The following is a 276,612-nucleotide window of genomic DNA, read 5'->3' as shown; positions in this document are numbered from 1 at the left end:
GGGGTGGCTGCTGTGATGTTGTTTGAAATGCGGACTGCCCATTTAACTCTGAGCTGAAGTATGCCTCTACTGCTTGTTAGTCTTTGAATCCATCACTAGAGGTCAGTAAAAACCTTTGTCGTGAGTACTTTTGCTGCAGTATTCTGCACATCATCAGACCAAGGTACACGCCAGACCTTTCTTACAACAATCTATGTTTCACACTACAATGCTTAAAGGAGATAAGAGGGATGTTTACTTTGCGTAAGGAAATGGTTATGACTGAAATCTCAGGACACCCTATAGCCTTAGTTCTCTTGTTTATTTCAGTCACTAGATGTGTAATCACCTCCAACTGTGTTTATCTTGTGGATTGTTTTAGTGACATCAATCAGAAAACACAAGTCTACGTTTGTATCAACATGAAGAAAGTAAAACATTAGATTTAACACAGCCAATCAGATGACTGGTTTCTATACAGTAGCCATGAATACAGGTGTTCATGAGAGATGTGTTTTGGGTTATTGCTTATACTGAAGGGTTTGAAGTATTTCACAGACTTCTGGGATCTCTCTCCTCTGAGCCTCCCACAGAGCAGAACTGGAGATACTCTCACTGCAGAGATGATAATAGGTTTACCTGTCATAAACACCAGCACACTGTGGAGCTATTGTAAAGAGCAGCCTCTTAATGTGCTATGTGTGTGTTTGTGTGTGCAATTGGGCACTCTTGAAAGCTTGCTCAGTGGTCTTCGAAAAGGAAAAGGTTGACAACCTGCGCTGTACACTATATTACAGTTTCATATTTTGACAGAATGCAACAATAGGTTAACTTTGGTATGAAGAGGATTTTATGTAAACAGTTCCACATAATGTTCCACCGTGTTGTAGGCTACAGTTTTAAAATGTGCTTTTCTACATGGTCCTTGAGACAAGCATTTTGTAATTCAATCTGGCATGGCGATCAGAGAAATGCTGTTAATGCTATAATGGCTGATGTACTAACTTCGATTTTCTGTTTGATTTACCAGGCTCCCCATCAGCTGACGCCAATGGTGAGAGCTACTCTTACTGGGGTTCGACACATAATGGAAAAGACATTACAGACAAAATACTACAAAATTTACATACATTTAAAAACATGAACATGTAGTGTGTGTGTGTGCATCTATCAGTTACACATACGTGTCAGTACACACAACAAGTAGGTCGCATGGGGGAGAGGCGTTGTGCCGTGAGGTGTTACTTTATTTGTTTTTTGAAACCAGGTTTGCTGTTCACTTGTGCTATAAGAGATGGAAGGGAGTTCCATGCACTCATGACTCTGTATAATACTGTACACTTCCTTGAATCTATTCTGGACCTGGGGACTGTCAATAGACCCCTGGTGACATGTCTGGTGGGGTAAGTGTGTGTGTCAGTGCTGTGTGTAAGTTGACTATGCAAACTATTTGGAATTTCCAACACATGAATGTTTCTTATAAAAATAAGAAGTGACAAAGTCAATCTTTCTTCAACTCTTAGCGAAGAGAGACTGACATGCATAGTATTAATATTAGCACTCTGATTACAATGAAGAGCAAGACGCGCCATTCTGTTCTGGGCCAACTACAGCTTAACAAGTTTTTTCTTTGCAGCACATGACCATATGACTGGACAAAAATCAAGATAAGACCAAACTAGAGCCTGCATTTCTTGCTTTGTGGAGTGTGGTGTCAAAAAAGCAGAGCATCTCTTTATTACAGACAGTCCTCTCCCCATCTTTACAACCATTGAATCTATATGTTTTGACCATGACAGTTTACAATCTAAGGTAACACCAAGTAATTTAGTCTCCTCAACTTGTTCAACAGCCACACCATTCATTACCAGATTCAGCTGAGGTCTAGAGTTAGGGAATGATTTGTACAAAATACAATGCTCTGAGTTTTAGAGATGTTCATGACCAGTTTATGTTCCAAAACAGACTGCAACTCTGTTAAGGGTTTCAGTGACTTCATTAGCTGTGGTTGCTGATGTGTATATGGTTGAATCATCAGCATACAAGGACACACATGTTTTGTTTAATGCCAGTGGCAGATCATTGGTAAAAAATATAAAAGAGTAGAGGGCCTAGAGAGCTGACCTACGGTACACCACACTTTACATGTTTGATATTTATTAGAGAAGCTTCCATTAAAGAACACCCTCTTTTTTCTATTCATAGCTCTGAATCCACAATTTGGTTGAAAAGCCATAACACATACATTCTCTCAACAACAGGTTATGGTCAATAATATCAAAGGCTGGAGGGAGAATCTAACAGTACAACTCCCACAATCTTCTTATTTTCAATTTCTTTCAACCAATCAATCATTAGTCATTTGTGTCAGTGCAGTAGTACATGTTGAGTGCCCTTTTCTATAAGCATGCTGAAAGTCTGTTCTTTTGTTTACAGAGAAATAGCATTGTACTTGGTCAAACTATTTTTTCCAACAGTTTGCTAAGAGCTGGCAGCAAGCTGATAGGTCTGCTGTTAGAACCAGTAAAGGCTGTTTTATCACTCTTGGGTAGCGGAATGGCCTTGGCTTCCCTCCAGGCCTAGACTCCGATTAAAGATTAAAGATATGACAGATAGGAGTGGCTATAGAGTCATACCATCCTCAGTAGCTTTCCATCTAAGTTGTCAATGCCAGGAGGTTTGTCATTATTGATCGATAACAATAATTTCCCCACCTCTCCCACATTGTCCTGTCAACCAGCCAAGAAAAGGCATTTGTACTCACGGAATGGTGATGCAGAGCTACTTTCCATCACTCCTGCAATGCTTTTTCTTCAGTGTTGTTGTTCTTTGGGAGTAGCTAACTGTAGCACAAGCAGGTTAGTCTGCAGGTGAGGGACTCTTCAAAGGTTGGATGGCTGGAAGGGTGAGAGGGAGGGAGTAGCGCGTGGATGGTGGACTGAGCTGGGCTTGAAGTGAGTCTTCCTCAGAGCCTTCTCCGCAGGTCCACTCTCTGCAGGTGGAGGAGAAGAGAGGAACACTGTCCGGGGCTTTCTGTTCTGACAGTCTATCCAGCCACCTGCACTATCCTTGGATTCAGGATCATTAATACTCAACATCAATAATTTACTGTGTTAAAGATTAGATATTTCCTTTATTCCTTCCCTGCGGGTATTGTCAAGGGGTTCACAACGACAAGCTAAGTTCAGACATGATCCACAAGTGCGAGCTAAGAATGTAGCATTGCTTAAAGCTATTGATTTAACCGCATGTTACCTGAATTAATGGGGTTTTGCTATAAAGAGGTCATCTAATAGGGTCTAAAAGAAGGGGAAGGAGGGACTTGAATGCTATGTAATTGTAAATTATCCTAATGCTCTTCCTTCTGTTAGGATCAGTAGGCTTTCTGCAGTCTGCAGCCCCAGAGGGCCTTAGGACTCACGTAATACATTTAGTCCCTCTTTTTCACCATACTTAAAGAGGACCTACTGTACAAGATGAATCAAAAGCAAATTATTTATTTATGCTTTTTTTTTTTTTTTTGCATATTGGACCTGCGTTTTAGATCATAGGATGGTGGCAAGTGACATTTTGCTTCTTGAAAATCAAATATCTTAACTTGACTGCAGACATGCAACATGTCTTTGGGACTGAATCAACAATGGACTAATGAAGAAAATACCCCAAAATCGTTTTTGATTGGATTTTTCCTTTAAGACAAAGATAATCATTATTTCAGTTCATCTTTATTGAAATAAATAAGGGTGCATGTCAATCTTTGAGAGTATACTCTATTCATTGTCTGTATGTGTATTCTGTTAACATGCAAATGTATTTGGCAAATAAAGGTTATTTTGATTCTGAGAGTGAAAAAGACTGATTCATGGTTCATGATTTGAATAAGAATCACAATCATGTCATCCTCAGTATGTCTCATTACGTCATTATCAAGCCTAGTTAATGCATAGTATTTCATTGCTTTGCCCTTTTCATGCTATATGATACTGCCATGTTCAGTAGTTATGGCCAGACTCAACATACATACATTTTCTGGAACATATTAGAAAAACAGTAGAGGAGATGATGGTGCCTTAAGAGCCATTTCAGTTCATTTATAAGTGTGTGAAGTTTCAGTGAGGCTGGTTGCAGTGCAGATCTGTATGGAGATTAAATATCAATAAGTTAGTTTGAAGCGACTCCATCGGGCTCTGGCAGTGCAGTGGTGAAACCTTTGGCACACAGACAGGTCGTGAAGCCATCGTAGAGGAGATGTTACTGGAATTATTGATTCAGAATGATAGTGAGACAGCATAATCTTCAAAGACGTTTCAGTTTAGTCAGACTTAGAAAATGTTATAGAGATTATAAAGCATGGCACCATAGGCTTATAATATGGGCAAGCATTATTTTGACACCTTGCCGAATTAGTAAAATCATGTGAATCCTGCACTTCAAGGATAATAGATGCGTTTTGGTCCGTGTGTACTGCCCACCACTATCACTCTGCCTCCTTGTGTCTAGCAAAATATATATATTTGTACATTGTGGCATCATTAGCTCAAGTCTGGACCGCTTGCCTGAGACCTTGGTGTAGGCTACTAGCCGTCTCCTCTTCCTGTCTTACTCTGTATTTCTCCTTGTCCTTGACTTCATCTCTTCCGGAGTCATTGAATTTCATCAGGACACTTGGAAGACTGTTTTCTCTCAAGACCCACCATGACAGCGTCCCCTGGATTTTTCCTCATCAAACACTAGCCCAGTAGACAAACACTGAGGATAATGCTGGGGTCGCCAGACAGTCAGGACAATGCTGGGGTCGCCAGACAGTCAGGATAATGCTGGGTTCGCCAGACAGTCAGGATAATGCTGGGTTCGCCAGACAGTCAGGACAATGCTGCAGAATCCCTCTTCTGTGACTGTTCCTTGTTACACACATGTAATGACAATGACATTCGTTAGTGGTTCTAGATGGATTACACACTTCACAGCATGATAGAGGATCAAATCAAATCACATTTTATTTGTCACATCCCCGAATACAACAGGTGTTACTGTGAAATGCTTACTTACAATGCTTAACCAACAATGCAGTTCAAGAAATAGAGTTAAGAAAATATTTGCTAAATAAACTAAAAAATAGAATAAAACGTTACACAATAAATAACAATAACGAGGCTATACAGGGGGTACCGGTACTGAGTCAAAGTCCAGGGATACAGATTAGCCGAGGTCATTTGTACATGTAGGTAGGGGTAAAGTGACAACATATAGATAATAAACAGCGATCATCACCATTGTGGTTTAATAGAATAACATAATATAAAGTGCTACCCACAAACATCTAGAGATAAACCAAATGGAAGTACCCTTATGAAAAAAAGATTGCATTATAACTCCAGTTGGAGTACAGTATAACTACAGTCAGGGTGCAGTATAACTCTAGTTAGAGTGCAGTATAACTGAGGTGTGCTGCAAATACTGCATCCAAAATACCACCATTTTTTTACTGCAGTAATTTTGCATTTTAATAGCAGTTAAAGTGCAGTAGAACTGCAGTTCCACAGTGCAGTTATTCTGCAATTACTGTGTCCAAAATACCACAGTCGACTGCAGTTACTGCACTTTTACTGCAGTTTCAAAACTGAAATATTTTTATAAGGGTACACGTAGCATAAAAAAACACAAAGTTGGATTTTCCATCATTATCAATTATTTTCAATGGTTGTTTCTTTTGGGTGTACTGTACAGCTCAACAATGTCTGAGTACTTGGATGTACTGCGCTGCACCACACTGGCACATAATGGCCCCAGGAAAAAGAGAGAGGATTCTAGAGAATTGAAACTCTGTTGGGCCTTTGTTAAGGTTCACCTTGCCTTGGAGCTGTTTTGAATTGGTTGTGTGTATCATATGTAATGAGGCTCTGGGAGTTTGTGTGGTTTTGAACGTTTCTATCGCTACTTAATCGACATCGCTGGAGTTTTTGTTTTCCAGAATCAGTTTCTCTACAAGTCTGTCTGGTAGGAGAGAGATAGGGAGAGGATGCAACAGTAAGAAGGTGGTTTATTTGATGCGGATATTAGGCATGTACTGTATGCTTCATGCATGTGTGCCCTGCACTCTGACATGTACTTTAAATGTGGTGTACCATTCGCATCGTTCACATCAAATATACTGTAACAGAGACTGCATAATGTAACTGTCTACAGCTTGTACAATAGCCCAATATATAATTAATCCTCTACATTCTTTCAATGTCTGATCACATTCACGTCAGCGGAAATAATATATTTTGAGATGTTGACTAACCAACCTGCCTCCGGACTGAAGGAACGTTTCATTTCAAGGGCCATTTTGTTCTTTCCTCAGAAGAAAACGTTCTGAAGAAAATGGACACCAAAACAAGTTTAGGCATCTCGATAGCTGATTTTTTTGACAATTAAGTGCATGTCAGCGGCAAAATGTAGTTTAATACTAGTATTGGCTTGACGCCTGTCCTCTCTCTTCTCGTCTGTGTGCTTTGATGCCTTTTTCACCTACTTGTTTTTTAAATTCAATTAGCTATTTATCCTTGAGCCTGTGTATCAGCTGCAGACACCTGAATGGAAGTGCAGGGTTTTTTTCTGCTCTCTCGACCTACAGTATCTCCTCCATTGTTGCCTAGTATCCAGGAGACGATTTCAAACTTTGAAAGGTCAGAGAGAGAGCGAGCGAGAGAGAGAGAGAGAGAGAAAAAGATGGTATGTGTGTTCTCTTCCTGCTCTGCCAGTGAATGTGTCCACAGATGAGGAGAAATTGAAAAGTATTTGCAGAGCAGTGAAAGAGGCTTTGGAGACTCAAGGCCATGCAAGGCACATAGCAGACTGTGCCTGTTAAAACGAGTGCATTTCTATCATGCTGCAATTCACTTTGCCACAATGTCCGACTATGAGGATAAAGGAAACGCTCAGGACATGTCGTGCCTTTCAGGATTCATGCCAAATTGCTCAAAGACAAAGCTACATACATGATGTTTATTGTCCTTTGTAGAAACCTTACAGAATAATTTGAGATATTTTACATATGACACACGATTAAGGCAGTTGTTTCCTTGTTAACTGACATTGGTGATAATACATACAAGTAGACAGGTTGTCTCACTTAAAACAAACAAAAAGACAGACAGATACACACAGGCAGAAAATAGCATCATTTTGTTCTCTGCCCGGAGCGAGATTCTTCCAGCACAAAACAACAATACCCCTATGAGAAGGGGGCGAGTGAAGGAGGGGGAGAGAGAGGGAGAGGGTTAAGGAGGGAGGGAGAGAGCGAGGTGGGAGATAGAGAGGAAGGACAAAGAGAGCGAGAGAAGAGACAGGGAATGATAGTGAAGGAGAGAGAGTGGGGGAGAGGTTGGAGGAGGTGAAAGAAGGGGGAGGGAGAGATAAGAGAGGGGGGGTTAAAGAAGGGGTAAAGAAAGACAGAGGGTAGAGAGAGTGAGGTAGAGTGAGTGTAGAGAGAGTGAGGGTAGAGAGAGTGAGGTAGAGTGAGTGTAGAGAGAGTGAGGGTAGAGAGTGAGTGTAGAGAGAGTGAGGGTAGAGAGAGATAGGGATAGTGAGGGTTAAGAGAGAGGGAGAGTGAGGGTAGAGAGAGTGAGGGTAGAGAGAGAGAGTGAGGGTAGAGAGAGTGAGGGTAGAGAGAGAGAGAGTGAGGGTGAGGGTGGAGAGAGAGAGAGTGAGGGTGAGGGTGGAGAGAGAGAGGGAGGGAGAGAGAGACTTCTGTCTGGAGAGAGAGTTTGTGAGTTTATGTCTGTCTGTTTGCCTGCCTGCCTGCCTGTCTGCCTGCCTGCCTGTCTGTGAGTGGATATGTCTGCCTGCCTGCCTGTCTGTGAGTGGATATGTCTGCCTGCCTGCCTGCCTACCTGCCTGTCTGTCTCCCTGTCTGAATCTTCACCAATTTACCCATTGCAGCTTTATCAACTACTTTTTTGCCTTCAGTGCAATGTAGTGACTGTATATCTATGCGCCAATATCCTGTCTGTGGAGGCGGGAGAGAGGAGAGTGAGAGGTGGAGGTGGGAGAGAGGATGAGAGAGCGAGGGGGTCGTTTACCAATTTACCCATTGCAGCTTTATCACCAACTCTTTTTCCTTGAACACAATGTATTGACTTATACAAGGTATTGACACATATAGTATCTTTTGGCATTGAATGCAATGTATTGACTTATACAAGGTATTGACACATACAGTATCTTTTGGCATTGAATGCAATGTATTGACTTATACTCCATTGACTTATGTGCCAAAGTAAACAGTGGTATAAAGCAAACACAATGGTTTAGAAACTCCAAAACTCTTGACACATGGAGAATATGAGAGGTGACCAAAGGTCATTGAAGAATACAGGAAACACCTGAATGACCTGTGTCAGATCCAGTTGGCTGGAAATAGAGACAAAAGTTACTTGGCCTTTAGTATGCAATTTGAGAGAAAAAAAACTATTTGCAAATAGATTTTAAACTCAGCCTTGGTAAGTGATTTGACGTGGGAGTGTAGATCATCAACAAATTTACTCCAGAGGGATCAGTGTTGCACAGTTTTCAGCAATGTTCCTGCTTCCTTCAACTGACTTTCTTGGTCACTTGTTAATTTGTCTTGAGCTTAATTGTTTAACTTGATTGATTGTGAGGCCATGCATGTGTCACATGGTACATGGTACATGTGAACTGAGGTTCCTGGGAGATTTTTGCCCCATGTGGTCCTATTGGTTGATTCTATGGCGACCTGCCTGCAGTGTCCCATGGATCCATTTTACACTATAGATTAGTCACAACAAGCACTTTGCTCCTCCGCATCCAGTTCTCCTCTGGCCTTAGATCAACATCATGTTCAGTGCTTGACTTGCACAAGAGCTCTCCGGCGCTGAGTAGCGGCACCTCAAACTCCTGTTTCTCTTATATAATATTAGCTCAAAACTATTGTGGAACTCCTGCACCTGAATGTAAACAATACGGGCACCTAAAATGTGTACCGGCACCTATTTCAGTCCAAGTCAAGCACTGATCATGTTTTTACACATACGTCAGGAGATACTCTGCTGCCAATGACTTCTCTGCTGCCAGTGACTGGAACGAATTGCAAAAATCGCTGAAGTTGGAGACATATCTCCCTCACTAACTTTAAGCAGCCTACCGATCGCTGCAGCTGTACATAGCCCATCTGTAAATATCCCATCCAATCTATCTACCTCATCCTCATATTGTTTTTATTTACTTTTCTGCTCTTTTGGACACCAGTATTTCTACTTGCACATCATCTGCACATCATTCACTCCAGTGTTAATTTGATAAATTGTAATTACTTCACTACTATGACCTACTTATTGCCTTACCTCCTTATGCCATTTGCACACACTGTCTATATACTTTTTCTATTGTGTTATTATTGACTGTACGTTTGTTTATTCCATGTGTAACTCTGTGTTGTTGTTTGTGTCGCACTACTTTGCTTTATCTTGGCCAGGTCGTAGTTGTAAATGAGAACTTGTTCTCAACTGGCCTACCTGGTTAAATAAAGGTGAAATTAAATAAAAAATTCATTTAAAAAAAATCTGTTTTTCATAGGGCTTGTGATTTCATGCATGTTACATTACCAACACATATAGTCATACATTATGCACATACAAACATAAATAAAGTATAATTATGCCTACAACCAGTCGATGCAAACATGCACAGTATACATTATGCAAAATGTATACAGTATAATTCACATACTGTAAATCCACTACCTACTCATAAGGTACATTAGCTAAAATATATGATAACAATGTAAATACTAACACACATTTTCCAGGAACTACATTCCCAGAGAACTTGTTAATAAATGTGCATGTCTACAATGTTACCCCTAAAATGTCCTTACACAGCTCTCTGGTTTTGGCCATTGTGGAGAGGTTGGAGTCTGTTTGATTGAGTGTGTGGACAGGTGTCTTTTATACAGGTAACGAGTTCAAACAGGTGCAGTTAATACAGGTAATGAGTGGAGAACAGGAGGGCTTCTTAAAGAAAAACTAATAGGTCTGTGAGAGCCGGAATTCTTACTGGTTGGTAGGTGATCAAATACTTATGTCATGCAATAAAATGCAAATTAATTACTTAAAAATCATACAATGTGATTTTCTGGATTTTGATTTTAGATTCCGTCTCTCACAGTTGAAGTGTACATACAGTGCCTTGCGAAAGTATTCGGCCCCCTTTGCGACCTTTTGCCACATTTCAGGCTTCAAACATAAAGATATAAAACTGTATTTTTTTGTGAAGAATCAACAACAAGTGGGACACAATCATGAAGTGGAACGACATTTATTGGATATTTAAAACTTTTTTAACAAATCAAAAACTGAAAAATTGGGCGTGCAAAATTATTCAGCCCCTTTACTTTCAGTGCAGCAAACTCTCTCCAGAAGTTCAGTGAGGATCTCTGAATGATCCAATGTTGACCTAAATGACTAATGATGATAAATACAATCCACCTGTGTGTAATCAAGTCTCCGTATAAATGCACCTGCACTGTGATAGTCTCAGAGGTCCGTTAAAAGCGCAGAGAGCATCATGAAGAACAAGGAACACACCAGGCAGGTCCGAGATACTGTTGTGAAGAAGTTTAAAGCCGGATTTGGATACAAAAAGATTTCCCAAGCTTTAAACATCCCAAGGAGCACTGTGCAAGCGATAATATTGAAATGGAAGGAGTATCAGACCACTGCAAATCTACCAAGACCTGGCCGTCCCTCCAAACTTTCAGCTCATACAAGGAGAAGACTGATCAGAGATGCAGCCAAGAGGCCCATGATCACTCTGGATGAACTGCAGAGATCTACAGCTGAGGTGGGAGACTCTGTCCATAGGACAACAATCAGTCGTATATTGCACAAATCTGGCCTTTATGGAAGAGTGGCAAGAAGAAAGCCATTTCTTAAAGATATCCATACAAAGTGTCGTTTAAAGTTTGCCACAAGCCACCTGGGAGACACACCAAACATGTGGAAGAAGGTGCTCTGGTCAGATGAAACCAAAATTGAACTTTTTGGCAACAATGCAAAACGTTATGTTTGGCGTAAAAGCAACACAGCTGAACACACCATCCCCACTGTCAAACATGGTGGTGGCAGCATCATGGTTTGGGCCTGCTTTTCTTCAGCAGGGACAGGGAAGATGGTTAAAATTGATGGGAAGATGGATGGAGCCAAATACAGGACCAATCTGGAAGAAAACCTGATGGAGTCTGCAAAAGACCTGAGACTGGGACGGAGATTTGTCTTCCAACAAGACAATGATCCAAAACATAAAGCAAAATCTACAATGGAATGGTTCAAAAATAAACATATCCAGGTGTTAGAATGGCCAAGTCAAAGTCCAGACCTGAATCCAATCGAGAATCTGTGGAAAGAACTGAAAACTGCTGTTCACAAATGCTCTCCATCCAACCTCACTGAGCTCGAGCTGTTTTGCAAGGAGGAATGGGAAAACATTTCAGTCTCTCGATGTGCAAAACTGATAGAGACATACCCCAAGCGACTTACAGCTGTAATCGCAGCAAAAGGTGGCGCTACAAAGTATTTACTTAAGGGGGCTGAATAATTTTGCACGCCCAATTTTTCAGTTTTTGATTTGTTAAAAAAGTTTGAAATATCCAATAAATCTCGTTCCACTTCATGATTGTGTCCCATTTGTTGTTGATTCTTCACAAAAAAATACAGTTTTATATCTTTATGTTTGAAGCATGAAATGTGGCAAAAGGTCGCAAAGTTCAAGGGGGCCGAATACTTTCGCAAGGCACTGTATGATAAAAAAATTACAGACCTCTACATGCTTTGTAAGTAGGAAAACCTGCAACATTGGCAGTGTATCAAATACTTGTTCTCCCCACTGTATAGCCTAGAGACAGGCATGGAGAAACTAAAATGTTCAATTATATTCTATGATATTCTTAAGATATGTGTTTACTGAATATAAGCAAGTGATGTCTGCTAAATAATCAAGTTAGGTTTCTCCAGAATTAAATATTATAAATAACAAACTGGCTTTATTTACAAATTAGTGAGAATATCTCACCCTATGTTCAAGAATGGCCTTTTTCTCGCTCCCTCTAGGTTAAATGAAAATGAAATCTCCAAAATATCATTACTTTTTAAACAAAGCGATTATTATTATTAATTCATTTAGAATGATATAAAAGCCCCTTAGATATTCTCACAGATCCTAACGGAAAATGCCCCGCAGATATTAATTTAGAATCCTCCAATCCTCTAAATGTAATTATTGGCGGCGAGTCAAGTCAATATTATTATTTTTTTTTAGATATACTGTATGCCTACCATAGGCAAAATGAGTATAGGTTACACCAAAATTAGGGTGTGGAAATGTTATGTCTCTTAGATATTAATTTAGAATCCTCAAATCCTCTTATGCTGTAGCCTACTATTATTATTATTTGACCATGCTGGTCATTTATGAACATTTGAACATCTTGGCCATGTTCTGTTATAATCTCCACCTGGCCACCCCTCATAGCCTGGTTCCTCTCTAGGTTTCTTCCTAGGTTATGGCCTTTCCAGGGAGTTTTTCCTAGCCACAGGTGCTTCTACACCTGCATTGCTTGCTGTTTGGGGTTTAGGCTGGGTTTCTGTACAGCACTTTGTGACATCAGCTGATGTAAGAAGGGCTTTATAAATACATTTGATTTGATTTGATACTCCCGACCATCACGTTGTATCTTTTACATTCCATCCTAACAGAAACCCTGAGGGTTTCGTTTTTCATTTTCCCGAATAAAAACACCATATTATTAATCAAACTAAATGAAGCCAAATTTCTTAAAATTAATCCCATGTACTAAAGTTTTTAAATGATATAGTAATGCCAATATGGGACACTATCAAATGCTTCTCAAAGTTGTCCTCTGGTGGTCAAACTAGCACTAACTTGCATTAACATAAAAAATGGCGGACAATTAAATAACATGCCATAGAATGCTGAAGCAGCCTGCAAGGTGTGCTGCAGCATGACACAACATTTAAAGAAGGAACCACTGTAAGTGAACTCAACAGTGAAACAGGATCAGGATCATAGGCCTGATCACCGACAACGACGAGACCATCTATAGGGAGGAAGTCAGAGAATAACAACCTATCCCTCAACGTAACCAAGATTAAGGAGATTATTGTGGACTACAGGAAAAGGTGGACTGAGTATGCCCCCATTCTCATCGCCGGGGGTGTAGTGGAGCAGGTTGAGAGTTTCAAGTTCCTTGGTGTCCACATCAACAACAAACTAGAATGGTCCAAACACACCAAGACAGTTGTGAAGAGGGCACGACAAAGCCTATTCCCCCTCAGGAAACTAAAAAGATTTGGCATGGGTCCTGAGATCCTCAAAAGGTTCTACAGCTGCAACATCGAGAGTATCCTGACTGGTTGCATCACTGCCTGGTACGGCAATTGTTCGGCCTCTGACCGCAAGGCACTACAGAGGGTAGTGCGTATGACCCAGTACATCACTGGGGCTAAGCTGCCTGCCATCCAGGACCTCTACACCAGGCGGTGTCAGAGGAAGGCCCTAAAAATGGTCAAAGGCGCCAGCCACCCCAGTCATAGACTCTTCTCTCTACTACCGCATGACAAGCGGTACCGGAGTGCCAAGTCTAGGACCAAAAGGCTTCTCAACAGCTTCCATCCCCAAGCCATAAGACTCCTGAACAGGTAATCAAATGGCTACCAGGACTATTTGCATTGTGTGCCCCCCCAACCCATCTTTATACACTGCTGTTACTCTCTGTTTATCATTTGTGCATAGTCATTTTAACTATACATTAATGTACATACTACCTCATTTGGGCCGACCAACCAGTGCTCCCACACATTGGGTAACCGGGCTATCTGCATTGTTGGGGCGGCAGGGTTAGAGTGTTTGACTAGTAACCGGAAGGTTGCAAGTTCAAACCCCCGAGCTGACAAGGTACAAATCTGTCATTCCGCCCCTGAACAGGCAGTTCAGGGGCAGTTCCTAGGCCGTCGTCATTGAAAATAAGAATTTGTTCTTAACTGACTTGCCTTGTTAAATAAAGATAAAATCAATTAATTAAATTGTGTCCCACCCACCAACCCCTCTTTTACGCTACTGCTACTCTCTGTTCATCATATATGCATAGTCACTTTAATCATATCTACATGTACATACTACCTCAATCAGCCTGACTAACAGGTCTCTATGTAGCCTCGCTACTTCTATAGCCTTGCTACTGTATATAGCCTGTCTTTTTACTGTTGTTTTATTTCTTTACCTACCTATTGTTCACCTAATACCTTTTTTGCACTATTAGTTAGAGCCTGTAAGTAAGCATTTCACTGTAATGTCTACCTGTTGTATTCAGCTCAGTGACAAATAAAATTAGCTTGATTTGATTTGATCACACAACCATCACCCTGTTTATGTATTTATGATGGTTAATTGTCCATGTTATATCACATTACTGTCATGACTTGATTTCACTTGTTGTCATCAATTTCTACATTTTCATCAATACACACAACTGCATATCTGGTTTTCATTAGTATCCCAAACTCACCAAACAACATAGATTGACTGTCCTCTTGATACTGGTTCACATTTTAAAAATGTCTTGCCCGCTCTGCTTAACTCTAACTGAGTTCTTGGAGCCCATTAAATCCAGAAATGCTACAACAAAACACTCCCATCCCCACTGTGATTTCTTCTTCCTGTCCTGTGGGAAATAGCCCTCCATTACATGTAACTCTATCGAACACGCAATCATTAATGAAATTGTTCTCCCTGGTTAACAAGCCATCTATTGATTGGTATCTAACGAGCTACCTTACCAAAGAGAGAAAGAGTACCCTTTGCTCCGGCATCTCTGAATCACAGGCAGCTATGCAGAGCCTGGCTGTCACAGGTCTTGTCCAAACATGGCATATTCAAATGTATACATAAATCCTCATTTTAACTTCCAATCTACAGCTTATAAATTATTTTAGCAGAAACTGAGTCACATAAAGCCTGGAATCGTACCAGGGTCTGTAATGATACCTCTTAGCACTGAGATGCAGTGCCTTACACCTCTGTGCCACTCGGGAGCCCAAGAAAAATAGACTTTTACTTTGAAACAGTCAAAGTCAAATGATGAAGTCATCAAACTAATAAGAGGACACTGGCACTCCACTTTGCATGTCTGTATGACGTTGCTTTATTTGATATGCTCTGGTCTTGACTTAAAGGGTGATTTTGTCTGTTTCCTACTCCAAACAAAAGTCTAAATGGATCCACCTCTAAGATACTTTCGCTCCCCATGGTTTAAACGAACAACTAGAGCTAAACTATTTTCTCTGGTATCTAGACCTTCCTAGACTTGACCAGTATATAGCCCTTTGTGTATTTTCCTTGGTTTTTGATAATCACCATGGTGCGAGTCTTGTTTAATTATGTATTATGGTTAGAGCGTTGGACTAGAAACCGAAAGGTTGCAAGTTCAAATCCCCAAGCTGACAAGGTACAAATCTGTCATTCTGCCCCTGAACAGGCAGTTAACCCAATGTTCCTAGGCCGTCATTGAAAATAAGAATTTGTTCTTAACTGACTTGCCTAGTAAAATAATGGTAAAATAAATAAAAAATTGTGCACATACAGTTTTTTAATCAAGCAACTCTGATAGATTATCCCTTTGCGCACTTCCTTTGTATACATTCCTGTGCGTTATTTTTCATGTTGCCTCTATACGCTGACATGATAATGTTGTATATAGTTTATTTTCTTGTCATGTGACATTTACTTGTCCCCAGCTCTTATTTCTAGAGACACGTCAGCTTCTGTCCACAAAGCTAGTAGTTGAAAAGCATTGCAGATGTGCGTCCTGGTGTACAATGCAGACTGTTCCTATATGTATTATTTTATTGCAATGTACTGGCCGCCTACTCCTCTTCTTTCTGGTCTTTAAGGAAAAATCCACCCAAGAACAATCTTTGGTCTTTTTTTCATTAGTCCACTGTTGACTGTCCCAAAATGTTTTACTTGTCAGCAGTCAAGTTTTCAAGATATTGGACTTTCAAGAAGCAAAGTGTCACTTGCCACAACATCATGAAGATAGTTTTTGAGTGGAGTTTTCCTTTAAGGACCATGAGGTGACCCAGACCTAGCTCATGCTGTGTGACAGCTGACGTGTGGTGCCATGGGAGCATTCATACCAGATATGGCTGTGCAAAGGCTGATGTATTAACAGGCCTGGAGGTCACAAAAAGTCTTTACTCCACCTAGTTTGTTGTCTTCTTTTACTAAATCAGAAGTTATTATCCTGGGTGACCTCAATTGTGATTGGGAAATGCAGGCTTCAGACCATCTGTGTAATGATCTAAACCTAACCCAGCTGGTGACTAAGCCTACAGTGCCCAACCCTAAATATCCTTCAAAGTCAACTCTGATTGGTTTAACAAATACACCAGAGAAATACGTTTCTAAAGGTGTCTTTGCCCAAGACATTACTGACCAATGCCCAGTTGTTTGTGTTAAAGATGTGAGAATGCGTAAATCTAAGCCTCGTTTCATCACAAAGAGGAACTTTAAAAACTTCAGTGAACAAGCTTTTTTACATTATCTTTATTTTAGTGACCTTGATTGTATTTAAGATATCCTGAAACTGATTTAGCTTTAAGCATTTTTGTAAATGTCTTCAACACTATGTAGATAATCATAATTGAATACTCTGAGAGTTAAAGGTATCTCAAGTTCCTGGTTCAGTCCTGAATTATCTGAAGTCATTCGTAAGAAAAATGTTGCCTGTGTATAGGCCAGGAACACAGGCTTAGGCAATTTTTTAAGCAACTGAGGAATCGATGTATAAGACTAATAAGAACGGCTAAATCTGTTTATTATGTAACCACTTTCAGATTGTCAGGGGAATCTGGCTAAATTCAGTAAAACTGTCAAATCTCTGAAGGGTTGTAGTTCCTACACTCTGGCCCCATTATGGACAAAAATTTCAACATAGATGCATGTAATCGTCATTTTATTTCAGCGCACTCTCTCTGAGATTGCACTCTCTTTCAGTGCAATCTCTAACATTTTGGCAATTCACAGAAAAATAAGTCCTTGATGCCTTACTTGCTATAGATACCAAGAAATCCACAGGGGCTGACCAATTGCAGCCGGGTATGCTCATTGCTGGCTCAGTAACCCATATTTTAAATCTAACATTGTTATCAGGAAATATTCCTAAAGTATGGAAAACAGCTTATGTGCTGCCACTCCTTAAGGGCGGGGATAGCAGAGATCTTAATACTTAATACTTATCGTCCCATCACCAGGCTTCCATGTCTACCTAAGATTATTGAATCTTTGGTAAATAAGCAACTTCGCTCTTTTTGATCTGAGCATTGTATTTTGAAAATAAATAGGCCAGGGCACAGCCCTATCAAAGCAACCAAATTAGTTGTCAATGCTTTAAACTTTAAAATTAATTGTGCTGCCTTGTTTATGGACTTCTTTTGATCATTTTACCTTGTTATTAATTTTAGATTTGTGTTTTGTTGTGAATTGTTAGATACTACTGCATTGTTGGAGCTAGGAACACAAGCATTTCGCTACACCCACAATAACATCTGATAAAGATGTGTATATGACCAATCAAATTTGATTTGATTTGACCTGTCAAAGGCATTTGAACTGTTGATCATGCTATTTTATTGAACAAGTTGTCCTCGATTGGCCTGAGCTCTGACGGCTGCTCATAGTTTCATGATTATTTTAGTGACTCAGGCCATCGTGATTGATTGGGCTAAGTCTGAATTTCTTGACTTACATAAAGGTGTTCTGCAGGGGTTGACACTAGGACCTGTTCTTTTGGCTATTTATATAAATGCTATTGGTCAATCTTTTAAACATTTTACATTTCATCCATATGCGAATTTATACTATTATGTAAGCAATTGTCCCGACTGCTGACCTGGCTGTGACAAGGCTACAGTCTGACTTTGGAGCTGTACGGGAAGCCCTTACTGAGTTAATATGGGCAAAACTAAATACATGATTTTTTCAAGTTCTCGTAAGATTGTCTTAGATGGATTACACCTTCACTAATTGGATGATTCTGCATACAATACCTTGGTATTTGAATGGCCAATGATTTAAAGTTTAAAAATCATACAAATGAGCTTGTTAAGAAGCTAAGATTCAAAGCCAGCTTTTATTTAAAGAAACAGATCTGGCCTGTTTCAGCAGGACACAGATTGTACAGTCAACCTTTCTTCTTGTTTGTGATTTGGTGATACTATTTATCAAAGTGCAGCTGCCTCTACTCTTAAACCCCTGGATGCTGTTTATCATAGCGCCCTTTGTTTTATCACAGGATACAGTTTTATTACTGCATCACTGCAATCCTTACTTAAAAGGCAATCACTGCATTCCTTACTTAAAAGGTTGGGATGGACCTCTTTAAATTCATGTAGATCATATCATTACACTCTTTTTGTTTACAAGGCCCTGTTCCATAAGCTTCCGACTTACCTAACATCACTGTTAAGACTTAAAATGACAAGTAATCAAACCTGTTCACAGGGTTGGTTAACTTTGGAGACTCATTTGGTGCCTACAGAATTAGGTAAATCAGCGTTTAATTTCTTTGTACCATACTGTGTGTTTGGAATAATCTCCAAAATATGTTTTGATTGGAAAGTCTCTAGGGCAATTTAAACAGCTGACAGAGGATTTTTATGATGAGGAATGAGTTTGTTGAAATTGACTGTGTTTTGTATCTTAATTTGTATTTAATGTGTATATTGTCTATATTTATGTTTATCTATACTTGCCTGTTGTATGTGCTTAGTTTTGTATTTGGCAGGGCTCATTTGTAAAATAGACTTCAGTCTAAATATGACTTCCCTGTTCAAATAAAAGTAAATAGAAATATAATTGTATGTATTTTTATTGTTTTATTTCACCTTTATTTAACCAGGTAGGCCAGTTGAGAACAAGTTCTCATTTACAACTGCGACCTAGCCAAGATAAAGCAAAGCAGTGAGACACAAACAATACAGAGTTACACATGATAAACAAACGTACAGTCAACAACACAATAAAAAATCTATATACAGTGTGTGCAAATGTAGTAAGATTAGGGAGGTGTCATGACATTGCCCTCTTTGGGTACAGCAATCCCAATCTCCCTCTCCCTGCCACCCCTTGCCTCCTTCAACCAGACTGCTGTGGTCAGAGAGAGGTCGTAAATTCCTGAGGAGAAGACCCTGCCTCATTGCCACACAGTATAAGAGACAGAGTTAATTTTCATAGAGAACAAAGGAATTTATTCCACCTTACAGAACTTGAGGTCCGAACAAACTTCATGTTCCGGAGAAGGTATAAAAGATCGGTGAAGAATCCAGCTACGAACTGGTCCGTTTGTTACAACTTGGGAAAGCTCATGGGAGACACATTACCATAACGCTGTTTATATAATAGCCTCAGATATGAGGTTTACATCTAATTGTTGTATAAGATGAATTAGTGAGTATGATACTGTTTGTAAAATTGTGTAATGTGATTTTGGACTGTTTAATGAAGGAAACTCCAATTCCCTTTTGAGTTGAACTAAATCAGAGGTCCGCCCATGAGCCCAGTTAGGGTCAGGCATCCTGGGACAGCCCCTTTTCTGCAATAAGACCATATTTCTCTCAATCACGGGAGGACAAAGGTTACAGACCATTGCTGAATCTTTTAACCATACCACGTGGTTAAACTCTTAGACTATCGATACCGGCAGAATAAGAACAAGTCCTTGATATTAATTACTAGTCTGCAGCTAGGAATTCGCTATCATTGAACGCGAAGAACGACAACCGCCGAAACATCCATTCTACAACAACATGAATGAATGTCACTCTGAACTAACCACTATAACCACGACAGAGAGAGAGAGACGGACAATTCTACAAAAGAAACAAACTTTTCAACAGCGATCAAGACGACACACTGAGCGTAAATATATATACATTGGTTGCAATTGTTCCCGAATGAGTGAGCGTTCATTTATAAAGGATTAGCATTTCAATTGTTATAATCATTAACTCTGTAGTGACTTCTTGGTCGACCCCCACTTCCCTTTTGTCTAACAAGCCGCCATGCCAGTTTAGCCCACTAGGGCACATTCTCCTATCATTTCTTGTAACCATATTTACTTTGTTGTTTTGTTTATGCATTTCTGTGAATTACTTAGTTAGTAATAAATAAATGATTTAAGACAATTGATGTATGGATGACTCATAGTGAAGACTGGGTTGGTGCAGATAACCCACAATTTATGACATTTGGAATGAGACTAACGTGAGGTAAAGTAAATCATTCATTAATGAGAAGACTATGGATCAGATATTAAAATATCTGAAAAGTTATTTTAGGAAATGATAACTTTGTAATCTGAATATTTTCCTTGGTGCCCCGACTTCCTAGTTAATTACAGTTACATGATTAACCAGTTTGATCACTTAATACTAATTACAGAGAATCTTTGATGAAAACTAAGTGTTCAATTTAGTGATAGTAAAGACACGACAGAGGTAAGGCAATAAATAGGCCATAGTGGCAAAATAATTTCAATTTAGCAATTAAACACTGGAGTGATAGATGTGCAGAAGATGAATGTGCAAGTAGAGATACTGGGGTGCAAAGGAGCAAAAAAGTAAATAACAATATGGGAATGAGGTAGTTGGGTGGGTTATTTCCAGGGGGGCTGTGTACTGGTGCAATGATCGGTAAGCTGCTCTGATAGCTGATGCTTAAAGTTAGTGAGGGAGATATGAGTCCAGCTTCAGTGATTTTTGCAAATCCTTCCAGTCATTGGCAGCAGAGATATGGAAGGAAAGGCGACCAAAGGAGGAGTTGGCTTTGGGGATGACCAGTGAAATATCCCTGCTGGAGCGTGTGCTCTGGGTGGGTGCTGCTATGATGACCAGTGAGCTGAGATAAGGTGGGGCTTTACCAAGCAAAGACTTCTAGATGACCTGGAGCCAGTGGTTTTGGTGACGAATATGAAGCTAGGGCCAGCCAACGAGAGCATACAGGTCGCAGTGGTGGATAGTATATGGCGCTTTGGTGACAAAACGGATGGCACTGTGATAGACTACATCCAATTTGCTGAGTAGAGTGTTGCAGGCTATTTTGTAAATGACATCGCCGAAATCAAGGATCAGTAGGATAGTTTTTCGAGGGTGTGTTTGTCAGCATGAGTGAAGGATGCGTTGTTGACAAATAGGAAGCCAATTCTAGATTTAATTTTGGATTGGAGATGCTTAATGTGAGTCTGGAAGGAGAGTTTACAGTCTAACCAGACACCTAGGTATTTGTAGTTGTCCACATATTCTAAGTCAGAACCGTCCAGAGTAGTGATGCTGGACGGGTGGGCAGGTGCGGGCAGCGATCAGTAGAAGAGCATGCATTTAGTTTTACTTGCATTAAAGAGCAGTTGGAGGCCACGGAATGAGAGTTGTATGGCATTGACGCTCGTCTAGAGGTTAGTTAACACAGTATCCAAAGAAAGCCCAGATGTATAAAGAATGGTGTCGTCTGCGTAGAGGTGGATCAGAGAATCACCAGCAGCAAGAGCGACATCATTGATGTATACAGAGAAAAGAGTTGGCATGAGATTTGAACCCTGTGGCATCCCCATAGAGACTGCCAGAGGTCTAGAAAACAGGCCATCTGATTTGACACACTGAACTCTATCTGAGAAGTACTGTAGTTGGTGAACTAGGCGAGGCAGTCATTTGAGAAACCAAGGCTGTTGAGTCTGCCGATAAGAATGTGGCGATTGACAGAGTCAAAAGCCCTGGCCAGGATGATGAAGACGTCTGCACAGTATTGTCTTTAATCGATGGCGGTTATGATATCGTTTAGGACCTTGACCGTGGCTGAGGTGCACCCATGACCCGCTCGGAAACCAGATTGCATAGCGGAGAAGGTACGGTGGGATTCAAAATGGTCGGTGATCTGTTTATTAACTTGGCTTTCAAAGACTTTAGAAAGGCAGGGTATGATAGATCAATGTCTGTAACAGTTTGGGTGTAGAATGTCTACCCCTTTGAAGAGGGGGATGACCGCAGAGCTGTTGACCTGGGTAGGGGTAGCCAGGTGGAAAGCATGGCCAGCCGTAGAAAAATGCTTCTTGAAATTCTCGATTATCGTAGATTTATCAGTGGTGACAGATTTCTAGCCTTAGTGCAGCTGGGAGGAGGTCCTCTTATTCTCCATGGACTTTACAGTGTCCCTAAACTTTTTGGAGTTAGTGCTACAGGATGCAAATTTCTGTTTGAAAAAGCTCACCTTTTCTTTCTTAACTGCCTGTGTATATTGGTTCCTAACTTCCCTGAAAAGTTGCATATCATGGGGGCTATTCGATGCTAATGCAGTACGCCACAGGATGTTTTTGTGCTGGTTAAGGGCAGTCGAGTTTGGAGTGAACCCAGGACTATATCTGTTCTTAGTTCAACATTTTAAAAAGGGGCATGCTTATTTAAGATGTGGAGGAAAGCACTTTTAAAGAATAACCAGGCATCTTCTACTGACGGAATGAGGTCAATATCCTTCCACATACCCAGGCCAGAATGATTAGAAAGGCCCATTACGGACACAGGCAATGAGGCAGTGATCGCTAAGATCCTGGTTGAAGACAGCAGAGGAGTATTTAGAGGTCGGGTTGGACAGGATTATATCTATGAGGGTGCCCGTGTTTATGGATTTAGGGTTGTACCTGGTAGGTTCCTTGATAATTTGTGTGAGATTGAGGGCATCTATTTTAGATTGTAGGATGGCCGGGGTGTTAAGCATATCCTAGTTTAGGTCGCATAACAGTGCAAACTCTGAAAATAAATGGGGAGCAATTAATTTACATATGGTGTCCAGGACACAGCTGGGGGCGGTCTATCACAGGCGGCAACAGTGAGAGACTTATTTCTGGAAAGGTGGATTTTTTAAAAGAAGAAGCTTGAAATGTTTGGTTACAGCACTGGATAGCATTTATTTCATTTAACTAGGCAAGTCAGTTAAGAACTTAAGAACAAATTCTTATTGTCAATGACAGCCTAGGAATGGTGCCTTATTCAGCGGCAGAACAACATATTTTAATCTTGTCAGCTCAGGGATTTGATATTGCAACTTTTACAGTTGCTAGTCCAACACTCTAACCACTAGGCTACCTGCCACCCATGACAGAATGTCACAGCAGATTGCAACTCCAACCCGTTTGGCAGTTCTATCTTGGAGGAAAATGTTGTAGTTGGGGATGGAAATTTCAGAATTTTTGGTGGCTTTCCTTAGCCAGGATGCAGACACAGCTAGAACATCAGGGTTGGCGGAGTGTGCTAAAGCAGTGAATAAAACAAACTTAGGGAGGAGGCTTCTGATGTTAACATGCATGAAACCAAGGCTTTTATTTTTACAGAAGTCAACAAAAGATAGTGCCTGGGGAATAGGATTGGAACTGGGGACTACAGGGCCTGGGTTAACCCCTACATCACCAGAGGAACAGAGGAGGAGTAGGATAAGGGTACGGCTAAAGGCTATAAGAACTGGTCGTCTAGTGCGTTGGTGACAGAGGATAAAAGGAGCAGATTTCTGGGCGTGGTAGAATAGATTCAGGGCATAATGTACAGACAATGTTATGGAAGGATATGAGTGCAGTGGAGATAAACCTAAGCGTTGAGTGACGATGAGAGAGGTTTCGTCTCTGGAGGCACCAGTTAAGCCAGGTGAGGTCTCCGTATGTGTATGGGGTGTGACCAAAGAGCCATGCTAAGGCATTTTGAGTGGGACTGAGTGAAATAAAACAGTAAGAACTAGCCAAGACAGCAGTAGACAAGGCATATTGACATTAGAGAGAGGCATAAAGCAATCACAGGTGTTGATCGGGAGAGCTAAGAAAACAACGGGTAAATGGCGATGAATGGGCAGAGCGGGTTGGTTAGGTACATACAGGACCTGAGTTCGAGGCTGGAGCCGACAGGCAAACAAAATGAGGGACCATGTTATTAAAACAGTCCAGGGGGCATCAGCTGTGTAGCCGAGTGATCATAGAGTCAGAAGAGCAGCAATAGGTGAGTCAGGGTGCCATTCGGTAGTCACTACTACGCTAGGTGAGCAGGAGACACAGGGTTCAGAAAAGCTAGCGGGCCTGGGCTAGTAGATGGTTCTTCGGCGTCATCGTAACAGAATAGCCAGTTGAGACCCCCTCGGAAGCTTACGTCGGTAGACCAGTTGTGATGGATCGGCGGGAGCCAGAAGTAGCCACTCAGATAGCAGCTAGCTAGCTGCTCGCGCTGTGCAGACTGGCAGGAATTCACCGTGCTGTGACTGACTGATGTCCGAGTTAACAGTGATGACCACTAGCAGTGGCTAACTGTCTACTAGCTAGTTAGTTGGCTAGCTTCTGATGGGGGTTCCTGTTCTAAAGTGTAAAAAATAGCAGATCCATACCACATTGGGTGAGGCGGGTTGCAAGAGAGTATGTTCAGTCCGTAGATGGAAATTGAGATAAAAAATATAAAAAATATATACTAAATATTTATCGAAGACATCGATATATACATGGGAAGGGATGGGACAAGACAAATAGACGTCTGACTGCTACGCCATCTTGGAAGTAAGGGACAGTGTCCGAGGGAGTATGGGGTGAAGTTGTGACAGTCTTTTCATCATATAAGTTCTAGCTCCCTGACGGCTACTTGATGTGAAATGCAACAATATCACGGTGATCTTCTAACATTTTTATCTAAAACAAAACCGACAAATTGAACCATTTAAACTTGGCAGTGTTTGGCCATACACTCTCCAGATCTCTCTCCCCGGTGCCCTGTTAAAATATGTTGCATGTATTACCAACTCCCCATAGTACTGGAATAAGATCAGCCCTTTCTGACCATTTTAAATATTAATGCAATCAGACTCTCATTTTGTCCTTGGAGCTTTAATTTCATTTGAAATAAGCATACAGCCTTTAATACACGCCTGCATGTATAGCTCAATTGAGAACTTGTTCTCAACTTGTGAAATAAAAAATAAATAAATAAAACAAATTCGGCTGAAATTAAATTTAAAAAATGACATACGGAGCTACCAGATGAAGGTTGTTTGCACTTTCTGTTTTCAAGTTCTGACTTTCCATCATAGGTCAGGACACCTTTGCAGGACTCCCTCAGGCAAGAGAATCCAAGATGGCGTAGCAGTGAAGACGTGTTTTGTTTGTGTCTCGTGTATTTTTGTATTTTTCATATTTATATTTCAACTTTATTTTCAATCTCCTTTCGATTTTTAATTTGATTATACCTTCCAGTAACCTGCCTCACCCAATGTGATACGGTATAGCTATTATTAACACATTCTAGAACGTCCAGAAGCTAACCAGCTAATTAGCTACAAGATATTTATTAGTCATTGTTAGCCACTGTTAGCGGCTTTTACCTTCTGCACAGATACCAGCCCTGTTTTTAGCCTGGATAATACTCGCCAGTCTACTAGTATCGGACTGTCTCTCAACAACAACGCCGGATTCCTGCCATAATCCCTGGACCACTACTTCTGATCTTCACTGTTAGCTTGCAGCTAGCTAGCTCACAGCTTTTAGCTAGCTAGCTCACAGCTAGTTTGCACTCACCGTGGCACCCAGTATCGAAGCTATCCCTGAGGCCCACCTCCCGGCCTACTCAGCTGTTCACCCGAACCCCACTCATACACGGCTAGAGCCCAATACTCCACCGGATCCTTGCTGTAAACTCTGGACCTTGGCACCGGTGTACCGCTGCTACCAATTGGCTATAGTGGCTAACGTCACTGCCACGAAGCTAGCACCAGTTAGCCGTGAGCCAGGCGCATCTCCCGGCTAGCAAACTAAATTCTACAATACCTCATTCGCCATCTGGCTTGGATTCTCTGTCGACACGGCGCCCCGCCGCACCACCACGACTGGTCTGCCGACTAATACTCTAAACGCTGTGCCTTCATCCGACCACCGTCGGAGCAGACGCTACTAACTTTAAACGCTGTGTCGCCCGAGTGCTAGCGTAGTGGCGGCTCCTCTGTCCCATCTACTGCTGCCCTCTGGACACTATGATCACTTGGCCACATAGCTGATGCCTGCTGGACTGTCTATTAATCACGGTACTCCATTCTGTTTATTTATTTTTTATCTGTCGGCCCCAGCCGCGAACTCAGGCTCTGTGTGTAGTTAATCTGACCCTCTCTGCCTAGTCATCGCCATTTTACCTGCTGTTGTTGTGTTAGCTGATTAGCTGTTGTTGTCTGACCTGTTGTTTTAGCTAGCTCTGCGATTACTTTATGCCTCGTTGTATATCTCTGTCAAATGTCAATATGCCTTGTATACTGTTGTTGAGGTTAGTTAGCATTGTTTTACCTCCTTTGTCCCACCTCCCACACATACGGTGACCTCACCCATTACAAACATTATGTCCAGAGATACAACCTCTCTTATCATCACCCAGTGCCTGGGCTTACCTCCGCTGTACCCGCACCCCACCATACCCCTGTCTGGGCATTATGCCCCAAATATATTCTACCATGCCCAGAAAACTGCTCCTTTTATTCTTTGTCCCCAACGCTCTAGGCGACCAGTTTTGATAGCCTTTAGCCGCACTCTCATACTACTCCTCCTTTGTTCCGCGGGTGATGTGGAGGTAAACCCAGGCCCTGCATGTCCCCAGGCACCCTCATTTGTTGACTTCTGTGATCGAAAAAGCCTTGGTTTCATGCATGTCAACATCAGAAGCCTCCTCCCTAAGTTTGTTTTACTCACCGCTTTAGCACACTCTGCCAACCCTGATGTCCTTGCCGTGTCTGAATCCTGGCTCAGGAAGGCCACCAAAACTTCTGAGATTTCCATACCCAACGATACCATTTTCCGTCCAGATAGAACTGCCAAAGGGGGCGGAGTTGCAGTCTACTTCAGAGATAGCCTGCAAAGTAATATCATACTTTCCAGGTCCATACCCAAACAGTTCGAACTACTCATTTTCAAAATGACTCTCTCCAGAAATAAGTCTCTCACTGTTGCCGCCTGCTACCGACCCCCCTCAGCTCCCAGCTGTGCCCTGGACACCATTTGTGAATTGATCGCCCCCCATCTAGCTTCAGAGTTTGTTCTGTTAGGTGACCTAAACTGGGATATGCTTAACACCCCAGCAGTCCTACAATCTAAGCTAGATACCCTCAATCTCACACAAATCATCAAGGAACCCACCAGGTACAACCCTAAATCTGTAAACAATGGCACCCTCATAGACGTTATCCTGACCAACTGGCCCTCCAAATACACCTCCGCTGTCTTCAACCAGGATCTCAGCGATCACTGGGACGCGAATTAAGAAACTTCTCCTGCTTCACTTCACATACAGAGGTTTAGTGAGAAAAGGGAAAAAGAGTAAAAGAAGAAAATGGATCGTTTTAATTGTGAAAAGCTGAACCCAAAGATGACCCGGGTATCCTGGAAGGATATTGACCGCATCCCGTCAGTTGAGGATGCCTGGTCATTCTTTAAAAGTAACTTCCTCATCATCTTAGATAAGCATGCTCCGTTCAAAAGATGCAGAACTAAGAACAGATATATCCCTTGGTTCACTCCAGAACTGACTGCCCTCGACCAGCATAAAAACATCCTGTGGCGGACTGCAATAGCGTTGAATAGTCCCCGCGATATGCAACTGTTCAGGGAAGTCAGCAACAAATACACGCAGTCAGTCAGGAAAGCAAAGGCCAGATTTTTCAAGCAGAAATTTGCATCCTGTAGCTCTAACTCAAAAAAGTTCTGGGACACTGTAAAGTCCATGGAGAACAAGAGCACCTCCTCCCAGTTGCCCACTGCACTGAGGCTAGGTAACACGGTCACTACTGATAAATCCATGATAATCGATAACTTCAACAAGCATTTCTCAACGGCTGGTCATGCCTTCCTCCTGGCTACTCCTACCTCGGCCAACAGCTCAGCCCCCCCCACAGCTACTCGTCCAAGCCTCCCCAGCTTCTCCTTTACCCAAATCCAGATAGCAGATGTTCTGAAAGAGCTGCAAAACCTGGACCCGTACAAATCAGCTGGTCTTGACAATCTGGACCCTCTATTTCTGAAACTATCCGCCGCCATTGTCGCAACGCCTATTACCAGCCTGATCAGCCTCTCTTTCATATCGTCTGAGATCCCCAAGGATTGGAAAGCTGCCGCAGTCATCCCCATCTTCAAAGGGGGAGACACCCTGGACCCAAACTGCTACAGACCTATATCCATCCTGCCCTGCCTATCTAAGGTCTTCGAAAGCCTAGTCAACAAATCACTGACCATCTCGAATCCCACTGTACCTTCTCCGCTGTGCAATCTGGTTTCCGAGCCGGTCACGGGTGCACCTCAGCCACGCTCAAGGTACTAAACGATATCATAACCGCCATCGATAAAAGTCAGTACTGTGCAGCCGTCTTCATCGACCTGGCCAAGGCTTTCGACTCTGTCAATCGCCATATTCTTATCGGCAGACTCAGTAGCCTCGGTTTTTCTAATGACTGCCTTGCCTGGTTCACCAACTACTTTGCAGACAGAGTTCAGTGTGTCAAATCGGAGGGCATGTTGTCCGGTCCTCTGCCAGTCTCTATGGGGGTGCCACAGGGTTCAATTCTCGGGCCGACTCTTTTCTCTGTATATATCAATGATGTTGCTCTTGCTGCGGGCGATTCCCTGATCCACCTCTATGCAGACGACACCATTCTGTATACTTTTGGCCCTTCCTTGGACACTGTGCTATCTAACCCCCAAACGAGCTTCAATGCCATACAACACTCCTTCCGTGGCCTCCAACTGCTCTTAAACGCTAGTAAAACCAAACCAGACCCACTGGCTTCAGGTCATCTACAAGTCCATCTTAGGTAAAGCTCCGCCTTCTCTCAGTTCACTGGTCACGATGGCAACACCCACCCGTAGCACGCGCTCCAGCAGGTGTATCTCACTGACCATCCCTAAAGCCAACACCTAATTTGGCCGCCTTTCCTTCCAGTTCTCTGCTGCCTGTGACTGGAACGAATTGCAAAAATCGCTGAAGTTGGAGACTTTTATCTCCCTCACCAACTTTAAACATCTGCTATCTGAGCAGCTAACCGATCGCTGCAGCTGTACAAAGTCCATTGGTAAATAGCCCACCCAATTTACCTACCTCATCCCCATACTGTTTTTATTTATTTACTTTTCTGCTCTTTTGCACACCAGTATTTCTACCTGCACATTACCATTTGATCATTTATCACTCCAGTGTTAATCTGCTAAATTGTAATTATTCGCCTACCTCCTCATGCCTTTTGCACACAATGTATAGACTCTTTTTTCTTTTTTCTACTGTGTTATTGACTTGTTTGTTTACTCCATGTGTAACTTTGTGTTGTTGTCTGTTCACACTGCTATGCTTTATCTTGGCCAGGTCGCAGTTGTAAATGAGAACTTGTTCTCAACTAGCCTACCTGGTTAAATAAAGGTGAAATAAAAATAAATAAATAAAATCAACACTGTGAGTGGATTTTGGTTTTTATCTGCTGAAAATGAAGAGCCAAAGTTGAGAACGTGATAGGATTTTCATTAAACAATGTTCAACTACCAGACACATTACTTTAGTCAATCAGAGTGCACTTTTGTCTGCTATTACAATGTTACAATGTCTGTGTCAGTGTGAATGTGACTGACTGAGTGAGTGAGTGTGAGCTCATGTGTGTGTGCGGCTGTGTGCGATGTTACATAATGGCTATTTTTGGTTTCAGTTTCCTCATGTCAATCCAGTTATATGAGCAAAGCTGACGCTTTAAGCAACTCTCTAAAACTTGGAGAGATGTTTTGGTTTGCTGTCTCAAAAAAGGTCAATCTGCCAATATTCTCTCCATAGGGAGATTATAATGATTAATACATTTTTTAAAATTAAATAAATAAAGGCTTGTTTCTCTTCACTGATGATATATTGTCCATGACTTCAATGAAAGGTGAGGACCTCCAAACGATCATTTTGGGATGTTAATCAATGAAATAGTGGACTAAAAGAAATAGGTTGCAGCTATAACATGGCTACATGGGGTTCCAATCAGTCTGACTCTTGTTGATAAACTGCGGTCTTTTTTTAAGCCTGGGCAACTAGTACATTTTAGGATGACAGTTTCCCATCACGAGCCTAATTTCTTCTCTCCTCTCTCTTTAAAATAAGCTAAGATCAAGTATCTTCCTCTCTGTCCATTAGGTTCAACTACTAGCCACAATTCTGATATGAAAATATATCTGTTGTATGGCTATTCCTATTACTGTAAAAAAAAAAAAAAGTATCAAAATCCTTTTTAACAGCATTGTCACGGGTTTCTTCCTCCTCTGAAACAGGGATCGGACCAATACGCAGCGTGGTAAGTGCCCATGGTTCTTTTAATAAGAAAATCTCAACATGAACACAACTACAAAACAAGAACCATGAAAACCCAAAACAGTCCCGTGTGGCACAAACACTGACACAGGAAACAATCACCCACAAAATACCCAAAGAATATGGCTGCCTAAATATGGCTCCCAATCAGAGACAACGATAAACACCTGCCTCTGATTGAGAACCAATCCAGGCAACCATAGACTTACCTAGACACCTAAAAGAACACAACCCATAAATCTACAAAAAACCCTAGACAAGACAAAACACATAAATCACCCATGTCACACCCTGGCCTAACCAAAATAATAAAGAAAACAAAGATAATTAAGGCTAGGGCGTGACAAGCATTCTATTTTATATGCAATCTGTCCAACATTCTATGAATAGAACACTAATCTGTGGGATTAAAATGTTTCCCAAATCTCTCCCTAAATAAGATCCTTCAGCAAGAAAAGTATATTACCCCTGGAGTTCACAGAGAACTTCTCCTGCTTTTTCTGTACTAAGGGCTCCTAATTGAGTTTTTAAGTTTTCTACAAATCTCTGCTAATGTTGTTCTAATACCCGAGGGATTGGAGGACTTGATTAAAGATCTTGGGCATTGTGATATAAATGAATGTCTGTAATGCAGAAAAGATATTGAGGACTTCATTAAACCCTTCTGACCTAGGATTTTTACTTGATTAAAATCATCCATTAGAAGGCAATTGATGTTCCAGAGGAGCTAAGTTTACAGAGATATGGATACAGTAAAAGTAATTTATTGGACAAATATCAGATGAAAATGTCTCTGATGTACAGATGAAGATGGACCTCCATAAGCTAGCTGCAGCTAGCCTACTGCCTGAACTGGGAAGTCAAATCAAATCAAAGTTGATTGGTCGCATACACAGTTTAGCAGAAGTTATAGTGGTTGCAGCAAAAATATTATGTTACTAGCTCCGAACAATAAAGTAAAATGTCAACAAGTACACAAATAATCTCAAATGTTTTTAAAAATATTATTTGTATACTTTTGAAATGTCAAAATGAATGAACCCAAATAGCACTATAACAGTAATCCAAATGCAATCTATATGTGTTTACTGTACACCGGATTAATTTACACAAGACATACTAAGAATGATATGTACAGCAGTAGATATATTACAGTGAGTTATGTCAAGAACCCATAAATATAAATAAATCAATATGCGGTGTGTATAAACAGTGAAACTACAATGCAATGTACAGTAGTAGAAATAATAGAATGAGCTATGTCGATAATACAGTATTTAAATACACAGTACAAAACCCCACGGCAAAATATATAACATTACAGGAATTTTGCTTCTGGACCAGAGTACGGAATATAAATATATATTTATGTGAATGGTGTGTATATACAGTATGGACAGTATAAAGGTTATGCTCAGTTATATAAAATGAGCCATGACTAGAATACAGTTGGTAAAACAGTATGTAAACATTATTAAAGTGACCAGTGTTAAAATGCGAAAGACACATTTCAGTTGTACAACTGACTAAGTATCCTTTAGGTATCCTTTAGGCTCTAGAACAGGGATGGGGAACTTTGATGGGGGTGGGGCCACAAAACATCTAAACTCATCATGAGGGGCCACTGTAGCTTGCAGGTCTGCGTAACCACATCCATAACCACATCCGTACCCACATCAGTACCCACATCCCCCAATCCCTCTTTTTATGGGGCTGCTACTCTCTGTTTATCACATATGAATAGTCACTTTAACTATACATTCATGTACATACTACCTCAATTGGGCTGACCAACCAGTGCTCCCGCACATTGGATAACCGGGCTATCTGCACTGTGTCCAACCCACCACCCGCCAACCCCTCTTTAACGCTACTGCTACTCTCTGTTCATCATATATGCATAGTCACTTTAACCATATCTACATGTACATACTACCTCAATCAGCCTGACTAACCGGTGTCTGTATGTAGCCTCGCTACTTCTGTAGCCTAGCTACTGTATATAGCCTGTCTTTTTACTGTTGTTTTTTTGTTTACCTACCTATTGCTCACCTAATACCTTTTTTGCACTATTGGTTAGGGCCTTTAAGAAAACATTACACTGTAAGGTCTATTACACCTGTTGTATTCGGCGCACGTGACAAATAAACTTTGATTTGATTTGAAACATGCAGTCAGAATTGCAAAGTCTTCTCTTCACCCCATGGCAAACTGTGCAGAATTGCAGAAAACTTGATTTGAAAGTACAACATTTTCTCTACACCCCATTGCAAAATATGTAGAATTTCCGGAAATGAAGTCTAAAAAGTATATTTTTTCTCTCTGCCTAAAAAAAAGTCTAAAAAATATATTCTGCTCGCACTTAAAGCTAGGGCCGTTAAAACTTCTTAGGGCTAGGCCACTTTTTTCTCAATTTCCTCCTGAATGACGTGCCCAAAGTAAATTGCCTGTTGCTCAGGCCCTGAAGCCAGGGAATTCATATAATTGGTATAATTGGAAAGAAAACAATTTGAAGTTTGTAGAAATGTAAAAATAATGTATATAACACAATATACAGTTGAAGTCAGAAGTTTACATACACCTTGGCCAAATACATTTAAACTCAGTTTTTCACAATTCCTGACATTTTATCCTAGTAATAATCCCCTGTCTTAGGTCAGTTAGGATCACCACTTTATTTTAAGAATGTGAAATGTCAGAATAATAGTAGAGAGAATTAATTATTTCAGCTTTTATTTCTTTCATTACGTTCCCAGTGGGTCAGAAGTTTACATACACTCAATTAGTATTTGGTAGCATTGCCTTTAAATTGTTTAACTTGGGTCAAAAGTTTTGGGTAGCCTTCCACAAGCTTCCCACAATAAGTTGGGTGAAGTTTGCCCATCCCTCCTGACAGAGCTGGTGTAACTGAGTCAGGTTTGTAGGCCATCTATTTTGTGAAGTGCACCAGTCCCTTCTGCAGCAAAGCACCTCCACAACATGATGCTGCCACCCCCGTGCTTCACGGTTGGGATGGTGTTCTTCGGCTTGCAAGCATCCCCTTTTTCCTCCAAACATAACGCTGGTCATTATGGCCAAACAGTTATATTTTTGTTTAATCAGACCAGAGGACATTTCTCCAAAATGTACGAGTTGCAAACCATAGTCTGGCTTATTTATGGCGGTTTTGGAGCAGCGGCTTCTTCCTTGCTGAGCGGCCTTTCAGGTTATGTCGATATAGAACAAGTTTTACTGTGGATATAGATACTTTTGTACCTGTTTCCTCCAGCATCTTCACAAGGTCCTTTGCTGTTGTTCTGGGATTAATTTGCACTTTCGCACCAAAGTCCGTTAATCTCTAGGAGACAGAACGCGTCTCCTTCCTGAGCGGTATGATGGCTGCGTGGTCCCATGGTGTTTATACTTGCGTACTATTGTTTGTACAGATGAACGTGGTACCTTCAGGTGTTTGGAAATTGCTCCGAAGGATGAACCAGACTTGTGGATGTATACAACTTTTTTTCTGAGGTCTATGCTGATTTCTTTTGATTTTCCCATGATGTCAAGCAAAGATGCACTGAGTTTGAAGGTAGGCCTTGAAATACATCCACAGGTATACCTCCAATTAACTCAAATGATGTCAATTAGCCTATCAGAAGAGTCTAAAGCCATGACATAATTTTCTGGAATTTTCCAAGAATTTAAAGGCACAGTCAACAGTCATGACGTTGCCCTCTTTGGGTACAGCAAGCCCCATCCCCTTGAGTTTGAGTTTATTTTTTATTTTTACAGGGACAGTGCACATTAATCAACGTTTCAGTAAAAGTGCCGGTTTTAGCCAGCCGGCTAATTTTCAACCGCAGTCCCTGGGCAGGTTATTAAAAACAATTACAATATAGACAATAGCAGCATAGAACAAGCAAGACATAGCAACATAGGACAAGCAAGACATAGCATACAGACAGAGCAACATAGGACAAGCAAGACGTAGCATACAGACAGAGCAACATAAAACAAAAAGCAGCAAGACAAAATTCATAAAAGCAACAAAGTGTTTCCACACCTCACAAGCTACAGACAACAGACAACATGGAAAGCGGCAACACACAGCTAGGGACCATGTTCACAAATCTGATTGAACTTTAGCCATGTCTTCAAGCATTTTGTGAAAGTGTGATATGTGGCGCAGTTATGTGTGTCTGATGGCAGTGTATTCCAGACATGGGAAGCTCTCACAGAGAATGCAGATTTACTAAAGGTGCTTTTCCTTAGGGGAACTATACAGTCACCTCTCATAGCAGACCTTGTGGATCTGCTGCCATATGTCTGGGTTTTCTGTTTAACAAAAATATTGAGTGGAGGGGGAGCCAGGCCATTAAGGATCTTGAATACAAGACATGCGTCGGTGTATTGCACAAGATTTTCCCAACTCAAGAGCTCATGCTTTCTAAGGATGTGACAATGATGATGGCTATTGGGCTTCCTATCAAGCACTTTGAGAGCCTGTTTGTAGACAGACTGAATAGGTTTTAATGTTGTACAGCAAGCTTGGGCCCAACTAGTCAAGCAGTATGTTAAGTGGGGGAGTATCATAGATTTGAAGTACAGTTTTGCTACCTCTGTAGTCAAACAATTTCGTATAAATCGGAAATTAGCTAGGTTGAATTTAGTTATTTGAATTACCTTTTTCACATGCTTTTTAAAGGAGAGGTTGGAATCAAGTATGATGCCAAGGTACTTAAAATCGGATACCACCTGGAGCTTCTCCCCTGACACTTCTCCCTGTCTCCTACACCCAGGCTGCTGTGGTCAGAGAAAGGTCGTAAACTCCTGGAGGAGATGATCTCCTCATGGCCACAGTATAGAGACAGAGTGAATTTTCATAGAGAACAAAGGAATTTCTTCCACCTCACAGAACTTGAGGTCCGAACAACATTTATGTTTTGGAGAAGGTATAAAAGATTGGTGAAGAATCCAGCTACAAACTGGTCTGTTTGGTACAATTTTGTGAAACTCATTGGAAACAATACGACCACATTACCATAACGCTGTGTACACGATAGCCTCAGATATGAGGCTTACATCTATTTGTTATATAAGATGAATTAGTGTGGATGATACTGTTTGTGAAATTGTGTAATGTGATTTTGGACACACCTTTTGTGTGTAGGGGGCAGTATTTTTGTTTTTGGCTAAAAAACGTACCCATTTGAAACTGCCTATTTCTCAGCCCCAGAAACTAGAATGTGCATATTATTGTCAGATTAGGATAGAAAAAAACTCTAAAGTTTCCAAAACTGTAAAAATATTGTCTGTGAGTATAACAGAACTGATATTGCAGGCGAAAACCTGAGGAAAATCCAATCAGGAAATGCCTCTTATTTTGAAACCTCTCTGTTCCTATGCATGCCTCCATTTAAAGGGATATCAACCAGATTCATTTTCTATGGCTTCCCTAAGGTGTCAACAGTCTTTAGACATAGTTTCAGGCTTTTATTCTGAAAAATGAGCTTGAAAGATTACATTGCGTAAGTGGATAGGTGGGGGCTCTCAGAGTGAGTTTTGCGCTACAGAGTAAAGCGGCCATTGTTCCTCCCGGTGTTATTGAAAAACCTACACACTCGGTTGATATATTATCGAATATAGATTTTAAAAACAACCTGAGGATTGATTATAAAAAACATTTGACATGTTTCTGTGGACATTTTGGATATTATTTGGAACTTTCGACTGCATTGTCGTGACCCGCGCTTTCCTGTCGGGGGATCATTTTCGTCAGCAACCGCTGAATAGCATAGCGCAACAGTCAAATAATATTACAAAAAAATATTCATATTTAGGAAATCACAAGTGCAATATTGCAAAACACAGCTTAGCCTTTTGTTAATCCACCTGTCGTCTCAGATTTTGAAATTATGCTTTACAGCGAAAGCAATCCAAGCGTTTGTGTAAGTTTATCGTAGCATAACATAACATTATGTACACTAAGCATTAAGTAGCTAGGTCACAAAAATCAGAAAAGCAATGAAAATAATTGTTTACCTTTGATGATATTCAGATGTTTTCACTCACTAGACTCCCAGTTACACAACAAATGTTCCTTTTGTTCCATAAAGATTATTTTTATACCCAAAATACCAACGTTTGTTTGTCACGTTATGTTCAGAAATCCACAGTAAAGAGCGGTCACGACATCGCAGACGGAAATTCCAAATAGTCTTCATAATGTCCACAGAAACATGTCAAACGTTTTTTATAATCATTCCTCAGGTAGTTTTTAAAATATATATTCGATAATATATCAACCGAGTGTGTAGGTTTTTCAATAACAGCGGGAGGAACAATGGCGGCTTTTTCACTCTGAGAACCCACCCTATCCACTTACGCAATGTGATCTTTCATGCTCATTTTTCAAAATAAAAGCCTGAAACGATGTCTAAAGACTGTTGACACCTTAGGGAAGCCAGAGAAAAAGGAATATGGTTGATATCCTTTTAAATGGAGGATAGGCATGCAAAGGAATAGAAGGGTTTCAAAATAAGAGGCACTTCCTGATTGGATTTTCCTCAGGGTTTCGCCTGCAATTTCAGTTATGTTATACTCACAGACAATATTTTGACAGTTTTGGAAACTTTAGAGTGTTTTCTATCCTAATCTGTCAATTATATGCATATTCTAGCATCTGGTCCTGAGAAATAGGCCGTTTACTTTGGGAACGTTATTTTTCCAAACATAAAAATAGTGCCCCCTAGCTTCAAGAGGATATTATTAACAAGAAATGTGTGGAGTGGTTGAGAAATGAGTTTTAATGACTCCAACCGAAGTGTATGTAAACTTCCAACTTCAACTGTATATGGTAGGAGAAAATCCAAAGAAAAACCAACCTGAATTTTTTTGAGAGACCAACCTCTTAGAAAGGCAAGTAAAAGGTCATATTGAAAATTATCTCCCTGGATGCAATTCCTGTCAGTAGTCTATGTTCAAGGTTTCAGGCTTTTGACTTCAAAAACTAATAAGGAATATGAGTTTTAGTACAGGGACACAGTCTTGGAAATTCGTGTTTGCGCGCGCCATGAAGACAGTACACACCTGCTAAAATCGGTTTCCTACTGAACATACTTCTTTCCATAAGAAATATTATAGTTTGATTACATTTTAGGGTATCTGAGGAGTAAATAGAAACGTATTTTGACTTGTTGTAACAAAGTATAGGGGTAGATTTTCTGATTCCTTTCTCTGCATGTTAATTGAATTGATTACTCAAATATATGGCGCCAAATAAACTGACTTTTTGGGATATAAAGATGGATTTTATCTAACAAAATGACACTACATGTTGTAGCTGGGACCTTATGGATGACAAATCAAAGGAAGATTTTCAAAAAGTAAGTGAATATTTAATTGTTTTTGTGAATGTATGAAACCTGTGCCGGTAGCGGGACACCTATCCCTAAGAAGGGCCGTTAATAAAGAAACAGGTACTCCTATATGCTTAGTTATTTATGTAACTTTAGCTGTGATACAAATGTTGGGCTAGATGTTTTGATTGTTAATGCATTTTAAGGCTGAATGATGCAACTCAAATTATTATTTGAAAAAAGTCGCATGAAAGGCATGAGCTCTGCATTTTTTGCGCAGGCTATACACACTTCATTAGTCTCTCATTCACAATTTGAGAAGCACTTCATAATGCCTAGAATTTCCCCTTTGTGTGTCCATAATGCCCCTAAAAATTCCATGCCTTTTGCAGCTAGTAGCCATTATGCCCTTGGGCTAAATATAATAATTATAATTCCCTTCTCCCCGCTGCATGCTGAAGCACCTCTCATTCACATGGCTCTTTCTCACAGGCTACAAGTGAAGACAGACACATCGGGTATGCAACTGCGCGCGTCCTTATCAAAAGTTGACCTATTGTGCGAGAAATAAATATTCCAAACATAGTCTGGGACAGTTGTGGGATGCAACATGTGTATGTATGCCAGTTAGGCCACTTTAGTTGTGATACAAACCTTATCAAAACATATAGGCCTATGGGCTAGGCGACATGAGGTGTGCGACTATGATTTTAAAAAGCATGTGCTGTTTGCCTTAAGCTGGGCATCATTCACAAGTGATAATATATAATTCACAAGTAAAAGGCTAATATTGTCACCCATCAAACTATTCTTGATTTGATCTTGTCTTTACATATACTAAATAATATATGTGTGACATTTGTTTTGATTTAAAATTGACTATTTTCATGAGCCTGTCTCAAAACTGTGTCAACAGAAAACAAATACATGTCTGCTATGCACTTACAGTGCCTTCTGAAAGTATTCAGACCCATTGACTTTTTCCACATTTTGTTAGTTTACATCCTTATTCTAAAATGGATTAAATAAAAAAAATCCTCAGCAATCGACACACAATGCCCCATAATGACAAAGCAAAAACAGGTTTTTAGAACCTTTTGCAAATGTATTGCAAATAAAAAACAGAAGTACCTTATTTAAATAAGTACTGTTTTCAGCCCCATTGCTATGAGACTCTATATGTAGCTCAGGTGCATCCTGTTTCCATTAATCATCCTTGAGATGTTTCAACAACTTGATCAGTGTCCACCTGTCTATGAGGTCCCATAGTTGACAGTGAATGTCAGAGCAAAAACCATGCAATGAGGTCGAAGGAATTGTCCTTAGAGCTCCGAGACAAGATTGTGTCGAAGCACAGATCTGGGGAAGGGTACCAAAAATGTTGACAGCATTGAAGCTCCCCAAGAACACAGTGGCCTCCATCATCCTTAAATGTAAGATGTTCGGAACCACCAATACTCGTCCTAGAGCTGGCCGCACAGCCAAACTGAGCAATCGGGGGAGAAGGGACTTGGTCAGGGAGGTGACAGAGCTCTGACAGAGCTCTAGAGTTCCTCTTTGGAGATTGGACAATCTTCCAGAAGGACAACCATCACTGTAGCACTCCACCAATAAGGTCTTTATGGTAGAGTGGACAGACGGAAGCCACTACTCAGTAAAATGCACATGACAGCCCGCTTGGAGTTCGCCAAAAGGCACCTAAAGAGTTGCAGACAATAAGAAACAAGATTATTTGGTCTGATGAAACCAAGATTGAACTCTTTGGACTGAATGCCAAGCATCACGTCTGGAGGAAACCTGGCACCATCCCTACGGTGAAGCACGGTGGTGGCAGCATCATGCTGTGGGAATGTTATTCAGCAGCAGGGACTGGGAGAATAGTCAGGATCGAGGAAAACATGAACAGAGCAAAGTACAGATAATTCCTTGATGATAATCTGATCCAGAGCGCTCAGGACTTCAGACTGGGCTGAAGGTTCACCTTCCAACAGGACAATGACCCTAAGCACACAGCCAAGACAATGCAGGAGTGGCTTCTGGACAAGTGTCTGAATTTCCTTGAGTGGCCCAGCCAGAGCCCAGACTTGAACCCGATCGAACATCTCTGGAGAGGCCTGAAAATAGCAATGCAGCAATGCTACCCATCCAACCTGACATAGCTTCAGAGAATCTGCCCAGAAGAATGGGAGAAACTCCCCAAATACAGGTGTGCCAAGCTTGTAGCGTCATACCCAAGAAGACTCAATGCTGTAATCACTGCCTAGGTGCTTCATCAAAGTATTGAGTAAAGGGTCTGAATACTTATGTATATGTGCTATTTAAGTTTTTTGCTTTGTCATTATGGGGTATTATGTTTAGATTGATGAGGAGAAAAGGGGTCTGAATGCTTTCCGAAGGCACTGTAAATTGCGAATGGAGAACACTTTTCTCGTGGTTTATTATCATGCCAGCCAGTTCGGCTATACTCCTGTTTTAAAGAAAAGCAATGTGCTTAATATTAGGAAGGTTGAGAAATAAATATAGTAGTCCTAGCCTATAGAAAGTTGATGGGATTCTCATCTTTTTAAAAGAGGCCATCACTGTTTTCTTAAGCAATTGCATAGCCTATAGAAATGTTGCACACCATGGGCTCATGAAGTGTTTGATTCGATTTTCAAATACATTTGCATTGATGTCAGAGTGATTAGAGGGACAATATAGTGCTGAATACCAGGCAGTTAGCACGTTTGGTAGGCTACTAATTACCATCAGCAGCATCAGAGCTTGGAGAATCTTAATTACAGTGACTAAACAGTCACATGGAATTTGACTGCTATCATGACTCGTGACCGCTGGTGTGGCGGTAATACGGTCACCATAACAGCCCTACCTCCAACTGTTGGTGGGTTTTACTGCAATACTGTCCCAGCCTCTTACAACACAAGCACTGAGCACGATCCTGACATAGCATCTCCCTCAGTGACAGGCTGGTCTGTGATTCCCTATGTGACCCCGTGTAAGCATGGCAGCATGGCACTGACCCCCATCAGCTTGCTGTGCAGGGCCACCAGCACAGCCAGTGGGCCAGAGCCAGAACCAACGGCAGTAGCTAATCTAATCACCATGGCTGCTGTCAGAGAGCCTCATGTCAGCCTGAGCCTCCACACGTCTCACCATCGAGTTCTGTGGAGCTGGCTGCCTGCTGGACACATTCAGTATTATATTCCGTGAACCAAATGGTGTTTTAACAGTGTAATTCTGAAGGTAGTGGTAAACTATGTTTTTTTGTAATCAAGCATTTTCTACGAATGACAGGTTTGTGTTTATGTATTAGTTTAATTGTAGTGTGAGTTGTAGGAACAGTGTCTTTTGGATAGCACTTTATTCTTCCATTATACAAGGGGAACGTAAATGTGTATTTTGTGCAATCTATATTTTTGAGTGTGGCCTCTCCACAGGGCTGGACGGTGATTCCTGAGGCTCCCAGCAGCTGTCCAGTAAAGAGGAATGAAACCATTCCAGCTTGAGAAGGTAAATGGGAAGCTTTAATCATGAAAATGTAATCGACTCTCTCACCGCTGGAGGGGATGATTAAAACAGGGATGGGATGGAGGTCTTGTCTTTGTTCAGTAGAGTCCAATTAAAGTGAAACTATGCCAAAAATCACATACCAGGGATAGACTACCAAAGTCATTTGGATGAAATAGATGAATGGTCTAAGTCACTGACGACAACTGAGATCTGTTGACTAGTGTACCAAACCAAATAGTGTTGATGTGTTTGCCCCATTGCGGTACGTCTTGTTTTTGTTTTTTACATTGAAGCAGACAAGTAATGTGATTGTGTAGGTGGTGTGAGTTTAGTAGTGCATCAATACATAAATCAGTGTGTAAATGTGTGCATGCACGCCTGCTTATGTGAGTGTATGCCTACAGTATGTGGTGTGAGCGTTTGTAAGAGTGTGAAGCAACCTTCCAAATGATGTTCTGTTGTTTATCCCAGTACCTGTCAAAACTGTCAAGGTGAATTTAGACTCAGAGGGGGGTAAAGGAGAGTTTACTCAGTCAATAATTCCTTCAATCCTTCCCTCTAGAAACTGATCCTTCTCAACGTCTTGCCAGAGACAATTTCCAACAGTGCAAAAGACAAGCAAGAGAATATCTACAAGACTCATCTTATATTTTAAATGAAAGAAATCAACAAGTTTCATATTCCCTTCATATTCTTAACATTGGCTCCGACAAAAAATCTAAAAGTTAAAATATAACGAAACAGATTTTGATATAATAAAATACATGAACCAAAACAAACACAATAGTAAAACAACTATCTTGCCGATCACAGGTCAGTGACTAAGTAAGTGATACAAATACATTAGTTCATAGGCCTAATAGAGATGATCTCTGTGATACTGTATTTACAAATATAACGGTGTAAACAACATGAAACTAAAGCGTGTTAGTCTCAGTGAGAGTGTCTATGTAACCTAGAAGTGCTTCCAGACAGGGAATGTGTAAGAGATAAGAGAGAGTAATTCCATTACACTGATCCCTAGTCTGCTGAAAGCACCTCACAGCCACTTGTGTTCATCTACCTGCCACTGTTGCAGCTCGTGAGCTTGTTGCCACGGTAACCACAGTTTGACGCCAAGGCTGTGTAGGAAGGCAGAAGCGACACTTGAAAATGGGCAAACCACTGTAAATATGTACATGTTTACTGAGATACCGTGGCGTATTCATCTTTTCCTCCTATGGCAGCTGTTGTACCTGTGCCTGTACCTGTTGTTGTTGTCATTTTCAACTCTCCTTTAAAGTTTGGAAGATTTGCATAAAGCTGTGCATTTTGAGAGAATTAGCAAGTGCTTAGGCAGAGACCCATGCACCCAAGCAGTGTTGATGATCATGGAGAGGGAACTGATTAGATTTTTGGATGGAATGGGATTGTAGTGTGTGGGTATTTGAGTTGGAGTATAGGCAAGGGAGAAACATAATCATGCTTTATTTTGCCTTTTCGACTTCCCTGCACAAAACAGAGTGAAATTATTTAAAATATAGAACTCACATAAAAAATATAAAAATATTAATTTCATTCCCCAAGAAAAATTGTAATTTAATTGTCCCTGAGGAAACCTTTATTTAGAAATGTTGTGTATTGACAATACATCCTATTTGATTGGGTAACATTTAACTTTGGACATACCCTCTCTTTCTGTGTGTCTCTTTATACCCAACAGAGTCCTTGAGGGTGGTTCCATACACAGTAGCAACAAATGATACTGGATAAATCAATCAACTCTACTAACACATCTGTTCAATAATGTATACAGTGCCTTGCGAAAGTATTCGCCCCCCTTGAACTTTGCGACCTTTTGCCACATTTCAGGCTTCAAACATAAAGATATAAAACTGTATTTTTTTGTGAAGAATCAACAACAAGTGGGACACAATCATGAAGTTGAACGACATTTATTGGATATTTCAAACTTTTTTAACAAATCAAAAACTGAAAAATTGGGCGTGAAAAATTATTCAGCCCCTTTACTTTCAGTGCAGCAAACTCTCTCCAGAAGTTCAGTGAGGATCTCTGAATGATCCAATGTTGACCTAAATGACTAATGATGATAAATACAATCCACCTGTGTGTAATCAAGTCTCCGTATAAATGCACCTGCACTGTGATAGTCTCAGAGGTCCGTTAAAAGCGCAGAGAGCATCATGAAGAACAAGGAACACACCAGGCAGGTCCGAGATATTGTTGTGAAGAAGTTTAAAGCCGGATTTGGATACAAAAAGATTTCCCAAGCTTTAAACATCCCAAGGAGCACTGTGCAAGCGATAATATTGAAATGGAAGGAGTATCAGACCACTGCAAATCTACCAAGACCTGGCCGTCCCTCTAAACTTTCAGCTCATACAAGGAGAAGACTGATCAGAGATGCAGCCAAGAGGCCCATGATCACTCTGGATGAACTGCAGAGATCTACAGCTGAGGTGGGAGACTCTGTCCATAGGAGAACAATCAGTCAGTCGTATATTGCACACATCTGGCCTTTATGGAAGAGTGGCAAGAAGAAAGGCATTTCTTAAAGATATCTATAAAAAGTGTTGTTTAAAGTTTGCCACAAGCCACCTGGGAGACACACCAAACATGTGGAAGAAGGTGCTCTGGTCAGATGAAACCAAAATTGAACTTTTTGGCAACAATGCAAAACGTTATGTTTGGCGTAAAAGCAACACAGCTCATCACCCTGAACACACCATCCCCACTGTCAAACATGGTGGTGACAGCATCATGGTTTGGGCCTGCTTTTCTTCAGCAGGGACAGGGAAGATGGTTAAAATTGATGGGAAGATGGATGGAGCCAAATACAGGACCATTCTGGAAGAAAACCTGATGGAGTCTGCAAAAGACCTGAGACTGGGACGGAGATTTGTCTTCCAACAAGACAATGATCCAAAACATAAAACAAAATCTACAATGGAATGGTTCAAAAATAAACATATCCAGGTGTTAGAATGGCCAAGTCAAAGTCCAGACCTGAATCCAATCGAGAATCTGTGGAAAGAACTGAAAACTGCTGTTCACAAATGCTCTCCATCCAACCTCACTGAGCTTGAGCTGTTTTGCAAGGAGGAATGGGAAAAATTTCAGTCTCTCGATGTGCAAAACTGATAGAGACATACCCCAAGCGACTTACAGCTGTAATCGCAGCAAAAGATGGCGCTACAAAGTATTAACTTAAGGGGGCTGAATAATTTTGCTCGCCCAATTTTTCAGTTTTTGATTTGTTAAAAAGGTTTGAAATATCCAATAAATGTCGTTCCACTTCATGATTGTGTCCCACTTGTTGTTGATTCTTCACAAAAAAATACAGTTTTATATCTTTATGTTTGAAGCCTGAAATGTGGCAAAAGGTCGCAAAGTTCAAGGGGGCCGAATACTTTCGCAAGGCACTGTATTTATACTTTACCAATGACAATGTATTTATATTGAAGACCAATCAAAATAGTATTGTGTCTTTGTGAGGAAAACTACACAGAGATGCCATTAAGTTGGTATGTCACTTCAAAAACCTCTCCCCTGTCCGTTGACTTAACACACACACACACACACACACACACACACACACACACACACACACACACACACACACACACACACACACACACACACACACACACACACACACACACAAACAATTGTTGATGGAAGTGATAACAAGCAGCATGGGCCCAAAGGTGGTCCACACAAACTCTACTTTAGCACCAGAGAGTGGACTCTACTTTAGCACCAGAGAGTGCACTCTACTTTAGCACCAGAGAGTTGAATCTACTTTAGCACCACAGGAGCTTTAGCGCTAATTAAAGGGATATGAAACCTTAAAAGCACATGAAGTCTTTGTTGGCTGTGCGTCATAGCTAACACATCACTACCACTGTGTTTAACTGGCAGGCTGATAGATGATGAGCTTCATGACAATACTTCCCACCAAACCTACTAGAGGAGAGACAATAAACAACATAGCAGTGAGCTGCTGGGTTGGACACTGTGCTTACAGTAAAGGTTTCTTAACAGGGATTAATATGAGGATCTGGCCAGTCTTCCAGGAATGTAGTATCTAAAGGAACAATCCTGTCTTGAGTTAGGAGCTCTTCACAACCCAAGAGGAGTGCAGAGGGAAGCAATGATTCTATCTCCCCTTTCCTCTCAGCGAACCATACTCATGTGAAAAGATGAAAAAAAGTCCTCCACATGATATCAGTATGGCTTTGGAACCTAAGCAAAACACGTGTAAAGTACTTGAGTGTACTAACAATACCTCTTATCGTAGATCTGATTGCTCTTTACAAGAATTCACAATTCACAATGACAAAGACAACCATGTTCACAATGACAAAGACAACCATGGATATGCCACCACTAGTGATGACATCAAACTTAACTAGGGCATCTGGTCTAGCTGTGTTGTGGTAACTATGGCAACGTGTGTGTGTGCAAGAGTTTATTATTGCTGAGAGCAACAACTGCTTCTGTTGGAAGTGTGAGGTCATCATCCCTGATGTGCTGCCTTTGCCTCTTCCCCAAAGTCCTCCGTCTCTGAACTGAGTACCCTGGCACAAAGTTGATTCGCTACATTCAGGGGCCCCGGGGAATCTAACCCTTTAACCAACATGGTGTGGAGGTCTGAAGCACTCCCCCCAGGATAAAGGCAGGTCATGTATGATGACTGCGGCCCTAATGATGAGATCTGTTTTTGTGGCTCCTACCCTCATCAAAGTTGCCCATCCCTGCCTTGAAGAATATATCAGATTTTCAGAATAGCTTGAAAAAAGCTTCTGTCGGGATTGCAATTGGACAAATGAGACCTTGCGTAGTAATCTATTGTGTTGAGAAAGTGTCGCTAGAGTGACATTTGAGTAACACATTTATTAAAAATGTCTTATACATGCACCATTATAACTAGCTTGCCATTGGGTTGCTACTGAAGCAATGGTTAAATTAAGATCCTGAGGTAAAACCAGTTGAGAACCAGTGCTGAAGGAGTTACTGCACCAGGAGGACTGCTCATTCAGTCACTGATGAATTATAGAGTGGCAAGCTATGTACCTAGAGAGATGCCGTACTGCTAGGTAGCGCACTAAGATTCTTATAAAGATGAAGCACATGAGTTGATACAGGTACATAAGACACTAACTGGAGCTCATCAATCAATACGTGGACTAATGTTTCACACACAGGGATACAGACAGGGATACATTGAAGGAAAGCGAACACAGTTTCTGTCGGACAAAATAGTATTGATGTCTCTTCTGTGCTTCAAGTCTGCAATCATGTTTATAGAGATGCCCATTTTAATGAGGATGTCTGATCCTTTAATCAAGCTCTCTCTCCCAGACCCAACTGACCCACATAGCCCCCTCTTCACAAATCAAACATCAAGATTCACTGTCTGTTTGATGTGTTTTCTGGATTTACAGAGATGCTAATAATCTTTAAAAAGGGCTTATCTAAAGTTTTTTTTAAGACCTCTATAGAAACGGCTTTGAAGGCATTGAAGGCCACCATTGACGCTTGCATTTACAAGCCTGGCTTCAACCAATCAAAGGTTTCCTTTACAGACATGGGAAAAGACTATTGGTTTCTATGACTACAAAGTTGACACATCTTCTGTGAGCATCTTAACAGCCTGGAAAATAAAAAATATCTTAATAACATAACAAATTCAAGTTCGGTTGAGAGCTATTACCATTCTACACATGTGCTTCAATCCATTGAATACACATTGTGTGTGAGAGAGTGAGAAACGGGGATAAGAGAAGAATTGAACTTAATGCTCTCATCACCATTGTTTGTGTATGTAATTGTCATACATTTTTGATCATTTAGAATTTGAGCAGATTCAATAAAAAACTATGAATGGACACACATGGAATGAAAAAAAGCCTGTGTTGACTGGATGCATGCAGCCATGGTTACATACTGAAGAAACAGCAGCGCTAGTGTAACAGTTAAACTGTAGACCGTTCCCTCGCCCACCCAGGGCGGCCCTTGCAGAGCAAGGGGAACCACTACTTCAAGGTCTCAGAGCAAGTGACGTCACCGATTGAAACGCTATTTAGCGCGCACCACCGCTAACTAGCTAGCTGACTTTTCACATGAAACACCCTTGTGTGAATAAAGTAAAAGGAATGATAGGAAAAACACACCATGTGACAAGTGGTGTGATTGTAATTATCTTCAGAGAAATTTAAGTTAAGGAGCATAAGGCTCACTATTTTTTCCAACCTACTCCCCATCTATCGAGCACAGCTGCCAACGTTGGGAGACAGGCGTTCTAATTGAATTAGGGCTGTGTTACTAAAGGGCAGAGAGAGAGAGACACACGTCTCCAATGCAGGTTGGCAAGCACGCTCCTTAGAGGAAGTGGATGGCAGTTTGCAAAGTGAGTTGGTGTTTCCTAGGAGAAAAGTATTTCCCAACATGGGGCTCAAACCTACGACCCTGAGATTAAGAGTTTCATCAAATCAAATGAAAATGTATTTGTCACATGCGCTGAATACAACAGGTGTAGACCTTAGAGTGAAATGATTATTTACAAGCCCTTAACCAACAATGTTTTAAGAAAATACCCATGTGAAAGTAACAAATAATTAAACAGCAGCAGCAAAATAACAATTTCCGAGGCTATATACAGGGGGTACCGGTAAAGAGTCAATGTGCGGGGGCACTGGTTAGTCGAGGTAATTGAGGTAATGCCTGCACCTGTTATTGTTGTGGAGAATCGTTTCAAAATATAACACTTACAAGAACTTGTGAATTCAATATAGGCTTTTAATACAAACCCTTTTCCAGAGCACTGGCTCTGTATTTATACACTGTATTTATACACACACTGCCTATGAGTCCATTCCATATGTTTATGAAGTTACTTCCCTCAGGTCATCTGCCACCATTATCTTTCAGTTCAGGCTTCCTATTTGTTCATGCCCAATAACGCCTGTATCCGCTCTTGATTAGATTACAATGGTGGCAGGACCCTTTCATGTCCTAAGAATGATATATGTACTATGTCTATAGTCCATCAGTTGGTCATTTGGCTGACCCCCTCCTTTGTGTGTCCCTCTGACCTCGGTATGTCCAGCTGTCCTATGCACTCATGGCCTTGATTTGGTTTCCTGTCCTCTACAATAGACAATGCATTTTACCCTAAACATTTATGCATTTTATGGCTTTGGCCATTACGTCTGTTATTTCTTGGTTTCCTGTTTTTACCAGAATGGCAAATGCACTCTAAGTGTGTCCTCTTCCTCTTGTGGTCTAATGTACACCTTTGCTCTACAGTATTATGTTTGTCCCTATATGTACTGCTTGCTCCCACAAATCCCTCCTCTGGGGCTAATTAGCCCAAAAAACTACACTAAAAGGACATATAGGGTGGAGGCCAATACCAACAGTTGACAAAAACATTAACAAAAATAAAGCTTACAAATCACCTGGACCAAACATCTCCAATACATAAACAGAGATAGGAGTAAAATATCCAATTTGAAACATAAAACACTTACAAAACCCAACTAGACCAAACATCTCCAAACAATAACATAGATAGGAGTAAAACCTCTAGCCTGTAAAAAATAAAACACTTATAATCAATCATTGTATTGTGAAGAAGCAATGAGCATGTAGTATGCCCACACATCCAGAAACTATCAGCTATTCCTTAATCCTGATTCTTTAACATTTCAAGATATAATGTTACTTGAGTTATATTACCACATTTACCTTTGTGTTTCACAATCATTACTTCATCAAATTTACTAACTCCTGCAGTTTCTAACACCCAAATAGTGTATTCAATTAACTATAGTTAATACATCCCATTATCTCCATAGCTGTAGAAACATTCATTTTTTTTCTTTTTAGAATAGTAAACCTATCATTATGAGGATCATTCAATTCAGTTCTTATGTTGCACATTCATGTTCTCCCAACATATTTTTATTTAATTCACTTCTGCCTTTAGTGTTACCTAGTGGCAAACTGCATTCTATGTTACACAAAGGAATGTAGTATTTTCTCTGAATACATTGAACATTTTACATTTAACCCATTCTTCAAATGATGCAAGTTCAGGTACTATCAAAAGATCAGACAAAGGTGATTTGCTACACAAAATACAATTGTCCATCCTATGTTTATTTGCTGTATACTTAGCCCATTCGTACCACTCGTTCTTCACTACTTCTTCTCGTGTGGTGTCCTTGAGTGGTTCTGATTCTGAGATATCTGTCGCTTTTACAATGTTTTTGTCTTGAGGTATATCATTAGAGTTTGTCAAAAAGTTCCAAATGTCAGTAAAGAACCCTCCTGGTTCTGATGCTTCAGGTTTCTTTGTGGGTACAGTGGACTGCTTGGTAAGGGCAGTTGATGTTATCTTAGTGGAAGCTACTGTGGTCTTCACAGCAGCTGCCACCATTGTTATTGTCATTGTTCTAGTTGTCACAGGTTCTTCGTGTTCAGGTGCAGGGGTGGGATCAATCTTAATGACCGTGGTGCTACTCCCTTCGGTCACTGTTGTTCTTGTTATTTCAACTATATGTTCCTCACCATCCACTGGTTCAATTTTGTTCATGATGAGCACCCACTCGTCTTCTTCTTTGATTAATGTCAGGTCACATCCTTTCGGGCCACAAACGACTTCTCCCTTTGTTTGGTGATGTGTCCATCCACAGAGTGCAATCTCCAGTAAGTGTTTGATCCTTATGATTGAGATAGACTTCTGTTCTCCTGCTTCTGTTATGAGTTGAGGTGAAACAGAGATTCTAACCCTGTCATTCTTTTTAGATTGTTCGGCTGGTTCATTTCTTCTCTTCCTGTTTCCACCATACATCTTGATTTTGCGCGAGTCTGTTGTTTCTATACTAGCGTTCACTGTTAATTCTGTTATGTCAATGTCATTGTTCTTCTGTGGTTCTAACTTCAATTGTCTGTTAAGGAGACCATTCAAGAGCTGAAAAGTCAATTGTGGGGAAATCCTCATTTTCTTCAGCTTGCGGGACTTTTCCTCCTCTTTGTGGGGTCTCTCCTTCTGTTCCTTGTGAGGCCTCTACTTCTCTTTCTTCCCCTGAGGCTCCCTCCTCAGGCTGGACTGGGCTTCCATCTGGAAGGGTGTCAATTTTAGGGAAGAGATGTTCCCATTCTGTAGGTGGTACTTCGGGGTCCCTCTGTGGAGGGCTTCCGTCAGGGAGGTCTGCCACACCAGGCATGTCACTCTCCCCCAACCCCGGACTTTCTGGATATCCAGGAGAGAATACTGGTTGTTTGCAGGTTCTCTCTCCAGTGTTGTCTCTACTTCATCTTCTTCTGGGTGCATTAGGCGATGCACCTGTTGTATTTTGGCTTTCACTTGGTCTGCTGTTTGCTTGGCTCCTCCCTGGCGTCTCGATTGCTTTCGTTGTTCCTGCTCCCTCCGGGCTCCCTCCTGATGAATCAGCATCCTCTGTGTCCTCATCTCTATATGGTTGTGTCCTTCTTTCTGTTGGGACTCGGGTGCAGTGGTTCAGATGGTACCACATCTTGCTTCCTTTCACTTGGACGGCCGTGTTTGTTGCTGTGGTCACCTTGTAGGGTCCTTCTCTCCTCGGTTTATCCCACTTCCTCCGGAACACTCCAACCTAGACTAGATCTCCTGGTATCACTGGGAGAGGTCCTTCTGGTTCCCTTGGATCATCAGATGTGGAACCTCTCATCCTGTTTCAGGTTTCTGCCTTCTTTCTGTGAGGCATTCAGACTTAGAGACTTATGGCCTCTGTTCTATGATTACACCATACATCCTCTTACTTCCATCACTCATCACACAACAAACTGACATTCCAGCTAAAGCTGGCGAACACTTCTCCTTCTGGTTTCCTAAATATAAGACTTGGAAAGCAAAAGACAAAACATAACAGTATTGACGATGTTATGTTTTATGCATGAATATATTCATGAAAACTGACCATGACAATTCCCAGTCTCTCTTCACCTGACTCTATGCCTCCAGGATACTTTTCTGCTGCTATATTCTCTCATAGCCTATTTTACTTTCCTTATTGCTTAAATCCTAATTCCCTGTCAGTGAGGCAAGCCCCTCCTGTTTCCCCTCTCGTCCTGGCCTCAGTCTCTTTTACACCTCTTCCTGTCCTTCAGGCTATTTTTAAACTGCAGTCTCTGCTGCTACAGAGTGCCTGGTCGCCTGCTGTTTCCTCCCATTTCCTTATTGTGATCGTGATAATTTTAATATGTGTTCTTGACTTCTATTGTGGTGTTATTCAGATATTTTTGTTACTATTTATTCTGGACCGCCTAGATTTATTTTAACCACGTAGTATAGTTTTTGCTAATCTGTATATTCTTTCTTCCTACTTCGCACCCATTATATGCTATCTGTGCCCTGTTTAATACCTCTTTTTAACACTTATTGTATTTTTTACAATGGTCGTTTAACACATTATCACGTCAATGTTTTATCCTTATTTTTACCTTCTTTTGCCCAATGTTTATCGATTTCGTTCCCTTTGTCTAGCGATAATTAACCTGTTGCGACTCTAGGGGGAGTATTTTCATTTTTGGAAAAAAAACGTTCCCGTTTTAAACGGGATATTTTGTCAGGACAAGATGCTAGAATATGCATATAATTGACAGCTTAGGATAGAAAACACTCTAACGTTTCCAAAACTGTAAAGATATTGTCTGTGAGTATAACAGAACTGATGTTGCAGGCGAAAGCCTGAGAAAAATCCAATCCGGAAGTGCCCCATATTTTGAAAGCGCTGCGTTCCAATGAGTCCCTATTGAGCTGTGAATGTGCTATCAACCAGCTTATGCTTTCTACGTATTCTCCAAGGTATCTACAACATTGTGACGTAGTTTTACGCATTTATGTTGAAGAATAGCCGTAGGCGGCTACATTGCACAAGTGGTCACCTGATGCCCCCAGAGAGATTCTCGCGTAAAATACAGAGGTAGCCATTACTCCAATCGGTCCTACTGAAAAACGAATTGTCCCGATGGATATATTATCGAATAGATATTTGAAAAACACCTTGAGGATTGATTATAAACAACGTTTGCCATGTTTTTGTCGATATTATGGAGCTAATTTTGAATATTTTTCGCTGTTTTCATGTCTGCAATTTCCGGGCAAGTTCTCAGCCAAACGTGAAGTACAAACGGAGCTATTTCACCTACAAAAATAATATTTTTGGAAAAAAGGAACATTTGCTCTCTAACTGGGAGTCTCGTGAGTGAAAACATCTGAAGCTCATCAAAGGTAAACGATTTAATTTGATTGCTTTTCTGATATCCGTGACCAAGTTACCTGCTGCTAGCTGGACAAAATGCTATGCTAGGCTATCGATAGACTTACACAAATGCTTGTCTAGCTTTGGCTGTAAAGCATATTTTGAAAATCTGAGATGACAGGGTGATTATCAAAAGGCTAAGCTGTGTCTCAATATATTTAATTTGTGATTTTCATGAATAGGAATATTTTCTAGGGATATTTATGTCTGTTGCGTTATGCTAATTAGTGTCAGGCGATGATTACGCTCCCGCATGCGGGATGGGGAGTCAGTAGAGGTTTTAAGAGTGCCTCGCTTTAACCTTATTACCCTGCCTGTCACAGAAAGATTCCGCCGTCCCTCCTCTGGACCTCCTCTGGCACGACACACACACAACCTGTTCTTCTTCCTACCACCACAGAGAATTCTCATTCATGCGTTTTATTTCCATTCATTCAATTTCTTTATTCACATTTGTTCACAAACACCCTTCGTTTTACCTAAACCGACCTATAGTTTCTTACCTACTGACTTAATTCACTTCCTCTACATAAGCCGGTATTATCCTATAGGATTTTTCACGCATAACCTTCGTTTTACTTAAAACAACCTATAGTTTCTTACCTACTGACTTAATTCACTTCCTCTACATAAGCCGGTATTATCCAATAGGATTTTTCACACATACCCTTCGTTTTACCTAAAATGACCTATAGTTTTACCTCCTAACTTAATTCACTTCCTCTACATAAGCAGGTATTTATCCTATAGGATTTATTTTGCAGTTCAACCCAGCCAAATCGGGTCAGAGTTCTTCCGCTCCCTATCTATTCACCCGAGCAGTCCCTCTTCCTTCTAGAGGCGGTAACCGTGAATACACCACCCAAGCAGAACCCTTTCTAATCTTTTCTTTTTAAAGGGTGGTATTCGTGGACTTTCTAACTACTTATTTATGCAGTTCTCTATTCTTTTAGAGCTGTATTCATAAGTAACCTGTCCATTCAGTCCTTCTACTAACTTTATTGAAGCGGTATTAACAGATTTTTTTAACTACTTATTGATTTGTTTTGACCATATGATCAGGCAGCAGCAGCTCCACACTGGGCCAAGCAGCTCAGCCAGAGAGCGTGAACAGCCGCACTAGTCAGCCCACACAAGGTCCCCAAATGAATGGCTCAACGAGAGGGGCAGTCCAAATCACACACACTCGACACAAGTCGCCCGCTCAGGTTGATTGGGCTGTGTTTACGTACATCCCAAAACAGATCCTGAGACAGTCGAGCCCGGCCAAGCAGAATCAGAGGGAACAACTCCCCATATCAACCCAGACATGTTGGTCCGTTAGAACGGTCCGACCAGAATGAGTGCAAGCCCCCTCTGCTAAACGCCTGACTCCAGCAAGGTTCAAAGCCCCTATTCACTTAGTCCCTACACATGCGCACATACATTTACATGTATAACAACCCCAAATTCACACATGCATGCAATTCATTGAATTCAAAAGTTCTTTAGCTTTTACTGGATTTTTTTTTTATTTAAAGAGAAACCTACATGACGTCCCTCTCGCTGAGACAGGATCTCTGAAGCAATCTATACAAACATGTTAACTATGTAAGAACATGCTTACCTTTTTATAGTTAGGCGACCGCCTTTGTTTGCAAGATTGTCCAAAGAAACCATCATCAGCCCGGAACGTCACTCCGTGGTCCCTGTCTCTCCTGGCATGCTCGCCAAGTTATGTAGTGGAGAATCGTTTCAAAATTTAACACTTACAAGAACTTGTGAATTCAATATAGGCTTTTAATACAAACATATCAGAATCCTAGATGGTCCGCGGAACACACCCTTTTCCAGAGCACTGGCTCTGTATTTATACACACACAGCATATGAGTCCATTCCATATGTTTATAAAGTTACTTCCCTCAGGTAATCTGCCACCATTATCTTTCAGTTCAGGCTTCCTATTTGTTCATGCCCAAAAACGCCTGTATCCGCTCTTGATTAGATTACAATGGTGGCAGGACCCTTTCATGTCCTAAGAATGATATATGCACTTTGTCTATAGTCCATCTGTTGGTCATTTGGCTAACCCCCTCCTTTGTGTGTCCATCTGACCTCGGTATGTCCAGCTGTACTATGCACTCATGGCCTTGCTGGTATTGGTATGTTATTGAGATAACAGGTCAGAGTGCAGGCACAGCTACGATTCAAATGCATAGTCTTCTGCATTACCAGCTTTGCCTGACACATCAGCAATGCAGGGTGGCAAGCCTGCTCGAAAGTCCAGGTAAATGCCTGTTTGCAAAGTAAGTTGGTGCTTCGGCTCAGACAAGAATCAGACCTTTTCTGCTATCGACCCTACGATTCTGAGATTAAGAGGCTCATGCTCAAACGCATGAGCTTGCCTGGCAGGTCAATTGTAGTACTGACTTGGACTGAATATCGTACAGCTATGTTTGTGCAAAATATGGTGATCAGTGACAGTGCTTTGCATAGCTCCTTTGACGCAGTCGGTTAGCACGTGGTACTTATACAGCAGTATGCAGTGATGCAATGCCGAGGTTGTGAGTTCGAGCCTCACCAGGAGCAAGTGTTTTTCTTGAACCCTCTGACTGTCTATTTCTTGTCCAGAAAAGGATAATTTATTCAATCTATTTCATAAGTAATTGGTATGTCATAGAGATAACAGGTGAGAGTGCAGGCACAGCTACGATTCAAATGCATATTCCTCTGCATTACCAGCTTGCAGGGTGGCAAGCCTGCTCGAAAATCGAAAATCCAACCGTTTGGCTGTTCGCAAAGAGAGTTGGTACTTCGGCAGAGAAAATGAATAACCCAACGTGGGGCTCTACCCCACGACCCTGAGATTAATAGTCTCGTGCTCTACCGACTGAGCTAGCTAGGCACCTCAAGGGTAATTTTAACTTGGTCCGAATATCGTACAGCTATGGGTTGTGCAAAATATGGTGATCAGTGACAGTGCTCTGCATAGCTCCTGAGGCGCAGTCGGTTAGCGTGTGGTACTTATACAGCAGTATGCAGTGAAGCAATGCCGAAGGTGTGAGTTCGTACCTCACCAGGATCAACTGCTTTTCTAAAACCCTCTGACTGTCTATTTCTTGTCCAGAAAAGGATGATTTATTCAATCAATTTCATAAGTAATTGGTATGTCATAGAGATAACAGGTCAGAGTGCAGGCACAGCTACTATTCAAATGCATATTCCTCTGCATTACCAGCTTTGCCTGACCCATCAGCAATGAAGGGTGGCAAGCCTAAATGAAAATCCAACCGTTTGGCTGTTCGCAAAGTGAGTTGGTACTTCGGCAGAGAAAAAAGTCACCCACGACCCTGAGATTAAGAGTCTCGTGCTCTACCGACTGAGCTAGCTAGGCACCTCAACGGTAATTTTAACTTGGTCCGAATATCGTACAGCTCCGTTTGTGCAAAATATGGTGATTAGTGAAGGTGTTGTTGATGGAACCTGTGGTGCAATCTGTTAGCGTGTTGTACTTATACAGCAGTATACAGCAATTCGATGACAAGGTTGTGCGTTCAAGATCCGCCAGGAGCAAGTATTCCTCTTGAACCCTCTGACTGTCTATTTCTTGACCAGAAAAGGAGCATTTTAACTCAATACACTTAGGAGGACGTTTCATAATTAATTGGTATGTTATTGAGATATCATGTCAGAGTGCAGGCACAGCTAGGATTCAAATCCATAGTATTCTGCATTACCAGCTTTGCCTGACACATCAGCAATGCAGGGTGGCAAGACTGCTCGAAAATCCAAGCGTTTGGCTGTTTGCAAAGTGAGTTGGTACTTCGGCAGAGAAAAAAGTCACCCAACGTGGGGCTCGAACCCACAACCCTGAGATTAAAAGTCTCATGCTCTACCGACTGCGCTAGCTAGGTACCTCAACAGTAATTTTGACTTGGTCCGAATATCCTACAGCTCCGTTTGTGCAAAATATGGTGATTAGTGAAGGTGTTGTTGATGGATCCTGTGGTGCAATCTGTTAGCGTGTTGTACTTATACAGCAGTATACAGCAATTCGATGACAAGGTTGTGCGTTCAAGCTCCACCAGGAGCAAGTATTCCTCTTGAACCCTCTGACTGTCTATTTCTTGTCCAGAAAATGAGCATTTTAATTCAATACACTTAGGAGGATGTTTCATAATTAATTGGTATGTTATTGAGATAACAGGTCAGAGTGCAGGCACAGCTAGGATTCAAATCCATAGTCTTCTGTATCACCAGCTATGCCTGACACGTCAGCAATGCAGGGTGGCAAGACTGCTCGAAAGTCCAGGTGGATGGCTGTTTGCAAAGTTAGTTGGTGCTTCAGCTCAGACAAGAATCACCATATTTGTGGTATCGACCCTACGATTCTGAGATTAAGAGGCTCATGCTCAAACGCCTGAGCTTGCCTGGCGGGTCAATTGTAGAACTGACTTGGACTGAATATCGTACACCTCAACGGTAATTTTAACTTGGTCCGAATATCGTACAGCTCCGTTTGTGCAAAATATGGTGATCAGTGACAGTGCTTTGCGCATCTCCTGTGGCGCAGTCGGTTAGTGCGTGGTACTTATACAGCAGTATGCAGTGAAGCGATGCCGAGGTTGTGAGTTCGAGCCTCACCAGGAACAAGTGCTTTTCTTGAACCCTCTGACTGTCTATTTCTTGTCCAGTAAAGGATCATTTTAATTCAATACACTTAGGAGGACGTTTCATAATTAATTGGTATGTTATTGAGATAACAGGTCAGAGTGCAGGCACAGCTACGATTCAAATCCATAGTCTTCTCTATCACCAGCTATGCCAGACACGTCAGCAATGCAGGGTGGCAAGCCTGCTTGAAAATCCAACCGTTTGGCTGTTCGCAAAGTGAGTTGGTACTTCGGCAGAGAAAAAAGTCACCCACGACCCTGAGATTAAGAGTCTCGTGCTCTACCGACTGAGCTAGCTAGGCACCTCAACGGTAATTTTAACTTGGTCCGAATATCGTACAGCTCCGTTTGTGCAAAATATGGTGATTAGTGAAGGTGTTGTTGATGGAACCTGTGGTGCAATCTGTTAGCGTGTTGTACTTATACAGCAGTATACAGCAATTCGATGACAAGGTTGTGCGTTCAAGATCCACCAGGAGCAAGTATTCCTCTTGAACCCTCTGACTGTCTATTTCTTGACCAGAAAAGGAGCATTTTAACTCAATACACTTAGGAGGACGTTTCATAATTAATTGGTATGTTATTGAGATATCATGTCAGAGTGCAGGCACAGCTAGGATTCAAATCCATAGTATTCTGCATTACCAGCTTTGCCTGACACATCAGCAATGCAGGGTGGCAAGACTGCTCGAAAATCCAAGCGTTTGGCTGTTTGCAAAGTGAGTTGGTACTTCGGCAGAGAAAAAAGTCACCCAATGTGGGGCTCGAACCCACAACCCTGAGATTAAAAGTCTCATGCTCTACCGACTGCGCTAGCTAGGTACCTCAACAGTAATTTTGACTTGGTCCGAATATCGTACAGCTCCGTTTGTGCAAAATATGGTGATTAGTGAAGGTGTTGTTGATGGATCCTGTGGTGCAATCTGTTAGCGTGTTGTACTTATACAGCAGTATACAGCAATTCGATGACAAGGTTGTGCGTTCAAGCTCCACCAGGAGCAAGTATTCCTCTTGAACCCTCTGACTGTCTATTTCTTGTCCAGAAAAGGATCATTTATTCAATCTTTTTCATAAGTAATTGGTATGTCATAGAGATAACAGGTCAGAGTGCAGGCACAGCTACGATTCAAATGCATATTCAGCTTACCAGCTTTGCCTGACAGCAATGCAGGGTGGCAAGCCTGCTCGAAAATCCAACCGTTTGGCTGTTCGCAAAGAGAGTTGGAACTTCGGCAGAAAAAATAATCACCTAACGTAGTGCTCTAACCCACAACCCTGAGATTAAGCGTTTTGTAATTATACAGCAGTATACAGCAATTAGATGACAAGGTTGTGCGTTCAAGCTCCACCAGGAGCAAGTATTCCTCTTGAACCCTCTCCCTGTCTATTTCTTGTCCAGAAAATGAGCATTTTAATTCAATACACTTAGGAGGATGTTTCATAATTAATTGGTATGTTATTGAGATAACAGGTCAGAGTGCAGGCACAGCTAGGATTCAAATCCATAGTCTTCTGTATCACCAGCTATGCCTGACACGTCAGCAATGCAGGGTGGCAAGACTGCTCGAAAGTCCAGGTGGATGGCTGTTTGCAAAGTTAGTTGGTGCTTCAGCTCAGACAAGAATCACCATATTTGTGGTATCGACCCTACGATTCTGAGATTAAGAGGCTCATGCTCAAACGCCTGAGCTTGCCTGGCGGGTCAATTGTAGAACTGACTTGGACTGAATATCGTACACCTCAACGGTAATTTTAACTTGGTCCGAATATCGTACAGCTCCGTTTGTGCAAAATATGGTGATCAGTGACAGTGCTTTGCGCATCTCCTGTGGCGCAGTCGGTTAGTGCGTGGTACTTATACAGCAGTATGCAGTGAAGCGATGCCGAGGTTGTGAGTTCGAGCCTCACCAGGAACAAGTGCTTTTCTTGAACCCTCTGACTGTCTATTTCTTGTCCAGTAAAGGATCATTTTAATTCAATACACTTAGGAGGACGTTTCATAATTAATTGGTATGTTATTGAGATAACAGGTCAGAGTGCAGGCACAGCTACGATTCAAATCCATAGTCTTCTCTATCACCAGCTATGCCAGACACGTCAGCAATGCAGGGTGGCAAGCCTGCTCGAAAGTCCAGGTGAATGGCTGTTCGCAAAGTGAGTTGGTGATTTGGCTCAGACAAGAATCAGCCCATTTGTGGTATCGACCCTACGATTCTGAGGCTCATGCTCAAACGCCTGAGCTTGCCAGGCAGGTCAATTGTAGTACTGACTTGGACTGAATATCGTACAGCTATGTTTGTGTAAAATATGGTGATCAGTGACAATGCTTTGCATAGATCCTGTGGCGCAGTCAGTTAGCGCGTGGTACTTATACAGCAGTATGCAGTGAAGCAATGCTGAGGTTGTGAGTTCGAGCCTCACCAGGAGCAAGTGCTTTTCTTGAACCCTCTGACTGTCTATTTCTTGTCCAGAAAAGGATAATTTATTCAATCTATTTCATAAGTAATTGGTATGTTATAGAGATAACAGGTCAGAGTGCAGCCACAGCTACGATTCAAATGCATATTCCTCTGCATTACCAGCTTTGCCTGACACATCAGCAATGCAGGGTGGCAAGCCTGCTCGAAAATCCAAGCGTTTGGCTGTTGGCAAAGTGAGTTTGTACTTCGGCAGAGAAAAAAAATCACCCAACGTGGGGCTCGAACCCACGACCCTGAGATTAAGAGTCTCATGCTCTACCGACTGAGCTAGCTAGGTACCTCATCAGTCATCTTGACTTGGTCCGAATATCGTACAGCTCCGTGTGTGCAAAATATGGTGATTAGTGAAGGTGTTGTTGATGGATCCTATGGTGCAATTTGTTAGCGTGTTGTACTTATACAGCAGTATACAGCAATTAGATGACAAGGTTGTGCGTTCAAGATCCACCAGAAGCAAGTATTCCTCTTGAACCCTCTCCCTGTCTATTTCTTGTCCAGAAAAGGAGCATTTGAATTCAATAATTCAATACTACCAAATTGAGTTGGTGCTTCGGCTCAGACAAGTATCAGCCCATTTGTGGTATCGACCCTACGATTCTGAGACTAAGAGGCTCATGCTCAAACGCCTGAGCTTGCCAGGCAGGTCAATTGTGGTGATCAGTGACAGTGCTTTGCATAGCTCCTATGGCGCAGTTGGTTTGCGCGTGGTACTTATACAGCAGTATGCAGTGAAGCAATGCCAAAGTTGTGAATTCGTACCTGACCAGGAGCAACTGCTTTTCTTGAACCCTCTGACTGTCTATTTCTTGTCCAGAAAAGGATAATTTATTTAATCTATTTCATAAGTAATTGGTATGTCGTTGAGATAAAAGGTCAGAGTGCAGGCAGAGCTTCGATTCAAATGCATAGTCTTCTGCATTACCAGTTTTGCCTGACACATCAGCAATGCAGGGTGGCAAGCCTGCTCAAAAATCCAACCGTTTGGCTGTTCGCAAAGAGAGTTGGTACTTCGGCAGAGAAAATAATCACCCAACGTGGGGTTCTAACCCACGACCCTGAGATTAAGAGTCTCGTGCTCTTCCGACTGAGCTAGCTAGGCACCTCAATGGTAATTTTAACTTGGTCCGAATATCGTACAGCTCCGTTTGTGCAAAATATGGTGATCAGTGACAGTGCTTTGCGTAGCTCCTGTGGCGCAGTCGGTTAGCGTGTGGTACTTATACAGCAGTATGCAGTGAAGCAATGCCGAGGTTGTGAGTTCGAGCCTCACCAGGAGCAAGTGCTTTTCTTGAACCCTCTGACTGTCTATTTCTTGTCCAGAAAATGATCATTTATTCAATCTATTTCACATGTAATTGGTATGTCATAGAGATAACAGGTCAGAGTGCAGGCACAGCTACAATTCAAATGCATATTCCTCTGCATTACCAGCTTTGCCTGACACATCAGCAATGCAGGGTGGCAAGCCTGCTCGAAAATCCAAGCGTTAGGCTGTTCGCAAAGTGAGTTTGTACTTCGGCAGAGAAAAAAAATCACCCAACGTGGGGCTCGAACCCACGACCCTGAGATTAAGAGTCTCATGCTCTACCGACTGAGCTAGCTAGGTACCTCATCGGTCATTTTGACTTGGTCCGAATATCGTACAGCTCCGTTTGTGCAAAATATGGTGATTAGTGAAGGTGTTGTTGATGGATCCTATGGTGCAATCTGTTAGCGTGTTGTACTTATACAGCAGTATACAGCAATTAGATGACAAGGTTGTGCGTTCAAGATCCACCAGGAGCAAGTATTCCTCTTGAACCCTCTCCCTGTCTATTTCTTGTCCAGAAAAGGAGCATTTTAATTCAATACACTTAGGAGGATGTTTCATAATTAATTGTTATGTTATTCAGATAACAGGTCAGAGTGCAGGCACAGCTAGGATTCAAATCCATAGTCTTCTCTATCACCAGCAATGCCAGACACGTCAGCAATGCAGGGTGGCAAGTCTGCTCGAAAGTCCATGTGAACGGCTGTTTGCAAATTTAGTTGGTGCTTCGGCTCAGACAAGTATCAGCCCATTTGTGGTATCGACCCTACGATTCTGAGATTAAGAGGCTCATGCTCAAACGCCTGAGCTTGCCAGGCAGGTCAATTGTGGTGATCAGTGACAGTGCTTTGCGTAGCTCCTGTGGCGCAGTCGGTTAGCGCGTGGTACTTATACAGCAGTATGCAATGAAGCAATGCCAAAGTTGTGAATTCGTACCTGACCAGGAGCAACTGCTTTTCTTGAACCCTCTGACTCTCTATTTCTTGTCCAGAAAATGATCATTTATTCAATCTATTTCACATGTAATTGGTATGTCATAGAGATAACAGGTCAGAGTGCAGGCACAGCTACAATTCAAATGCATATTCCTCTGCATTACCAGCTTTGCCTGACACATCAGCAATGCAGGGTGGCAAGCCTGCTCGAAAATCCAAGCGTTTGGCTGTTCGCAAAGTGAGTTTGTACTTCGGCAGAGAAAAAAATCACCCAACGTGGGGCTCGAACCCACGACCCTGAGATTAAGAGTCTCATGGTCTACCGACTGAGCTAGCTAGGTACCTCATCGGTCATTTTGACTTGGTCCGAATATCGTACAGCTCCGTTTGTGCAAAATATGGTGATTAGTGAAGGTGTTGTTGATGGATCCTATGGTGCAATCTGTTAGCGTGTTGTACTTATACAGCAGTATACAGCAATTAGATGACAAGGTTGTGCGTTCAAGATCCACCAGGAGCAAGTATTCCTCTTGAACCCTCTCCCTGTCTATTTCTTGTCCAGAAAAGGAGCATTTTAATTCAATACACTTAGGAGGATGTTTCATAATTAATTGGTATGTTATTGAGATAACAGGTCAGAGTGCAGGCACAGCTAGGATTCAAATCCATAGTCTTCTCTATCACCAGCAATGCCAGACACGTCAGCAATGCAGGGTGGCAAGTCTGCTCGAAAGTCCATGTGAACGGCTGTTTGCAAATTTAGTTGGTGCTTCGGCTCAGACAAGTATCAGCCCATTTGTGGTATCGACCCTACGATTCTGAGATTAAGAGGCTCATGCTCAAACGCCTGAGCTTGCCAGGCAGGTCAATTGTGGTGATCAGTGACAGTGCTTTGCGTAGCTCCTGTGGCGCAGTCGGTTAGCGCGTGGTACTTATACAGCAGTATGCAATGAAGCAATGCCAAAGTTGTGAATTCGTACCTGACCAGGAGCAACTGCTTTTCTTGAACCCTCTGACTGTCTATTTCTTGTCCAGAAAAGGATCATTTATTTAATCTATTTCATAAGTAATTGGTATGTCGTTGAGATAAAAGGTCAGATTGCAGGCAGAGCTACGATTCAAATGCATAGTCTTCTGCATTACCAGTTTTGCCTGACACATCAGCAATGCAGGGTGGCAAGCCTGCTCAAAAATCCAACCGTTTGGCTGTTCGCAAAGTGAGTTGGTACTTCGGCAGAGAAAATAATCACCCAACGTGGGGCTCTAACCCACGACCCTGAGATGAAGAGTCTCGTGCTCTTCCGACTGAGCTAGCTAGGCACCTCAACGGTAATTTTAACTTGGTCCGAATATCGTACAGCTCCGTTTGTGCAAAATATGGTGATCAGTGACAGTGCTTTGCGTAGCTCCTGTGGCGCAGTCGGTTAGCGCGTGGTACTTATACAGCAGTATGCAGTGAAGCAATTCCGAGGTTGTGAGTTCGAGCCTCACCAGGAGCAAGTGCTTTTCTTGAACCCTCTGACTGTCTATTTCTTGTCCAGAAAAGGAGCATTTTAATTCAATACACTTAGGAGGATGTTTCATAATTAATTGGTATGTTATTGAGATAACAGGTCAGAGTGCAGGCACAGCTAGGATTCAAATCCATAGTCTTCTCTATCACCAGCAATGCCAGACACGTCAGCAATGCAGGGTGGCAAGTCTGCTCGAAAGTCCATGTGAACGGCTGTTTGCAAATTTAGTTGGTGCTTCGGCTCAGACAAGTATCAGCCCATTTGTGGTATCGACCCTACGATTCTGAGATTAAGAGGCTCATGCTCAAACGCCTGAGCTTGCCAGGCAGGTCAATTGTGGTGATCGGTGACAGTGCTTTGCATAGCTCCTACGGCGCAGTTGGTTTGCGCGTGGTACTTATACAGCAGTATGCAGTGAAGCAATGCCAAAGTTGTGAATTCGTACCTGACCAGGAGCAACTGCTTTTCTTGAACCCTCTGACTGTCTATTTCTTGTCCAGAAAAGGATAATTTATTCAATCTATTTCATAAGTAATTGGTATGTCATAGAGATAACAGGTCAGAGTGCAGGCACAGCTACGATTCAAATGCATATTCCTCTGCATTACCAGCTTTGCCTGACACATCAGCAATGCAGGGTGGCAAGCCTGCTCGAAAATCCAAGCGTTTCGCTGTTCGCAAAGTGAGTTTGTACTTCGGCAGAGAAAATAATCACCCAACGTGGGGCTCTAACCCACGACCCTGAGATGAAGAGTCTCGTGCTCTTCCGACTGAGCTAGCTAGGCACCTCAACGGTAATTTTAACTTGGTCCGAATATCGTACAGCTCCGTTTGTGCAAAATATGGTGATCAGTGACAGTGCTTTGCATAGCTCCTACGGCGCAGTTGGTTTGCACGTGGTACTTATACAGCAGTATGCAGTGAAGCAATGCCAAAGTTGTGAATTCGTACCTGACAAGGAGCAACTGCATTTCTTGAACCCTCTGACTGTCTATTTCTTGTCCAGAAAAGGATCATTTATTTAATCTATTTCATAAGTAATTGGTATGTCGTTGAGATAAAAGGTCAGATTGCAGGCAGAGCTACGATTCAAATGCATAGTCTTAGGCATTACCAGTTTTGCCTGACACATCAGCAATGCAGGGTGGCAAGCCTGCTCAAAAATCCAACAGTTTGGCTGTTCGCAAAGAGAGTTGGTACTTCGGCAGAGAAAATAATCACCCAACGTGGGGCTCGAACCCACGACCCTGAGATTAAGAGTCTCATGCTCTACCGACTGAGCTAGCTAGGTACCTCATCGGTCATTTTGACTTGGTCCGAATATCGTACAGCTCCGTTTGTGCAAAATATGGTGATTAGTGAAGGTGTTGTTGATGGATCCTATGGTGCAATCTGTTAGCGTGTTGTACTTATACAGCAGTATACAGCAATTAGATGACAAGGTTGTGCGTTCAAGATCCACCAGGAGCAAGTATTCCTCTTGAACCCTCTTCCTGTCTATTTCTTGTCCAGAAAAGGAGCATTTTAATTCAATACACTTAGGAGGATTTTTCTTAATTAATTGGTATGTTATTGAGATAACAGGTCAGAGTGCAGGCACAGCTAGGATTCAAATCCATAGTCTTCTCTATCACCAGCAATGCCAGACACGTCAGCAATGCAGGGTGGCAAGTCTGCTCGAAAGTCCATGTGAACGGCTGTTTGCAAATTTAGTTGGTGCTTGGCTCAGACAAGTATCAGCCCATTTGTGGTATCGACCCTACGATTCTGAGATTAAGAGGCTCATGCTCAAACGCCTGAGCTTGCCAGGCAGGTCAATTGTGGTGATCAGTGACAGTGCTTTGCATAGCTCCTACGGCGCAGTTGGTTTGCACGTGGTACTTATACAGCAGTATGCAGTGAAGCAATGCCAAAGTTGTGAATTCGTACCTGACCAGGAGCAACTGCTTTTCTTGAACCCTCTGACTGTCTATTTCTTGTCCAGAAAATGATCATTTATTCAATCTATTTCATAAGTAATTGGTATGTCATAGAGATAACAGGTCAGAGTGCAGGCACAGCTACGATTCAAATGCATATTCCTCTGCATTACCAGCTTTGCCTGACACATCAGCAATGCAGGGTGGCAAGCCTGCTCGAAAATCCAAGCGTTTGGCTGTTCGCAAAGTGAGTTTGTACTTCGGCAGAGAAAAAAGTCACCCAACGTGGGGCTCAAACCCACGACCCTGAGATGAAGAGTCTCATGCTCTACCGACTGAGCTAGCTAGGTACCTCATCGGTCATTTTGACTTGGTCCGAATATCGTACAGCTCCGTTTGTGCAAAATATGGTGATTAGTGAAGGTGTTGTTGATGGATCCTATGGTGCAATCTGTTAGCGTGTTGTACTTATACAGCAGTATACAGCAATTAGATGACAAGGTTGTGCGTTCAAGATCCACCAGGAGCAAGTATTCCTCTTGAACCCTCTCCCTGTCTATTTCTTGTCCAGAAAAGGAGCATTTTAATTCAATACACTTAGGAGGATGTTTCATAATTAATTGGTATGTTATTGAGATAACAGGTCAGAGTGCAGGCACAGCTAGGATTCAAATCCATAGTCTTCTCTATCACCAGCAATGCCAGACACGTCAGCAATGCAGGGTGGCAAGTCTGCTCGAAAGTCCATGTGAACGGCTGTTTGCAAATTTAGTTGGTGCTTCGGCTCAGACAAGTATCAGCCCATTTGTGGTATCGACCCTACGATTCTGAGATTAAGAGGCTCATGCTCAAACGCCTGAGCTTGCCAGGCAGGTCAATTGTGGTGATCGGTGACAGTGCTTTGCATAGCTCCTACGGCGCAGTTGGTTTGCGCGTGGTACTTATACAGCAGTATGCAGTGAAGCAATGCCAAAGTTGTGAATTCGTACCTGACCAGGAGCAACTGCTTTTCTTGAACCCTCTGACTGTCTATTTCTTGTCCAGAAAAGGATCATTTATTTAATCTATTTCATAAGTAATTGGTATGTCATAGAGATAACAGGTCAGCGTGCAGGCACAGCTACGATTCAAATGCATATTCCTCTGCATTACCAGCTTTGCCTGACACATCAGCAATGCAGGGTGGCAAGCCTGCTCGAAAATCCAAGCGTTTGGCTGTTCGCAAAGTGAGTTTGTACTTCGGCAGAGAAAAAAGTCACCCAACGTGGGGCTCAAACCCACGACCCTGAGATTAAGAGTCTCATGCTCTACCGACTGAGCTAGCTAGGTACCTCATCGGTCATTTTGACTTGGTCCGAATATCGTACAGCTCCGTTTGTGCAAAATATGGTGATTAGTGAAGGTGTTGTTGATGGATCCTATGGTGCAATCTGTTAGCGTGTTGTACTTATACAGCAGTATACAGCAATTAGATGACAAGGTTGTGCGTTCAAGATCCACCAGGAGCAAGTATTCCTCTTGAACCCTCTCCCTGTCTATTTCTTGTCCAGAAAAGGAGCATTTTAATTCAATACACTTAGGAGGATGTTTCATAATTAATTGGTATGTTATTGAGATAACAGGTCAGAGTGCAGGCACAGCTAGGATTCAAATCCATAGTCTTCTCTATCACCAGCAATGCCAGACACGTCAGCAATGCAGGGTGGCAAGTCTGCTCGAAAGTCCATGTGAACGGCTGTTTGCAAATTTAGTTGGTGCTTCGGCTCAGACAAGTATCAGCCCATTTGTGGTATCGACCCTACGATTCTGAGATTAAGAGGCTCATGCTCAAACGCCTGAGCTTGCCAGGCAGGTCAATTGTGGTGATCGGTGACAGTGCTTTGCATAGCTCCTACGGCGCAGTTGGTTTGCGCGTGGTACTTATACAGCAGTATGCAGTGAAGCAATGCCAAAGTTGTGAATTCGTACCTGACCAGGAGCAACTGCTTTTCTTGAACCCTCTGACTGTCTATTTCTTGTCCAGAAAAGGATCATTTATTTAATCTATTTCATAAGTAATTGGTATGTCGTTGAGATAAAAGGTCAGATTGCAGGCAGAGCTACAATTCAAATGCATATTCCTCTGCATTACCAGCTTTGCCTGACACATCAGCAATACAGGGTGGCAAGCCTGCTCGAAAATCCAAGCGTTTGGCTGTTCGCAAAGTGAGTTTGTACTTCGGCCGAGAAAAAAATCACCCAACGTGGGGCTCGAACCCACGACCCTGAGATTAAGAGTCTCATGCTCTACCGACTGAGCTAGCTAGGTACCTCCTCGGTCATTTTGACTTGGTCCGAATATCGTACAGCTCCGTTTGTGCAAAATATGGTGATTAGTGAAGGTGTTGTTGATGGATCCTATGGTGCAATCTGTTAGCGTGTTGTACTTATACAGCAGTATACAGCAATTAGATGACAAGGTTGTGCATTCAAGATCCACCAGGAGCAAGTATTCCTCTTGAACCCTCTCCCTGTCTATTTCTTGTCCAGAAAAGGAGCATTTTAATTCAATACACTTAGGAGGATGTTTCATAATTAATTGGTATGTTATTGAGATAACAGGTCAGAGTGCAGGCACAGCTAGGATTCAAATCCATAGTCTTCTCTATCACCAGCAATGCCAGACACGTCAGCAATGCAGGGTGGCAAGTCTGCTCGAAAGTCCATGTGAACGGCTGTTTGCAAATTTAGTTGGTGCTTGGCTCAGACAAGTATCAGCCCATTTGTGGTATCGACCCTACGATTCTGAGATTAAGAGGCTCATGCTCAAACGCCTGAGCTTGCCAGGCAGGTCAATTGTGGTGATCAGTGACAGTGCTTTGCATAGCTCCTACGGCGCAGTTGGTTTGCACGTGGTACTTATACAGCAGTATGCAGTGAAGCAATGCCAAAGTTGTGAATTCGTACCTGACCAGGAGCAACTGCTTTTCTTGAACCCTCTGACTGTCTATTTCTTGTCCAGAAAAGGATCATTTATTTAATCTATTTCATAAGTAATTGGTATGTCGTTGAGATAAAAGGTCAGATTGCAGGCAGAGCTACGATTCAAATGCATAGTCTTCTGCATTACCAGTTTTGCCTGACACATCAGCAATGCAGGGTGGCAAGCCTGCTCAAAAATCCAACCGTTTGGCTGTTCGCAAAGAGAGTTGGTACTTCGGCAGAGAAAATAATCACCCAACGTGGGGCTCTAACCCACGACCCTGAGATTAAGAGTCTCATGCTCTACCGACTGAGCTAGCTAGGTACCTCATCGGTCATTTTGACTTGGTCCGAATATCGTACAGCTCCGTCTGTGCAAAATATGGTGATTAGTGAAGGTGTTGTTGATGGATCCTATGGTGCAATCTGTTAGCGTGTTGTACTTATACAGCAGTATACAGCAATTAGATGACAAGGTTGTGCGTTCAAGATCCACCAGGAGCAAGTATTCCTCTTGAACCCTCTCCCTGTCTATTTCTTGTCCAGAAAAGGAGCATTTTAATTCAATACACTTAGGAGGATGTTTCATAATTAATTGGTATGTTATTGAGATAACAGGTCAGAGTGCAGGCACAGCTAGGATTCAAATCCATAGTCTTCTCTATCACCAGCAATGCCAGACACGTCAGCAATGCAGGGTGGCAAGTCTGCTCGAAAGTCCATGTGAACGGCTGTTTGCAAATTTAGTTGGTGCTTGGCTCAGACAAGTATCAGCCCATTTGTGGTATCGACCCTACGATTCTGAGATTAAGAGGCTCATGCTCAAACGCCTGAGCTTGCCAGGCAGGTCAATTGTGGTGATCAGTGACAGTGCTTTGCGTAGCTCCTGTGGCGCAGTCGGTTAGCGCGTGGTACTTATACAGCAGTATGCAGTGAAGCAATGCCGAGGTTGTGAGTTCGAGCCTCACCAGGAGCAAGTGCTTTTCTTGAACCTGTCTATTTTTATATAACTGTCTATTTCTTGTCCAGAAAATGATCATTTATTCAATCTATTTCATAAGTAATTGGTATGTCATAGAGATAACAGGTCAGAGTGCAGGCACAGCTACGATTCAAATGCATATTCCTCTGCATTACCAGCTTTGCCTGACACATCAGCAATGCAGGGTGGCAAGCCTGCTCGAAAATCCAAGCGTTTGGCTGTTCGCAAAGTGAGTTTGTACTTCGGCAGAGAAAAAAGTCACCCAACGTGGGGCTCGAACCCACGACCCTGAGATTAAGAGTCTCATGCTCTACCGACTGAGCTAGCTAGGTACCTCATCGGTCATTTTGACTTGGTCCGAATATCGTACAGCTCCGTTTGTGCAAAATATGGTGATTAGTGAAGGTGTTGTTGATGGATCCTATGGTGCAATCTGTTAGCGTGTTGTACTTATACAGCAGTATACAGCAATTAGATGACAAGGTTGTGCGTTCAAGATCCACCAGGAGCAAGTATTCCTCTTGAACCCTCTCCCTGTCTATTTCTTGTCCAGAAAAGGAGCATTTTAATTCAATACACTTAGGAGGATGTTTCATAATTAATTGGTATGTTATTGAGATAACAGGTCAGAGTGCAGGCACAGCTAGGATTCAAATCCATAGTCTTCTCTATCACCAGCAATGCCAGACACGTCAGCAATGCAGGGTGGCAAGTCTGCTCGAAAGTCCATGTGAACGGCTGTTTGCAAATTTAGTTGGTGCTTCGGCTCAGACAAGTATCAGCCCATTTGTGGTATCGACCCTACGATTCTGAGATTAAGAGGCTCATGCTCAAACGCCTGAGCTTGCCAGGCAGGTCAATTGTGGTGATCGGTGACAGTGCTTTGCATAGCTCCTACGGCGCAGTTGGTTTGCGCGTGGTACTTATACAGCAGTATGCAGTGAAGCAATGCCAAAGTTGTGAATTCGTACCTGACCAGGAGCAACTGCTTTTCTTGAACCCTCTGACTGTCTATTTCTTGTCCAGAAAAGGATAATTTATTCAATCTATTTCATAAGTAATTGGTATGTCATAGAGATAACAGGTCAGAGTGCAGGCACAGCTACGATTCAAATGCATATTCCTCTGCATTACCAGCTTTGCCTGACACATCAGCAATGCAGGGTGGCAAGCCTGCTCGAAAATCCAAGCGTTTCGCTGTTCGCAAAGTGAGTTTGTACTTCGGCAGAGAAAATAATCACCCAACGTGGGGCTCTAACCCACGACCCTGAGATGAAGAGTCTCGTGCTCTTCCGACTGAGCTAGCTAGGCACCTCAACGGTAATTTTAACTTGGTCCGAATATCGTACAGCTCCGTTTGTGCAAAATATGGTGATCAGTGACAGTGCTTTGCGTAGCTCCTGTGGCGCAGTCGGTTAGCGCGTGGTACTTATACAGCAGTATGCAGTGAAGCAATGCCGAGGTTGTGAGTTCGAGCCTCACCAGGAGCAAGTGCTTTTCTTGAACCCTCTGACTGTCTATTTCTTGTCCAGAAAATGATCATTTATTCAATCTATTTCATAAGTAATTGGTATGTCATAGAGATAACAGGTCAGAGTGCAGGCACAGCTACGATTCAAATGCATATTCCTCTGCATTACCAGCTTTGCCTGACACATCAGCAATACAGGGTGGCAAGCCTGCTCGAAAATCCAAGCGTTTCGCTGTTCGCAAAGTGAGTTTGTACTTCGGCAGAGAAAATAATCACCCAACGTGGGGCTCGAACCCACGACCCTGAGATTAAGAGTCTCATGCTCTACCGACTGAGCTAGCTAGGTACCTCATCGGTCATTTTGACTTGGTCCGAATATCGTACAGCTCCGTTTGTGCAAAATATGGTGATTAGTGAAGGTGTTGTTGATGGATCCTATGGTGCAATCTGTTAGCGTGTTGTACTTATACAGCAGTATACAGCAATTAGATGACAAGGTTGTGCGTTCAAGATCCACCAGGAGCAAGTATTCCTCTTGAACCCTCTCCCTGTCTATTTCTTGTCCAGAAAAGGAGCATTTTAATTCAATACACTTAGGAGGATGTTTCATAATTAATTGGTATGTTATTGAGATAACAGGTCAGAGTGCAGGCACAGCTAGGATTCAAATCCATAGTCTTCTCTATCACCAGCAATGCCAGACACGTCAGCAATGCAGGGTGGCAAGTCTGCTCGAAAGTCCATGTGAACGGCTGTTTGCAAATTTAGTTGGTGCTTCGGCTCAGACAAGTATCAGCCCATTTGTGGTATCGACCCTACGATTCTGAGATTAAGAGGCTCATGCTCAAACGCCTGAGCTTGCCAGGCAGGTCAATTGTGGTGATCGGTGACAGTGCTTTGCATAGCTCCTACGGCGCAGTTGGTTTGCGCGTGGTACTTATACAGCAGTATGCAGTGAAGCAATGCCAAAGTTGTGAATTCGTACCTGACCAGGAGCAACTGCTTTTCTTGAACCCTCTGACTGTCTATTTCTTGTCCAGAAAAGGATCATTTATTTAATCTATTTCATAAGTAATTGGTATGTCATAGAGATAACAGGTCAGCGTGCAGGCACAGCTACGATTCAAATGCATATTCCTCTGCATTACCAGCTTTGCCTGACACATCAGCAATGCAGGGTGGCAAGCCTGCTCGAAAATCCAAGCGTTTGGCTGTTCGCAAAGTGAGTTTGTACTTCGGCAGAGAAAAAAGTCACCCAACGTGGGGCTCAAACCCACGACCCTGAGATTAAGAGTCTCATGCTCTACCGACTGAGCTAGCTAGGTACCTCATCGGTCATTTTGACTTGGTCCGAATATCGTACAGCTCCGTTTGTGCAAAATATGGTGATTAGTGAAGGTGTTGTTGATGGATCCTATGGTGCAATCTGTTAGCGTGTTGTACTTATACAGCAGTATACAGCAATTAGATGACAAGGTTGTGCGTTCAAGATCCACCAGGAGCAAGTATTCCTCTTGAACCCTCTCCCTGTCTATTTCTTGTCCAGAAAAGGAGCATTTTAATTCAATACACTTAGGAGGATGTTTCATAATTAATTGGTATGTTATTGAGATAACAGGTCAGAGTGCAGGCACAGCTAGGATTCAAATCCATAGTCTTCTCTATCACCAGCAATGCCAGACACGTCAGCAATGCAGGGTGGCAAGTCTGCTCGAAAGTCCATGTGAACGGCTGTTTGCAAATTTAGTTGGTGCTTCGGCTCAGACAAGTATCAGCCCATTTGTGGTATCGACCCTACGATTCTGAGATTAAGAGGCTCATGCTCAAACGCCTGAGCTTGCCAGGCAGGTCAATTGTGGTGATCGGTGACAGTGCTTTGCATAGCTCCTACGGCGCAGTTGGTTTGCGCGTGGTACTTATACAGCAGTATGCAGTGAAGCAATGCCAAAGTTGTGAATTCGTACCTGACCAGGAGCAACTGCTTTTCTTGAACCCTCTGACTGTCTATTTCTTGTCCAGAAAAGGATCATTTATTTAATCTATTTCATAAGTAATTGGTATGTCGTTGAGATAAAAGGTCAGATTGCAGGCAGAGCTACGATTCAAATGCATATTCCTCTGCATTACCAGCTTTGCCTGACACATCAGCAATACAGGGTGGCAAGCCTGCTCGAAAATCCAAGCGTTTGGCTGTTCGCAAAGTGAGTTTGTACTTCGGCCGAGAAAAAAATCACCCAACGTGGGGCTCTAACCCACGACCCTGAGATGAAGAGTCTCGTGCTCTTCCGACTGAGCTAGCTAGGCACCTCAATGGTAATTTTAACTTGGTCCGAATATCGTACAGCTCCGTTTGTGCAAAATATGGTGATCAGTGACAGTGCTTTGCGTAGCTCCTGTGGCGCAGTCGGTTAGCGCGTGGTACTTATACAGCAGTATGCAGTGAAGCAATGCCGAGGTTGTGAGTTCGAGCCTCACCAGGAGCAAGTGCTTTTCTTGAACCCTCTGACTGTCTATTTCTTGTCCAGAAAATGATCATTTATTCAATCTATTTCATAAGTAATTGGTATGTCATAGAGATAACAGGTCAGAGTGCAGGCACAGCTACGATTCAAATGCATATTCCTCTGCATTACCAGCTTTGCCTGACACATCAGCAATACAGGGTGGCAAGCCTGCTCGAAAATCCAAGCGTTTCGCTGTTCGCAAAGTGAGTTTGTACTTCGGCAGAGAAAATAATCACCCAACGTGGGGCTCGAACCCACGACCCTGAGATTAAGAGTCTCATGCTCTACCGACTGAGCTAGCTAGGTACCTCATCGGTCATTTTGACTTGGTCCGAATATCGTACAGCTCCGTTTGTGCAAAATATGGTGATTAGTGAAGGTGTTGTTGATGGATCCTATGGTGCAATCTGTTAGCGTGTTGTACTTATACAGCAGTATACAGCAATTAGATGACAAGGTTGTGCGTTCAAGATCCACCAGGAGCAAGTATTCCTCTTGAACCCTCTCCCTGTCTATTTCTTGTCCAGAAAAGGAGCATTTTAATTCAATACACTTAGGAGGATGTTTCATAATTAATTGGTATGTTATTGAGATAACAGGTCAGAGTGCAGGCACAGCTAGGATTCAAATCCATAGTCTTCTCTATCACCAGCAATGCCAGACACGTCAGCAATGCAGGGTGGCAAGTCTGCTCGAAAGTCCATGTGAACGGCTGTTTGCAAATTTAGTTGGTGCTTGGCTCAGACAAGTATCAGCCCATTTGTGGTATCGACCCTACGATTCTGAGATTAAGAGGCTCATGCTCAAACGCCTGAGCTTGCCAGGCAGGTCAATTGTGGTGATCAGTGACAGTGCTTTGCATAGCTCCTACGGCGCAGTTGGTTTGCACGTGGTACTTATACAGCAGTATGCAGTGAAGCAATGCCAAAGTTGTGAATTCGTACCTGACCAGGAGCAACTGCTTTTCTTGAACCCTCTGACTGTCTATTTCTTGTCCAGAAAAGGATAATTTATTTAATCTATTTCATAAGTAATTGGTATGTCGTTGAGATAAAAGGTCAGAGTGCAGGCAGAGCTACGATTCAAATGCATAGTCTTCTGCATTACCAGTTTTGCCTGACACATCAGCAATGCAGGGTGGCAAGCCTGCTCAAAAATCCAACCGTTTGGCTTTTCGCAAAGTGAGTTGGTACTTCGGCAGAGAAAATAATCACCCAACGTGGGGCTCTAACCCACGACCCTGAGATGAAGAGTCTCGTGCTCTTCCGACTGAGCTAGCTAGGCACCTCAACGGTAATTTTAACTTGGTCCGAATATCGTACAGCTCCGTTTGTGCAAAATATGGTGATCAGTGACAGTGCTTTGCGTAGCTCCTGTGGCGCAGTCGGTTAGCGCGTGGTACTTATACAGCAGTATGCAGTGAAGCAATGCCGAGGTTGTGAGTTCGAGCCTCATCAGGAGCAAGTGCTTTTCTTGAACCCTCTGACTGTCTATTTCTTGCCCAGAAAAGGATCATTTATTCAATCTATTTCATAAGTAATTGGTATGTCATAGAGATAACAGGTCAGAGTGCAGGCACAGCTACGATTCAAATGCATATTCCTCTGCATTACCAGCTTTGCCTGACACATCAGCAATACAGGGTGGCAAGCCTGCTCGAAAATCCAAGCGTTTGGCTGTTCGCAAAGTGAGTTTGTACTTCGGCAGAGAAAAAAATCACCCAACGTGGGGCTCGAACCCACGACCCTGAGATTAAGAGTCTCATGCTCTACCGACTGAGCTAGCTAGGTACCTCATCAGTCATTTTGACTTGGTCCGAATATCGTACAGCTCCGTTTGTGCAAAATATGGTGATTAGTGAAGGTGTTGTTGATGGATCCTATGGTGCAATCTGTTAGCGTGTTGTACTTATACAGCAGTATACAGCAATTAGATGACAAGGTTGTGCGTTCAAGATCCACCAGGAGCAAGTATTCCTCTTGAACCCTCTCCCTGTCTATTTCTTGTCCAGAAAAGGAGCATTTTAATTCAATACACTTAGGAGGATGTTTCATAATTAATTGGTATGTTATTGAGATAACAGGTCAGAGTGCAGGCACAGCTAGGATTCAAATCCATAGTCTTCTCTATCACCAGCAATGCCAGACACGTCAGCAATGCAGGGTGGCAAGTCTGCTCGAAAGTCCATGTGAACGGCTGTTTGCAAATTTAGTTGGTGCTTGGCTCAGACAAGTATCAGCCCATTTGTGGTATCGACCCTACGATTCTGAGATTAAGAGGCTCATGCTCAAACGCCTGAGCTTGCCAGGCAGGTCAATTGTGGTGATCAGTGACAGTGCTTTGCATAGCTCCTACGGCGCAGTTGGTTTGCACGTGGTACTTATACAGCAGTATGCAGTGAAGCAATGCCAAAGTTGTGAATTCGTACCTGACCAGGAGCAACTGCTTTTCTTGAACCCTCTGACTGTCTATTTCTTGTCCAGAAAAGGATCATTTATTTAATCTATTTCATAAGTAATTGGTATGTCGTTGAGATAAAAGGTCAGATTGCAGGCAGAGCTACGATTCAAATGCATAGTCTTCTGCATTACCAGTTTTGCCTGACACATCAGCAATGCAGGGTGGCAAGCCTGCTCAAAAATCCAACCGTTTGGCTGTTCGCAAAGAGAGTTGGTACTTCGGCAGAGAAAATAATCACCCAACGTGGGGCTCTAACCCACGACCCTGAGATTAAGAGTCTCATGCTCTACCGACTGAGCTAGCTAGGTACCTCATCGGTCATTTTGACTTGGTCCGAATATCGTACAGCTCCGTTTGTGCAAAATATGGTGATTAGTGAAGGTGTTGTTGATGGATCCTATGGTGCAATCTGTTAGCGTGTTGTACTTATACAGCAGTATACAGCAATTAGATGACAAGGTTGTGCGTTCAAGATCCACCAGGAGCAAGTATTCCTCTTGAACCCTCTCCCTGTCTATTTCTTGTCCAGAAAAGGAGCATTTTAATTCAATACACTTAGGAGGATGTTTCATAATTAATTGGTATGTTATTGAGATAACAGGTCAGAGTGCAGGCACAGCTAGGATTCAAATCCATAGTCTTCTCTATCACCAGCAATGCCAGACATGTCAGCAAGTCTGCTCGAAAGTCCATGTGAACGGCTGTTTGCAAATTTAGTTGGTGCTTGGCTCAGACAAGTATCAGCCCATTTGTGGTATCGACCCTACGATTCTGAGATTAAGAGGCTCATGCTCAAACGCCTGAGCTTGCCAGGCAGGTCAATTGTGGTGATCAGTGACAGTGCTTTGCATAGCTCCTACGGCGCAGTTGGTTTGCACGTGGTACTTATACAGCAGTATGCAGTGAAGCAATGCCAAAGTTGTGAATTCGTACCTGACCAGGAGCAAGTGCTTTTCTTGAACCCTCTGACTGTCTATTTCTTGTCCAGAAAAGGATCATTTATTTAATCTATTTCATAAGTAATTGGTATGTCGTTGAGATAAAAGGTCAGATTGCAGGCAGAGCTACGATTCAAATGCATAGTCTTCTGCATTACCAGTTTTGCCTGACACATCAGCAATGCAGGGTGGCAAGCCTGCTCAAAAATCCAACCGTTTGGCTGTTCGCAAAGAGAGTTGGTACTTCGGCAGAGAAAATAATCACCCAACGTGGGGCTCTAACCCACGACCCTGAGATTAAGAGTCTCATGCTCTACCGACTGAGCTAGCTAGGTACCTCATCGGTCATTTTGACTTGGTCCGAATATCGTACAGCTCCGTTTGTGCAAAATATGGTGATTAGTGAAGGTGTTGTTGATGGATCCTATGGTGCAATCTGTTAGCGTGTTGTACTTATACAGCAGTATACAGCAATTAGATGACAAGGTTGTGCGTTCAAGATCCACCAGGAGCAAGTATTCCTCTTGAACCCTCTCCCTGTCTATTTCTTGTCCAGAAAAGGAGCATTTTAATTCAATACACTTAGGAGGATGTTTCATAATTAATTGGTATGTTATTGAGATAACAGGTCAGAGTGCAGGCACAGCTAGGATTCAAATCCATAGTCTTCTCTATCACCAGCAATGCCAGACACGTCAGCAATGCAGGGTGGCAAGTCTGCTCGAAAGTCCATGTGAACGGCTGTTTGCAAATTTAGTTGGTGCTTGGCTCAGACAAGTATCAGCCCATTTGTGGTATCGACCCTACGATTCTGAGATTAAGAGGCTCATGCTCAAACGCCTGAGCTTGCCAGGCAGGTCAATTGTGGTGATCAGTGACAGTGCTTTGCATAGCTCCTACGGCGCAGTTGGTTTGCACGTGGTACTTATACAGCAGTATGCAGTGAAGCAATGCCAAAGTTGTGAATTCGTACCTGACCAGGAGCAACTGCTTTTCTTGAACCCTCTGACTGTCTATTTCTTGTCCAGAAAAGGATAATTTATTTAATCTATTTCATAAGTAATTGGTATGTCGTTGAGATAAAAGGTCAGAGTGCAGGCAGAGCTACGATTCAAATGCATAGTCTTCTGCATTACCAGTTTTGCCTGACACATCAGCAATGCAGGGTGGCAAGCCTGCTCAAAAATCCAACCGTTTGGCTTTTCGCAAAGTGAGTTGGTACTTCGGCAGAGAAAATAATCACCCAACGTGGGGCTCTAACCCACGACCCTGAGATGAAGAGTCTCGTGCTCTTCCGACTGAGCTAGCTAGGCACCTCAACGGTCATTTTAACTTGGTCCGAATATCGTACAGCTCCGTTTAGGCAAAATATGGTGATCAGTGACAGTGCTTTGCGTAGCTCCTGTGGCGCAGTCGGTTAGCGCGTGGTACTTATACAGCAGTATGCAGTGAAGCAATGCCGAGGTTGTGAGTTCGAGCCTCACCAGGAGCAAGTGCTTTTCTTGAACCCTCTGACTGTCTATTTCTTGCCCAGAAAAGGATCATTTATTCAATCTATTTCATAAGTAATTGGTATGTCATAGAGATAACAGGTCAGAGTGCAGGCACAGCTAGGATTCAAATCCATAGTCTTCTCTATCACCAGCAATGCCAGACACGTCAGCAATGCAGGGTGGCAAGTCTGCTCGAAAGTCCATGTGAACGGCTGTTTGCAAATTTAGTTGGTGCTTGGCTCAGACAAGTATCAGCCCATTTGTGGTATCGACCCTACGATTCTGAGATTAAGCGGCTCATGCTCAAACGCCTGAGCTTGCCAGGCAGGTCAATTGTGGTGATCAGTGACAGTGCTTTGCATAGCTCCTACGGCGCAGTTGGTTTGCGCGTGGTACTTATACAGCAGTATGCAGTGAAGCAATGCCAAAGTTGTGAATTCGTACCTGACCAGGAGCAACTGCTTTTCTTGAACCCTCTGACTGTCTATTTCTTGTCCAGAAAATGATAATTTATTCAATCTATTTCATAAGTAATTGGTATGTCATAGAGATAACAGGTCAGAGTGCAGGCACAGCTACGATTCAAATGCATATTCCTCTGCATTACCAGCTTTGCCTGACACATCAGCAATGCAGGGTGGCAAGCCTGCTCAAAAATCCAACCGTTTGGCTGTTCGCAAAGAGAGTTGGTACTTCGGCAGAGAAAATAATCACCCAACGTGGGGCTCTAACCCACGACCCTGAGATGAAGAGTCTCGTGCTCTTCCAACTGAGCTAGCTAGGCACCTCAACGGTAATTTTAACTTGGTCCGAATATCGTACAGCTCCGTTTGTGCAAATTATGGTGATCAGTGACAGTGCTTTGCATAGCTCCTACGGCGCAGTTGGTTTGCACGTGGTACTTATACAGCAGTATGCAGTGAAGCAATGCTTAAGTTGTGAATTCGTACCTGACCAGGAGCAACTGCTTTTCTTGAACCCTCTGACTGTCTATTTCTTGTCCAGAAAAGGATCATTTATTTAATCTATTTCATAAGTAATTGGTATGTCGTTGAGATAAAAGGTCAGATTGCAGTTAGAGCTACGATTCAAATGCATAGTCTTCTGCATTACCAGTTTTGCCTGACACATCAGCAATGCAGGGTGGCATGCCTGCTCAAAAATCCAACAGTTTGGCTGTTCGCAAAGAGAGTTGGTACTTCGGCAGAGAAAATAATCACCCAACGTGGGGCTCTAACCCACGACCCTGAGATTAAGAGTCTCATGCTCTACCGACTGAGCTAGCTAGGCACCTCAACGGTAATTTTAACTTGGTCTGAATATCGTACAGCTCCGTTTGTGCAAAATATGGTGATCAGTGACAGTGCTTTGGGTAGCTCCTGTGGCGCAGTCGGTTAGCGCGTGGTACTTATACAGCAGTATGCAGTGAAGCAATGCCGAGGTTGTGAGTTCGAGCCTCACCAGGAGCAAGTGCTTTTCTTGAACCCTCTGACTGTCTATTTCTTGCCCAGAAAAGGATCATTTATTCAATCTATTTCATAAGTAATTGGTATGTCATAGAGATAACAGGTCAGAGTGCAGGCACAGCTACGATTCAAATGCATATTCCTCTGCATTACCAGCTTTGCCTGACACATCAGCAATACAGGGTGGCAAGCCTGCTCGAAAATCCAAGCGTTTGGCTGTTCGCAAAGTGAGTTTGTACTTCGGCAGAGAAAAAAATCACCCAACGTGGGGCTCGAACCCACGACCCTGAGATTAAGAGTCTCATGCTCTACCGACTGAGCTAGCTAGGTACCTCATCAGTCATTTTGACTTGGTCCGAATATCGTACAGCTCCGTTTGTGCAAAATATGGTGATTAGTGAAGGTGTTGTTGATGGATCCTATGGTGCAATCTGTTAGCGTGTTGTACTTATACAGCAGTATACAGCAATTAGATGACAAGGTTGTGCGTTCAAGATCCACCAGGAGCAAGTATTCCTCTTGAACCCTCTCCCTGTCTATTTCTTGTCCAGAAAAGGATAATTTATTCAATCTATTTCATAAGTAATTGGTATGTCATAGAGATAACAGGTCAGAGTGCAGGCACAGCTACGATTCAAATGCATATTCCTCTGCATTACCAGCTTTGCCTGACACATCAGCAATGCAGGGTGGCAAGCCTGCTCAAAAATCCAACCGTTTGGCTGTTCGCAAAGAGAGTTGGTACTTCGGCAGAGAAAATAATCACCCAACGTGGGGCTCTAACCCACGACCCTGATATGAAGAGTCTCGTGCTCTTCCGACTGAGCTAGCTAGGCACCTCAACGGTAATTTTAACTTGGTCCGAATATCGTACAGCTCCGTTTGTGCAAATTATGGTGATCAGTGACAGTGCTTTGCATAGCTCCTACGGCGCAGTTGGTTTGCACGTGGTACTTATACAGCAGTATGCAGTGAAGCAATGCCAAAGTTGTGAATTCGTACCTGACCAGGAGCAACTGCTTTTCTTGAACCCTCTGACTGTCTATTTCTTGTCCAGAAAAGGATCATTTATTTAATCTATTTCATAAGTAATTGGTATGTCGTTGAGATAAAAGGTCAGAGTGCAGGCAGAGCTACGATTCAAATGCATATTCCTCTGCATTACCAGCTTTGCCTGACACATCAGCAATGCAGGGTGGCAAGCCTGCTCAAAAATCCAACCGTTTGGCTGTTCGCAAAGAGAGTTGGTACTTCGGCAGAGAAAATAATCACCCAACGTGGGGCTCTAACCCACGACCCTGAGATGAAGAGTCTCGTGCTCTTCCGACTGAGCTAGCTAGGCACCTCAACGGTAATTTTAACTTGGTCCGAATATCGTACAGCTCCGTTTGTGCAAAATATGGTGATCAGTGACAGTGCTTTGCGTAGCTCCTGTGGCGCAGTCGGTTAGCGCGTGGTACTTATACAGCAGTATGCAGTGAAGCAATGCCGAGGTTGTGAGTTCGAGCCTCACCAGGAGCAAGTGCTTTTCTTGAACCCTCTGACTGTCTATTTCTTGTCCAGAAAAGGATCATTTATTTAATCTATTTCATAAGTAATTGGTATGTCATAGAGATAACAGGTCAGAGTGCAGGCACAGCTACAATTCAAATGCATATTCCTCTGCATTACCAGCTTTGCCTGACACATCAGCAATGCAGGGTGGCAAGCCTGCTCAAAAATCCAACCGTTTGGCTGTTCGCAAAGAGAGTTGGTACTTCGGCAGAGAAAATAATCACCCAACGTGGGGCTCGAACCCACGACCCTGAGATTAAGAGTCTCATGCTCTACCGACTGAGCTAGCTAGGCACCTCAACGGTAATTTTAACTTGGTCCGAATACCATACAGCTCCGTTTGTGCAAAATATGGTGATCAGTGACAGTGCTTCGCGTAGCTCCTGTGGCGCAGTCGGTTAGCGCGTGGTACTTATACAGCAGTATGCAGTGAAGCAATGCCGAGGTTGTGAGTTCGAGCCTCACCAGGAGCAAGTGCTTTTCTTGAACCCTCTGACTGTCTATTTCTTGTCCAGAAAAGGATCATTTATTTAATCTATTTCATAAGTAATTGGTATGTCATAGAGATAACAGGTCAGAGTGCAGGCACAGCTACAATTCAAATGCATATTCCTCTGCATTACCAGCTTTGCCTGACACATCAGCAATGCAGGGTGGCAAGCCTGCTCAAAAATCCAACCGTTTGGCTGTTCGCAAAGAGAGTTGGTACTTCGGCAGAGAAAATAATCACCCAACGTGGGGCTCGAACCCACGACCCTGAGATTAAGAGTCTCATGCTCTACCGACTGAGCTAGCTAGGTACCTCATCAGTGATTTTGACTTGGTCCGAATATCGTACAGCTCCGTTTGTGCAAAATATGGTGATTAGTGAAGGTGTTGTTGATGGATCCTATGGTGCAATCTGTTAGCGTGTTGTACTTATACAGCAGTATACAGCAATTAGATGACAAGGTTGTGCGTTCAAAATCCACCAGGAGCAAGTATTCCTCTTGAACCCTCTCCCTGTCTATTTCTTGTCCAGAAAAGGAGCATTTTAATTCAATACACTTAGGAGGATGTTTCATAATTAATTGGTATGTTATTGAGATAACAGGTCAGAGTGCAGGCACAGCTAGGATTCAAATCCATAGTCCTCTCTATCACCAGCAATGCCAGACACGTCAGCAATGCAGGGTGGCAAGTCTGCTCGAAAGTCCATGTGAACGGCTGTTTGCAAATTTAGTTGGTGCTTCGGCTCAGACAAGTATCAGCCCATTTGTGGTATCGACCCTACGATTCTGAGATTAAGCGGCTCATGCTCAAACGCCTGAGCTTGCCAGGCAGGTCAATTGTGGTGATCAGTGACAGTGCTTTGCATAGCTCCTATGGCGCAGTTGGTTTGCGCGTGGTACTTATACAGCAGTATGCAGTGAAGCAATGCCAAAGTTGTGAATTCGTACCTGACCAGGAGCAACTGCTTTTCTTGAACCCTCTGACTGTCTATTTCTTGTCCAGAAAAGGATAATTTATTTAATCTATTTCATAAGTAATTGGTATGTCGTTGAGATAAAAGGTCAGAGTGCAGGCAGAGCTACGATTCAAATGCATATTCCTCTGCATTACTAGCTTTGCCTGACACATCAGCAATGCAGGGTGGCAAGCCTGCTCAAAAATCCAACCGTTTGGCTGTTCGCAAAGAGAGTTGGTACTTCGGCAGAGAAAATAATCACCCAACGTGGGGCTCTAACCCACGACCCTGAGATGAAGAGTCTCGTGCTCTTCCGACTGAGCTAGCTAGGCACCTCAACGGTAATTTTAACTTGGTCCGAATATCGTACAGCTCCGTTTGTGCAAAATATGGTGATCAGTGACAGTGCTTTGCGTAGCTCCTGTGGCGCAGTCGGTTAGCGCGTGGTACTTATACAGCAGTATGCAGTGAAGCAATGCCGAGGTTGTGAGTTCGAGCCTCACCAGGAGCAAGTGCTTTTCTTGAACCCTCTGACTGTCTATTTCTTGTCCAGAAAAGGATCATTTATTCAATCTATTTCATATTTCAATTGGTATGTCATAGAGATAACAGGTCAGAGTGCAGGCACAGCTACGATTCAAATGCATATTCCTCTGCATTACCAGCTTTGCCTGACACATCAGCAATGCAGGGTGGCAAGCCTGCTCGAAAATCCGCGCGTTTGGCTGTTCGCAAAGTGAGTTTGTACTTCGGCAGAGAAAAAAATCACCCAACGTGGGGCTCGAACCCACGACCCTGAGATTAAGAGTCTCATGCTCTACCGACTGAGCTAGCTAGGTACCTCATCGGTCATTTTGACTTGGTCCGAATATCGTACAGCTCCGTTTGTGCAAAATATGGTGATTAGTGAAGGTGTTGTTGATGGATCCTATGGTGCAATCTGTTGGCGTGTTGTACTTATACAGCAGTATACAGCAATTAGATGACAAGGTTGTGCGTTCAAGATCCACCAGGAGCAAGTATTCCTCTTGAACCCTCTCCCTGTCTATTTCTTGTCCAGAAAAGGAGCATTTTAATTCAATACACTTAGGAGGATGTTTCATAATTAATTGGTATGTTATTGAGATAACAGGTCAGAGTGCAGGCACAGCTAGGATTCAAATCCATAGTCTTCTCTATCACCAGCAATGCCAGACACGTCAGCAATGCAGGGTGGCAAGTCTGCTCGAAAGTCCATGTGAACGGCTGTTTGCAAATTTAGTTGGTGCTTCGGCTCAGACAAGTATCAGCCCATTTGTGGTATCGACCCTACGATTCTGAGATTAAGAGGCTCATGCTCAAACGCCTGAGCTTGCCAGGCAGGTCAATTGTGGTGATCAGTGACAGTGCTTTGCATAGCTCCTACGGCGCAGTTGGTTTGCGCGTGGTACTTATAAAGCAGTATGCAGTGAAGCAATGCCAAAGTTGTGAATTCGTACCTGACCAGGAGCAACTGCTTTTCTTGAACCCTCTGACTGTCTATTTCTTGTCCAGAAAAGGATAATTTATTCAATCTATTTCATAAGTAATTGGTATGTCATAGAGATAACAGGTCAGAGTGCAGGCACAGCTACGATTCAAATGCATATTCCTCTGCATTACCAGCTTTGCCTGACACATCAGCAATGCAGGGTGGCAAGCCTGCTCAAAAATCCAACCGTTTGGCTGTTCGCAAAGAGAGTTGGTACTTCGGCAGAGAAAATAATCACCCAACGTGGGGCTCTAACCCACGACCCTGAGATTAAGAGTCTCGTGCTCTTCCGACTGAGCTAGCTAGGCACCTCAACGGTAATTTTAACTTGGTCCGAATACCATACAGCTCCGTTTGTGCAAAATATGGTGATCAGTGACAGTGCTTTGCGTAGCTCCTGTGGCGCAGTCGGTTAGCGCGTGGTACTTATACAGCAGTATGCAGTGAAGCAATGCCGAGGTTGTGAGTTCGAGCCTCACCAGGAGCAAGTGCTTTTCTTGAACCCTCTGACTGTCTATTTCTTGCCCAGAAAAGGATCATTTATTCAATCTATTTCATAAGTAATTGGTATGTCATTGAGATAACAGGTCAGAGTGCAGGCACAGCTACAATTCAAATGCATATTCCTCTGCATTACCAGCTTTGCCTGACACATCAGCAATGCAGGGTGGCAAGCCTGCTCGAAAATCCAAGCGTTTGGCTGTTCGCAAAGTGAGTTTGTACTTCGGCAGAGAAAAAAATCACCCAACGTGGGGCTCGAACCCACGACCCTGAGATTAAGAGTCTCATGCTCTACCGACTGAGCTAGCTAGGTACCTCATCAGTCATTTTGACTTGGTCCGAATATCGTACAGCTCCGTTCGTGCAAAATATGGTGATTAGTGAAGGTGTTGTTGATGGATCCTATGGTGCAATCTGTTGGCGTGTTGTACTTATACAGCAGTATACAGCAATTAGATGACAAGGTTGTGCGTTCAAGATCCACCAGGAGCAAGTATTCCTCTTGAACCCTCTCCCTGTCTATTTCTTGTCCAGAAAAGGAGCATTTTAATTCAATACACTTAGGAGGATGTTTCATAATTAATTGGTATGTTATTGAGATAACAGGTCAGAGTGCAGGCACAGCTAGGATTCAAATCCATAGTCTTCTCTATCACCAGCAATGCCAGACACGTCAGCAATGCAGGGTGGCAAGTCTGCTCGAAAGTCCATGTGAACGGCTGTTTGCAAATTTAGTTGGTGCTTGGCTCAGACAAGTATCAGCCCATTTGTGGTATCGACCCTACGATTCTGAGATTAAGAGGCTCATGCTCAAACGCCTGAGCTTGCCAGGCAGGTCAATTGTGGTGATCAGTGACAGTGCTTTGCATAGCTCCTACGGCGCAGTTGGTTTGCACGTGGTACTTATACAGCAGTATGCAGTGAAGCAATGCCAAAGTTGTGAATTCGTACCTGACCAGGAGCAACTGCTTTTCTTGAACCCTCTGACTGTCTATTTCTTGTCCAGAAAAGGATCATTTATTCAATCTATTTCATAAGTAATTGGTATGTCATAGAGATAACAGGTCAGATTGCAGGCACAGCTACGATTCAAATGCATATTCCTCTGCATTACCAGCTTTGCCTGACACATCAGCAATGCAGGGTGGCAAGCCTGCTCGAAAATCCAAGCGTTTGGCTGTTCGCAAAGTGAGTTTGTACTTCGGCAGAGAAAATAATCACCCAACGTGGGGCTCGAACCCACAACGCTGAGATTAAGAGTCTCATGCTCTACCGACTGAGCTAGCTAGGTACCTCATCAGTCATTTTGACTTGGTCCGAATATCGTACAGCTCCGTTTGTGCAAAATATGGTGATTAGTGAAGGTGTTGTTGATGGATCCTATGGTGCAATCTGTTGGCGTGTTGTACTTATACAGCAGTATACAGCAATTAGATGACAAGGTTGTGCGTTCAAGATCCACCAGGAGCAAGTATTCCTCTTGAACCCTCTCCCTGTCTATTTCTTGTCCAGAAAAGGAGCATTTTAATTCAATACACTTAGGAGGATTTTTCTTAATTAATTGGTATGTTATTGAGATAACAGGTCAGAGTGCAGGCACAGCTAGGATTCAAATCCATAGTCTTCTCTATCACCAGCAATGCCAGACACGTCAGCAATGCAGGGTGGCAAGTCTGCTCGAAAGTCCATGTGAACGGCTGTTTGCAAAATTAGTTGGTGCTTGGCTCAGACAAGTATCAGCCCATTTGTGGTATCGACCCTACGATTCTGAGATTAAGCGGCTCATGCTCAAACGCCTGAGCTTGCCAGGCAGGTCAATTGTGGTGATCAGTGACAGTGCTTTGCATAGCTCCTACGGCGCAGTTGGTTTGCGCGTGGTACTTATACAGCAGTATGCAGTGAAGCAATGCCAAAGTTGTGAATTCGTACCTGACCAGGAGCAACTGCTTTTCTTGAACCCTCTGACTGTCTATTTCTTGTCCAGAAAAGGATAATTTATTCAATCTATTTCATAAGTAATTGGTATGTCATAGAGATAACAGGTCAGAGTGCAGGCACAGCTACGATTCAAATGCATATTCCTCTGCATTACCAGCTTTGCCTGACACATCAGCAATGCAGGGTGGCAAGCCTGCTCAAAAATCAAACCGTTTGGCTGTTCGCAAAGAGAGTTGGTACTTCGGCAGAGAAAATAATCACCCAACGTGGGGCTCTAACCCACGACCCTGAGATGAAGAGTCTCGTGCTCTTCCGACTGAGCTAGCTAGGCACCTCAACGGTAATTTTAACTTGGTCCGAATATCGTACAGCTCCATTTGTGCAAAATATGGTGATCAGTGACAGTGCCTTGCGTAGCTCCTGTGGCGCAGTCGGTTAGCGCGTGGTACTTATACAGCAGTATGCAGTGAAGCAATGCCGAGGTTGTGAGTTCGAGCCTCACAAGTGCTTTTCTTGAACCCTCTGACTGTCTATTTCTTGCCCAGAAAAGGATCATTTATTCAATCTATTTCATAAGTAATTGGTATGTCATAGAGATAACAGGTCAGAGTGCAGGCACAGCTACGATTCAAATGCATATTCCTCTGCATTACCAGCTTTGCCTGACACATCAGCAATACAGGGTGGCAAGCCTGCTCGAAAATCCAAGCGTTTGGCTGTTCGCAAAGTGAGTTTGTACTTCGGCAGAGAAAAAAAGCACCCAACGTGGGGCTCGAACCCACGACCCTGAGATTAAGAGTCTCATGCTCTACCGACTGAGCTAGCTAGGTACCTCATCGGTCATTTTGACTTGGTCCGAATATCGTACAGCTCCGTTTGTGCAAAATATGGTGATTAGTGAAGGTGTTGTTGATGGATCCTATGGTGCAATCTGTTAGCGTGTTGTACTTATACAGCAGTATACAGCAATTAGATGACAAGGTTGTGCGTTCAAGATCCACCAGGAGCAAGTATTCCTCTTGAACCCTCTCCCTGTCTATTTCTTGTCCAGAAAAGGAGCATTTTAATTCAATACACTTAGGAGGATGTTTCATAATTAATTGGTATGTTATTGAGATAACAGGTCAGAGTGCAGGCACAGCTAGGATTCAAATCCATAGTCTTCTCTATCACCAGCAATGCCAGACACGTCAGCAATGCAGGGTGGCAAGTCTGCTCGAAAGTCCATGTGAACGGCTGTTTGCAAATTTAGTTGGTGCTTGGCTCAGACAAGTATCAGCCCATTTGTGGTATCGACCCTACGATTCTGAGATTAAGAGGCTCATGCTCAAACACCTGAGCTTGCCAGGCAGGTCAATTGTGGTGATCAGTGACAGTGCTTTGCATAGCTCCTACGGCGCAGTTGGTTTGCACGTGGTACTTATACAGCAGTATGCAGTGAAGCAATGCCAAAGTTGTGAATTCGTACCTGACCAGGAGCAACTGCTTTTCTTGAACCCTCTGACTGTCTATTTCTTGTCCAGAAAAGGATCATTTATTTAATCTATTTCATAAGTAATTGGTATGTCGTTGAGATAAAAGGTCAGATTGCAGGCAGAGCTACGATTCAAATGCATAGTCTTCTGCATTACCAGTTTTGCCTGACACATCAGCAATGCAGGGTGGCAAGCCTGCTCAAAAATCCAACCGTTTGGCTGTTCGCAAAGAGAGTTGGTACTTCGGCAGAGAAAATAATCACCCAACGTGGGGCTCTAACCCACGACCCTGAGATGAAGAGTCTCGTGCTCTTCCGACTGAGCTAGCTAGGCACCTCAACGGTAATTTTAACTTGGTCCGAATATCGTACAGCTCCGTTTGTGCAAAATATGGTGATCAGTGACAGTGCTTTGCGTAGCTCCTGTGGCGCAGTCGGTTAGCGCGTGGTACTTATACAGCAGTATGCAGTGAAGCAATGCCGAGGTTGTGAGTTCGAGCCTCACAAGTGCTTTTCTTGAACCCTCTGACTGTCTATTTCTTGCCCAGAAAAGGATCATTTATTCAATCTATTTCATAAGTAATTGGTATGTCATAGAGATAACAGGTCAGAGTGCAGGCACAGCTACGATTCAAATGCATATTCCTCTGCATTACCAGCTTTGCCTGACACATCAGCAATACAGGGTGGCAAGCCTGCTCGAAAATCCAAGCGTTTGGCTGTTCGCAAAGTGAGTTTGTACTTCGGCAGAGAAAAAAATCACCCAACGTGGGGCTCGAACCCACGACCCTGAGATTAAGAGTCTCATGCTCTACCGACTGAGCTAGCTAGGTACCTCATCGGTCATTTTGACTTGGTCCGAATATCGTACAGCTCCGTTTGTGCAAAATATGGTGATTAGTGAAGGTGTTGTTGATGGATCCTATGGTGCAATCTGTTAGCGTGTTGTACTTATACAGCAGTATACAGCAATTAGATGACAAGGTTGTGCGTTCAAGATCCACCAGGAGCAAGTATTCCTCTTGAACCCTCTCCCTGTCTATTTCTTGTCCAGAAAAGGAGCATTTTAATTCAATACACTTAGGAGGATGTTTCATAATTAATTGGTATGTTATTGAGATAACAGGTCAGAGTGCAGGCACAGCTAGGATTCAAATCCATAGTCTTCTCTATCACCAGCAATGCCAGACACGTCAGCAATGCAGGGTGGCAAGTCTGCTCGAAAGTCCGTGTGAACGGCTGTTTGCAAATTTAGTTGGTGCTTGGCTCAGACAAGTATCAGCCCATTTGTGGTATCGACCCTACGATTCTGAGATTAAGAGGCTCATGCTCAAACGCCTGAGCTTGCCAGGCAGGTCAATTGTGGTGATCAGTGACAGTGCTTTGCATAGCTCCTACGGCGCAGTTGGTTTGCATGTGGTACTTATACAGCAGTATGCAGTGAAGCAATGCCAAAGTTGTGAATTCGTACCTGACCAGGAGCAACTGCTTTTCTTGAACCCTCTGACTGTCTATTTCTTGTCCAGAAAAGGATCATTTATTTAATCTATTTCATAAGTAATTGGTATGTCGTTGAGATAAAAGGTCAGATTGCAGGCAGAGCTACGATTCAAATGCATAGTCTTCTGCATTACCAGTTTTGCCTGACACATCAGCAATGCAGGGTGGCAAGCCTGCTCAAAAATCCAACCGTTTGGCTGTTCGCAAAGAGAGTTGGTACTTCGGCAGAGAAAATAATCACCCAACGTGGGGCTCTAAACCACGACCCTGAGATTAACAGTCTCGTGCTCTTCCGACTGAGCTAGCTAGGCACCTCAACGGTAATTTTAACTTGGTCCGAATATCGTACAGCTACGTTTGTGCAAAATATGGTGATCAGTGACAGTGCTTTGCGTAGCTCCTGTGGCGCAGTCGGTTAGCGCGTGGTACTTATACAGCAGTATGCAGTGAAGCAATGCCGAGGTTGTGAGTTCGAGCCTCACCAGGAGCAAGTGCTTTTCTTGAACCCTCTGACTGTCTATTTCTTGTCCAGAAAAGGATCATTTATTCAATCTATTTCATAAGTAATTGGTATGTCATAGAGATAACAGGTCAGAGTGCAGGCACAGCTACGATTCAAATGCATATTCCTCTGCATTACCAGTTTTGCCTGACACATCAGCAATGCAGGGTGGCAAGCCTGCTCAAAAATCCAACCGTTTGGCTGTTCGCAAAGAGAGTTGGTACTTCGGCAGAGAAAATAATCACCCAACGTGGGGCTCTAACCCACGACCCTGAGATTAAGAGTCTCATGCTCTACCGACTGAGCTAGCTAGGTACCTCATCGGTCATTTTGACTTGGTCCGAATATCGTACAGCTCCGTTTGTGCAAAATATGGTGATTAGTGAAGGTGTTGTTGATGGATCCTATGGTGCAATCTGTTAGCGTGTTGTACTTATACAGCAGTATACAGCAATTAGATGACAAGGTTGTGCGTTCAAGATCCACCAGGAGCAAGTATTCCTCTTGAACCCTCTCCCTGTCTATTTCTTGTCCAGAAAAGGAGCATTTTAATTCAATACACTTAGGAGGATGTTTCATAATTAATTGGTATGTTATTGAGATAACAGGTCAGAGTGCAGGCACAGCTAGGATTCAAATCCATAGTCTTCTCTATCACCAGCAATGCCAGACACGTCAGCAATGCAGGGTGGCAAGTCTGCTCGAAAGTCCATGTGAACGGCTGTTTGCAAATTTAGTTGGTGCTTCGGCTCAGACAAGTATCAGCCCATTTGTGGTATCGACCCTACGATTCTGAGATTAAGAGGCTCATGCTCAAACGCCTGAGCTTGCCAGGCAGGTCAATTGTGGTGATCAGTGACAGTGCTTTGCATAGCTCCTACGGCGCAGTTGGTTTGCACGTGGTACTTATACAGCAGTATGCAGTGAAGCAATGCCAAAGTTGTGAATTCGTACCTGACCAGGAGCAACTGCTTTTCTTGAACCCTCTGACTGTCTATTTCTTGTCCAGAAAAGGATCATTTATTTAATCTATTTCATAAGTAATTGGTATGTCGTTGAGATAAAAGGTCAGATTGCAGGCAGAGCTACGATTCAAATGCATATTCCTCTGCATTACCAGCTTTGGCTGACACATCAGCAATACAGGGTGGCAAGCCTGCTCGAAAATCCAAGCGTTTGGCTGTTCGCAAAGTGAGTTTGTACTTCGGCAGAGAAAAAAATCACCCAACGTGGGGCTCGAACCCACGACCCTGAGATTAAGAGTCTCATGCTCTACCGACTGAGCTAGCTAGGTACCTCATCGGTCATTTTGACTTGGTCCGAATATCGTACAGCTCCGTTTGTGCAAAATATGGTGATTAGTGAAGGTGTTGTTGATGGATCCTATGGTGCAATCTGTTAGCGTGTTGTACTTATACAGCAGTATACAGCAATTAGATGACAAGGTTGTGCGTTCAAGATCCACCAGGAGCAAGTATTCCTCTTGAACCCTCTCCCTGTCTATTTCTTGTCCAGAAAAGGAGCATTTTAATTCAATACACTTAGGAGGATGTTTCATAATTAATTGGTATGTTATTGAGATAACAGGTCAGAGTGCAGGCACAGCTAGGATTCAAATCCATAGTCTTCTCTATCACCAGCAATGCCAGACACGTCAGCAATGCAGGGTGGCAAGTCTGCTCGAAAGTCCGTGTGAACGGCTGTTTGCAAATTTAGTTGGTGCTTGGCTCAGACAAGTATCAGCCCATTTGTGGTATCGACCCTACGATTCTGAGATTAAGAGGCTCATGCTCAAACGCCTGAGCTTGCCAGGCAGGTCAATTGTGGTGATCAGTGACAGTGCTTTGCATAGCTCCTACGGCGCAGTTGGTTTGCACGTGGTACTTATACAGCAGTATGCAGTGAAGCAATGCCAAAGTTGTGAATTCGTACCTGACCAGGAGCAACTGCTTTTCTTGAACCCTCTGACTGTCTATTTCTTGTCCAGAAAAGGATCATTTATTTAATCTATTTCATAAGTAATTGGTATGTCGTTGAGATAAAAGGTCAGATTGCAGGCAGAGCTACGATTCAAATGCATAGTCTTCTGCATTACCAGTTTTGCCTGACACATCAGCAATGCAGGGTGGCAAGCCTGCTCAAAAATCCAAGCGTTTGGCTGTTCGCAAAGTGAGTTTGTACTTCGGCAGAGGAAAAAATCACCCAACGTGGGGCTCGAACCCACGACCCTGAGATTAAGAGTCTCGTGCTCTTCCGACTGAGCTAGCTAGGCACCTCAACGGTAATTTTAACTTGGTCCGAATATCGTACAGCTACGTTTGTGCAAAATATGGTGATCAGTGACAGTGCTTTGCGTAGCTCCTGTGGCGCAGTCGGTTAGCGCGTGGTACTTATACAGCAGTATGCAGTGAAGCAATGCCGAGGTTGTGAGTTCGAGCCTCACCAGGAGCAAGTGCTTTTCTTGAACCCTCTGACTGTCTATTTCTTGTCCAGAAAAGGATCATTTATTCAATCTATTTCATAAGTAATTGGTATGTCATAGAGATAACAGGTCAGAGTGCAGGCACAGCTACGATTCAAATGCATATTCCTCTGCATTACCAGCTTTGCCTGACACATCAGCAATGCAGGGTGGCAAGCCTGCTCGAAAATCCAAGCGTTTGGCTGTTCGCAAAGTGAGTTTGTACTTCGGCCGAGAAAAAAAGCACCCAACGTGGGGCTCGAACCCACGACCCTGAGATTAAGAGTCTCATGCTCTACCGACTGAGCTAGCTAGGTACCTCATCGGTCATTTTGACTTGGTCCGAATATCGTACAGCTCCGTTTGTGCAAAATATGGTGATTAGTGAAGGTGTTGTTGATGGATCCTATGGTGCAATCTGTTAGCGTGTTGTACTTATACAGCAGTATACAGCAATTAGATGACAAGGTTGTGCGTTCAAGATCCACCAGGAGCAAGTATTCCTCTTGAACCCTCTCCCTGTCTATTTCTTGTCCAGAAAAGGAGCATTTTAATTCAATACACTTAGGAGGATGTTTCATAATTAATTGGTATGTTATTGAGATAACAGGTCAGAGTGCAGGCACAGCTAGGATTCAAATCCATAGTCTTCTCTATCACCAGCAATGCCAGACACGTCAGCAATGCAGGGTGGCAAGTCTGCTCGAAAGTCCATGTGAACGGCTGTTTGCAAATTTAGTTGGTGCTTGGCTCAGACAAGTATCAGCCCATTTGTGGTATCGACCCTACGATTCTGAGATTAAGAGGCTCATGCTCAAACGCCTGAGCTTGCCAGGCAGGTCAATTGTGGTGATCAGTGACAGTGCTTTGCGTAGGTCCTGTGGCGCAGTCGGTTAGCGCGTGGTACTTATACAGCAGTATGCAGTGAAGCAATGCCAAAGTTGTGAATTCGTACCTGACCAGGAGCAACTGCTTTTCTTGAACCCTCTGACTGTCTATTTCTTGTCCAGAAAAGGATCATTTATTTAATCTATTTCATAAGTAATTGGTATGTCGTTGAGATAAAAGGTCAGATTGCAGGCAGAGCTACGATTCAAATGCATAGTCTTCTGCATTACCAGTTTTGCCTGACACATCAGCAATGCAGGGTGGCAAGCCTGCTCAAAAATCCAACCGTTTGGCTGTTCGCAAAGAGAGTTGGTACTTCGGCAGAGAAGATAATCACCCAACGTGGGGCTCTAACCCACGACCCTGAGATTAAGAGTCTCATGCTCTACCGACTGAGCTAGCTAGGTACCTCATCGGTCATTTTGACTTGGTCCGAATATCGTACAGCTCCGTTTGTGCAAAATATGGTGATTAGTGAAGGTGTTGTTGATGGATCCTATGGTGCAATCTGTTAGCGTGTTGTACTTATACAGCAGTATACAGCAATTAGATGACAAGGTTGTGCGTTCAAGATCCACCAGGAGCAAGTATTCCTCTTGAACCCTCTCCCTGTCTATTTCTTGTCCAGAAAAGGAGCATTTTAATTCAATACACTTAGGAGGATGTTTCATAATTAATTGGTATGTTATTGAGATAACAGGTCAGAGTGCAGGCACAGCTAGGATTCAAATCCATAGTCTTCTCTATCACCAGCAATGCCAGACACGTCAGCAATGCAGGGTGGCAAGTCTGCTCGAAAGTCCGTGTGAACGGCTGTTTGCAAATTTAGTTGGTGCTTGGCTCAGACAAGTATCAGCCCATTTGTGGTATCGACCCTACGATTCTGAGATTAAGAGGCTCATGCTCAAACGCCTGAGCTTGCCAGGCAGGTCAATTGTGGTGATCAGTGACAGTGCTTTGCGTAGCTCCTGTGGCGCAGTCGGTTAGCGCGTGGTACTTATACAGCAGTATGCAGTGAAGCAATGCCGAGGTTGTGAGTTCGAGCCTCACCAGGAGCAAGTGCTTTTCTTGAACCCTCTGACTGTCTATTTCTTGTCCAGAAAATGATCATTTATTCAATCTATTTCATAAGTAATTGGTATGTGATAGAGATAACAGGTCAGAGTGCAGGCACAGCTACGATTCAAATGCATATTCCTCTGCATTACCAGCTTTGCCTGACACATCAGCAATGCAGGGTGGCAAGCCTGCTCGAAAATCCAAGCGTTTGGCTGTTCGCAAAGTGAGTTTGTACTTCGGCAGAGAAAAAAAATCACCCAACGTGGGGCTCGAACCCACGACCCTGAGATTAAGAGTCTCATGCTCTACCGACTGAGCTAGCTAGGTACCTCATCGGTCATTTTGACTTGGTCCGAATATCGTACAGCTCCGTTTGTGCAAAATATGGTGATTAGTGAAGGTGTTGTTGATGGATCCTATGGTGCAATCTGTTAGCGTGTTGTACTTATACAGCAGTATACAGCAATTAGATGACAAGGTTGTGCGTTCAAGATCCACCAGGAGCAAGTATTCCTCTTGAACCCTCTCCCTGTCTATTTCTTGTCCAGAAAAGGAGCATTTTAATTCAATACACTTAGGAGGATGTTTCATAATTAATTGGTATGTTATTGAGATAACAGGTCAGAGTGCAGGCACAGCTATGATTCAAATCCATAGTCTTCTCTATCACCAGCAATGCCAGACACGTCAGCAATGCAGGGTGGCAAGTCTGCTCGAAAGTCCATGTGAACGGCTGTTTGCAAATTTAGTTGGTGCTAGGCTCAGACAAGTATCAGCCCATTTGTGGTATCGACCCTACGATTCTGAGATTAAGAGGCTCATGCTCAAACGCCTGAGCTTGCCAGGCAGGTCAATTGTGGTGATCAGTGACAGTGCTTTGCATAGCTCCTACGGCGCAGTTGGTGCGCGTGGTACTTATAAAGCAGTATGCAGTGAAGCAATGCCAAAGTTGTGAATTCGTACCTGACCAGGAGCAACTGCTTTTCTTGAACCCTCTGACTGTCTATTTCTTGTCCAGAAAAGGATAATTTATTCAATCTATTTCATAAGTAATTGGTATGTCATAGAGATAACAGGTCAGAGTGCAGGCACAGCTACGATTCAAATGCATATTCCTCTGCATTACCAGCTTTGCCTGACACATCAGCAATGCAGGGTGGCAAGCCTGCTCGAAAATCCAAGCGTTTGGCTGTTCGCAAAGTGAGTTTGTACTTCGGCAGAGAAAAAAAATCACCCAACGTGGGGCTCGAACCCACGACCCTGAGATTAAAAGTCTCATGCTCTACCGACTGAGCTAGCTAGGTACCTCATCAGTCATTTTGACTTGGTCCGAATATCGTACAGCTCCGTTTGTGCAAAATATGGTGATTAGTGAAGGTGTTGTTGATGGATCCTATGGTGCAATCTGTTGGCGTGTTGTACTTATACAGCAGTATACAGCAATTAGATGACAAGGTTGTGCGTTCAAGATCCACCAGGAGCAAGTATTCCTCTTGAACCCTCTCCCTGTCTATTTCTTGTCCAGAAAAGGAGCATTTTAATTCAATACACTTAGGAGGATGTTTCATAATTAATTGGTATGTTATTGAGATAACAGGTCAGAGTGCAGGCACAGCTAGGATTCAAATCCATAGTCTTCTCTATCACCAGCAATGCCAGACACGTCAGCAATGCAGGGTGGCAAGTCTGCTCGAAAGTCCATGTGAACGGCTGTTTGCAAATTTAGTTGGTGCTTCGGCTCAGACAAGTATCAGCCCATTTGTGGTATCGACCCTACGATTCTGAGATTAAGAGGCTCATGCTCAAACGCCTGAGCTTGCCAGGCAGGTCAATTGTGGTGATCAGTGACAGTGCTTTGCATAGCTCCTACGGCGCAGTTGGTTTGCACGTGGTACTTATACAGCAGTATGCAGTGAAGCAATGCCAAAGTTGTGAATTCGTACCTGACCAGGAGCAACTGCTTTTCTTGAACCCTCTAACTGTCTATTTCATGTCCAGAAAAGGATCATTTATTTAATCTATTTCATAAGTAATTGGTATGTCATTGAGATAAAAGGTCAGAATGCAGGCAGAGCTACGATTCAAATGCATAGTCTTCTGCATTACCAGTTTTGCCTGACACATCAGCAATGCAGGGTGGCAAGCCTGCTCAAAAATCCAACCGTTTGGCTGTTCGCAAAGAGAGTTGGTACTTCGGCAGAGAAAATAATCACCCAACGTGGGGCTCTAACCCACGACCCTGAGATTAAGAGTCTCGTGCTCTTCCGACTGAGCTAGCTAGGCACCTCAACGGTAATTTTAACTTGGTCCGAATACCATACAGCTCCGTTTGTGCAAAATATGGTGATCAGTGACAGTGCTTTGCGTAGCTCCTGTGGCGCAGTCGGTTAGCGCGTGGTACTTATACAGCAGTATGCAGTGAAGCAATGCCGAGGTTGTGAGTTCGAGCCTCACCAGGAGCAAGTGCTTTTCTTGAACCCTCTGACTGTCTATTTCTTGTCCAGAAAAGGATCATTTATTTAATCTATTTCATAAGTAATTGGTATGTCGTTGAGATAAAAGGTCAGAGTGCAGGCAGAGCTACGATTCAAATGCATAGTCTTCTGCATTACCAGTTATGCCTGACACATCAGCAATGCAGGGTGGCAAGCCTGCTCGAAAATCCAAGCGTTTGGCTGTTCGCAAAGTGAGTTTGTACTTCGGCAGAGAAAAAAATCACCCAACGTGGGGCTCGAACCCACGACCCTGAGATTAAGAGTCTCATGCTCTACCGACTGAGCTAGCTAGGTACCTCATCAGTCATTTTGACTTGGTCCGAATATCGTACAGCTCCGTTTGTGCAAAATATGGTGATTAGTGAAGGTGTTGTTGATGGATCCTATGGTGCAATCTGTTGGCGTGTTGTACTTATACAGCAGTATACAGCAATTAGATGACAAGGTTGTGCGTTCAAGATCCACCAGGAGCAAGTATTCCTCTTGAACCCTCTCCCTGTCTATTTCTTGTCCAGAAAAGGAGCATTTTAATTCAATACACTTAGGAGGATGTTTCATAATTAATTGGTATGTTATTGAGATAACAGGTCAGAGTGCAGGCACAGCTAGGATTCAAATCCATAGTCTTCTCTATCACCAGCAATGCCAGACACGTCAGCAATGCAGGGTGGCAAGTCTGCTCGAAAGTCCATGTGAACGGCTGTTTGCAAATTTAGTTGGTGCTTCGGCTCAGACAAGTATCAGCCCATTTGTGGTATCGACCCTACGATTCTGAGATTAAGAGGCTCATGCTCAAACGCCTGAGCTTGCCAGGCAGGTCAATTGTGGTGATCAGTGACAGTGCTTTGCATAGCTCCTACGGCGCAGTTGGTTTGCACGTGGTACTTATACAGCAGTATGCAGTGAAGCAATGCCAAAGTTGTGAATTTGTACCTGACCAGGAGCAACTGCTTTTCTTGAACCCTCTGACTGTCTATTTCTTGTCCAGAAAAGGATCATTTATTTAATCTATTTCATAAGTAATTGGTATGTCGTTGAGATAACAGGTCAGAGTGCAGGCACAGCTACGATTCAAATGCATATTCCTCTGCATTACCAGCTTTGCCTGACACATCAGCAATGCAGGTTGGCAAGCCTGCTCGAAAATCCAAGCGTTTGGCTGTTCGCAAAGTGAGTTGGTACTTCGGCAGAGGAAAAAATCACCCAACGTGGGGCTCGAACCCACGACCCTGAGATTAAGAGTCTCATGCTCTACCGACTGAGCTAGCTAGGTACCTCATCGGTCATTTTGACTTGGTCCGAATATCGTACAGCTCCGTTTGTGCAAAATATGGTGATTAGTGAAGGTGTTGTTGATGGATCCTATGGTGCAATCTGTTAGCGTGTTGTACTTATACAGCAGTATACAGCAATTAGATGACAAGGTTGTGCGTTCAAGATCCACCAGGAGCAAGTATTCCTCTTGAACCCTCTCCCTGTCTATTTCTTGTCCAGAAAAGGAGCATTTTAATTCAATACACTTAGGAGGATGTTTCATAATTAATTGGTATGTTATTGAGATAACAGGTCAGAGTGCAGGCACAGCTAGGATTCAAATCCATAGTCTTCTCTATCACCAGCAATGCCAGACACGTCAGCAATGCAGGGTGGCAAGTCTGCTCGAAAGTCCATGTGAACGGCTGTTTGCAAATTTAGTTGGTGCTAGGCTCAGACAAGTATCAGCCCATTTGTGGTATCGACCCTACGATTCTGAGATTAAGAGGCTCATGCTCAAACGCCTGAGCTTGCCAGGCAGGTCAATTGTGGTGATCAGTGACAGTGCTTTGCATAGCTCCTACGGCGCAGTTGGTTTGCACGTGGTACCTATACAGCAGTATGCAGTGAAGCAATGCCAAAGTTGTGAATTCGTACCTGACCAGGAGCAACTGCTTTTCTTGAACCCTCTGACTGTCTATTTCTTGTCCAGAAAAGGATCATTTATTTAATCTATTTCATAAGTAATTGGTATGTCGTTGAGATAAAAGGTCAGATTGCAGGCAGAGCTACGATTCAAATGCATATTCCTCTGCATTACCAGCTTTGGCTGACACATCAGCAATACAGGGTGGCAAGCCTGCTCGAAAATCCAAGCGTTTGGCTGTTCGCAAAGTGAGTTTGTACTTCGGCAGAGAAAAAAATCACCCAACGTGGGGCTCGAACCCACGACCCTGAGATTAAGAGTCTCATGCTCTACCGACTGAGCTAGCTAGGTACCTCATCGGTCATTTTGACTTGGTCCGAATATCGTACAGCTCCGTTTGTGCAAAATATGGTGATTAGTGAAGGTGTTGTTGATGGATCCTATGGTGCAATCTGTTAGCGTGTTGTACTTATACAGCAGTATACAGCAATTAGATGACAAGGTTGTGCGTTCAAGATCCACCAGGAGCAAGTATTCCTCTTGAACCCTCTCCCTGTCTATTTCTTGTCCAGAAAAGGAGCATTTTAATTCAATACACTTAGGAGGATGTTTCATAATTAATTGGTATGTTATTGAGATAACAGGTCAGAGTGCAGGCACAGCTAGGATTCAAATCCATAGTCTTCTCTATCACCAGCAATGCCAGACACGTCAGCAATGCAGGGTGGCAAGTCTGCTCGAAAGTCCGTGTGAACGGCTGTTTGCAAATTTAGTTGGTGCTTGGCTCAGACAAGTATCAGCCCATTTGTGGTATCGACCCTACGATTCTGAGATTAAGAGGCTCATGCTCAAACGCCTGAGCTTGCCAGGCAGGTCAATTGTGGTGATCAGTGACAGTGCTTTGCATAGCTCCTACGGCGCAGTTGGTTTGCACGTGGTACTTATACAGCAGTATGCAGTGAAGCAATGCCAAAGTTGTGAATTCGTACCTGACCAGGAGCAACTGCTTTTCTTGAACCCTCTGACTGTCTATTTCTTGTCCAGAAAAGGATCATTTATTTAATCTATTTCATAAGTAATTGGTATGTCGTTGAGATAAAAGGTCAGATTGCAGGCAGAGCTACGATTCAAATGCATAGTCTTCTGCATTACCAGTTTTGCCTGACACATCAGCAATGCAGGGTGGCAAGCCTGCTCAAAAATCCAACCGTTTGGCTGTTCGCAAAGAGAGTTGGTACTTCGGCAGAGAAAATAATCACCCAACGTGGGGCTCTAACCCACGACCCTGAGATTAAGAGTCTCGTGCTCTTCCGACTGAGCTAGCTAGGCACCTCAACGGTAATTTTAACTTGGTCCGAATATCGTACAGCTACGTTTGTGCAAAATATGGTGATCAGTGACAGTGCTTTGCGTAGCTCCTGTGGCGCAGTCGGTTAGCGCGTGGTACTTATACAGCAGTATGCAGTGAAGCAATGCCGAGGCTGTGAGTTCGAGCCTCACCAGGAGCAAGTGCTTTTCTTGAACCCTCTGACTGTCTATTTCTTGTCCAGAAAAGGATCATTTATTCAATCTATTTCATAAGTAATTGGTATGTCATAGAGATAACAGGTCAGAGTGCAGGCACAGCTACGATTCAAATGCATATTCCTCTGCATTACCAGCTTTGCCTGACACATCAGCAATGCAGGGTGGCAAGCCTGCTCAAAAATCCAACCGTTTGGCTGTTCGCAAAGAGAGTTGGTACTTCGGCAGAGAAAATAATCAACCAACGTGGGGCTCGAACCCACGACCCTGAGATTAAGAGTCTCATGCTCTACCGACTGAGCTAGCTAGGTACCTCATCGGTCATTTTGACTTGGTCCGAATATCGTACAGCTCCGTTTGTGCAAAATATGGTGATTAGTGAAGGTGTTGTTGATGGATCCTATGGTGCAATCTGTTAGCGTGTTGTACTTATACAGCAGTATACAGCAATTAGATGACAAGGTTGTGCGTTCAAGATCCACCAGGAGCAAGTATTCCTCTTGAACCCTCTCCCTGTCTATTTCTTGTCCAGAAAAGGAGCATTTTAATTCAATACACTTAGGAGGATGTTTCATAATTAATTGGTATGTTATTGAGATAACAGGTCAGAGTGCAGGCACAGCTAGGATTCAAATCCATAGTCTTCTCTATCACCAGCAATGCCAGACACGTCAGCAATGCAGGGTGGCAAGTCTGCTCGAAAGTCCATGTGAACGGCTGTTTGCAAATTTAGTTGGTGCTTGGCTCAGACAAGTATCAGCCCATTTGTGGTATCGACCCTACGATTCTGAGATTAAGAGGCTCATGCTCAAACGCCTGAGCTTGCCAGGCAGGTCAATTGTGGTGATCAGTGACAGTGCTTTGCGTAGGTCCTGTGGCGCAGTCGGTTAGCGCGTGGTACTTATACAGCAGTATGCAGTGAAGCAATGCCAAAGTTGTGAATTCGTACCTGACCAGGAGCAACTGCTTTTCTTGAACCCTCTGACTGTCTATTTCTTGTCCAGAAAAGGATCATTTATTTAATCTATTTCATAAGTAATTGGTATGTCGTTGAGATAAAAGGTCAGATTGCAGGCAGAGCTACGATTCAAATGCATAGTCTTCTGCATTACCAGTTTTGCCTGACACATCAGCAATGCAGGGTGGCAAGCCTGCTCAAAAATCCAACCGTTTGGCTGTTCGCAAAGAGAGTTGGTACTTCGGCAGAGAAAATAATCACCCAACGTGGGGCTCTAACCCACGACCCTGAGATTAAGAGTCTCATGCTCTACCGACTGAGCTAGCTAGGTACCTCATCGGTCATTTTGACTTGGTCCGAATATCGTACAGCTCCGTTTGTGCAAAATATGGTGATTAGTGAAGGTGTTGTTGATGGATCCTATGGTGCAATCTGTTAGCGTGTTGTACTTATACAGCAGTATACAGCAATTAGATGACAAGGTTGTGCGTTCAAGATCCACCAGGAGCAAGTATTCCTCTTGAACCCTTTCCCTGTCTATTTCTTGTCCAGAAAAGGAGCATTTTAATTCAATACACTTAGGAGGATGTTTCATAATTAATTGGTATGTTATTGAGATAACAGGTCAGAGTGCAGGCACAGCTAGGATTCAAATCCATAGTCTTCTCTATCACCAGCAATGCCAGACACGTCAGCAATGCAGGGTGGCAAGTCTGCTCGCAAGTCCATGTGAACGGCTGTTTGCAAATTTAGTTGGTGCTTGGCTCAGACAAGTATCAGCCCATTTGTGGTATCGACCCTACGATTCTGAGATTAAGAGGCTCATGCTCAAACGCCTGAGCTTGCCAGGCAGGTCAATTGTGGTGATCAGTGACAGTGCTTTGCGTAGCTCCTGTGGCGCAGTCGGTTAGCGCGTGGTACTTATACAGCAGTATGCAGTGAAGCAATGCCGAGGTTGTGAGTTCGAGCCTCACCAGGAGCAAGTGCTTTTCTTGAACCCTCTGACTGTCTATTTCTTGTCCAGAAAATGATCATTTATTCAATCTATTTCATAAGTAATTGGTATGTCATAGAGATAACAGGTCAGAGTGCAGGCACAGCTACGATTCAAATGCATATTCCTCTGCATTACCAGCTTTGCCTGACACATCAGCAATGCAGGGTGGCAAGCCTGCTCGAAAATCCAAGCGTTTGGCTGTTCGCAAAGTGAGTTTGTACTTCGGCAGAGAAAAAAGTCACCCAACGTGGGGCTCGAACCCACGACCCTGAGATTAAGAGTCTCATGCTCTACCGACTGAGCTAGCTAGGTACCTCATCGGTCATTTTGACTTGGTCCGAATATCGTACAGCTCCGTTTGTGCAAAATATGGTGATTAGTGAAGGTGTTGTTGATGGATCCTATGGTGCAATCTGTTAGCGTGTTGTACTTATACAGCAGTATACAGCAATTAGATGACAAGGTTGTGCGTTCAAGATCCACCAGGAGCAAGTATTCCTCTTGAACCCTCTCCCTGTCTATTTCTTGTCCAGAAAAGGAGCATTTTAATTCAATACACTTAGGAGGATGTTTCATAATTAATTGGTATGTTATTGAGATAACAGGTCAGAGTGCAGGCACAGCTAGGATTCAAATCCATAGTCTTCTCTATCACCAGCAATGCCAGACACGTCAGCAATGCAGGGTGGCAAGTCTGCTCGAAAGTCCATGTGAACGGCTGTTTGCAAATTTAGTTGGTGCTTCGGCTCAGACAAGTATCAGCCCATTTGTGGTATCGACCCTACGATTCTGAGATTAAGAGGCTCATGCTCAAACGCCTGAGCTTGCCAGGCAGGTCAATTGTGGTGATCGGTGACAGTGCTTTGCATAGCTCCTACGGCGCAGTTGGTTTGCGCGTGGTACTTATACAGCAGTATGCAGTGAAGCAATGCCAAAGTTGTGAATTCGTACCTGACCAGGAGCAACTGCTTTTCTTGAACCCTCTGACTGTCTATTTCTTGTCCAGAAAAGGATCATTTATTCAATCTATTTCATAAGTAATTGGTATGTCATAGAGATAACAGGTCAGAGTGCAGGCACAGCTACGATTCAAATGCATATTCCTCTGCATTACCAGCTTTGCCTGACACATCAGCAATACAGGGTGGCAAGCCTGCTCGAAAATCCAAGCGTTTGGCTGTTCGCAAAGTGAGTTTGTACTTCGGCAGAGAAAAAAATCACCCAACGTGGGGCTCGAACCCACGACCCTGAGATTAAGAGTCTCATGCTCTACCTACTGAGCTAGCTAGGTACCTCATCAGTCATTTTGACTTGGTCCGAATATCGTACAGCTCCGTTTGTGCAAAATATGGTGATTAGTGAAGGTGTTGTTGATGGATCCTATGGTGCAATCTGTTAGCGTGTTGTACTTATACAGCAGTATACAGCAATTAGATGACAAGGTTGTGCGTTCAAGATCCACCAGGAGCAAGTATTCCTCTTGAACCCTCTCCCTGTCTATTTCTTGTCCAGAAAAGGAGCATTTTAATTCAATACACTTAGGAGGATGTTTCATAATTAATTGGTATGTTATTGAGATAACAGGTCAGAGTGCAGGCACAGCTAGGATTCAAATCCATAGTCTTCTCTATCACCAGCAATGCCAGACACGTCCGCAATGCAAATGTAGTTGGTGCTTGGCTCAGACAAGTATCAGCCCATTTGTGGTATCGACCCTACGATTCTGAGATTAAGCGGCTCATGCTCAAACGCCTGAGCTTGCCAGGCAGGTCAATTGTGGTGATCAGTGACAGTGCTTTGCATAGCTCCTACGGCGCAGTTGGTTTGCGCGTGGTAGTTATACAGCAGTATGCAGTGAAGCAATGCCAAAGTTGTGAATTCGTACCTGACCAGGAGCAACTGCTTTTCTTGAACCCTCTGACTGTCTATTTCTTGTCCAGAAAAGGATAATTTATTCAATCTATTTCATAAGTAATTGGTATGTCATAGAGATAACAGGTCAGAGTGCCGGCACAGCTACGATTCAAATGCATATTCCTCTGCATTACCAGCTTTGCCTGACACATCAGCAATGCAGGGTGGCAAGCCTGCTCGAAAATCCAAGCGTTTGGCTGTTCGCAAAGAGAGTTGGTACTTCGGCAGAGAAAATAATCACCCAACGTGGGGCTCTAACCCACGACCCTGAGATTAAGAGTCTCATGCTCTACCGACTGAGCTAGCTAGGTACCTCATCGGTCATTTTGACTTGGTCCGAATATCGTACAGCTCCGTTTGTGCAAAATATGGTGATTAGTGAAGGTGTTGTTGATGGATCCTATGGTGCAATCTGTTAGCGTGTTGTACTTATACAGCAGTATACAGCAATTAGATGACAAGGTTGTGCGTTCAAGATCCACCAGGAGCAAGTATTCCTCTTGAACCCTCTCCCTGTCTATTTCTTGTCCAGAAAAGGAGCATTTTAATTCAATACACTTAGGAGGATGTTTCATAATTAATTGGTATGTTATTGAGATAACAGGTCAGAGTGCAGGCACAGCTAGGATTCAAATCCATAGTCTTCTCTATCACCAGCAATGCCAGACACGTCAGCAATGCAGGGTGGCAAGTCTGCTCGAAAGTCCATGTGAACGGCTGTTTGCAAATTTAGTTGGTGCTTGGCTCAGACAAGTATCAGCCCATTTGTGGTATCGACCCTACGATTCTGAGATTAAGAGGCTCATGCTCAAACGCCTGAGCTTGCCAGGCAGGTCAATTGTGGTGATCAGTGACAGTGCTTTGCGTAGCTCCTGTGGCGCAGTCGGTTAGCGCGTGGTACTTATACAGCAGTATGCAGTGAAGCAATGCCGAGGTTGTGAGTTCGAGCCTCACCAGGAGCAAGTGCTTTTCTTGAACCCTCTGACTGTCTATTTCTTGTCCAGAAAATGATCATTTATTCAATCTATTTCATAAGTAATTGGTATGTCATAGAGATAACAGGTCAGAGTGCAGGCACAGCTACGATTCAAATGCATATTCCTCTGCATTACCAGCTTTGCCTGACACATCAGCAATGCAGGGTGGCAAGCCTGCTCGAAAATCCAAGCGTTTGGCTGTTCGCAAAGTGAGTTTGTACTTCGGCAGAGAAAAAAGTCACCCAACGTGGGGCTCGAACCCACGACCCTGAGATTAAGAGTCTCATGCTCTACCGACTGAGCTAGCTAGGTACCTCATCGGTCATTTTGACTTGGTCCGAATATCGTACAGCTCCGTTTGTGCAAAATATGGTGATTAGTGAAGGTGTTGTTGATGGATCCTATGGTGCAATCTGTTAGCGTGTTGTACTTATACAGCAGTATACAGCAATTAGATGACAAGGTTGTGCGTTCAAGATCCACCAGGAGCAAGTATTCCTCTTGAACCCTCTCCCTGTCTATTTCTTGTCCAGAAAAGGAGCATTTTAATTCAATACACTTAGGAGGATGTTTCATAATTAATTGGTATGTTATTGAGATAACAGGTCAGAGTGCAGGCACAGCTAGGATTCAAATCCATAGTCTTCTCTATCACCAGCAATGCCAGACACGTCAGCAATGCAGGGTGGCAAGTCTGCTCGAAAGTCCATGTGAACGGCTGTTTGCAAATTTAGTTGGTGCTTCGGCTCAGACAAGTATCAGCCCATTTGTGGTATCGACCCTACGATTCTGAGATTAAGAGGCTCATGCTCAAACGCCTGAGCTTGCCAGGCAGGTCAATTGTGGTGATCGGTGACAGTGCTTTGCATAGCTCCTACGGCGCAGTTGGTTTGCGCGTGGTACTTATACAGCAGTATGCAGTGAAGCAATGCCAAAGTTGTGAATTCGTACCTGACCAGGAGCAACTGCTTTTCTTGAACCCTCTGACTGTCTATTTCTTGTCCAGAAAAGGATAATTTATTCAATCTATTTCATAAGTAATTGGTATGTCATAGAGATAACAGGTCAGAGTGCAGGCACAGCTACGATTCAAATGCATATTCCTCTGCATTACCAGCTTTGCCTGACACATCAGCAATGCAGGGTGGCAAGCCTGCTCGAAAATCCAAGCGTTTCGCTGTTTGCAAAGTGAGTTTGTACTTCGGCAGAGAAAATAATCACCCAACGTGGGGCTCTAACCCACGACCCTGAGATGAAGAGTCTCGTGCTCTTCCGACTGAGCTAGCTAGGCACCTCAACGGTAATTTTAACTTGGTCCGAATATCGTACAGCTCCGTTTGTGCAAAATATGGTGATCAGTGACAGTGCTTTGCGTAGCTCCTGTGGCGCAGTCGGTTAGCGCGTGGTACTTATACAGCAGTATGCAGTGAAGCAATGCCGAGGTTGTGAGTTCGAGCCTCACCAGGAGCAAGTGCTTTTCTTGAACCCTCTGACTGTCTATTTCTTGCCCAGAAAAGGATCATTTATTCAATCTATTTCATAAGTAATTGGTATGTCATAGAGATAACAGGTCAGAGTGCAGGCACAGCTACGATTCAAATGCATATTCCTCTGCATTACCAGCTTTGCCTGACACATCAGCAATACAGGGTGGCAAGCCTGCTCGAAAATCCAAGCGTTTGGCTGTTCGCAAAGTGAGTTTGTACTTCGGCAGAGAAAAAAAATCACCCAACGTGGGGCTCGAACCCACGACCCTGAGATTAAGAGTCTCATGCTCTACCGACTGAGCTAGCTAGGTACCTCATCGGTCATTTTGACTTGGTCCGAATATCGTACAGCTCCGTTTGTGCAAAATATGGTGATTAGTGAAGGTGTTGTTGATGGATCCTATGGTGCAATCTGTTAGCGTGTTGTACTTATACAGCAGTATACAGCAATTAGATGACAAGGTTGTGCGTTCAAGATCCACCAGGAGCAAGTATTCCTCTTGAACCCTCTCCCTGTCTATTTCTTGTCCAGAAAAGGAGCATTTTAATTCAATACACTTAGGAGGATGTTTCATAATTAATTGGTATGTTATTGAGATAACAGGTCAGATTGCAGGCAGAGCTACGATTCAAATGCATAGTCTTCTGCATTACCAGTTTTGCCTGACACATCAGCAATGCAGGGTGGCAAGCCTGCTCAAAAATCCAACCGTTTGGCTTTTCGCAAAGTGAGTTGGTACTTCGGCAGAGAAAATAATCACCCAACGTGGGGCTCTAACCCACGACCCTGAGATGAAGAGTCTCGTGCTCTTCCGACTGAGCTAGCTAGGCACCTCAACGGTAATTTTAACTTGGTCCGAATATCGTACAGCTCCGTTTGTGCAAAATATGGTGATCAGTGACAGTGCTTTGCGTAGCTCCTGTGGCGCAGTCGGTTAGCGCGTGGTACTTATACAGCAGTATGCAGTGAAGCAATGCCGAGGTTGTGAGTTCGAGCCTCACCAGGAGCAAGTGCTTTTCTTGAACCCTCTGACTGTCTATTTCTTGTCCAGAAAAGGATCATTTATTCAATCTATTTCATAAGTAATTGGTATGTCATAGAGATAACAGGTCAGAGTGCAGGCACAGCTACGATTCAAATGCATATTCCTCTGCATTACCAGCTTTGCCTGACACATCAGCAATACAGGGTGGCAAGCCTGCTCGAAAATCCAAGCGTTTGGCTGTTCGCAAAGTGAGTTTGTACTTCGGCAGAGAAAAAAATCACCCAACGTGGGGCTCGAACCCACGACCCTGAGATTAAGAGTCTCATGCTACACCGACTGAGCTAGCTAGGTACCTCATCAGTCATTTTGACTTGGTCCGAATATCGTACAGCTCCGTTTGTGCAAAATATGGTGATTAGTGAAGGCGTTGTTGATGGATCCTATGGTGCAATCTGTTAGCGTGTTGTACTTATACAGCAGTATACAGCAATTAGATGACAAGGTTGTGCGTTCAAGATCCACCAGGAGCAAGTATTCCTCTTGAACCCTCTCCCTGTCTATTTCTTGTCCAGAAAAGGAGCATTTTAATTCAATACACTTAGGAGGATGTTTCATAATTAATTGGTATGTTATTGAGATAACAGGTCAGAGTGCAGGCACAGCTAGGATTCAAATCCATAGTCTTCTCTATCACCAGCAATGCCAGACACGTCAGCAATGCAGGGTGGCAAGTCTGCTCGAAAGTCCATGTGAACGGCTGTTTGCAAATTTAGTTGGTGCTTGGCTCAGACAAGTATCAGCCCATTTGTGGTATCGACCCTACGATTCTGAGATTAAGAGGCTCATGCTCAAACGCCTGAGCTTGCCAGGCAGGTCAATTGTGGTGATCAGTGACAGTGCTTTGCATAGCTCCTACGGCGCAGTTGGTTTGCACGTGGTATTTATACAGCAGTATGCAGTGAAGCAATGCCAAAGTTGTGAATTCGTACCTGACCAGGAGCAACTGCTTTTCTTGAACCCTCTGACTGTCTATTTCTTGTCCAGAAAAGGATCATTTATTTAATCTATTTCATAAGTAATTGGTATGTCGTTGAGATAAAAGGTCAGATTGCAGGCAGAGCTACGATTCAAATGCATAGTCTTCTGCATTACCAGTTTTGCCTGACACATCAGCAATGCAGGGTGGCAAGCCTGCTCAAAAATCCAACCGTTTGGCTGTTCGCAAAGAGAGTTGGTACTTCGGCAGAGAAAATAATCACCCAACGTGGGGCTCTAACCCACGACCCTGAGATTAAGAGTCTCATGCTCTACCGACTGAGCTAGCTAGGTACCTCATCGGTCATTTTGACTTGGTCCGAATATCGTACAGCTCCGTTTGTGCAAAATATGGTGATTAGTGAAGGTGTTGTTGATGGATCCTATGGTGCAATCTTTTAGCGTGTTGTACTTATACAGCAGTATACAGCAATTAGATGACAAGGTTGTGCGTTCAAGATCCACCAGGAGCAAGTATTCCTCTTGAACCCTCTCCCTGTCTATTTCTTGTCCAGAAAAGGAGCATTTTAATTCAATACACTTAGGAGGATGTTTCATAATTAATTGGTATGTTATTGAGATAACAGGTCAGAGTGCAGGCACAGCTAGGATTCAAATCCATAGTCTTCTCTATCACCAGCAATGCCAGACACGTCAGCAATGCAGGGTGGCAAGTCTGCTCGAAAGTCCATGTGAACGGCTGTTTGCAAATTTAGTTGGTGCTTCGGCTCAGACAAGTATCAGCCCATTTGTGGTATCGACCCTACGATTCTGAGATTAAGAGGCTCATGCTCAAACGCCTGAGCTTGCCAGGCAGGTCAATTGTGGTGATCAGTGACAGTGCTTTGCGTAGCTCCTGTGGCGCAGTCGGTTAGCGCGTGGTACTTATACAGCAGTATGCAGTGAAGCAATGCCGAGGTTGTGAGTTCGAGCCTCACCAGGAGCAAGTGCTTTTCTTGAACCCTCTGACTGTCTATTTCTTGTCCAGAAAATGATAATTTATTCAATCTATTTCATAAGTAATTGGTATGTCATAGAGATAACAGGTCAGAGTGCAGGCACAGCTACGATTCAAATGCATATTCCTCTGCATTACCAGCTTTGCCTGACACATCAGCAATGCAGGGTGGCAAGCCTGCTCGAAAATCCAAGCGTTTGGCTGTTCGCAAAGTGAGTTTGTACTTCGGCAGAGAAAAAAGTCACCCAACGTGGGGCTCGAACCCACGACCCTGAGATTAAGAGTCTCATGCTCTACCGACTGAGCTAGCTAGGTACCTCATCGGTCATTTTGACTTGGTCCGAATATCGTACAGCTCCGTTTGTGCAAAATATGGTGATTAGTGAAGGTGTTGTTGATGGATCCTATGGTGCAATCTGTTAGCGTGTTGTACTTATACAGCAGTATACAGCAATTAGATGACAAGGTTGTGCGTTCAAGATCCACCAGGAGCAAGTATTCCTCTTGAACCCTCTCCCTGTCTATTTCTTGTCCAGAAAAGGAGCATTTTAATTCAATACACTTAGGAGGATGTTTCATAATTAATTGGTATGTTATTGAGATAACAGGTCAGAGTGCAGGCACAGCTAGGATTCAAATCCATAGTCTTCTCTATCACCAGCAATGCCAGACACGTCAGCAATGCAGGGTGGCAAGTCTGCTCGAAAGTCCATGTGAACGGCTGTTTGCAAATTTAGTTGGTGCTTCGGCTCAGACAAGTATCAGCCCATTTGTGGTATCGACCCTACGATTCTGAGATTAAGAGGCTCATGCTCAAACGCCTGAGCTTGCCAGGCAGGTCAATTGTGGTGATCGGTGACAGTGCTTTGCATAGCTCCTACGGCGCAGTTGGTTTGCGCGTGGTACTTATACAGCAGTATGCAGTGAAGCAATGCCAAAGTTGTGAATTCGTACCTGACCAGGAGCAACTGCTTTTCTTGAACCCTCTGACTGTCTATTTCTTGTCCAGAAAAGGATAATTTATTCAATCTATTTCATAAGTAATTGGTATGTCATAGAGATAACAGGTCAGAGTGCAGGCACAGCTACGATTCAAATGCATATTCCTCTGCATTACCAGCTTTGCCTGACACATCAGCAATGCAGGGTGGCAAGCCTGCTCGAAAATCCAAGCGTTTCGCTGTTCGCAAAGTGAGTTTGTACTTCGGCAGAGAAAATAATCACCCAACGTGGGGCTCTAACCCACGACCCTGAGATGAAGAGTCTCGTGCTCTTCCGACTGAGCTAGCTAGGCACCTCAACGGTAATTTTAACTTGGTCCGAATATCGTACAGCTCCGTTTGTGCAAAATATGGTGATCAGTGACAGTGCTTTGCGTAGCTCCTGTGGCGCAGTCGGTTAGCGCGTGGTACTTATACAGCAGTATGCAGTGAAGCAATGCCGAGGTTGTGAGTTCGAGCCTCACCAGGAGCAAGTGCTTTTCTTGAACCCTCTGACTGTCTATTTCTTGTCCAGAAAAGGATCATTTATTCAATCTATTTCATAAGTAATTGGTATGTCATAGAGATAACAGGTCAGAGTGCAGGCACAGCTACGATTCAAATGCATATTCCTCTGCATTACCAGCTTTGCCTGACACATCAGCAATACAGGGTGGCAAGCCTGCTCGAAAATCCAAGCGTTTGGCTGTTCGCAAAGTCAGTTTGTACTTCGGCAGAGAAAAAAATCACCCAACGTGGGGCTCGAACCCACGACCCTGAGATTAAGAGTCTCATGCTACACCGACTGAGCTAGCTAGGTACCTCATCAGTCATTTTGACTTGGTCCGAATATCGTACAGCTCCGTTTGTGCAAAATATGGTGATTAGTGAAGGTGTTGTTGATGGATCCTATGGTGCAATCTGTTAGCGTGTTGTACTTATACAGCAGTATACAGCAATTAGATGACAAGGTTGTGCGTTCAAGATCCACCAGGAGCAAGTATTCCTCTTGAACCCTCTCCCTGTCTATTTCTTGTCCAGAAAAGGAGCATTTTAATTCAATACACTTAGGAGGATGTTTCATAATTAATTGGTATGTTATTGAGATAACAGGTCAGAGTGCAGGCACAGCTAGGATTCAAATCCATAGTCTTCTCTATCACCAGCAATGCCAGACACGTCAGCAATGCAGGGTGGCAAGTCTGCTCGAAAGTCCATGTGAACGGCTGTTTGCAAATTTAGTTGGTGCTTCGGCTCAGACAAGTATCAGCCCATTTGTGGTATCGACCCTACGATTCTGAGATTAAGAGGCTCATGCTCAAACGCCTGAGCTTGCCAGGCAGGTCAATTGTGGTGATCAGTGACAGTGCTTTGCGTAGCTCCTGTGGCGCAGTCGGTTAGCGCGTGGTACTTATACAGCAGTATGCAGTGAAGCAATGCCGAGGTTGTGAGTTCGAGCCTCACCAGGAGCAAGTGCTTTTCTTGAACCCTCTGACTGTCTATTTCTTGTCCAGAAAATGATAATTTATTCAATCTATTTCATAAGTAATTGGTATGTCATAGAGATAACAGGTCAGAGTGCAGGCACAGCTACGATTCAAATGCATATTCCTCTGCATTACCAGCTTTGCCTGACACATCAGCAATGCAGGGTGGCAAGCCTGCTCGAAAATCCAAGCGTTTGGCTGTTCGCAAAGTGAGTTTGTACTTCGGCAGAGAAAAAAGTCACCCAACGTGGGGCTCGAACCCACGACCCTGAGATTAAGAGTCTCATGCTCTACCGACTGAGCTAGCTAGGTACCTCATCGGTCATTTTGACTTGGTCCGAATATCGTACAGCTCCGTTTGTGCAAAATATGGTGATTAGTGAAGGTGTTGTTGATGGATCCTATGGTGCAATCTGTTAGCGTGTTGTACTTATACAGCAGTATACAGCAATTAGATGACAAGGTTGTGCGTTCAAGATCCACCAGGAGCAAGTATTCCTCTTGAACCCTCTCCCTGTCTATTTCTTGTCCAGAAAAGGAGCATTTTAATTCAATACACTTAGGAGGATGTTTCATAATTAATTGGTATGTTATTGAGATAACAGGTCAGAGTGCAGGCACAGCTAGGATTCAAATCCATAGTCTTCTCTACCACCAGCAATGCCAGACACGTCAGCAATGCAGGGTGGCAAGTCTGCTCGAAAGTCCATGTGAACGGCTGTTTGCAAATTTAGTTGGTGCTTCGGCTCAGACAAGTATCAGCCCATTTGTGGTATCGACCCTACGATTCTGAGATTAAGAGGCTCATGCTCAAACGCCTGAGCTTGCCAGGCAGGTCAATTGTGGTGATCGGTGACAGTGCTTTGCATAGCTCCTACGGCGCAGTTGGTTTGCGCGTGGTACTTATACAGCAGTATGCAGTGAAGCAATGCCAAAGTTGTGAATTCGTACCTGACCAGGAGCAACTGCTTTTCTTGAACCCTCTGACTGTCTATTTCTTGTCCAGAAAAGGATAATTTATTCAATCTATTTCATAAGTAATTGGTATGTCATAGAGATAACAGGTCAGAGTGCAGGCACAGCTACGATTCAAATGCATATTCCTCTGCATTACCAGCTTTGCCTGACACATCAGCAATGCAGGGTGGCAAGCCTGCTCGAAAATCCAAGCGTTTCGCTGTTCGCAAAGTGAGTTTGTACTTCGGCAGAGAAAATAATCACCCAACGTGGGGCTCTAACCCACGACCCTGAGATGAAGAGTCTCGTGCTCTTCCGACTGAGCTAGCTAGGCAACTCAACGGTAATTTTAACTTGGTCCGAATATCGTACAGCTCCGTTTGTGCAAAATATGGTGATCAGTGACAGTGCTTTGCGTAGCTCCTGTGGCGCAGTCGGTTAGCGCGTGGTACTTATACAGCAGTATGCAGTGAAGCAATGCCGAGGTTGTGAGTTCGAGCCTCACCAGGAGCAAGTGCTTTTCTTGAACCCTCTGACTGTCTATTTCTTGTCCAGAAAAGGATCATTTATTCAATCTATTTCATAAGTAATTGGTATGTCATAGAGATAACAGGTCAGAGTGCAGGCACAGCTACGATTCAAATGCATATTCCTCTGCATTACCAGCTTTGCCTGACACATCAGCAATACAGGGTGGCAAGTCTGCTCGAAAGTCCATGTGAACGGCTGTTTGCAAATTTAGTTGGTGCTTGGCTCAGACAAGTATCAGCCCATTTGTGGTATCGACCCTACGATTCTGAGATTAAGAGGCTCATGCTCAAACGCCTGAGCTTGCCAGGCAGGTCAATTGTGGTGATCAGTGACAGTGCTTTGCATAGCTCCTACGGCGCAGTTGGTTTGCACGTGGTACTTATACAGCAGTATGCAGTGAAGCAATGCCAAAGTTGTGAATTCGTACCTGACCAGGAGCAACTGCTTTTCTTGAACCCTCTGACTGTCTATTTCTTGTCCAGAAAAGGATCATTTATTTAATCTATTTCATAAGTAATTGGTATGTCGTTGAGATAAAAGGTCAGATTGCAGGCAGAGCTACGATTCAAATGCATAGTCTTCTGCATTACCAGTTTTGCCTGACACATCAGCAATGCAGGGTGGCAAGCCTGCTCAAAAATCCAACCGTTTGGCTGTTCGCAAAGAGAGTTGGTACTTCGGCAGAGAAAATAATCACCCAACGTGGGGCTCTAACCCACGACCCTGAGATTAAGAGTCTCATGCTCTACCGACTGAGCTAGCTAGGTACCTCATCGGTCATTTTGACTTGGTCCGAATATCGTACAGCTCCGTTTGTGCAAAATATGGTGATTAGTGAAGGTGTTGTTGATGGATCCTATGGTGCAATCTGTTAGCGTGTTGTACTTATACAGCAGTATACAGCAATTAGATGACAAGGTTGTGCGTTCAAGATCCACCAGGAGCAAGTATTCCTCTTGAACCCTCTCCCTGTCTATTTCTTGTCCAGAAAAGGAGCATTTTAATTCAATACACTTAGGAGGATGTTTCATAATTAATTGGTATGTTATTGAGATAACAGGTCAGAGTGCAGGCACAGCTAGGATTCAAATCCATAGTCTTCTCTATCACCAGCAATGCCAGACACGTCAGCAATGCAGGGTGGCAAGTCTGCTCGAAAGTCCATGTGAACGGCTGTTTGCAAATTTAGTTGGTGCTTGGCTCAGACAAGTATCAGCCCATTTGTGGTATCGACCCTACGATTCTGAGATTAAGAGGCTCATGCTCAAACGCCTGAGCTTGCCAGGCAGGTCAATTGTGGTGATCAGTGACAGTGCTTTGCGTAGCTCCTGTGGCGCAGTCGGTTAGCGCGTGGTACTTATACAGCAGTATGCAGTGAAGCAATGCCGAGGTTGTGAGTTCGAGCCTCACCAGGAGCAAGTGCTTTTCTTGAACCCTCTGACTGTCTATTTCTTGTCCAGAAAATGATCATTTATTCAATCTATTTCATAAGTAATTGGTATGTCATAGAGATAACAGGTCAGAGTGCAGGCACAGCTACGATTCAAATGCATATTCCTCTGCATTACCAGCTTTGCCTGACACATCAGCAATACAGGGTGGAAAGCCTGCTCGAAAATCCAAGCGTTTGGCTGTTCGCAAAGTGAGTTTGTACTTCGGCAGAGAAAAAAAATCACCCAACGTGGGGCTCGAACCCACGACCCTGAGATTAAGAGTCTCATGCTCTACCGACTGAGCTAGCTAGGTACCTCATCGGTCATTTTGACTTGGTCCGAATATCGTACAGCTCCGTTTGTGCAAAATATGGTGATTAGTGAAGGTGTTGTTGATGGATCCTATGGTGCAATCTGTTAGCGTGTTGTACTTATACAGCAGTATACAGCAATTAGATGACAAGGTTGTGCGTTCAAGATCCACCAGGAGCAAGTATTCCTCTTGAACCCTCTCCCTGTCTATTTCTTGTCCAGAAAAGGAGCATTTTAATTCAATACACTTAGGAGGATGTTTCATAATTAATTGGTATGTTATTGAGATAACAGGTCAGAGTGCAGGCACAGCTAGGATTCAAATCCATAGTCTTCTCTATCACCAGCAATGCCAGACACGTCAGCAATGCAGGGTGGCAAGTCTGCTCAAAAGTCCATGTGAACGGCTGTTTGCAAATTTAGTTGGTGCTTCGGCTCAGACAAGTATCAGCCCATTTGTGGTATCGACCCTACGATTCTGAGATTAAGAGGCTCATGCTCAAACGCCTGAGCTTGCCAGGCAGGTCAATTGTGGTGATCAGTGACAGTGCTTTGCATAGCTCCTACGGCGCAGTTGGTTTGCACGTGGTACTTATACAGCAGTATGCAGTGAAGCAATGCCAAAGTTGTGAATTCGTACCTGACCAGGAGCAACTGCTTTTCTTGAACCCTCTGACTGTCTATTTCTTGTCCAGAAAAGGATCATTTATTTAATCTATTTCATAAGTAATTGGTATGTCGTTGAGATAAAAGGTCAGATTGCAGGCAGAGCTACGATTCAAATGCATAGTCTTCTGCATTACCAGTTTTGCCTGACACATCAGCAATGCAGGGTGGCAAGCCTGCTCAAAAATCCAACCGTTTGGCTGTTCGCAAAGAGAGTTGGTACTTCGGCAGAGAAAATAATCACCCAACGTGGGGCTCTAACCCACGACCCTGAGATGAAGAGTCTCGTGCTCTTCCGACTGAGCTAGCTAGGCACCTCAACGGTAATTTTAACTTGGTCCGAATATCGTACAGCTCCGTTTGTGCAAAATATGGTGATCAGTGACAGTGCTTTGCGTAGCTCCTGTGGCGCAGTCGGTTAGCGCGTGGTACTTATACAGCAGTATGCAGTGAAGCAATGCCGAGGTTGTGAGTTCGAGCCTCACCAGGAGCAAGTGCTTTTCTTGAACCCTCTGACTGTCTATTTCCTGTCCAGAAAATGATCATTTATTCAATCTATTTCACATGTAATTGGTATGTCATAGAGATAACAGGTCAGAGTGCAGGCACAGCTACAATTCAAATGCATATTCCTCTGCATTACCAGCTTTGCCTGACACATCAGCAATGCAGGGTGGCAAGCCTGCTCAAAAATCCAAGCGTTTGGCTGTTCGCAAAGAGAGTTGGTACTTCGGCAGAGAAAATAATCACCCAACGTGGGGCTCTAACCCACGACCCTGAGATTAAGAGTCTCATGCTCTACCGACTGAGCTAGCTAGGTACCTCATCAGTCATTTTGACTTGGTCCGAATATCGTACAGCTCCGTTTGTGCAAAATATGTTGATTAGTGAAGGTGTTGTTGATGGATCCTATGGTGCAATCTGTTAGCGTGTTGTACTTATACAGCAGTATACAGCAATTAGATGACAAGGTTGTGCGTTCAAGATCCACCAGGAGCAAGTATTCCTCTTGAACCCTCTCCCTGTCTATTTCTTGTCCAGAAAAGGAGCATTTTAATTCAATACACTTAGGAGGATTTTTCTTAATTAATTGGTATGTTATTGAGATAACAGGTCAGAGTGCAGGCACAGCTAGGATTCAAATCCATAGTCTTCTCTATCACCAGCAATGCCAGACACGTCAGCAATGCAGGGTGGCAAGTCTGCTCGAAAGTCCATGTGAACGGCTGTTTGCAAATTTAGTTGGTGCTTGGCTCAGACAAGTATCAGCCCATTTGTGGTATCGACCCTACGATTCTGAGATTAAGAGGCTCATGCTCAAACGCCTGAGCTTGCCAGGCAGGTCAATTGTGGTGATCAGTGACAGTGCTTTGCATAGCTCCTACGGCGCAGTTGGTTTGCACGTGGTACTTATACAGCAGTATGCAGTGAAGCAATGCCAAAGTTGTGAATTCGTACCTGACCAGGAGCAACTGCTTTTCTTGAACCCTCTGACTGTCTATTTCTTGTCCAGAAAAGGATAATTTATTAAATCTATTTCATAAGTAATTGGTATGTCGTTGAGATAAAAGGTCAGAGTGCAGGCAGAGCTACGATTCAAATGCATATTCCTCTGCATTACCAGCTTTGCCTGACACATCAGCAATGCAGGGTGGCAAGCCTGCTCAAAAATCCAACCGTTTGGCTGTTCGCAAAGAGAGTTGGTACTTCGGCAGAGAAAATAATCACCCAACGTGGGGCTCTAACCCACGACCCTGAGATGAAGAGTCTCGTGCTCTTCCGACTGAGCTAGCTAGGCACCTCAACGGTAATTTTAACTTGGTCCGAATATCGTACAGCTCCGTTTGTGCAAAATATGGTGATCAGTGACAGTGCTTTGCGTAGCTCCTGTGGCGCAGTCGGTTAGCGCGTGGTACTTATACAGCAGTATGCAGTGAAGCAATGCCGAGGTTGTGAGTTCGAGCCTCACCAGGAGCAAGTGCTTTTCTTGAACCCTCTGACTGTCTATTTCTTGTCCAGAAAAGGATCATTTATTCAATCTATTTCATAAGTAATTGGTATGTCATAGAGATAGCAGGTCAGAGTGCAGGCACAGCTACGATTCAAATGCATATTCCTCTGCATTACCAGCTTTGCCTGACACATCAGCAATGCAGGGTGGCAAGCCTGCTCGAAAATCCAAGCGTTTGGCTGTTCGCAAAGTGAGTTTGTACTTCGGCAGAGAAAATAATCACCCAACGTGGGGCTCTAACCCACGACCCTGAGATTAAGAGTCTCATGCTCTACCGACTGAGCTAGCTAGGTACCTCATCGGTCATTTTGACTTGGTCCGAATATCGTACAGCTCCGTTTGTGCAAAATATGGTGATTAGTGAAGGTGTTGTTGATGGATCCTATGGTGCAATCTGTTAGCGTGTTGTACTTATACAGCAGTATACAGCAATTAGATGACAAGGTTGTGCGTTCAAGATCCACCAGGAGCAAGTATTCCTCTTGAACCCTCTCCCTGTCTATTTCTTGTCCAGAAAAGGAGCATTTTAATTCAATACACTTAGGAGGATGTTTCATAATTAATTGGTATGTTATTGAGATAACAGGTCAGAGTGCAGGCACAGCTAGGATTCAAATCCATAGTCTTCTCTATCACCAGCAATGCCAGACACGTCAGCAATGCAGGGTGGCAAGTCTGCTCGAAAGTCCATGTGAACGGCTGTTTGCAAATTTAGTTGGTGCTAGGCTCAGACAAGTATCAGCCCATTTGTGGTATCGACCCTACGATTCTGAGATTAAGAGGCTCATGCTCAAACGCCTGAGCTTGCCAGGCAGGTCAATTGTGGTGATCAGTGACAGTGCTTTGCATAGCTCCTACGGCGCAGTTGGTTTGCGCGTGGTACTTATAAAGCAGTATGCAGTGAAGCAATGCCAAAGTTGTGAATTCGTACCTGACCAGGAGCAACTGCTTTTCTTGAACCCTCTGACTGTCTATTTCTTGTCCAGAAAATGATCATTTATTCAATCTATTTCACATGTAATTGGTATGTCATAGAGATAACAGGTCAGAGTGCAGGCACAGCTACAATTCAAATGCATATTCCTCTGCATTACCAGCTTTGCCTGACACATCAGCAATGCAGGGTGGCAAGCCTGCTCGAAAATCCAAGCGTTTGGCTGTTCGCAAAGTGAGTTTGTACTTCGGCAGAGAAAAAAATCACCCAACGTGGGGCTCGAACCCACGACCCTGAGATTAAGAGTCTCATGCTCTACCGACTGAGCTAGCTAGGTACCTCATCGGTCATTTTGACTTGGTCCGAATATCGTACAGCTCCGTTTGTGCAAAATATGGTGATTAGTGAAGGTGTTGTTGATGGATCCTATGGTGCAATCTGTTAGCGTGTTGTACTTATACAGCAGTATACAGCAATTAGATGACAAGGTTGTGCGTTCAAGATCCACCAGGAGCAAGTATTCCTCTTGAACCCTCTCCCTGTCTATTTCTTGTCCAGAAAAGGAGCATTTTAATTCAATACACTTAGGAGGATGTTTCATAATTAATTGGTATGTTATTGAGATAACAGGTCAGAGTGCAGGCACAGCTAGGATTCAAATCCATAGTCTTCTCTATCACCAGCAATGCCAGACACGTCAGCAATGCAGGGTGGCAAGTCTGCTCGAAAGTCCATGTGAACGGCTGTTTGCAAATTTAGTTGGTGCTAGGCTCAGACAAGTATCAGCCCATTTGTGGTATCGACCCTACGATTCTGAGATTAAGAGGCTCATGCTCAAACACCTGAGCTTGCCAGGCAGGTCAATTGTGGTGATCAGTGACAGTGCTTTGCATAGCTCCTACGGCGCAGTTGGTTTGCGCGTGGTACTTATAAAGCAGTATGCAGTGAAGCAATGCCAAAGTTGTGAATTCGTACCTGACCAGGAGCAACTGCTTTTCTTGAACCCTCTGACTGTCTATTTCTTGTCCAGAAAATGATCATTTATTCAATCTATTTCACATGTAATTGGTATGTCATAGAGATAACAGGTCAGAGTGCAGGCACAGCTACAATTCAAATGCATATTCCTCTGCATTACCAGCTTTGCCTGACACATCAGCAATGCAGGGTGGCAAGCCTGCTCGAAAATCCAAGCGTTTGGCTGTTCGCAAAGTGAGTTTGTACTTCGGCAGAGAAAAAAATCACCCAACGTGGGGCTCGAACCCACGACCCTGAGATTAAGAGTCTCATGCTCTACCGACTGAGCTAGCTAGGTACCTCATCAGTCATTTTGACTTGGTCCGAATATCGTACAGCTCCGTTTGTGCAAAATATGGTGATTAGTGAAGGTGTTGTTGATGGATCCTATGGTGCAATCTGTTAGCGTGTTGTACTTATACAGCAGTATACAGCAATTAGATGACAAGGTTGTGCGTTCAAGATCCACCAGGAGCAAGTATTCCTCTTGAACCCTCTCCCTGTCTATTTCTTGTCCAGGAAAGGAGCATTTTAATTCAATACACTTAGGAGGATGTTTCATAATTAATTGGTATGTTATTGAGATAACAGGTCAGAGTGCAGGCACAGCTAGGATTCAAATCCATAGTCTTCTCTATCACCAGCAATGCCAGACACGTCAGCAATGCAGGGTGGCAAGTCTGCTCGAAAGTCCATGTGAACGGCTGTTTGCAAATTTAGTTGGTGCTTCGGCTCAGACAAGTATCAGCCCATTTGTGGTATCGACCCTACGATTCTGAGATTAAGAGGCTCATGCTCAAACGCCTGAGCTTGCCAGGCAGGTCAATTGTGGTGATCAGTGACAGTGCTTTGCATAGCTCCTACGGCGCAGTTGGTTTGCACGTGGTACTTATACAGCAGTATGCAGTGAAGCAATGCCAAAGTTGTGAATTCGTACCTGACCAGGAGCAACTGCTTTTCTTGAACCCTCTAACTGTCTATTTCATGTCCAGAAAAGGATCATTTATTTAATCTATTTCATAAGTAATTGGTATGTCGTTGAGATAAAAGGTCAGAGTGCAGGCAGAGCTACGATTCAAATGCATAGTCTTCTGCATTACCAGTTTTGCCTGACACATCAGCAATGCAGGGTGGCAAGCATGCTCAAAAATCCAACCGTTTGGCTGTTCGCAAAGAGAGTTGGTACTTCGGCAGAGAAAATAATCACCCAACGTGGGGCTCTAACCCACGACCCTGAGATTAAGAGTCTCGTGCTCTTCCGACTGAGCTAGCTAGGCACCTCAACGGTAATTTTAACTTGGTCTGAATACCATACAGCTCCGTTTGTGCAAAATATGGTGATCAGTGACAGTGCTTTGCGTAGCTCCTGTGGCGCAGTCGGTTAGCGCGTGGTACTTATACAGCAGTATGCAGTGAAGCAATGCCGAGGTTGTGAGTTCGAGCCTCACCAGGAGCAAGTGCCTTTCTTGAACCCTCTGACTGTCTATTTCTTGTCCAGAAAAGGATCATTTATTTAATCTATTTCATAAGTAATTGGTATGTCGTTGAGATAAAAGGTCAGAGTGCAGGCAGAGCTACGATTCAAATGCATAGTCTTCTGCATTACCAGTTTTGCCTGACACATCAGCAATGCAGGGTGGCAAGCCTGCTCAAAAATCCAACCGTTTGGCTGTTCGCAAAGAGAGTTTGTACTTCGGCATAGAAAAAAAATCACCCAACGTGGGGCTCGAACCCACGACCCTGAGATTAAGAGCCTCACCAGGAGCAAGTGCATTTCTTGAACCCTCTGACTGTCAATTTCTTGTCCAGAAAAGGATAATTTATTCAATCTATTTCATAAGTAATTGGTATGTCATAGAGATAACAGGTCAGAGTGCAGGCACAGCTACGATTCAAATGCATATTCCTCTGCATTACCAGCTTTGCCTGACACATCGGCAATGCAGGGTGGCAAGCCTGCTCGAAAATCCAAGCGTTTGGCTGTTCGCAAAGTGAGTTTGTACTTCACTTTTTTCACCCAACGTGGGGCTTGAACCCACGAACCTGCGATTAAGAGTCTCATGCTCTACCCACTGAGCTAGCTAGGTACCTCATCAGACATTATGACTTGGTCCGAATATCGTACAGCTCCGTTTGTGCAAAATATGGTGATTAGTGAAGGTGTTGTTGATGGATCCTATGGTTCAATCTGTTAGCGTGTTGGACTTATACAGCAGTATACAGCAATTAGATGACAAGGTTGTGCGTTCAAGATCCACCAGGAGCAAGTATTCCTCTTGAACCCTCTCCCTGTCTATTTCTTGTCCAGAAAAGGAGCATTTTAATTCAATACACTTAGGAGGATGTTTCATAATTAATGGGTATGTTATTGAGATAACAGGTCAGAGTGCAGGCACAGCTAGGATTCAAATCCATAGTCTTCTCTATCACCAGCAATGCCAGACACGTCAGCAATGCAGGGTGGCAAGTCTGCTCGAAAGTCCATGTGAACGGCTGTTTGCAAATTTAGTTGGTGCTTCGGCTCAGACAAGTATCAGCCCATTTGTGGTATCGACCCTACGATTCTGAGATTAAGAGGCTCATGCTCAAACGCCTGAGCTTGCCAGGCAGGTCAATTGTGGTGATCAGTGACAGTGCTTTGCATAGCTCCTACGGCGCAGTTGGTTTGCACGTGGTACTTATACAGCAGTATGCAGTGAAGCAATGCCAAAGTTGTGAATTCGTACCTGACCAGGAGCAACTGCTTTTCTTGAACCCTCTGACTGTCTATTTCTTGTCCAGAAAAGGATCATTTATTTAATCTATTTCATAAGTAATTGGTATGTCGTTGAGATAAAAGGTCAGAGTGCAGGCAGAGCTACGATTCAAATGCATAGTCTTCTGCATTACCAGTTTTGCCTGACACATCAGCAATGCAGGGTGGCAAGCCTGCTCAAAAATCCAACCGTTTGGCTGTTCGCAAAGAGAGTTGGTACTTCGGCAGAGAAAATAATCACCCAACGTGGGGCTCTAACCCACGACCCTGAGATTAAGAGTCTCGTGCTCTTCCGACTGAGCTAGCTAGGCACCTCAACGGTAATTTTAACTTGGTCCGAATATCGTACAGCTCCGTTTGTGCAAAATATGGTGATCAGTGACAGTGCTTTGCGTAGCTCCTGTGGCGCAGTCGGTTAGCGCGTGGTACTTATACAGCAGTATGCAAGGAAGCAATGCCGAGGTTGTGAGTTCGAGCCTCACCAGGAGCAAGTGCATTTCTTGAACCCTCTGACTGTCAATTTCTTGTCCAGAAAAGGATAATTTATTCAATCTATTTCATAAGTAATTGGTATGTCATAGAGATAACAGGTCAGAGTGCAGGCACAGCTACGATTCAAATGCATATTCCTCTGCATTACCAGCTTTGCCTGACACATCGGCAATGCAGGGTGGCAAGCCTGCTCGAAAATCCAAGCGTTTGGCTGTTCGCAAAGTGAGTTTGTACTTCGGCAGAGAAAAAAAATCACCCAACGTGGGGCTTGAACCCACGAACCTGCGATTAAGAGTCTCATGCTCTACCCATTGAGCTAGCTAGGTACCTCATCAGACATTTTGACTTGGTCCGAATATCGTACAGCTCCGTTTGTGCAAAATATGGTGATTAGTGAAGGTGTTGTTGATGGATCCTATGGTTCAATCTGTTAGCGTGTTGGACTTATACAGCAGTATACAGCAATTAGATGACAAGGTTGTGCGTTCAAGATCCACCAGGAGCAAGTATTCCTCTTGAACCCTCTCCCTGTCTATTTCTTGTCCAGAAAAGGAGCATTTTAATTCAATACACTTAGGAGGATGTTTCATAATTAATGGGTATGTTATTGAGATAACAGGTCAGAGTGCAGGCACAGCTAGGATTCAAATCCATAGTCTTCTCTATCACCAGCAATGCCAGACACGTCAGCAATGCAGGGTGGCAAGTCTGCTCGAAAGTCCATGTGAATGGCTGTTTGCAAATTTAGTTGGTGCTTCGGCTCAGACAAGTATCAGCCCATTTGTGGTATCGACCCTACGATTCTGAGATTAAGAGGCTCATGCTCAAACGCCTGAGCTTGCCAGGCAGGTCAATTGTGGTGATCAGTCACAGTGCTTTGCATAGCTCCTACGGCGCAGTTGGTTTGCGCGTGGTACTTATACAGCAGTATGCAGTGAAGCAATGCCAAAGTTGTGAATTCGTACCTGACCAGGAGCAACTGCTTTTCTTGAACCCTCTGACTGTCTATTTCTTGTCCAGAAAAGGATCATTTATTTAATCTATTTCATAAGTAATTGGTATGTCGTTGAGATAAAAGGTCAGAGTGCAGGCAGAGCTACGATTCAAATGCATAGTCTTCTGCATTACCAGTTTTGCCTGACACATCAGCAATGCAGGGTGGCAAGCCTGCTCAAAAATCCAACCGTTTGGCTGTTCGCAAAGAGAGTTGGTACTTCGGCAGAGAAAATAATCACCCAACGTGGGGCTCGAACCCACGACCCTGAGATTAAGAGTCTCATGCTCTACCGACTGAGCTAGCTAGGTACCTCATCAGTCAGTTTGACTTGGTTCGAATATCGTACAGCTCCGTTTGTGCAAAATATGGTGATTAGTGAAGGTGTTGTTGATGGATCCTATGGTGCAATCTGTTAGCGTGTTGTACTTATACAGCAGTATACAGCAATTAGATGACAAGGTTGTGCGTTCAAGATCCACCAGGAGCAAGTATTCCTCTTGAACCCTCTCCCTGTCTATTTCTTGTCCAGAAAAGGAGCATTTTAATTCAATACACTTAGGAGGATGTTTCATAATTAATTGGTATGTTATTGAGATAACAGGTCAGAGTGCAGGCACAGCTAGGATTCAAATCCATAGTCTTCTCTATCACCAGCAATGCCAGACACGTCAGCAATGTAGGGTGGCAAGTCTGCTCGAAAGTCCATGTGAACGGCTGTTTGCAAATTTAGTTGGTGCTTCGGCTCAGACAAGTATCAGCCCATTTGTGGTATCGACCCTACGATTCTGAGATTAAGAGGCTCATGCTCAAACGCCTGAGCTTGCCAGGCAGGTCAATTGTGGTGATCAGTGACAGTGCTTTGCATAGCTCCTACGGCGCAGTTGGTTTGCGCGTGGTACTTATACAGCAGTATGCAGTGAAGCAATGCCACAAAGTTGTGAATTCGTACCTGACCAGGAGCAACTGCTTTTCTTGAACCCTCTGACTGTCTATTTCTTGTCCAGAAAAGGATCATTTATTTAATCTATTTCATAAGTAATTGGTATGTCGTTGAGATAAAAGGTCAGAGTGCAGGCAGAGCTACGATTCAAATGCATAGTCTTCTGCATTACCAGTTTTGCCTGACACATCAGCAATGCAGGGTGGCAAGCCTGCTCAAAAATCCAACCGTTTGGCTGTTCGCAAAGAGAGTTGGTACTTCGGCAGAGAAAATAATCACCCAACGTGGGGCTCTAACCCACGACCCTGAGACTAAGAGTCTCGTGCTCTTCCGACTGAGCTAGCTAGGCACCTCAACGGTAATTTTAACTTGGTCCGAATATCGTACAGCTCCGTTTGTGCAAAATATGGTGATCAGTGACAGTGCTCTGCGTAGCTCCTGTGGCGCAGTCGGTTAGCGCGTGGTACTTATACAGCAGTATGCAGTGAAGCAATGCCGAGGTTGTGAGTTCGAGCCTCACCAGGAGCAAGTGCTTTTCTTGAACCCTCTGACTGTCTATTTCTTGTCCAGAAAAGGATCATTTATTCAATCTATTTCATAAGTAATTGGTATGTCATAGAGATAACAGGTCAGAGTGCAGGCACAGCTACGATTCAGATGCATATTCCTCTGCATTACCAGCTTTGCCTGACACATCAGCAATGCAGGGTGGCAAGCCTGCTCGAAAATCCAAGCGTTTGGCTGTTCGCAAAGTGAGTTTGTACTTCGGCAGAGAAAAAAAATCACCCAACGTGGGGCTCGAACCCACGACCCTGAAATTAAGAGTCTCATGCTCTACCGACTGAGCAAGCTAGGTACCTCAACAGTCATTTTGACTTGGTCCGAATATCGTACAGCTCCGTTTGTGCAAAATATGGTGATTAGTGAAGGTGTTGTTGATGGATCCTGTGGTGCAATCTGTTAGCGTGTTGTACTTATACAGCAGTATACAGCAATTAGATGACAAGGTTGTGCGTTCAAGATCCACCAGGAGCAAGTATTCCTCTTGAACCCTCTCACTGTCTATTTCTTGTCCAGAAAAGGAGCATTTTAATGCAATACACTTAGGAGGGCGTTTCATAATTAATTGGTATGTTATTGAGATAACAGGTCAGAGTGCAGGCACAGCTAGGATTCAAATCCATAGTCTTCTCTATCACCAGCAATGCAGGGTGGCAAGTCTGCTCGAAAGTCCATGTGAACGGCTGTTTGCAAATTTAGTTGGTGCTTCGGCTCAGACAAGTATCAGCCCATTTGTGGTATCGACCCTACGATTCTGAGATTAAGAGGCTCATGCTCAAACGCCTGAGCTTGCCAGGCAGGTCAATTGTGGTGATCAGTGACAGTGCTTTGCATAGCTCCTATGGCGCAGTTGGTTTGCGCGTGGTACTTATACAGCAGTATGCAGTGAAGCAATGCCAAAGTTGTGAATTCGTACCTGACCAGGAGCAACTGCTTTTCTTGAACCCTCTGTCTATTTCTTGTCCAGAAAAGGATCATTTATTTAATCTATTTCATAAGTAATTGGTATGTCGTTGAGATAAAAGGTCAGAGTGCAGGCAGAGCTACGATTCAAATGCATAGTCTTCTGCATTACCAGTTTTGCCTGACACATCAGCAATGCAGGGTGGCAAGCCTGCTCAAAAATCCAACCGTTTGGCTGTTCGCAAAGAGAGTTGGTACTTCGGCAGAGAAAATAATCACCCAACGTGGGGCTCTAACCCACGACCCTGAGATTAAGAGTCTCGTGCTCTTCCGACTGAGCTAGCTAGGCACCTCAACGGTTCAAGATCCACCAGGAGCAAGTATTCCTCTTGAACCCTCTCACTGTCTATTTCTTGTCCAGAAAAGGATCATTTTAATGCAATACACTTAGGAGGACGTTTCATAATTAATTGGTATGTTGTTGAGATAACAGGTCAGAGTGCAGGCACAGCTAGGATTCAAATCCATAGTCTTCTCTATCACCAGCTATGCCAGACACGTCAGCAATGCAGGGTGGCAAGCCTACTCAAAAGTCCAGGTGAATGGCTGTTTGCAAAGTGAGTTGGTGCTTTGGCTCAGACAAGAATAAGCCCATTTGTGGTATCGACCCTACGATTCTGAGGCTCAAGCTCAAACGCCTGAGCTTGCCAGGCAGGTCAATTGTAGTACTGACTTGGACTGAATATCGTACAGCTTTGTTTGTGAAAATATGGTGATCAGTGACAGTGCTTTGCATAGCTCCTGTGGCGCTGTCGGTTAGCGTGTGATACTTATACAGCAGTAAAGCAACGCCGAGGTTGTGAGTTCGAGCCTCACCAGGATCAAGTGCTTTTCTTGAACCCTCTGACTGTCTATTTCTTGTCCAGAAAAGGATCATTTATTCAATCTATTTCAGAAGTAATTGGTATGTCATAGAGATAACAGGTGAGAGTGCAGGCACAGCTACGATTCAAATGCATATTCCTCTGCATTACCAGCTTTGCCTGACACATCAGCAATGCGTTTGGCTGTTCGCAAAGGCAGAGAAAAAAAATCACCCAACGTGGGGATCGAACCCACGACCCTGAGATTAAGAGTCTCATGCTCTACCGACTGAGCTAGCTAGGTACCTCAACAGTAATTTTGACTTGGTCCGAATATCATACAGCTCCGTTTGTGCAAAATATGGTGATTAGTGAAGGTGTTGTTGATGGATCCTGTGGTGCAATCTGTTAGCGTGTTGTACTTATACAGCAGTATACAGCAATTAGATGACAAGGTTGTGCGTTCAAGATCCACCAGGAGCAAGTATTCCTCTTGAACCCTCTCACTGTCTATTTCTTGTCCAGAAAAGGAGCATTTTAATGCAATACACTTAGGAGGATGTTTCATAATTAATTGGTATGTTATTGAGATAACAGGTCAGAGTGCAGGCACAGCTAGGATTCAAATCCATAGTCTTCTCTATCACCAGCTATGCAGGGTGGCAAGTCTGCTCGAAAGTCCAGGTGAATGGCTGTTTGCAAAGTGAGTTGGTGCTTCGGCTCAGACAAGAATCAGCCCATTTGTGGTATCGACCCTACGATTCTGAGATTAAGAGGCTCATGCTCAAACGCCTGAGCTTGCCAGGCAGGTCAAGTATAGTACTGACTTGTACTGAATATCGTACAGCTATGTTTGTGCAAAATATGGTGATCAGTGACAGTGTTTTGCATAGCTGCTGTTGCGCAGTCGGTTAGCGCGTGGTACTTATACAGCAGTATGCAGTGAAGCAATGCCGAAGTTGTGAGTTCGAGCCTCACCAGGAGCAAGTGCTTTTCTTGAACCCTCTGACCCTCTATTTCTTGTCCAGAAAAGGATCATTTATTCAATCTATTTCAGAAGTAATTGGTATGTCATAGAGATAACAGGTGAGAGTGCAGGCACAGCTACGATTCAAATGCATATTCCTCTGCATTACCAGCTTTGCCTGACACATCAGCAATGCGTTTGGCTGTTCGCAAAGTGAGTTTGTACTAAGGCAGAGAAAAAAAAATCACCCAACGTGGGGCTCGAACCCACGACCCTGAGATTAAGAGTCTCATGCTCTACCGACTGAGCTAGCTAGGTACCTCACCAGTAATTTTGACTTGGTCTGAATATCGTACAGCTCCGTTTGTGCAAAATATGGTGATTAGTGAAGGTGTTGTTGATGGATCCTGTGGTGCAATCTGTTAGCGTGTTGTACTTATACAGCAGTAAACAGCAATTAGATGACAAGGTTGTGCGTTCAAGATCCACCAGGAGCAAGTATTCCTCTTGAACCCTCTCACTGTCTATTTCTTGTCCAGAAAAGGAGCATTTTAATGCAATACACTTAGGAGGATGTTTCATAATTAATTGGTATGTTATTGAGATAACAGGTCAGAGTGCAGGCACAGCTAGGATTCAAATCCATAGTCTTCTCTATCACCAGCTATGCAGGGTGGCAAGTCTGCTCGAAAGTCCAGGTGAATGGCTGTTTGCAAAGTGAGTTGGTGCTTCGGCTCAGACAAGAATCAGCCCATTTGTGGTATCGACCCTACGATTCTGAGATTAAGAGGCTCATGCTCAAACGCCTGAGCTTGCCAGGCAGGTCAAGTATAGTACTGACTTGTACTGAATATCGTACAGCTATGTTTGTGCAAAATATGGTGATCAGTGACAGTGTTTTGCATAGCTGCTGTTGCGCAGTCGGTTAGCGCGTGGTACTTATACAGCAGTATGCAGTGAAGCAATGCTGAAGTTGTGAGTTCGAGCCTCACCAGGAGCAAGTGCTTTTCTTGAACCCTCTGACCCTCTATTTCTTGTCCAGAAAAGGATCATTTATTCAATCTATTTCAGAAGTAATTGGTATGTCATAGAGATAACAGGTGAGAGTGCAGGCACAGCTACGATTCAAATGCATATTCCTCTGCATTACCAGCTTTGCCTGACACATCAGCAATGCGTTTGGCTGTTCGCAAAGTGAGTTTGTACTAAGGCAGAGAAAAAAAAAATCGCCCAACGTGGGGCTCGAACCCACGACCCTGAGATTAAGAGTCTCATGCTCTACCGACTGAGCTAGCTAGGTACCTCACCAGTAATTTTGACTTGGTCTGAATATCGTACAGCTCCGTTTGTGCAAAATATGGTGATTAGTGAAGGTGTTGTTGATGGATCCTGTGGTGCAATCTGTTAGCGTGTTGTACTTATACAGCAGTAAACAGCAATTAGATGACAAGGTTGTGCGTTCAAGATCCACCAGGAGCAAGTATTCCTCTTGAACCCTCTCCCTGTCTATTTCTTGTCCAGAAAAGGAGCATTTTAATTCAATACACTTAGGAGGACGTTTCATAATTAATTGGTATGTTATTGAGATAACAGGTCAGAGTGCAGCCACTACTCCTATTCAAACCCATAGTCTCCTGTTTCACTAGCTAAGCCTGACACATCAGCAGTGCAGGGTGGCAAGCCTGCCCTATAGAGCATGCGGATAGCCGTTTGCAAAGTGAGTTGGTGCTTCGGTGGAGAAAACCATCACCTACCATGGAGCTCGAACACACTACCCTGAGACTACCCTGAGATTAATAGCCTCATGCTCTACCGACTGAGATCGCCAGGAACCTCAATCAACACCTTGACTTGACCGAGAATTGTACAGATCTGTTAGTACAAAATATGGTGATCAGCGACATCCTGTTCTAAGGTACCTGTGGCCAATTGGTTAGCACGCAGTTGAGCTGAGGTTGTGAGTTCAAGCTTCTCCAGGAGTTTTTTTTTTTTTCTTGTCCAGATAAGGAGCATTTTTCACTCCATTTAGGAGGACGTTTCACAAGTAATAGGTATGTGATTGAGACAACAGGTCCGAGTGCAGGAACCGCTTGCATTCAAACACATTTTCTCCTGTATAACCAGCTAAGTCTGACACGTCAGCAATGCCAGGTGGCAAGCCTGCTCGAAAGACCAAGCAGATGGCTGTTTGCAAAGTGAGTTGGTGCTTCGGCCGCGCGAAACGCATCACCCAACATGGGGCTCGAACTCACAACTTTGAGATTAAGAGTATCATGCACTACCTACTAGATCATTCCTGATGTTGATTTGGGCCTAATATCGTGCAGCTCTGTTTGAGCAAAATATGGCCGTTAGCTATAGTACATTCAGCGGATCATGTGGGGAAATTGGGAAGTGGTTGGTACTGATACAGCAGTATACAGCAAAGCGATGCTGAGGTTGTGAGTTCAAACCTCACCAGGAGCAAGTGCTTTTCTTGAACCCTCTGCCTGTCTATTTCTTGTGCAGAAAAGGAGCATTTTTTGCTCCATTTAGGAGGACATTTCACAAGTAATAGCTTTGTCATTGAAATAGGGAACATTTTTCTAAAATGGATGAAATAAAACATTTTCTTCATCAATCTTCACACAATACCCCATAATGACAAAGTGAAAACTAATTTATAAAAGATGTAAAAAAAGAAATACCTTATTTACACAAGTATTCAGACCCTTTGCAATGAGACAAGAAATTGGGCTCAGATGCATCCTGTTTACATTGATCATCCTTAAGATGTTTCTACAACTTGATTGGAGTCATCTGTGGTAAATTCAATTGATTGGACATTATTTGGAAAGGCACACACTTGTTTATATAAGGTCCCACATTTGACAGTGCATGTCAGAGCAAAAATTAAGCCATGAGGTAGAAGGAATTGCCCGTAGAGCTCCGAGACAGGATTGTATGGAGGCACAGATCTGGGGAGCGGTACCAAACATTTCTGCAGCTTTCAAGGTCCCCAAGAACACAGTGGCCTCCATCATTCTTAAATGGAAGAAGTTTGGAACCAAGACTCTTCCTAGAGCTGGCCACCCGGCCAAACTAAGCAATCAGGGGGAGAAGGGCCTTGTTCAGGGAGGTGACCAAGAACCTGATAGTCACACTTACAGAGCTCCAGAGTTCATGTGTGGAGATGGGAGAACATTCCAGAAGGACAAACATCTCTGCAGCACTCCACCAAATCAGGCCTTGACGGTAGAGTGGCCAGACGGAAGCCACTGCTCAGTAAAAGGGACATGACAGCCCGCTTGGAGTTTGACAAAAGGCACCTAAAGACTCTCAGACCACGAGAAACAAGATTCTCTGGTCTGATGAAACCAATAATGAGCTCTATGGCTTGAATGCCAAGCGTCACTTCTGTAGGAAACCTGGCACCATCCCTACTGTGAAGCATGGTGGTGGCAGCATCATGCTGTGGGAATGTTTTTCAGCAGCAGGGACTCAGAGACTAGTCAGGATTGAGGGGAAGATGAACGGAGCAAATTATAGAGAGATCCTTGATGAAAACCTGCTCCAGAGCACTCAGGACCTCAGACTGGGGCTAGGTTTCATCTTCCAACAGGACAACGACCCTAAGCACACAGCCAAGACAATGCAGGAGTGGCTTCGGGACAAGCCTCTGAATGTCCTTGAGTGACCCAGACAGAGCCCAGACTTGAACCCGATCGAACATCTCTGGAGAGACCTGAAAATAGCTGTGCAGCGACACTCCCCATCCAACCTGACAGAGATTGAGAATATCTGCAGAGAAAAATGGGAGAAATGCCCCAAATACAGGTGTGCCAAGCTTGTAGTGTCATACCCAAGAAGATTCAAGGCTGTAATCGCTGCCAAAGGTGCTTCAACAAAGTACTGAGTTCAACAAAGAGTCTGAATACTTATGTAAATGTGATATTTCTGTTTAATGAATTTATTATTCCTAAAAAAATGTTTTGCTTTGTCATTATGGGATATTGTGTGCAGATTGATGAGGAAAAAAGACAAATGAATAAATTTTAGAATAATGCTGTAACATAACAAAATGTGGATAAAGTCAAGGGGTCTGAATACTTTCCGAATGCACTGTAAGTGCCCTGATACAACATGTAAAGGTCTTTGAACAATGACATGTTTACTATTGATGTAGTTGTTTTGGTATGCAGGGTTTTCTGAACATGCTTGTTAGAGTGGGGAGTGGGAGGTGGGCCACCTACACTCTTAAAAAAGGGTTCCAAAAGGGTTCTTTGTTTTCCCTCATAGGATAACCCTTTTTGGTTCCAGGTATGACTCTTTTGGGTTCCATGTAGAACCCTCTTATGTAAAATATTCTACAAGGAACGCAAAATGGTTCTACTTGGAACCAAAAGGTTTTTTTCAAAGGGTTCTCTTACAGGGACAGCCGAATAACCCTTTCGGGTTCTAGATGGTACCTGTTTTTCTAAGAGAAACCATTAAGAGAGTCCTCTGCTTTGACTTGAGATCTTATTCTTACATTCAATTTGACCCAGATGGTCAGGGTTATCATAGTTATGCTATACGTGATAGAACAACTAGAATGAACTCTATTGAGAAGATACCGAGTATACTAATGATATCCTGCCTGCCTGTGTCAACTCTGAACAAAAGATGACACAGCATGTACTTTATCAAAGGGAGCTGGGTTTATTGAAACTCTGATAAATTCACCTGTCATGCATTGAATGCTTCTCCTTCAGAAGATAATGTTGTAATTATAGTGGTACATCTGTTTGAATAGCTAAGGGGATGGTGATCTCTATAATTGCATGTTGAGTATGAGCTGTCATTGATAACTATCTTCGGGATTGCATTTTGAGGGCCACTGCTTTTTGGGGGTTAAATTAAAGAGATTTAGGACAGTTCCTTATTATTGTCACGCCCTGACCTTAGAGATTCTTTTTATGTCTCTATTTTGGTTTGGTCAGGGCGTGAGTTGGGGTGGGCATTCTATGTTTCGTGTTTCTATGATTTTCTATTTCTATGTTTTGACCGGGTATGGTTCTCAATCAGGGATAGCTGTCTATCGTTGTCTCTGATTGGGAAACATACTTAGGTACCCTTTTCCTACCTGTGTTTGTGGGAAGTTAACTTTGTTTGATGGCACATAGCCTGAAGCTTCACGGTTTGTTTTGGTTATTGTTTTGTCGGTGTCATTTTGAGTTAATAAAGAGAAAATGTACGCTCACCACACTGCACCTTGGTCCAGTTCCTTCAACAACCTTGACAATTATCAGGGGAAAGACAGATCGTACCTGAAGTTTTTTACAATTGCACAACAACAGAGAGGTGACTCACTTAAAATGAAAACAGACTCCACAATAGGTTGGGAGACTATCTATGGTCCATAGCTGACATAAGGGAATTGGTGTTAGTACTGTCATACATTGAAGTAAAATGAAACAGTCTCTTGTAGGTGTTGGACTTTAGGAAGGAGAGGTGGGTTGTTGTATCTGCAGCAGGAAACATTCAGCGAATTCTAAATATTGCTATGCTTCATCATTTACAGTAACTACCACAAATAGGGACACTTGTAGCAAGTCCACTCATCTTGTCCCAGAACTTATTGAGTGGGTACTGTTGTGGTGGGACAAGGAGGGAGGTGTAAATGAGGATGGTGAAAGAATGTGCAACAAAACAATGCCACTCCCGGTCGTTTCTGCGGTAACACAACAGTCAGAGGGGGTTAGGTGAGGCTGGGAGTCAGAGGACGGAGAGAGTAGGAGGCACCTGGTGATGGGCGGGGAGCAGGTCGAGGGTGCTCCGCCACTCTCTCCTGTCATCTCAACAGTGCTTCAGCAGGATGACTCATTTTGGGAGAGAGACACTCATTGTTATATAAGCTAATGCTCCAGATAGAGTCTGCCTTTCTGTCTGCCTTTCTGTCTGTCTGTCTGCCTGCCTGCCTGCCTGCCTGCCTGCCTGCCTGCCTGCCTGCCTGCCTGCCTGTCTGACATCAGCCTTGGCCCTCTCTCTCTATCTACCTCCACATAATTGCAGGGTGCTGTGAATGCTCGCATCCATTTTCCTGTCACACTTGGGGCCTGCTTTGACCCCCACTGACGAATCAACCACTTACATACAGAGGGGTCTCAGTGAAAATGGTCCTCGAAATAGGTCCACCGAATTCCAGAATGAGATTATGCAACAGCTTTTTGTTAGACATATATTTAATCCACTTAGTTATTATGCTATTTTGTTACTGTGGCTCAGTAATTTCGTAAAACAGTATGTCAGCTTGTGTTGTGTTGTAAAGTGTATTGTAGTATCAGTAGTATTATTACTGCCCAATGTTTTCCATAGAAAGAAAGAAAGTTATTCGTTTCTGGCCATTTTGAGCCTGTAATCACACCTACAAATGCTGATGCTCCAGATACTCAACTAGTCTAAAGAAGGACAGTTTTATTGCTTCTTTAATCAGGATAACAGTTTTCAGCTGTGCTAACATAACTGCAAAAGGGTTTTCTAATGATAAATTAGCCTTTTAAAATTATGAACTTGAATTAGCTAACACAACGTGCCATTGGAAAACAGTAGTGATGGTTGCTGACAATGGGCCTCTGTACGCCTATGTAGATATTCCATTAATAAAAATCAGCCGTTTCCAGTTACAATAGTCATTTACAACATTAAACATGTCTACACTGTATTTCTGATCAATTTGATGTTATTTTAAAAATGGACAAAAATAAGTGCTTTTCTTTCCAGAACAAGGACATTTCTAAGTGACCCCAAACTGTTGAACGGTAGTGTATAATGTAGCTGTCGTCAAAGGAACAATGAAAGTTCCCTATTGGTCCCAGTCTAACTGGCCTCGGATGAAGTACAATTTGCACTACATCATTCAGCATTATTCATTTATTTACTATGCAAAGAGAATTGATGAGTGTGAGTTTTGACAGATGAACTCAGGGAAGTCAGAAAGAAGTTTAAAATAGAATCCTTGAGGAAAAGGGTACGTTGATGGAAGCTAATATTCCCCACATCATTTATATGTTGTCATATACAGTGCAAACCCCTTGACTTTCCACATTTTGTTACATTACAGGCTTATTCTAAATTTTAAAAATCCCTCATCAATCTATAAACAATACCCCAAAATGACAAAGCAAAAACAGTTTTTTATTTATTTTAGCTAAGTTATTCAAAATAAAAAGTTGAAATATCACATTTACATAAGTATTCAGATCCTTTACTCAGTACTTTGTTGAAGCACCTTCGGCAGCGATTACAGCCTTGAGTCTTCTTAAGCATGTGTATGTGACAAATACAATTTGAGTTGATGACCTCCCTGACAAAGGCCCTTCTCTCCCGATTGCTTAATTTGGTCGGGAGGCCAGCTCTAGAAAGAGTCTTGGTGGTTCCAAAGTCCTTCCATTTAAGAATGGAGGAGGTCACTGTGTTCCTGGGGACCTTCAATGCTGCAGAAATGTTTTGGTGTTCTTCCCCAGGTATGTGCCTTGAACACAATCCTGTCTCGGAGGTCTCCGGACAATTCCTTCGACATCATGGCTTGTACTGTCAACTGTGGGACCTTATATAGACAGGTGTGTGACTTTCCAAATCATGTCCAATCAATTGAATTTACCACAGGTGGACTCCAATCAAGTTGTAGAAAGGATGATCAATGGAAACAGGATTTACCTGAGCTCAATTTCGAGTCTCATAGCAAAGGGCCTGAATACTTACGTAAATAAGGTATTTCTGTTTTTTGTGTTTTATAAATTTGCTAAAATTTATAAAAACCTGTTTTCACTTTGTTATTATGGGGTATTGTGTGTAGATTAAGGAGGAAAAATATTTATTTAATCCATTTTAGAATAAGGTCGTAACGTAACAAAATGTGGAAAAAGTAAAGGAGTCTGAATACTTTACAAATGCACTGCATATACAGGTGAAGTCGGAAGTTTACATACACTTAGGTTGGAGTCATTAAAACGTGTTTTTCAACCACTCCACAAATTTGTTGTTAACAAACTACAGTTCTGGCAAGTCGGTTAGGACATCTACATTGTGCATGACGCAAGTCATTTTTCCAACAATTGTTTACAGGCAGATTATTTCACTTATAATTCACTGTATCACAATTCCAATGGGTCAGAAGTTTACATACACTAAGTTGACTGTGCCTTTAAACAGCTTGGAAAATTCCAGAAAATTCTGTCATCAAATCAAATTGATTTATAAAGCCCTTCTTACATCAGCTGATATCTCAAAGTGCTGTACAGAAACCCAGCCTAAAACCCCAAACAGCAAGCAATGCAGGTGTAGAAGCACGGTGGCTAGGAAAAACTCCCTAGAAAGGCCAGAACATAGGAATAAACCTAGAGAGGAACCAGGCTATGAGGGGTGGCCAGTCCTCTTCTGGCTGTGCCGCGTGGAGATCATAACAGAACATGGCCAAGATGTTCAAATGTTCATAGATGATCAGCATGGATAATAATAATCACAGTGGATGTCAGGGTGCAACAGGCCAGCACCTCAGGATTAAATGTCAGTTGGCTTTTCATAGCCAATCATTCAGAGTATCCTGCTGTCTCTAGAGAGTTGAAAACAGCAGGTCAGGGTTCCATAGCCGCAGGCAGAACAGTTGAAACTGGAGCAGCAGCACGGACAGGTGGACTGGGGAAAGCAAGGAGTCATCAGGCCAGGTAGTCCGGAGGCATGGTCCTAGGACACAGGTCCTCCAAGAGAGAGAAAGAAAGAGAGAAAAAGAGAGATAATTAGAGAGAGCATACTTAAAATTCACACAGGACACCGAATAAGACAGGAGAAATACTCCAGATATAACAGACTGACCCTAGCCCCCCGACACATTTAAAAAATAAAAATAAAAAAACTTTATTTAACTAGGCAAGTCAGTTAAGAACAAATTCTTATTTTCAATGACAGCCTAGGAACAGTGGGTTAACTGCCTGTTCAGGAGCAGATCAACAGATTTTTACCTTGTCAGCTTGGGGATTTGAACTTGCAACCTTTCAGTTACTAGTCTAACCATTAGGCTACCCTGCTGCCCCATAAAATACTGCAGCATAAATACTGGAGGCTGAGACAGGATGGGTCAGGAGACACTGTGGTCCCATCCGACGATACCCCCAGACAGGGCCAAACTGGCATGGCTTTAGAAGCTTCTGATTGACATAATTCACATAATTTGAGTCAATTGGATGTGCACCTGTGGATGTATTTCAAGGCCTACCTTCAAACTCAGTGCCTCTTTGCTTGACATCATGGGAAAATCAAAAGACATCAGCCAAGACCTCCGAAAAAAAATTGTGGACCTCCACAAGTCTGGTTCATCCTTGGAAGCAGTTTCCAAACGCCTGAAGGTACCACGTTCATCTGTACAAACAATAGTACGTGCAAGTATATACACCATGGGACCACGCAGCTGTCATACTGCTCAGGAAGGAGACGCGTTCTGTCTCCAAGAGATGAACGTACCTTGGTGCTAAAAGTGCAAATCAATCCCAGAACAACAGCAAAGGACCTTGTGAAGATGCTGGAGGAAACAGATACAAAAGTATATCAAACGAGTCCTATAGTGACATAGTCTGAAAGGCCTCTCAGCAAGGAAGAAGCCACTGCTCCAAAACCACCATAAAAAAGCCAGAATACGGTTTGCAACTGCACATAGGGACAAAGATTGTAATTTTTGGAGAAATGTCCTCTGGTCTGATGAAACAAAAATAGAACTGTTTGGCCATAATGACCGTCGTTATGTTTGGAGGAAAAAGGGGGAGGCTTGCAAGCCGAAGAACACCATCTCAACCGTGAAGCACGGGGGTGGCAGCATCATGTTGTGGGGGCGCTTTGCTGCAGGAGGGACTGGTGCACTTCACAAAATAGATGGCATCATGAGGAAAGAAAATTATGTGGATATATTGAAGCAACATCTCAAGACAACAGTCAGGAAGTTAGATCTTGGTCGCAAATGGGTCTTCCAAATGGACAATGACCCCAAGCATACTTCCAAAGTTGTGGCAAAATGGCTTAAAGACAACAAAGTCAAGGTATTGGAGTGGCCATCACAAAGCCCTGACCTCAATGCTATAGAATATTTGTGGGCAGAACTGAAGGAAGCGTGTGCGAGCAAGGAGGCCTACAAATCTGACTCAGTTACACCAGCTCTGTCAGGAGGAGTGTGCCAAAATTCACCTAACTTATTGTGGGAAGCTTGTGGAAGGCTACCCAAAACATTTGACCCGAGTTAAACAATTTAAAAGGCAATGCTACCAAATACTAATTGAGTTTATGTAAACTTCTGACCCACTGGGAATGTGATGAAAGAAATAAAGCTGAAATAAATCATTTTCCCTACTATTATTCTGACATTTCACATTCTTAAAATAAAGTGGTAATCCTAACTGACCTAAGACAGGGAATATTTACTAGGATTTAATGTCAGGAATTGTGAAAAACTGAGTTTAAATGTAGTTGGCTAAGGTGTATGTAAACTTCCGACTTCAACGGTAGGTTATGTAAATCACCTTGTCAGCGAGCTAGCTATGCTGTTGAAACAATCTAACTACCGTAGTCTTTACCTGTGATTGGAGTTTGTTCTGCTGCTGACATGTGCCTCTTATTTCTACTAACAAACAGTTGAATTGAAGCCTTCCCTGTTCCTGACCATGAGATGACACATGCAACTCAAAAGGGAGCCACTTCTACACTACCATTCGGTTTGGCTTCTGCCTGCAGGAGGAAGGCAGTGCTGCAGGAGGAATGCAGTGCGTGCTCAGGTGGGAGCAGGGGAGGGGTAATTTTCCAAGATACTAAATATTGATATTTATTTGATGGCCAATTCATTTAAATAAAGCGGCAGAAAATAGACTAAAGTCTAATAAAAATGTCATAATTAAAAAACGCCACCGATCTAAAAGGGCACTTTTCTCATAGGAGGGCAGACGGCCAGGTGCTCAGGCACCTCTAGACCTCTACCTGTGCACATGCCAGGTATGGAAGTACCAAGAGGGTTAGAGGAGAAAATAACAAGATAGTGAAAAAGGTAGAGTGAAAGACAGATTCAATGCATATTATAACATTACCTGGCCTACTGACATCAAATTGACATTTAAACCTGCATGTAGATATGATAGATGTTACATACAGTACAATGCATCACGGCTTGTTCTTGTTCTTATGGCATCTCTTTGTTGTTGCCTACCTTATGGAGCACCCACGCCTCCTCTGCAACATAAGAGCGCCCTGGTAGGGACAGGCAAGCATCTGATTCAGACAGACACATTGGCCCAAGGGTCCTCTCACACAGCAGACTGTATCATCCTGATGCTGCACAACACTGAAGATTTTATTTATTTATTTATTTATTTTACCTTTATTTAACCAGGTAGGCAAGTTGAGAACAAGTTCTCATTTACAATTGCGACCTGGCCAAGATAAAGCAAAGCAGTTCGACAGATACAACGACACAGAGTTACACATGGAGTAAAACACACATACAGTCAATAATACAGTATAAACAAGTCTATATACAATGTGAGCAAATGAGGTGAGAAGGGAGGTAAAGGCAAAAAAGGCCATGGTGGCAAGGTAAATACAATATAGCAAGTAAAACACTGGAATGGTAGTTTTGAAATGGAAGAATGTGCAAAGTAGAAATAAATGAATCCAGTGGGTTCGAAGATCACATAAACCACACGAGATGATCATTACCAGTTCGGGTGACCACATTTAAAGTAATCAGCAGGTTGATCTTGTGGGACAGGTGCCTCCCACACACACACAAATCCCCCTTATGGTGTTGTGCAAATTTTTTATGCGCCAGAGAGCAATTCCTCAGAGTTTGTACCGACAGATGTAGCCTATTGAATATCATTATAGAATTTGCTTAAAATGCATCCTCCAATTACAAAGTCTACCTATACCCACATATATTGTCTCAAGAAAATGTAATGTTCATTTCAGCCAACTCCAACGTCGTTTTAGAGAATTTGGCAGTACGTCCAACTGGCCTCACAACCGCAGACCACGCATAACCACGCCAGCCCAAAACCTCCACATCCTACTTCTTCACAGGAGGGCTCATCTGAGACCAGTCAACCGGACAGTTGATGAAACTGAAGAGTATTTCTGCCTGTCATAAAGCCCTTTTGTGGGGAAAACTTCAAAGCACATTCTGTCTAGTGGTGCACACTTGAGTTTTGGCCACATGGGATTTTATTTTTTACTATTCAGCTAACAATCCTAAAATTTGTTTCTGTCAGGGGCACAACTTTGGTTTTAGAAGCGATAAACATTCCAAACAGCCTACACGACCGCTAGGAGGCGTCTGCATGGTCCTAAAGCACACCATTGCCTCGTTTTGAATCACATTCCAATGGTTAAAACTATGGGGGACAAAAATGCAATTTCAGAATGTGGGGGGGACATGTCCCCCGTTCCCAGTGAAAGTTTCACCCCTGTTTTCTGTTATGTAGAAAATACTAATGAATCATTATGTGATCTTCCAAGACATTGATTCAGCATTGAACTAACTTTACTCAAGGAGCACCATTTTGAGCTCTGGCAGCACTACACCCCTGTGCCCCTACTCGGCCTTGTCTCAGGATGGTAAGTTGGTGGTTGAAGATATCCCTCTAGTGGTGTGGGGGCTGTGCTTTGGCAAAGTGGGTGGGGTTATATCCTTCCTGTTTGGCCCTGTCCGGGGGTATCATCGGATGGGGTCACAGTGTCTCCTGAACCCTCCTGTCTCAGCCTCCAGTATTTATGCTGCAGTAGTTTATGTGTCGGGGGGCTAGGGTCAGTTTGTTATATCTGGAGTACTTCTCCTGTCTTATCCGGTGTCCTGGGTGAATTTAAGTATGCTCTCTCTAATTCTCTCTTTCTTTCTCTCTCTCGGAGCACCTGAGCCTTAGGACCATGCCTCCAGGAGTACCTGGCATGATGACTCCTTGCTGTCCTCAGTCCACCTGGCCGTGCTGCTGCTCCAGTTTCAACTGTTCTGCCTGTGATTATTATTATTTGACCATGCTGGTCATTTATGAACATTTGAACATCTTGGCCATGTTCTGTGATAATCTCCACCCGGCACAGCCAGAAGAGGACTGGCCACCCCTCATAGCCTGGTTCCTCTCTAGGTTTCTTCCTAGGTTTTGTCGTTTCTAGGGAGTTTTTCCTAGCCACCGTGCTTCTACACCTGCATTGCTAGCTGTTTGGGGTTTTAGGCTGGGTTTCTGTACAGCACTTTGAGATATCAGCTGATGTACGAAGGGCTATATAAATACATTTGATTTGATTTGACCCCTGCAGTCCGCTGCACAGAATGAGCAATTCAAGTCTACTCTTTTGCCTCGCGCAAAATTTGGTGATGCAGAAACGAGACCATGTGTGGCTGTATAATTTCAATCTGGGAATATTTGGCCAAGGAAACATTTCTGGTTGTTCTCAGGGAATGTAAAACATTTAGGAAGCGAGACTTAAAACGGGATTGAGTGAAGAAGCAGCAAATATGTTGAATGAGAAACTAATGAGCATGAGAGAGTACCTTATATTTTTCAGTCTAATATGGCTATTTACTTACTTTTGTAGCTCTTCATCAGAAGCACGCTTTTTGTAAGTAGTTAGGCCTAACTGTCCTTCACAAATTTAGCAGGAATTTTCCCCGAAAGGATTGGCGAAATATGATTGGGTGAAGATAGGCCTATGTCTATGACATCGCCCACTCTTGTTTTGCACTGTGCATAATATCAGAACTCAGATCTTCAACATCAACAGTATGCTTAGGCTACCACATCCTTAATCCTTATGATAAACAGGCCTATATTTTCATAAACGTGAAGTGACTGCAAGAGAGGTTGGAATGTCTGACTGAAATACAGGATGTTGACAAATCTACCTTATATCTATATAAATTAGTGGTGTTTCAATTTGTTGATAAAATGCTGGACATGATTGTTTGGTTGCCGGTCAAAGGGCCAAAATGCAGGACTGTCTAGCACAATCCGGGACATGTGGTCACCCTATTACCAGTCATGTTGAACAGTTCCACACTGCATGTGGAAAGCAGCAGTCTTTAAATCTGGATTGCTAAACTCATCTATTTGCACCAACAAATAGATATATTTTGCTGTTGATGGGAGAAAGTATGATAAATGATTTTCTCAATATGCTCATACAATTTTTTTTTTTTATATATAAATGTGGTTAACATCAATGCAATGAGTGGTTGATTTAATTTTGCCCGTCCCCCACTCGCACGTATATGCACACGCACACCACGCCTTCCTTGCCTGCACGTTGGTTAGTAGAGTAGGCTGCCTACCACCGATGTTCATGTTCTCGCCGTGCTGCTCTCGTATAGAAGCAGTTGATGAAGCGGATGAGCCAGGATCTACCTTTTTTATTTAACAGGGAATGAAAGTATACACTGCTAACTAACGCACGAAAACCTAGCGCTCATCAAGTTCTTTCTACCACAAAGCACACGTAAAGAAAGAAAATAACTGAGAAAGCGGACACAATTTTGACAAGAGTAATTTCAGGTGAGTGAGCAGCGCGCACATTGGACATGTTATAATGTTAACTACGATATCTCAAGCATTTTCTGAATAAAAAACCTAGACATTTTTTTGGTGTCATTTTGTTGGGTTTCACTACAATTTGAATGGCTTTCTTGATGGACATTCTTCACTGCATGTTGCAGGTTTCAAAAAGAAGGTTAATTTGAGTTACAAGAATGGCGAATTTCAAAAAGCAGTTTAACAATTCCATTTAATGTGAACACATGAAAGTTAACCGTTTTATAATTGTCTGAGACGTTTGAAAGGATTATAGAATTTGAAAAAAAATACAGGAATCGGATGAAAATAGATATATTTTCATTAGAATATCGTTAGATTTGATTGCGTATCAAACAACTAATTAATAACTACATTCAAGCCAAAACCATTAATAATGCATGACTATTGGAAATGACACTGGTCACGTCATATTATGACACTGGTGACGTCATATTATGACCATGTGTACTTTTCCTTTCCCCAGTCAAAGTTTAAGGCACAGCATCTAATGCTGCAGCATCTCCCTCAACTCTGCAGGTTATAACAGTCTCCCTGTGTCCCTGTCACTTTATCCAGCAGATTAACATATCATATAACACCCTTCTCACTTATCATCAGAGTGATTCCTCCTCATTCTTGATTCCACATGTAGACTTGCTGCTAATCAGGTTGCACCCCTCCACTTGTTGTTCAGATAATGTCATTGTTACCCTCTCAAGTGATTTTACTGTCTAAAAGGAGTCAGATTACTTCTGATAAAGCAGTACCGCACTGTTGGGTATCAGACGGCACCCTCCGACCCAAAGAGCATGTCCTCACATGCTTGTGGATGTCAAGCCTACGCACGCTTGTGGATGTAACCCACTGTGCAAAAACTGCTTGAAAAAACATTGTTTCCACGTCATTTCAACAAAAAATCTATGATGACGTTAAATCAACTTGGCAAGCTAATTGGATTTGCAAAAAGTCATCAACATAAGTGTATTTCATATTTTTGTAACCCAACTTTTAATCTAAATCCAATGATAATGTTCATTTTTTTGTTAAGTTCACATTATTTAACAACTCATCCAAATGTAAATTAACACTTGACTTTGAACTGACCACTTCCAACACGAGTGTAATGAAACCGCCAAGGATAGTGAGTTCACCGCAGGGGTATTTGAACCCACAACCTTCTGTCCCGTAGCCCAGTGTGCCATCGACTGTGCCACAAGAACTTGCTTGTGTGGCCTGTTACTCAGTACTTTGTTGAAGCACCTTTAGTCAGCGATTACAGCCTCAAGTCTTGGGTATAACGCTACAAGCTTGGCACACTTGTAGTTGGAGAGTTTCTCCTATTCTTCTCTGCAGATCCGTCAGGATGGATGGGGAGCGTCGCTGCACAGCTATTTTCAGGTCTCTCCAGAGATGTTCGATCAGGTTCGAGCGCGGGCTCTGGCTGGGCCACTCAAGGACATTCAGAGACTTGTCCCAAAGCCACTACTGCATTGTCTCTGCTTAGGGTTGTTGTCCCGTTGTCCTCAGACTTTGCCACAGTCTGTGGTCCTGAGCTCTCTAGAGCAGGTTTGCATCAAGGATCTCTCTGTGCTTTACTCTGTTCATCTTTCCCTCGATCCTGACCTCCCAGTCCCTGCTGCTGGAAGACATCCCTACAGCATGATGCTGCCACCACCATGCTTCACCGTAGGGATGGTTCCAGGTTTCCTCCAGAAGTGACGCTTAGCATTCAGGTCAAAGAGTTCAATCTTGGTTTCATCAGACCAGAGAATCTTGTTTCAAGGGGTCTTAATACTTTCCGAATGCACTGTATATGCAGTCACAGAGCAGGAACTTTATGACGGTGATGGGTCAGTGGCTTGGATGGAGCCATTGCTTATCACTAACCCTGTTTAATAGAGTTTCTATTGTTAATATAGTTTTTAATAATAACCCTGTTAACAATAGTTTCTATTGTGCCAGGTGCATCTTTCCATACAGCTGTAAATGTAGGAGAATGGTATTTTTTATCCAGGTTTTCAGATCAGAATTTTTCTGGCCTGTCAGAAGAGTAGTACATTTGATTTGCATCATCTGCCTCTCCTCGGAGTCTTGATCTTTAGTCCTTAATGACGCAGATTATTTTCCTCAGCTTTAGGAAATGCACACTTGTACAGTGGTTGCTCCACAAAAGTATTTGCCATTATGCTGCAGGAGTTAGAGGTAATTTGTGGCTTAGTACGATACCCTGCGTCACCACTTAATTACTCTAGACCAGCGCAAGTGGGAGTTAGAGCACAGATTATGCTTTTGGGTCCTACTGTGTGTCTGACAATGAATGGGCAACATAAACCTAAATAGAAACGGATAATTGTGCATGACTTCAGTATTACTAAAACTGTTGTTACACTAAGGTTATTTTATTTTGTTAGGATTACTTTGCTCTTACTGTAGTACTGTAGCCCACTCCCGACCATTCACATTGTACAGTGCCGGAGTGGTGCAGAGGTCTAAGACTGTGTTGTTACAGATGCTTGTTCAATACCTGTGCCAGCCTCGACTGGGAGACCCATGAGATGACTGTAGGTTTTTGGTTTCTCTCCCTCTAAAAACAGAAATAAATCATTCTAAATAACAAACTGGCTTTATTTACAAATGAGTAACAATGTCTAACCCCATGTTCAAGAATGGCCTTTTTCTCACTCATTTTACATTATTTGTAAACAAAATAATCTCCAAAATGTTATTTTTTAAACAAAGCAATTATTATTATTAATTTAGAATTGTATAAAAGCCCCTTGGACAGTCACACAGATATATTATTAACCCTTTTATTATCAGGACAATATATATTGGTCTTGGCTCCAGAGTGGCGCACAATGGGGTTGTCTTGCAGTTCTCCAGCTGTATCTACTTCTCCAGCTGTATCCACTGAAAGCGCGCAAGGTTCAAGGCACGAGGGCAGGGGGCACGGGATGGGCCGCACAGAAGACGGACCTAGCCCATGAGGAAGGGAGGAAGAGAAAGTGGGGGGGACTGCCACCCCGCCACACTGGATTGCACAGAGCAACACTTTAAGGGGCATTGCACTAATAATGGTGCTGACTAAGGAAACGTTTCCTCTGTTCTTAGTGCCAGTCTGCACGTTCAAACTAAAACAATGTAACTAATAATGGCATCTTTATGCTTTTGTTGATAAAATAATGATAAAAATACTCTTTCAAAATGTTTATTTATTCCCATAGTTATAATTACTATCACTGAAATATTGGAAAAAAAGTTGTCTAATGAAGGTAAACTAATAGTTGCTTACTGGAAAATACTCTTTCAAACACACATGGTCAAGTTGTACAGCGACATTATGGCTATTAGCAGGTAGCTGGACAATAAACTTGCCTAGAAGGAGGGTAGGGGGAGAATTCTATCTTGAAATATATTTCTTAGTTAGGTTGGCTGTATCACAACCGGCCGTGATTGGTTGCAATTTCAGTTTAATCCACCAGAAAAGACAAAACAAATAATACAACAAAAAGTATTATTATTATGTATCACATCCAACTGTGAGTGGGAGTCCCATAGGGCAGAGCACAATTGGTCCAGCATTTCTCTCCCTCTAAGAACAGAAATAAATGTTTTGGCCTTTACAAATATTATTTTGGCCTTTATTCAGATTACAATCGCTCACTTTATTTTAAAAAACAACAACGAAATAACCTAAAATATTGCTATATATTGTCAAGTTGATGGCACTGTCACATAGCGGCACCTACATAAAGCTGAGTGACTCACTCATTCATGGCTTTGGATCAAAATAAATAAGTACCAACATTCTTTCTGATAGTCTTTAATAAAGAAATGTTTTGGTTATCCTGACCTGGACACCATGTGGGCTATTAGCAGGACAATATACCTTTACCAACACCTCTCTGTATTTTGATACTTTGTGGATGGGGGCTCCCCAGTGACGCAGCTGTCACTGCATCGCAATGCAAAATGCGTTGCAACAGATACCCGTTGTGGCCGCCACCGGGAAACCCATGAGGCGGCTTTTGGTTTTAATTTAGAATCCTCCAATATCCTCTATATGTAATTATTGGATGGAGAGTCACGTCATATTTTTCGATATACTGTAGGCCTACCGTAGATGACATGAGTCTCACTATTGTTGAATAATGTGCTGTTAAGTGGTGTGTACAGTGGGGCAAAAAAGTATTTAGTCAGCCACCAATTGTGCAAGTTCTCCCACTTAAAAAGTGGGTACACTTCAACTATGACAGACAAAATGAGTAGAAAACATCCAGAAAGTCACATTGGGGGATTTTTAATGAATTTATTTGCAAATTATGGTGGATAATGGTCAATAACAAAAGTTTATCTCAATACTTTGTCATTGCCAACAAAGGGTATATAACAGAGGTCAAACGTTTTCTGTAAGTCTTCACAAGGTTTTCACACACTGTTGCTGGTATTTTGGCCCATTCCTTCATGCAGATCTCCTCTAGAGCAGTGATGTTTTGGGGCTGTTGCTGGTCAACACGGACTTTCAACTCCCTCCAAAGATTTTCTATGGGGTTGAGATCTGGAGATTGGCTAGGCCACTCCAGTACCTTGAAATGCTTCTTACGAAGCCACTCCTTCGTTGCCTGGGCGGTGTGTTTGGGATCATTGTCATGCTGAAAGATCCAGCCACGTTTCATCTTCAATGCCCTTGCTGATGGAAGGAGGTTTTCACTCAAAATCTCACGATACATGGCCCCATTCATTCTTTCCTTTACACGGATCAGTCGTCCTGGTCCCTTTGCAGAAAAACAGCCCCAAAGCATGATGTTTCCACCCCCATGCTGGGTATAGGTATGGTGTTCTTTGGATGCAACTCAGCATTCTTTGTCCTCCAGACACGACGAGTTGAGTTTTTACCAAAAAGTTATATTTTGGTTTCATCTGACCATATGACATTCTCCCAATCTTCTTCTAGATCATCCAAATGCTCTCTAGCAAACTTCAGACGGGCCTGGACATGTACTGGCTTAAGCAGGGGGACACGTCTGGTACTGCAGGATTTGAGTCCCTGGCGGCGTAGTGTGTTACTGATGGTTGGCTTTGTTACTTTGGTCCCAGCTCTCTGCAGGTCATTCACTAGGTCCCCCCGTGTGGTTCTGGGATTTTTGCTCACCGTTCTTGTGATCATTTTGACCCCACGGGGTGAGATCTTGCATGGAGCCCCAGATCGAGGGAGATTATCAGTGGTCTTGTATGTCTTCCATTTTCTAATGATTGTTCCCACAGTTGATTTCTTCAAACCAAGCTGCTTACCTATTGCAGATTCAGTCTTCCCAGCCTGGTGCAGGTCTACAATTTTGTTTCTGGTGTCCTTTGACAGCTCTTTGTTCTTGGCCATAGTGAAGTTTGGAGTGTGACTGTTTGAGGTTGTGGACAGGTGTCTTTTATACTGATAACAAGTTCAAACAGGAGCCACTAATACAGGTAACGAGTGGAGGACAGAGGAGCCTCTTAAAGAAGAAGTTACAGGTCTGTGAGAGCCAGAAATCTTGCTTGTTTGTAGGTGACCAAATGCTTATTTTCCACCATAATTTTCAAATAAATTCAATAAAAATCCTACAATGTGATTTTCTGGATTTTTTTTTCTCATTTTGTCTGAAAAATTACAGTATCTTTTTAAGCAGGAGAACTTGCACAATTTGTGTCTGACTAAATACTTTTTTTGCCCCACTTTGTCTATTTATTTAAAGAGCATATTGAAGTTAGTAGCAATAGGATTTGAAGCAAAGCCTACAACTATTTTAGCACCGTTTTGTGCTGCTCTGAGACAAGCATGGGGACTCGTCTTGATAAATCAATGAGATTTTTATTTTCACCGAGTCTCCCTTTGGGTATTCATTAGACCTACAATTAGGTTGTAGAAATATTATGCTCTCAGGGTAACCTTTTATTTAACGGGGCAAGTCAGTTAAGAACAAATTCTTATTTACAAGGACTAGCTACTTCTTCCTCCCCATCAGGGAATTGAACCCCAGTCTCCCACGTGCCCGCATAACACAGGGATTCTTTAGCTAAATAGCTAAGTACTGTAGCCTTCTCCCGACCGCCAAGTTGTACAGCGCCATAATTTCCATTCCAACCTAACAGAAACCCAGAGGGTTTTTTGTTTTTCTTGGAATATAAACACAATAATATTAATCAAATTAATTAAACAAACATTTTTCAAATCAGTCCCATATACTATGTTCTTACAAAAAAGGTTTTAAATTCTCTTGTACAGCTACTATTGAAGGCTGTCAAATGCTTCTCAAAGATGCCCTCTGGTGGTCAAACTAGCACTAACTAGCATTAATTGTACCATGCAAGCTGTACAGCAGTATGCTGCAACTTTTAAAGGACGCACCACTGTGGTGTATTTGAGGTATAAAAAGGCGTCTAAAGTTTTTGTAATTTCCACTTAACTTCAGACTTGATTTGTCAGAACGGAAAATGTACCATTAATTATAATCCACATTTCCTGCGGCTGCAGGGTTATTTCCCTGCTGTGAGAAACTGGTCCAATTAAGATAGCGCATCTGTAAGTGTTTTGTGATGAAGATAATGTTTGAAAAACACTTCAATAGAGAGGCGGACACTGCCTTCTGTTCTGTCCCCTCTGTACATGTAGCATGCTTTGTGTTGGTTTCCATGACGGCTGCGTAGTGGTTGTGTTTTAATGTGTCCAGCCGACATTATGTAACATTCAAGCTTAATGTGTCAGACACGAGAAGGGAGAGAGGCTGTTGTTTTTCTTAATTAACATCGAATGTAAAGGCTATATTTCAGAACTACCAAAATCTCAAGTAGTAGTCTCTAGCAAACATAGGTGTGAATTACCGTTCTATGTAATCATTTTGAAACCCCACCCCACAACTATCCTATTAAAAGCAGTGTATATGTATTTAGCTTTTTTGGCACAGGTCTTTAGGAACTAGACTTCGCACGGTCCACGGATCGACTCCCGCATCAGCTGTTCTCGCTCTCTTGACATATGTCGGCTATATTTTCAACTAAGGTTGAGCAGTATTCAGATTTTCATACCTTCATACCGTTCCTTTACCAAACCAGGGTATACAGTATTACTGGCAGTGCCTCTGTACAGACTCAATCAGAGAATATGGAGAGAAGCAATCACTTTTTCCCTTTGCTAAATGGCTGTAAGGGAAATCACATCTCCCCAATGACACCACTGCCAAGGTCAGTTTGATCAATATTCCCATGGGTGACAATTAATGGCGTGGAAATCATAATGTAGCCTATTATTAAAGCATGTGTAGCCAAACACCAGCCTGGTTATGTATGAGGGTTGAAGGCCCTTGACTGCGCAACATGGCAACAGCTATTCACATTTTAATATTAAGTTAAATGAGATTTGTTACATTGGATTAAGTCGTGTGTGTGTGTGTGTGTGTGTGTGTGTGTGTGTGTGTGTGTGATATTTACTTAAAATATAATTAGGCTAACATAGTCAAATGTCTGTACTTTACTTGAGGGAAAATCCGGAAAACAAGGGATCAGCGTAAGGCAATTGGAGTAGAAATAATATCTTATAGAAGTTCTATTCACACAGGGGAGAGACCGGAGAGCACTGCAATACAATTTTGAGGAAAGAGGTCTTTAGCCAATCAAAGAACACAAACTTAAAGCCCTTTTTACCGGCAATAAAATGAGAGAAAATACTGATGTCTAAGTAAATCCTCACACCCTACTGAAAGTGTTGCAGAGATCTGAGTCAAGATGAGGGAATCTATACTGAACAAAAATATAAACACAACATATATAGTGTTGGTTCTATTGTTTCATGAGCTGAAATAAAATATCCCAGAGAATTTACATACTCACAAAAAGTGTATTTTTCTCAAATTTGGTGCACAAATTTGTTTACATCCCTGTTAGTGACCATTTCTCCTTTGCCAACATAACCCCTCCGCCTGATAGGTGTGACATATCAAGAAGCTGATTAAACAGTATGCTCACTATTGGGGCGGCAGGGTAGCCTAGTGGTTAGAGCGTTGGAGTAGTAACTGGAAGGTTGCAAGTTCAAACCCCCCGAGCTAACAAGGTACAAATCTGTTGTTCTGCCCCTGAACAGGCAGTTAACCCACTGTTCCTAGGCTGTCATTGAAAATAAGAATTTGCTCCTAGCCTTATTCTAAAATTGATTAAATAGTTTTTTTCCCTCAATCTACACACAATACTCCATAATGACAAAGCATATTTATTAAAAATATTAAATTGAAACATCACATTTTGCATAAGTATTCAGAACCTTTACTCAGTACTTTGTTGATGTGCCTTTGGCAGCGATTACAGCTTCTTGTGTATGATGATGCTACAAGCTTGGCACCTGTATTTAGTGAGTTTCTTACATTCTTTTCTGCAGACCCTCTCTGCACAGCTATTTTCAGGTCTCTCCGGAGAAGTTAGAGTGGGTTCAAGTCTGGGTTCTGGCTGGGCCACTCAAGGACATTGAGACTTGTCCCAAAGACACTGCTTTGTTGGCTTGGCTGTGTGTTTAGGGTCGTTGTCCTGTTGAAGGTGAACTTTCGCCCCCAGTCTGAGGTCCTGAACGCTCTGGAGCAGGTTTTCATCAAGGATCTCTTTGTACTTTGCTCTGTTCATCTTTCCCTCGATCTTGTCTAGTCTACCAGTCCCTGCCACTGAATAACATCCCCACAGCATGATGGTGCCACCACCATGCTTCACCTTAGGAATGGTGCCAGGGTTCCTCCAGATGTGACGTTTGGCATTCAGGCAAAGAGTTCAATCTTGGTTTCATCAGACCAGAGAATCTTGTTTCTCGTGGTCTGAGAGTCTTTAGGTGCCTTTTGTCAAACTCCAAGCGGGCTGTCATGTCCCTTTTACTGAGCAGTGGCTTCCGTCTGAAACTACCATAAAGGCCTGATTGGTGGAGTGCTTTAGAGATCATTGTCCCGCTGGAAGATTCTCCCATCTACACAGAGGAATTCTGGAGCTCTGTCAGCGTGACCATCAGGTTCTTGGTCACCTCCCTGACCAAGGCCCTTCTCCCCCGATTGCTCAGTTTGGCTGGGCAGCCAGCTCTAAGAAGTCTTTGTTGTTCTAAACTTCTTCCATTTAAGAATGATGGAGGCCACTGTCTTCTTGGGTACCTTCAATGCTACAGACATTTTTTGCTACAGAAATGCTACAGATCTGTGCCTCGACACAATCCTGTCTCGGAGGTTTACGGATAATTCAGTCGACATGTTTTTACTCTGACATGCGCTGTCAACTGTTGGACCTTTTATATAGACAGGTTGAATTTACCACAGGTGGACTTCAATCAAGTTGTAGAAACATCTGAAGGACGATCAATGGAAGCAGGGTGCACCTGAGCTCCATTTCGAGTCTCCAGTCTCATATCAAAGTGTCTGAATACTTATGTAAAAACTTTTTTTTATACATTTGCAAAGAATTCTGACAACCTGTTTTCACTAGGTTGAGGGGGAAAAAACAATTTTGTAAATTTAAGAATTAAGCTGTAACTTTTAAAAAATTGGAGAAAGGGAAGGTGTCTGAATACTTTCTGAATGCACTGTATGTAAATCTTCAACTAGTCATTGATTGCCATTGGATAACTGCAGAGAGCTGTGAAAGACTACAGACAACTATCAGTTTACCTTCCATGGAACCTGGTCTGATAAGGTTAAACCACAATAGCTAATTAGTGTCCTGGTTTTACAGTAAAGTGTTTACATTCATAGAAATAACAGTGAACAAGAAAAAAATTGTTCACGTCATACTTCATGTGGTTGTAGATAAAAATACATTTTAAATTGGGTTATAGCTGATGAGTACTCACTATTAAATATATTTGAAGGCACTAAAATCATTCCATGAAGGACCTCCTATTTTGATCTTTTGATGCGAGACCAAAAATGTTTTTGTACTGCATCCAAACCCAGTGAGGCGTGCATGACGAGACTAGCCAACCACTAAATTTAGCTCTGTTCCTGTACAACACAGTGTGGACGGGCAATGCGTCTATCTCCCCCTCCTCACTGTACCCCTGATGCTTATGAAGGACTTGGTAACCATGGCAACAAACAACATCTGAACAGAATGGTCAGATCAGACGGTAAAGCGTGAAGAAGAGGGAATAAAGATCTCTGACTTAAAACAATAAGTCAGAAGCTTCCATCCTGTCAACAGCAGATCAAACAGGTAAAGAGGAGCTTCACACACCTGCTTGATGCAGAGATCTCTCGCTGTTCTCTTCTCACCAGTGATTTCATGCCGTTTTAGGATTTCCTTGCTGTTGTGTAATGATCAAACGTGTTTGGTTTTCTGTTGTCCTAGGTGCTGATGGTACCAATCTATGTTTTTGTTTTATACTAAATCTAGTGTGCATTGAGGTTGATTTAATCAATGTCCACCAAGTGGGGGGTGAAATACATGCAATGGTCATAGCGTTCTGAAAGGCAACGTCTGTTTCCTAGCTTGGTGTTGTGCATGACCATCTGTTCCCTGTCACCAGTGCTTCACAAGAATTAACCTTTGAAAGTTCCAAGCTCATGCCAGGGATCAGGGGCATGTCAGTGGCTGGTGGCCAAGCACCGACCTGCGTCAGACCTGGGAGAAGAATTTACATTTGAGTCATTTAGCAGACGCTCTTATGCAGAGCAACTTATATGAGTAATTCGGGTTAAGTGCCTTGCTCAGAGGCACATCGACACATTTTTCACCTAGTTGGCTCGGGGATTCAAACCAGTGACCTTTCAGTTACTGGCCCAGTGCTCTTAACCGTTAAGCTACCTGGTTATTGTATGGTACTTACAGTAGTATTATGAGGCTGTATATTACACTGAAAAAATATATAAACACAACAAGTTAAAAAATGTATAAGGAAATCAGTAATTTGAAATACATTCATTAGGCCCTAATCTATGGATTTTACAAGACTGGGAATACAGATATGCATCTGTTGGTCACAGAGACCTTAAAAAAAGGTAGGGGTGTGGATCAGAAAACCAGTCAGTATCCGGTGTAAGCACCATTTTCCTCATGCAGTGCAACACATCTCCTTTGCATCGAGTTGATCAGGCTGTTGATTGTGGCATGTGGAATGTTGTCCCACTCCTCTTCAATGGCTGTGCAAAGTTGCTGGATATTGGCGGGAACTGGGACACGCTGTCATATACATTGATCCCAAACATACTCAATAAGTGACATGTCTGGTGAGTATGCAGGCCATTGAAGAACTGGGACATTTTCAGCTTCCAGGAATTGTGTACAGATCCTTGTGACATGGGGCCGTGCATTATCATGCTGAAACATGAGGTGATGGCTGTGGATGAATAGCACGACAATCGGCCTCAGGATCCCGTCACGGTATCTCTGTGCATTGACGTCACGGTATCCCTGCCCATACCATAACCCCACCACCACCACGGGGCACTCTCTTCGCAACGTTGACGTCCGCAAACCGCTCGCCCACCTGACGCCATACACTCTGCCATCTGCCCCGGACAGTTGAAACCAGAATTCATTCGTGAAGAGCGCACTTTTCCAGCATGCCAGTGGCCATTGAAGGTGAGTATTTGTCCGCTGAAGTCTGTTATGATGCCAAAATGCAGTCCGGTCTAGACCCTGGTGAGGACAAAGAGCACGCAGATGAGCTTCCCTGTTTGTGCAGAAACTCTTCAATTGTGCAAACCCACAGGTTCATCAGCTGTCCGGATGGCTGGTTTCAAACGATCCCGCAGGTGAAGAACCCGGATGTGGAGGTCCTGGCGTGGGTACACGGGAGGGCAGTTGGATGTACTGCCAAATTATCTAAAATTATGTTGGAGACGGCTTATGGTAGAGTAACATTGCATTATCTGGCAACAGCTCTAGTGGACATTCCTGTATTCAGTGTGCCAGTTGCAGGCTCCTTCAACCTGAGACATCTGTGGCATTGTGTTGTGCAACACAACTGCACATTTTAGAGTGGCCTTTTATAGTCCCCAGCACAAGGTGAACCTGTGTAATGATCATGCTGTTTAATCAGCTACTTGATATGCCACACCTGTCAGGTCGATGGATTAACTTGGAAAAATATAAATAAATGCTTTCTATAACAGGGATGTAAACACGCTTTTGTGCACATGGAAAATTTCTGATATCTTTTATTTCAGCTCATGAAACATAGGACCAACACTTTACATGTTATGTTTTATGTTTTTGTTCAGTGTATGAAATGAGCTATGGAAACAACTAGGGATGCACGCTATATCAGTGAGCATATCAGAATCGGATGATATTAGCTAAAAATGGCAACATTGGCATCGGCCCGATGTCTGTCTAGTTTAGCGCCGATATGCAAAACCGATGTCAAAGCTGACGTGCATACCTATATAACGTAAGTAGATGACATAATGACGCCACGAAAAATACACACTACAAGAGAACAAAACCAGAAAAATACTAAACTCACACTTCCAACAACTAAACAAGTTCAAGTCGAGCACTCATTTGAAGGAGTAAGACGTTTTCAGCAAGACAACTCAAAGGCGAAATCCATTAACGCCAAGATAATGGAATTCATTGCCCTTGACAATCAACCGTTCTCTGTCGTGGATGAAGTTGGCTTTCACCGACTGATCGAGCACCTCGAGCCCAGGTACACACTACCAAGTAGGCGCTATTTTTCAATTGTTGTACACAGTGTTGTTGAAATGCACATCTATGAGCTAGTTGCTATGGGCATCACTGCTATTAGCTTCACGACTGACATTTGGACCAGCGATGTCAGCCCCATGAGCATGCTGAGTCTGACAGCACAGTGGGTCGACGAGGATTTCGTACTGAGGAAAGCCGTATTGCATGCTCAAGAATGTTGCTGGTTCTCATTCCGCTGCTGCAATTTCAATGGCATTTGATAACCTGTTTTAAACTTGGAAACATGAACACACTCCTAGCGCCATTTGAACAAATGACTTGAGAAATAATCTCATCAACTGTGTCTGCAGCAGACGTGATACCCTCTGTCATGGCATTGAAACACCTGCTCAACAAAACTGCCGGCACAGACCGTGGGGTTAAAACTTACAAAAGTACTTGAGGCTGTGAACAAGCAATGGAAATGGACACAGTGACAGTGCGCACCGAGGAAGAGAGGCCACAAACAGACAGCTGAAACTTCACTGCTTGACATTCATGATGAAATCCTGGTTGAGAATGAAACGACTGAACAAATGAACAACGAAACAGCAAGTAAGTGAAAGAAATAGGTTTTGATTATGTTTTAATGGTAATGGGGACATACGTAAATGCCAACAAAATACCTTTTTGGTCAGTGTGTTTCTGTGTAGCCTTTATTTAACTAGGCAAGTCGGTTAAGAACAAATTCCATGTCACAATACAACAGGAATACAGCAGGTTAGACTGTGATGCCTAAGATACATTTTTACTTGCAATCATTAACGGGCGTTAGACTCTGTTCCTTTTTTCTTCCTTTCTTTGTTGGATTATAACAGGATATAAAGAGGACTACATGAAGTATGTCTTGCATGTAATGGACATAAAAAAAAAGGACTTGTCTTGCATTATATTTACAGTTCCTTGCGAAAGTATTCGGCCCCCTTGAACTTTGCGACCTTTTGCCACATTTCAGGCTTCAAACATAAAGATATAAAACTGTATTTTTTTGTGAAGAAACAACAACAAGTGGGACACAATCATGAAGTGGAACGACATTTATTGGATATTTCAAACTTTCTTAACATATCAAAAACTGAAAAATTGGGTGTACAAAATTATTCAGCCCCCTTAAGTTAATACTTTGTAGCGCCACCTTTTGCTGCGATTACAGCTGTAAGTCGCTTGGGGTATGTCTCTATCAGTTTTGCACATCGAGAGACTGACATTTTTTTCCCATTCCTCCTTGCAAAACAGCTCGAGCTTAGTGAGAGGTTGGATGGAGAGCATTTGTGAACAGCAGTTTTCAGTTCTTTCCAGAGATTCTCGATTGGATTCAGGTCTGGACTTTGACTTGGCAATTCTAACACCTGGATATGTTTATTTTTGAACCATTCCATTGTAGATTTTGCTTTGTTTTGGATCATTGTCTTGTTGGAAGACAAATCTCCGTCCCAGTCTCAGGTCTTTTGCAGACTCCATCAGGTTTTCTTCCAGAATGGTCCTGTATTTGGCTCCATCCATCTTCCCATCAATTTTAACCATCTTCCCTGTCCCTGCTGAAGAAAAGCAGGCCCAAACCATGATGCTGCCACCACCATGTTTGACAGTGGGGATGGTGTGTTCAGCTGTGTTGCTTTTACGCCAAACATAACGTTTTGCATTGTTGCCAAAAAGTTCAATTTTGGTTTCATCTGACCAGAGCACCTTCTTCCACATGTTTGGTGTGTCTCCCAGGTGGCTTGTGGCAAACTTTAAACGACACTTTTTATAGATATCTTTAAGAAATGGCTTTCTTCTTGCCACTCTTCCATAAAGGCCAGATTTGTGCAATATACGACTGACTGATTGTTGTCCTATGGACAGAGTCTCCCACCTCAGCTGTAGATCTCTGCAGTTCATCCAGAGTGATCATGGGCCTCTTGGCTGCATCTCTGATCAGTCTTCTCCTTGTATGAGCTGAAAGTTTAGAGGGACGGCCAGGTCTTGGTAGATTTGCAGTGGTCTGATACTCCTTCCATTTCAATATTATCGCTTGCACAGTGCTCCTTGGGATGTTTAAAGCTTGGGAAATCTTTTTGTATCCAAATCCGGCTTTAAACTTCTTCACAACAGTATCTCGGACCTGCCTGGTGTGTTCCTTGTTCTTCATGATGCTCTCTGCGCTTTTAACGGACCTCTGAGACTATCACAGTGCAGGTGCATTTATACGGAGACTTGATTACACACAGGTGGATTGTATTTATCATCATTAGTCATTTAGGTCAACATTGGATCATTCAGAGATCCTCACTGAACTTCTGGAGAGAGTTTGCTGCACTGAAAGTAAAGGGGCTGAATAATTTTGCATGCCCAATTTTTCAGTTTTTGATTTGTTAAAAAAGTTTGAAATATCCAATAAATGTCGTTCCACTTCATGATTGTGTCCCACTTGTTGTTGATTCTTCACAAAAAAATACAGTTTTATATCTTTATGTTTGAAGCCTTAAATGTGGCCGAATACTTTCGCAAGGCACTGTAGGTTGTTTTCTCAATTATTATTAACAATTGAATCCAATGAACTGAGCAGGCTGGGCTGATATGCTTATAGCCTTGCTAGGACTTTCAAATATGAGCATGCATTTATAAGATTGTGCCGTTTTATTATTTCTATTAATATTATCTATTGATGTTACAATTTTTTTTTCTGACTGTTTTCCATGTTACTTGGTTAGTTCTCTTAAGCATCCTCATAGGTATTTATGTTATCATGGGACTGCCCATATTTCCCTCTGGCCAATGTCAATTGGTGGCCAAGGTTTTGCCTTAGGATGCAAAGGTGCGTCCTTTGGGTTCTCTGCCTTCGCTCAATTTAAAATGATTTCAATAGCAAAAGAAGACCAGCCTTCTGAATCAGCAACAGTGAAGGGCTTCCCCATCCTGAAAAGGAGAGGAATATTTTATCATATTGAAATGATTGATTCTATTGAAAAAGCTGGATGTTTTCTACTGAGGGGTAATAAGTGGCTTTTTATTATCTTCAGCAAGTTAGGTGAGAGCACAGTCTACTTTTGCTTCCATACATTTCATAAAAGGGACATTGTGTGTCTCCTTTAAACAGAATATGCACGGACAGTTTTCCTTGTCTGTCACAGTCAACAGACTGACAGTCTTATTATCCTAGACCTAATCTTTACTATTGTGCCAATGTCCATCCATTTTCAATTCATTTGAATGCTTTGTCTCCTAACATAAAGTTTTTTGTATTGTTTACGTGACCCATTCAAGCAATGAAAGACCTGAATGGACCACAATTTCTAAAGTGAATTAATTCCCGACAATGACCATACAAACAGGATGGTAATACACTAAATGGGGAGAGATAGGAAATGGTTTTGGATGTTGGGAGCATTGGCCTTGTGGCATTATGCTACAGTATGTAATGAATGACGTTTCATTCCCTTCCAATGATTAAAATACAAACCAGAAGAAACATAGAAATTGACCTTGTTTAATTTTAGGTGAGCATTTATTCCAGTGCTAATGATTTGTTTCCTCTTTCTGGTCATCCATCGATCTTTAACAATGATCGTAATGTGCTGGGTGCTTATTTGTCCTATTTCACACCCGTTGACTCCAATGCTTCCCACAATTGTGTCAACTTGGCTGGGGATGTTCTTTTGGGTGGTGGACCATTCTTGATACACACTGGAAACTGTTGAGCTTGAAAAACCCAGCAGCGCTGCAGTTCTTGACCCAAACTGGTGCACCTGGCACCTACTACTATACCCAGTTCAAAGGCACTTAAATCTTTTGTCTTACCCATTCACCCTCTTAATGGCACACATACACAATCCTTGTCTCAATTTTCTCAAAAATCCTTCTTTAACCTGTTAACAAATGACATCAATAAGGGATTACAGCTTTCACCTGGATTCACGTGATCAGTTTGTCATGGAAAAAGCTTAAAGTTTTGAATACTTTTTGTATACTCAGTGTATATTTAGCATTTGTTTATGCTGTAGTTTTGTGGTTGTTGCATCCTGAATTATAGTCCTAAATAGACATTGTTCCAGACTGTTGATATTGCTGTAAGGCAGAGTCTTTGACAAAGAACAATGTCTAACTTGTTTGTCTCAGTGGTGTTGTGACAAGACTTTTTGCGTATTCAGGATTGAGTTAGCACAGAGGCTCAGGCAATACAGCAAAGTATTATGAATGTTTTTGCATTATGCTAAGCATTATCTCTGTTAGCTATATCATACTCACTGATTCATGCTGCGTCTCGCAATCATTTTGTTTGCTGAAACTGATTTTAATTGTTGCTTTGCTAGGAAAACAAAAATATATAATAAAAAGCGAACAAGGGGTTTACCAGACATAAAACCAATTTCAAAAGTGACCCCTGAGCCGACACTTCACTATTAGAGCAAGAGGCGCATAGCGAAACCGTAATGGGATTTTAGAACTAAGTGTCACAAGGCAGCATGTCATTACGAAGCAGTTATGTGCGTGTGTGAGAAAATAGTAGATGCTGTAATACAGAGACAGCCAGGCAGGCAGCAGTTGTAGGGACCATTCCCCCAGGAGCCATGCTAGGGAAGGGGGCTCAGCAGGAGAAGATTGGCACACTGTACTTTGGACTTCAAACCACTCACAAATCACCAGTTAGTGATGCTGAGCTCTGCAGCTTTCAGGTGCAAGATAAAGGAGGTGCATACTGTAGTTAGTATATATACACACACACACACACACATGCACAGACTAAACATTATGAATAACACAAGTATTGTAAATTATTACACATTATGTTAGCATGTATGTATTTGGCTATACTCTTACACCTGCCTTCTTTTACCTGGATTTAAAGGAGACTGCAGGAGGGGCTCCAGATAATGTATTGTGAACATGAAATATCTTCCATCTAACATTTTTCCTATTGTGTACGATATAGTGCTGAGGACGCAGTACTGAAATATTCATTAGATAATACACAGATACTCCCCCACTGGGAGGGGAGCTAGGGATAAGTGTAAAGGATACCTGTGGCCTGCCCTATCAGCTCCAACTCCCTAATGTTCCCAGTTATCTAGGCCCTCCCCACAAACAGCCCAGCCCTCCTGGTTTACCTGTTTCCTGGCCATGCATTTTTCCCTGTGACGAGGAGGTGCTGATGATGTAAAAGTGGGGTTTAGTGGTAATTCGCTAGGAGTTCAAAACTCATTATGGAAGAACAGCAGGTGTTGTACTGGCCTCATCATACTGCCATTGTTTACAGTTTGCTCGTTGTGGAAGCTTCCTTAGCCTGGCATCCTTGATCAACCAAACCTAAACTATTCGGTTTCACCAAAATAGCATTTCTCATTAATATACAATATCTCTAGGAACAACCGCTTACAATTTGTCGGATTTAATCTGTCCTTCCCAATCAAATAAGCGTTTTAAAATAGGTTTTTACACAGGGTCTCTCATTTTCCACCTGTAGAAGTGGGTGATCACGTGAGCGATTACTCTCAAGTGACGGCGTGGTCTAGAATGGACTACAATGGCAGCCCACAGGCGGAAAATGGGATTGTTCCTAGAGATATTGAATATGTCTCTGTGGATGGAAAACTTTGTTTTGGTGAAACCGAATAGTTTAGGGTTGGTTGATCAAGGATGCTGGGCTACCGAGGCTTCTGCAATGAGCCACCTAAACAAATGTTTTTAAAGATTTTTATTTAACCTTTTATTTAACTAGGCTCTTTGCAGGACGAGGGAAACTACAGAGCAACCAGAAACACATTTTCAGAGGCTTATTTTAGTGTATGTATGGAAGGGGTAAAGGGTAAAAACAAAAATGTGTGTACTCACACACAAGCGGCTTATGAAAATGTGCTGGCAAACCTGCTGGCACCACTCTTATATTATCTCTGTTATACAACCACCTAGACTATGGAATAGAAATGGAATGTGCTGCAAGCTGACAGAGGATTACAGGCACAAACATACCGCTGCAGGTGTTGCTGCCAAAGGATAGCCACAAAATAAGAAGTTCATGAAGCTAATGCCTTTAAGACAAACATTTGGGGAGTGATGTCGAATATAAGGTCATCCAAAACCTATGGACTAAGGTTTTGACAGACTTGACCCACTTAAAGATCTATAGTGTTGTCCATTACAGTGCTGACTATCAAATGTACAGCTAAACTCTAGATGGACATGACAATCATATGTCATCATCCCCGTTGTTTTCTAATTCTAAACTCTTTTGTTGTCAATTTTACAGTAGGATACATTTACAGTAGGCTACATTTACTAGAGGTACTGTAGAATCAGTGTAGATAACTTCTGTCGTGGAATGGGTTTGTTTCTCTTGTGGAGTGGGTCCGGATCAGCATGCACAATGGACTAGTACCACTCTCTTTATGAATGGAAAAAAGATATACAGTATCAAACAGAAATTAAATTAGTATAGTTGCAGGAGATATGACAACACAGAACAAATGGCCCATGTATTTTTACCAGTTGCAGTAGTAGAATTGCATGAGGTGAGGCTGATTTACAGTATCAGCTTCACTGTGCTTTTCAGTCAACGAGTCAGGCAGTATGTATCTCTGGAGCCCTGATCCTGTAGTTATATAGTAATGAGTCCCACTGTGGCCCACACTACACTCATCCTCCTCTTCTCCTTTCCTCTGTCTTCATTCCAGGAACTCATTCTCTCCTTCCCGTGCAGATGATTGATTCACGACCTGAAACAGAACTATGCGCTCTTCTCTCTTGCTGCAAAGTGTTTGTTATTTCCCTCTCCTGGCTGATTACTATCAGTCTACCAGTCAGATGGAGATATTGCCTGCTCCGCTCCGAACCAACGCGGACAGGGCTGCTGCTAGAGTTGAAGCACCATGGGTACATGGAATTTAATTACTGCTTTGAAAGCTCTTGTAATGAACAGCCAAAAAAAACAGACTTCTCTGCCAGAGTGTAGACTGTAGATAGCTAATGGCTCTGGCTTTTTGTGAGTTTATTAGAAAGAAAAACAATTCTGGATGCAATCATTCTGGCTCTGAAATGATACTTCAGTCTTCTCTCCTGGCCCAGAGTGCTATTCTGGGAGATGGGCTCCTCTAGACAATGGAGTGTTCTTTACGTGGTCTAGTCCAGGGGTAGACAACGACATTGAACAAAAATATAAACGCAATATGCAACAACTTACACTTCTTAAAAGGAAATCAGTCAATTGAAGTAAATTCATTAGGCCCTAAGCTATGGATTTCACATGACTGGGAATACAGATATGCATCTGTTGGTTATAGATACCTTAAAAAAAGGTAGGGGGTGGATCAGAAAACCAGTCAGTATCTGGTGTGACCACCATTTACCTCATGCAGCGCGACACATCTCCTTCGCATAGAGTTGATCAGGCTGTGAAGTGTTGTCCCACTCCTCTTCAATAGCTTTTTGAAGTGGCTGAATATTGGCTGGAACTGGAACACGCTGTCGATCCAGAGCATCCCAAACATACTCAATGGGTGACATGCTGGTGAGTATGCAGGACATGGAAGAACTGGGATGTTTTCAGCTTCCAGGAATTGTGTACAGATCCTAGCTTATACCATAACCCCACCTCCACTAAGGGCCACTCTGGTGGCTTATGGTAGAGAAATGAACATTAAATTCTCTAGCAAAAGCTCGGATGGACATTCCTGTAGTCAGCATGCCAATTGCATGCTCCCTCAACTTGACATCTCTAGTATTGTGGTGAGTGACAGAACTGCAAATGTTCAAGCGACCTTCTATTGTCTCCAGCATAAGGGGCACCTGTGTAATGTTCATGCTGTTTAATCAGCTTCTTAATAAGCCACACCTTTCAGGTATATGGACTATCTTGGCAAAGGAGACTTTCTCACAAACAAAAATTTAAACAAATTTAAGAGAAATACGCTTTTTGTGCATATGGAACATTTCTGTTATCTTTTATTTCAACTCATGAAACATGGGACCAAAACTTTACACGTTGCGTAATTTTTTTTGTACAGTGTAGATTCAGCCGCGGGATGATTTTTGTCAGAGTGGATGGTCGGTCGGGGGGCTTGATCATACTGTAAGTATAATCATTTCCAAATGACCACAGTTGAGCCAAAACATACCTTGATTACATTGAGACCGGTGATGTAGTGGTAAAAAAAAGTGGGTAAACTATCAACTCCAGTGGGCGATTGGGGACGAACGACCACCGATATAAACCAACACATCTAACATTTTTAGAACAGTATTGTTTGATTGCACAGATTATCTTTTTTTAGTGAAGGAATTGCTTTACTCAACAGCCTCTCTGTCTGCTTGCTTTCTCTCTCTCTGTCTCCTCCTGCATTGCAGCCTGCCTCAGCCTCACCACTGTCTGGTTCATCACTACACTCTGTTAAGCTATTTTAAAAATAGATTTTTATATACATGAGAATAATATTACATTTTCTTTATATTTAAATTGTCTTTATAATTCACTACATTTTAGGTACCACAGGCTGTCCCAACACAATTATACAAAAGTCAAAAAAAAAAAAAGGCCCTTAGTTTACTCAAAAATGTTGTATTCTAGACCCATTTGAAGAGAAACAAGTTGTAAATGCTTTTGATAAGATTACAGATTCTCTCCGGGGAACCCACATTGATCCCTGACCTGAAGTTTGGGAACCACTGTACTACTAACATCTCTCTGCTTACTTCTCTCTGCGTCTCCTTTGCCTCCTGCATTGCAACCTGCCTCACCACTGTCTTTCTCAGTAGTTATTTTGTTATGAGAACTTATAGTAGCCTATCTTTTGTTAAGATTATAGCTAGCTTAATTTCAGTAAACTGCTCCTCCTGAGCTTTGTTTAATGTTAATTTCTAACTTCTAGCCACTTAGCTAGCTATATGTAGCGAGAGCCCTTGGCTTGAACTAGCGAGTTAGCTGGCCACCTGAGTGAACTATCAGTGACTATTTTTACCAGTTGTTCACAAAGAGTATGTTTTGGGGGGGTCTGTTGACACAATAGGAGTCGAGGGATGTTTCAAAAATGTCTCACAAGCATCTCACAAACCCACTGTTTGCGGCGTCTGTACTTGCCAGCGTTGATGTGGACTGAGGTAGTATGTTTCCCATCTCGTGCCGTGGGCGAAGTTTGCCATTGGGCAGAGTAGTGAATGCTCTGCTAACAAGGCAAATCCGGGGGAGCATGCAAACATAAGGAGCATACCTGAATCATGATTCCACTCGTTCAGATAGGCAGGCGCGATTAGAACTCAGATCAAGAATATTAGCATTCTGAGGTTTAATCAACATTGGGAACGCAATAATAATGATAACTAACTAAATAAAAAGGTGAGTAAACGCTATTTCACAAATAGAAAGTTACGTATATGGCGTTTACGTGTGTTTACCCTCCACTACAGCCCTGATTGAGATACGATCGCATGTCTCTCTTTTTATTTGTGGGAATACTTGGGAACAGATTTCCTAAATTAAAATAATTGTAAGCTTAATTCATAGTGATTTTGGTCTTTTTTGCAAAAATCTTTGGGGGGGGCAAAAGAATCACTCGCAGCCCGGTTTTGGCCCACTTTTCAGTGGAGAAGCAGGCTTTTACTCAGCCGTGTTCTAATACAGCACTTTCTCGAGTTGCTTGAAAATCTCAAATGGCTTAGGGGTCTTCCATTTAGAGAGAGTTATTCCTTCGGGTCCCATGGTTCAGAGCTTCAGACCCAGGTTAACATTTACCTAATGCCCATTAAGTCTCTAGCCTGGTCCCAGATTTGTTGTGCTTTTGCCTATTCCATTGTCATTGTCAAGCCATGACAATTCCATAAAGAATTGTCAAGAGAACAGAAACAGACTGGCACCCATGCTATTAAATATCAGCGTGTTCCAAGACATTATTTACTGCTAACAATAGGTCACAAACACATGTCCTCAAATTTCTGATTTGAACCGTAATCAATAGACTCCTCTGCCTGTCTGTCGGTTTAGACCTTTACCTGCTTCCCAGCCGTAAGTGAAGGTTCACACTGAGCATAGGAGATGCCTCATAGATCATGAATGATCGGTCTGAGTGTTGTCAGAAGACAATTAGTGTACTATCGTGTATACCCAATGAGATTTTTTATCAATTCAATTACTCACCTAGATCTTTGCATTTCGGTTGCTTCCTATACAATGGCTACTTTTTTTGGATGATAAATGTTGAAATTGCTGAAATAACGGACTGTGCTTTTATTGCATACACTGTACTTGTACCCAGTGGTGGAAAAAGTACTAAATTGTCATACTTGAGTAAAAGTAAAGATACCTTAATAGGAAATGACTCAAGTAAAAGTCACCCAGTAAAATAGTACTTGAGTAAAAGTCTAAAAGTATTTGGGTTTTAAATATACTTAAGAATCAAAAGTAAATAGAATTGCTAAAATGTACTTAAGTATCAAAAGTAAAAATATATTATATTAAGCAAACCAGACGGCACAATTTTCTTATTTTTATTTTATTGACTGATAGCCAGGGGCACACTCCAACACCCAGACATAATTTACACACAAAGCATTTGTGTTTAGTGAGTCCTTCAGATCAGAGGCAGTAGGGATGACCAGGGATGTTATCTTGATAAGTGTGTGAATTAGACCATTTTCCTGTCATAATGTACTTCTGGGTGTCAGGGAAAATGTATGGAGTAAACAGTATATTATTTTCTTTAGGAATTTAGTGAAGTAAAATTTGGCAAAAATATAAATGATACCCCAAAAAACTACTTAAGTAGTACTTTAAATTAATTTTACTTAAGTACTTTACACCACTGCTTGTACCTAACTATTTTTTTGCTCCTAATACAACAAGATTAGAACTGATTTGAAATCAGTAGCTATTACTGCAGCTTTGGTATAATGGTTCATTTACAAAGGCCAAATGCCTTTCCTGTTTATCATTCATTTTCCCATTGTTTCCTCATGTATTCGTGATCCTTCCATAAGGACGTGTTATTTTCCTCTACCACGGAGTGAAACTCGCATTGATTTTCCACCAGAGATGCGCCATAATTTTTCTTCTCTTAATAGGGACATGACTGATGACACTCCAATGAGATGGCACCTCAGTCAAATGCACTCTCCTCCTCATCCTCCCACTTTATTTCACTCTGCTTTCTACTGCCAAATCAACAGGGTTGTTCAGCAACCAGAAACCCATCCAAAGAGGATCATATTTATGTATTCAGGGAACTGTATGCTCTGTTCAGAAATAACCAAATCTACTGCTGATGCTGGTGGTATGAATTGTCCAAAGCTGAATAGTGTGTACGTATTGGACCAGGGACATTTATGAACACCAATTCAGTTCCAAAAGTAATTTTTAAAAGGTTGTAAATTGCCATTCTGCCTAATAGCTAAATGAAAACAGGAAGTTATCCTAAATTCATAAAAATCTCTATTACATTGAGACATTTGCCAGCTTGTCTTTTATTCCATGCATCTTTCCCCACTGCTACATCCTTTCAGAGTAGTCTCTATGAGATACAGAGAGCAGACCAAGGTGGTAAAGGGCTGTCTGACTCACTATTGAGTGAAAAGAAAGCAGCCTTCCAGATTACTGGAGAGTTCAATCTTTTTGCAGGAGAGTTCTTGTGAATAATATTGAGTCCAAAGTGACAGGCATATATGACGGGCATATTCGATAAACACATTTTGAAAACGATAAGTGCATGATGTTCCTCTGCCTATTTTGTGCATGGATTGAAAGCATTGATTTAAAAACAACAAAAATCTGCAATTGTTAGTAATGAAATGCTACATACTTTGTCATAGCATTGCATATGCTGTATACATGCTGTATACTGTATAAGAACAGCAAGGTAATATACAATAGGCTTAGGTCATGGTGCTCTTAAGTTGTTTAGTAGTGAGGTGGAACTTGGTATCTACTGTTGTACAATGTGTACTATTATAGCAACAATATGCTATGTCTTGGTAACAGGTGGTGTTGGTGTGATCTCCCTGTGTAGCTGAGGAGCTGCCATGCCATTTGGCTGTTTGACACTCGGGGAGAAGAAGGATTACAACAATCCCTCAGAGGTGACTGATAAATATGACCTGGGACAGATTGTTAAATCGTGAGTATTCCTTCACAATGACTGACATTCCGTAGTCTGAGACTTTAACTAAATAGTAAAAGAATGCTTCTTCCACTCAGTATAGCTTTTAGTGAAATGTTTATTTTGTTTGCTCTTGTGTGTGGTCCTTGTTTAGGGAGGAGTTCTGTGAGATCTTCAGAGCAAAGGACAAGAACACACTCAAAATGTTCACCTGTAAAAAGTTTCTGAAAAAGGATGGGAGGAAAGTGAGAAAAGCTGCCAAGAATGAGATCCTGATCTTGAAGATGTAAGTTACATTCAGTTTGGCTTATGCATTATTTCAGAGCTTTACCCGTGGCATCTGGAATGCCACAGGAATCAAATCAATCAAATCAAATTGTATTAGTCACATGTGCCGAATATCTTACAGTAAAAGGCTTACTTATGAGCCCCTAACTAACAAAGCAGTTAAAAACAAAATATGAGTAAGAACAAGAAATAAAAGTAACAAGTAATTAAAGAGCAGCAGTAAAATAACAATAGACGACACAACAGTGTGGTGCCTGAATAGCAACCTATCCCTCAACGTAACCAACAGAACAGTCTATGACTAGGGTAGCTGGAGTCTTCGATAATTTTTAGGGCCTTCCTCTGACACCACCTGATGTAGAGGTCCTGGATGGAAGGAAGTTTGGCCCCAGTGATGTAGTGGGCCGTATGCACTACCCTCTGTAGTGCCTTGCGGATGGGGGCCGAGCAGTTTCCATACCAGGGAATGATGCAATCAGTCAGGATGCTCTCGACGGTGCAGCTGTAGAACCTTTTGAGGACCTGAGGACCCATGCCAAATCTTTTCAGTCTCTTGAGGGGGAATAGGTTTTATTGTGCCCTCTTCACGACTGTCTTGGTGTGTTTGGACCTTGTTAGTTTGTTGTTGATGTGGACACCAAGGAACTTGAAGCTCTCAACCTGCTCCACTACAGCCCTGTCGATGAGAATGGGGGCGTGCTCTGTCTTCTTTTTCCTGTAGTCCACAATCAAAGGAGATGTCTTGATCACGTTGAGGGAGAGGTTGTTGTCCTGGCACCAGGTCTCTGACCTCCTCCCTATAGGATGTCTTGTCGTTGTCGGTGATCAGGCCTACCACTGTTGTGTCATTGGCAAACTTAATGATTGTGTTGGAGTCGTGCCTGGCCTTGCAGTCATGAGTGAACAGGGAGTACAGGAGGGGACTGAGCACGCACCCCTGAGATGCCTCTGCATTGAGGATCAGCGTGGCGCCCCCACCGGAGGAATCCCAGAACATATTCCAGTCTGTGCTAGCAAAACAGTCCTGTATCTTAGCATCTGCTTCATTTTTTATTGATCGTGTCACTGGTGCTTCCTACTTACATTTTTGCTTGTAAGCAGGAATCAGGAGGATAGAATTATGGTCAGATTTGCCAAATGGAGGGCAAGGGAGAGCTTTGTATGTTTCTCTGTGTGTGGAGTAAAGGTGGTCGAGTTTTTTCCCCTCTGGTTGCACATTTAACATGCTGATAGAAATTTGGTGAGACGGATTTAAGTTTCTCTGCATTGAAGTCCCCGGCTACTAGGAGCGCCGCCTCTGGGTGAGTGGTTTCCTGTTTGCTTATGGCGGAATAGAGCTCATTCAGTGCGGTCATAGTGCCTAGATCAGTCTGTGGTGGTATGTAGACAGCTACGAAAAATACAGATAACTCTCTAGGTAGATAGTGTGGTCTACAGCTTATCATGAGATACTCTAACTCAGGTGAGCAAAACCTTGAGATTTCCTTAGATATCGTGCACCAGCTGTTATTTACTAAAATACATAGTCCGCACCCCCTTGCCTTACCAGGTGCCGCTGTTCTGTTCTGCCGATACAGCGTATAACCAGCCAGCTGTATGTTGATAATGTCGTCGTTCAGCCACGACTCCGTGAAGCACAAGATATTACAGTTTTGAATGTCCTGTCGGTAGTTTAATAAATGTTCTGCGTAGGTCGTCAACAAAAAAAATTCTCCAAAGATTCCCTGTTTGCTAGCAGAACGGAAAGAATACAAAATGCATTAATCATTTTGTTAAAATTTCACATTTATGCAATTGAAATGGAAAAAACACCATAGAGGTAGTTAACTACAAATGACTTAATACCTGTTACTAATTACTGAAGTTACACATACTGTTCCCATAACATCCCCATTACGTTCCCATAACACCACTCCTGTTCTGCTTGAATTCTCCATTAGCCTTTAACAATGGAAAGTTCTTTGACTACCATAAACTCTGAAGCAAGCAAAGGAAATGTACCTTTTCTAGTTACAGTAACGCAATATCTCTTTAGCAGTCTAGTCTGAAATTAGCATGGAGTAGGACCTGTAATGAAAGAGTCACAGACCCCAATCTGTAATTGAAAAAAATATATATTCAAATGTAATTAAAATACTTTGGTGATTAAATTAATTTAGACATTAACTTCCATTTTTTAATAGAATATGCCAATCAAAATTCCTTGAAAGACCAAATAAAATGTATTATTAGCGCACGTTAGTTTACTGCTGTAATGAGACCGATCTCTAGGTTGAATTAATTCATCCAAATTTCACTGAAATTGGAAATGGTCCACTTTCCATACAGATCCAAATATCATCAAGTCACTCATACAATATTACAAGTAATGTCCATTTTTGCACTATACTGATTTTATTCAATGCATGAGTAGGCATTTCATCTGAATTTAACTTGAATGGGAAATGGTCCAATTTTCTAATGTTTATTAAATCATTAAACAACTAATACATTTGATCAAATGTTATGTCTTAATGATTCCTAGTCAATCTTGGTTTAAAGTTGCTCAATATATGACTTTGTTTTTCTGTTTCCATCTGTGACTCCCTCCCTCTTTCACAGGGTTAAACATCATAACATCCTCCAGCTGGTTGATGTCTTTGAAACTAGGAAGGAATACTTCCTCTTCCTGGAGCTGTGAGTGTTATTGGAGGTTATTGAGTGACATTGGTTAGGGCTTTTTATTTGTTCTCTTGAAGTCATCATGGTTCCGTTCCAATGATTACACCATTAGGGAGTGTACCTACGTCCTGCAGACTTGCCAATGCATACTCTCTTTCTCAACCCCTGTGTGAAATGTCAATTTTCCATATTCTCCTGGAGAATCTCATTTTAGTAAACTCATCTGAGAGTTGATTTTTACTTCTTGAATGTTGCGAGAGGCCTAGAGTACAATTTAGAAATACGACACATGAGTGGTTTTCTCTGGATGTTCTTCTCTGCAGAGCTACAGGCAGAGAGGTCTTTGACTGGATCTTAGACCAAGGCTACTACTCGGAGAGGGACACCAGCAACGTTGTCAGACAGGTGTTGGAAGCCGTGGCCTATCTGCACTCCCAGAGAATCGTCCACAGGAACCTCAAGGTATACTGCGCACACACACAGCACACTGCTCCCATCTGGTGTTTCATAGAGGTTATTACACCATAGGCCACTCAATCGGGTGACAGCATTAGAAATAAGAAATGTACCGTCATTTCTGGACTATTAAGCGCACCTGAATATAAGCCGCACGCACTGAATTATAAAAAAAAAAAAAAATTGTACATAAATAAGCCGCACATGTCTATAAGCCGCAGGTGCCTACCGGGACATTGAACCAAATGAACTTTACACAGCCTATAAACGAAACACGGCTTGTAACAAAAATAAATATGCTTTTAAACGAAACACGGCTTGTAACAAAAATAAATATGCTTTAACGAAACAAGGCTTGTAACAAAATGTTTTTTAAATAGCAGTAAACAGTAGCCTACCAAGAAATTCATTGGTCACTATCTTCCTCCTCCTGTGCACTGAAACCACTGAAGTCATCTCCTTCGGTGTCGGAGTTGAATAGCCTCAGAATTGCTTCATCCGATGTTGGATCGTTTTCATTGTCACTCTTGTCACTTTCATCCGGAGGCAAATTCCCCGCTGAGCTCATGCTGCCCTCTTCAACACGCAGCAGTCCAGCCTTTCGAAACCCGTTGATGATAGTGGATTTTTTGACAATGCTCCACGCTGTCAGGACCCACTGGCAAACTTGACCATAAGTTGCTCTTCGCATGAAGCCCGTTTTAGTGAAGGATTTCTCCCCACTTGTCATCCAAGCCTCCCACTGAACACGGAGCGCCACCTTAAATGCACGATTTACACTGATGTCGAGTGGCTGCAAATAATTTGGGCCATCTGCTTTTCTTCCCTCTGAAAGCTTTTGTTGTCTTTTTGCACTGAGTCAGTTCCTCACGCTGCTGTTTCCAAAGTCTTATCATCGACTCATTAAGGCCAAGCTCCCGTGCAGCAGCTCTATTTCCTTTTCCAACAGCCAGATCGATCGCCTTCAACTTGAAAGCTGCATCATATGCATTTCTCCGTGTCTTTGCCATGATGAGGGTGACAAAATGACTACCGTAATTAGAATGATGGGAAGTTTGAGCGCGCTCGATTTACGTCACATTATGTGACGGTGCTCAGTTTTTTGGCGACATGAATCTTGTGAAAGCGGGAAAAATCCATAAATTAGCCGCGTCATTGTATAAACCGCGAGGTTCAAAGCCTGGGAAAAAAGTAGCGGCTTATAGTCCGGAAATTACGGTAGCTACTTTTCCCTCTGCATTAAAAGAACATTAATTATATGGCACCCTGAGTAATTGTCCAACCTGCCGATTATGTATATTTTTGTCATTTTGTCATATTTCTACATACCAAAAATATCTATTCAGACATACACTTTGTTTTGTTTCACACAGCTGGAGAACTTGGTGTACTTCAATCGCCTGAAGCACTCCAAAATAGTAATCAGTGACTTCCACCTGGCCAAGCTGGAGAACGGACTCATCAAGGACCCCTGTGGAACCCCAGAGTACCTTGGTGAGTTGTTAGGGAATGGGGCAGATCATAGACGTATGGGGGCAAATGGGTTTGACATGACAGTAATGGTGTTTGGACAACTTGAGAGCTATATACTATGTTGCTACCTCCTGAGCATTCCAATGTTCTATTCATGAATATTGGATTGTGTGTGTCTTACTGCAGCTCCTGAGGTGGTGGGACGTCAGAGGTATGGAAGGCCAGTGGACTGCTGGGCCATCGGGGTCATTGTGTATATTCTGTGAGTGTTCACTAGAGTTTAACAGTGTCTTGCCCATACAGTACTCGTGTTATCATCCATCTCAGGTGACTATCAACTATGTCTTGTTTTCTTTCTCCAGCCTGTCTGGAAACCCCCCTTTCTATGACGAAATGGAAGATGACGACTATGATAATCACGACAAGAATCTTTTCCTCAAGATTCTGTCAGGAGACTATGAGTTTGACTCACCGTACTGGGATGATATCTCTGACTCAGGTATAAAACACTATAATTTGAGATCAAATCAAAATGCAGTACTACGTAGCACATTTAGGAACCAGTAGATGGGAAAATAAAGGTTTTTAGGAGTGTCTACTTCTGTTGCACCAGAAGAGAGAAAGAGAAGATGTGTACAAATACCTCGACTAACCTGTACCCCCCCACACAGTGACTCGGTACCGGTACCCCCTGTATATAGCCTCGTTATTGTTACTCTTTTATTTTTTTACTTTAGTTTATTTAGTAAATATGTTTCTTAACTCCATTGCTAGTTAAGGTCTTGTAAGTAAGCATATCACAGTAAGGTGTACACTTGTTGTTTTCAGCACTTGACAAATACAATTTTATTCCATTTTTTTATTTGTTGTACAGCGAAAAGCCTGGTGGCAAGTCTGATGGAAGTGGAGCAGGATCAAAGACTGACTGCACAGGAGGCCATCAACCATGAATGGTATGGATCGATCCAAGATTAAAATACATAACAATTGTTTCTTCTTAAGTTCGCAGTGTGTGTATGTGTTTTGATTGGTTTTCTGTTTACCTGTCCCTTGTTTCAGGATTTCTGGGAATGCAGCGTCCAATAAGAACATCAGGGATGGAGTGTGTGGGCAAATTGAAAAGAACTTTGCCAAAGCCAAGTGGAAGGTATTCTTCCTTTCTGTCAAACAAACCTTTTTTTGGTACTTTTTACAATCATTGTGTAACTTGGCTGCACTGCATAATGTATGAATGTTTAATGTATGAATGTTGTGCATATGAAGTTATATTCATTCACTGCACAGATTCTTTACTTAGATGATAGCATTCTAAAAATATCTTTCTATGGTCTTCCTCTTCCACAGAAAGCTGTACGGGTCACAACAATGATGAAGAGGCTTCGAGCTCCAGAACAGAGGGACTCAGGGGCCTCCAGCCCGGTTCCTGGGGGCTCTACATGCCCTGTCACCTCCAGCAACACTCCAGTACCCTCAGCTGATGCTCCTGAGGGCACCCCTGTCAGCACAGAGGCCTCGGTCACCCTCCAGGTCCCCGACTCACAGAATTTACCCGCCATCATCACTCCTGATGAGCCAGAGGCAGATCCCCTGCAACGGTGTAACGGGGACGCCGCAGTGCCCCTCCAAACACCCCCACAAACACAGGACGATCAGAATGGCTAGACAGAGCAGCACCAGTACAACCCCACCACACACACCCTGTCAATAACACTCCGCCCCACCCTCCTTCTTGCAGCATTAGTGCAGCAACATCTCACTCGGTCTGTTATATCTGTGATTGTTTGAGATGGTCTGTCTATATTAAGCATTGTTTTAAGGATACTCATCCTTTTGAAAATGGTTCAAAGCGTGTGAGGAATACTAATTATTTTGAGCAGGTCTAGGAAATGTCTGTCTCAAACTTTCTCTTCAATTAATTACTTTTAATTTCATGGAAATCTCAATTCTATAAATGTATCTGTTTGAATCTGAATCACACCTTTTAGTGCAGTTCTTAGACACCTACATTACATGTTTGTAATGTCCTGCCTCCTTGGTTCCATCTCTTAGAGAGGCAATTTCTAAATCTGTTTGCTACTGTACCCTAGTCGATATGTTAGTGAGAAATTATCCTCAAAGCAACTAATAACTGCATATTTTGTCTTTATACTCCCGTTTATGAAAAGACGAAAGAAACCTGTGAAAACGTCTGTCTGGTTGATTCATGGTCCCAATAAGGCTTTATTAAGATTTTGCAAATAGTAGCTCATGTTGTATGTAATTAGTTTAAGGTAGTGTCAAGCCTGTTACACGGTGTGGTATCTATGTTTTAAGCATCTTTTAGCTGAGCTGAAGGGTTGCCAAATTATTATGTAAATCTATGAATTGAGCAATATTGGTATTGCTATATAAAACAGACTTTTTTGAATCACTTTAATTGTGACTGATCAGTATGAGTTTTTTGAATCACTTTAATTGTGACTGATCAGTATGAGTTTTTTGAATCACTTTAATTGTGACTGATCAGTATGAGTTTGTTCTCCCATATGCCATGACCAGTTAGGGACAGTAGAACATATTTGTAATTTACAGATTATACACTTGACACATTGTTTTTTCCTCTTTTCCCATGAATACCTGTAAAGCTGAAAAATATATTCTTAATTCACTTATTCATATCATGGGAGCCACCACATAAGTATGTGACGGAACAAAGCAATGATTTTATCAAGCCTCACACATTTACAAGTGTGCTACAAGGTTAATGTATGCTATTAGTATGTGTGTTAATTTAGCGACAACATTTTCTTGTATTTTGAGTAATGTCCCTCATATTTTGTCTCTGTATTCCTTGACTGAAATCTATAATAAAATGAATGGTGATTCACAAGTTATATTTTTGATGCACAATGTATACCAATGTATCATCCTCATTTCATTCCAGAAAAGTAATCCTGTCATCACATCCTGCATCGGGGATCCTGAAATTACACACAAAAAAAGTTAATTTTATTGCCTATGTAGCTAGTTAGCAAGCGAGTTATTTGGTTGTCTTTACTGGATGCACTGAGAAAGTTGACTAACGTTTGATATACTTAATTTTGAGACATGACTAAGTTAATATATAACATAAATAAGATATATCAAATTGCATTAGTCACATGCGGCGAATACTGCAGGTGTAGACCTTACAGTGAAATGCTTGCTTACGAGCCCCTAACCAATTTAACCCGTTTTCCATATGTTAATATAATCATATTAATCTGTGGTGTTTGGTTGTTTCATTAGCTATCTAAGGTTACAGGTTTGTCACAAAACATGATATGCTAAGGCTGGTGGGTTAGCCTGGCTACAAATTGCCAAGTTGCTGGTAACAGCGATGAGTCTTTTTTTGTTGTTTCCATTTACTCGTAGAATCAGATTTTTTTTCTGGCCTCCTGCTCCACTTCATCCAAGTGCCCCTTTCTCAACAGGTAAAATAGTTTTGGTTGGCTTGCTATCTAGATTGTTACAGAAACTTGCGAGCAGGGATGGAAATTAATCTAGCCTGTTAGCCTAAGGCTACTATTTTGACTGGACAATTAGAAAAAGTGCAAAACTAGTGAAATTGTATCTTTTCATACATCCCATGGCACAGATTTTCAACCCGAATGTTTCCGGCCTCGTAGAAATTGCTGTCTCCAAAAGCCCATCTGGCAAGTACCCAAAACCCTTAAATTCCATCCTTGTTTGCAAGCATCCGATTAGTATGAAAGGAACAGCAACTAATGTCAAATGGCGCCAACTAACTTTACCTACGCTGTTCTCGCTCGAGAGCTTGCGTCGTTCGAACACCTTTGCTGAGCGAGTTTATCCAAGAAAAGTTAACATTTCTTGAGTTTATCTAGCGCATTGTTTTTTGTGTAAAGTTAATTTAATCCGTTTTCCAGCGCACTGATATACTTATCAATTCTAGCATTTATGTTTATGGTTTTGACCAATAATTTGGAAGGTTGCAAGTTCAAACCCCCGAGCTGACAAGGTACAAATCTGTCGTTCTGCCCCTGAACAGGCAGTTAACCCAATGTTCCTAGGCCGTCATTGGAAATAAGAATTTGTTCTTAACTGACCTGCCTAGTTAAATAAAGGTTATAAAATGTTACTCATTTCACAGTGGTGTGAAAGTCCTGCGATATGAGCTATGATGCTAATATTTCTCTAAACTCTTCACTGTTGGATTCAGGATTTATGGACCCAAGATCCATAGGTAAGGCTGTGTATTGCGATATGAATGGTCATTAAACACAATAGGCTGAATAATGACTTGATTTCAACACAGTTAAAGTCCTGCAATTAGAGCTACGTTGCCAATATTTGTGTGAACATTTCATGGACCATAGCCAATTCAATACATTCACAGTGCGATTTCAACGGATTGTTATTTTTTGGTAAAATTAAATAATTGTGTTTTGTTCAATTTATATAACATATAACAACTTGTTAATTCTAGTCCAAATATGACATGATTCGACTAGTTGTAGTAAATCAACAGAAGTCAATGGTGAATTAATTTACCAATAAATAAACATTTGCTGAAATTGCTCTGTGGATGTATTAAACTTCAGAATTGCTTTGGTGTCATGCAGTCAAGGCGTGATATTGATCAACCAATGGTGTGTTAGATACCAGCCATGGACGTTTGACACCCCCTCATTTCCATATGGCATAAAGAAATACATGAATAAATATATAAATTAATGAAAGTTTGAATAATTAGATAAAACATACATAATTAAAAACATACAGATATGTCGAGAAAATACATTCATCTGAGTGAGTATTTTAGCTTTTTATGTGTGGATTTATTTATTATACTGAACAAATATATACACTCAACATGTGACAATTTCAAAGATTTTACTGAGTTACAGTTCATATAAAGAATTCAGTCAATTAAAATAGATTCATTAGGCCCTAATGTATGGATGTCACATGACTGGGAATACAGATATGCATCTGTTGGTCACAGATACCTTAAGAAAAAGGTAGGGGCGTGGATCAGAAAACTAGTCAGTAGCTGGTGTGACCACCTCATGCCTCGCGACACCTCTCCATCACATAGAGTTGATCAGGCTGTTTATTGTGGCCTGTGGAATGTTGTCTACTCTTCAATTACTGTATGAAGTTGCTGGATATTTTTTTATTTAACCAGGCAAGTCAGTTAAGAACAAATTCTTATTTACAATGATGGCCTACCCCAGCCAAACCCTATTTACAATGACGCTGGGGCAATTGTGCGGCGCCCTATGGGAGTCCCGGTCACAGCTGGTTGTGATACAGCCCAGGATCAAACCAGGGTCTGTAGTGACGCCTCTTGCACTCCGATGCAATGCCTTACACCGCTGCACCACTCAGGAGCCTGATATTGGTGGGAACTGGAACACGCTGTCGTGTGAAATGTCTAGTGAGTATGCAGGCCATGGAAGAACTGTGACATTTTCAACTTCCAGGAATTATGTACAGAATGGCAAAACAATGGTGCTCAGGATCTCGTCACAGTATTTCTGTGCATTCAAATTGCCATCGATAAAAATGCAATTGTGTTCGTTGTCCATAGCTTATGCCTGCCCGTTATTTGACGCGTCAAACGGCGTTTCTTATTATACTTGCTGCCATCAGTGGATACTGTAGTTTCCATACTGTCAGAGGACTACAATTCCCACTTAAAAGTTACCCTCCCCGGAAATATCAGTTCCTTAAAATTTCCGGTCTCCATTTATTCCCCGATTGTTTCTCAGAAGAAATATCAAGGTGAGTCTCCCCTATGAAAATACGTAGAAATTAATGAAATATGATTATTTAACGCTCATATCAACATCTGGCGTAAAATAAAAATATTATATCGCGTATTATTTGAAAACAGATGGGTACCTGCCAGTATATGAGCTCGCTCGTGGCTTGGAATACAAAGCCGATGGAGGCAGTTTAACGTTGGCGTTACTGTAGCTAGCTAGACATGGTTGCCAGCACGGATAACGTTAGTTAGCTAGATGAAACGTCGTCATTAACTGGCAATGCACGCCATCGTCTACCTTGCTTGTTTTTCATCAACATACTTGATAGCTAGCCAGACAGTAAGCTAACGTTAGCTAGTTTCAACTGATCAACAAATGGTGTGGTAAATATTGACTGAATGGAGCTAGCTACTATCTTACTCAATTTAGCTAGCTAACGTTAGTAGCACAAGTATTAGCCCTATCTTAATACCCATGTCACATATCTAGCTTGCTAACGACTATTCATTGGCACGACATACGAGGCTAAATAAAGATGGTGGTTGATGCAGACTATGGTATCAATACCATCTCGCATTGTAGTAGCTACACTGTTTTTGTTTACTTACATTTTATGCTTATCGATCTCCCGACAGAAGGGGTATTTATACTGTGAAGGGAAAAAAATGCATTGGAGTTAAACTACTGTCTGGGATTTGACATTACATATTTGTGCTTGTCAGATAAGCTGGTTATTTGAAAATGATGTGGGACGGACCCAGGAGAGGACCACAAGGGGGCCCACCCTTTCGGTAAGCAGATGGTGGCAATGGCTGTATGCAAATAGAAAAACTATCTTGCAAGAGAAAGTTCATGATTTTACATTCTTATGGTGGTTACTTGATTTGAGAGCTACTTAATTTAAAAATGTTTGTATATGTTTAGAGCCCAAAGTATGAATTCTGACTTTTTTGTTCCAGTGGGGACAATCGTGGAGAAATGTTTGGGGGCCGAGATGGCCCTATGTCTGATTTCAGGGGTAGAGACGGAATGAACATGGGTCCTAGGGGACCACAGGATCGGGGGCCTCCTATGGACATGAGGAGGATGGACTGTCCACCTGATATGAGGGACCGTGATATGGAACCACATGACATACGAGGGAGAGGAGAACCACCTAGGGATTTCCTGGGGAGACCTGGAGAAGAGCCAGACTTCAGCCTCAGAAGGCAGTATGAAATGTCAATCAGGGACAAGCTGCTTAATGCAGCTGCTGGTGGTTTCATGGGGCCTGGGCCAGGCATGGGAGGGAGAGGAATGAGGGGGAGAGGCATGGGAGGGAGAGGCATGCCTCCACGAGATCTACGAGAGCCAAATGACAGATTTATTGACATGAGAGACAGGGATATGTTCCGCAAGGATATGCCAGGCTTCAACAATCCAGACATGGATGGAAGGCGAGGAGGATTTCCCATGGAGCCTATGGGTAGAAATGAGGGGTTCAGAGACATGCGTGATAGGGACAGGCCACCCATAGACAGGCCCCCGATGGGCATGGATGACATTGATGGGTTTAATATGGACATGCCTCCACGAGACCGAGATCGAGACAGGGGAATGATGGACTTTGACAGGAGGGGTGCCCCTCCATTGAATCCAAGGAAAAGATTTGAGTCTGATACGGACTTCAGAAACCGCGTTGGACCTCCAGCTGAATTCAGAGGTAGGGATAGATCTCCCGTAAGATTTGCCGACAATGATGGGGCTCTAATGGATGTCAGGGGTAGGCCTGGCGGCCCTCCAGATCTTGGTGGCCCAAACAGACCCAAGTTTGTGGGTACAGATCCAGAAGGCACCCTTAGAGACAGAGAATTCCCAGAAATGGAAGAGGTGTCGCTTGCAGAGGAGTGGAAGAACCGTAAGAAGGAGAAGGACTCTCGTCCATCCCCCATGACCAGAGGTCTTCCTCCTTTCTCCAAAGAGATGCAGGGACAGCGATTCCCTCCAGTGTCCAGAGAAGGCAGTCTTCTTGGAGAGCCGGCAAACTTTAAAGAAAGGAACATGCCATCTACAGAATTCCCTGGGAAAAAAGACGGGCCTCTTTTTGACTTCCCTCGCCCCAATAGAGAAGCTCCACGTTCCCAGAACTGGGATAAAAAGCCACCCACAGATATCCCTGGCATGGATCTGCCACCTTTTGGCCGTAGAAGTCTTCAGGACCCTGCCTTTCCACCCATGGGTCCTGGGCTCCTGCCAAACATGCCGAACAGAGAGAATGACGGCAAGCGCTGGCCCGAACATGGGGATCCCAAGCAGAATCAAAATGCACCAAATCGAGTTGACAGGCCCCCATACCTCTTGGAGAAGGACAGACCCCCATACATCCTAGAGAAGACTCCACCAACTCCACTGGGCCATGGGCCAAACGATAAAACTCGTTTCAAAGGGCCGAAGGATGCATTGCTTGAACAAGGCCCAGATAGGGTTAAGCTGGTTCCAGGGCCAGACTTCCAAGGCAAAGACCAGGACTACAGGGACATTGATTACAGAACAGGTCCAGGGATAGTCTTTGACTACAAACATGAGGAGCTGCCAGGACCTGACAAAGTTCTAAAAGAATCCAAAGCAGTCCCGGCTCCAAAATTCAGTGACTCTGGTTCCCAGGTTAGTAAAGCAAATATTTAGACTAAACCCATTGAAAATGTAACTGTTTTTTATTTATTTAAATACAAATTCCATACAAATGTTATTGTACATCCGTTGGTGGTCCATTTTGTAATTTATATGAATTTCAATTGCTTTAACCTGTTTAAATTTGAACTGTCAACTAAAGGATCAGGATTACCGGAGTGCATCTGTGAAGGACAAGGTTACTCACACAATTTGCATCACTGGAATTCCTAAGACGGCCACAATGGAGCAGGTAGGAATCAAAACACAGACATTTAGCTTTTGACTTGATACTTTTCTGATTGCACAAAATCATGCAGTTAGGTGATAGAAGTTTAGTTATATACCTATAGGTGTGTGTGTGTGTGTTAAGGTTAGAGCCTAACAATATTTAATTATCTTTTAGATCCTTGGTGCCTTTGCAGTCCGCGATGGTGTCCCAATGCAGGGCATGAAAATCAAGAATGTTGTGCCAGGTGAGACCAAAGTCCCCGTGTGGACATGCTCAACTCGAACGATATCTCGAATCTCCTACGAATTGTTTCGCTGTTTCGCTATTCGAATCATACGCTCATATTCTTTTCAAAGTGTCTTTGTTGCCTCCGATGTTCTCGGTCTTGATGCAATCGCTCATCAGTTCAACAGCCAAGTTTTCTAAGTATGTAGCCATTAGTGTTTTTCATTCCTGACAATGTAGGAAGACTGTCCAAACATCCTTATTGCAGCAGTCTTTGACAGTGACTATCAGTCACTAAAGTTCTTATGACACGCAATCTCTTATGTTGTTCACACCTTTTCCTTATACACCATTTTCTATTTTATTGAAACAAAAAACTATCTGATTACGATAGAATATAGGCAGCAAGTTTATATTAGACTATGTAAGTACTTCAGGTTCTTGGTGTTGCTTTTCTCGTCATTCAGCTTAGACTAAAGTTTTCTCAATGATTTGATTGTAGGACTGCATCAGCCATCTACGTTACATTTTGGATCCCTGAGAAGCTACAATACCAAGTTTCTGAGTGACAAACTATTATGGCAGGTTTAAAGTACAGCAAGACAATCCATACTTTCTTTCATACAAAGTAGGCCTGTGCCTTAGTAGCACTTAAATCATACACAGTACACATAGGCCTTAGTAGCACTTAGGTTATGCTATGCTTGCAGGAATTTACCTTAAGAGGGACATTTTAAGTAAGCTGTAGTTGGTGTACTTGGGAGTATGTTTACAGACAACATTCAATCCATAGTTGAATCTGGAAAATATGTTGGTGCTGGCTTTTAATTAAGGACAACATTGCCAACTCAAATATTAAAGATAAATGACTAGAATGCATTTTGTGCTGCAAAGGTATGGAGAGATTGGCATACATGTCAAAAAATGAAGAATTAGGACAATGTTCAATTTCCCCCAATGTATTCATCGAAATGCTACACCATCACCACAAAAATGCTGAATGTGATCTCCTTTCGTGAACTGCTGTCCTTACTGGAATTGACTAACGCAAATCCATCTGTATTTCAAATGCTGTCCCCAGGTTACAGCTACGATACGGCCTATGTGGAGTTTTTAAACCTCGAGGATGCAGTCCACTTCATGGAATCCAACCAGGTGGCCCATCCTCATCTCTCTACATCGGCTGTGCCTTCGGGCAGGAAGAAGGCTTGGGCTGGGGGCGGGCATTTTTAGAAGGGGGAGAGGTGGGAGCAGGGTTGGTTATTGTTTGGGATAATTTATGGGAGTTACTCCCTACCTGTGGGTGTGTGAATTGACATCGTTGGCGTATGTTCAAGGGGACTTCGCACAACAATAGCTTAATAATGAGGTCAAAGAGGAGGCGTGCTTCTGGTGATGCACTTGGCATTGAAAAGGAAAGAAAAAGAGAAACCACTTCGAACAACATTCTCCAGATTTGTTTGCTGTAATGTAATTCTCTTAAATCGGAATGAATTTTGAAATGAAAACAAAGAAAACCATCTCTGAGAGAAAATATTAACGTAGTCTCAAAACAATAAATGAGGTAAATGTTTGGATACATGGAATAAGAAATAAGGTACGTTGTATGTCTAAGCCCATAGGCATATTATCATAATGGGTCTTGTTCCTGGATTCTTGGTCCTCTGTCCATCCAGGTCTTAGTTGGATACTTTTCTTTACAGTGATATCTGTTCATTTTTAGATAGCAATGTCAGATCCTTCATGTTTTAGTTTTTTTGCGTCATTTTAACTTTGTTTTTATCAGGCTGGTAGTAGTAGCTATTGGTGTTATGGTTATTACCTGCAGAATAATATATTAAGGATCCTATGGTCTTTTCCAGATCACAGACTACTCAGTTTAAATATAATATTAGCTTTGAATCATTTACATATTCCATTATAAAGTTATTTATGGAACTTGAAGCTCAATAGATTCTAAAAATGTAAAAAAATGACTGCTGTTCTGGGATGGGTTGTGCTTACACGAGTAAGGCAGCCATTTCTGAGCTAGCGTTCAAGTCCGTATTAGTTTGTTTTTTTTCCTTTCAACTTTACACAGACTTTAAACGTACACGAAGTTGCTTTTAATTTTGGTGGTGGCCATTATCCTTTCAACGGTCCTTTGGTGGCAATATTGGAAAGTTCATCTGTTTACAGTTTGCTGTGACCCTTTTTCCTTTGACTTGACTCCTTCTTGGCAATATCCTGCCATCACCTTTGGCTATCCACAAGGCCAACTTTACCTGTGTCTTGGGGGTACTTACTAGATATGTTCTAGAATACTCTGTGACTGTTTGTCTTGAGGGTTTTACTCATTCGTTGATCTCAACAAGTGGACAATGTTCGATTTCATTCATCTTTCTCTACACAGAGAGAGCTGTGCATCTACCATAGTAACTTTATTCCTTTGCATTGCTGAATGGATAGACTCCATCTCTAAATGCATCCTCCACATCAGATCCACTCTTGCCTGCTAAATACAAGCATACATCTTCTTGATGCCCATCCACTTGACAGCAGAGGAATCTTTTCTCTTGACCACAGTTCTTGGCTCACTTTCTCCTTTTGTTGTGAGACCTTTCTATTGGTCCCATTGGTATAGAGCCATGTAAAGTTTAGCCATGGTAGCACAGGTGAATGTCAGTGGTGCACGCCATGGGTATAGAAAACTGATATTCTTCCAACCATATTGGCCTATTCTGGTTCCCATATTGAGGGAATCGTGATGCAATACATTCTTAAGCAACAGAACATCATCTAGGCCAGCCATATCTGGCTCTGCTCAAGGCTGGAAAGAAGCAGAACCAGTGACAGGTGTTACATGTTCCTTTGATGTGTCTTCTATGTTAATTTACCCCATTGGGTAGCTGGTTGATACAATGGTTTTGGGTCTACCATCCAATGGTTATGATTTAGTTACCTAAGGTATTGATTCTAGAAACATGCGCTTCCTCACAATTGTTTCATGTAGTCAGCTGTATCTTTACCCATCAACGACTACATAAAAAGTTTCAAATACACTCGTCTTGGTTCCTGGGTCTTACAATCCTAACCCTGTTAACGATACTGAACTCAGCAAGTATGGGTTATTGTAGATATAACTGCCACTCACCATTTTAGGTAAACTAGAGATGTTGAGTCTACCAACCTACAGCTTGCATGTCAAATCATGCAGTCATGTCAGTATGCAGATTAGTGTCATATACATTTACAGAGCACTGCCGACACAATGGTATATTGAATTTCATGTTGGATTAAGTACACATTTTAAGTACATATTTGAGCCCTATACTGTCAAAGAATATAGCTTTCTAGCTTTATCTAGTAAGACCACTAATATGAAATTCATAATCTCCTCCCCAAAGTACTGTACATGAGAAAATCTAGAATTTCCACCTCCTGGCAAACAGTAATGCTATAGCATGGAGGAAGGTATTGGTCGATCTAAGTTCCATATCCCTGTTAGAACCATAATGGTCGTCCCCTTTACCCTCACCACAGAGGAGGACTAAAGCTGCCACAGTGCATGATGGGAGTCTTATTCTCTTGGAACATTTAGAATTGTGAGTCACTTGGTTGGCAAGGAAGCAGATTCCTCAGTTTGAATCTAGCTCACTCTCTTCCTGTTTTTCAGGGATCCCTGAAGGTTGGCACTAAAACAGCTCTGATGCGATACGTCCAGCCGGACAGAAGTGGCAAGGAAGCTCTAGTAAGTGTTGGATATCACAGTTAGGGCCTTTTTGTAGTTGGAAGTGAGTTATTCCCTTTACCTTTGTTCTTGTTTTAAGCATGCTAGTAGCATAGTTATTTTTCTTATTGGTAATGTCCACCCCAAGATTTGTATGCATGCTGGATTTGATTTGCCTGTGCTCCTTATGTTAAGCCATAGGTTGAGACAACCACCACTAAATAACTGATATGCCTTCTCTTGCTGCTTCAGGAACCAGGGCACAAGGCAGGCCCCCCGACCCAGGAACCCCTACTGCCATGCCCAGGCCAGCTCCTGGTCGACAATGCCAAGAATGAGCACCACAGCCAGGATGTCTCCCAAGCCAAGACACCAGTTGACCCACTGTCCCAGCAGGGCTCATGGCAGCGCAGCTCGGACCTTACCCCAGAGGCCTGGCAGCAGCAGGTGGACCAGCAACTTAGACAGCAGGAGGCTGAGCAGCAGGCAGAGTCCTGGGCCAGCCGCAACCCTCCCCGCCAAGGCCCTGGCCCACATCAGATGGACCCCATCTTTAAGGAGAGCAAGAGTGAGTGAGCTGGGGCAATATTGCAATAGTTGGGAATTTAGAATTGGAATAGTCCGGGAGTAGGGAATTTAGAATGGGAATTGTTGGGGAATAGGGAATTTAGAATGGGATCGTTAGGGAATTTAGAATGGGAATCATTGGGGAATTTAGAATTGGAATAGTTAGGGAGTATGGTATTTAGAATTGGAATAGTTGGGGAGTAGGGTATTTAGAAATGTAATCTTTGGGGAGTAGGGAACCCTAGTAAGGAGTTGATGGTGTGATTGTTTATTTAAAACATTTGTTTGTTTCTAAGGAAAGCTCAAGATCAGTGTGATTGTTCGTGTTTCCTCACAGCCATGATCATAAAGAATGTGAAGCCCACCACTACAGTGGAGACCATTCTGAAATCCCTGGACCCCTTCGCCTACCTTGATGAGAGGAACGTTCGTCTGGTCAGAGGAAAACCCCCGGGAGCCAAATGCTTTTGCTTCGTAGACATGGACTCCCATGAGGTATCACATAGCTGCCATTACATGTCAGTTGGCCACTTTGTCATGGTTTATTACACCCCCATGTGTATGAATATCTGAGAGTTGTACCCTGCTTAATGGATGTTATGTCTGGATGTCATGACGTGGCCTTTCTTCCATCCTAGCAAGTGACCCGTCTGGTAGAGCTCCTCACCAAGCCCAGGCCTCTCTCTATCGACGGGGTCAGGGTTTACGCTGAGGTTGCTAAGCCACTGAAGAACCAAAAGTGAGGGACACTTATATCATGTAAACAAGCTCTTCAGTGTAAGACCAGTGATGTTATTTTTTTTACCACTGATGATTTGATGGTTTCTATTCTTCTGGCAGCTACAGAAAAGAGTTTGATAAATCGAACACTTCTCTCCTGGGGTACCCACCTGAGGCCAGTATGACGGAGGTACGTTAGGTGTTTGGTATCATTTTTGGTTTTGTTGAGATAATGTGTTGGTTAGAAAACGAATGTGTTGTTTTGTACTCTAATCGCAGCAGCAGTACTATTCATCCCAACCTCCCAACCAACCACCAGGAGGCCCCCCACCTAACATGCAAGGTGAGACCTCTCTCATTAGTCAGTATCCCCATTCAAACACTATTCTCCCTGAAAATGTATGCCCCCCAGGATCTGTACATGAAGAGACAACAAATATTGCGTCGGCCTGTGGTTGTCTGTCTTTCAGCTCAACATGCTTCAATCGTCAGGTCATGTTGAGTAGAGGATGAGCAGGAAAAATTATTTGTATTATTTTTACCTAGGCGATCATATGGGTGGACCGATAAGCTCAGACCCTCTCTCCAATTCATCTGTTTCGCACTTGAACTCCAGCATGACTTCGGTAAGACACCATCAGACTATTATAAGACCACTTTATCCAAAAGTAAAGAAAGATTTGACAGTTTAAGCAGAGGAAATGCATGAGTGAGTGTGAAATGCCCTTCTAACCAATGCTTCCCTCTTCCACATCCTAGGGAGGTGGCTATGCTGAACCTCCACCAGTTGATCCCTACCACCAGGCTCTGGACCCCCAGGTCTCCTCTGCTGCAGCAGCAGGGGGGGTGGCAGCAACAGGAGATCATGGCACTGATGGCTACAGCTATGGTAAGGCCAAACAGTAGGCCAAGTGCACCCCTCAGACATCAGGGAATATGCCGCTTCAGACGCTCTTGTGAATCTGTGGAAAGTATGTGAATAGACAGGAAATGAATCATTGTCATCTTGTCATACTCTTGTAACAGCTGTTCTTTTTATTTGTCCAGCTACTGAAACTCCAGACATGACGAACTACCTGTATGATGCCACTTCTGGGTTCTACTATGATCCCCAGACTACCCTGTACTATGACCCTGCCTCTAGGGTAAGAGTTCTACACAGTTGCTCATATGTGATACATTTTCTTCAAATTACCTTGGTGTGTCTGTGCTACTCTACGTCCTTCATGTCCAACGTGTGTGTGTGTGCGCGCATGTGTGTGCAGTATTTCTACAATGCCCAGACCCAGGAGTACCTGTACTGGGACAGTGTGTCCAAGACGTACATCCCCGTTCCCGGAGGACACTCTACAGACACCCAGCTCCCCATTGCCCAGTCTGGTGTTGCCTTGGCACCAGACGTACAGGCCATTCTGGCTAATCCAGCAGCAGACGCTCCGCTGGACATGAAGAAACCAGAGCCAACCCCTCACTTCGACCCTCCCCAGCTCCTGAACCCCACTCCTGCCCCTAACCCCAACCCTTCCCCCGAGAGGAGAGAGGAGGAGGACACTACACCTCGCATAGACAAGAAAGACAACAAAGACAAACCAGGAGAGAAAGAGGAGAAACCCAGGAGCCTAGCCGCTTTCAAGGTTAACCCACAATATAGTCAAGTATAATGAAGCTATAGGAACAATACACCACCTTTATAGATGGTTAACACGCATGTCTGTCTCAGATCATGAAGGATATGGAGCGCTGGGCTAAGATCCAGAACCGTCAGAAGGACAGTGTCCGTGTTCCGTCCCCTGTACTCAAGGCCTCCGGTGGCGGGCTGGACGACAGGAAGTCCTCCAAGGCAGCTGACGCAGCCTTCACCATCTTCGAGAGGAAGGTGGGTACCGGGAGACTCTGTGACATGCATGCACTTTAATGCAATGGTGTGGAATTAAATCAGTTTTTTCATTGTCCCTCTTCTGTTTCCCTGAACAGGGTGGAGACGACCTCTTCAAGAAGCCTATGGCTCCTCCCAAGAAAGAGGGGAAGGGCTCAAAGGTGAGATTGATTGATTGGTGAGGTCACTGTCAAAAGCCTACAATGTTATGTTGTGTATGATCAGGGGGAAAGAAGGGATGAATTTGATTCCAATCCATTATGTCGGGTGCCTTCCTCCCTCCCCGGTGACGTTGTTTCTGAACTTCCTGCTCCCCACCCTTCCCAGCAGTCCATTGGCTCTCTGGGCCTGCTGGCGTCAGACTACGCAGCAACAGGCAGTGATGAGGAGGAGGAGGTGGTGCAGCATGAGGATCCTCAGGCCTCTAGGAGTCAGTCTCAGGAAAAGGAAGACAAGCTGACAGACTGGAAGAAGATGGCGTGCCTGCTGTGTAGGAGACAGTTCCCCAATAAGGACGGCCTGGTGCGCCACCAGCAGCTCTCAGACCTCCACAAGCAAAACATGGAGATCCACATGAAGATCAAGAGATCAAAGAAAGAGCTGGAGGCTTTGGAGAACCAGGAGAAAGAGGTCAGTGGAGGCTAGATTTACACATTTGATAAGTAGTCGTAAAGCAGCTTAATAGTCGTGACAAGTTTAATTTTAGTTGCCTTAATCTCTCTCTAATCTCCGATTCAGCTATGTTCAGGAAGTATTGTTGAAATGTTATATGAACGATGTATTGATGTCTGTAATCTGTTCCATAGCTGAGTGCCAGGGAGTCCAACGGCTCCCCTGAACAGAAGAGAAGGAAACATCAACACCAGAATAGCTGGGTCGGTGGCTCCAGGGACATGCATAAAGGCAGCGAGAGGCCGGGGTTAGGTTCTGAGCCTGTTGAGGTACTTTAACACCTTTCTTTTTCAGTCTGTTGTCAAGTTGGGTTTTTTGGTGATTTTAACTTTTTTTGTTTTATTTAAAGCTTGGTGGTCATTTTAACCCCAGTTTTATTTTTTCATTTAAAACTTGGTGGTGATTTTAACCCCAGTTTTATTTATTTTTTTACCTCTACGGGATCGGTGTCCACCCCGCGGGACGGTTGAGCTAACGTGTGCTAATGTGATTAGCATGATTTTATAAGTAACTGGAAAATTTCCCAGGACAAAGACATGTCTTATATGGGCAGAAAGCTTAAAATCTTGTTCATCTAACTGCACTGTCCAATTTAACTATTACAGTGAAAAAAATACCATGCTATTGTTTGAGGAGAGTGCACAACACAACTTTTATCACGGCAACTGGTTTGATACCTCTAAAGTTAAATAATGTACTTCAGTAATTTGCTCTAATTTGTCATCCTGAGGGTCCCAGAGATAAAATGTAGCATAGTTTTGTTTGATAAAATCAATTTTTATATTCAAATGTAGGAGCTGGGTTCTACAGTTTGAACCCCTGCTGTGTCCCCCATCTAGATGTGTGAAGGTTAGTCTCTTTTCTGTAGGGAAGCTAATTATCCATCATTTATGACATTCCTGGGATTGTGTAAACTGATTTTTTTTAAATTTCCACATCATTTTTGTATGTTCTCTTTAGTTATGAATTTGAAAATGTATCAGTTGACCATTTGGGCAGACTTAATACAACATTTTTAACTGTAATGCAATGGATCATTGGATCTGTCTAAAACTTTGCACATGCACTGCTAAATTGTGCCTAGACTCCTAAGTGATATAATGGCCTTTCTCTTGCATTTCAAAATTGATGGGGGAGTGCATGTTTTTTTATTTTGTATTATCGTTTACCAGATCTAATGTTCTCTTTCATTAATTTCACATTTCCTCCAACTTCAAAGTGTTTTATTTGAAATGGTATCAAGAATATGCATATCCTTGCTTCAGGTCCTGAGCTACAGGCAGTTAGATTTGGGTATGTCCTTTTAGGCAACAATTGGAGAGAGAAAAGGGTCCGACCATAACGAGGATCTATTAAAGCTAGTTGGTGATTTTAACCCGTCTTTCTTATTTAAAGCTTGGTGGTGATTTTAACCCTTTGTGCTTCCTATCTTATCTCCCACAGAGGAAGAAAAAGGAGTCTGTTGTCTGGAATCATGCCACCTATAAACAAGCGGTGCGCAAGGCCATGTTCGCACGCTTCAAAGAACTGGACTGACCTTTCCTCCTTTTCAGTTTATTAAACATTTTGCTAAATTGGGTGAGTCACTGAAGGCTTGTACGGAATGACACATTTACCCAAACGGTGCACAATGTTCTTCAACCGCCTTTGAGCTATGTTTGCTGTTGGTGGGTGTGACCTGATCAATATTGGCGTGACCTTTTGAAATCGGTAAACTAATGCAGTGCACCATACACAATTGCCCTCCGTACCACCATACTCAACATTCTTAATAACGACACCGTTTCCTTTGAATCAAACGTTGCACATCGTTCTGTTCTGCTTAACACACCCCACATCACCCAATCCCAACTGTGTCCCTGTGTTTGTATGTATGGGGAACATTGGTCGAATTAATGTGCCTGCCAAACCCTAGCGGATCTTTTGGACTGAGCCCACCTCTTACTGTATCTGTGGGCCCACCTCACTGTACTACCAGCAATGCAATCTGTCCGTAGCCGTAGCTGTTGAGACAATGGAGCTGTAGGGAGACCGTTAGGGCCTCCACATTTCTGCAGTGTTCTCTATGCTTGTTGGGTGGGCCATTCACCCCCCCACCCCCAGTACTGACAGAGCCAGATGATCTGAGAGACTGGATTAATGTGAGCAAGATGGCAGGTGAGTGGGAGAAGAAGCAGTGGAGTTGGTGCTAAGTTGCTCTACAGACTCAACCCAAATAGCAAGCTGTCTTTGACCTCCTAATCAATCCTTTTATGGGATGTAGCTTTTTGTTTTGCCATGTGTTGTGTGTGGCTGACGTGTAGTGTTATTGCAGCCAGATCTGGCGTTGTAGAATACTTGTTGTACGCCACCGAGCGGTTTCAGCTACACACGGTCATTTATTTTAACACAGCCTTTTTACATGGACTTATTCCTTTCCTTGTTTGATTTATACTCTGTATTGTGTGCGCACCTTTTTTTAAGTAAAATATCAAATCTACTTGAAATTGAGTCTGTGGTTTATTTCTGTGAAATGTGTGTGATATTAGTTTGGAAAGGTGTGCAATAATGGACTGTTTCTGTCAGACAAATGATGTTCAGCAACTCTCCATTGGGTGGCAGCAGTGTTCTTTTGAGATATGTAGTCACTGAACCTGAAATGTTACATCGTTACCCATTCAGATAATGCAATGAACTGGAATACGCCTATGATTTTTAACATTTATTTAAAAAATATATATTTTTATGGAATTTGCACAATGGTCTTTGCTCATTGGTCTTGGGTATTGTTGACAGTGATGAGAAATAGGATGTTGTAAAACTGACTTGTCTGTCCATTGGCATTGCCATGGCTACCCAGACTCCTTGCCACGCCCACAGCCCTTAGTTTCTTCTCAGCAATAAGTCTGGATCTGAGTACCCAACTGACCCTACACTGAATGCCAACACATTCGGGGCCATCTGATTGGTCCAGAAACATGGGTTGGGCCAGAGCCAGAACACAGTGTGCAAAGCGGCTGTGAGACTGTAATTGGATTACCTTGTGATATCGGATGCTATTGCTCTGGGACTAAATATCAGATGTTAATGTCAATGGTTCCAAGCCACGTGCCAGCTCTCTGCTTATGGCTCCTTTTTATTTTATTTGTCCCCTGAAGTGGTGTAGCTTGCTCTAATTAACCCTCCAGTCATATCTGAAGTTGCTGTGTCCATGGATTCTTGACCCTGGCCTTCAGTCAGTCAATGTAGAACAGAACAGCCTTATGTTGCTGTGTCTTACTCTGTACATTTACAAGACTCCACTCAAGGGAAAATGGACCCATTGATTTGTGTTTTGTGATTTTAGTTCACATCAGCAGGTTACCTTTGACTCAAACTTTGCTGTCTCCCATCCAACCTGCTCCTTTATTTTCAAGACTCCAACAGAGAGTGGTTAATGCAGTTTCTAACCAAGAGGCATTCTCAGTGAGGGGAGTCTAAGTCTGGAGGCACACATGGCAGGGAAGCAGCACAACTCGGTGGAAAGCCTGTCTTGGCAGGGAAACCAGGCAGGTTAAAGGGCATGTAGTGTGTTTTGGAGAAAAAAACAGCTTGAAATCACATGACTTGCTATCCAACTTTTGTTTCTGGTGTCCTAAATGTGCTATGGTTCAGTAATTAATTTCATACTTCCAATTGCAGCTCTTATCCCTTAGTATTATATATTTTTTCACGGCGAGCTTTTGATTATGTCAGTGCTGATGGCAGAACAGAATCCATACCCCTCTGGTGGCTGGTTTGAAGTAGAGGTGGTAAGGTATGATTGGTGATGCCATGCTGGGTCAACAGATACTCCATCATTGGTAACCCACCATGGTAGGCATTGTCAGGAGTCAGAGCTGCAGAGTGATCCCAGCATTGCACCACCATAGGCTGATCATAAATCACTGTCCTCTGGCCTGCCATGGCTCTCATCAACCTCTGTACCAGAGAACCCCCCCCCCCCCCCCCCTCTCCATGCTCTGCTTTGTGAAAAGGGGACGGCTACATGACTTTGTTTTCTGCTCATGCTTGAGTGTTGGTCAGTTGGGCCCAACACCGAATGCTGTTCAACATTCACAGTCTGTTGAATCAAAGCACTCAACTTTTCCTTACACAACAAACTAGTCTATAAATATTGTTTTTGGGAGCTGACACTTCTATTTTAATTAGATGTGAGACCGTGTTACAGCATTGTTCTTATCGTTCTGATTTTTCTCCCGTTGTAATAGTGAGATCTGTGCTGTGTCAAGTATAGCCCTTTGCAGCAGTACAGAGGAAGGGAGACATACATGAAACAGTTCCGTTTCCCCTCTGATATCGACACCGTCAGTGCACATTCAGTGTAACATCTGTAGGCCTACAGTAAAAAAAACGAATATGTTGTGATTTTGAGTCCGTGGGCTGTCAGTTATTCAGTACACCACATAAGAAAAAAGGGTTCCAAAAGGGTTATTCAGCTGTCCCCATAGAATAATATCCCTTTTTCGTTCCAGGTCGGACCCTCTGTGGAAAGGGAACCCAAAAGGGTTATTCAGCTGTCCCCATAGAATAACCCTTTTTAGTTCCAGGTCGGACCCTCTGGGGAAAGGGAACCCAAAAGGGTTATTCAGCTGTCCCCATAGAATAACCCTTTTTAGTTCCAGGTCGGACCCTCTGGGGAAAGGGAACCCAAAAGGGTTATTCAGCTGTCCCCATAGAATAACCCTTTTTAGTTCCAGGTCGGACCCTCTGGGGAAAGGGAACCCAAAAGGGTTATTCAGCTGTCCCCATAGAATAACCCTTTTTAGTTCCAGGTCGGACCCTCTGGGGAAAGGGAACCCAAAAGGGTTATTCAAAGGGTCTTCGTATGGGGACAGCCGAAGAACCCTTTTAGGTTCCAGATAGCACCTTGTTTTCTAAGAGTGCAGTACTTTATTAAATGATGGATGCACACCACCGTGGAGCATGTCTCTGCATGTATCCTTAGTTTAACTGAACTGTAATGTTCATGCTCACCAAAGCGCCACTGACCGCATATACATCATGGACGTTAAAAGGATTATACTGATGTGTCCTCGTGTTATTTCTCTATTAAGGGAGGTTTGTGTTCTTCTCAAGGTCAGGTTCTTTGATTCACCCAGGTTGCTCATCCCTGCAGATTCCCCCATTTAGCAATCTGCATTTCCCTTCAGAGTAATTTGTTATATAGCCAGTGGCACTGATCAAATGAATATTTTCAATGCTGCACATGTACTCTTCCAATACATTATCTTTATTTGCATATAGATGGAGAATGTATCTGGAAGATATATATTGTAAGTTCAATTCATACATTTCCTTGAATTAGTTATGTTGTATGACTTGGACTCTGAACTTAAGGTTAATTAAAGAAACACCTAGAAGAGAAGTGCTGCTGTCTGGCAGAGCTGTGTATTAATGGTGTTATAGATGGACAGTGGGAATACAGCAAGCTTCCACACTGTAAGCTAAAGCACACATGTTGTCTGGCTTTAAAACGACAAGGTGTGCATACTAATAGATATAGACTACTGTGTCTTTTAAAAGGACATTGCTGTTGAATGTGCATCTTGGGATATCTTATGCAGAGAAAAAAGTATAATGGCATTGCATGTATGGCTCTTCCTAGGGGCCTTTAGATTATGTGGCCTTTAGTTTATGCATGGAGTAAAGGCCAGCTCTTGTTTTTATTTACAGATTTAAATTATAATACCAAGGAATATATAACTGGAGCCGTGCAATTAGAGGTTGTTAATGTTTGCAATTTGACAACATTACACATTTTTAAACGGCCTGTTTGTCTAAAGGGGTTTGTATTATGCAGATATCGCTCTGTTAAACCCAGTCAGAATCCTTGGATTTTCTGTACTATCGGCATCTTTGAAAAGAGACTTCTCAAGGTTTCCTTTGTGTTTAATGGTCTGATTTCCATTCCTCTTTATATCCGCTCTGTCACAAACCCCCCTCTGTCACACATGTCATCATTATCGACCAACAGCCAATGCCGTAGTGTCACAGTTGATTGAATATTAAATGAATGTGAGAGGGACTTGATGAGGACCAAACGAGGTAGTAGGGCACAACGGTGGCGAGTCACCATTTTGTAATCCGTTCACGTACTGCTGGAGCTTTCAGGCACTAGGGGTGTCAGGGATGGAGCACAGCAAGCACAATTATCCCAGTCGGACAGCAGACAAGGGACCAGCAGTCAGGGGATGGAGCTTTAGAAGTGCTCTCTGTCAGCAGGCACCTCAGTGCTGTCAATCTGCACAGCAGAGAGAGGTGCTGCCAATCTGCACAGCAGAGAGAGGTGCTGCCAATCTGCACAGCAGAGAGAGGTGCTGCCAATCTGCACAGCAGAGAGAGGTGCTGCCAATCTGCACAGCAGAGAGAGGTGCTGCCAATCTGCACAGCAGAGAGAGGTGCTGCCAATCTGCACAGCAGAGAGAGGTGCTGCCAATCTGCACAGCAGAGAGAGGTGCTGCCAATCTGCACAGCAGAGAGAGGTGCTGCCAATCTGCACAGCAGAGAGAGGTGCTGTCAATCTGCACAGCAGAGACTCTTTTGATCATCATGAATGCAGGTTTTGAAACCGCAGCAGTTCCAGACGGACAAACATGCAGCACAATATGTGCAAAACAAATTAAAATGTGAGCACTCTATCTTTTCATTAATGTGACAAACGGCTATGTGGCTCCTTGTGGATAGAGGTGGGTGTAATTACAGTATGATGTTTTGTATAATGCCTGAAGTCACTGTAAATGTGGCCTTCATTTAGCCATTTACTCCTAGCCACTCCAGTACTCACATCATTATTGGAATACTACAGTGTATAGATTAGTTTGCCTCAAACCGGCCTACAGTAAATTCTACTTTTTATGACAACTCTTAGTTTCAGATTTCCTCACTGTAAAATTGATGCAAGTGAAAATCAATTTATACATGCTGAATTTACTTTGTTTTATGACAGATGGTCACATGTACGCCTCATGTAAAATTATTCTCCTTAAAGAGTAGCATATGTGTTTTGTGGAACTGAACAAATAAAAAAGCCTGATCATGCTCCTCTCTACATAATCTCCATGGTGCTTTTCCTTTCAAGTGTAAGTTGAAAAATGGAGTCTGCCATTGAGCTTATCCATATGACATCATCTTAAAAATGTCCTGGTTGTCAGAAAGAGACTGGGCTTCGGGGGGCAGGCTTGATTCCGGAGATGGAGCCAGTGGCTGGTACAGCAGGACTGGTTCCGTTGTTCTGTGGTTCCGTTGTCTGGCCTATCACTGAGAACATTATAAAACATTGGGAACACTTAGAACTGGTGATGTCATTGCTCTCCGCCTCAGCTCAGACAGGAGAAAAGACAGGAGTAACAGCCATGAACAAATACAGAAAACAGGAGGTTGGAACCATTTCCTTTGCTGATTGAGCTCTCTGGCGCACCCACTTAAATGGTGGATGAAGAGAATACTTTCAAGAAAGAAAGGAGAGACAAAATAATATTTTCTTTCTCTGACAGTCAGTTTGAAGCAAGCAGTTTGAGTCATAAATGTTTCTGTCTAGCCACCAATCTGTTCTCTGTTTGTTTAGGTTGTAGCTCAGGGAAAGGTGAAGTGTGTTTCTTTGAAGCGTTGACCGTGACCCCTTCTAGCCCTGACCCTTTCTGACCTTGACCACTTCTGGCCCTGACCCTTTCTGACCTTGACCACTTCTGACCCTGACCTCATCTGACCCTGACCCCTTCTGACCATGACCACTTCTGGCCCTGACCCTTTCTGACCTTGACCACTTCTGGCCCTGACCCTTTCTGACCTTGACCACTTCTGACCCTGACCTCATCTGACCCTGACCCCTTCTGACCATGACCACTTCTGGCCCTGACCCTTTCTGACCTTGACCACTTCTGGCCCTGACCCTTTCTGACCCTGACCTCATCTAACCCTGACCCCTTCTGACCCTGACCCCTTCTAGGCAGTGAGCCTGACACTAGGAGGAGGGTGTCTGCCACTGGGAGGAGGTTGTCTGCCACTGGGAGGTTGTGAGTGATGGCTCACTGACCACATTCACGCTAATTACATTGGTAAACATACTGTACAAAACGGAGCTACTTATCAGTGATTTATGAAGCGTCCCTTCAACCATTGCCTTGCTTCATTACGGATCTTATCATATGCCCCATCTAGTTCCAGTAGCCAGAAAGTTAATACATTTCATCTTAGCTGTCATGAAGCCCGGGGTTGAGTTTTTGAACACTCCATAAATCATTATTGTCTTCCAGACAATGTCATATTAGCCATGCTTCCATTACAGGATCTGAGAGGAAGTTTCACAAAGGCCAGGAACAACTGTCCAGGCATAGCCACAGCCACTGCTTCAGTACCTCTATGGCAACTGTGAAGAGAGACAGCAATTATGGTTGGATGAAATTGATGCGCCTGGGTAGTTGTGTGTTTGTGTTACTATGTTGTTATATTAGCATACCTGTTAGCTTGTGGTAATAGGATAATTACTCAGGTATGTTTGATTTTCCACTCTCTCGCTCTCCCTCCAATTGCATTTGCCCTTGACTGATACTGAGTTACAACCGAGTCGTGTGAGTGAATAGATTCCACCTCAGTCATGGAGCGTAAACAGTCTGAGGGAAGACCTGACCGTGACCCCTTCTCACATCTCTCCCTATTCCACCTTTCTTTCTCTTTTCCACCTCTCTTTTCCACCTCTCTCTCCCTATTCCACCTGTCTCTCTCTTCCACCTTTCTCTCTCTCTTCCACCTCTCTCTCTCTTCCAACTTTCTCTCTCCCACATCTCTCTCTCTATTCCACCTCTCTCTATTCCACCTCTCTCTTATTCTATCCATCCTAGCTTCTCCTTTTCTTCTCTATCTCTATACAGTCTTACTCCCTCCCATATTTGCACTCTTGATCTCCCCAACCCTCACTTCTCTCTCTCACTTATCATTGATTTTGTTGCACCCCTTTCTCCTCGTGGGCAAATTCCACATGAGTGTTGTAATTCCCTGTGACGGTATGCCGCTATTGAGCAGACACTCCCCATCAGATCCGGAAATACTCTACTCCTACCGGGAGCTCTCTATCTATCCCCTGTCTGTAAGGTGGTGCTCGACTCCCGTTGGAACCTGTTGATCCTTAACTTGCCTTGCATTCCTAGCTCTTGATTTATTGGGTGTAGAACTTATGTTCTGTATTTTCCATGTCATTATTTTTTTGATGGACGTTTATAGCAGTCAAATAATATTTTAATAATATACCTGATGACGTGTTTGTGTTAAAATCGGTGGAAGGTTGAATGTCAATCTGTAATTATCACCAGGCCGGTTCAATGTATCAGACATTACCCTGGGAGATAAAGCTGCATGTGTCCACAGAGACAGAGAAGACTCAGTATCATCTACATCCTCCGGAGGTTCAGGCCTCTGTTTTTTATTTTATTTTATTTAACCTCTATTTAACAAGGCAAGTCAGTTAAGAACAAATTCTTATTTTCAATGACAACCCACTGTTCCTAGGCTAACTACCTGTTCAGGGGCAGAACGACAGATTTGTACCTTGTGAGCTCGGGAGTTTGAACTTGCAACCTTCCGGTTACTAGTCCAACGTTCTAACCACTAGGTTGCCAACGGAAGCCAGGCTTCCCCAAGAACTGTACCAATAAAAAATTATGAAAAAACAACATATAAAATAATATGTTTTTTGTCTCTGTGTTTCATAATTTAGCATCAATTCGCAAGAGGCTGAACGCATCTCACCGGAGAAAGCATTTTAGGGAGCAACCCTCTTTCTCAGTATGACATCTATGCTGTCTGGTCAAAAAGAGTATGTCATTGTTACTGCCTGCAGCATTGAATGCAAAGTAAGCCAGCGAGTATTTGTCCTCCCTTGATAAAAAAATATGAAATAATAGCCAATCAACATTGAGCTCAACTGTGAATGGCCCTGGCACACAAAAAAAAAGTGTCAAGGGAAGCGCGTTTGGATTTGGCTTCAAACCAATCACATCAAAAGCAAAAAGTAATTTACAAATAGAAACTTGAATAGTTGCATCTCGTTGTGTTGTTGTCCTCCAGTGGCTAGCTAGCAAGCTAAAATTGTCCCTTAAAGTAACCATGGATGGAGGTATCATGTTTATGAATTCAATTGTAAACAACGACGGTGGAATTATGTCATACAACCAATGAATCCAGGTGTATGGAGATGTATGCTCAATACAAAATTATAACCAACTCATCGCATCTCTGCCACAAAAATGGACAAGGCAATTGCTTAAAAGAGAAAGGAAATAATTTGTTTCTCTGACACCAATTAAAAATCATAAAATGGCTTAAAATGACTAATATAAATCGTGAAATGTATCAGATTCACTTATGGACAAGAGAGTTGACAATAATGCAGATTTTCGATGTCCCAAGACCATGGAATCAGGTTTTTGAACTGATATACAAAATAACAATTGATACATCAATTCGTTCTTTTCAATTTAAGCTATTATATAAAAATTTTGCTACATAAAGATTGCTCAGTATATAGGCATGCGAGCGGGGCTTGGTTTTTCCTGCCCATGGAAAATCCCTTTGGGCCGGAGGCGGGGCTTTGTCTTGCCGGCGTCTCGGGGCGCGTGGGGGCGAGCGCACCCACTGATGGGAGCAGCCGTTTGCATTGTCTGTGCATTGTATTGTATTGTTGTTTTAATACAATCAATATGGCCTTTCTGATAGAGCTCAGTGACCTTCAACGTTGCACCGTCATAGGATGCCACCTTTCCAACAAATTAGTTCCTCAAATTTCTGCCCTACTAAAGCTGCCCCGGTCAATGGTAAGGGCTGTTATTGTGAAGTGGAAACGTCTAGGAGCAACAACAGCTCAGCGTGAATACACGCCACTGGTTAACCAATCTCCCAGGGTAGATCCTACACCTGACACATTGAACCGGCCTGGTGATGATCACAGATTGGTATTCAACCACACCCTATATATATATATATACACTACCGGTCAAAAGTTTTAGAACACCTACTCATTTAAGGGTTTTTCTTTATTTTTATTATTTTCAAAATTGCAGAATAATAGTGAAGACATCAAAACTATGAAATAACACGTATGGAATCATGTAGTAACCAAATATATTTTATGTTTGAGATTCTTCAAATAGCCAACCTTTGACTTGATGACAGCTTTGCACACTGGCATCTCTGGCATTCTCTCAACCAGCTTCATGAGGTAGTCACCTGGAATGCATTTCAATTAACAAGTGTGCCTTGTTAAAAGTTCAGTTTTGGAATTTATTTCCTCCTTAATGTTTTGAGCCAATGAGTTGTGTTGTGACAAGGTATGGGTGGTATTCAGAAGATAGCCCTATTTGGTAAAATACCAAGTCAATATTATGTCAAGAACAGCTCAAATAAGCAGAGAAATGACTGTCCATCATTACTTTAAGACATGAAGGTCAGTCAATACGAAAAATGTCTAGAACTTTGAACGTCTCTTCAAGTGCAGTCACAAAAACCATCAAGCGCTATGATGAAACTGGCTCTCATGAGGACCGCCACAGGAATAGAAGACCCAGAGTTACCTCTGCTGCAGAGGATAAGTGCATTAGAGTTACCAGCCTCAGAAATTGCAGCCCAAAAATGCAGCCCATGTTTCACAGAGTTCAAGTAACAGACACATCTCAACATCAACTGTTTAGAGGAGACTGTGTTCATGGTCAAATTGCTGCAAAGAAACTTGGGCCAAGAAACACAAGCAATGGACATTAGAACAGTGGAAAATTGTCCTCTGGTCTGGAGTCCAAATTGGAGATTTTTGGTTCCAACTGCCGTGTCTTTGTGAGACACGGTGTGGGTAAACAGATGTGTGAGGAATTTCCACCGTATGAGGTGTTATGGTGTGGGAGTGCTTTGCTGGTGACACTGTCTGTGATTTATTTAGAATTTAAGGCACACTTAACCAGCATGGCTACCACAGCATTCTACAGGAAACACCATCCCATCTGGTTTGCACTTAGTGGGACGATAATTTGTTTTTCAACAGGACAATAACCCAACACACTTCCAGGCTGTGTAAAGGCTATTTGACCAAGAAGGAGAGTGATGGAGTGCTGCATCAGGCCTCCACAATCCCCGGACCTCAACCAAATTGACATGGTTTGGGATGAGTCGGACCGCAGAGGGAAGGAAAAGCAGCCAGCAAGTGCTCAGCATATGTGGGAGCTCCTTCAAGACTGTTGGAAAAGCATTCCAGTTGAAGCTAGTTGAGAGAATGCCAAAAGTGTGCAAAGCTGTCATCAAGAAGAATCTCAAATATATTTTAATTTTTTTAACACTTTTTTGGTTACTACATTATTCCATGTTATTTTACAATATAGAAAATAGTAAAAATAAAGAAAACCCCTTGAATGTGTAGGAGTTCTAAAACTTTTGACCGGTAGTGTACTGTATATATACAGTATCTCACCGGAGAAAGTCTTTGCACTTGCAAAACAGCGTCTCTCTTTCTCAGTATGTGTAGCCCATCTATCTGATGCTGCCTGGTCAAAAAGAGAATGACATTGTTATCGCCCATAGCACTGAAAGCAAGTTAACCCAGCGAGAATTTGGCCTCCCTTGATAAAAAAGACAATATATAAAATACTATCCAATCAGCTTTGAGTGAGCGGTTCTGGTGCACCAAAGAAAGTGCCAAGGGAAGCCAGTTTGGATTAGGCATCACACCAATCACATCAAAGGCAAAAAGTAATTTACCCAACCAAAAAATGAATTGTTGCATCTCATTGTGTTGATGTCCTCCGGTGGCTCGCTATCAAGCTAAAATCTTCCCTTCCTTTAATCAGCCATGGATGGAGATAAGGATTTGGACTTGTGGCTTTACTTAATTCTACATATTGGCAAATGATTATTACTCTGATTCTGATCCAACCATATATTCATCAATTGTGCCCCTGGCCTGAGAGAATGGAAGTTCAATGTAGCTAGCTAAGTGTAGTAATGTTAAGTAGCTGGCCTGGAGCATTTTTTCGAATCAAATTTTATTTGTCACATACACATGGTTAGCAGATGTTAATGCAAGTGTAGCGAAATGCTTGTGCTTCTAGTTCCAACAATGCAGTAATAACCAACGAGTAATCTAACCTAACAATTTCACAACAACTACCTTGTACACACAAATGTAAAGGGATGAAGAATATGTACATAAAGATATATGAATGAGTGATGGTACAGAACGGCATAGGCAAGATGCAGTAGATGGTATCGAGTACAGCATATACATATGCGATGAGTAATGTCGGGTATGTAAACATTATATTAAGAGGCATTGTTTAAAGTGGCTAGTGATACATTTTTTACATGTATGGCAGCAGCCAATCAATGTTAGTGGTGGCTGTTTAACAGTCTGATGGCCTTGAGATAGATGCTGTTTTTCAGTCTCTCGGTCCCTGCTTTGATGCACCTGTACTGACCTCGCCTTCTGGATGATAGTGGGGTGAACAGGCAGTGGCTCGGGTGGTTTTTGTCCTCTGATCGTTATGGCCTTCCTGTGACATCGGGTGGTGTAGGTGTCCTGGAGGGCAGGTAGTTTGCCCCCGGTAATGCGTTGTGCAGACCTCACTACGCTCAGGAGAGGCTTACAGTTGTGGGCGGAGCAGTTGCCGTACCAGGCGGTGATACAGCCCGACAGGATGCTCTCGATTGTGCATCTGTAAAAGTTTGTGAGTGCTTTTGGTGGCAAGCCGCATTTCTTCATTCTCCTGAGGTTGAAGAGGCGCTGCTGCACCTTCTTCACCAGGCTGTCTGTGTGGGTGAACCAATTCAGTTTTCCGTGATGTGTACGCAGAGGAACTTAAAACTTTCTACCCTCTCCACTACTGCCCCGTCGATGTGGATAGGGGGGTGCTCCCTCTGCTGTTTCCTGAAGTCCACGATCATCTCCTTAGTTTTGTTGACGTTGAGTGTGAGGTTATTTTCCTGACACCACACTCCGAGGGCGCTCGCCTTCTCCCTGTAGGCCGTCTCGTCGTTGTTGGTAATCAAGCCTACCACTTTAGTGTCGTCTGCAAACTTGATGATTGAGTTGGAGGCGTGCATGGCCACGCAGTCGTGGGTGAACAGGGAGTACAGGAGAGGGCTCAGAACGCACCCTTGTGGGGGCCCCAGTGTTGAGGATCAGCAGGGTGGAGATGTTACCTACCCTCACCACCTGGGGGCGGCCCATCAGGATGTCCAGTTCCCAGTTGCACAGGGCGGGGTCGAGACGCAGGGTCGCAGGAAACTCACTGCCTTCCTGAAGACAAACAATGTATACGAAATGCTTCAGTCTGGTTTTAGACCACATCATAGCACTGAGACTGCACTTGTGAAGGTGGTAAATTACCTTTTAATGGCATCAGACCGAGGCTCTGCATCTGTCCTCGTGCTCCTAGACCTTAGTGCTGCTTTTGATACCATCGATCACCACATTCTTTTGGAGAGATTGGAAACCCAAATTGGTCTACACGGACAAGTTCTGGCCTAGATCTTATCTGCCGGAAAGATATCGGTTTGTCTCTGTGAATGGTTTGTCCTCTGACAAATCAACTGTAAATTTCGGTGTTCCTCAAGGTTCCGTTTTAGGACCACTATTGTTTTCGCTATATATTTTACCTTTTGGGGATGTCATTCGAAAACATAATGTTAACTTTCACTGCTATGCGGATGACACACAGCTGTACATTTCAATGAAACATGGTGAAGCCCCAAAATTGCCCTCGCTAGAAGCATGTGTTTCAGACATAAGGAAGTGGATGGCTGCAAACTTTCTACTTTTAAACTCGGACAAAACAGAGATGCTTGTTTTAGGTCCCAAGAAACAAAGAGATCTTCTGTTGAATCTGACAATTAATCTTAATGGTTGTGCAGTCGTCTCAAATAAAACTGTGAAGGACCTCGGCGTTACTCTGGACCCTGATCTCTCTTTTGAAGAACATATCAAAACCATTTCAAGGACAGCTTTTTTCCATCTACATAACATTGCAAAAATCAGAAACTTTCTGTCCAAAAATGATGCAGAAAAATTAATCCATGCTTTTGTCACTTCTAGGTTAGACTACTGCAATGCTCTACTTTCCGGCTACCCGGATAAAGCACTAAATAAACTTCAGTTAGTGCTAAATACGGCTGCTAGAATCCTGACTAGAACCAAAAAAAATGATTATATTACTCCAGTGCTATCCTCCCTACACTGGCTTCCTGTCAAAGCAAGGGCTGATTTCAAGATTTTACTGCTAACCTACAAAGCATTAGCTTGGGCTTGCTCCTACCTATCTCTCTGATTTGGTCCTGCCGTACATAACTACACGTACGCTACGGTCACAAGACGCAGGCCTCCTAATTGTCCCTAGAATTTCTAAGCAAACAGCTGGAGGCAGGGCTTTCTCCTATAGAGCTCCATTTTTATGGAACGGTCTGCCTACCCATGTCAGAGACGCAAACTCGGTCTCAACCTTTAAGTCTTTACTGAAGACTCATCTCTTCAGTGGGTCATATGATTGAGTGTAGTCTGGCCCAGGAGTGGGAAGGTGAACGGAAAGGTTCTGGAGCAACGAACCGCCCTTGCTGTCTCTGCCTGGCCGGTTCCCCTCTTTCCACTGGGATTCTCTGCCTCTAACCCTTTTACAGGGGCTGGGTCACTGGCTTACTGGGGCTCTCTCATACTTTCCCTGGGAGGGGTGCGTCACCTGAGTGGGTTGAGTCACTGATGTGATCATCCTGTCTGGGTTGGCGCCCCCCCCCCCCTTGGGTTGTGCCTTGGCGGAAATCTTTGTGGGCTATACTCGGCCTTGTCTCAGGATGGTAAGTTGGTGGTTGAAGATATCCCTCTAGTGGTGTGGGGGCTGTGCTTTGGCAAAGTGCGTGGGGTTATATCCTTCCTGTTTGGCCCTGTCCGGGGGTGTCCTTGGATGGGGCCACAGTATCTCCTGACCCCTCCTGTCTCAGCCTCCAGTATTTATGCTGCAGTAGTTTATGTGTCGGGGGGCTAGGGTCAGCTTGTTATATCTGGAGTACTTCTCCTGTCCTATTTGGTGTCCTGTGTGAATTTAAGTGTGCTCTCTCTAATTCTCTCTTTCTCTCTTTCTTTCTTTCTCTCTCTCGGAGGACCTGAGCCCTAGGACCATGCCTCAGGACTACCTGACATGATGACTCCTTGCTGTCCCCAGTCCACCTGGCCGTGCTGCTGCTCCAGTTTCAACTGTTCTGCCTTATTATTATTATTGGACCATGCTGGTCATTTATGAACATTTGAACATCTTGGCCATGTTCTGTTATAATCTCCACCCGGCACAGCCAGAAGAGGACTGGCCACCCCACATAGCCTGGTTCCTCTCTAGGTTTCTTCCTAGGTTTTGGCCTTTTCTAGGTAGTTTTTCCTAGCCACCGTGCTTCTACACCTGCATTGCTTGCTGTTTGGGGTTTTAGGCTGGGTTTCTGTACAGCACTTTGAGATATCAGCTGATGTACGAAGGGCTATATAAATACATTTGATTTGATTTGATTTGTGAAAAACTGAGTTTAAATGTATTTGGCCAAGGTGTATGTAAATTTCCAATTTCAACTGTATATGAACTAACAGGTTATAGAGCAAACAACTTAATTATCACAACACAGGTTGTAATATGTTTTTTTATTTTCCTGGCTTGGCTTCCAAAGTGATTTTACCGCTACTGTGGTTATCCTGACTTGACTCCTAAAATGCTGTCATCTCCCACTACAGGATAATTATGTTAGCACTCAGAAAACATGACTTGTAACAAAACACTGATAGACAAGGACAGTCACCGAAATGTTTAAATACAACGATATACAAAATATACAACAACAAACAATTATGCTTTAGTCTGTGTCCACTCACAGTCCCTGCTGTTCCATGATAGATTATTTAATCTGTTTTTTACAGGTCATTTTGCTGTTTGCTTTAGTAATTGGAGATGGAAGGGAGTTCCATGCAATCATGGCTCTGTATAATATTGTGCGTTGCCCCCCCTATTGCAAAGCACATCACAACTCCAAGACTCTGGAGACACTAGGCTCCTTTCAAATGAGTTATAATCCTACAGTTAAACATTTAGCTTGTTGGTCTATCCACAGTAATTGCTTCTGTAAATTATTGGAAAGTAGTGTAATTGTTGCCTCGATAATGTTGTAATTTTATTCATTTCCTATTGCCCTGGTAGGCTATATATTTTTTTACCTTTATTAAGCTATGCAAGTCAGAACATATTCTTATTTTCAATGACGGCCTAGGAACAGTGGGTTAACTGCCTTTCTTTCAGGGGCAAAATAACATATTTTTACCTTGTCAGCTCTGAGATTCAAGCTTGCAACCTTTCGGTTACTAGCCTAGTGGTTAGAGCATTGGACTATCTGCCACCCCATATATTTTCTGTTGCCAAGTTCAATATAGTGGGTACTCAAAAAACAAACATTGCATTGTATAGCTTTTACAATTACTGATATTTAAATGACATGTTATCTTTACCATTAATACAGTGTAATAAATAGCCTTTGCTGAGTGTGCAAATCTGACAATTTGATTCAATAGAACAGAACAAGTGGTTGATGTGCAAAGAGTGTCAGATATTCGACGAATGTTAGAGAACGGAAAAACTATATCTGTTGGTCATCTTGCTTGGTTAAAAAATGTCAATTCTCTCTGCCTTGTAGCACTGCAAGGCTTGTTTCCATCGCAGATATAGGGTCAAAGGTTGCCAGTCTTGAAAACAAAGGCCTGAAGGCTATAAACAACTGTTTAGTTAGTGGTCAAAACCGAACGGTTGGATAATCAGAGTCTGAAGGGACTGTGTCTTCAACAGTGGAAGTTGTTTTAGATCTAATTGAGAAACACTGAGGAAATCTTTCTCAGTTCAGCATAAAACACAATTATTATGGAGATATTAACTAGGTTCTTTCTTCTTGAATGATAAACATTCACAATTGGATAATGGCATATCTGTTTCCAATGCACCCCATCATCTGATGTAGACTTTCCTTACACCTTTCTTTGGTCTTTTGCACTGAAGTATTATAGCAATGTTTTATGTAGATTGTTTTACACAGATGAAATTGGATGCCGAAAAGCATGAAACATGCAAATGTTGCCATCTTATTGTCTTGTACACTCGACAATTCCCCTCCACTCTCCTTGATTGTCAATGACTGTCATAAGAGATTGCATTGTGCCTTTTTCTTCTTCTTCTGCTCATGATAATCTTTATAATGGGGTTGGAAAACCAGGGCAGATTTAATGTATTTTTGCGTGGAAGGAGAACATTTTCATATATTCAGTGCTACTCTCTGCTAGTCCATTAGTAAAGAGAAACCATTGCTTGCAATTTAACTTGCCAGCTGCAAAATGGCACAATTGGTGTCTTAGATAGGAGCGCCCTGCGGTAAAACCACCTTGTTTTCCACAGCCAGAGCTCAGAGCTGCACTTTGGGATCAAGACAGTGGGTCTCTGTGTCTAGTTATTGTCATTTGTCTTCAGTCGAAGGGCTGGAGGCCCCATGGGTGACACGTGCAGGTCATAAATGACTCCAAATGGTTTGTCTTCTCTGAGACCTAAACACAGAGAGGAAACCAGCAGAAAGACCACAATCGAAGGAGTTTAATCAGCACAGAGCTGGAAATGATGTCAACTCCTAAGTTCTTGAGCCTGTGTGTGAGATGTGTGTCTGTCTGTGCAATGTGTGCATGTGTGTGAGTATGTACATGCATTATTCTGTCAGATCTCCATCTTTCATACACAGGGAAAACAGTGTATCTGACATCATTATGGGTTTCCATTACCTAGTTGAGAAGTTTTTTAGGTCCACTTTCGCCCCAGGACAAGATTAACTATCGTATCTCTTAAAATATTCAGCTTGTCTTTCAACAAAGGAATCACACTGTTTGGGAGCCCTAGGCTGTTATCTATTCTAATGCTTGAACATGTCCATCGGTACCTCTGTTTTTATATCTTGGTACTTTTGCCAATATTTTTTCCAATTACTTTTTTAAACACACAGTACATTTGTACTACATTATAACACTGGCAACTTGCTGTCATGCCTTTCAAAGCAGTATCAGTATTAACTCAGATGAACCTGATGACATCATGCTCTCACCACCTCTGTCTGCTCTGCTCATCGGAGTGGATGATTACTTTGAAACTTGGCTGCCCTACCCTGTGCTCTCTCAGGGCCAGTAGGACTTCTGTCTCTAACTAGGAGGTGGAGGAGGACTGATACACATGTGACCTGCATTATGGCTAGCCCATAGCCCAGGTCCTCACACTGACCACTTCCTAAACCATGCCATGCCATGGTCAAGGTTTCTTTTAAGTGAGTTAGCAGATGACTCATTAAACCACAAACTGAACAATGTCTCACAACTGCAGTTTTGATAAGGCACTAAATACATTGAGAATTCTGGGCAAATGTTAGGCCTACAAGTCTGTGATTCAACCGAAATGAATAAATGCAGCAAGTGAAAAGACACTTGGCAGCATCTTTGTGAAATCAACTGTGCTGAAACAAAACAAATGACGTAAGGTCAATCAATCAGCCTATTCTCTACACTAAATGAGTCCCCGTGTGTTAAAGAGCCATAAAATGAAGCCTCATCAAAGAGAGCCTTTGTGCTGAGCTTATTGCTGGGATTCTTTTGTAATACACGCCAACCCTGCAACACATCAGAATAAATGTTCATCTAAATCCCAGATTCTGAAGTAAAAAAGAAAACAATCACGCTATAGATATCCACAGTTATTAGACAGCTGTGAATGGTTGTTTGGTTGTTAAAACACTCATAAGGGTGAGTCTTATAATAAGGGGACGTTTGACATTTCTGACTGGTTCTCAAGCAAAACTGTCATGACAAGAATGTAGGCACTTTTGAATCAAAGCAGCTCACACAAGAAGAACTTCAAACTGTGAAAGCATTCCTGTGTAGCTTATCCTAGTTTTCATTTGGGTAGACCAGACATGTCTATAATCTCACTTCATTCCGTTTGATTTGATTGGAGATCACAGTTGGAGAAGATTCAACACACTGAAAAGAAATGCTGAAGTAATCATTTATACGATCCTGCATTGGCAGTCTATGCTCTATATTCTAATACTCTTAAGATCCCAATTGTAACATCATCACTAAACTTTAGACATATATAACCGACCGGCTCCATTTGGTCTTATGTAGCAAAATTTGAAATTGTTTTTTTTTACATTGGATAAAAGTAGAGACTCAGAGCTAGAAAATGGCATACCATACACTACAGTTGAGGAACAATGGCTAAGTAATTCTGCTTTGAATGTTGATAAACTCACTTTTGAGAAAATGGCCATTGAATGTTTTGTTACCTACTGGAGAGGTCTTCTTTGTCTACACCCATTCAGCATCGTTCACAGCCTCTTAAGCTGTAGCCCCACCCAGCTCTTTAAGGATTCACATGTGAGGCTATGTCCTAAACAACCAAATATTTAAAGACTAAAGGCTGGTTTATACTATGGGTGTGTTCATAAATTTAATCTGGAGTGCCAGAGTGTGCTCTGGGGTTTCGTAAACTCAGAGCGTTGTCAGATTGTCCGTTTGTAAATTCAGATCGTTTCGCTCTCAGAGCTTTCAGAGTGCACAATGGATGCTCTGGCCGAGAAGTAAGGTTGATCCGAGCTTAGTAGGATTGATCCGACCAAACAGCATTCAAGCACCCAAGCTAAAGTTGGCTAGCTTTCTAGTTACTTCGACACAAAAGAGAAAACAGCTCACTCTGACCATTTTACTTGCCCTAGCAGAGCTGGTTAGGCTGTTTTTATGTTATCCAGAGCATTGGTGACTGGAGCTGTGCTGCTGGAAACAATTTAATTATGCTTTTTTTGCCAAAGTTTACTGACACTGGCCATATTCAACGGGTGTTGAGCGTTCATAAATTTGTCAGTTATTCTGTGCTTTACCAGCGACATCATAAATATTCTATTGAAATAGTTGCTTCCATAGTGGAGTCTTTTGTTAGACATGTAGTTAGCTAGCTAACGAAACAATGAACCATAATCCCAACTCATAACGTTACTACCATGCATTAATCTGCAGGTAGCTAACCAACCAAGTTCAATGTTAGCTAGCTAATATTAGGCTATAACTAGCAATGCAAATGGGTCTGAGATATGAATAATATTACTACACCGATCGTAAATGCAACATTAGCTAGCTAGCCAGCCAGCTAAAATTAGCTAGCTACCTAACAGTACACTTTGACTTGAAATGACTTTCTGACAAAATGAGAAGCGTGCAATATCTGAAAATGTAGCTAGCTAGACTATCTTATCCTTATGCATGGATGGACGCTTCTCCCTCTCTGTCACGGATGCCATGGTTGCCCTTAGTTTAAAGATGTAATCCGGGGACGTGTTTTATACAACAGCCTTTTGTGTGTTCTCTTTTCAACTATGTCTGCATATTTGTAATTAAACAGCAGAAATTTCTCCATCTCCTTTGCTCTCATACTCCTATTCTACTGATTTCAAAACTCGGTCCTCCAGAAAGTGGACAGCAAAACGTATGCAGTTTTATTACTTGATATCCTTCATAAAAGCTGCTTTAGAAAGGATTACCTACACATACTGACCAGCTCATGTTATAGACAGAAGCATGCTACATGGCAGACCAATCAGAACTCATCTCTTGACATATCCAGCCCACTCATTATCTCAGGCAATCATGGCTAGTGGGAAGGTTGCTGACTTTTTCCGCGGTTAAACCAACTAGGCTCGTAATTGAACAATTGTATTCGTATTTACAGATGGCATATACGTTTGTTATTAAGGAACATGAAAGTTCACATGTTCCAGAAGGCATTTCTGCCAAAAAACGCATTTTGATTTAAAAAAACAAAGTTTACGTTCAAATGGAGCCCCTGTGAAGTAGTGAAGCGCGACATACGTCTAGTTTCCTGAAATTAGTCACATATAAGTTACCACACCCGGTCTCAGGGATGGCTAACTCTGGAAATTCCTTTGGTCTCTACTGAGTAAGGTAAATCAGCTTTTAGTTTTCTTGCACCTTATTTGTGGAACAATCTTCTAAATATTCTTACATTTGATGTTTTGATACCTCTAAAGCAATTCAGAAAGCTGATTGAGGACCTTATTACTGATGATGTTTTTTATGACTGTGTTTTTCTTTCTGCTTGCATTTTGTATTTAATTCATGTAATTCTGGGCTCATCTGTAAAATAGACCTTGTTCTCAGTCTGACTCCCTGATAAAATGAGAGGTTAAATAAAACATTTAAAATAAAAACATTTCTAAGGCCCTCCCGAGTGGTGCAGCGGTCTAAGGCGCTGCTTCGTAGTGCTTGAGGCGTCACTACAGACCCGGGTGAGGCGTCACTACAGACCCGGGTTAGATCCCAGGCTCTGTTGCAGCCGGCTGCGACCGAGGGGCCCATGAGGCGGCGCACAATTGGCCCAGCGTCGCCCAGCGTCGGGTTAGGGGAAGGTTTGGCCTGGCGGCATGTCCTTGTCTCATGTTTCAGAGGACACATGGCTCTCGACCTTCACCTGTCCAGAGTCCATATGGGAGTTGCAGCGATGGAACAAGACTGTAACTGTCACGCCTGCTCCCGCTCTTCCTCCCTCAACATTACGCACTCAAGCCACCTTCAGTACAGGCACATGCCTTTCCCCGTCACGCACATCAGCGCTCATTGGACTCACGTGGACTCAATTACTTGTGTAATTTCCTTCCCTTTATCTGTCTGTTTCATGCTTCGCGATTGTTTGTCATATGTCTTTGTTTACCCGTGTGCTCACCCTGTTCCTGTCATGTTCTATGTCTGTTCCTGAATAAATGTTTGACTCCCCGTACCTGCTTTTCATCCCCGGCGTCAGGACCTTACAGGAACTACATATTGGGGAGAAAAAATGGGGTAAAAGGTCAATCAAATCAAATAAAAATATTTTTATAAGTTTCATAAACATTTGGCTAATTGAATTGAGTGATGTCATTGAGGAATATTGAAGTGTATTCATTTACAGATTAATATTACTGTTACTCTGTGTATAGTAAGGTTTGCCTCACATGACCCTCACATACCATTCCTAATATATTCTCCAGTCTGCCCATCCTCAGCTCCTGTCTGTACATCCGGTCCTGTTTCCACTGGTCTTACTGACAGTAATTGACTACAGGCGAGCAGCACTGGGAGTTGTAAATGTGTTATCGTCCCCCAACTGCTGGAGGCTTGGCTCAGACACCTGTCCCTGAATTCTAGACTGCTGGTTTCCCAGCTCACTTTTTGCAGAGCAGCACTGATCACTGTGGTCTGTGTCTGTCAGGACCTACACACTAAAATAACCTCATGAGGACGATAGAAATCAGAGAAAGGATTATAAAAAATTACATGACTTAGTTGAACTGTAAGTTGCTTATGGGGAGGCCAGTGGAAAGCACCGGGGCCATCACTGAGACTGATGTGTGAAGGGGGAAACTGGTGCCTTCTCCATGGTGCTGACAGAGAGAGCCTTATCTTGTGTGGAGAGATGCGTCCTATAAACATGGGGGTGATGGACTGCAGAGGCTTGCAGTAGCTGCCCAAGATGGCCGACCCCTGTACAAAAACATCAACCCCATAGAGAAAGTAGGCTACATGGGGAAAAGGATTTAAGATAGAGTTAAAATGACAGCTGTGAATATGATGAATACACTGTAAAACTATGTATACAAAAGTATGTGGACACCCCTTCAAACTAGTTAATTCGGCTATTTCAGGCACACCCGTTGCTGACAGGTGTATAAAATCGAGCACATAGCCATGAAATCTCCATAGACAAACATTGGCAGTTGTCTGTCTGTGAAGAGCTTAGTAACTTTCAACGTGGCACCTTCATAGCATGCCACCTTTCCAACAAGTCAGTTTGTGGTTTGTGCTAGGCTGCTTAGTTCCAGTGAAGGGAAATCTTAATGCTACAGCATACAAAGACATTCTAGATGATTCTGTGCTTCGAACTCTGTGGCAACAGTTTGGGAAAGGACTTTTACTGTTTCAGCATGACAATGCACAAAGCGAGGTCCACATAGAAATGGTTTGTCGAGATCAATGTGGAAGAACTTAAATGGCTTGCACAGAGCCCTGACCTCAACCCCATCGAACACCTTTGGGATTAATTGGAATGCCGACTGCGAGCCGGGCCTAATCGCCCAACCTCACTAATGGTCTTGTGGCTGAATGGAAGCAAGTCCTCGCAGCAATGTTCCAACACCTAGTGGGAAAGCCTTCCCAGAAGAGTGGAGGCTGTTATAGCAGGGGAACAACTCCATATTAACGCCCATGGTTTTGTAATGAGATATGCAATGACCAGGTGTCCACATACTTTGGTCATGTAGTGTAAGTATTACAGGAAATATGCAATTAAGCCTCCAATTTTGTAAACAGGAACCATTCCCTTTCTAATAAATACATGTAATAACTGTTTGTGTCAGTTTTAAGGTCAAGTTATATAATTAGAACCTTAATGAATGCTATATAATTAGAGAGTGTTGATGTTTACCGCTCAAGTTGGATTCTGGGTTTCTAAGTTACTCACAGGATTGATTAACTGTTCAATGTGATAGTTATACTGTATATCTTGTGTTTCCTTGCCATACTATATATTGGTTCAAATAAATCTATTTCCTTATTGTGGTTTTTCCCTGGTTACTGAAAGGCTCTGCTTAGTGCTATGTGTGCTTAACGCATTTCGTTTGAATGCATTCAGTTGTTCAACTGACCAGGTATCCCCTTTCTCTTCCCTCCCTGCTTCCCCCCCCCCCTCTTTAAATGATCATGTTAAGAGATCCATCAGTTCTTCAGGTTAAAAGCAGAAAGGATGGACCAAAGAGGAATCTGCAGATCTAAGAACCTCTCAGTGGTGCTGTCACTGAAGTAGACACTTTCTGTCCATCAAAGAATACCTTTCCATGCCATTTCCAATGGCAGAAGTGTGAGCTTTCTCTCTCTCTCTCTGTGGGAGTTTTTCCCCCAGTTGTCTTTTTCTCTTTGTAACTGTAATCAGAAGTTAACCTTTGAAATGCCAGACTGTTTCAGTCCTGTCTTTTTCATCTCCAGCTTTCTCCAGTTAATTAGTGTCAACACAGTAAGTCTTCCTCTCATCATTGTGTGCATCTTCTTTATCTGTTTTTCTCACTGTCAAATAAAGGGAAATATTTTTACAGTGAAAGAACACAAACAGAGATGCAGCTATGCAGCTAGCTGGAACACACAATGTTGTGGGTGATCCACTCAGCCTTGTCTACAGTACCTCTCCGAGCCAAACAACAGAGGCCATTTGTCCGTGTCCCCACAACAGAGCCAACAGTAAATTACACAGAGCTGAGGGAGGTAACAATGGGGGGGCCCTCTCAGGGCCGACACCCACCCTCTCCTGTCCACCTGGCCTGGGCAGGCAGGGTTGCTATCCCTGCTCTCTGGTCCTGCTTGGTGATTGGGAGCTGTCAGCAGGGCCTGAGTGATGGAGGAAGGGTGCAGGGAGGCAGGCAGGGTCAGGACGGGTAATGAGGACAGTAATGACACCACTTTTCCTGGCCATGGCCGAGGTCTCCCAGGGAGGTGTAACCAGACCAGGGTTTTGTGGGATAACAGTGAGAGTAAGTGGGCCCTTGGGGTTGGTGGTCATGAGTCTCTGGTTGTCTGGCACTTGTTTGTTTTCCAGGCGCAGGAAAGCTACCCTGTGTTTGGGGCTAGGGCGACCTGGATGGATGGATGGTGCCCTTTGCACCAGGCATGTCATGGTCTTAACTCTGGCTTTGGAGGTCAAATTCAGACCTTGTGTTGTGTGACCATACACGTGGCTTTGACCTAAATATTTCCCACTCTTCAGATAATCTACCACCCCTTTATATCATTACATCACATATCACATTGTTTTATACGTGATAAGACAGAATGAATGTGGACTTCAAGAATTACGCTACATGACTGGATTAAGATATGTGATTACTATGTGTCCGAGCACATGAGAACGTACCAGTCACATTACAATATTTAGGGATTAGTATTGCACTGCACTGAATATCTGACTCTTAAGAGTTTTTATGTAAGCTTCCGATTTGACATCGCTTGATATTGTGTTTATGGCTTACAGGAAATGGAGAGGACATGAAACTTCCATCTGGCTATTATTGTACAAGTAACTGCCAAATGAATCTAAACACTTGAGTAAATGACGGATACAAATGTATTGAAAGCAGGTGCTTCCACACAGGTATGGTTCCTGAGTTAATTAAGCAATTAACATCCAATCATGCTCAGGGCCATGCATAAAAATGCTGGGCAAGCCATTATTTTTGACTACCTTGGCTATGGTATGCCCCCCATCCACAGGGAACTGTGGTCACTTAATTGTTTGATGAGCATGAAAATGATGTAATCCATATGCCATGGCTGTCTCAGTCACCAGATCTCAACCCAATTGAACACTGGAGATTCTGGAGCTTTGCCTGAGACAGTGTTTTCCACCACCATCAACAAAACACCAAATTATGGAATTTCTCATGGAAGAATGTTGTTGCATCCCTCCAATAGAGTTCCAGACACTTGTAGAATCAATGCCAAGGTGCATTGAAGTTCTTCTGGTACGTGGTGGCACAAGGCCCAATTAAGACGCTTTATGTTGGTGTTTCCTTTATTTTGGCAGTTACCTGTAGAAGCCATCAGTCATGCTGTGCTGTTGGCCAACAATGTGAACAAATAAGTCAGGGAGACCGGATCATTGGGTTTGGTCCATCTCCAGTGAGGACCCAGCATTTCTTCCTCTTGATGTGAGCTTGAGCATCTCCATGGATCATACCTGGGGTCGTGCAGGAGGGCGGTTAGAGATCAGCTTCCCTACCTTTGTGCTGCATGTGTTCCCATTTGGGTGTGGTCCGGCCTGGTGCACACCATCGCCGCAGCTGCTCCAATATAAATCACGCTCAGAAACTTGATCAGGCCTCCTCAAGGGCACAGTGAACATGGTGCTCATGAATGCCCTCAGTAATGAATTTGGAATCTTTGTCTGACACAAACATTTTGTTGCACATACACTACATGACCAAAAGCATGTGGACACCTGATTGACGAACATCTCATTCCAAGAACATGGGCATTAATGTGGAGTTGGTCCCCCTTTGCTGCTATAACAGCCTCCACTCTTCTGGGAAGGCTTTCCTCTAGATGTTGGAACATTGCTGCAGGCACTTGCTTCCATTCATCAACAAGAGCATTATTGAGTTTGGGCACTGATGTTGGGCGATTAGATGTGGCTCGCAGTCGGCGTTCCAATTCATCCCAAAAGTGTTTGATGGGGTTGAGGTCAGAGCTCTGTGAAAGCCAGTCAAGTTCTTAGACACCGATCTCGACAAACCATTTCTGCATGGACTTCGCTTTGTGCACAGGACCATTGTCATGCTGAAACAGGGAAGGGCCTTCCCCAAACTGTTCCACAAAGTTGGAAGGACAGACTCATCTAGAATGTCATTGTATGCTGTTGCGTTAAGATTTCCCTTCACTGGAACCATTAAAAACTGACCATTATTCCTCCTCCAACAAACTTTACAGATGGCACTATGCATTGGGGCAGGTAGCTTGCTCCTGGCATCCGCCAAACACAGGTTCGTCCTACAAACTGCCAGATGATGAAGCATGATTCATCACTCCAGAGAACGTAATTCCACTGCTCCAGAGTCCATTGGCGGCGATCTTTACACCACAGCTGACACTTGGCATTGTGCATGGTGATCTTAGGCTTGTGTGCAGCTGCTCGGCCATGAAAACCAATTTCATGACCCTCCCGACGATCTTAGGCTTGTGGTGACGTTGCTTCCAGAGGCAGTTTGGAAATTGGTAGTGAGTGTTGCAACCGTTGACAGAGGATTTTTACACGCTACGCAATTCAGCACTCGGAGCTCCCGTTCTATGAGCTTGTATGGCCTAGCACTTTGCGGCTGAGCTGTTGTTGCTCCTAGACATTTCCACTTGAGCTCTTCAGTAAGGCCATTCTTCTGTCATGTTTGTCTATGGAGATTGCAATGGTTGTGTGCTTGATTTTATACACCTGTGTGGCCGAAATAGCCGAATCCACTAATTTGAAGCGGTGTCCACATACTTTTGTATATATAGTGTTTATTCATCAATCTTATGTTATCTGGGTTTGGGGAAGAACATTGTCTTCACTCTTCAGATCAAAACATCAATGACTATTGTTTGACTTGTCCAAAAGTAATTATGTGTGACAATGTCGAGCTTCTGTCTGAGATAAGACAATCAGTCAACTCTCTAGAGTACAATCATTTAGCCACCTGATGAAAGCTTTATTCTGTAGTTCACAGCTTTCTGTTGAGATCATGTCACTGAATAACACATCCATCCATCTTCTGCACTGGAAGAGGAGACAATCACGTGAGGTTACAGGCTCTCAGGAGAATCAACCAATAGACTCCTAGTCTGGCCAATCTCTCTGTCCTTGGCACATAAAGATAGATTCAACAATGGAAGTCTAATCCCCCTGGCCCCAGCTCATATGTGAATCTCATCTGTCAGGCTCTACAAGAGGGGACCTGCTCCTGCATATGAGGCTGCCGCCAAGTGTCTGAAATTCCACCTTACAGCAATTTATATGTCAACTATCATTGTCCTGCTGCCGCCCTGTGTCCCGTGACAGGTATTAATTATCATTATCATGAATTGCCTCTTTTTTCCCGTCCTCCTGTTTAAGAACTCCTGTCTGGACATTCTCTGAGGTTGTTTTTTGAACAAACGTTGTCATGAATAAATACTTTGTCCTTGATATAGAAACCGGCAGAGATGTCAGTGTAGACTGGTTAATGTACTGGGTACACTGGTATGTGAATTCAAAGGGGCTCATTGAAAATCTGTGAAAGAGGCGGATAAATTTGACCCTCTTTGAGGTGGCATTAACAAAGCATATGGATGTAGTTGTGGCCGTTGTTGAATGAATTACTGCCTCAAATGGATCTCCCACAAGCTGTTAATACAATGGTGTATACCTGTTCCCAAGGAGTTTCGCCCTGAAGGAAATATGTCATTTTCTGTTCCTCAAGCCAAATAATAGAACAACTCAGGATTATGTTTCAGTCGAGCCGTGGAGTCGATTCCAACCACAACATAGTTGAGCCAAAAAAGAGACACCACATTGGCCCAACCCCATACAATTACAACCAGGTTGACATGGGCTGTGGATACAGGGGGCATGCACAGTCCATACTCACACATGCATCAATGACTAAGTGGAGCTTTTTAACATGTCACATCACATATACACTACTGCAAACTAAAACCACGTGAACACATATTTACACAATCTCTGGTAAAAAAAAATAACAATCATCTGTCTGTTGGTTGGCTGTTCTTTACAACTACAGTCTGTGGTGTCATGCCCAGACAGGACACAAAGGCACAAAGGTGCCTCAGATTTGTGCTGTTTAATTTTTTTTTCAAATGTTAAATTAATTACTAAACTTTATTTTTAAGCTCATGTTTTTGTCACGTTCTGACCTTAGTTCTTTTGTTCTGTCTTTGTTTTCGTATGGTCAGGGCGTGAGTTGGGTGGGTTGTCTATGTTCCTTTTTCTATGTTGTGTTCTGCATTTGGCCTGGTATGGTTCTCAATCAGAGGCAGGTGTCGTTAGTTGTCTCTGATTGAGAATCATACTTAGGTAGCCTTTTCCCACTTGTGTTTCATAGGTGATTATTTTCTGTTGAGTGTTTGTATTCTGCACCAGACAGAACTGTTTCGGGTTTCGTTCGTTCACTTTGTTGTTTTTGTTCAGTGTTCAATTTCTTTATTAAAAATATGGACACTTACCACGCTGCACCTTGGTCCTCTTCTTCCAACAACGGCCGTTACGGTTTTATCATAATAATTTATAAAAAGATCTGTCAGCAGTATTTTGCAGCGGGGACATTGGAGATCATTCCACATGACAGGCGCAAAAAAAACCTAAAAGCAGATTATCCCTGAGACCGGGTCTGGTAACTCCCACGTTAAAAAATACTCTAGTGCATACTATATAGTGAATACAGTGAATGCTACACAAGTGTTTTTGCAGACTTTTCTGTAGCATTCACTGTATTTTTTGGGTTGACTGGGAATGGGCAGGGTAAATGCAAATTGAATACTGTTCTGGTTCTGGTTCTACTGTACCTATCGAAATGAAGTGATTTCCTACTGCACCCTGCCTCAATCCATTCAGTGCTTTCAGGCTGTGTTCATTGTCATATTGACAACATAAATATTTTCTTTATTTATCTACACAAGTCAGTTAAGAACACATTCTTATTTTCAATGACAGGCTTGGAACAGCTGCCTGTTCAGGGGCAGAAAAACAGATTTGTACCTTGTCAGCTTGGGGATTTGAACTTGCAACTTTTAGGTTACCTGTCCAATGCTCTAACCACTAGGCTACCCTGCCACAGTATATGTCTAATGAAAAATAATATAGTAGCATATATTTAACTGTAGCCATTCAAAAACAAACTCCATTTAGCTCTCTCCCAGTCCCCGGGTATGCAGCTGGAAAAGCTACCACATGTTTCAGTTTGTTAGGGACAACAAATGTATCCTACATATTAAAATTGGCAGCAGTTTTACGGACGCCAAACCAATTGTGCTATTATGTGTTTTTTCTCATGTTATTTGTAACCTATTTTGTACATAATGTTTATGCCACCATATCTTACAGCATATTTGTAAACAACAGCTGGTGCACGAAATCTAAGAAAGTCTCTAGATTTTGCTCGCCTGAAGTAGAGTATCTTTTGATAAACTGCGGACCACACTATTTGCAAAGAGAGTTTTCATATATACTTTTCGTGGCTGTTTATTTACCATCACAGATGGATGCTGGCGCTAAGACCACACTCAGTCAGCTGTATAAGGAAATAAGCATACAGGAAATCGCTCACCCAGAGGCGGAGCTCCTACTGGCCAGAGACTTTAATGCAGGGAAACTTAAATCAGTTCTACCTAATTTCTATCAACATGTTAAATGTGCAACCAGAGGGAAAAAAATCTATATCACCTGTACTCCACACACAGAGGCACGTACAAAGCTCGCCCTTCATTTGGTAAATCTGACTACAATTCTATCCTCCTGATTTCTGCTTACAAGCAAAAATTAAAGCAGGAAGCGCCAGTGACTCTGTCTATAAAAAAAGTGGTCAGATGAAACAGATGCTAAACTACAGGACTGTTTTGGTATCACAGACTGGAACATGTTCTGGGATTCTTCCAATGGCATTGAGGAGTACACCACATCAGTAACTGGCTTTATCAATAAGTGCATCGAGGATGTCGTCTCAGCAGTGACTGTACGTACATACCCCAACCAGAAGCTATGGACTACAGGCAACATTCTCACTGAGCTAAAGGGTAGAGCTTCCACTTTCAAGGTGCGGGACTCTAACCCGGAAGCTTATAAGAAATCCTGCTAGGCTCTCAGATGAACCATCAAACAGGCAAAGTGTCAGTACAGGGCTAAGATTGAATTGTACTACACTGGCTCCGACGTTCATCTTAAGTGGCAGGGCTTGCAAACTATTACAGACTACAAAGGGAAGCACAGCCGCGAGCTGCCCAGTGACATGAGCCTACCAGACGAGCTAAATCACTTATATGTTCACTTCGAGGCAAGCAACACTGAGGCACGCATGAGAGGATCAGCTGTTCCAGATGACTGTGTGATCATGCTCTCCGTAGCCGACGTGAGTAAGACCTTTGAAAAAGGTCAACATTCACAAGGCCACGAGCCAGACGGATTTCCAGGATGTGTGCTCTGGGCATGTGCTGACCAACTGGCAGGTGTCTTCACTAACATTTTCAACATGTACCTGATTGAGTCTGTAATACCAACACGTTTCAAGCAGACCACCATAGTCCCTGTGCCTAAGAACACTAAGGCAACCTGTTTAAACGACTACAGACCCGTAGCACTCATATCCGTAGCCATGAAGTGCTTTGAAGGCTGGTAATGGCTCACATCAACACTATTATCCCAGACCCACTCCAATTTTCATACCTCCCAAACAGATCCACAGATGATGCAATCTCTATTGCACTCCACACTGCCCTTTCCAACCTGGACAACAGGAACACCTACATGAGAATGCTATTCATTGACTACAGCTCAGCGTTCACACCATAGTTCCCTCAAAGCTCATCACTAAGCTAAGGATCCTGGGACTATACGCCTCCCTCTGCAACTGGATCCTGGACTTCCTGACGGGCTGCCCCCAGGTGGTGAGGGTAGTTAGCAACACATCTGCCATGCTGATCATCAACACTGGAGCCCCTCAGGGGTGAGTGCTCAGTCCCCTCCTGTACTCCCTGTTCACCCACGACTGCGTGGCCATGCACAACTCCAACACCATCATTAGGTTTGCAGACGACACAACAGTGGTAGGCCTGATCACCGACAACAACGAGACAGCCTATAGGGAGGAGGTCAGACACCTGACCGGGTGGTGCCAGAATAACAACCTATCCCTCAACGTAACCAAGAATAAGGAGATGATTGTGGACTACAGGAAAAGGAGGACCGAGCATGCCCCCATTCTCATCGACGGGGCTGTAGTGGAGCAGGTTGAGAGCTTCAAGTTCCTTGGTGTCCACATCACCAACAAACTGGAATGGTCCAAACACACCAAGATAGTCGAGAAGAGGGCATGACAAAGCCTATTCCCCCTCAGGAAACGAAAAATATTTGGTATAGGTCCTCAGATCCTCAAAAGGTTCTACAGCTGCAACATCGTGAGCATCCTGAGTGGTTGCATCACTGCCTGGTACGGCAACTGCTCTGCCTCCTACCGCAAGGCACTACAGAGCGTAGTGTGTACGGCCCAGTACATCACTGGTGCTAAGCTGCCTGCCATCCAGGACCTCTAGACCAGGCGGTGTCAGAGGAAGGCCCTAAAAATTGTCAAAGACCCCAGACATCCCAGTCATAGACTGTTCTCTCTACTACCGCATGGCAAGCGGTACCGGAGCGCAAAGTCTAGGACCAAAAGGTTCCTCAACAGTTTTTACCCCCATGCCATAAGAATCAAATGGCTAACCGGACAATTTGAATTGTGTGCCACCCCAACCCCTCGTTTATGCTGCTGTTCCTCTCTGTTTATCATATATGCATAGTCACTTTAACTATACATCCATGTACATACTACCTCAATCAGCCTAACTAACCGGTGCCTGTGTATACCCTCCCTACTGTTATAGCCTCGCTACTGTATATAGCCTCGCTACTGTCATTTTTCACTGTCTTTTTTACTGTTGTTTTATTTCTTTACTTATTTATTGTTCACCTAATACCTTTTTCTGCTTAAAAATTGCACTATTGGTTAAAGCCTGTAAGTAAGCATTTCACTGTCACCTGTTGTATTCGGCGCACGTGACAAATAAACTTGGATTTGACTTGACATAGGCTACCACAACACAATGTAATAATGAATAATGTTATTAGTGTTATCAAGTGAGTACAAAACTCAAATCTAGGCTGTAAATTGCAGTGAATAGCCTATGTAATTTGACTAACCTTGCGTTTGGAATGCATCCTAAAATTCATTTCGAAATAATAATTTGGATTAGTTGTGTTTTTTTTTCTCTGCAGTTTAGTCTACAAGGTCCAGGCCATAAGGTCAGTAATATGTTGTATTTTGTCAGGATGTTTTGGCTAACACAATCATGCTAATAGAGTTATTTCTAGCGGCGCGCAAATGCATTATGATAATGCGCAACCGCAGAGAAAGTGCAGGGCGCCAAATTCAAAACAACAGAAATCTCATACTTAAAATTCCTCAAACATATATGTGTCTTATAACGTTTTAAAGGTAATGTTGTTGTTAATCCCACCACAGTGTCCGATTTTTCAAATAGGCTTTACATCGAAAGCACCACAAACGATTATGTTAGGTAACCACCAACTCACAGAAAAACCCAGCCATTTTTCCAGCCAAAGAGAGAAGTCACAAAAAGCACAAATAGAGATAAAATAAATCAATAACCTCTGATGATCTTCTGCCGGAGTGGCAGGGTAGCCTAGTAGTTAGAGTGTTGGACTAGTATCCAAAAGGTTGCAAGTTCATATCCCCGAGCTGACAAGGTACAAGTTTGTCGTTCTGCTCCTGAATAGACAGTTAACCCACTGTTTCTAGGCTATCATTGAAAATAAGAATTTGTTCTTAACTGACTTGCCTGGTAAAGTAAAAATCATAGGACTTCATGTTACACAATACAGGTATGTTTGGTTTGATAAAGTTAATATTTATATCAAAACATCTGAGTTTACATTGGCGCATCACTAGTTCCAAAAACGTCCAGTGATTTTGCATTGCCACAACAAATCAACAGAAATACTCATCATAAATGTAGATGAAAATACAAGTTATACACATGGAATTATAGATATACCTCTCCTTAATGCAACCGGTGTCCGATTTTTTAAAAACTTTACAGAAAAAGCAAACCATGCAATAATCTGAGACATCACTCCGGAAATAAATAACATTTTCCGCCATGTTGCAGTCAACAGAAATCAGAAATCAGATTATAAATATTCCCTTACCTTTGATGATCTTCATCAGAATGCACTCCCAGGAATTCTAGTTCCACAATAAATGCTTGATTTTTTTCGATAATGTCCATTATTTATGTCCAAGTAGCTACTTTTGTTAGCGAGTTTAGTACACAAATCCAAACGTGTGGAGAAGCCATGGAACGCAGGTCGCTATTATGTGAATTGCGCGTGACCAGCCCTTGGCTCTCTGCCTGACACCTGGCTCTTTCAGCTCCCATTCAGCCCCACAACACAGTAGAAGCCTCATTCAAGTTTCTAAAGACGGTTGACATGCATATATTAGCAACTGGGACTGAGGAGCAGGCCGTTGACTCTGGGAACCTCTGGGCACCTTTCATCCAAGCTACTCAATACTGCCCCTGCAGCCATAAGAAGTTTTAACTAACTCATCAACATGCCCAGTGGTGTAGTGGTGCCTGGAGAAGTCGGTACACTCAAATTTGGAAAAATATCCCCTGCCCCAAAAAATGTCTTGGAGGGTGTAGCGGAAGTTGCACACCTAGCAAGAGACCTGTTGGCTAGCTGTGTTTCTGTACTGTACAATGTCCTACATGTGATGGCAGAGTTTGCCAAACAAATGCTCCCCCCGCCGCAATTGATACAAAACATCATGATATCATTCTACCAGGTAGTCTTACTTTGCAGTTAACATTTAATTGGAAAAGCCTTTAGAAATTTGAATTTACAGTGTGGCAAAAAAATATTTAGTCAGCCACCAATTGTGCAAGTTCTCCCACTTAAGAAGATGAGAGAGGCCTGTAATTTTCATCATAGGTACACTTCAACTATGACAGACAAAATTAGAAAAAAATCCAGAAAATCACATTGCGCGCTCTTTCCAAAAAAAAACATCCCGCTGAAACAAGCCACCCTCCAGAACACCCCCCTCCATCCTTACATACTTTGTGCCACCTCTAAAATAATGGGTGTATGATGCCCCTGACTGCAGTGTATCTCAATCTCTACAATACCTGGTTGCTTCCCCTGGGTGTTCATGGGAAAAACAGTTTCCTGGCCCCTTTTTCTTTACAGCGAGATACACCAGACAGACAACAGATGGAAACTAAAATGTGATGGAACAAGCCAATGCCTGAAGCAGTCAGTTGATGATGGCACAGGAATGACAGACTTATTCTCAGTAGAGCTCTCCAAAGAAAACATCCCCATGGAGACGCCTACATTAATTCTCCATTAATTGAGATAATGATGCAACTTTTTTGTCTGTTCAGTTCTGTATAGGCCTCTTTGTCTGAGCAAATCACTCAGCTTCTGCACCCCACTCTTCCCCCATCCACACCCCTCCAGTCTAGCTCCTCTCCTTGCCGTCTGACTCTCTATCATCCGTCAGTCTGTCTATCTGGCCCATGCCTGGAAGAAAGCAGTTTAGAAATCTGATTCATGTTACCATAACAGAGATGTTAAGATCCAAACATCAATGGAGGGTTAATACTTTAGGAAAACCATTGCAGATACAGTACAGCAAGGCTTGGTAAGACTAAAGGTATGTGCTTTGGGAGCATGGAAACTTTCTACCCATACCAACAGATAGCAGAAGCCTGTGACTGAGCACGGGACACTTCAGATGAATTCCTTTTACCTAGCTGACCAAAAAACAGAATGCAATTTTGGCTATTGTAACGGATTTCATCCTCTTCGCCTGAGAAGGAGCAAGGATCAGACCAACGCGCAGCGTGGTAAGTGTTCATGATGATTTTAATTAAAACTCAGAACACTAAACAGAAAATAACAACATGAATATACAAAACCCGAAACAGTACCGTGTGGCCCAAACACTCACACGGAAACAAACACCCACAAACCAAAAGTGAAACCCAGGCTACCTAAGTATGATTCTCAATCAGAGACAACTAACGACACCTGCCTCTGATTGAGAACCATACTAGGCTGAACACAAAAACCAACATAGAAAAACAAACATAGACTGCCCACCCCAACTCACGCCCTGACCATACTAAAACAAATAATAAAATAACAGAACTATGGTCAGAACGTGACAGTACCCCCCTCAAAGGTGCGGACTCTGGACGCAAAACCTGAACCTATAGGGGAGGGTCTGGGTGGGCGTCTGTCCGCGGTGGCGGCTCTGGCGCGGGACGTGGACCCCACCATAGTTTTTGTCCGCCTCTTAGCCCGCCTCCGTGGCCACTTTAGAGCGGCGACCCTCGCCGCCGCGTTGGACTGGGGACCCACGCCACGGGTCCCGAATGGACGGGAGATTCCGGCAGCGCCGGACAGGCGGGAGAGTCCGGCAGCGCCAGACAGGCGGGAGACTCCGGCAGCGCCTGACAGGCGGGAAACTCCGGCAGCTCCGGAGTGAAGGGCGATTCCGGCATCGCTGGCGTGACAGGCAGCTCTGGCAGCTACTGGCTGACTAACGGCTCTGGTAGCTCCTGGCTGACTGACGGCTCTGGCAGCTCCTGGCTGACTGACGGCTCTGGCAGCTCCTGGCTGATTGACTGCTCTGGCGGCTCCGGACAGACGGGAGACTCTGGTGGCTCAGGACAGACGAGAGACTCTGGCGGTTCAGGACAGACGGAAGGCTCTGGCAGCTCAGGACAGAAGGGAGACTCTGACAGCGCTGGGCAGGAGGAAGGCTCTGGCAGCGCTAGACAGGCGGGAGCACCTGTAGGGAGAAGACGGAGAGACAGCCTGGTGTGGGGGGCTGCCACCGGAGGGCTGGTGCGTGGAGGTGGCACCGGATAGACCGGACCGTGCAAGCGCACTGGAGCTCTTGAGCACTGAGCACTGAGCCTGCCCAACCTTACCTGGTTGAATGCTCCCCGTAGCCAGGCCAGGCTGTGCTGGCGAACTGGGGACACCATGCGTAAGGCTGGTGCCATGTACGCCGGCCCGAGGAGACGCACTGGAGACCAGATGCGTAGAGCCGGCTTCATGGCACCTGGCTCGATGCCCACTCTATCCCGGCTGATACGAGGAGCTGGAATGTACCGCACCCTGCTATGCACACGCACCGGGGACACCGTGCGCTCCACCGCATAACACGGTGCCTGCTTGGTCCCTCTCGCTCTCCAGTAAGCACGGGGAGTTGGCTCAGGTCTCCTACTTGACTTATTGCCCCCCCAATACATTTTTGGGGCTGCCTCTCGGGCTTCCAGCCGCGCTGCTGTGCTGCCTCCTCATACCAGCGCCTCTCCGCTTTCGCTGCCTCCAGCTCTGCTTTAGGGTGGCGATATTCCCCTGCTTGTGCCCAGGGTCCCTTGCCGTCCAAAATCTCCTCCCAAGTCCTGCTGCCCGTTGCCACGCTGCTTGGTCTTCTTGTGGTGGGTGTTTCTGTAACGGATTTCCTCCTCTTCGTCTAAGGAGGAGTAAGGATCGGACCAAAGCGCAGCGTGTTAAGTGTTCATGATGATTTTAATTAAAACTCAGAACACTAAACAGAAAATAACAACGTGAAAATACAAAACCCGAAACAGTACCGTGTGGCCCAAACACTCACACAGAAACAAACACTCACAAACAGCTATTTACAGCTATGAACAGGCTGGACTGGACTGGCAGCGATGCCCGGGCACAAGGCATGGTGGGATTGATGGCTCTCTCAGCGCTGTGATTGCTATATCGTTTACAGAGTCATTAGTCCCAGGTGTGAGGGCAGTCAGGAGTGGGGGGTGACTGGGCTGTTCATCAGTTCTCTTGCTGACAGACGGGCTAAGACGCAGAGTGCCTTCAGTAAAGCACCTGCTGGGCTGAGGAGGGCTGTGTGTCACCCCATAGTCAGGACAAGGGCAAGCAGCTCAGAGACTGGACGGACACTTGGATCCTGCGCAACAGATGATGTGCTGGACTGAACCATAGTGTAATGTATCACTGTCTCTGTTCACTGACAGCCTCTACCATCATGCTTAAAACATGCTTTGTGGCTAAGGGAGTGAACGTTATTTACAGTGCATTCAGAAAGTATTCAGACTCCTTGACTTTTTCACCCTTTTGTTACGTTACAGAATTATTCCAAAATTGATTAAATAGTCCCCCCCCCCATAAATCTACACACAATACCCCAATAATGACAAAAAAAAAATGTTTTTTTTAGTTTTCAAAAAAATGTATAAATACAAAAACTAAAATATCACATTTACATACCTTAAGGGAACATTTTGACATTTCGTGTATGGTTAGTGAGAAAGTCCATATTGCAAATGTACGGTCCTTTACTAGACGTCCGAAAACGTTTGTAAAATTCGCGGTCGGCGTCGGGCCGTGCGGTAGGGCCGGACCTACCGGGAAGTCATCGAATGAACTTTGTCGGACATTCGGTTTCCGTTTTATAAAATAAACAAGTTTTGGACCATTTTTCCGCTATCCCGGAAATTCCCACAAGAGGCCATAAGGAATCATATGGCAATTTGACAAAACATCACGAATCACGACGGGGCCTTATCTCGAAAACAGAAAATATTTAGAAGCCGAAACTTGGTGAACGTAGGTTTGGCATAATGGGCAGTTGGCCCCGAACAAGATGGCGTCTAGGCCTCAACGTTTTTTGAGTTATGGCCATTTTTCTGGGATTAAAGGTCCAAAATGGAAATAGAGAAATTATTTTTCCACTTCAGGTCAAAGTCAAGGAGCCTCCGGTGTCAATAAAAAGAGAACCAGCCATTTATCTATCGTCATCGAGAAACGGAACAATGACAAATTGGTGATGTTCACAAATAGGCGTTTTTTTTTTCAACGGTTACAGATCCAGTTGCAGGGTGTTCATACGAATCTTTTTAAAGTGTGCTGCGGAGCTCTGCGAGATTTCTGTGATTTTCTATGATTTTCTGAACTAACACACACATACTAAACCCTCCGTAAATAACTCAGTTCTTAACGTAAAGACTTAAAACTCAGGATTATGTAAAGGCATAGCCCAATCAGGATACGAGTTTATTTATAGCTTCCTGTGTCAACCAAAAGTGCCTTAAATGGTGTCATAGTGGCTGTTTCCAAGGGTTAAAAAGGTCAGATCTTTTCAAAACTTCATATGTGTGATTAGGCAACCCCCATAAACTGTAAGTCAGTAATTTCTCCCAACAGATGTCAAAGAAAAGCTCTCACACACACACACACACAGCAAGGATGGAGTGACAAAGTGCAGTGCTTAAAGACACAGAGAGCAGGCAATGGCATTACCATAATCCCTAGGCCGTGCCGAGTTCAACGAGATATCCCGCTTGACCATAGCTCGCTCGGTCTAGGCGCAGCGACCATTAGAATATTAGGCCCAAAATGAAGCCTGCCCCACAATGTCATTTGCTTTTGGGTGACAGTGAGAGAACCGTTAGGGTGAGAAGAAAAATTCCAACACAGGAATGTTCCTAAGGTCCTCCCGATCTGTGCAAGCCTAACCTTGACCGTGTGGCCTTAACCCTTAACAGTAAAACAGGGTTTTTTGATCTCACAGATTACAGTCACATCTCTCCCCATAGGAATACATTGCCTGCACCCCTAAATTCAACCTGAAGCCTATATGGGTTATGAATGCCGTATGAACCTGTCTTCGGTACCAGTCCATCAGGCCACTATGAGGTCTACCTGTGTTGATTCTAAGCTTCCTGCACCAACCGGAAGTGGTTAAAACCACCCTAAAAGTGTTTACCCATACCCTGCCTGCAGTTTGATAGACATAGTGCATTCAACCCTGTGTAAATCAGTCAGTTCTTAACGTAAGGACTTAAAACTCAGGATTCTGTAAGAGCATACCCCACTGAGGATATGTATTTATAGCTTCCTGTGCCAACCGGAAGTGCCATAATTGGTGTCTCAGGGGCTGTTTCGAGGAGTTAAAAAAAGTCTGATCTTTCCAAAACTTCATATGTGTGATTAGGCAACCCCCATGAACTGTAAATCAGTCATTTTTCCCCAAAAAATGTAAAGGAAAAATAAATCACACTAAAGACAGACAGTGGCTGCAATAGTTAGCTTTGTTCGAGCTAAAAAATAACCGTCAGACCTAGAGTTCCGAAACTTTAGAATCCTGTTTTAGACCTCATGTCGATAGTGCGTGGTGAGTTAGGTGGTTCTAGAAGGTTCTCGGACCGAGAAACAGCCTCGTACATTTGCAATACCTTCAATTCATTTTTGCATCACGAAAATGACGACATTTAGAAATGTCCCAGAGTCGCAAGACTAGGTGCATTGCGAACGTCTCGGCCCATATAGACAGACCCCAACGTTTCTGTCCGATAGCTCATTCAAGGACCCCGTAGCAAGTCATGGAAAACAGTGGATTTTCAGCACCAATTAGGGTTTTTCTCGGACACCAAATGACCTATCGAGCCGAAACTTGGGATTCGGGGTCGCCTCAACTAGGCCAACACATAACATAAGAAATGGACCCGCAGCTAGAACGTAACTACGTGTTTTATGTTTTTTTTTATGGTTTGAACCGAAGGCCTTGTGAATTTTGGGCCAGCTCTGAAGTATGTAATAGTTGGCTACTAAACGAGTTGGAAAAAGTGGGTTTGGTGTCAGTTTGTATCAGTTTGGTGTCAGAATGATATCTAATTGACTGATGGACTCTTGTCCACTTGACTCTTGTCCATTTGCAATATGTTTAAACAGTGAGGTACCATCACCAAAAGTGACATTCTGAAATCTACCCTAACGAGCGATTGAGATGAACCAGAATCACTGCAAAGCCATCCCGAGTTCATCGGGCCAGTCAATTTCACATTCCTGCAGGATTTTTATAGCATGACAAATTCATGATGGTACCTGCCCATTAAAACATATTGCAAATGCACAGTGACTTTGAAAAAGTAAGGAAACAGAAACAAATGGACATAATGAAATCACAATTTTTTTATTTTTGGGTTACCAGTTGCACAACAATGCACGTGCATTTGCAATATGATTCTATAGTGAAAAAACATCACCAAATGGACATGATGAAATCAACACAACGAGTGATGGAAATGAACAACTATCACTGCCCGGCCATACCGAGTTCATCAGTTCAGTCAATTTTGGCCCCCCAAAAATTGACTTTTGACTTCCTATGAAATCATATTGCAAATGGACAAAACATATGCCTTATGCACAAGTAAAACATTTTTTTAAAATAATGATAATACAAGTTGACAAAGGTATAGTTTGAGCAAAGTATAGTTTGAATTTTGAGCATGACAAATTTGTGATGGTACCTGCCCATTAAAACATATTGCAAATGCACAGTGACTTTGAAAAAGTAAGAAAACATAAACAAATGGACATAATGAAATCACCATTTTTTTATTTTTGGGTTACCAGTTGCACAACAATGCACGTGCATTTGCAATATGATTCTATAGTGAAAAAACATCACCAAATGGACATTCTGAAATCAACACTAATGAGCGATTGAGATGAACCAGAATCACTGCAAAGCCATCCCGAGTTCATCTGGCCAGTCAATTTCACATTCCTGCAGGATTTTTATAGCATGCCAAATTTGTGATGGTAAATGCCCATTGAAACATATCGCAAATGCACGTGCATTTGCAATACGATTCAATGGTGAAAAAAACATCACCAAATGGACATAATGAAATCAACACAACGAGTGATGGAAATGAACAACTATCACTGCCCGGCCATCCCGAGTTCATCCGTTCAGTCAATTTTGGCCCAAAAAATTTTGACTTTTGACTTTGACTTTTGACTTCCTATGAAATCATATTGCAAATGGACAAATCATATTCCTTATGCACAAGTTAAAAAAAAAAATTATGATAATAACATTTTACAAAAGTATATTCATACCGTTCTTACACATGATTAATTGTCTTAAAATCGAAACAATTTCGAAAAACGGTCCAGAAAGCACTTTTTTTAGTTTTTAAAGTTTAAAAAAAAAAATTGCATTTTCGACTTTTGACTTCCTATTAAATCATATTGCAAATGGACAAAGCATATGCCGTATGCACAAGTAAAAAAAAAAAAAAAATTATGATAATAAAATACGAATAAAGTATGTTGATACAGTTCTTATACGTGTGTAATTGACACACGGTCCAGAAAAAAAAAAACGGTCCAGAAAGCACTTTTTTAAGGGTGTGTGAAGTTTTTTATAAAATTTTGACATTTTTTACTTTTGACTTTTGACTTCCTATGAAATCATATTCCAAATGGAGAAAACATATGCCTTATGCACAAGTAAAAAAAAAAAAAAAAAAAAACATATGATAATAAAATACAAATAAAGTATGTTGATACAGTTCTTATACGTGTGTAATTGACACAAAATTTGAAAGAATTTTGAAAAACGGTCCAGAAAGCACTTTTTTAAGGGTGTGTGAAGTTTTTTACCAAATTTGGACATTTTTGACTTTTGACTTCCTATGAAATCATATTGCAAATGGACAAAACATATGCCTTATGCGCATGTAATTAACAAAAAAATAATTATGATAACAAAATTGGACAAAAGTATATTCATACAGTTCTTACACATGTGTAATTGACAAAAAAATCGAAAGAATTTCGAAAAATGGTCCAGAAAGCACTTTTTTAAGGGATGATAAGTTTTTGACAAAAAAATCATTTTTTGCACTCGGGGCGAGTTTTTGAAGTGTTTTTGAAGTGTTACAACTGGCAATTGCCATATGGCATTTGCAATATACTTTGCACGAATCAACACCACATTGGGTGGTATTGGACATCATGTATATGGTTTGTCCAATGCCAATATGTTGCCATTCATTTTTGTCCATTTCAGGGGGATATTCCCTTACATAAGTATTCGGACTCTTTACTCAATACTTTGTTGAAGGACCTTTGGCAGCGATTACAGCCTCTTCTTTGGTATGACTCTACAAGCTTGGCACACCTGTCTTGGGGAGTTTCTCCCAATTTTTTCTGCAGATCCTCTCAAGCTCTGTGAGGTTGGATGGGGAGCGCCGCTCCACAGCTATTTTCAGGTCTCTCTCTGGAGCAGGTTTTCATCAAGGATCTCTCTGTACTTTGCTCCGTTAATCTTTCCCTCAATCCTGACTAGTCACCCAGTCCTTGCCACTGAAAAACATCCCCACAGCATGATGCTGCCACCACCATGCTTCACCATAGGGATGTGCCAGATTTCCTCCAGACGTGACGCTTGGGATTCAGGTCGATGAGTTCAATCTTGATTTCATCAGACCAGAGAATCTTGTTTCTCATGGTCTGAGAGTCCTTTAGGTGCCTTTTGGAAAACGCCAAGCCTTTTACTGAGGAGTGGCTTCCATCTGACCACTCTACCATAAAGGCCTGATTGGTGGGGTGCTGCAGAGATGGTTGTCTTTCTGGAAGGTTCTCCCATCTCCACAGAGGAACTCTGGAGCTCTGTCACAGTGATATCGGGTTCTTGTACACCTTGCTGATCAAGCCCCAGGTGGGCAGCTCTAGGAAGAGTCTCGGTGGTTCCAAACTTCTTCCATTTAAGAATGATGGAGGCCAGGGGTCCCCCGAGTGGCGCTGCAGTCTAAGGGACTGCATCGCAGTGTTGGGGCATCACTACAGCTTGGGATTTCACCGGGAGTCCCATAGGGTGGTGGTCATTTGGACCAGTCTCCCTCAGCAAATACGTGAGAAAATAATATATATTGGGCTTTACAATCATTTACAAAAAGACTTAGAAATCTATTTCAAATTACAAAAAAGAAATGACCGTTAGGATCTTTAAAAATAACTTGCAGTGTTTTGTGTTGGCGGTTGTCCTATCTGTCTGTGGTTATTCTAATAGATCTCAGATCAGCTTCCCCAAGTCCAAACCTGAACTAAATAAATACGAGGTTGCACACAGAACAGACCTTGGGTCAGTGCTTAGGGAAACCTTTCATCCACACAGTGGGACAGCTCGAGGCCTGGTATTTGTAATTGTATTTATTATGGATCCCCGTTAGCTGCAGGCTACTCATCCTGGGGTCCAGCAAAATTAAGGCAGTTTATATTATTATTATTAGCTCCATGTGTACATCCAAGGGCCAGCCGTGCTGCCCTGTTCTGAGCTAATTGCAATTTTCCTAAATCGTTTTTTGTGGCACCTGACCACACGACTGAACAGTAGTCAAGGTGTGACAAAACTAGGGCCTGTAGGACCTGCCTTGTTGATAGTGTTGTTAAGAAGGCAGAGCATCGCTTTATTATAGACAGACTTCTCCCCATCTTAGCTACTACTGCATCATTATGTTTTGACCATGAGAGTTTACAATCCAGGGTTACTCCAAGCAGTTTAGTCACCTCAATTTCCACATTATTTATTATAAGATTTGGTTGAGGTTTAGGGTTCAGCGAATTATTTGTCCCAAATACAATGCTTTAAGTTTTAGAAATATTTAGGACTTACTTGTTCCTTGCCATCCACTCTGAAACTATCTGCAACTATTTGCTAAGTATTGCAGTCATTTCAGTCGCTGTAGTAGCTGACATGTATAGTGTTGAGTCATCTGCATACACATTTATTCAAAGCCAGTGGCTTGTCATCAGTAAAGATTGAAAAAGGTAATGGGGCTAGACAGCTGCCCTGGGGAATTCCTGATTCTACCTGGATTATGTTGGAAAAGCTTCCATTAAAGAACACCCTCTGTGTTCTGTTAGACAGGTCACTCTTTATCCACAATATAGCAGGGGGTGTAAAGCCATAACATATACATTTTTCCAGCAGCAGACTATGATTAATAATGTCAAAAGCCACACCGAAGTCTAACAAAACAGCCCCACAATCTTTTTATCATCAATTTCTCTCAGCCAATCATCAGCCATCTCTGTAAGTGCTGTGCTTGTTGAATGTCATTCCCTATAAGCATGCTGAAAGTTTGTTGTCAATTTGTTTACTGTAAAATAGCATTGGTCAAACATGGTCAAACTCCATTTTTTACAAAAGTTTACTAAGGGTTGGTAACAGGCTGATTGGTCGGCTATTTGAGCCAGTAAAGGGGGCTTTACTATTCTTAGGTAGCAGAATGACTTTTGCTTCCCTTCTAGCCTGGGGGCACACACTTTCTAGTAGGCTTAAATTGAAAATATGGCAAATAGGAGTGGCATTATCGTCCGCTATTATCCTCAGTAATTTTCCATCCAAGTTGTCAGACCCCGGTGGCTTGTCATTGCTGATAGATAACAATAATTGTTTCACCTCTTCCACACTCACTTTACGGAATTCAGAATTACAATGCTTGTCTTTCATAATTCGGTCAGATACGTATACTTGAATGTGTACTGTCAGTGTTTGTTACTGGCATGTCATGCCTAAGTGTGCTAATCTTGCCAATTAAAAAATCATTAAAGTAATTGGCAATATCAGTTGATTTTGTGATGAATGAACCATCTGATTCAATAAATGATCGAGCTGGGTTTGCCTTTTTCCCCAAAATGTCATTTAAGGTGCTCCAAAGCTTTTTACTATCATTATGTAATTTATCTTTGTTTCATAGTGTAGTTTCTTCTTCTTTTTATTCAGTTTAGTCACATGATTTCTTTCTTTGCAATACGTTTGCCAATTGGTTGTGCAGCCATTCCTTTTGCCTCATCCCTCTCAACCATACAATGTTTCAATTCCCCATCAATCCATGGGGATTTAACAGTTATACATTCATTTTCTTAATAGGTGCATGCTTATTGGTAACTGCAATAAGCAATTATATAAATGTGTAAAGTGCAGTGTCTGTTTGCTCCTCATTACACACCATGTACCAACAAATATTATTAACATCAACAACATAGGAATCACTACAAAACTTCTAGTATGATCTCTTATACACAATATTAGGCCCAGCCGTTGGTACTTTGGTTTTCCTAGATATGGCTCTACAGTATATTGTGATCACTACATCCGATGGATCTGGATTCTGCTTTCAAGCAAATTTCTGCAGCATTAGTAAAGGTGTGATCAATACATGTTGATGATTTAATTCCTGTGCTGTTTGTAACTACCCTGGAAGGTTGACTGATAACCTGAACCAGGTTGCAGGCACTGGTTACAGTTTGAAGCTTTTTCTTGAGTGGGCAGCTTGATGAAAGCCAGTCAATATTTAAATCACCCAGAAAATATACCTCTCTGTTGATATCACATATATTATCAAGCATTTCCCACATGTTATCCAAATACTGACTGTCAGATAACATTTTATTGGTCACATACACATGTTTAGCAGATGTTATTGCTGGTGTAGCGAAATGCATGTGCTTCTATCTCCGACAGTGCAGTAATATCTAACAAGTAATATCTAACAGTTTCACAACATATACCCAAAATACACGTAAATCTAAGTAAGGAATGGATTAAGGATATCTATACTGTCACGCCCTGGTCGAAGTATTTTGTGTTTATCTTCATTTATTTGGTCAGGCCAGGGTGTGGCATGGGTTTTTGTATGTGGTGTGTTGGTATTGGGATTGTAGCTTAGTGGGGTGTTCTAGTTAAGTCTATGGCTGTCTGAAGTGGTTCTCAATCAGAGGCAGGTGTTTATTGTTGTCTTTGATTGGGAACCATATTTAGGCAGCCATATTCTTTGAGTGTTTGGTGGGTGATTATCCTTAGTGTCCTTGTTTCTGTCGCGGTGTTAGTTTGCACCAGTTTAGGCTGTTTCGGTTTTCACATTATGTTTATTGTTTTTGTACAGTTCGTGTTTCTTCATTATTAAATAAACGTGGATTGCAATAGCCACGCTGCATTTTGGTCCGATCCTTGCTACACCTCCTCGTCCGAGGAGGAGATAGAAGAAAGCCGTTACATATACATATATGTCAGAGCGCATTGGACTAAGATACAGTGGCACAGTATACAGTACAACATATACATATGAGATGGGTGATGCAATATTTAAAAACAGTTAAAGTGACTAAGATACAGTAAAATAGAATAGAGTACAGTTTACACATATGAGATGACTAATACAAGATACTGAAACATTATTGAAATGGCTAGTGTTTAATTTCCTGAAAGTGGCCAGTGATTCCTAATCTATGTCTATAGGCCTCTGATGTGCTAGTGATGGCTGTTTTGCAGTCTGATGGCCTTGATAGAAGCTGTTTTTCAGTCTCTCAGTCCCAGCTTTGATGCACCTGTACTTACCTTGCCTTCTGGATGATAGTGGAGTGAACAGGCAGTGGCTCGAGTGGTTGATGTCCTTGATGGTTTTTTTGGCCTTCCAATGGCATCAGGTGCTGTAGGTGTCCAGGAGGGTGGGAAATTTGCCCCCGGTAGTACGTTGGGCAGACTGTACCACCCTTTGGAGAGCTTTGCGGTTGTGAGCGGTGCAGTTGCCATACCAGGCGGTGATACAGCCCGACAGGATGCTCTCAATTGTGCATCTGTAAAAGTTTGTGAGGATTTTAGGTGTTAAGCCACATTTCTTCAGCCTCCTGAGGTTGAAGAGGCGCTGTTGCTGTTGTGCCTTCTTCACCACACTGTTTGTGTGGGTGGAACATTTCAGTTTGTCAGTGATGTGGACGCTGAGGAACTTTAAGCTTTCCACCTTCTCCACTGCGGTCCCATCAATGTGGATAGTGAGGTGCTCCCTCTGCTGTTTCCCGAAGTCCACGATCAGCTCCTTTGTTTTGTTGACGTTGAGTGAGGTCTATAGCAGCTTCCCACTAGAATGGGCTTTAGGTGAGGCAGATGAACCTGTAGCCATATTACATAGTTAACATGAGATCCTCTCTAATCTTTACAGGAATGTGGTTCTGAATATAAACAGCAACACCTAGACGATTGGCATTTCTATCTTCTCTGTAAATGTTATAACCTTGTATTGCTACCACTGTATCATCAAAGGTATTATCTAAGTGAGTTGCAAAGATAATCAGAATATGAATGTCATCTGTTACTAACAAATTATTGATTTCATGAACCTTGTTTCTTAAGCTACATATGTTAACGTGGGCTATTTTGAGCACTTTTCTTCTGGAATGCTTACTTGTTTTTATTGATTTATTGGGAAGTTTAGCAGAAGTAGATATGTTCATGTTATTTATGTTAGGACAGGGTGAGCTGCACACGGTGGACTTCCTCCTAGGGCACACCAGCTCAATGCTAACAGTATAAATCTGGTTCATAGGCACATGATTACTGCATACAATAGCTGTAGGATCAGCAGAGGCATTCGCGGCGATTAGAGGGACATGGTATGGATTAGCTGAACTGGGCTTGGGGAAATGATAAGTAGTTGTCTCAACCCCAGCCTTATATTGCTGTGAAAGGATCAAGGAACCCAAATGATTTGGGTGGAGCCCATCCTCCTTATAAAATGGGTTTTGTTTCCAAAAGGTATCAAAATTGTCAACAAAAGTTATGTTACACCCATTGAGCTGCAATAATCTCATAGCCACCTTTTGAAGAGAAAGAATCCTGCTAAAGCCTTCAATGCCACATTTCAGAGAGGGCCTTTTGATGGGTATTTTGTTAGTGTCTAGCAGAGAGTCAATCAGCTCTTTAAAATCCAGTTTCAACTGGTCAGAGCTGTTCTACATAATGTCATTTAAACCCACATGGACTACGATATAATCGATTTCCACATCTTGACGTAATAGAGTACCAGTCAAAAGTTTGGACACGCCTAGTCATTCAAAGGTTTTCTGTATTTTTTTTGTAGAATAATAGTGAAGACATCAAAACTATGAAATAACACATATGGAATCATGTAGTAACCAAAAAAGTTTCAAACAAATCAAAATATATTTTAGATTTTAAATTCTTCAAAACATCCATCCTATACCTTGATGACAGCTTTGCACACTCTTGGCATTCTCTCAACCAACTTCATGAGGAATGCTTTTCCAACAGTCTTGAAGGAATTACCACATATACTAAGCACCTTTTGGTTTCTTTTCCTTCACTCTGGGTCATTGCCCTGTTGAAAAACAAATGATAGTCCCACTAAGCGCAAACCAAATGGGATGGCGTATCGCTGCAGAATGCTGTGGTAGCCATGCTGGTTAAGTGTGCCTTGAATTCGAAATGAATCACTTACAGTGCAACCAGCAAAGCACCCGCACAACATCCTACTTCCTCCTCCATGCTTCATGGTGGGAACCACACATGCGGAGATCAGCATCTCTGCATCTCAGAAAGACACAGAGGTTGGAACCCAAAATCTCAAATTAGTCTGTTTCTTGAACTCTGTGAAGCATTTATTTGGGATGCAATTTCTGAGGTTGGTAACTCTAATGAACTTGTTCTCTGCAGCAGAGGTAACTATGGGTATTTCTTTCCTGTGGCGATCCTCATGAGAGCCAGTTTCATCATAGACCTCGATGGTTTTTGTGGCTGCACTTGAAGAAACTTTCAAAGTTCTTGAAATTGACTGACATTAATTTCTTAAATGAATGATTGACTGTCATTTCTCTTTGCTTAAGTCCATAATATGGAATTGGTCTTTTACCAAATAGGGCTATCTTCTGTATACCACCCATACCTTGTCACAAAACAACTGATTGGCTCATACACATTAAGATGGAGTTAAAAGAAATTGCCATTCCAAAGAAACACACAGTAAGTTCAGGGAACACTTGTAGAGCCATTCAGCTCCTCATGAGTTATCTGCTTGAAATCCATCATAAAGTCTAATCCCTCGGGAGGGATGCAGTTCATGGGATACAGTTCTGCTACAATGACACATGCAGGCAAAGGAATAATGTTTCTGTACCTAGAATCCACTCCAGGAAGAAGCCCAGGCATCACACGTTATAGTCTGTTTGACAAAAAGTGAAACAAAATATTCTCTATTGTACAGTTTGAACAACCGTTGAACCATTCCATCAAGACATAAACATTTGGGTAGACCAGTTGAACATGAATATATGTGCACAGGCACAGAATACATTTACAACAATATTTAGTGTAATGGAAAGAAATATGTCATATCCCTCAACATTTTCACAGTGACTAGACCGTACAAACGAGCCTAGGTAGGTAGGCAGGCAGTATCTACGTACAGCCATGTCTATCAGGCATGCTTAGGCTAATCTTTTTTTTATAGTAAAAGCAGCTTCAGTTTTAGAGATTTACAACAGTAAATTGTTCTATTATTGTTTCTCTTCGTTGTTTGCTAGTGAACTTAACTAGCTAGCTTGCTGGATGTGCAATATTGGTTTGGAATCCTATCTTGCATCATTCTTATAATTTTGTGAGATTGATATTCATTCACGGTCATAATGATAACCAATGTCAACCCTCGTCAATTAAGTTACATAGCTAGCTAGTAAACTGATTTACAGTTGCCGTTGTTACACATTTGCTAACAAGTTACAAACACGAGGTGTGCTGCGTGGTGTTTAGTTCACTAACTTGGGTGTGTTCGTAAATTCACTCGAGTGCCAGAGTGCACTCAGAGTGCGCTCTTGTTGTTTGTAAATGTAGATTGTTGTCAGACTGTCCGTTGTAAATTCAAAGCGTTTTTCTCTCGGAGCATTCAGAGCGTACACTGGACGTTCTGGCCGAGGATTAAGGTTGATATTTCACAGTCATTGCATCACAGTCATCGCTTTACTTCCTGTTGAACGTGGAATGATGGACAGCTCGGTTTGTTGTTTTGAAAAAGTTTGTTGTTTTGGAAAGTTGTGAAAGTCTTTTGAAACAGTTTGGTTACTAGCTAGCTACCTTTTGAGTTTGGGTCCCGCGTCACGGTTGGCATAAATTGCTGGGACCGCTACTACCGCTACTATCTGTCCAGTGATCCTAGCTAGCCTAGCTAGCTACCTATCAAGCTAGCAGGGTTTTCTTGAGGGCTTGAACGCAGCCTGCGATACTGTTAGCCATTGTGGCTGGGACCACGGATTGTCCCAGGCTTGTGGCTGTCTAGATCCCAGCTGTTTGTTGTTGTTGTTTCCAATTTTTTTTCTGAGGTCTTGGCTGATTTCTTTTGATTTTCCCATGTTGTCAAGCAAAGAGACACTGAGTTCGAAGGTAGGCCTTGAAATACATCCACAATTACACCTCCAATTGACTCAAATTATGTCAATTACCCTAAAAGAAGCTTCTAAAGCCATGACATCATTTTCTGGAATTTTCCAAGCTGTTTAAAGGCACAGTCAACTTAGTGCATGTCAACTTCTGACCCACTGTAAGTGTGATACAGTGAATGATACTTGAAATAATCTGTCTGTAAACAATTTTTGGAAAAATGACTTGTGTCATGCACAAATTAGATGTCCTAACCAACTTTCCAAAACTATAGTTTGTTAACAAGAAATGTGTGGAGTGGATGAAAAACGAGGTTTAATGACTCCAACCTAAATGCATGGAAACTCCCGACTTCAACTGTACATCTTCCTCAATAAGGGCTATCCTGAAGCTGTGCGCCAGAAGAGAAAATAACTTATCCCAGCCATGAAATCTGGGGACATTGCTTAGATCTGCTATGACAGGCTCATTATCCATACTCCCTCCCAAAAGCCTGGAAGGGATGAGAGAGCCAAGCCTATTGGTTCGTAGCTTCAACCCCGCAGCACACACACAAACACTTACACACATAAACTGAATAATGGACTGCTGAATGTGTATATTTTTTTTCTTGCTTAGTTTGCTCTTTTCCATATTATGTCTATCTGTGATACACTACCCAGGAAAGGGCTGAAAATATCCCAAATTAATATATGTAGCCTTAGAAATAAGGTTAATGAAATCAATAACTTGCTAACATCAGATAACATACAGAAATGAGCCATTTCTGAGACTCACTTAGATAATTAATTTGATTCAGCGGTAGCAATACAATGATATAACATCTATAGAAGATACAGGAATACTTGTTGGGGAGGTGTTGCTGTATACTGTATATATTCAGAGCCATGTCCCTGTAACGCTTAGAGACGATCTTATGTCAAGATTTATTGAAGTGTTCTGGTTGCAGGTTCACTTGGAGGTTCGCCTTTTCTTTTGAGATGTTGCTATAGGCCACCAAGTGCTAACAGTCAGCATCTAAATAATATGTGGAAAATGCTTGATAGTGTATGTGATGTAAAAAGAGGTCCATTCTTGGGGACCTGAATATTGACTAGTGTTCATCAAGCTGTCCACTCAAGAGGAAGCTTCTCACAGTAACCAGTGCCTGTAATCTGGTTCAGGTTATTAATGAACCTACCAGGGTGTTTACAAATACTACCGGAACAAGATCATCCACATGTACTGATCACATTTTTACTAATACTGTAGAACTGTTCTAAAGCTGGATCCGTGTCCATCGGATGCAGTGAGCACAATATAGTGGGCCTAAAATAATGTGTATGAGACATTACAAAAGATTTAGCTTTGACTCTTATGTGGATAATGTGGCAAATATTTGTTGGTCTGATGTGATTAATATGGAGCATCTAGATGCTGCACTTGATGAATTGACAAAATGATTCATCATAAAACCATTTGATGATTTTTTAATGATTACTTAATTGGCAAAGTGGGCAAACTTAGGCAGGAAATATCAACAACAAACTGTATGCCATTGTACTCATGCATGAAACAAATAATGAAAGAAAATAATTGTACGTTTGAATTTTGTAAAGTTAGTGTGGGAGAGGTGTAAACATTATTGTTATCAATCAATAATGACAAACCTCCTGTCATTGACAACTTGGAAAGCTGCTGAGGATGGTAGCCACTCCTGACTCTATAGCCACTCCTATCTGTCATATCTTTATTCTGAGCCTAGTGAGAACTATTTGCCATCAGGTCTGGACGGAAGCCAAAGTCATTCCTCTACCCAAGAGTGGTAAAGCGGCCTTTACTTGTTCTAACACCAGACCTATTAGCTTGCTTCCAGCTTTTAGCAAATGGGGGAAAAAATGTGTTTGACCAAATACAATGCTATTTCTCTGTAAACAAATGAACAATAGGCTTTCAGCATGCTTATAGAGAAGGGCACTCAACATGTACTCAACTGACACAAATGACTGATGATTGGTTAAAATAAATTGATAATAATAAGATTGTGGGAGCTGTACTGTTTGATTTCAGTGCAGCATTTGAAATTATTGACATGTACTTGTTGTTAAGAAAACGTATGTGTTATGGCTTTTCAAACTCTGCCACATCGTGGATTCAGAGCTATCTATCTAATAGAACTCAGAGGGTTTTCTTTAATGGAAGCTTCTGTAGTGTCAAACATGTAAAGTGTGGTGTACCGCAGGGCAGCTCTCTAGGCCCACAATTCTCTTTTATTTTTACCAATGACCTGCCACTGGCATTATACAAAGTATGTGTGTCCATGTATGCTGAAGATTAAACCATATACACATTAGCAACCACAGCCAATGAAGTCATGAAACCATTAACAAAGAGTTTCTGTCTGTTTTGGAATGGGAGGCCAGTAATAAACTTGTCCTGAACATCTCTAAATCTAAGAGCATTATATTTGGTACTAATCATTCCCTAAATTCTAGACCTCAGCTGAATCTGGTAATGAATGGTGTGGCTTTTGAACAAGTTGAGGAGACTAAATTACTTGGTGTTACCTTAGATTGTAAACTGTCATGGTCAAAACATATAGATTCTATGGTTGTAAATATGGGAAGTGGTCTGTCTGTAATAAAGAGATGCTCTACTTTTTTGACACCACACTCCACAAAGCAAGTCATGCAGGCTCTAGTTTGATCTTATCTTGATTATTGTTCAAGTGCTGCAAAGATATCCTAGAAAAGCTGCAGCTGGTCCAGAACAGATCAGCACGTCTTGCTCTTCATTGTAATCAGAGGCCTAATATTAGTACTGTGCATGCCAGTCTGTCTTGGCTGAGAGTTGAGGAAAGATTGACTGCGCCATTTATTGTTTTTACAAGACACAGTAATGTTTTGGAAATTTGCATAGTCAACTTACACACAGAGGTGACACACACACTTACCCCACCAGACATACCACAAGGGGTCTTTTCACAGTACCATGTCTAAAACAAATTCAAGAAAACATATAGTATTATATAGAGCCATGAGTGCATGGAACTCCTTTCCAACTTATATAGCCGCAAGTGCAAAGCAAACCTGGTTTCAAAAAACAAATCAAGCAGCACCTCACAGCACAATGCCTCTCCCCCATGTGACCTACTTGTTGTGTGTATGTACTGACATTCATGTGCAACTGATAGATTCACACACACACACACACACACACACACACACACACACACACACACACACACACACACACACACACACACACACACACACACACACACACACACACGCTACATGTTAAGTTTTTAAATGCACGCTACCGTTCAAAGTTTTGGGTCACTTAGAAATGATCTTGTTTTTGATAGAAAAGCTCATTTTTTGTCCATTAAAATAACATCAAATTGATCAGAAATACAGTGTAGATATTGTTAATGTTGTTAATGACTATTGTAGCTGGAAACGGCTGATTTTTAATGGAATATCTACATAGGCGTACAAAGGCCCATTATCAGCAACCATCACTTCTGTGTTCTAATGGCACGTTGTGTTAGCTAATCCAGGTTTATAATTTTAAAATGCTAATTGGTCATTACAAAACCCTTTTGCAATTATGTTAGCGAAGCTGAAAACATTTGTCCTGATTAAAGAAACAATAAAACTGGCCTTTTTTAAACTAGTTGAGTATCTGGAGAATCAGCATTTGTGGGTTCGATTACAGGCTCAAAATGGCCAGAAACAAAGAACTTTGTTCTGAAACTCATCAGTCTATTCTTGTTCTGAGAAATGAAGGCTATTCCATGCGAGAAATTGCCAAGAAACTGAAGATTCCGTACAACGCTGTGTACTACTCCCTTCACAGAACAGGGCAAACTGGTTCTTACCAGAATAGAAAGAGGAGTGGGAGGCCCTGGTGCACAACTGAGCAAGAGAACAAGCACATAAGAGTGTATAGTTTGAGAAACAGACGCCTCACATGTCCTCAACTGGCAGCTCCATTAAATAGTACCTGCAAAAAAACAGTCTCAATGTCAACAGTGAAGAGGAGACTCTGAGATGCTGGCCTTCTAGGCAGAGTTGCAAAGAGAAAGCCATATCTCAGACTGGCCAATAAAAATAAAATATTAAGATGGGCAAAAGAACACAGACACTGGACAGAGGAAGATTTGAAAAAAGTGTTATGGAAAGAGGAATCTAAGTTTGAGGTGTTTGGATCACAAAGAATATATTTTGTGAGATTCAGAAAAAATGAATAGATGCTGGAGGAGTGCTTGACGCCAGCTGTCAAGCATGATGGAGGCAATGTGATGATCTGGGGGTGCTTTGGTGGTGGTAAGGTGGGAGAATTGTACAGGGTAAAAGGGATCTTGAAGGAGGAAGGCTATCACTCCATTTTGCAACGCCATGCCATACCCTGTGGATGGCGCTTAATTGGAGCCAATTTCCTCCTACAACAGGACAATGTCCCAAAGCACAGCTGCAAACTATGCAATAACTATTTAGGGAAGAAGCAGTCAGCTGGTATTATGTCTATAATGGAGTGGCCAGCATAGTCACTGGATCTCAACCCTATTGAGCTGTTGTGGGAGCAGCTTGACCACAAGCCAATCCAATTTGTGGGAGGTACTTCGGGAAGCATTGGGTGAAATCTCTTCAGATTACCTCACTAGAATGCCAAAGGTCTGCAAGGCTGTAATTGCTGCAAATTGAGAATTCTTTGACGAAAGCAAAGTTTGAAGGACACAATTATTATTTCAATTAAAAATCATTGTTTATAACCTTGTCAACATCTTGACTATATTTCCTATTAATTTTGCAACTCATTCCATGTATGTTTTCATGGAAAACAAGGACATTTCTAAGAGACCTCAAACTTTTGAACGGTAGTGTATGTAAATTGTAACGTCTGTCGGTAATGTATTTTTCATTATGTGTTCAATCCCAGTAAGACTAGCTGTCACCATTGGCATTGGCTAATAGGGATCCTAACAAATAAAAATAAAATGATCCAAGTGTTCTGACTTCACAACAACAGTCAAGAGCCCAAGCTAACTGGCTAAAGTTGGCTAGCTTGCTAGCCACTTCCAGGCACAAATGAGAGAATACATCACTCCGACCACTTTACTCACCCTAGCAGAGCTGGTTAGGTGGTTTTCATGTTATCCAGGGTGTTGGTGACTGTAACTGTGCTGCTAGCAACAATTGAATTACTTTTTTTGCCGACAACAGTCATATTCAAGCGGTGTTGTTCGTTCATAAAATTCATCAGCTATTCTGCGTTCTGGCACACTCAGATGAGAGTCCTCTGAAATCGGAGGAGATAGCCAGAGTGAATTTACGAACACACCCTTAGTTAGCTAGCTGCCTAGCTTGCTAAGTTAGCAAACAGAAAAAATATTTGATTTCGCCCCACTGTAACACAGTAGTATGTTAGCCAAAAATATACCATAGTAGATGGTTTCAGTAGAAAACTAAAGTTAGATAGGTGGCTTTCAGGAAAAATAACTTACTTAGCTAGGCACCGTATTTGTCGTCTGCCCTCTTGGTGTAGGCGTCGGCTGTAGCTGAGCTTCTAAATCCAACTTTTTGTTTAGAATCCTCTTCTCTATATTCCGGTTGAAACATGTATGGTTGAATGTCACCATGTAGCTAATAGATGCTCCATCGGCAAATTCGTGTTGATGAGAGGAATCACTTGAATCCATTGCATTTGGTCAGTTCTTTCAGGTTTGCCCAAAGGATTGTTGTTAGTGTCCAAACTCCTTTAAAAAAAAAAGCCCGCCTGGGGGAGGGACGGGGGCTAGAGCAGGTTGTTGTCTTTCAGAGAGACGACCGCCCCCCCATCAATACACCGGAAGCCATCAGAAGGTGTATGATTCAGCGCGCAAAGCCCTGACCTGCCTTCCTCCTGGGCAAATATGTGTGAAATACATCTCACTGTCCTAGAAATGCGTCAGTAATGATGAAAACAAGCCCAGATTCACCTACGGTGAAAATCCCCTTTAAATAGTTAGAAATAGGCTCCAACACTAAGCCCTCTTGTTGTTAGTCAAGTATAATTAAAATGAAGACGGTTTAAATGAATTATGCCTACTTGAACTTGCCTACTTTCAGCACCATGAGCTGTCCGTTTCCAGTTGATTGTGCTGCAGCTGCTGCTTCAAGTTTCACGACCACAGTGTAAGTTATTTGAATCTGGCTTATTGTGAGGTCAATAACGCTGATAAATACATCATGTAACATATTGTTTTTCATAAAATCAATTATAGTAGTAGCAAGCTATCAAAGTTGACCTCCGGTCCTCCTTTGATCTTCACGCTCTCCTTCTCAGACTGAACAGAACATAGTGCACTTTTTTGGACTAGGCCTAATCCCCCCCCCCCCCCCAAAATTCTGAAGAAACCTTTGACTCTCCTCCTGAGCTGCCACTGTAGCTCTACACAGCACAACAAAAAAGTTTTCCTCACACATTACTTGACACTCCGCATCATTACAAGTTATGACACTGTCATAATCATGTCATAATATGTCATAACAGCTGCCAACGTGTCGTAACCTGTTATAACCTGTCATGACAGATATATTTAGACCTGTTGTGACATATATTGCGTTATTTTATGGCTGGTTATGACACCTACATAAGTGTGTCAAAACCCACAAAGCCTACACAAGGCAAAACATTCCATTACACCATAGCCTACATGTCAACAGTATGTTTTTTTTATTGGCCATATTATTGTAATTGATGTCAGACATGCACCTACTCCAATGCTCTGTTGCTGATGACTGGGATGAATGAAGTAGAAGTTTTCAGGAGCAGGACAAGACACCCTCTTTTTGACTGATGACTGACATAAGGCCATGTACGTGATCTGGCTTATATGATTATGGTGGCCATATTGCTTCTTGACAGTGTCAAAGGTGTATTTTCTTAGTCCAAGTAAAGTGACACAGGATTGTCATAATGCTTCATAACAGTGTCATAAAGCCTATTTTTTACTAGTTATATAAAATATGCTGAAAAATAATATAAAGAATTCATTACAACAACTACAAAGGATTTAAGAAACAAACTTTCAAACAAAAGGAAACTTCTTAGCCGGGAAAAAAATTATTTGAATAAATGTGGGTTTTGACACTTATGTAGGTGTCATACCTAGCCATAAAAGAAAGCAATATATGTCACAACAGGTGTAAATATATAGGTCAGAGTTATGACCATATTATGACAGGCTATGACACTGGGTGTCATGTAAAGTGTTAGCAAAGTGGTAGATGAGCAAGAGCAGTGCAGAATCAACAACAAGTGGGACACAATCATGAAGTGGAACGACATTTATTGGATATTTCAAACTTTTTTAACAAATCAAAAACTGAACAATTGGGCGTGCAAAATTATTCAGCCCCCTTAAGTTAATACTTTGTAGTGCAACCTTTTGCTGCGATTACAGCTGTAAGTCGCTTGGGGTATGTCTCTATCAGTTTTGCACATCGAGAGACTGACATTTTTTCCCATTCCTCCTTGCAAAACAGCTCGAGCTTAGTGAGGTTGGATGGAGAGCATTTGTGAACAGCAGTTTTCAGTTCTTTCCAAAGATTCTCGATTGGATTCAGGTCTGGACTTTGACTTGACCATTCTAACACCTGGAGATGTTTATTTTTGAACCATTCCATTGTAGATTTTGCTTTATGTTTTGGATCATTGTCTTGTTGGAAGACAAATCTCCGTCCCAGTCTCAGGTCTTTTGCAGACTCCATCAGGTTTTCTTCCAGAATGGTCCTGTATTTGGCTCCATCCATCTTCCCATCAATTTTAACCATCTTCCCTGTCCCTGCTGAAGAAAAGCAGGCCCAAACCATGATGCTGCCACCACCATGTTTGACAGTGTTCAGGGTGATGAGCTGTGTTGCTTTTACGCCAAGCATAACGTTTTGCATTGTTGCCAAAAAGTTCAATTTTGGTTTCATCTGACCAGAGCACCTTCTTCCACATGTTTGGTGTGTCTTCCAGGTGGCTTGTGGCAAACTTTAAACAACACTTTTTATGGATATCTTTAAGAAATGGCTTTCTTCTTGCCACTCTTCCATAAAGGCCAGATTTGTGCAATATACGACTGATTGTTGTCCTATGGACAGAGTCTCCCACCTCAGCTGTAGATCTCTGCAGTTCATCCAGAGTGATCATGGGCCTCTTGGCTGCATCTCTGATCAGTCTTCTCCTTGTATGAGCTGAAAGTTTAGAGGGACGGCCAGGTCTTGGTAGATTTGCAGTGGTCTGATACTCCTTCCATTTCAATATTATCGCTTGCACAGTGCTCCTTGGGATGTTTAAAGCTTGGGAAATCTTTTTGTATCCAAATCCGGCTTTAAACTTCTTCACAACAGTATCTCGGACCTGCCTGGTGTGTTCCTTGTTCTTCATGATGCTCTCTGCGCTTTTAACGGACTTCTGAGACTATCACAGTGCAGTGCATTTATACGGAGACTTGATTACACACAGGTGGATTGTATTTATCATCATTAGTCATTTAGGTCAACATTGGATCATTCAGAGATCCTCACTGAACTTCTGGAGAGAGTTTGCTGCACTGAAAGTAAAGGGGCTGAATAATTTTGCACGCCCAATTTTTCAGTTTTTGATTTGTTAAAAAAGTTTGAAATATCCAATAAATGTCGTTCCACTTCATGATTGTGTCCCACTTGTTGTTGATTCTTCACAAAAAATACAGTTTTATATCTTTATGTCTGAAGCCTGAAATGTGGCAAAAGGTCGCAAAGTTCAAGGGGGCCGAATACTTTCGCAAGGCACTGTATATCTTAGAAGTACTGTATAACTTGCCCTTTGTAGCCTACAGAACATTTGATTGAGACCACACTAAATAGCCTATAGACGTACTTGCGGAGAATCAGAGATGAGGGGCGGCATCGGGCACACATTGATATATAGCCTTACAGGCAACTCATTTTGAAACCCTGAGAAATAGTAAAATTTCATCAATTACAAATCACATGACCCTCCCCTGGACTAGATAAAAAATATAATAAACCCTCCCCTTGACTGAAATTGAAAAAGCATGACACTCCCCCATTTTCCTCCAGGTAACCATTCTGTAAATTTCGGTCCATCCCTAACGTGATGATTCTTCATAGGATTTTTTTACATAGTCTTCCGGTTCCCATGGAGATGCTGGTCTATTTTCATAATCTATCTGCTCTCTAGTCATTGTTTCGCATGAGTAGTAGCCAGAATGTACACCGTATGTGGATTCTCTGGGGAACAGTCTCCCAGACCCAGTATACTCCTGGACCAAAAAAGTATGCTCAATGGAGATTCTTCATTGAAAGTTCCTTTTAGTCTAGGGATTGGTTTGATCTGAGTCTGGGAAACCATCCATCAATGTTCCATGAGACTAGCTGGAGAACCTCTGGGAGACAGAGAGGACACAATTAGACTAGCTGGAGATCCTCTGGGAGACTGAGAGGACACCATGAGACTAGCTGGAGATCCTCTGGGAGACTGAAAGGACACCATGAGACTAGCTGGAGATCCTCTGGGAGACTGAGAGGACACCATGAGACTAGCTGGAGATCCTCTGGGAGACTGAGAGGACACAATTAGACTTCGCTGGAGATCCTCTGGGAGACAGAGAGGACACCATGAGACTAGCTGGAGATCCTCTGGGAGACTGAGAGGACACAATTAGACTAGCTGGAGATCCTCTGGGAGACTGAAAGGACACCATGAGACTAGCTGGAGATCCTCTGGGAGACTGAACGGACACCATGAGACTAGCTGGAGATCCTCTGGGAGACTGAGAGGACACCATGAGACTAGCTGGAGATCCTCTGGGAGACTGAGAGGACACCATGAGACTAGCTGGAGATCCTCTGGGAGACTGAGAGGACACCATGAGTGCAGCTCTAGGTTCTCTTCCTGCCAAACCACACTACGCACCTCTTCCTCTTCTCTCCGTCCCTCTCTGTCTATTCACTACACCACACGATTCATCTCCAACATTCTTCAAAACATCAAATCTGTCCAACCACTGATCAACATCTGACAACTGTCTGCAGCTGTGTTGTTGCCATTGTGAGGCCTCCCAGGGCACTACTTTCCTGGACTACAGCATGCCTCAGTTCAGTGTTCACACGGTCTGAACACAACCGTGACAGTAACACTCCGAAACCAACCGGTCACCCAACCCCCCCCCATCGTCCAAATGTCACATGTGGACCCCAGATGTGTATGCGTGAGCTGACATCATGTCATTTGTAGTCACCTGTCGTGTCATAGGCGCTAATATGACCTAAATATAGTTGCCCTCTTTGGACCCAGCTGCCATCCACTCACTGTCAGTCACTGACTAGTGCAATACAACGGAAAGCCCCACTTCACAGAACTATGCTGTCGGTTTACATCCTTACAGTAAGTTGTTCAGAAAACATGCCATAGAGACGTTAGATTTGTGATCTACGTTTGGTTGACCAGATGAGTTCCTCAGAAAAGGACCAAAATAGCCAACTAGGTATCCCTCTCTCTCTACCAGTTTATTGTGGTGGAACACCCTCACTGCCCTATGATTGGATAAGTATGGGCTTCTGTGAAAGGAATTCTCATCTGGTCTGCTTGAGGGAAGGTTGGCTGCTTGTGAGGTTGTCCTGATAAATGCAGCGCGTGGCTATGTTAGCATCGCTATAGCCTTCCACAGCAAGCAACCATATACAGAACCAGTCAAAAGTTTGGACACAACTAATTTAAGGGTTTTTCTTTATTTTTACTATTTTCTGCATTGTAGAGTAGTGAAGACAGCAAAACTATGAAATAACACATATGGAATCATGTAGTAACAATGTTTAACAAATAAATATATATTTTATTAGAGAATCTTTAAATTGGTCACAAAAAGAGTTAGTAGCCACCTTTACCTTGATGACAGCTCTGTACATTCTTTGCATTTTCTCAACCAGCTTCATGAGGTAGTCACATGGGATGCATTTCAATTAACAGCTGTGCCTTGTTAAAAGTTCATTTGTGGAATTTCTTTCCTTCTTAACGCATTTGAGCCAATTAGTTGTATTGTAACAAGGTAGGGGTGGTATACAGATAGCCCTATTTGGTAAAAGACCAAGTCCATTATTATGACAAGAACAGCTCAAAAAAGCAAAGAGAAACGACATTCCATCATTACTTTAAGACATTGTCACGAACGTGAGGAGAGACGGGCCAAGGTGCAGCGGATGTTGAGTTCCACACATTTATTATAAAGCGAAACTTAGCAAAACAAAAACAATAAATCAAATAAACTAACAATGAAACGTGACTACGTGGTGCACATGCACAAAACACAAAATTAGCTGCCTCTAATTGGGAACCATAGTAGCACCCACATAGAAATATCTATACTAGATCACCCCCTAATCACGCCCGGACCTACTTCACCATAGAGAACTAAGGGCTCTCTATGGTCAGGACGTGACAGTACCCCTCCCCCCAAAGGTGCGGACTCTGGCAGCAAAACCTGAAACCAAATGGGGAGGGTAGGGGGGGTGATTAGTGTCGGTGGCGGCTCCAGTGCAGGTCGTAGCCCCTGCCAAGACCCCGGATCCGGCCATGGCGTCGGGCTGAACGCCGTGCCTGGACTGAGCATCGGTGCCAAGGAGGACTCCGGCCATGGAGCTGGGTTGGACTCCGTGCCTGGACTGGGCACCGGCGCAGAGGAAGGCTCCTGCCATGGAGTGGGACTGGACGCCGTGCCTGAACTGGGCACCGGCGCAGACGAGGGCTCCTGCCATGGAGCTAGACTGGGCACCTTGCCTGGACTGGGGAAGCGTACTGGAAGCCTGGTGCGTGGAGCCGGCACAGGTGGCACCGGACTGGTGACACGCACTTCAGGGCGAGTGCGAGGAGGAGACACAAGACGCATCGGACTGGGGAGGCGCTCTGGGGGCCAGAAGCGTGGAGCTGGCCCAAGTTGCACCAGACTGCTAACCGGATCCTCTGGTCAGATGTTGAGCAGAACACACTTGCACAACATCTGTCTCATCTCTCTCTCTCTCTCCCCCCCCCCCAACTTCCCCATTGCCTCCCTGACAGTCTCTGGCTCTTCAAGGCGAGTGCAGGGAGCAGGCACAGGACGTACCGGGCTGGGAAAGCGCACTGGTGGCCTGTGCGTGGAGCTGGCATAGATGGTACCGGGCTGAGAAGGCACGCTGCAGCATACTCCTTGCCAGAACCTCTCTCCGGTATCTCTCATTAAATTCCTCTATCGACTCCCACACAGGCTCTGGCACTCTCCGCTGCTCGACCGCTAGCTCCGCCGACCATCCCTCATGCTCCCCCCCAAAAAATTACTGGGGTTGTCCTTGGGCTTTCTGTGGGCGCAAACCCTGGCGTCGTCGCTGTCCTCCATTTTTTTCCTTCCGACAAAGGAAGGGTTTCGCAGCCTCTCATGTCCTCCCAAGTCCAAAACTTCCTCACCTCATGTTCACGCTGCTTGGTCCTTTGTCGGTGGGATATTCTGTCACGAACGTGAGGAGAGACAGACCAAGGTGCAGCGGATGTTGAGTTCCACACATTTATTATGAAGCGAAACTTAGCAAAACAAAAACAATAAATCAAATATACTAACAATGAAACGTGACTACGTGGTGCACATGCACAAAACACAAAATAATATCACACAAATGCAGGTTGGGGAAACAACCTACCTAAATATGATCCCCAATCAGATCACCCCCTAGTCACGCCCTGACCTACTTCACCATAGAGAACTGAGGGCTCTCTATGGTCAGGACGTGACAGACATGAAGGTCAGTCAATCTGGAAAATGTCAAGAACTTTGAACGTTTCTTCAAGTGCAGTCGCAAAAACCATAAAACGCTACTATAAAACTGTCTCTCAAGAGGACCGCCACAGGAAAGGAAGACCCAGTTACCTGTTGCTGCAGCGGATAAGTTCATTAGAGTTAACTGCAGATTGCAGCCCAAATAAATGCTTCACAGAGTTCAAGTAAAAAACACATCTCAACATCAACTGTTCAGAGGAGACTGTGTGAATTGCTGCAAAGAAGCCACTACTAAAGGACACCAATAAGAAGAGACTTGCTTGGGCCAAGAAACACGAGCAATGGACATTAGACCGGTGGAAATCTGTCCTTTGGTCTGATGAGTCCAAATCTGAGATTTTTGGTTCCAACCGCTGTGTCTTTGTGAGACGCAGAGTAGGTGAACGGATGATGGAGGAGTAGGTGTGATGGTATGGGTGCTTTGCTAGTGACACTGTCTGTGATTTATTTAAAAATCAAGGAACACTTAACCAGCATGGCCACCACAGCACTCTGCAGCGATATGCCATCCCATATGGTTTGCGCATAGTGGGACTATCATTTTCTGTGTAAGGGCTATTTGACAAATGAAAGTGATGAAGTGCTACATCAGATGACCTGGCCTCCACAATCACCCGACCTCAACCCAATTGAGATGGTTTGGGATGAGTTGGACCTCGGAGTGAAGGAAAAGCAGCCAACAAGTGCTCAGCATATGTGGGAACTCCTTCGAGACTATTGGAAAAGCATTCCTCATGAAGCTGGTTGAGAGAATGCCAAGAGTGTTCAAAATTGTCATCATGGCAAGGGTGGCTACTTTGAAGAATCTAAAATCTAAAACATATTTTGATTTGTTTAAAACTTTTTGGGTTACAAAATGATTCCTTATGTGTTATGTCTTCACTATTATTCTACAATGTAGAACATAGTACAAATAAATAAACCCTTGAATGGGTAGGTGTCTCCAAAATTTTAACTGGTACTGTATGTCCTGAATATTTACCATTTCTATGTAAATATAACATTGAGCTATGGTTGAAATTTGGGAAGATGTGCTTCTCCTCTGTGTCTGTATCCAGGGAGATTTGTTGTGTTCAACCCCTTAATGAGGTAGGGACCCCTGTCCTGACCGGATACATGTGAGTGAGCAGAACCAATGGCAGTTTGATGGAGCTCTCCTGGACTCCATGGTTCCTCACTGGGCCATGCCTCGGAAATGAGCCCATCTGGACCACATCTGGACCTCATCAGGCCTCTCGCCAGCGGAGGGGGAGCAGGAGGGGAGGTAAGGGGGATGGCGTGAAGGAGTCTGACACAGGACAAGGGGGCGCGCAAGGGAGGAAATGAAGAAGGCAAAAGTGTGACACCCAGGTGAGCGGGCTGCACCCAAGGTCTCCCTCCTTACTTCCACCTAAGTTTATCCAGATGAGTGGATCCTAAAGCCATGTGGCTGCTACTCACAATGCTATGGGTCGCCCAGATGTTGATGTTAGTCTATATGGCTGGCACGTACAAGCCTAATGTAGACAAATAATTCTCAGAGAGCTGGAATTTCCTTGCTGTAGTTTGATGTGGAGAGATAGCAGTCTGTTTCCAGTCAGTCAGGATTTCCTATCTTTTAATTTGAGACACGAGACTGTGAAAGCCTTTCAGATTCAGACCAGGCCTCTGTTGCCTGACATACGTGCACCTCAATGTTGACGAATTCCACAGCTTCTATCAGTTAGTTTCAGAACATCCAATATGTCCCTCATTACATACCGAAACTGTAGTCTTTTGGGATATTTGAAACATGATGGAGCAGGGGCATCTGTGTTCTTCAACATAACACATGGGCCTATGACATGGGACAACTATTGTGTTTCAAACTATTGTGTTTTTCCCCCACAGTGTGAAATTGTCCATGAGACTGTCCAATGTTGTTCTTGGCCTTCAGTTATGCAACTTGCTAAACTGCAAAAGTGTCGACCCTAGGCCACTCATTCAATTATTGCGTATAATAATGTATTTTGAGGGGGCTGATTGTGGTTTCAGAATTAATTTGATGTTTTTTCCCCCATTCTGCCAGCCATGATGAAAAAAATTGTGTTTCACACATGTCATGAACAACATATTCTGGAAAAAGTTTTATTTGAAACAAAGGCATTTACTTCCTGTGGTTTAGTCAAGTTTAGCTGCTGCCCAGCGGGACTCTCTCAGTGTGCCACTCTGCTAGCTGTGTCAAAGCTGCTCCTGCTTAGCGCTCTCACAGTGTGTCTGACACAAGGCTTGTTCAAAAGCCCCTCTCGTCCATCACAGACCTGAGGGCATAGCAGCGCATGCAGGAGGCAGTTAGTCTGCTCTACAGGGTTAGACACGCTAATGAAGCCAGCCTGGCCAGTAGGACCCCCTGGGCACGACCTGTCAGAACCATCCATATTCCACTCTGCAGGAGAGTTTAAGGACCTAGAAAAGGTCCTTGTGCTTGTTACTGAATCCCTGCAGGCAGAACCCCAGACGGCCCTGGAGCAGGACGCCTGCTAATGAGAAGCCAGCCGCTGACTGCAGCTCTACATCTGCACGGTTACATGGCTGGATATAAGTTAAGTTACCACCCCAACAGGACTCAACTACTTTGGAGAGCAGCGGACCTTCCTAAGCACTGCACATTGGCTACAGTCATTAGAAGCTAACTTGGCTGGAGACAATTCAGATTTGTCAAGGCAAAGGAGAATCAAACCAAATTATGCTTTATTTATACAGCACACTTCAGACATGGAATGCAACGCAATGAGCTTTACAGAGAAACAAACAACAAATAAAAAACAATTAAAATAAAATCTGAGATATATACTACACAACAAACATACATAATATAAAAAACAAAGGAATGACAGAAATTGAACAACTAAAACAGGAGTAACGACTGATCACTAAATTGGTTAAATCTTGTGGTGGTCTGGATGTCAACCACTACTGCTCCCATGCAATAGTCCAGTTATAAATACTGCCCATTATTTAATCAGAACGTTACAGACATCTTGTTATTTCCATCTATCCCTGTCAGCAAAAACAATCTGAGACCCAGTTTACTGGAGCTCTCCTACTGTCAGAAATGGTTATCTATCAATGTTATCTGATATCCATGAAGCAACAGCATGTGTTTCCAAGGTGAATAGGCTGTTTTTTATGTTGATACAGTGAAAAGTTGGGATATTGTGTGTGTCCATAAATTAAACACACACACACAGACACAGAATTATTTCACATTTTAACGCACAATTCTACACTAAGAAAACCCCCAGCATAATATTATGGTTTCCTGATTTTTTCAAAAATTTTCACACACTCACACTCCGCTTATGGACACAGTCTATCTATCAGTGCTTTAATGGATACTTTCTCACAGATGAGTGTTTTCTATCACTTTCTGACCTCACAGTAACATGTATGACCATGGTTGACCATGATTGACCTATCTCAGTCATTTATGCACTGCATAACACGTCACTTCCTGTTCAATAGGAAACGCTCAGTTTGTTGTTTTGAAGGTTTTGAAAGTCTATTGAAAAAGTACTAGCTAGCTACCTTCTGAGTTTGGATCCCGTGACGCGGTTTGCATTAGTTGCTGGGACCGTTACTATCTGTCTAGTGATCCTGCCAACCAAGGTTGGGTCTGAGGAGCTGCTTGGTGTAGCAGCTAGCAGGGTTTTCTTGAGGGCTTGAACGCAGCCAGCGATGCGGTTAACCATTGTGGCTGGGACCACGGATTGTCCCTGGCTTGTGGCTGTCTAGATCCCTGCTGTTTATTGTTGTTTCCTATCTTCCCTGCAACCTGCCCTGTCTGGAACTGAGAGAAGTAACAGCGTAACCTACGTTGCTACCATGATAAAGACCACAGGCGGCGGGAGAACCGTTGAGGAAAGGGCCTCTTTGTTACAGGTGAAGGATCTGTAGGACTGGAAAACCCTCCACCGGCCCAGGAGACAGGCCTAGGCCGATAGTGGTCAAGTTCCTGAGGCTCAAGGACAGGGTAGTTGTATTGGAAAAAGCCAAGAACATGAGAGGAACGTACATCTTCCTCAACAAGGACTATCTTGAAGCTGTCCGCCAGAAGAGGAAAAAACTTATCCCAGCCATGAAAGCTGACAGAGCGCATGGGGACATTGCTTACATCCGCTATGACAGGCTCATTGTCCACCCTCCTTCCTTAAAGTCTGGAAGGGATGAGAGTCAAGCCTATGTTTTTTTCCTCTTTCTTTGTTTGCTCTTTTCCATATTATGTCTATCTCTGAGTTACCCAGGAGAAGGCTGAAAATAGCCCATATTAATATACAGTGGGGCAAAAAAGTATTTAGTCAGCCACCATTTGTGCAAGTTCTCCCACTTAAAAAGATGAGAGAGGCCTGTCATTTTCATCATAGGTACACTTCAACTACGACAGACAAAATGAGAGAAAATCCAGAAAATCACATTGTAGGATTTTTAATGAATTTATTTGCAAATGATGGTGGAAAATAAGTATTTGGTCAATAACAAAAGTTTATCTCAATACTTTGTTGAATACCCTTTGTTGGCAATGACAGAGGTCAAACAGTTTCTGTAAGTCTTCACAAGGTTTTCACACACTGTTGCTGGTAGTTTGGCCCATTCCTCCATGCTGATCTCCTCAAGAGCAGTGATGTTTTGGGGCTGTTGCTGGGCAACCATTTGATTTTGCCAATTATTTGAATGATTATTTAATAGGCAAAGTGGGCAAACTTAGGCAGGAAATGCTAAAAACAAACAGTGTGCCATCGTAGTAAAATTAAAATTAAAGAAAAGCATTGTATGTTTGAATTTTGTAAATTTAGTGTGGTAGAGGTGGAAAAATGATTGCTATCGATCAGTAATGACTAACCTCCTAACATTGACTACTGAGAATGACAGTTGACCCTATAGCCACTCCTATATCGTATAGCCACTCCTCATATCTTTAATCTGAGCCTAGAGGAAACTCTTTGTCCTCAGGCCTAGAGGGAAGCCAAAGTCTAACAGCAGACCTATAAGCTTGCTGCCTGCTCTTAGAAAACTGTGGCAAAAAATAGTGTTTGACCAAATGCAATGCTTGATAAACAAATTAAAAACAGACTTTCAGCATGCTTATGGAGAAGGGCACTCAACATATACTGCACTAACACAAATGTCTGACGGTTGGTGAAATAAATTGATAATAATAAGATTATGTGAGCTGTACTGTTAGATTTCAGTGCAGCCTTTGATGTTATTGACCACAACCTGTTGTTGAGAAAACATATGTGTTATGACTTTTCAACCTCTGCCATATCGTGGATTCAGAGCTATCTATTTAATTGAACTCAGAGGGTTTTCTGTAAGGAAGCTTCTCTAATGTCAAACATGTAAAGTGTGGTGTACCGCAGGGCAGCTCTCTAGGCCCTCTACTCTTTTCTATTTTTTTACCAATGATCTGCCACTGGCATTAAACAAAGCATGTGTGTCCATGTATGTTGTTGATTCAACCATATACACATCAGCAACCACAGCTAATTAAGTCACTAAAACCCTTAACAAAGACTTGCTGTCTGTTTTGAAATGTGTGGTCAGGAATAAACTGGTCCTGAACATTTTCAAAACTAAGCGCATTGTATTTGATACAAATCATTCAATAAGTTCTAGACCTGAGCTGAATTTGGTAAAGAATGCTGTTGAACAAGTTGGGGAGACTAAATTACTTGGTGTTACCTTAGATTGCAAACTGTCATGGTCAAAACATTCAATGGTTATAAAGATGCGGAGAGGTCTGTCCGTGATGCTCTGCTTTTTTGACATCCCACTCCACAAAGCAAGTCCTGCAGGCTCTAGTTTTATCTTATCTTGATTATTGTCCAGTCATATGGTCAAGAAAGACCTAGTGCTCTGGCTGGAATCCATGCTACACTGTAAAAGTTGTGTGAGGAGGTAGCAGGGCTGTTCAGTCAGAGTTCTCACGCTCCGAGGAGAAAACAAGGCACTCACAGCCAAGGTAAAAATCCATGATTCCAACATGGATTGTCTACTCAGGGAAAACAGGGTGAGGAAGGAGTCGCTACTAGACATACAAAGTCGTAGCATGTGTGAATTTTTTTTCTTCTGGGATTCCTGAGGACGCATCCAAAAATCCAGAGGGCTCGATCAGAGAATTCATGCATTCCGCTTTGAAACTTCCTAGTGTAGAGACTGTAAACAAGGTGGCTTTCCACCGAGTACACAGACTAGGAGCTCGGAGCGACAAGACCAAGGGTCCCTGACCAATCATCGCAAAATATGAACACTACCAACAAAAGCAGCTGATCAAAAGCAGGGGAAGGGAGCTTAAAGGGACCAAATTCGGTCTCAATGACCAATTTCCAAGGGAGATAAACAAATGTTGTAAGAGACTGTATCCGGTACAAAAGCAACAAAAGGAGAAGGGTAGGTGTGCCTTTCTCATTGTGGACAAACTCTTTATCGGTGGACAGCTATTCCGAGACAACTCCATAACACCATGGCTGTACTAAATTCTACAGGGACTTCAGGTTACGAAAAAAAGAAAGTATGGGAACTGTAACAATATCTGAACATTATGAAGTGGATGTGAACACACACGTACTCAATTGCATGCTTGCTTACACGTACGGACTTATACATACAAATCACCTGATATCACTCTCTTGTCTCACTCTCTCTTTCTCTCTTTTCTCTTCTCTTCTCTCTCTCTATTGTCGTGAACTGTTTTATAATTTAATGTGGTTATTGTTTGTCTATCTTTTATATACGTTTACAACAAGCAAGGGGAAGATATCAGAATAGGGGCATTGGGGAATAATAACAGATTGTACAGAATACATTTGTACTGTAGTGAATCCATCTCTAGAGTAATGCAAGGTCTCTTTCATGATCATGTGAAACATCAATTGCTATGGAAATGCTGGGATGTGTTTTTCAGTGATGTTAAAGGTAATTATGATGCAACTATGACGGTGATATGATATGGATTACCATTATCATCATGAATATTAAGGCTATACGCACTACATGTTACACACATAGACACTCAACCATGCAAATTGGCAGAGTTATTATTTATTTGGACATCACACATTCTAGTCTTACTTTTATACAGACATCGTACACCCTCTCACTAAATCAAATCCAATATCATGCACATCAAGCTACTCAGATTTATTACACACATAATATCTTGTCTGAATTTTCTAACATCTGTGGCATTGGCTCACAGGCAAACAGGCAAGGGAATAAAACAAATATTGCTAGAACTTATTTCTTGAATTCTAAATATCAGACATTTGAAAGCTCTAGTTTTGTCTGTCATATTACCTCTGATGGCAGTAACTTTACAAGCACTAATTATGACTGACAATTTAGACTGAGAATAGTATCTAGTTATGGTAAGGGGTGAAATAAGTATAGCCAGTTATAATTGTAATGGTTTAGCAGATGATAAAAAAAGAATATAAGTCTCTACATGGCTTAAATACAATGAATATAACATATACTGTTTACAGGAAACTCACTCCACATCCTTAGATGAAGTTGCATGGAAAAAGGAATGGGGTGGTGGTATAATTTTCTGTTATAGACAAAGGAACTCATGCAAAAAAAGAAAGACCTAGTAGCCGTACGTCTTGCTCTTCATAATACTATGAATGTCAGTCTCTCTTGGCTAAGAGTTGAGGAAAAACTTATTGTTTTTATAAGAAACATTTATGTGTTGGAAATTCCAAATTGTTTGCATAGTCAACATACACACAGCACTGACACACACACGTACCCTACCAGACATACCACCAGGGGTCTTTTCACAGTCCGCAGGTCCAGAACAAATTCAAGGAAACAGTATTATACAGAGCCATGGGTGCATAGAACTCCCTTCCATCTTATATAGCAAACATGGTTTAAAAAAACTTTTAAAAAAACTTTTAAATAAAGCAACACCTCACGGCACAACACCTCTCCCCCATGTGACCTACTTGTTGTGTGTACGGACTGACATGTATGTGTAACTGATAGATACGCACGCACACACACACACACACACACACACACACACACACACACACACACACACACTACATGTTCATGTTTTTAAATACATGTAAATTGTAAAGTATTTTGTCTGAAATGTTTTTTTTTGTTATTTGTCGGACCCCAGTAAGACTAGCTGTTGCCATGGGGATCCTAATAAATCAAATCAGAATCAAATCAATTCTCAGACAGGGTTGAGGAACGAAGTGGGAAAGCAGAGAGGTATGCCGAGCCAGACCATTGGGTGTTGTGTTCCTTCCGTGTGAAATGTGTCTGTAACCATTTCCCCTCTGCATCCGTCATACCTCACTCAACCAGAGCAACGAACAGCTCCCCAGCTGTGTTAGCTGCTGACATTTTTGTGTCTTTTCTCTGGTTACTTCAAGAAGTGCACAATCCAAATTGCTGCATGCAGGTATTTTGGATGTTTGCATGCATGAAATAGTGGGTCTTAATTGGAAAACCACAAAATCGCTGTTTTTATGTAACAGTCACAGCACATCTGGATCTGTCTCCAGACATTCCACACAGGTCAGGGGTCACAGAAATTAAACACATTGGGCGAGAGGAGAGAGAAAACACAAGTCTATTCAGAGAGGCCTGGCTGAGTGCATCGACAGGAGAGGAGAGTCTGGCAAAGCCATTTTCATCCTCCTGGCACTAGAAACATCTGGATGCAGGAGAGAGGACAGGGAGACAGGGCTGGTACGTGGTGGAGCGGTCCCAAAGGGCCATTACATAGAGCGGCATGGCTAATGTGAAGGTGCTGCAGTGAACCTGATGAGGTGTTGCAGGACTGAGTTCATACAGAATGGTCACTGAGCTATATGGGAACAGGATAGGACAGGCTACATTATAGATACATGTATAGCCTTATAATGATTGTGTCTTCAATAAAGGAACCAGAACACAACTGATACTTTCAAATACACAGTTAGTACTGGTAATGACATTTTGATTGTGATTTGCATGGTAATGGAAAAGGCAAACACATATTGGCATATTTATTTGTGTGGCCAGTTGAGTGGTTTCTGGTAATGTCTCCCTGGTGTGGTTCCCAGGTGCTACATGCTATAGGACCTTTGTAATGAGGTGTCTGTCCAGGCTTCAAGATAAGCTCATGAGCTCAACTTTCCTCTAAACACATTTCCTGTTCTGATTTCCCCTGATACAGCTTTCACATGGTGATGGTAGGCTGACAGCTTTCACATGGTGATGGTTGGCTGACAGCTTTCACATGGTGATGGTTGGCTGGCAGCTTATACATGGTGATGGTTGGCTGAGAGCTTCCACATGGTGATGGTTGGCTGACAGCTTCCACATGGTGATGGTTGTCTGACAGCTTCCACATGGTGATGGTTGTCTGACAGCTTCCACATGGTGATGGTTGTCTGACAGCTTCCACATGGTGATGGTTGGCTGAGAGCTTTCACATGATGATGGTACCCTGACAGCTTTCACATGATGATGGTACCCTGACAGCTTTCACACGTTCAGCTGCCTACTTAAACACACTACTACACTACATGTAGCAGTCAAACATCTCCTTCCAAAATCATGGGCATTAATATGGAGTTGCTGCTATAACAACCTCCACTCTTCTTTCCACTAGATGTTGGAACATTGCTGCGGGCACTTGCTTCCATTCAGCCAGAAGAGCATTGGGCACTGATGTTGGGCGATTAGGCCTGGCTCGCAGTCGGCGTTCCAATTCATCCCAAAGGTTTTCGATGTTTGAGGTCAGGGCTCTGTGCAGGCCTGTCAAGTTCTTCCACACCGATCTCAACAAACCATTTCTGTGTGGACCTCGCTTTGCGCACGGGGGCATTGTCATGCTGAAACAGTAAATGAGATGATGTGATGAGATCCTGAGGCCCATTGTTGTACCATTAATCTGCCTCCATCGCCTCATGTTTCAGCCTGATAATGCATGGCCCCATGTTGCAAGGATCTGTACACAATTCCTGGAAGCTGAAAATGTCCCAACTCTTCCATGGCTTGCATACTTACCAGACATGTAAGCATGTTTGGGATGCGCTGGAACAACGTGTTTGACAGAGTGTTCCAGTTCCCGCCAAGATCCATCAACTTTGCACAGCCATTGAAGAGGAGTGGGACACCATTCCACAGACCACAATCAACAGCCTGCTCAACTCTATGTGAAGGAGATGTCGAGCTGCATGAGGCAGATGGTGGTCACACCAGATACTGACTAGTTTTCTGATCCACACCCCTACTTTTTTTAAAGAGGTATATGTGACCAACAGATGCATATCTGTATTACTAGTCATGTGAGATCCATAGGTTAGGGCCTAATGAATTTATTTAAATTGACTGATTTCCTTATATGAACTGTAACTCAGTAAAATCTTTGAAATTGCTGCATGTTGCGTTCATGTTTTTGTTCAGTATATTTATAATTACTTTGACTAATTATGAAATTGAAGACACTGTTGAGAGCTTTTTGGTTGGCAGGTAGAGGGGATTGTATGACGATTTTCTTGAATTTGATGCCTGCTGACTTACATGTGTATCAAGGGTGAATGGTTTTGAGAGGTGGAATTGTACACTGCGGTGCAGAAACCACAGTCTAGCACTGTGGCACACTTTCCCTGAGTATAAACTCTCAGTGAACTCTAATCACAGCATTAAACTTAACTGACTGACTGGCATGCCTGTTTTTGGCCTCTTTAAAAAATGCATTGAATTGGCTTCTTAATCACTGAGGAGTAGATAGCCATGCTCCAAACCGGAAATGGGGTCAGTAACTTGTCATGTAAAGAGGAGAAAAGGCAAACCCTAGATTTAACCTCAGATCATGTTGCTGCTCTGAAGGAGGACAAGAGCTGAAATCCAAACTAATCCAGTGTGAAATGCTCTGGGGGCCACTCCTTAGGGCCAGTCCCAAATCAAAACATATCACCCTTCAACAGATGGGTCTTGTGTCTTCATTTTCAATAAAAACCCAACATGTGTGTCTTTCTCAGGCAGTTGTTGACAGCACATTAATTCATTGTCCCCTTCATTATGTTTCCATGATTGGGTATCAACAGACTCAATAAGGAAGTCATACCAGACTCTGAATCTGCATTAATAATGCAACCCCTTGACTGGATGCTTGGTGAGAGTCTACAGAGTCTACAATCCATCAACACAAAGAGTCCGCACCCCAAAAGAGCTTTCACAGAGCCAGTACAGGGGGGTTAAAAAGCCTATCAAAAACAACAGGTCCAGTAAAGACTAAGAAAGGCCTAGCTACTGGCTGAGCTGATCTTTCCTCTTCTTTATGTGCTTCTTTGCAGCCTTCTGTGAGAAATCTGGGGTGTTTTCCCACTTTCCTTCTGTGGTGAAACAAAAAGAGCCATCTCTCAATGCTAAAGGCACCCTGCGCCCAGTCCTAATCCTCCTCTGAAGTGCCTCTCCTCTCCTGGGCTCTAAATGGCTGGTTGGTCGCAGACAGCAGACACAGCCAGCAGCCAGCAGGAGGGCTGGAGACTACACCCAGACACAGTTACACACTTACCCCAATGTGTGCTGTTGTTCAATGGATTTGTCTTATTCAAATCAAAATGGAAGGTTTTCCTCCAGCCCAGTCAAAGCAGCAGAATTGAAAATCAGGGTCTTTGGCCTGTTGGAAGTACACTGCCGGTCAAAAGTTTTAGATCAACTACTCATTCAAATGTTTTTCTTGATGTTTTACTATTTTAAATATTGTAGAACAATAGTGAAGACATCAAAACTATTAAATAACACATATGGAATCAAGTAGTAACCATGTAGCAACTAACCATCATTGTAGTAACCAAATTGATAAACATAAAAATGTGAGGTTCTTCAAATAGCCAGCCTTTGCCATGATGACAGCTTTGCACAGTCTTGGCATTCTCTCAACCAGCTTCACCTGGAATGCTTTTCCAACAGTGTTGAAGGAGTTCCCACATTTGCTGAGCACTTGTTAGCTGCTTTTCCTTTACTCTGTGGTCTGACTCATCCCAAACCATCTCAATTTGGTTGAGGTCAGGGGACTGTGGAGGCCAGGTCATCTGATGCAGCACTCCACCATTCTCCTTCTTGGTAAAATAACCCTTACACAGCCTGGAGGTGTGTTGGATCATTGTTCTGTTGAAAAACAAATGAGTCCCACTAAGTGCAAACCAGAAGGGATGGCATATCGCTGCAGAATGCTGTGGTAGCCATGCTAGTTAAGTGTGCCTTGAATTCTAAATAAATCACAGACAGTGTCACCAGCACAACACCCCCACACCATAACACCTCCTCCTCCATGCTTTACGGTGGGGAATGCACATGCGGAGATTCCTTCCATTCCTGTGGAGATCCTCATGAGAGCCAGTTTCATCATAGCGATTTATTTTTTTGTGACTGCGCTTCTGTATACTCCCCTACCTTGTCACAACACAACTGATTGGCTCAAAGGCATTAAAAATGAAAGAAATTCCAAAAATGTACTTTTAAGAAGGCACACCTGTTAATTGAAATGCATTCCAGGTGACTACCTCATGAAGCTGGTTGAGAGAATGCCAAGAGTGTGCAAAGCTGTTATCAAGGCAAAAGGTGGTTATTTGAAGAATCTCAAATAGAACATATATTTTTGGCTTCTACATGATTCCATATGTGTTATTTCATAGTTTTGATGTCTTCACTATTATTATACAATGTAGAAAATAGTAAAAATAAAGAAAAACCCTTGAATGAGTAGGTGTTCTAAAACCTTTTAGCGGTAGTGTTGACAAAATGATTGATGAGGGTAGGTGAAATCTTGCAGGGGGAGACACTACCCGCTGTAGTGTATACAATTTTATGAATATTATAGTATTCACTGTAGTGTCTTTGCATACTTTACTGGCAGTATACTTTATAAATACTGTTTTTAAAACGTAGTAGTATATACTATAGTACTTAGTGTAATGTTTTTGCTGACTGTAGTATACAATAGTATTTACTGTAGTGTTTTTGCTGACTGTAGTATACAATAGTATTTACTGTAGTGTTTTTGCTGACTGTAGTATACAATAGTATTTACTGTAGTGTTTTTGTGGATTATATTATACTTTTGTATTTACTGTAGTGTTTTTGTGGATTGTAGTACGGTATAGTGTAGTATTTACTGTAGTGTTTTTGTGGATTGTAGTACGGTATAGTGTAGTATTTACTGTAGCGTTTCTGGTCACATTACTGTAGAATTTGCTGAAGTGTTTTTGTTTTATTATCTTGGGGGGGGGGGGGGGGCTTTCTCTTTGAGGAAACCTACTGGAGAAATACTGAAAGAGCAACTGTTCCATAACAGTAGGTAGGACTGGGTTCTGAACAGAGAGTTCAAAACCCAGAGAATGTTTTTCTATAATCATAGGGAACACAATATTCTGTATGCCCTATACTTGGCATGTAGGTTTCTTACTTACGGGTGGCACAAATTGGGTTATGGGGGAGGGGAATGGGCAGGGTATATGCAAATAGAATACTGTAGTATTTGCTATAGTCATTTTTTTTTGTGTGTTTCTAAGGACGGTAGTGTTTTTGTAGACATTTCTGTAGTATTTAATACACCGTTTTTTTTGTGGATATTCTATAGTATACTACACAATTCTATACGAAGTACTACACACGATCGAGGGATACTATAGTGTGCAATATAGTATTCTACAGTATACTACATAATTCTGTGGTAAACTGTAATATTTTTTTTATGTGGGTAGAGTGTTAATAAGAAAAGCAACACTAGGCAGAGGACCCTCATGGGTAAAGCAGCCAAGACAGTTGTTGTACATTTTCAATGAGAAACCGTGTTAGCATGAAATAATGCTATAGTCTATTATATCTCTGGAACTGACGATTGTGTCCAAAGAAATGTGTCCCGCAGCTGATTAGTACAGGGTTCTTTCTGCTGGAAAGAGAAGCATTTCAAATCTAATGGGCCTTACATATATCTTGGTGGGAACTCTTTCAACCAGTGATGTAAACCACCGATGCAACCTAATGGAACCCAATAATGCATACTGCTTTGGCACGGGCTGGAACACATCTTCATAGGAGGACTCAATATAAATACACACTGTTATTAAGCCTTCCTTCCTTCTCCCTTTTTTTGCCTTATAAACTCAGCGACATGCTGATTTGTGGAATCTTCCAGTTTTACTGTTAGAGCAGTCGGCATTACCGGTGCCTCACACGCTTGAATGAGGGCCGGGAGAGAGAGAAGGGGAGGGGTGGGGGTCATCGATTTTTTTTCTTCTCTCCCTCGTTCCCTCACTCTATCCGTCCTCTCTAGTAGATCTCTCTTTCTTGGCTAACAAGCCTCAATCAGGACTGTGCATTAGCTTGATCTTCACAGGGGCATGTGGTATTGATTGGTTCTATGTCTTTGTGATGATAACGTTATTGCATGCTGCTTGCTGAGGGCTCCTCTCAGAGGCTGCTGGCCAGCTCAGCACTGCAGGTTTCTGTTGTGAGAAGGAGAGCAGAATAAACCTATTCCATTCAATAAGGTTGAATAATTGATGTGAGAGTTATTCTCTTATGATGTACTGCCTAGGCAGCCACAACTTAAGTCACAACGGCTCCTTGTTCATCAAGTGATGTTTGTTTTCAGTGAAACCATTGTTGGGAACCTGAAAAGGCAAAACAGTTAGGAGACATCAGATATTCTTGTCTTAAACCTCTAAAAGTCTAAGATGTTGGAGGAGGAGGAGTTCTACTAAGCTAACATATGGAATAATTTTAAGATGGTCATATACCATGGATCATTTAGTTATGATTTCGAATCAAATGACCCCTTCAGGTATAAAAAAATACAGTCCAAAAATAAATCATAAGGAATAAGGTTTTAAAGTGTCTGTCCTATATCTAGGAGTTAGAAGAAAGCTCAGGAAATATAACGTTTTTTTTGGACACATATTTAAACAATCATTCTGTTGGCATAAAACTACCTCCATATTTCTATTCATGTGTATGGGTTACCTTCTGACAAGTCCCATGACACTTGTAAGGGTAGTAAAGCAACATTGTGTTCGTGAGAGTATCCCCTTTCCACAGTGTGGTCATAATAGTTTGTAGCCCAAACCATTCGGACACAACAGACGTTTTTGTGAAAAGACCGATTTTCGCAATGTCTCAAGGTCTGACAAACACCGCTATAGCTCGGTCACCTTCCACTGTAGATGTGGAAGGCTGACATAGGCGGATGTGGTGGATTGAGATGCAGCTCATGCAATTTTGATGGGGATTTTTTCATTCTGTTGTTTAGATTGAAGCACACGTGTGTCAATAGACTTAATTCATTGACTATATATAATATTGAGAATCACTGTATTCTAGTCAAGGATCATCCAATATAACTACTGCTGTACACACCTTTTCTATTCATATACCGTCCATAATGTCTATACACACCATCATATACACATATATTTATATTCTGGACTCTGACATGCTCGTTCTAATATTTCTATATTAGTTCATTCCTTTATTTTTATTTGGGGGATTTGTGTGTATTGTTTTGTATTGTTGCACTGTTGGAGCTAGGAACATAAGCATTTTGCTACACCCAAATATGTGTACACGACCAATAAAATGTCATTTCATTTAGTAAGTTCATCCTAGATCCAAAAGTACCTTCTTATCACATCATTAGTCTCAATGGCACATTCTACGTTTACTATTCCATATAATCCCTGTTTTGTTTTCAACCACAAAGCCGTGTCCCTTTCAGTGTGTAATTCAGAGTGATTGACAGTGCAGAGGGACAGCTGTCACAGACCTGCTCACTTTGAGAGGAATGGAGGCGGGAGGCAGTCCCCTCTGTCACAGTGGCTAAAGGGAACTCCTGTTCTGACCCCTCTCCCATTATGCCCCCAAGAGACATAGTCAGGCATTCCCTCACTACCTCATTAGCACACCAATGACGGGAGAGAGAGAGAGACAGTCTTGTGGAACACCAGAGAGGGACAGAGACAGACTTGTGGAGCACCACTGAGGGACCAGGGAGGGAGTTTGACCAGACCATGCCAGGCAAGGAGGACTGGGTGAGGGTGAGGGGAGAAGGGTTAAAAGAACAAGGGAAAGGATATGGGTACTGCTCTGGAGAGAACTACTCCAGCGGCCCTTTTAGTCCAGATTAGGTGTCGACACCGCATGCCAGAGTTTATTTAGCATTGGGCAACAAGTTGTGAGGAAACCCGATCCTCTTACAGACGTCGGGTGGCCTTCCCTCTTCTCTTCTCATCTCTCCAACAGTCCTGTGGCCAGACATGGTTCCCCCACCTCACTGCTAGGGGAAGGCATCAGACACTTTCCCCCTCAGCAACACCCTGAAGCTGGAGCTGTCCCCCTGCTGCCCTCCCTCACGGGGCTTGTCCCTGTCCAGGGTCTCTCAGGTTTCACAGACACCGCCGGGCCGGGTGGTGTGTGAAGCAGAAAGAGGATCGCCTTAGAGGGCCACTCCCTGGACTTGGCGTGCTTGGAATGAGAGAGAAAGAGAGAGAGGAGGACACCACCAAAGTCTGTCCCTCCCGTAAATCATGTGTTACCCAATCTGCCATTGTGTGCCGCAAAGTAGAGGCTCACATTAATCTCCATGGCTCCCTCCACCTTCCCCTCCTTCTCCCCATCAGTCTTCACTCTCCCTGGACCCAGTGCCAGCCTGGTTTATCCGTCCAGATTGAGGGTGAAGATAGGCCATTGTTTTTAGCCTGGTTAGTTATAAGTAGTCAGATGGAGAGAACAACAAATACTTGATATTTTGATCCTCTTACAATCAATCCCATATCTTTCTTCCCCTAAATTATTATTTGAATCAGTCTCATTATGGACCTGGTGCCCGCATCAGGGGCGGAAGACAAGTGGTGTCATCTGGCAGTGGCATGAGAGGAGTTCCTAAACACAAGCGGTCCCTCTTCAGGGTCCTAGAGGAGTACATACAGTTATGAATATAACTAATATATAACATACTATGGGGAGTCAATGACCAATGATATTCACAGGAAGAAAACTGAAATCATGGCCAACGGACCAATGGATGCCGAGCGAGACAAGTCCCGCCAAGGAGTCATCGACCTTAGGCACGACAGGGATACCTTGAGCAACCGATGGCAGTAGCGAGATGCGTCCAGACATGTAGCAATAACCCAGCGCTGAAACAGACGCATCAACAAGGGTCCCAGAGGCACCACAGCTATCATAGAGGAACTGTGCTAGACAGAGCCGGAATGCGACCCTATGTTGGGACAATAACACATGATTCAGAACCGAGTCCAGAACAAGACCCAGAAACTGAATGCGCTGAGCCAGATTCAAACAACTTTTCTTGTGATTCATTATGAACCACTGAGACTGAATATTGGAAACCAGCATGGCAGTGTGGAGCTCCAACGGCTCCCTCAACTCCGCTACGACTAGCCAATCCTCCAAATATGCCAATACACTGATCCCCTGGCACCGCACCGGTGCCAAAGCCACCACCACCACTAGGCAGGACCAGAACTTTGTGTGAGGAGGATCTTTAGCCACATGAAAATACACATCCTTCAGATCTATGGATGTGAACCAATCACTGCGATGCACGGACTGCAATAGCCGGCTAAGTGTGAGAATTTTGAACTTGCAAACCTTGAGGTGCTTGTTTAAAACATGCAAGTCTAGGAAAGGACGCACCTGAATAGCTTGCTTTTGAATGAGAGAGGAAATCTCTTCTCTCAAGACAGGCGCTAGGACATTGGTACAAGTGACATAATCACGCCACGAAAGGAGGAGGACGCATAGCGAACTGCAGACCATACCCCCTCGTCATTGTCCTCATCACCCATCGGGAAACTATACCTGCCCGCCACTGGATGGAGCACAATGCCAAAATTATGTCCTGAAGGGGCAGAGCCTTGTGTAGAAACAATGGGCTTTTGTCGTACCGCTATTCTGATAACCAGCCCACACTGGGTTTGGGGATGTTGGCAACCAGTATCTTGCCCCCATTGACCTAGCCACTTGGGAGCACTGTTGCCACAGTAAATGCTTGAGGAGGAGAGCCCCGAGAACATGCTCACACCCTCGGCTTCCAGTTATGGTTGCTAGGTCTGCTCCTTCCCCCACCTCACAGAAGAATTAGCTTTCACCCGCTCTTGTTTGACCCAGCACGGCATCTGTGCCAAGACGTCCGCCGCTGACCAGAAGCACCAAGATGTTCAAAAATCGACCTCAAAGCTACCCCCTGGCCCGGGGCAACCCGCCTCTGGCCTGAACTCTTTTCTTTATGCCTTGGGAACTGCCGAGCCACCCACACAAAGGATTTTCAGTAAAAGGACCAGTAGAGCTGCGTCCTGTTTTTGTTTTTCCTCGACCCGGGCCTGTAAGGACTCCATAAACGAGCCAAACAACCACACCCCCAGCCTGGTAAACTTTGTTCAGCTGATCCACCAAGAACTGGCACTATTTATTTGCAGGCACCGTGCTAGGATTAGCCCCCTTGTTAGCCTTTGGAGCTAAGTCATTTGCCAGCTTTCCATCCATCGGAGGTGTGCAAATGAGCAGGGGAATCCCAGGTTGCCTTTAGCTCACCGGCAAAATCTTTAAACATGGGTGCGCAACGCTTCCCCACTGCAGGGACAATAGGTAAATACCTTACCCCAAACCTGGAAGAACTCTACTGTGGGGGAAAGACAGCCAATCCACCCCTAGGTGATCTGCCACCCTACAGCACAGCTTCCTCAAAGTAGCATACTCTCCCTCGACAAATCCAAAGCCTTGGGCTTTAGGCTGCCCCAGACTGTCATCCGATTCACACTCTCAAAACACTCCATAGCCAACCAGGGATAGTATATCATCCCCGTAATCCAGACTCTGAACACTGCCAGAGAATGGGATGACACCCCAATCAACTCACACCACCACTGCTGCTCTCTCACAGCCTCAGAGAACTCCATTCCTGAGGTCGCTTCACCGGAAGTCCCTTCTCCAGCAGCTCTAATCTTTCTCACAAAGTCAGCCTGACACCCATTGGAAGTTGAGCCCAGCTCAGTGGTCACACTAACCGGTTCTGAGCTAAAGCCTCCTGTGCGGGTTTCCACCCCAGGCAAACAGGACAATACTCGTGAGTATCTTTAATTTTCGTTGCAAAATCACATGCCCTAGGCCTCGGTTGGAGGTATAAAAGGTTAGCCTTTTTGAACATATTCTTACCACTGGCCACTTATTCAAGGGAAGAAGCAATGGCCACACAAGCGGAGCGGAAAGTGGTTAGCTTTTGCAAACACCCAAAACTCACAACATCTACGGGGATGAGTACTCTCTCCCCTCTGACACACACTTAAGTCGGAGCCAAAATTGTGTAGTCTTCATGTGCTTGAAAAGTTTGTAAATTGCGTAACAAGTTCTTCCTTCAGGCGCGCTGAAGAGCAAATAATTTAGGAAATTGATACGAGCCTCGGTATTATAGCCAGGAAGGTGGGGCTTTTGAGGGCGGGCTCAGCATCCGTTGGCCAGTTGGGTGTGATTTCCGTTTTCTTCAGGTAAATGTGATTGGTTATTGACTCCCCATAGTATGTTATACAGAGTGACCAACTAAAAGGGAGCACTTCACTGCACTGACAGCCATTTGAAAAAGACACAAAGGCTAAATAAAGCACTTCATTAGGGACTGGTGATCAGCGCAGAGTACATCAATCTCTCTCTGAATATCAAAGAAATGAGACACCAAAGATGCAATTCTCAGAAGGACTGCTCTCATTCGAGAGACTAAACTCACACGGGTGAGGGGACAAACCTGTATTCTTGATATTGCTGTCGAAGTAAAGTGTGATGAGTTCTCCATGATGCTCATTTGTTATGACTGGGTCTGTGCTGAGTCTGCCTGAGAGGAACACTGCTGTTAGAAGATTGATCTCTCCGCTCTTAACTTAGTCCCCTGGCCTATGGCTCCTTTAGGATAAACGTACAGTGTACTATGGCACAGATCATGTGTATTTCCATTCCCACTGCACGCTATGATAAAAGTATGCTGAACTAAACTCACTGTGGAGTGTTTTGGAGCAGCTTGTCTTTACACCCCTCCATTAGGTATGTGTCTGGTAGCAAAAGATGGATGAGGTCTCTTAAGAGTGTGGGATGATCCTCTCTCTCTCTCTGCTTTGAGAAATGACCCTAGGCCCCCCTCATTGAGATGGAACACTCAGGGGAACATTGTACTAGTGCTACAGTACAACGTCCATTTGGCTCATTCTGTTTTATGATGTGGTGTATTTTATTACCAGTTAAGCCACTCATCTATGTCCAAATATCCTATCTATGTTACAAAGAGCACATGGAAGATGTATACATGACAACCACTAATGCTTTTATCTTAAAATAAGATCACACATATACAGTGCTTATCTGAGAGGCTGTTTTGTTATTGTAAACACCATTTATAACAAGTAATAGCTAGATTGATACAATGTGAAGCTTTAATCAAAAATGAATGGGCTTCACCGCAATCTACCGCAGATGGAGCTGTAAATATTGCTTTAATATGTTTATATGTGGAGGTGAGACTGCAGTGGTTTATATACATGGTGTGGCCAATCTCTGTGTGGGCTTACCCTCCATCAGGGCTTTCCCCTCGCAGAATGTACCCACTGCCCACCCACTTTGGTCATGGGATAATACTATAGTGTTGCCCTTCCCATGTTCTCATGTATCCCCCTCTCTGTCTGTTTGCTTATAAGGCTTATCTCAATTTAAATTAGTCTGTTTGTTGCATCCTATTCATTACCGAAACATAGCTTTAGGAAAATACTGTTTTAAAGATAGGAAAAAAACACATAACATAATTCCACTATCTCTGTACTGTGTATGTATTTACCAGCTGGTGAGGCCAGGGCACCTATTGTTAGGTTCCCAATCTGACATCCCTGCTGGGGTGTTGATAATAATGGTACATTTAACATCCCTGCCGGGGTGTTGATAATAATGGTACATTTAACATCCCTGCCGGGGTGTTGATAATAATGGTACATTTAACATCCCTGCCGGGGTGTTGATAATAATTTTACATTTAACATCCCTGCCGGGGTGTTGATAATAATGGTACATTTAACATCCCTGCCGGGGTGTTGATAATAATGGTACATTTAACATCCCTGCCGGGGTGTTGATAATAATTTTACATTTAACATCCCTGCCGGGGTGTTGATAATAATGGTACATTTAACATCCCTGCCGGGGTGTTGATAATAATGGTACATTTAACATCCCTGCTGGGGTGTTGATAATAATGGTACATTTAACATCCCTGCTGGGGTGTTGATAATAATGGTACATTTAACATCCCTGCCGGGGTGTTGATAATAATGGTACATTTAACATCCCTGCCGGGGTGTTGATAATAATGGTACATTTAACATCCCTGCCGGGGTGTTGATAATAATGGTACATTTAACATCCCTGCTGGGGTGTTGATAATAATGGTACATTTAACATCCCTGCCGGGGTGTTGATAATAATGGTACATTTAACATCCCTGCCGGGGTGTTGATAATAATGGTACATTTAACATCACTGCCGGGGTGTTGATAATAATGGTACATTTAACATCCCTGCCGGGGTGTTGATAATAATTTTACATTTAACATCCCTGCCGGGGTGTTGATAATAATGGTACATTTAACATCCCTGCCGGGGTGTTGATAATAATGGTACATTTAACATCCCTGCTGGGGTGTTGATAATAATGGTACATTTAACATCCCTACTGGGGTGTTGATAATAATGGTACATTTAACATCCCTGCCGGGGTGTTGATAATAATGGTACATTTAACATCCCTGCTGGGGTGTTGATAATAATGGTACATTTAACATCCCTGCCGGGGTGTTGATAATAATGGTACATTTAACATCCCTGCTGGGGTGTTGATAATAATGGTACATTTAACATCCCTGCCGGGGTGTTGATAATAATGGTACATTTAACATCCCTACTGGGGTGTTGATAATAATGGTACATTTAACATCCCTGCCGAGGTGTTGATAATAATGGTACATTTAACATCCCTGCTGGGGTGTTGATAATAATGGTACATTTAACATCCCTGACGGGGTGTTGATAATAATGGTACATTTAACATCCCTGCTGGGGTGTTGATAATAATGGTACATTTAACATCCCTGCCGGGGTGTTGATAATAATGGTACATTTAACATCCCTGCTGGGGTGTTGATAATAATGGTACATTTAACATCCCTGCTGGGGTGTTGATAATAATGGTACATTTAACATCCCTGCCGGGGTGTTGATAATAATGGTACATTTAACATCCCTGCTGGGGTGTTGATAATAATGGTACATTTAACATCCCTGCTGGGGTGTTGATAATAATGGTACATTTAACATCCCTGCCGGGGTGTTGATAATAATGGTACATTTAACATCCCTGCCGGGGTGTTGATAATAATGGTACATTTAACATCCCTGCTGGGGTGTTGATAATAATGGTACATTTAACATCCCTGCTGGGGTGTTGATAATAATTTAACATTTAACATCCCTGCCGGGGTGTTGATAATAATGGTACATTTAACATCCCTGCTGGGGTGTTGATAATAATGGTACATTTAACATCCCTGCCGGGGTGTTGATAATAATGGTACATTTAACATCCCTGCCGGGGTGTTGATAATAATGGTACATTTAACATCCCTGCTGGGGTGTTGATAATAATGGTACATTTAACATCCCTGCCGGGGTGTTGATAATAATTTTACATTTAACATCCCTGCTGGGGTGTTGATAATAATGGTACATTTAACATCCCTGCTGGGGTGTTGATAATAATGGTACATTTAATCCATTCCTCATAATGGGATGCAGAGATTTGACAATAACATATTCTTTCTAATGTTTTATAAATGTATTGGCCAAAAGCCAAGCAAAGGCATGTCAGTGAGGACAGACAGAGCCAATTTATAACAAAAAAGTGATGAACAGCAGGATTAGGATTAGTGTAAAACGAATCACATTGTGTACAATAATGGTACAGCGGTAAACATCAACGAAACAAGGAGGAGCCTGCTATACCTCTCCACGGTGGGAGCTCCGGAGGTCTGTGACAAGGCGGGTCACGCGTGACTGCAAGGGGGAGATGATGATGATGAT

The 276,612-nt window shown here is 42.8% G+C and overlaps 2 protein-coding genes and 91 non-coding genes across 99 annotated transcripts; 33 read left to right on the top strand and 60 right to left on the bottom strand.

Annotated features, from left to right (window-relative positions):
- Positions 1-55,396: 55,396 nt before the first annotated feature.
- Positions 55,397-55,469, bottom strand: trnan-auu. The gene has a single exon. It is a non-coding gene; the product is annotated as a tRNA-Asn (tRNA).
- A 936-nt stretch (positions 55,470-56,405) lies between these two features.
- trnak-uuu lies at positions 56,406-56,478 on the bottom strand. Its single transcript has one exon. It is a non-coding gene; the product is annotated as a tRNA-Lys (tRNA).
- Positions 56,479-57,986: 1,508 nt separating this feature from the next.
- On the bottom strand, positions 57,987-58,059 carry trnak-uuu. Its single transcript has one exon. It is a non-coding gene; the product is annotated as a tRNA-Lys (tRNA).
- Positions 58,060-59,921: 1,862 nt separating this feature from the next.
- Positions 59,922-59,994, bottom strand: trnak-cuu. Its single transcript has one exon. It is a non-coding gene; the product is annotated as a tRNA-Lys (tRNA).
- A 749-nt stretch (positions 59,995-60,743) lies between these two features.
- Positions 60,744-60,816, bottom strand: trnak-cuu. The gene has a single exon. It is a non-coding gene; the product is annotated as a tRNA-Lys (tRNA).
- An 85-nt stretch (positions 60,817-60,901) lies between these two features.
- trnai-uau lies at positions 60,902-60,995 on the top strand. The gene is made up of 2 exons: positions 60,902-60,939; positions 60,960-60,995. It is a non-coding gene; the product is annotated as a tRNA-Ile (tRNA).
- Positions 60,996-61,250: 255 nt separating this feature from the next.
- Positions 61,251-61,323, bottom strand: trnak-cuu. Its single transcript has one exon. It is a non-coding gene; the product is annotated as a tRNA-Lys (tRNA).
- A 906-nt stretch (positions 61,324-62,229) lies between these two features.
- Positions 62,230-62,302, bottom strand: trnak-cuu. Its single transcript has one exon. It is a non-coding gene; the product is annotated as a tRNA-Lys (tRNA).
- A 1,064-nt stretch (positions 62,303-63,366) lies between these two features.
- trnai-uau lies at positions 63,367-63,460 on the top strand. The gene is made up of 2 exons: positions 63,367-63,404; positions 63,425-63,460. It is a non-coding gene; the product is annotated as a tRNA-Ile (tRNA).
- Positions 63,461-64,693: 1,233 nt separating this feature from the next.
- On the bottom strand, positions 64,694-64,766 carry trnak-cuu. The gene has a single exon. It is a non-coding gene; the product is annotated as a tRNA-Lys (tRNA).
- Positions 64,767-65,671: 905 nt separating this feature from the next.
- Positions 65,672-65,744, bottom strand: trnak-cuu. Its single transcript has one exon. It is a non-coding gene; the product is annotated as a tRNA-Lys (tRNA).
- Positions 65,745-66,650: 906 nt separating this feature from the next.
- On the bottom strand, positions 66,651-66,723 carry trnak-cuu. The gene has a single exon. It is a non-coding gene; the product is annotated as a tRNA-Lys (tRNA).
- Positions 66,724-67,629: 906 nt separating this feature from the next.
- trnak-cuu lies at positions 67,630-67,702 on the bottom strand. The gene has a single exon. It is a non-coding gene; the product is annotated as a tRNA-Lys (tRNA).
- A 905-nt stretch (positions 67,703-68,607) lies between these two features.
- On the bottom strand, positions 68,608-68,680 carry trnak-cuu. Its single transcript has one exon. It is a non-coding gene; the product is annotated as a tRNA-Lys (tRNA).
- Positions 68,681-69,237: 557 nt separating this feature from the next.
- trnai-uau lies at positions 69,238-69,331 on the top strand. Its single transcript has 2 exons — positions 69,238-69,275; positions 69,296-69,331. It is a non-coding gene; the product is annotated as a tRNA-Ile (tRNA).
- Positions 69,332-69,596: 265 nt separating this feature from the next.
- trnak-cuu lies at positions 69,597-69,669 on the bottom strand. Its single transcript has one exon. It is a non-coding gene; the product is annotated as a tRNA-Lys (tRNA).
- Positions 69,670-70,733: 1,064 nt separating this feature from the next.
- Positions 70,734-70,827, top strand: trnai-uau. The gene is made up of 2 exons: positions 70,734-70,771; positions 70,792-70,827. It is a non-coding gene; the product is annotated as a tRNA-Ile (tRNA).
- Positions 70,828-71,081: 254 nt separating this feature from the next.
- Positions 71,082-71,154, bottom strand: trnak-cuu. The gene has a single exon. It is a non-coding gene; the product is annotated as a tRNA-Lys (tRNA).
- A 906-nt stretch (positions 71,155-72,060) lies between these two features.
- Positions 72,061-72,133, bottom strand: trnak-cuu. The gene has a single exon. It is a non-coding gene; the product is annotated as a tRNA-Lys (tRNA).
- A 1,064-nt stretch (positions 72,134-73,197) lies between these two features.
- On the top strand, positions 73,198-73,291 carry trnai-uau. Its single transcript has 2 exons — positions 73,198-73,235; positions 73,256-73,291. It is a non-coding gene; the product is annotated as a tRNA-Ile (tRNA).
- Positions 73,292-73,545: 254 nt separating this feature from the next.
- Positions 73,546-73,618, bottom strand: trnak-cuu. Its single transcript has one exon. It is a non-coding gene; the product is annotated as a tRNA-Lys (tRNA).
- A 1,063-nt stretch (positions 73,619-74,681) lies between these two features.
- trnai-uau lies at positions 74,682-74,775 on the top strand. Its single transcript has 2 exons — positions 74,682-74,719; positions 74,740-74,775. It is a non-coding gene; the product is annotated as a tRNA-Ile (tRNA).
- A 254-nt stretch (positions 74,776-75,029) lies between these two features.
- Positions 75,030-75,102, bottom strand: trnak-cuu. Its single transcript has one exon. It is a non-coding gene; the product is annotated as a tRNA-Lys (tRNA).
- A 905-nt stretch (positions 75,103-76,007) lies between these two features.
- Positions 76,008-76,080, bottom strand: trnak-cuu. The gene has a single exon. It is a non-coding gene; the product is annotated as a tRNA-Lys (tRNA).
- Positions 76,081-76,972: 892 nt separating this feature from the next.
- On the bottom strand, positions 76,973-77,045 carry trnak-cuu. Its single transcript has one exon. It is a non-coding gene; the product is annotated as a tRNA-Lys (tRNA).
- A 1,063-nt stretch (positions 77,046-78,108) lies between these two features.
- trnai-uau lies at positions 78,109-78,202 on the top strand. Its single transcript has 2 exons — positions 78,109-78,146; positions 78,167-78,202. It is a non-coding gene; the product is annotated as a tRNA-Ile (tRNA).
- A 1,218-nt stretch (positions 78,203-79,420) lies between these two features.
- trnak-uuu lies at positions 79,421-79,493 on the bottom strand. The gene has a single exon. It is a non-coding gene; the product is annotated as a tRNA-Lys (tRNA).
- An 85-nt stretch (positions 79,494-79,578) lies between these two features.
- Positions 79,579-79,672, top strand: trnai-uau. The gene is made up of 2 exons: positions 79,579-79,616; positions 79,637-79,672. It is a non-coding gene; the product is annotated as a tRNA-Ile (tRNA).
- A 254-nt stretch (positions 79,673-79,926) lies between these two features.
- Positions 79,927-79,999, bottom strand: trnak-cuu. Its single transcript has one exon. It is a non-coding gene; the product is annotated as a tRNA-Lys (tRNA).
- A 1,097-nt stretch (positions 80,000-81,096) lies between these two features.
- On the top strand, positions 81,097-81,190 carry trnai-uau. The gene is made up of 2 exons: positions 81,097-81,134; positions 81,155-81,190. It is a non-coding gene; the product is annotated as a tRNA-Ile (tRNA).
- Positions 81,191-81,444: 254 nt separating this feature from the next.
- Positions 81,445-81,517, bottom strand: trnak-cuu. The gene has a single exon. It is a non-coding gene; the product is annotated as a tRNA-Lys (tRNA).
- Positions 81,518-81,602: 85 nt separating this feature from the next.
- trnai-uau lies at positions 81,603-81,696 on the top strand. The gene is made up of 2 exons: positions 81,603-81,640; positions 81,661-81,696. It is a non-coding gene; the product is annotated as a tRNA-Ile (tRNA).
- Positions 81,697-81,950: 254 nt separating this feature from the next.
- Positions 81,951-82,023, bottom strand: trnak-cuu. The gene has a single exon. It is a non-coding gene; the product is annotated as a tRNA-Lys (tRNA).
- Positions 82,024-83,087: 1,064 nt separating this feature from the next.
- On the top strand, positions 83,088-83,181 carry trnai-uau. The gene is made up of 2 exons: positions 83,088-83,125; positions 83,146-83,181. It is a non-coding gene; the product is annotated as a tRNA-Ile (tRNA).
- A 255-nt stretch (positions 83,182-83,436) lies between these two features.
- Positions 83,437-83,509, bottom strand: trnak-cuu. Its single transcript has one exon. It is a non-coding gene; the product is annotated as a tRNA-Lys (tRNA).
- Positions 83,510-84,573: 1,064 nt separating this feature from the next.
- trnai-uau lies at positions 84,574-84,667 on the top strand. The gene is made up of 2 exons: positions 84,574-84,611; positions 84,632-84,667. It is a non-coding gene; the product is annotated as a tRNA-Ile (tRNA).
- A 254-nt stretch (positions 84,668-84,921) lies between these two features.
- On the bottom strand, positions 84,922-84,994 carry trnak-cuu. Its single transcript has one exon. It is a non-coding gene; the product is annotated as a tRNA-Lys (tRNA).
- A 905-nt stretch (positions 84,995-85,899) lies between these two features.
- Positions 85,900-85,972, bottom strand: trnak-cuu. The gene has a single exon. It is a non-coding gene; the product is annotated as a tRNA-Lys (tRNA).
- A 1,404-nt stretch (positions 85,973-87,376) lies between these two features.
- On the bottom strand, positions 87,377-87,449 carry trnak-cuu. Its single transcript has one exon. It is a non-coding gene; the product is annotated as a tRNA-Lys (tRNA).
- Positions 87,450-88,853: 1,404 nt separating this feature from the next.
- On the bottom strand, positions 88,854-88,926 carry trnak-cuu. The gene has a single exon. It is a non-coding gene; the product is annotated as a tRNA-Lys (tRNA).
- Positions 88,927-89,989: 1,063 nt separating this feature from the next.
- Positions 89,990-90,083, top strand: trnai-uau. The gene is made up of 2 exons: positions 89,990-90,027; positions 90,048-90,083. It is a non-coding gene; the product is annotated as a tRNA-Ile (tRNA).
- A 254-nt stretch (positions 90,084-90,337) lies between these two features.
- Positions 90,338-90,410, bottom strand: trnak-cuu. Its single transcript has one exon. It is a non-coding gene; the product is annotated as a tRNA-Lys (tRNA).
- Positions 90,411-91,316: 906 nt separating this feature from the next.
- On the bottom strand, positions 91,317-91,389 carry trnak-cuu. The gene has a single exon. It is a non-coding gene; the product is annotated as a tRNA-Lys (tRNA).
- A 905-nt stretch (positions 91,390-92,294) lies between these two features.
- On the bottom strand, positions 92,295-92,367 carry trnak-cuu. Its single transcript has one exon. It is a non-coding gene; the product is annotated as a tRNA-Lys (tRNA).
- An 85-nt stretch (positions 92,368-92,452) lies between these two features.
- On the top strand, positions 92,453-92,546 carry trnai-uau. Its single transcript has 2 exons — positions 92,453-92,490; positions 92,511-92,546. It is a non-coding gene; the product is annotated as a tRNA-Ile (tRNA).
- A 254-nt stretch (positions 92,547-92,800) lies between these two features.
- On the bottom strand, positions 92,801-92,873 carry trnak-cuu. The gene has a single exon. It is a non-coding gene; the product is annotated as a tRNA-Lys (tRNA).
- A 905-nt stretch (positions 92,874-93,778) lies between these two features.
- On the bottom strand, positions 93,779-93,851 carry trnak-cuu. The gene has a single exon. It is a non-coding gene; the product is annotated as a tRNA-Lys (tRNA).
- Positions 93,852-94,408: 557 nt separating this feature from the next.
- trnai-uau lies at positions 94,409-94,502 on the top strand. Its single transcript has 2 exons — positions 94,409-94,446; positions 94,467-94,502. It is a non-coding gene; the product is annotated as a tRNA-Ile (tRNA).
- Positions 94,503-94,757: 255 nt separating this feature from the next.
- trnak-cuu lies at positions 94,758-94,830 on the bottom strand. The gene has a single exon. It is a non-coding gene; the product is annotated as a tRNA-Lys (tRNA).
- A 904-nt stretch (positions 94,831-95,734) lies between these two features.
- trnak-uuu lies at positions 95,735-95,807 on the bottom strand. The gene has a single exon. It is a non-coding gene; the product is annotated as a tRNA-Lys (tRNA).
- A 1,064-nt stretch (positions 95,808-96,871) lies between these two features.
- On the top strand, positions 96,872-96,965 carry trnai-uau. Its single transcript has 2 exons — positions 96,872-96,909; positions 96,930-96,965. It is a non-coding gene; the product is annotated as a tRNA-Ile (tRNA).
- Positions 96,966-97,219: 254 nt separating this feature from the next.
- trnak-cuu lies at positions 97,220-97,292 on the bottom strand. The gene has a single exon. It is a non-coding gene; the product is annotated as a tRNA-Lys (tRNA).
- A 906-nt stretch (positions 97,293-98,198) lies between these two features.
- Positions 98,199-98,271, bottom strand: trnak-cuu. The gene has a single exon. It is a non-coding gene; the product is annotated as a tRNA-Lys (tRNA).
- A 905-nt stretch (positions 98,272-99,176) lies between these two features.
- trnak-cuu lies at positions 99,177-99,249 on the bottom strand. The gene has a single exon. It is a non-coding gene; the product is annotated as a tRNA-Lys (tRNA).
- Positions 99,250-100,312: 1,063 nt separating this feature from the next.
- trnai-uau lies at positions 100,313-100,406 on the top strand. The gene is made up of 2 exons: positions 100,313-100,350; positions 100,371-100,406. It is a non-coding gene; the product is annotated as a tRNA-Ile (tRNA).
- Positions 100,407-100,660: 254 nt separating this feature from the next.
- trnak-cuu lies at positions 100,661-100,733 on the bottom strand. Its single transcript has one exon. It is a non-coding gene; the product is annotated as a tRNA-Lys (tRNA).
- Positions 100,734-101,638: 905 nt separating this feature from the next.
- trnak-cuu lies at positions 101,639-101,711 on the bottom strand. The gene has a single exon. It is a non-coding gene; the product is annotated as a tRNA-Lys (tRNA).
- Positions 101,712-102,268: 557 nt separating this feature from the next.
- Positions 102,269-102,362, top strand: trnai-uau. The gene is made up of 2 exons: positions 102,269-102,306; positions 102,327-102,362. It is a non-coding gene; the product is annotated as a tRNA-Ile (tRNA).
- Positions 102,363-102,616: 254 nt separating this feature from the next.
- Positions 102,617-102,689, bottom strand: trnak-cuu. Its single transcript has one exon. It is a non-coding gene; the product is annotated as a tRNA-Lys (tRNA).
- A 906-nt stretch (positions 102,690-103,595) lies between these two features.
- Positions 103,596-103,668, bottom strand: trnak-cuu. The gene has a single exon. It is a non-coding gene; the product is annotated as a tRNA-Lys (tRNA).
- Positions 103,669-104,529: 861 nt separating this feature from the next.
- trnak-cuu lies at positions 104,530-104,602 on the bottom strand. The gene has a single exon. It is a non-coding gene; the product is annotated as a tRNA-Lys (tRNA).
- Positions 104,603-105,159: 557 nt separating this feature from the next.
- Positions 105,160-105,253, top strand: trnai-uau. The gene is made up of 2 exons: positions 105,160-105,197; positions 105,218-105,253. It is a non-coding gene; the product is annotated as a tRNA-Ile (tRNA).
- Positions 105,254-105,507: 254 nt separating this feature from the next.
- On the bottom strand, positions 105,508-105,580 carry trnak-cuu. Its single transcript has one exon. It is a non-coding gene; the product is annotated as a tRNA-Lys (tRNA).
- A 1,064-nt stretch (positions 105,581-106,644) lies between these two features.
- trnai-uau lies at positions 106,645-106,738 on the top strand. Its single transcript has 2 exons — positions 106,645-106,682; positions 106,703-106,738. It is a non-coding gene; the product is annotated as a tRNA-Ile (tRNA).
- A 255-nt stretch (positions 106,739-106,993) lies between these two features.
- Positions 106,994-107,066, bottom strand: trnak-cuu. Its single transcript has one exon. It is a non-coding gene; the product is annotated as a tRNA-Lys (tRNA).
- A 605-nt stretch (positions 107,067-107,671) lies between these two features.
- trnai-uau lies at positions 107,672-107,765 on the top strand. The gene is made up of 2 exons: positions 107,672-107,709; positions 107,730-107,765. It is a non-coding gene; the product is annotated as a tRNA-Ile (tRNA).
- Positions 107,766-108,997: 1,232 nt separating this feature from the next.
- Positions 108,998-109,070, bottom strand: trnak-cuu. Its single transcript has one exon. It is a non-coding gene; the product is annotated as a tRNA-Lys (tRNA).
- Positions 109,071-109,628: 558 nt separating this feature from the next.
- trnai-uau lies at positions 109,629-109,722 on the top strand. Its single transcript has 2 exons — positions 109,629-109,666; positions 109,687-109,722. It is a non-coding gene; the product is annotated as a tRNA-Ile (tRNA).
- Positions 109,723-109,976: 254 nt separating this feature from the next.
- Positions 109,977-110,049, bottom strand: trnak-cuu. Its single transcript has one exon. It is a non-coding gene; the product is annotated as a tRNA-Lys (tRNA).
- Positions 110,050-111,113: 1,064 nt separating this feature from the next.
- Positions 111,114-111,207, top strand: trnai-uau. Its single transcript has 2 exons — positions 111,114-111,151; positions 111,172-111,207. It is a non-coding gene; the product is annotated as a tRNA-Ile (tRNA).
- An 885-nt stretch (positions 111,208-112,092) lies between these two features.
- On the top strand, positions 112,093-112,186 carry trnai-uau. The gene is made up of 2 exons: positions 112,093-112,130; positions 112,151-112,186. It is a non-coding gene; the product is annotated as a tRNA-Ile (tRNA).
- A 254-nt stretch (positions 112,187-112,440) lies between these two features.
- Positions 112,441-112,513, bottom strand: trnak-cuu. Its single transcript has one exon. It is a non-coding gene; the product is annotated as a tRNA-Lys (tRNA).
- Positions 112,514-113,577: 1,064 nt separating this feature from the next.
- trnai-uau lies at positions 113,578-113,671 on the top strand. Its single transcript has 2 exons — positions 113,578-113,615; positions 113,636-113,671. It is a non-coding gene; the product is annotated as a tRNA-Ile (tRNA).
- A 712-nt stretch (positions 113,672-114,383) lies between these two features.
- On the bottom strand, positions 114,384-114,456 carry trnak-cuu. Its single transcript has one exon. It is a non-coding gene; the product is annotated as a tRNA-Lys (tRNA).
- Positions 114,457-115,013: 557 nt separating this feature from the next.
- Positions 115,014-115,107, top strand: trnai-uau. The gene is made up of 2 exons: positions 115,014-115,051; positions 115,072-115,107. It is a non-coding gene; the product is annotated as a tRNA-Ile (tRNA).
- Positions 115,108-115,362: 255 nt separating this feature from the next.
- On the bottom strand, positions 115,363-115,435 carry trnak-cuu. The gene has a single exon. It is a non-coding gene; the product is annotated as a tRNA-Lys (tRNA).
- A 1,064-nt stretch (positions 115,436-116,499) lies between these two features.
- trnai-uau lies at positions 116,500-116,593 on the top strand. Its single transcript has 2 exons — positions 116,500-116,537; positions 116,558-116,593. It is a non-coding gene; the product is annotated as a tRNA-Ile (tRNA).
- Positions 116,594-116,847: 254 nt separating this feature from the next.
- trnat-cgu lies at positions 116,848-116,920 on the bottom strand. Its single transcript has one exon. It is a non-coding gene; the product is annotated as a tRNA-Lys (tRNA).
- A 1,063-nt stretch (positions 116,921-117,983) lies between these two features.
- Positions 117,984-118,077, top strand: trnai-uau. The gene is made up of 2 exons: positions 117,984-118,021; positions 118,042-118,077. It is a non-coding gene; the product is annotated as a tRNA-Ile (tRNA).
- A 254-nt stretch (positions 118,078-118,331) lies between these two features.
- Positions 118,332-118,404, bottom strand: trnak-cuu. Its single transcript has one exon. It is a non-coding gene; the product is annotated as a tRNA-Lys (tRNA).
- A 905-nt stretch (positions 118,405-119,309) lies between these two features.
- trnak-cuu lies at positions 119,310-119,382 on the bottom strand. The gene has a single exon. It is a non-coding gene; the product is annotated as a tRNA-Lys (tRNA).
- Positions 119,383-120,287: 905 nt separating this feature from the next.
- Positions 120,288-120,360, bottom strand: trnak-cuu. Its single transcript has one exon. It is a non-coding gene; the product is annotated as a tRNA-Lys (tRNA).
- A 1,064-nt stretch (positions 120,361-121,424) lies between these two features.
- trnai-uau lies at positions 121,425-121,518 on the top strand. The gene is made up of 2 exons: positions 121,425-121,462; positions 121,483-121,518. It is a non-coding gene; the product is annotated as a tRNA-Ile (tRNA).
- Positions 121,519-123,213: 1,695 nt separating this feature from the next.
- On the top strand, positions 123,214-123,307 carry trnai-uau. The gene is made up of 2 exons: positions 123,214-123,251; positions 123,272-123,307. It is a non-coding gene; the product is annotated as a tRNA-Ile (tRNA).
- Positions 123,308-124,541: 1,234 nt separating this feature from the next.
- trnak-cuu lies at positions 124,542-124,614 on the bottom strand. The gene has a single exon. It is a non-coding gene; the product is annotated as a tRNA-Lys (tRNA).
- A 1,066-nt stretch (positions 124,615-125,680) lies between these two features.
- trnai-uau lies at positions 125,681-125,774 on the top strand. The gene is made up of 2 exons: positions 125,681-125,718; positions 125,739-125,774. It is a non-coding gene; the product is annotated as a tRNA-Ile (tRNA).
- A 255-nt stretch (positions 125,775-126,029) lies between these two features.
- Positions 126,030-126,102, bottom strand: trnak-cuu. The gene has a single exon. It is a non-coding gene; the product is annotated as a tRNA-Lys (tRNA).
- A 1,702-nt stretch (positions 126,103-127,804) lies between these two features.
- On the bottom strand, positions 127,805-127,877 carry trnak-cuu. Its single transcript has one exon. It is a non-coding gene; the product is annotated as a tRNA-Lys (tRNA).
- Positions 127,878-128,785: 908 nt separating this feature from the next.
- On the bottom strand, positions 128,786-128,858 carry trnak-cuu. The gene has a single exon. It is a non-coding gene; the product is annotated as a tRNA-Lys (tRNA).
- A 909-nt stretch (positions 128,859-129,767) lies between these two features.
- Positions 129,768-129,840, bottom strand: trnak-cuu. The gene has a single exon. It is a non-coding gene; the product is annotated as a tRNA-Lys (tRNA).
- Positions 129,841-142,813: 12,973 nt separating this feature from the next.
- On the top strand, positions 142,814-175,581 carry LOC110494675 (caM kinase-like vesicle-associated protein). Of its 2 annotated transcripts, none has more exons than XM_021569955.2 (11): positions 142,814-143,077; positions 167,715-167,850; positions 167,987-168,118; positions 170,722-170,796; positions 171,105-171,243; positions 172,611-172,731; positions 172,897-172,972; positions 173,073-173,209; positions 173,585-173,663; positions 173,770-173,857; positions 174,055-175,581. In XM_021569955.2, exons 2-11 carry the CDS (start codon positions 167,756-167,758, stop codon positions 174,370-174,372), a joined length of 1,260 nt encoding a protein of 419 aa, XP_021425630.1. In that variant the 5' UTR covers positions 142,814-143,077; positions 167,715-167,755; the 3' UTR covers positions 174,373-175,581. The 2 variants fall into 2 exon arrangements, with proteins under 2 accessions (XP_021425630.1, XP_021425631.1); XM_021569956.2 differs by lacking the exon at positions 142,814-143,077 and adding an exon at positions 153,170-153,298.
- Positions 175,582-178,422: 2,841 nt separating this feature from the next.
- LOC110494668 (RNA-binding protein 5) lies at positions 178,423-191,593 on the top strand. Of its 6 annotated transcripts, none has more exons than XM_021569936.2 (21): positions 178,423-178,479; positions 179,186-179,254; positions 179,423-181,106; positions 181,276-181,365; positions 181,519-181,588; positions 182,651-182,724; positions 185,225-185,299; positions 185,531-185,846; positions 186,183-186,340; positions 186,484-186,584; positions 186,686-186,755; positions 186,848-186,908; positions 187,112-187,191; positions 187,325-187,454; positions 187,613-187,710; positions 187,831-188,199; positions 188,286-188,441; positions 188,540-188,602; positions 188,769-189,071; positions 189,248-189,382; positions 190,557-191,593. In XM_021569936.2, the coding sequence occupies exons 2-21, from the start codon at positions 179,205-179,207 to the stop codon at positions 190,647-190,649; spliced, it is 4,176 nt and encodes a 1,391-aa protein (XP_021425611.2). In that variant the 5' UTR covers positions 178,423-178,479; positions 179,186-179,204; the 3' UTR covers positions 190,650-191,593. The 6 variants fall into 6 exon arrangements, with proteins under 6 accessions (XP_021425611.2, XP_021425612.2, XP_021425610.2 ...); XM_021569937.2 differs by having other exon boundaries at positions 186,845-186,908; positions 188,772-189,071; XM_021569935.2 differs by having other exon boundaries at positions 186,845-186,908.
- A 75,126-nt stretch (positions 191,594-266,719) lies between these two features.
- Positions 266,720-266,773, bottom strand: LOC118940652. Its single transcript, XR_005037239.1, has one exon. It is a non-coding gene; the product is annotated as a U7 small nuclear RNA (small nuclear RNA).
- Positions 266,774-276,612: the final 9,839 nt, after the last annotated feature.

Source organism: Oncorhynchus mykiss, chromosome 17 (genome assembly GCF_013265735.2).
Source record: "Oncorhynchus mykiss isolate Arlee chromosome 17, USDA_OmykA_1.1, whole genome shotgun sequence".
NCBI lineage: Eukaryota > Metazoa > Chordata > Actinopteri > Salmoniformes > Salmonidae > Oncorhynchus > Oncorhynchus mykiss.
The sequence above is the reverse complement of the archived record's forward strand: the minus strand, read 5'-3'. Positions and strand labels throughout refer to the sequence as shown.

What these genes read in the sequence shown, in the direction of transcription:
- LOC110494675 (XM_021569955.2), top strand. Translation starts at nt 167,756, where the DNA reads ATGCCATTTGGCTGTTTGACACTCGGGGAGAAGAAGGATTACAACAAT. An exon ending in GGGGTCATTGTGTATATTCT is followed by an intron (nt 172,973 to 173,072) that starts GTGAGTGTTCAC and finishes TTCTTTCTCCAG; the next exon opens with CCTGTCTGGAAACCCCCCTT. An exon ending in GAGGCCATCAACCATGAATG is followed by an intron (nt 173,664 to 173,769) that starts GTATGGATCGAT and finishes CCCTTGTTTCAG; the next exon opens with GATTTCTGGGAATGCAGCGT.
- LOC110494668 (XM_021569935.2), top strand. Translation starts at nt 179,205, where the DNA reads ATGATGTGGGACGGACCCAGGAGAGGACCACAAGGGGGCCCACCCTTT. An exon ending in CCCCCCACCTAACATGCAAG is followed by an intron (nt 186,909 to 187,111) that starts GTGAGACCTCTC and finishes ATTTTTACCTAG; the next exon opens with GCGATCATATGGGTGGACCG. An exon ending in CACTGATGGCTACAGCTATG is followed by an intron (nt 187,455 to 187,612) that starts GTAAGGCCAAAC and finishes TTATTTGTCCAG; the next exon opens with CTACTGAAACTCCAGACATG.